Raw genomic sequence first — 253,275 nt, 5'->3', positions numbered from 1 at the left:
TAGCTTTTGAAAAGGCTTGAAAGTTTAAGGTTAATTGAACAAATTTTAAAAAAAAAAGTTTTAGAATATCAAACTGGCTTATGTAAACATGAATGAATAAATATTTTATCTCCTTAGTAGTAGTTATTAAATTTTGAAAGTAGTTGTAAACCACAAAAATATTGTAGTTTTTCAGATTTGAAATCAGTAAAATCTAAAAAATGTATGTGGAAGTATAAATGTTGCTCCAATTAACTTTATGCCTGAAGAAGAAAAAAAAAAAATGGTAGTAAAATCATTTCATGGGAACTGATTTTTGACAAGAGTAAAATATGCTTAATTATTCATCATTATTTTCTTTCTAAATGTTAGAAAAGTCTTGATTGTCATGGATATTAACTCTTCCCAAAAGGTAAGCTAAAGGTTTTCTTCAAAGTAGTTCTAGTCTAACTAAAAAATTAATTTTTGTTGAAAAATTGAGGTAGCTTTAAATTATAATTAAATTTTAATTGATATTAAATTTTAATGTTGGTTAATAAATGGGAAAACAAAATAATTAAAAAATTGCATACATTATATGATAAATTTTTTTGTGTAATAGTAATTAGCCATTGGAGGATATATCATTTTAAAGTAACGAAATTTTGTTTCAAAAATTTTATCGTTTTGGGTTGTAAATGCTTAAAAAATCGATATTAATTTACTGTTTTATTATTGTTGAAACTGCTTTGAAGGTGTATAAGACTGTGCACAAAATTAGCATTGCTTGGCTTGATGTGACATACCATTTTGTAGAAAGCAAGGTCTATTCCTCGAAGAACAACTGAAAGACTGTTGACGGATTAGCTACACTTTTCAAAAGGTGAATTTTTACATCAAACTGTTGCTTACTATATTTTCAGATAGGTGCTTTAAGTGTCTGAAGTTTCCAATTTATAAGACAAAATATATTGCCTACATGGAAATCTGAATATTTTTCATCGAAATCGATCTGCTTAAAAGGGAAAATGTGGCTTATCATAAATTTTTTTTTATGAACTTACAGCATATGACTGTCTCATAAATCTTAGAAGATTATTTATTTATTTTAGTCAAAGTTTGTGTAAGTTCAATACTTAAAATCATTTTAATCCGTCGATGATCAGCCAGTTATGTGAATAATTCAGATATACTAATTGTTATCACCTTTTAAAAAAATGTGAATAACATAAATTTATGTAGACTCAAATTTTTATGGTGAGGAATTCGGGGGGGGGGGGTATCAAATGGAGTAATGTGTCTGGTAGGGTGGAGTTTAGTAATTTCATTGAATTGAGAGTTCATCCCTTAAATTACTTTTGCACAAAAATGTTAAATGGCATATTCACTGTTGTCATTTGGAGATTATTGAAACCTTTTTTTATAATTGTTTAAATAAGTCTTAAGCTCGAATATAAGTTTTAATTAAATATCAGCTTAAAGGAGTGTCAACTAATTGATTCTCGTTATTTTTATAACTCAATAGTACTTTATGTAAAAAATTTCTCCGATTTCAAACTATTATGAGTTGTTTCATGTTCCATTGATTATATGCTGGAAACGTTAAAACTTTCCTATTTATTCTTCAGCAAATTAACCTTTTTTTCAGTTTTGTCATTTAAACTTTTTAAGTGAATACTGTTCCAAAAAATGACCTGAGTTTTTAAAAAATACTGTTCAATTTTTTTTTTTTTTTTAATTTAGCCCACTACGAGTCCTGTAATTTGTTCATTCTAAGTTATACGAATTTTACACATAGTATTTAAATATGTAAAGAAGATATTTATATAAATTTAAAACTGCACCGATGGTAAGACGTTAGGTTGCAAAAGCGATTTTAAACAAAATCGCAAAAAAATATTTATTTCATTCTAGTCCTGCTTAGGGACTATGTTATTACTGGACATCTATTGAAGAAAAAAAACTTATCAATGTTTAATATGTGTTTATAAAAATCTTTTAGCTCTTCCCCCCCCCTTCTCATTACTTGCATATTATATAACATCCATGCATATTTATTATGAAATGTTTCCATCACTTATTTATTCTTATTTTACTGAAAAGCAGAGTTCCTAATTTTTGTGAGAAAAAAAATCCCACTTATCTGATTTGAATAAGATTTTTTTTTCTGATATATAAATCAGATATTTTTTTAGAGATACTTCAAAAATTTAAGTTTAATATCATTAAAAATAAATCATAACCAAACGTTTCAAACAATATTATTCCATTAAAAATTGTTTTTTAGTAATACATAATATGTAAATACACGATTCAAATCAATTGGAAATGGAATCGAAATGAAATTAAGTACTGAATAAGAGGCTAACAATCAATTCAAGAAATTAATTTCGCATTTATATATTTATTTTTAATGTAAGTGCCAAAATAAATTGTGTTCTTTGATACAATTTATACCATACCTTTTTAGTACATTTAGTATTGAATAATTTAACTATAAAAAAAAAATCTTACTTAAAGATAAGGTTACTTTTAAGAAATAAATTTGTAATATTAAAATATATTGTAATTTTAAATATAGTGTTTCAAAACTAAAGATGGGTAGGATTTTCCTTACCATCATGTTTTTTCTATTCTTTTTTTTCGAAAAAACTCATATACATTTTTTAATTTTTATAGATATATATAACAAAATGCACTAGGTTGTTAGTTTGCATTCTGAAAAATAACAAGATTTTTAAATAGTAATTTCTAAAGTACTCTAACTTATAACACTCCAATTACTGATGTAATTTCGTTAATACAAACTCATTACTTAAGCAATGTATTTACAACAATGTTTAAAACTATGAAAATTATTAAAAACTTAAAAATAATTCTATTATAATGCCTAGTAAATTTTTAAAAATTTTTTCTTCAAAAAAATCATTTTTTTTAGATCAATCATTTTTTTAAAGAAGAAATCCGTATTGATTCATTAATTTTTACAGACATTAAAATATATATCAGAAAATGCACTCTGTTGTTAGTTTCCATTCTAAAAAATAATGTGATTCTTAAATTATAATTTCAGAAGTACTTTAGCTTATTACACACCAAGTACTAATGCAATTTAAGCTCATTACCGCAGCAGTATATATACAATAATGTTTTTAAATATCTCTACTAAAATTCATAGTAAATTTTTAAAAAATACTTTTTTAAATTATTATTGATTTACATCAATCATTTAAAAAAAAATCAGTTGATTTAAATTTTGATTTTAATTGCGATTTAAATTCAACTTAAGTTTAAAAAATAATTTCATTTAAATCTGATTTTTTTTTTTAAGTCAGTTGGTTTAAATCACTAATATTTTTTAAATGAAATTTTGATTTTATGAATTTTGAAATGAATGAAATTTTGAATTTAATCGTGATTTAAATCAACGAACTCTGCCGAAAAGTAATAGTTTAAAATATCTCTACTAAAATATATAGTAAATTTTTAAAAATTACTTCTTTAAAATTTTATTGGTTTACATCAACGATTTTTTTTTTAAATCAGTTGATTTTAATTGCGATTTAAATTCAACTTAAGGTAAAAAAATAATTTCATTTAATTCTGTTTTTTTTTTTTTTTAAGTCAGTTGGTTTAAATCACTGATATTTTTTAAATGAAATTCAGTTGATTTAAATTTTGATTTTAATCGTGATTTAAATCAACGAACTCTGCTGAAAAGTAATAGTTTAAAATATCTCTACTAAAATATATAGTAAATTTTTAAAAATTACTTCTTTAAAATTTGATTGATTTTATTGGTTTACATCAACGATTTTTTTTTAAATCAGTTGATTTAAATTTTGATTTTAATTGCGATTTAAATTCAGCTTAAGGTAAAAAAATAATTTCATTTAATTCTGTTTTTTTTTTATTTTTTAAGTCGGTTTAAATCACTGATATTTTTTAAATGAAATTCAGTTGATTTAAATTTTGATTTTAATCGTGATTTAAATCAACGAAATCTGCTGAAAAGTAATAGTTTGAGTCAAGCTATTACTTTTGAAAATAATAATAATAATGTTTAACTCTTTTTGTCATTATTTCTTGTGAGAAGAGAGTTAAAAGGTGATACCCACATATGGTTATGAAATCTAAATTTCAAGTTGAAGGATTTTGTTGACAACTTAATGACTTGTTGCTACACATGTTAAGAAGCCACTTAAAAGCAACCAATTTCTCCTTTAACCAGACCATAGATAGATAATAACGCTCTTTTACCAGAGGCATTAATCTTTTTCGAAGAATGCATAGTTCACATTTTTAATGCTTGTAATCTGATGCGGTGGCACGAACCTTGACCGATTTTGTTTTTTTTTCTTCTTGAAATTTAGAATACAACTATTATTATTTCTTTTCTGTTTGGTCAAAGGAGTTTTAAATCTAAGAAGTTTAAGATGCCATTTAATTTTGAATAGTTATTAATAGATTCCGGATTTTTTATAACCTAAATAATACCTAAAAATGACCTTATTAAACAAGATATTCAATCTGAAACATTTTTTCTTTGAAGTTTATGTAATTGTGTTGAAACGCTACATTTTAATCAACGTCGATATGCAATTTTCATTAAAGTTTAAAATAAATGTTAAATGAGAAATTACTAAAAAATGGTTAAAATATTAGAAGGTATTAGGTATAGATATTAGGCTGAAATATTAGATAATTAAAGTTACGAAAGAAAGAAAAAAAATACCTCAGAAGGAAAAAAAAAAGTGCCCTAAAACGTAAAAAAGAGGAAAAAAATCATAGTGGCATCAAAATGTACGCAATAGTTATTCATAGAAATGTCTGCTATATCTAGTAAAAGAAACAGGTTAATCCTTGTGTGACATTAAAAAGCCTTTTTTTTACATATAATTCATTAAAATCTTATATTTTTAATGTATAATATGTTAACTAAACGCATTGAAAGTTACTACTGTGGCCAAAAGCACAATTAAATTGTTTATGTCAAAACTACAAAATTTTTTCCCCCGTTCTGATCTTTATTGATATAAAAAGTAACTAAACAAAGAAGAAGAAAAAAAACATTGAAAATCACAAAATATTGCTAAAAAAAAGTGAGAATGTTACTGAAAAAGTGAAATGAAATAACTAAGTAAAATTCTTTTATTTAACGAAAACATGATGACTGCAAAATCAATAAAAATGCACGCCGAAATAAATTACTCAGGTCTGCAAATTCTAAAAAAAAAAAAAAGTTTGTAATGTAATGATTGGTTTTTATATTATATAGTGTGTTAATTTTAAATAAGGTATCCATTTTTTTCAGTAAAATTTCGATTTTTTTTTTAATTTGCCTAATCAGTTTTTTTGTTAGTCACATAAGAATTTTTTTTCAGTCACAAAAGGATTTTTTTTCAGACACAAGAATTATTTTCAGTTAAATAAGGATTCTTTTTCAGTCACATAAGGATTTTTTTTTCAGGCACAAGAATTATTTTCAGTTAAATAAGGATTCTTTTTCAGTCACAAAAGGATTTTTTTTTTCAGACGCAAGAATTATTTTCAGTTAAATAAGGATTCTTTTTCAGTCACATAAGGTTTTTTTTTCAGACACAAGAATTATTTTAAGTTAAATAAGGATTCTTTTTCAGTCACAAAAGGATTTTTTTTTTCAGACACAAGAATTATTTTCAGTTAAATAAGGATTCTTTTTCAGTCACATAAGGATTTTTTTTTTTTTCAATCACACATTTCCTATGAATTCTTTTGAGCCCTGTCGAATGAGATAAAATCAGAGCCGATGGAACTACTATAATTTAAAAATTACAGTAGTTTTTATGAAGGTATAATTTTGTACTTATACCTAACACCATAAACAAAGGAGACAATATTTCTTATGCATTTTTGTGCTATATCCAATAAATTAAAAATTGAATCAATAGAACCCAACTCTTTTAAAGTTTTATGCCTAGAGGGTATAAATAAGAAATTATAAATGTCATTCATTATACTGAACAATTAGTTTTATCCTTTTCATTTTATTAATTTAGCATAAAAATGCATAAAAAACAATGATTTATGTGTCTACGTGACTATATTAGGCACGTAAATAGGTGTAAGCCAAAAAGAGTACAAATTGTACTTTTTATACATAAAACATAAATTATTATTAAACCATTAGTCCTATCGATTTGGGATTAGTCTGATTCAATTCAGCGTAATAAAATACAATCGAAGCAATACCAAATTTGCCTAGATAAGAACATTTACAATATTTCCACCTAGACAAAAGTTATCTATAAGTTTCTAACCTTGAATGAGAATTGTTTTAGACTAAAATCTATATAAAAAAAATTTATATGTTACTACCCTACACTAATGGAACACTTTCAGTTTTTCTCAAATTTCTCAAGAAATACTGGAATACTAGGACTGTTTTGTAGCATTAAAGGTAATTAGTTCATGCTATCTTTCATACCTCAGAATAAAGTTTAAAACTTTCTAAGGTTTCAGGGACCGACAATAAATGAAAAAAAAAAAGTATTTTTGAACACCCTATGCTCGAAAGTCAAGAAATAAGCTTTTAACTTAAACTGATTACTTTGGTTGTTATTTGCAACGACTGCATAAAATTTCATAAACCCAGCTTAAATATTTATGCAGATATAGATATTTTTTATAAAAAAAAAACTAATTTTGTCTTACGTTTTTTTGCTATAACTTTAAAAATATTCAAAAAAATTAAAATTCTAAAATTATTGTTTCAAATTTTGAAAAAAAAATCGTTGAAAAATGCGCAAGATATGACTATTTTAGTATTATTATTAAATAAAAAATTTAAAAAATCTTTTTTTATAATTTTGTAGTGAATCGTATTTGGCAACTAATGGAAAAAGTCGGATTGGAATATCTTAAAAATTTAAAGAATTTCAAGCTATTTTCTAAATACAAGTTTTTGTACTTTTTAAAAGAAATCTCAAAATGTAAGGGGTTTTCCACAAGTTTCATTTTGTACTATTAAATAAGATTTAATTAAAAAATTACACCGCTATTGTGGGGGATCATCCCATGTTAAAGAATGTTTTCTTTTGCCTGTTTACTTTCCTTATACCATCACAGTTTGATGTCCGGACAGTTATTGTAAGAAATTATTCGTTATTAAATTGTGTCTTATGGTTTAAAATGAAATTTGTGGGAAATCCCTTATCATTTTGGGAAATTATTTTAATTTTCAACGTATGCGCGGTATAAAATAACTACTTTAAATAGTCATATCTTGCGCAGTTTTTAGCAAATTTCTTAAATTAAAAAAAAAAAAAAATTAAAAACTGAAAGAGTCTCTTTTACTATTGCAGGGTAGTGTATGTTTATACAATTACTTATAATTTTGTTTTTATTTATTCCCAACACAGATAAGCATAAGCTAAATTATCTGTGTTGCGAATAAATATAAGCTGCGAATAAATGTCTCCAGTTTCAGGCTTATGATGTTTATCCTTTTCTTTAGCAGACAAGTTGCCTAAGAAAAATTTTCGATTTGTGAAAAATGGAAGGTGATACAATTTTTCATTATTTTTTTTAAAAAAACTATCACCTAAAAATCTATTAGTATTTTAGATGCCGTTATAAAAAATTTAAATTGGTGATTAAACAGCTTTTTTTTCTATTACAGGCTTGCGTTACTTTTTTTTTTATTTCTTCGACCCCTTTTATCAGTATGGTTCTTTAAATTATTGTTTTATAAAATGAAATTTAATTAAACAATTACTTTGTTTTCTGGCCACTAATATGCATTCACAAGGCTTAGAGAGGGATGGAAAAGGGATTATTCTGCAAGAAAAGGACGATTGCGTAACGAACCGAGCATGGTTAATACATGGATAGTATAACTCTCTTTCTCTCTCTCTCTCTCTCTCTTTTTTTTTTTTATTTGTTAGTAGTTAGAGGCTCTGTCTTTCAATAAAAAATATTGGATACTTCGAATTTCAACTTAATAAGTCGGAAAGTTTGCTTAAAATAAAAAAGAAAAGATATTATTCCTAGAAGAGGGAGCTGGCATATCAAACATAATGATTTTAAAATAGTTTTTTGCTGTCTTACTTCTTTATTTATTTATTTTTAAATATATTACATAGAAACTTCATTTCAATAATATAGAAAAAATGGAAAATAAATTATCACGCTAAATTCACATTTTATTTCAAAATGAATGATGGAGTTTTTCATTTAAAAAAAAAGGGGGGGAAATATTCAGTATATTAAGCAAATAAGCACATTAGATTAAATTTTTTGAATCTGATAGAGAATTTAACTGACCACACCGAAAACAATTTTTTATTAAGATTACTTTTTTAATATTTGTAATTTTTATTTCTTACGTTTAAAATTAATAAAACGCGCTAAACAATGGCCTATATTTATTTATTTATTTATACAGTGCAGTGTGGTTTCCTATTAAAAAAAGCGAAAAATAATATTAATGTACTTAAAAATAATAATAAAAAGTGCGCTAGCTTGAAAAGATTAGCCTATATAGAAATTAGAAGTCAGTGTGTAAATATATAAACTAATCCACGATCAAGAAAATGTGGAACTATATAAAAAAAAAAATTGCCATTTACAATAAATATAATTGCGCAAAACATAATGGAGTATGGCGTTTAAGCTTCTACTCTTGCGTAATGTGCGGAGCGATAAAAAAAATTTGCAAAAAGTACACTAACTCGAAAAGTACAGCTTATAAGAAATTAGAGTATTATAAAAGTATATACTGATTCAAAATTGAAAAAAAAAGTGGATTAAAAAAAATTTACTATTTACACTAAAAAAATCTACGCAGAACATAATGAATGGAGTAAAGTTTATGTGCATAAGATATAGTGTAATGCGGTTACCTAAAAAAAAACAAAGTAAAAATGTAAATAATTTTTAAAAAATTAGTAAAAAGTGCTCTGATATACAAAGTATAGCTGTTATAAAAATCAGTGTATTGTAAAAGCATAAACTAATCTGAAATTTCGAAAATGTGGAACAAAATAAAAAATAAATTGTACTACATTTCTAAATTACCGTGCCAATTTTTTAATATCTCAAGGAAAAAACTAAACACTTTCATATTTAAATGGACTAATAAGGTTATAAAAACATTCTCTTCTCCGCTCCGTAAACAACTAGCAAACGATATGAACGATTTCACCCTTTTTCTCCACCCTCCATCATCACCCTGCCAAATCGAAGCATTTTAAATAATTGCTCCAAAGTTCGTGAACTCGAACTTAATTTAAAAAGATTGAGTAATGATTTGCGGTCTCCACCGCGTTGAGTCATTTTGTTTCCATTCATGAGCATAAAAGTTGGGGGACCGTCTGCCTATCTGTGCGTCATATTCTCCACCGGCGTCACGTGACACACTGGCCTGGCTATCCAGTGGACGGGCGGTGACCATTTCTGAGTAGTGTCTGTGTCTGGGTTACTGGATTTGGCGCATTATCTGCGTTTTTAAATTTGTAGCAATTTTTAAATCTGCTGTCACTCATGCAGGGAAAGTTTTGGTGATGCTACGAGTCAGCGATGGAGAGTCGTCATTTAATGATTAAATCAACCATTTCATTCGTTCTTGTTCCTCTGGTAACAAAAAGGGGGAGATATGTAATGCCGTGATTCATATGGAATTGGAGGCATAAACGGTTGCGGCGTCAGGGAGGCGGTGCGCACGCTTTGTCATCGAGAAAAATTAGACAATTTTATTTTCGTTGGGAAACAATTTTATTGTTAGAATTTAAATGAAATGAATTAAAAACTAAAATTCACTAAATGAACATTTCACTACGAAGTAATTTTCCCCAATAGGAAAAGATAAATTTGTGTATTCAAACCATAAAATTATAGATTGTTTGAAGAAAACAAGTCAAAATTAGCTATTAATTTAAAACCATAACTTCAACCTATCTATAGTTTTGACGATAAGGCGTCAGTGACTTTTACAGTAAGGCACTGTTTCTGTAAATGTAAAAGATTGAACAGCTTAATTTTTATTGGAGAAGGATTTTATTGTTAGAGTAAAATTAGGAATGAGATAAAACTAAAATCACTGTGAACAAATTTTTTTTCATCGTCAATTTTATATGTTCTGATTATGAAATTGTTGTTTAATAGAGAAAATTAATCAAAATTGGGGTATTAGTTTAAAACAGCAATTTCAAACAATTTAAAGTTTTGACAATAGGGCATAAGCCCGGTAGTAGAATTTACAGAGTAAATCTGCAGCAGAATCTTCGTGAATTAAAATTTGTCTGTGACCGTAACATAATCAGATAGAGGCTATCGTTATAAACGTACGCTTAATCTAACATGAGTGCAGCAATGTTAGCACTAAAAATTATGTACAAAAAAGAAAGAGGCTATCATTGTTAAAAGTAGGCTAAATCTAACATTTCTACAGCAATGCTAGCACTATAAAGTACATTCTATAACAAAAAAATCGACGCACCAAGAAGCAATCATCCGATTGCTTTGAAATTTCGTATGCATGAATGTTTTGAACAGATCAGGCTGGAATGATGCCGACTGGGGACGGATAATCTTTAGCTACGAATCCCGCTTCCAACTGTGTCCTGACGATCATCGAGACGTGTTTGGAGACGCACAGGGCAGAGGGAGGATCATGCCTTCACTATTGCACGCCACACCCGCCCTCAACAAGGCATTATGGTCTGGGGTGCCATTTCCTTTGACAGCCATTTGGTCGTCATTAGAGGTACACTTACTGCTCAGCGGTACGTCGACGATATCCTAGACCTGTTTTGCTACCGTTCCTTTTGCAGCGCCCTGGGCTGGCTTTTCAGCAGGACAATGCCAGACCACATACGGCACGTGTTGCTATGAACTGTCTGCAAGCTTGTCAAACTCTACCTTGGCCTGCCAGATCACCAGATCTCTCTCCCATCGAGCATGTCTGGGATATGATGGGAAGGCGATTGCATCTGGCACGGAATATTGATCACCTCGTTCTACAATTGGATCGAATTTGGCAGGAAATATCGCAAGAGACCATCCGGGAGCATTATCGGGCTATGCCACGCCGTGTGGCAGCTTGTATCCAGGCTGGAGGCGGGTCAACACCTTATTGAACTTGTTACTGTAACTCTGCAATAAATTATTCAAATTTTTCTAAAATTTTAATCATTTACTATTCTGTACATTGTCTTCCTATCCACCAATTTTCGTTTCAATCGGACAACTCCTTCTTGGTGCGTCGATTTTTTTGTTATGGAGTGTAGTTAAAAATTATGCACAAAAACTTTATACAACTTTTTATTTTAGTTTGAAATTTCATACATTTTTAAATGAATGGAATAATTTAAATTTTAAAAATGGTATAAGTTTCTATACAACAGAATAACGTTTCATTTAAATATCTTTATTTATAACATTTATATATAACATTTAAGCATATTACTTAAAAAGTAAGAGACATTTCATTGCAGAAATAACTTATTTGTTTTAATGGGAATTTCGGAATATTACTTAAATTTAACCGTTGCCAGATACTAAATAAAAAAAAGAAGTTTTACTTCTTACTACCAACATTTGGGAAAAGAAATTAAGTTTTATTTGTCATTATTCATTTCCATATTAATTATTTAAGGATTGATTACTAACTTTTAGAATTAAATGTTCAAGTTATTCATTTTTATTTTATACATAGCCTTTAAAATCTGATTTTTAAAAATGTTTATTAATAATAAAACCTAAATTTGTAATTTTGTTTTATTTACCATATTTATTATTAAAATCACCGTTGTTTAGACAAACATGAAAAATATGCGCTATTCACATAAAAAATACCATAATCATACTCACCCCCACCTCCTCCAATTTTATAAAAAAAAATTTTACATGTATTTTTCAGTAATTTAGAAGTGGCATCATAAAAATGTTAGTCAGCACTGCAGTAGAGAACAGACCTGTAAATGTACGTGCTACCGTTAAAACTAGGCAGGGATAGCCTGGTTGGCAGAGCGCTGGACTCATGTTTGTGAAAACGGGAGTTCGAATCCAGTCGGCCGAAGACAGTAGGGTGATGGTACACGTTACATCTGTCGGGTCACAAAGTCCTCCATGTTCCCATAACAAATCAATACCTCTGGGGTCACTGAATAGGAGATTGCTCGTTCTCTCATTCAGGTCAAAATTACGATCTGTGGAGGAATGAATGGATGTATGAATAAGTCCGCACTATAAACGGGTGTGACGTATGGGTAAGTCGAAATTTCAGCCATAGATGGCGCCACTAGAAAACAAGAATAATCGCATCCCCTCTGCCTTAATGGCCGACGACAACAACAACAACCGTTAAAACTCAAAAGCCGTTAATATACAGATTACCAGGCTAATCTACAGAATTATTAAAGTATTTCGTTAAAATGCGAAATGAGTTTTTCACAATTTACCTAGGAATTCGTGCATTTACGATCTCCGTATGGTTCAAGTTCAAAAACTTGTTGCCTTCATTCCGTCAGCTGATTTGTTTTTTGAATTTTAGAAACTTTTTTGTTTGTTTATTTTTTGTTGCATGAGATTTTTTTTAAACAGTTTTTAAATACTTTCGTATCGCTGATTTCAAATCTGCAATTGGTTTCCTTCTCGTAGCTGCAGTTTTTTTAAATGACATTTTTAGTTTATTTTTTAAAGAAATGTGTAGACTTAAGGACATTATGACAGGGAGTCGCATTAATGTTGAACAAATTTCAAAGGTAAGATGGGACACATCATCAGGATTAAACGGGAAACATCAGAAATACGGAACCCATGCCCGAAAGGGCGTCATACGCCCTATTCGCGTACCACATTTCCGCGTATAGGTTCCCATGCAATTTCAATCCTGATAATGTACCCTAATTGCCCCAGAAGTTAGTCGCAATACTTATGTGACATCCTGTTGCAATAATGTTCTTAATCTTATATATTTCGGCAAAAATAGACTAAAAATGTCTTTTCAAAAACTATCTGTAACTTTAAGAGCAAAACTAATTTCATAATTGAAATCTCCCAAATTCAAATTAGGCAAGATCAAGTATTTTTGTTTTTGTTTTTTGTAACCGTCGTTGAGGAACAGCTGACCTAATTTTTTGGGTTTATGTCTTCCAATGTTTAACTCCGTAGTCTTGTAATTTTGAACCCAATCCAGAAGACAAAGGAAATCCTGGATCAAGTATTAAGAGAAATTTGCCTTCATGGAGGACTTTTTAATGGGACTAAACCGCATTTGCGTTACATGGAGAGGAAAACCTCAAATGGTTAGCCTGACGGCAAGGGGACTCTAACCTGTGATCAGTCTACCACTGAGGATATCTTACATCAGCACTGTGGTCGGTGTAAGCCGGATGCGGAATTCGTATTGACCAGTCATCGATGGGATCAAACCCGGCTCACCTCATTGGAAGGCGAACGCTCCATCACTGCTCAAAATCGAGTACTTTTATAAATGCGATAAAAAAAAATTGTTCCCTAGTGTAATCTGTAGAATACCTGGTTTCTACTCTTAAGCATATGCATATATAAGAATGCATAATGCAACAACAATGCATATAATGCATCTATGCATATATACAACATTCAATTCTTTAATGTCAATTAACTGCAGAACATGTAAATTGTTTGCAAAGATCTGGAAAATGTAAGTGGAAATTCAGGTACAGAGCATATGAACTAGTGTATGCATCTTATTAAAGAAAAATTTAGATTGCAAAAATTCTGCAGTGAATTCTACAATGTTCTAAATTTTATTTACGCAATTTAAAATGGAAAGATATGGCAAACAATAAAAAATAAATATTTTTATATTGGCTAATACATCATATTTGTCCATGTCCCATTCCGTATACATTGAAGATGTAGTCAAGCAAATGTATTACAGCTTCATATAATCGCTATTCTTAGAAATGAGGGAAATAGTCATCAGCGTTTGCTGTTTCATATTCAGCTGGTGAAGAGAATCAGCTGCTTTTGTTTAATCAGCAGTTCCGCCCGCATTTTTTAAATAAAGTGGAACTCACCTCAACATGTTTACTATCCTTATATCCACTGGGAATCACTCAAATTCTTACGAAACTTACACGCATTAAGCATTTTATTTACAAAATGTAGTTTCATTGAACATTCATATTGCAAAATTTAACTTTACGTCTTTCTTCAAAAATTTCATTTAAAAATTGGTAATCGTTAATTAATCTTTCCTTTAAGTATCTTTGATCGTAATTTAATAGAGCATTCATATTGCGAAATTTAATTTTACGTCTTCCTTCAAAAATTTCATTTAAAAAATTGGAAATCGTTAATTAATCTTTCCTTTAAGTATCTTTGATCGTAATTTAATTGAGCATTCATATTGCAAAATTTAATGTTACGTCTTTCTTCAAAAATTTCATTTACAAATTGGTAATCGTTAATTAATCTTTCCTTTAAGTATCTTTGATCATAATTTAATAGAGCATTCATTTTGCAATATTTAACTTTACGTCGATCTTTCTTCAGAAATTTCATTTACAAATTGGTAATCGTTAATTAATCTTTCCATTAAGTATCTTTGATCGTAATTTAATTGAGCATTCATACTGCAATATTTAACTTTACGTCTTTCTTCAAAAATTTCATTTACAAATTGATAATCGTTAATTAATCTTTCCTTTAAGTATCTTTGATCGTAATTTAATTGAGCATTCATATTGCAAAATTTAATTTTACGTCTTCCTTCAAAAATTTCATTTAAAAATTGGTAATCGTTAATTAATCTATCCCTTAAGTAATTTTGATCGTAATTTAATTGAGAATTCATATTGCAAAATGTAATTTTACGACATTCTTTAAAAAAAACTTCCTTTGCGAATTGCTGTTAATTTATCTTCCCTTTAAGTATCTTTGATTGCACACTAATAACTAAATGTGAGAGTTTAAATTAAATAATTTGATTGGCTGCACTGATGATTTAAGTATGATTCAGTTATCAGTAAAAAGTTGCATTGTACTAAATGAAAAATTATTTTTAGTCTGTAAAAATAATTATACAAATTCTTAAATTACTTAGTTATGTAAAAACATTTCTTTATGCAGATTTCAGAACATTTTTAATGAACTTGCTAAAAGTCTTAATATTTTAAATGTTTCTCTTACTTTTATATATGCCATGGTATTTTTAACATGTCTAAAAATAAGTCAAATAGGATTTAAAAAAAATAAAGTAAATAAATTATTTAAAACGAAAGAAAAAATTTCACAACATTTTTAGCGAACTTGCTAAAAGTCTTAATATTTTTAGTGTATCTTTTACTTTTATAAGCCTTGATATTTTTAATATGTCTAAAATAAGTAAAATAAAGTAAAAAAAATAAAGTAAATAAATTATTTAAAGAGAAAGAAAAAATTTCACAGCATTTTTAAACGAACTTGCTAAAGGTCTTGATATTTTTACTGTATCTTTGATTTCTATATATGCCTTGATATTTTTAATATGTCTAAAATAAGTGAAATAAAATAAATAAATAAAGTAAATAAATTATTTAAAAAGAAAGAGAAAATGGTTAAAAAATTATGTTTAAATGTTTTAATTGTTGCAATGAAGTTCTTTTTTTTTCTCTGTCATTGTAGTACACCACTATATCTGGATTTTTTATTTGTAGTGCGTGTTTTTCGTCACTAAATAAAATAAATGAATAAATTAATTAAAAAGAAATAAAATATGTTAACGAAATGTTCACAATTGAATAATGCAAATATTTGTTAAACTGAAAATTTATATGTTTTGGTATAATTAAAACTGTTATCATCCACTTCACTAAGTGATTAGAAAATAGCATACATAATTAAAAAATCTTACGAGTTTTCAAATTTCCGGCAGGAAAAAATAGTACATCAGTTTGCGGTTTAATACAACTAAAAAACTTTTAGAAAAGAATTTAATATCTCTTGCAGACTTTGTAATTAAGATACTATTATCCCCCCCCCCTTTGTTTATTTAATTACGTGACTTAAGATCGTTAAAAATTTATTCCTTCATTTTTCAATATTAATCTACAGGTAATTTTTCTTTATATGAATTTTTGAAATAATTCATACAAAATTAGAAACCCTTCAAAAGTTCTTTCAATTAGGGACGAAATTTAGCTATTGAACATGTTTCAAAATCTTTTAATTTATTATTATTATATTAGAGAGTTGTGTGCTAGTTTGTAAGTTGTTGGAAAATCCTACCCACGGAAGGTTTTAGATTATTTTTGTCATAAAATTTGTTTTTATCAGTGGTTAGGAAGAGGAAAAAGGATGTTGGCAGAAGAGATTTTTTTTAGAAACTGCAGCAAAGTTAGTGTTTTTCCTTTACAGAAATAATGAGACATATTTTTCAGGTTTTTCCATCTGTTATAATAATATGTCCGAAATACATTTTCAAACAGTTTTGTTCAAGTTATTTATATTCCACTACTTTAAGCCTGGCGTAAATTTTCTTGAACACGCACATTAAAAAAAAAGAAAAAAAAAAGAAAGAAAGAAAGCAGTGTGCTCAGTTGTCTCATTGTACATTAAGTTCTAAAACGTTTTTCAAAATTTTTGAAATTTCTCTACATATCCACGCACACCTTCACGTACGAAAAAATATAGAATTTGTATATGCGTACATCTGATTTTATTTCATAACCGATGTTGAACAGCCAACCAAGTTCTGAGTTTACGACTATCAATGTTCAGCCCCGTAGCCTTTGAACCCAACCCAGTAGACAAAAGAACTCCTGGATCAAGATTTGGAGCGAACTAACTTTCGTGGTGGTCTTTTTGATGGAACTAACCCACATTTGCATTACATGGTAAGGAAAGCCATGAAAACCTCCCATGGTTAGCCCGAAGGCAAGAGGAATCCAACCCACGATCCGCCTACCACTAAAGTTATTTTACATCAATATTGTGGTTCGCGAGCAGAAGCGTATCAATCAGCCACCGCTTTGATTCAAACCTGATTCACCTCATTGGGAGGAATGTTCTATCTCCCGAGCCACCATGACTTGCGTGCACCTGATTGTCGATTTTTGAGCAATTGGTAGCGCTTACAGTCTCAAAATTTCATAATAACATGTGAACCTCTGTTTGTGCATCTCGTATCCCGATTTTCGAATTTTTGATTAACTTTTCTTATTGCGACTTCTATAGTTTTCAGATTTTGCCACAGGGCCAACATTTCACTATTTTTATATTTTAGATGAAGATGATTTCCTTTACGAATGTAAAAATTTTCTGCAAAAGTAGTGACTGTAAAAATTACTGATGTAGTTTGATTGCATATCAAAACTACAAAAGAACTTTAAAGTTAGCAATGGGAATAGCAAAAGGCTGAGCCCGTGTTGGAGGAATGGGCCTTTTGAACTATAATGTTAAAGTGCTGTGAGGGCTGAGCTACTTGTAGGCAATAAAATAAAGAATCTCCGTGCGAGTGTTGGTATGATTTGCAGTTTGATTGGATAAACGGTTGTAAAATTTAACATGAAGAAATATGTGGAGCCTTGTTTAGGCACCTCTCAGCCACTTTTTAATTTTTTTTTTATAATTTTCAGCTTTAAATCATTTATACATCTAACATTAGACTATTGTGGTAGTTCAAATGCAAATTATTTTATTTTTTGCTTTTTAAAATGACCATTCCAATTTAGTCATAATTTATTTAGACTAGTGCTGGTATTTCCAAGGACTTTATATAGTTTTAAATTTCTGAAATAGGATTTCAAAAGTATAGTACTTTTTTTTTTGTATTAATATTAGTTTCTGTATATAGTACTTATATATTTTATATAGAACGAAAACTGAAAGCACTGTTACGGAAGGCAGTAAAACAATAGTAATGAATTCAAAAGAGCAGGAAGCTGAATGCACTTAGAAACCTTTTTCAAATAAATAAATAAATAAATAAAAATAAATGAAAAATAAATAAAAATAAGTCAAAAATAAATAAAAATAAATAAATAAATAAATAAAAATAAATGAAAAATAAATAAAAATAAGTCAAAAATGAATAAAAATAAATAAATAAATAAATGAAAATAAATAACAAAATGAAAATCTTTGTGTTTTTACCTATTTGTCAATTTCTAGACAAACAGTGGAACTCACGACTACAGAATTTTACTTGAAAATAGGCAGATTTCCTCCTTAATGTACACTGAACGAAAATAAATAAATAAATAAAAATAAGTAACCGGACCATACCGAATAATTTTTGATCTATTGATCGGATTTTCACGTTCTATGACTCAATCTTAATGGTTCAAGAGGATGACCTCAAATATGCTTATTAGTGCAAACAATATTTTAAGTTACGAAATCAGACACACTAACATATTTTCTCCGAATGAACATACCTTTTGTTGTTGTTGCTGAATTCGGATTTCTGACCCTCAAACAATAATAAGGAGTAGCCGCAATCGTGATAATATGGTCCCAATAGTTTTGTCAGAAGAGCGGTCAAAAGTTTAGACCCCTTATAGATAATTTTACTTTTTGCGTATTTTACCATATCTCGAGAAATTTTTAAACGAATTGAAAAATTTTTGCACTCAGTTATTCAGTTCTTTCAGCACAGATGATGCAAATAATTCCATGTAAAATATAACTTTTAGTAAATATTTTTAATTTTTTGTTATTATATAATTATAATCGAAAAAATTCTGAATAGTAAGGTATTCAATTTTTTGCATCATCTTGAAGAACAAATTTATATGGCAAAATAAAAAATATGAGCGAAATCGGTCGAATAGTTCCTGAGAAATCAGATTTTGAAAAGGTCGTATTTTTAAAATTCGATTTCTCAGGAACTATTTAACTGATTTTGCTCAAATTTTGTATTTTGCCATATAAAGTTGCATTCTTTACGATGATGCAAAAAATTGTATACCTAATTATTCAAAATTTTTTAGACTAATATTGTATGGAATAATAATAATAATAATAAATAAATAAATATTTACTAAAAGCTGTTTTTTTCAGAGAATTATCTTTCGATATTGTGTGCAAATTTTTCCTCAATTTGCTTCAAAAGCGATGTTGATCAAATGATTTTAATTTTTAATTGTTTAAAATGGTAATTTTAAGATTGTGTGATTTTGTATCAAGCACATCTTCAGAGTTCAGGTAAGAATTTGTTAGTTTTTAATTATTAAAATGTGATTATGCAAGCACAGTATATTTTTTTCCTGATATTTCGATTGTTAACTGCAATATTTTTCCCTTCATCGATGGTCAATAGGGAGGAGAAAAGCGGCGAGTTTATGAGGCAGAGCTCAGGCTCATTCAGGAGCAATGATGCTGAATACAAGTTAATATTGCTGGATCAGAAATTAGCAGAAAGCCACTAGTTTTATCAGGGGGGACGGTGGGCGCACGACGCGCCCACTTAAAGCTTGGGGGGAGAATTTTTACACTAAATAAAACGAATAGTTTTGGGGGGGATTTAGAATTTGCCCAAGAACGCGCCCAAGAGCTTGGGGAGGATGGGGGCCACTGAGTTTTATAATAAAAATGGAATAAAAATAATTGAAAAAAAATGAAGAAACAAAAACAGGAAATATATTATTCCAAAATTATAAACTATTACTTTTTCTAGTATGCCGTGGCTGTGAAAAGCTCAAACAATTGATTTTATATTGTTGTTACAATAACGGTAGTAGCAAGTAGCAATAACAATATTAATTAAATAGTCTTTGTATAGCAGAAATATTTTTCCATAATATGATATATATAAATGCATACAAGTGATAAAGTACATGTGGTGAGATAACATTTAACTAATAATACCATCACCACTAATAAAATCGATTGGAAAAAAAAAATTATTGAAAATTTTGTAAATAATGTCGATTATTGAAAATTATTTCTTTTTTCTCATCTCGGCAATTGTTAATCTTTCTTAAAACAATTTAGAATGAACGAAAATAAATTAGTTAAACTAAATTGGTGTGATTAATTTAAGAATTATAACATTTACTGAAAATAATTATATAACAAAGTTTGTTAACTCGCTTAGTTACATTAATAATAAAATTAATAAAGTTTTGCACTGAGTAAAAAAATTACTATGTGAAATATAAGTGATAAAAACTATAACTATAATTGTAAAAAATAAATTAACTTTTCTATTATCTTTTTTTTTTTTTTTTTAAAAAGAGCAGAAATTTTTTAACATACACTCAACTATTTTTAAGATAAATTCTTATACCAATGATAAATTGCATTTACAAAAAACAGGATTTCGAAAATACAACATTACTCAATATTACCAACTAAAACAGAAACACACTTGTTTTTTACTTATGCTAATAACTTTCAAGTAACACACAACCCTATAAGGCACTCTAAGCATTTCAAAACAAATAAAGCGAAAGTTGAAAAGAAACCTATTTTTCATTAGTTTTGGCTTCACTTTTAAGCGCAATTGGCGGCGGAAACACGCCCGGTTGGCTGCAACCCTATTCATGAGAGGCTTTAGATGGAAAACCGCTTTTTCAGCTTTCGCACCAATCAAACATCAGAGTTTGGAGTGGTTAGTTCGCGGGGTCTGTAACAGTAATTTTTTTAGTCTATTGTACTCCTTCAACATATCTGTCATCTTTAGGTAACGACATGCATTGTTCGTTGGCCACCTAAGTTGTATTTCTGTTCCATTTAAAAACTGCAGAATTAAGTAAATATTGTAATTTTTTGAATTTTGTGTTTTCAACCACCGGCTCAAGATGGCGGATTCGGCAAGCATGCTGGATGTCCAAGCAAATCCAGAGTTAAAATATCTGATTGTGGATAGGAATTTTGTCAATGACCCATCGAAACAGGCAGAGTGGACATCGAAAAAATTGATATGGGTACCCCACGAATCTCAAGGATTTGTTGCGGCGAGTATTGCGGCCGAAAAAAAGGACGAGCTGGAAGTTGAGGTAGCTGAAACTGGGAAAAGAATGTTAGTGAATAAAGATGATGTTCAAAAAATGAATCCACCAAGATTTAATAAAGTTGAAGATATGGCTGAATTGACCTGTCTGAATGAGGCATCAGTTTTGTACAACTTGAAGGACCGATACTATTCTGGACTCATATATGTAAGTAGACCCTTTGCTCTGTGTCAGGCATAAATCTATCGATTTTTTTTTATGTTACTCATAATAGTTTATCAGTTTCGAAAAAATAATAAAGATTTAAATGATTAATATAGATCTTCCTTGCTGCAAAGTTTGATATTCTATTTCTTCTAATGTTAAGTAAACAATCTCAAGCCGTCAAATTTTCAATGTCTGTTTTGTTCACTATAATAAATATTGAAGTATGTAATGGAAAAAAACGTGTAAAAACACACGTCTATTTTAAAAATATATATTTAGGATAAATTAATTATTTCAAACTGTCAAAATTGTTGCGATAAATTGATTATTTATGTAAAATTGTTAAATGATAAGTTAGTCTTTAATTCTAAAAAAAGATGCAACACATTTTGCAAGTTTATGATTAAATTAGAATTAGATATATCATTTTGTTTACACCATATAACAATGAATCAATTTTTAATAGCTAATTGTTGCTGTTGATCAAAAATGATATAAAACTGTACTGGTAACTGCTATGCCCAATTTATTAAATCTATGTTAATAATTTTAAAAAGAAAAAAAATTATTGTTAATTTTAAAAATGCATTATTGTATATGATAAATTATTTTTTTTTATATACCACCTTCATAATATAAGGTGACTGCTTTTAGTAATGTGAACTTCTAGAAAAATGATATCTACTGAAAAAAAACAATACATTCATTTGTTATGTCATTTTATATAATTTTGGGGGAAGTGAAACAGTGATGTCAATTTAAAAGTTAATTCTTTGCCTTTAATGCTCCTAAATCCATCTTGATGCAAAGCTTGAAACTTAAATTGCTCATATGTGAACTTAATGTATAATTACAGGTTCTAACAAAATATTGCAAATATAACATCTTTAGATCATTAAATTTTCAGATGTCATAACTTCATTGTTTAGTTTGTCATATTGTAATCATTAACGCTTACAATAATGAATGGTTTAATGAAAAACATTCTTTTAATAAAGATTTAATATGTATTTAACCACACCTAAATACTAACTGCTAGTTTGTATTTATTATATTAATTTATAAATTTCAAGAATTTTTTTATCTTTTTTAGTTAATTTTTTAGTAGGTATGTTATTTATTAGACTGAAGGTTAAATATACAATTTAAAAAATATGTAAATTTTTTTGCGAAATTTTTCTTGCATTTCTAAAATTTTATCTAAATAAAAAAAATTATAAAAAAATACAGAATATGTTTTTTGACGTTCACCATAATAGTCTTGCTAAGTATTGTCATGCATTAAACAGTAAATTAGTATTCATTCTCAAAGTTTGTAAGTTTTTATTCTCTGAAATTAGTTGCTTAAGTTTTAATGCTAGTTTAAGTTTTTAAGAATGACAAATTAGCTTGATTAAAAAGAAGACATTTTTAATATTGGTTATTGTTTATATTTTTAAATGAAGTCTTTATTATATAATTGCATTATCTAGCTTTGGCAATGATATTTCAATCTCCTATTTCAATGCTCCATCTACAATACACGACAGAATGTTTCATTTAAATAGTATAATGTGTGTATTACCTAAGAATCTTTAAAGATGTAAAAATGTTTAAAAGGATGGAAGACTTGCAATATTTAGAGTGTAATTTGTTAAAAAAAAAAAAAAAAAAAAAAAAAAGAAATACTCAGTAAAAGTATGGATTTCTTATTTTTGCTAAAAAATATGGCAAATAAAGAATTTTGTTGAAATGAAAGGTCAAAAACCTCCAAAAGTTTAAAATTATGACTATCATTGGAATAGTTCTATTTCCAATTCTATTCAATAAATTTATATAGATAGCGATATTATTTTAAGGTTTATTATCACAGTAATAATTTTAAAACTTGGTTTATTTATTAAAAAAAAGCTTATTTTTAGAGTTATTTTAATGATTTTGTTAAAATTTTTTACTTTTATTTTTTTAAGCGGAAGTTGAGTATATGTATTTTAACTGTAATCTATGTGTTTGTAATATAAAACTTTCATAAATACTTAGGCATTATCAGTTTCATTAAATTTGAAAAATCTTCATGCCAATATATTTAATTCATAATCATTTTTATTTTTTTGTCGCTTAAGCGATGTTGAATGTCTTTTTAAATCTATACAATGCCACCAAATATCGCTTATTATAATTTGTTTTAGCACAAAAGCTACTGGTTTTACTATTTGTGAATTTTTTTTTTTCAATAGTCATATCTCAAAGAACTATTATCAGCATTATACAGTATTTAGAATTATTTTTAAAACTCTGAGGACATGGTATTATTACTATTATATTCTTTAAATTTTGTGCTATAAATTTGAATTTTTTAATACATTTAAATTTGATGCTAAAATGTATATGAGATATCCAAGTAAGTTTATAATAAAATTAGATTTTTTTTATTTTACTTTGAGTTAGTAATATTGTGTAAATTTATCGCAGTATAACCAATTCCAGCTCTTCAAACAAAGAACATTTTTTAAGTAATCTGGAAACTAATAGCGCTAAATTAAGATTTCATTCAGTCTGTTTAAAACTTTGAGAGGATGACAGCTTTCAGATTAGATGAAGCAATTAAATATGTATATATAAAATCTTTCTTTCTTGCACAAAATAGTAATTTGTACTCTGATCATTGATAATAATATATTAACATTTGTTTATAAGTTAATATTTTATTTATCCATACCTTAATTTAATGTTTTATATAAATTAATAAAAATTCATATACATGATGAATTAAAGAAAATTATCCCAAGTTTTTCATGGTTTTTTACCGATTTCTGATGCATGCTATATTATAATTAGTTTTTAATGTAAGATACTAATTTCAGATTTAAAACTTATTTCTTATGTTAATTTTTTATTTTCAAATAAAGCCATAAGAGAGTTAATGTTGTATTTAAATTTTATTTAATGGAATCCCCCCTCCCCTATTTTTTATTTTTATCATGTTTTAAGTTTAAAAAATAAATTATTTCATACCGTCAAATTCTCCTGAAAATTTATAGCTTCACTTTAAGTGAGAAGTAAAAATGTTGAAATATGTATGTTGAAAATGTTCGTTCCTTGCCCTTGGTAATCCCTTGAGTTCGAACCGTGAATGTTCCATATGTAAACAAACGAATGTGAGTAAGGGTATATCTATTCTTAGACCCTCTCTGGGTCTTGAATAAAATTTCTGAATGAACTTCGGTTCTTGGTGTTATATAAAGAAACTGTTCTTTCTAGTAATGCTTTTTTTTTTCTTTCTTGCATTAGTATTTTTCATTCATTATTCATCTTTCGTTTTTTTTAAACGCAATATTCTCCTTCTAGCTCCACTGTTTCAGTTATTTGTATTAAGCGATGGATGTTATGTTTGAGAGATTAATATGATGTGTCAAGGATAATAAATCTTTCATAACAGTATTTCATAGGTTGCGATGGGAACGGTTAACTGTAAAAAATTTGACGTTTGGAGTTGCAAAGGGGAAGAAATAGAAGTGTTTTTCTTTGTAAGACTGTAAAAATGTTCTAAGTTGCAGTTTCCTGTGCTTAAAGTGATCGTATGCATTATGACAATTGACATGTTTTATGAAACACACGATTCGATTCGGGTAATAAAGGCTGATCAATTAGTTATAGTTTCAATTAAAAATAAATGTAGTTTAATTTCGTTTGACTTTTTTATGAACCGCTTTGAGTTTTTTTTAAAGAATCGTTTGACTTTTTGTTTGCTATTTCGTGGAACATTATTATTATTTTTTAATTTTCTGATCTTAACTTAAAGCATTGCATGTTTATAGAAATTGATTTTCTTAAATTAATTTTTTTTTCATTTAATTATTAAACTTATTTTAGGAAATAAAATGTTTTAACTATGTCCTGTATTGACTATGTAATGTATTAAATGTAATTAATTTATTTTACAATTAAACATTTAAAATTTGCGATACGTTGTAATTGATTACAACGTTAACGTCTATAACAAATTTTTGGGTACCGAATATTGTGATTTCTTTACTATTGTTGATTTATTATTAAGAGAATATTTGGGGTATTGTTTCAAAAATATATCATTCGAAAGTTGTAATTTTTTTTCTTGTTAAGTTAAATTTTAATAGTTTAAATTCATTTATAAATAAGTATTCTGTTTCGAATCCCGGTGATGCTTACCTTGTGCTTAAACTTTACATTCAATTCGCATAAATTATTCTTAGCTGCACACGGATTATATAGATTAGCCTATATAGAAAACTTTCAAAGTTTTCCTTTCCAAAAATACGGATTAATCCCTCTCAGAGTGAGAACGGGATTTTATCCAGATTTTTAAGAGTTCCCTTGTCTTTTGAGTAAGGATAAAAAGGCGAGTATTATGTTCTCATGTCTATTTGAATAGATTGTTCATAGATGACAATAACGTATTAACTGTTATAATAAGATCTGTATTCTATTTGTGTATTGCACATTTCAATCATCTAGTTACTAGTTATGCAACGTATTTATGTTTTCTATAAAAATACTAAATCTTAATATTTTTCATTTTTTGAAGGAGTACAGAGGATCTTTTGTCGCTCCCACTAATTTAAATTCAAGCGATGTCGTTTTTATCGTTCCGAAACAGTAAATTCCAAGGTCAAATCTCATGAATAGTTTTGCTACCCCTAAAAAGGAATAAGATTCTGCTTCAACGTAATTATTCTATTACGCAAAATCTTGAAACAGCTCATGTCGGGAATAAAATCCATTATTCACTTAAGATTCATTGCTATAAGCATTAAGTTTGGAGGATTTTACTTTTTTAAATCGACAGTAAACAAATATTTTAATGTGACTATTTTATTTAGTTTTTTCATACACATACAGAGTCTCAAATTAATTTTCAAGTTCTGATTTATTTTAAAATAATAAAAATCGACTTATATTTTAGAAATCATTACCTCTTGAAAGTTTCAAAATTTGTTTCCAGGGGTCTGTCCAGACAATTTGTGAAAGGTCCTGTTTTTGTAAAATTGTGAAAAAACTATTCATAATTTGTGAATATAAAATGAGCGCTAAGTCTTATTCTTTCAACCGGGGTCCTGCTTTTGTGAATTTGTGCAAATAGGGTCCTGTTATTTGGTATTTAGCCTATACTGCTCGACACAGAATATTCATTTCGGACGAATAATGGAAGCAAAATCACGCACATTTTTAATAATTTCAATTGACATATTTTAAATAACACAACTTAGTAATGTATCACTTTCAATGTGTTATGCGCATTAAGTAAACTTAAACAATTCCCAAATTTATATTTTATTTAAAAAATTGCCAAAAATTAATTTTTATTTGCATAATATTCTATTAAATAATTTTATGAATAATAATGCATATAAATTAAAATGCATATAAATAAATGCAATAAGTAAAATGCAAAAGTAATATAAATTAATAAGTAAATGCAAATAAATAAATGCATATCAATTTATATGCAATAAATGCATATAAATTGATCAATTATTAATTTACAAAAAAAAAATGATTTAATATTAATAAGAATGCGTGCACGATGTTTGTAAAAGTAGACATATTTTCTAAAAATACTACATTTGGAATTTAAACTTCGGCAAATTTAGTTTGTCTCCAACCGTCTTTCTCCCCCCCCCCGGGAAGGGTTTATTCGATTAAAAAAACAATAATGAAAATAGACAAATTTGTAAAGGGATATATATATATATATATATATATATATATATATATATATATATATATATATTTATATATATATTTATATATATATTTATATATATATTTATATATATATTTATATATATATATATATATATATATATTTATATATATATATATATATATATTTATATATATATATATATATATATATATATATATATATATATATATATATATATATATATATATATATATATATATATATATATATATATATATATATATATATATATATATATATATATATATTATATATATATATATTTATATATATATATATATATATTTATATATATATATATATATATTTATATATATATATATATATATTTATATATATATATATATATATTTATATTTATATATATATATATATTTATATATATATATATATATATTTATATTTATATATATATATATATATATATATTTATATATATATATATATATATTTATATATATATATATATATATATATTTATATATATATATATATATATATTTATATATATATATATATTTATATATATATATATATATATATATTTATATATATATATATATATATATTTATATATATATATTTATATATATATTTATATATATATATTTATATATATATTTATATATATATATTTATATATATATTTATATATATATTTATATATATATATATATATATATATATATATATATATATATATATATATATATATATATATATATATATATATATATATATATATATATATATATATATATATATATATATATATTAGAGAGAGAGAGAGAGTAAGCAAAGTGTTATTTTAGGATAAAATCCCACTTGGCAAACTATTCAACACATATACCAGATTTTGGTTAAATTATATCAATTTTAGAAATGATTACCTCTTGAAATTTTCGAATTTAGTTTCTCAATTGTTTCTTCGGATTTCAAGATTTCAAATTTCTTACTAAACCACGATGTCAGAAATATCTATAGAGATGAATTTGTCTGAATACAGCTGAATTTAGTAGGAATTTTACATTTTAATGTCGATTTTCATATTATAACAGTGAGTCTTGTAACTTTAATATTTGATGTTGCAGAATATATTTGCTGTTGCAGTAAGACAAATTCAATATAGCCCCGTCTTTGCTGAACAGCTGTGTTAACACACACGGTTTACGTGTTTTTTTCTTTCTTTCTCCCTTGTGATTCACAACTATGGAATCTACGATGGAAAGTTGTTTATGATAGGGTAATTTTGTACAATGCTTCACTGTAAACAAAAGTTCCGTATAAGTAACTTGGTGTATTTAATCGAGCTAGTAACTTTCTCTGTAATAATAGAGTATGATTGACGAATTAGATCTGAGATTCCGTGAAAATATTAAGCAAGTAGAAAGGGATGCTTAAGATTACATTGAAAATTCTTTGATGCAACTAGTCATGTGATCACCGCAGTAATGCTAATCCGTCTTGGATGTACCAATATCCTTCACATAAATAGACTTTCTAGCATGAAATTGCTCTCAAACTCGTGTAGTGTTGTTTTTATTAGTTCTTAAATAAAACCGATTTTCGAATGTTTTTTAGCATTTCTTTTAAAGTTAAGAAATATATAATTTAAGATTGTTTTCAAAGTAATATTAATTCATGCGCTGTTTTATTAAGTGCTATAAAAGTTCATGTTAAATAAAAATTCATGTAAGAATTATATTAAAATTGCGTAAGTTTACATTTTAAAGGCAAATACGAGGATATCATTCTTACTTTAATTTTTGATGCGATTTTTTACGCTCCTTCTAGCTTTGTTTTTAAATAGTTCTGCTTGCGTTAATTTCATTTGTTCTACACTCGTCAGCTGAATTCACTTAGTGGATTTGCATTGCTACTTCATAAATCAAAATTTGTCTGCGACATTAACGCAGTTAGACAGAGGCTATTATAATTATTATTATAATATAAATCCAGCTTTACATGCAATTAGCAACTTTTGCAAATGTAAAGTTCTTAAAATTGTACATAAAAACTTATTGTTTAAACCTAAGTTAAATTTTGTACATTGAATCAAAAAAAGGACGGAAAAAAACGAAAAATTTCGTTACAATAAAACCTGTAATCAAGTAACAGAAAAAAGAAATTCTTTAATTTTTCTTTCTTTGCGTGTTTACCTTTTGTTCTTTCATCTCAATCCATTTTTTAAATTTTTCTTCGAAATAAGCTCAGAGATGTTCGAAAAAACGAGTTTCAACAATTTCTTTCTTATTGTTTGTTTTTTTAAAAGTGAAAAGAAAATTTAAATGAAAATCTGCAAATGCTATTAATAATCTGCAGCGCCTACTGCCATTGCTGGACTGTTTCCGGCTTCCTTATAAAGAGGAGATTGAAAATAGAAAGTAAATTCTTACTAACTTTTTTTTCTTCCACTTAAAAAGAGTAGTACATACTTATTGACGAATAAGATATACACATTTACGGGTTAAAGTTGAGATGCGATTTATTTATTGTTATAATTTGTCTAAGGTTAAAAAAAAAAAAAAAATCCATTGAGCACTGTAAAGTCTGTTCTTGCTAATGGCATCGTTTGATTTCGTTACCTTAAATAAGTGTTTCCCAAACTTATGACTTTTGGGTACCCTTTCCAAATATTTCGTAACGCTGTGTACCACTAATAAAAAGAGTGTATTTTTTACTATAAAAAAAGACTCAGCAAAAAATAGCCAATAGAAAAATACGTAATCGTAAATTTTCATGGATAGCTTTGTTTTTAAATAAAAAATTTTGAAATTTTCGTTTGTTGCAAGATATTTCGCATAAGAACGCGTATCCCCGCTAAACTGTTCCCGTACCCCTGGGGGTACGCGTACCACACTTTGGGAAACACTGCTTTAAATGCTTAAATTCATGTGAGCTTCGCTCAGTATAGTTGCTTTCAGCTTTTATTCCATTAGATTTAACAGCGAATCAACTCTATCTAACTGAGAATACTCATGACATGATTTTTCTAACTGAATTTATTATAAATATTTTTTGTGTTAACTTCGGGAAGATAAAAAGAATTCCAATCAATTTTTGCTCTTCCGTAAAGTAATGTGAACTCTTAAGTGTGTGTTTAATTAAATGCGATTAAAATATTTATTTTTAATTGAAAGAACTAAAACGCTATGTCTTAAATATCTATTTGGTACGGAAAGTATCTAACTAAGAGTTTTTCAGAATTGAAATCGCAACCAGCTTTTAAGTGCTTTGACTCTATTATTATTATTTTTTTTTTAGCCATTTAGTTATAAAATAAGCTCCGCTTCGACCGATAGGTTTGGCGCCTTCCACTCTAGAGATTAATAAATAAAATAGTGTGATCTTTTTTTTAGCTAAAGTGGAGCGGCGATGATGTATTGTGTAAAGTAGGAGACCGTTGCCTTTTAATGGAAGAGAGAACATCCCTTTTTTTTTTTCTTCCTTCCAAAATCTTGATGTCCGCCCACATACCTAATATGGACAAAGGTCATTTCTTCCTGAATTCATTTGAATTGAGGTGCATTTACTTCGAACAAGTTGTGAGGTGACTTGCAATTCTGTTGAAATCGTAATAGAGATCTTTATTTGACTCTGTTATTTATTTTTAAGGAAGGGCTGTATTATAAGTGCAAATGTGAAATGCCAAGTTTTTTTTGTGAGTAAACACTGAACACGTGGACACAGTTTAACTCGTAATAGTTATTTCAATTCATAGTTTTAAGATGTAATAATTATTTTAATTGATAAGCCGTATTTATGTCACCATCTTGAAGTAATGATTTTTTTTTAAAAAAATATATGCCGATATAGCTGAAATGTCTTTAAGATTCCATTAATTTAGCCATATTCGAACGTTATAAATTCTTAGCCTTGGTAAATAATTAAGGAACGTAGTTGGCGGATGGGTTATATTTTTTAATACTTATATTCTGTATTCAATAGAACTATTGAGGGATTACAATGTTATTCAATATTAAAGAAAATATGTTTATCTAATTTTCACGATAAAATGAATTTTTGTATGCATTTATGTTTGAAAATATTTTTTAAATGCTTGACTTCGTCTGAATTTTTTTTTCAATGACCACGTTTCTTAGACTACTTTTTTAAAATTACCAATGTTCAATATTATTTTTTGCATCTTAATTAACATACACAATTAACTGTGGCTTTCGATCGGTAAATTTACTTTTAAAAAATGAGATAGGATTCTCGTATTATCAGAACTGAGACTGGACCGCCACTTGTAATCATCCTCTCTGCCACGCTTTGCACTCGCTATAGTTTGGTCACCCCTGATTTACAGTGTATATATAGATAGATAAATTTTTTTTCTGGAAAGTTTTGAATTTAAATGAAATCAATTCGACAAATGTAAATGTACATTAGTCTAATATTTTAGTAAAATAAAGCTATAATTTGAAAACACTACTTTTTTTAGATTTAAGAGCAAACTAAAACCGTCTATAACTCAAGATCGTCAACTACCCTGCTTGTAGGGCAATTACCACACGAACAGTTATGTTTTCAACAGTCTTTCAGCTTTTCTCTGCATTTTGAAGCTGATTTTTTGAAGTTCACTAGAAATTTGCTTAACATACTCAAGGCTCTTAAGTTGCGATTTTGGTTGATGCATTAAGAATGATATTTTGTACTTTAGACGAATTCGATTCAAATAAACTTTAGGTAAAAATAAATTACTTATTAAGAGATTACATAATTTAAATCTTTCTAGTTTCTGTTTAAATCCTTAATGAACTACTAGTTATGAAAGCCTGATCCCTCTGAAGTGGATCCAAAATGACGAGCCAAACTGCATATTGTTAATGGCATTAAAGAATATCAAACGATATTAAGAATATCAAACGATATTAAGAATATCAAACGATATTAAGAATATCAAACGATAAATATGAGCATTAACTTAATTCTTATATTTATCGTTTGATATTATTGGCACCTCATACGAACTTATTATAATTTCAAGATTATGAATTATTTCTGTCCAAACGTCTGGTAAAGCAGCAAACCAAATTAGAATTTTATCAGTTGAAAGCGGAGCAAAAATTTTCTTACTGGAGAATTATTTCAGGCAACGTTTTACACGACATGATGAAAGACACAAGTCGATAGGGTGTTCGTGCGTAATATGTAGATCATTTCGTTGTTATTATAATTTTTTTATTTATTTGACATGGAAAGATGTTGTGAACTTTCATCGATGAAGTATGTGCCTTATCAGCGTAAATGTATCAAGAGTTTCTTAAAAAAATTTCTTAAGAGTGACTAATAGGAATGATGGAGTGCTGATAAAATTACGACACTATCGTAATATTGATTTTAGACTTGTCTTAAATGGCCTATCTTTTGATTTATTCCTCCGCCAAAGCAGAATAATAGCAGTAAAAGATTTTTTCACTTCTATCCTTTCAAACATTAGTAATTTTACGCATTTTTTTTTCTTGGGGGAGAAAAATTATTACTTGCACTAAAAGCAATACATTGCAACAAAGGTAAGATTATTTAATGGACAAAAATAAAATAACATTTCTCTAATTTTACGAAGTTTAACCTTTCTTAGGAGTACCATTCATTAAAACGTGATTTTTTTGGGGGGTGGGTGGCATCTTAAATTACAACTAGCACCATCATCAGTCCGGGTTTTCTTCTAACAATGCACTTCTTCAGGGGTTTACCTTCATGTAAATGGCTTCAAGTTCTTGTGACATTAAATTATGTACAGTGCAAAAAAAAAAAAAAAAATAAAAAAATAAATAAATAAATAAATAAAAATTTATATATATAAAAAAAAATTAACGGATTACCCAGAATAACTTTTAATCTAGTAATCAGATCTTCACGTTCTAGGACTCAATTCTAATTGCTTAAAGGCCTCAATTCTAACAGCTCTAATATGATAAGTAATAAGTCCAGACGATATTTTAATAATCAAAAACAAAAACGTACTTTCTCTGAACAAACGTACTTTTTCTCTAGACGGAAGCTAACCCTTATAATATAGGGGTAGCCGTTTTTGGAAAATATGGTCCCAATAGTATGGTCGAGAGAGGGGTAAAAATTTGTTATTTTTTGCCTATTTTACAATATTTCGAGAACGTTTTAAGCGAATAAAAAGCTTTTTACACACAATTTGTTAATCTAAAAAATCCATGCAAAGTATATTATATAGTCGACAATTTTTTTTAAATGTAAGGTAAACAAACTCTTACATCATTTTAAGAATGTATTTTTTCATGGCAAAAAACAATATTTGAACGAATTGGTCGAATAGTTCCTGAGAATAGTTTTTAAATACTTTAGAAAAAAAAATCGGTTATTCAGGAACTATTCGACTGATTTTGAGGAGTTTTACTGCATTCATAACAATGTAATTATTTGAAAAGTGAATATTTTAGTTTGTTTAGGAGTAATTTTTGAATTGAAAGATTTATTTCAATAGAAAGATTTATTCAATTGCATAGATTACCACAAATTCTTCATTTTCTGTATTTCTATGCTGTGTGTTTGATATTCTTGATAAGTTTTAAAAATTGATCTCGTATCTGAAGCGATTGCCCACCGCAATCAGAATAAATTTGCCACCACTTTCTCATTTTTTTTTGGGTTTTCTTAATTGTAGTATGGTCGCAGCACACTTGGCGAAGTAAGGCGACATTTTTGTACGTCGCGACACGCTGTTTGGGAACCACTTCCATAGTCAGCTCAATTGTGTGAATTTCCCTTTAACTGTTGATTTGCGGTGCAAATTACAAGATGCAATGTAATTTTTTTTTTGAGGTTCAATTTCCGGATCAGTGACCTATTAAGAAGAATTCTGTTATGTGCAATCAAATATTTAGAGAAGCTGTTTCCTTTCTGATCTTCGCTGTCGGTGTGGATAAAATGTTATCACTTACTTACCAATGACAATTGAATTTTTAAAAAAAAATCTTTTAAGTGTTTTTTGTGTGGAAGTTTTAAATGTTTTTTCAAGTTACTACTTAGTTAATATCCATTTAGATATTTAAGCACTCTTTATTTTATTTTATAACCGGCGTTGAACAGTGTTCCCAATTTTGAATTTACGACTATCAATGGAGGGTAATTTTGGATTTTTTATTTTATTAGTGAATATCAGTGAGTAAAAGTAATTTAATATGTACTCATTGCTTGCCACCAAAATATTTGCCTCGTGTCTTCTAGTAGCACGCGTGCCATTGATTTGCCATCTCTGCTGTGTGGAATTATTTTCGTAAATCGTGCTCTAATCTGCTCTACAATTATTTTGGTAAATCGTGCTCTTATCTGTTCTGCAATTTTCGTAAATTCATAGTAATAGCAGTTTATTTAAAATTCTATCGTATTATATAAAATTATGCAAAATAGATTTAAGAACATTGAATGCGATGTTGGTGAATTTATTTTGAATATTATGTGTATCTAGCTTTAGTATTTTTTTTTCCCCTTCCAAATATTTTGTTTTAACTACAGTTCCACGCGTGTAGAGTTGGCTTTCACATCAATTCTTTACAGCAAATATAAAATTCTTTTTGTAGGTGGTAGGAACTTTCTCGAAAACTTACTGCAGAAATCTTGGGCTCATATTTTTTTAGAATATATCTGATAATCCCAAAGCAGTAGGCAGGTGCGTGACCTGAACTGTATATTTTGGCCTTATATATTTTTTATTTTTCGAATGCTATCGCGAATTCTTTCACGTTCAACGTGGGGCGGAAACTGACTGTGAGCTCTTGCTGGGGACACAAGAGTCAGAAGTACTGGGAGATACAAGAGGGTAGTGGGATCCTACTTGTATTTGCAGATATTCTTTGAGCTTGATTTAAGAATGTTTTCAGATCGGTATACCATAAATATAAAATACTTCAAAAAAACAACATTGTATCTGAAAAAGGTTTCCCTCGATGTTTCTCAACTCATTATTTAAATTTTAGTGTTAAATGTATACAGGGGTGTGTCCAGACATTTTGAGAAGGGTCTGTTTTTGTAAAATTGTGTAAAAATTACTGGTAATTTGTGAATATAAAATAAACGTTATGTCACATTCTTTCAACCAGGGTCCTGCTTTTGTGAATTTGTGCAAATAAGGTCCTGTTACCGCAAAAAACTTTTTCAATGAGTTTTTAAATTGTAAAGAGATACAAGATTATGCTCAACACTGTAAAATTGTAATTAAAAAAAAATTAAAATTTCAAAATAAACAACAATTGCTGCTACTAAATTAGAGATGCAACATACAAATATTTGGTATTTAGCCTATACTGCTGAACGCAGAATATTCATTTCGGACGAATAAAGGAAGAAGCGTCTGCCGAAGACAGAACTTAGTTTGTTTACATCTGTCTTTCTCCCCCTGCCCCTCTTTCTGGGAAGGGTTTATTCGATTAACAAAACAATAATGAAGATAAACAAATTTGTGAAGGGTCTGATTAAAAGATAAATTATTTTGTGAAGGGTCCGTTTTTAAGTTAAATTATTTTGTGAAGGGTCCGTTTTTATGAAAAGATATTTTGTGAAAGGTCCGTTAACGGAACCAAATTTCTCTCTAAACAGATCCCTGATATAAGAGATAAAAAATAAATTTTTCAGAAATCTGGCATCATTATTAAGGAAAGCTGGTTTTCTAAGTATCAAAATCTGATTACCTTTAAGGTGTTTCTAATAAGTCATTTAACGTCTCGCTCTCTTCTGGCAATGAAACAGGTTTTGATGTCCAACCAAATCATTTGATGTAAAGCATTCCTTCCACAATGGTGATTTGCTGGATTTCGATGGCTTTTGTTTTTCTCTGCTTAAAAATTAATTTTATCCCCAATGTGTGTACTTTTTTAACTTTATTTTTGGTGCATGAATTTCAAAAATATATATAGTAAGGGTGGTTTTAACGGAACACTGTGTATATCAGAACAATATTCAAAATGCTCTGTCGTTAGATTAATTTTCATGTGACTCATTTCGAAAAATTATTTTTCTTTTAAATATACATGGCATCCGTGTTTATCTGCTAAATTTTATTGATTTGTTTCTTCTTCTCATTATGGAACTTAAGGTAAAACTTCAAAGGTTTATGGTTTCTGTTGGTAGTGGAAATTAAAAACTTGTTAAATATGTTGTGATAAATAGCAGACAAAATGCAAAAATAAATTTTTGCTGAAGTTTATTTTTATGAAGGCTTTTTTAGTAAGATAATGATTTATCTTTATTCATTGTTTGCAACGTTTGATTTTAATTTTTATTCATGACCATAAATATCACTTGACACTTAATCTCTTATTTTGATCGCCAATTTAAACTATACAATTTACTTAATTAGCTAATTTAAATAATTTATTGCCATTTCTAAATTTTTATTGATAAATAATATTTTATTAATGTAGCACTCAATATATTACTTACGCACTTGACTGTATAAAACGTTCTAAGACTGTTTTGCTTTAATAAGAATCAATGTGATAAAATTAAACTGTACGCTATGCTGAAATCTTTTTTTGCAATAGTAAGATAATCATTTATCCCTTACCTATAGTAAAGTGCACTTGATTAAAATTGTTTCTCAACAGTTGCATTTTTCAGAATTTAAACCTTAATTAATCAGTTTAAACAATTTAAATAAAAAGTTATAAACCAAAAACAAGCAAAAACGAAATTCTAGATTCCAAAACAGCACTTCATTGGGGGACACACTGTCTACTAACACACTTGAGCCTTTCTGTTGTGGTTTAACGAAAAAAACTGACTGTGCCCAGAGACCCCATAATGGATAAACTAATTTAGCAGACAGTGTGTCCCCTGATGAACTGCTGTTTTTGCTATAACATACATATATTGTTACATACATATCTTTTGGAATTTCGTTTTTGCTTGTTTTTGGTTTATAACTTTTTATTTAAGTTGTTTACGTTAGACAAATTTGGTTTTTAGCTTCTTTTAGCGCTTTTCTATTTTGACTTACTATTTTAAAGATTTTTCTTAATTTTTTTTCTTCTTAAAATTTGCATAAATCAATTTCATAGTTTGATTGGATTAATCTGTTTAAATTAATATAAATATTTAAAAAAAAAAAAAAAGCTCTTTCAAGTAATTTTTCAAAAGTCGCAATTTTAAACTTTTTGTTTTTATTTTTTAAACTGCATATAAAATTTGGTTTTCATGCTTATCTTGTTTCCTGATTAAATTTTTTTTTTAATCCTAATATCAGTCAGTTCTCTTCACAATGTTTTTCATTTTTGACGCAGAGTCCTAATTTTTATTCAACTCCTTAAAAGGCCTTTTACTTGTGATTTAAAAAAAAAAAAAAAAAAAAAAAAAAAAAAAAACTGGCTAGAAATACTTGATTTTTTGTCATTTTTTTTTAACCTGTTTCTCTGGATTGGCCTCTGTTTTTTTGTGAATCACAAAAACAGGACCCTATTTTTTTTATTTATTTTCTTTTTTAAGTAATTTTTTAAATGAATAGATTTTCTAAAATTTCACATGCACAAGACCTTTTTCAAAAAGTCATGACTACACCGATAGCGAGTAGCAAATCCAAGACGAAAGCTAGTTTGTCCCAATGATCCAGGACCAGCCGTGTCTTCTGGGAAGAGTTCAAAATTGCAAGGCTACTAAATTGAACTCTAATATGGGTGCTAAACGAGAGTGATATAAATGGGTATAAAAAAAGATATGTTAAATTCCTTATTTTAATCTAAATTTAACGTCTTCGCAATAAAATTAAAAATAATTCTCATAAATTTTGTTATAACGTTGACTATTAAACCAATTAACCCCGCGTTTTGTGTTATATTGAAATTTTTTTTTTATTCATTACCATAGTGGAACAACTAATAGTGATGGATGTGTTTACGCTTTTACATATTCTTAAAGGGTTTAATTAAAGTGACGCTGGTGTAAAAACGTGTTGAATGTTTATTAAGTTGTATTGATTTAATGTTAAATTCCTTAATTTTTTAATCTAAATTTAACGTCTTCGCAATAAAATTAAAAATAATTCTCATAAATTTTGTTATAACGTTGATTATTAAAACAATTAACCGCGTTTTGTGTTATATTTAATTTTTTTTTTATTCATTACCATAGTGGAACAACTAATAGTGATGGATGTGTTTACGCTTTTACATATTCTTAAAGGGTTTAATTAAAGTGACGCTGGTGTAAAAACGTGTTGAATGTTTATTAAGTTGTATTGATTTAATGTTAAATTCCTTAATTTTTTAATCTAAATTTAACGTCTTCGCAATAAAATTAAAAATAATTCTCATAAATTTTGTTATAACGTTGATTATTAAAACAATTAACCGCGTTTTGTGTTATATTTAATTTTTTTTTTATTCATTACCATAGTGGAACAACTAATAGTGATGGATGTGTTTACGCTTTTACATATTCTTAAAGGGTTTAATTAAAGTGACGCTGGTGTAAAAACGTGTTGAATGTTTATTAAGTTGTATTGATTTAATGTTAAATTCCTTAATTTTTTAATCTAAATTTAACGTCTTCGCAATAAAATTAAAAATAATTCTCATAAATTTTGTTATAACGTTGATTATTAAAACAATTAACCGCGTTTTGTGTTATATTTAATTTTTTTTTTATTCATTACCATAGTGGAACAACTAATAGTGATGGATGTGTTTACGCTTTTACATATTCTTAAAGGGTTTAATTAAAGTGACGCTGGTGTAAAAACGTGTTGAATGTTTATTAAGTTGTATTGATTTAATGTTAAATTCCTTAATTTTTTAATCTAAATTTAACGTCTTCGCAATAAAATTAAAAATAATTCTCATAAATTTTGTTATAACGTTGATTATTAAAACAATTAACCGCGTTTTGTGTTATATTTAATTTTTTTTTTATTCATTACCATAGTGGAACAACTAATAGTGATGGATGTGTTTACGCTTTTACATATTCTTAAAGGGTTTAATTAAAGTGACGCTGGTGTAAAAACGTGTTGAATGTTTATTAAGTTGTATTGATTTAATGTTAAATTCCTTAATTTTTTAATCTAAATTTAACGTCTTCGCAATAAAATTAAAAATAATTCTCATAAATTTTGTTATAACGTTGATTATTAAAACAATTAACCGCGTTTTGTGTTATATTTAATTTTTTTTTAATTCATTACCATAGTGGAACAACTAATAGTGATGGATGTGTTTACGCTTTTACATATTCTTAAAGGGTTTAATTAAAGTGACGCTGGTGTAAAAACGTGTTGAATGTTTATTAAGTTGTATTGATTTAATGTTAAATTCCTTAATTTTTTAATCTAAATTTAACGTCTTCGCAATAAAATTAAAAATAATTCTCATAAATTTTGTTATAACGTTGATTATTAAAACAATTAACCGCGTTTTGTGTTATATTTAATTTTTTTTTTATTCATTACCATAGTGGAACAACTAATAGTGATGGATGTGTTTACGCTTTTACATATTCTTAAAGGGTTTAATTAAAGTGACGCTGGTGTAAAAACGTGTTGAATGTTTATTAAGTTGTATTGATTTAATGTTAAATTCCTTAATTTTTTAATCTAAATTTAACGTCTTCGCAATAAAATTAAAAATAATTCTCATAAATTTTGTTATAACGTTGATTATTAAAACAATTAACCGCGTTTTGTGTTATATTTAATTTTTTTTTTATTCATTACCATAGTGGAACAACTAATAGTGATGGATGTGTTTACGCTTTTACATATTCTTAAAGGGTTTAATTAAAGTGACGCTGGTGTAAAAACGTGTTGAATGTTTATTAAGTTGTATTGATTTAATGTTAAATTCCTTAATTTTTTAATCTAAATTTAACGTCTTCGCAATAAAATTAAAAATAATTCTCATAAATTTTGTTATAACGTTGATTATTAAAACAATTAACCGCGTTTTGTGTTATATTTAATTTTTTTTTAATTCATTACCATAGTGGAACAACTAATAGTGATGGATGTGTTTACGCTTTTACATATTCTTAAAGGGTTTAATTAAAGTGACGCTGGTGTAAAAACGTGTTGAATGTTTATTAAGTTGTATTGATTTAATGTTAAATTCCTTAATTTTTTAATCTAAATTTAACGTCTTCGCAATAAAATTAAAAATAATTCTCATAAATTTTGTTATAACGTTGATTATTAAAACAATTAACCGCGTTTTGTGTTATATTTAATTTTTTTTTAATTCATTACCATAGTGGAACAACTAATAGTGATGGATGTGTTTACGCTTTTACATATTCTTAAAGGGTTTAATTAAAGTGACGCTGGTGTAAAAACGTGTTGAATGTTTATTAAGTTGTATTGATTTAATGTTAAATTCCTTAATTTTTTAATCTAAATTTAACGTCTTCGCAAAAATAAAAAATAATTTTCATAAATTTTAATGTAACGTTGATTATTAAAACCGCGTTTTGTGTTATATTGGATATATATTTTTTTGGATTCATTATCATAGTGGAACAACTAATAGTGATTGATGTGTTTACGTTTATACGTATTCTTAAAGGGTTTAATTAAAGTGACACTGTGGTGTAACAACGTGTTGAATGTTTATTAAGTTGTATTGATTTAATATCATGGAGGCTATTGTTCGGGAAATATGATTTATCGTCTTTATTTATTGTTCAAGGTGGAAATTTTTTTTTCGTGTATAACAAATGGCCGTGCGGGGTAAAACTAGTTTGTGCAACGAGGTAGTACAATCTTCATTTGTTGAATTATTGCTTTTGTAAAGTTGTAGTTGCCGGCTAAAAACTTTTGATCGCGTGGAAACAGGTTCAGTGATTGAGCAAAACGAATCTTAAAAGTGATTCTAATGAAATGAATAAGCTTTCGAGAATCGGTGAAACAAATTACTTGATTTGAATTCGGTTCCTTATAATCGAATCAACAAATTTTGTTTGTCAGAAGACGAAATTTTTATTTTGATTATTATTATTTCTATTTAGTGCATCACTATGGTAACCATCACTAATCACTATGCATTGTTTTTGATACGGCGAGTGAGTTAAGGAAGAAAATGATTGAATCAGGCACAAATCATTTTTGAAATATATATATTAATTTATAGACCTATAATTTATGGCATGACAGTCGACTATAAAATTTGAGAGATTTAGCACATTCTCGTAGCTTTCCGGATATTCAACGTACGTATATTTGATCGCAAATTGTGTAGAACATCAAGATCATTCTGTAGTAATTTCGTTGCGCAGACGATACTTGAACCTTAAGTTATGCTACGTGAAAATACCAAATCTCACATAATCGTTTGCCATACCAGAAATTGTAGGTTAATAAATTAACATATTTATTTGCAACAGGCATGTGATTATTCCGCGAACCAGTAATTCCGACAAAATTTTCTCAAAGCTCCGCTGATCTAAAATTTAATTTCAGTTATTTAGGCAAAATCTCGTTAACGAGGCATTTATTCAATAATTTTTTTCTTCTAAGTTCTCATTCAGAAGCAATAATGACTTTTTTTACGCTGATTTGTTAGAGAAAAACGTATCTTCGGATAAATTTCGAGAAAAAAAGAAATTCCATAATAACTTAAGCTAGAATTAACAAATTACTGAGGGAAACGCAAAAGTATAAAATTGATTATGTTAAAAAAAATTCCGAAATGGTAAACATTTAAAAGAGAATTCGCTAGAAAAAATGGTGTTTTTCTAATTTATTTTAAACTTATATTTTAATGAGTAACAATTTTGTTACAAATTCCGATTTGTATCAGAAGAATTATTTAATCAATGTGACATATTTACCTCCTTTTTAATTTGGCTACAATTATATCGAACTTTTAATATTATATTACGAAATGGAAATCTCGTATTTCAGTAATCACTTTCTAAAGCACTCAAAACCATTGTAAATCTGTGTTACTTTTGTGCATAATTTTTTTTTTTACTTATTCATTATATTTATAATGCATAATAACGATTAAAAATTAGCATAAATTTTAACAATTTTACCTTTTTTCTACTATCAAAATAAATTCGATACTGAGAAATAATTTTTGTATAAAAAAAAAATTCCAAATTAAAATTTGTCGAGCTATATTATGTACAGGTAAATATATGTTTTGGTTACTTGCTAACAAGAAATTAATCTGTTTTTACTAGCTGTCAAATTTTGACATTTAAATTCCTCAAATCTCTTATCCTTAAATGGATTACAAAAACACTCGCTAACCTCAATCTTCACAAAACATTAAGATTAGAGAAACCATGCACAACATTAAGACTTCGAGTTATGCAGGCCCTGCCACACCTTTTTACAGACATTAAGAACAATGTCTGCTTACAGCAATAAAAAAAAGAGCAAAAGAGGTTTGCGGCCCATCCACCCGTTAGTTTGTGTTCTTGGACCTTTTAAATCGCCATAACTGGTTATATGAATATGACTTACGACCTGTTTAACAGAGAAGATTGACCATCTCCTTCTACGGTCCCGATCTTATAGATATGGTGTTTATTAATATATACTACCTTATATGGATACATTTTGCATAGTTAAATTTAAAGATCTTAGCGGTCAGGGCAGAGTTTAATAGGGGATTGATTGTAGGAAATGAGTAGAAAAAAAATGTTCGACTTATTTGGTATTATTGGTTGCTAACACCCTGATTATATATTCATAGTGTAGACCAGGATTTGTTTTTACTAAAGTAATAAATGTATAAAAAGTTAGTATTTTTCAGTTATTATTATTTTTTTTTTATTTTAAAAATTATGACTTTTTTAAAATTTGATTGTTAGGAACTGTTTGATCGATTTTACTCAAATTTTGTATTTTGCCATGTAAAATTACATTCTATGAAATGATGTAATTTGTGTACCTTAACAATTCATAATTTTTTCGTCTATTTAATAAAATAATAAAAAAAAAATATGTGCTAAAAGTTATATTTTACATTCAATTTTATTTTTGGATAAACAAATTTTATAATTGTGTGCAAAAAATTTTCAATTCGCTTTAGAAGTTCTCGAGATATGGTGAAATACGCAAAAAGTAAAATTATCCAAACTTTTAACCGCTTTCCTCACCAAACTATTGGACCATATTTCCCAGATTGCGGCTACCCTTTATAGTTTAAGGATAAGAAATCCTAATTCGTCGAAAAAAAGGTATGTTTATTCAGAGAAAATATACTTTTGTATCTGATATTGTAACTTGACATATCGTCTGCACTAATTAATTGGTACATTTGAAGTCACCCCTTTCAATCATTACGATTGAGTCCCATAACGTGAAAACCCAATCATTAGGATCAAAAGTTATTCAAGGTAATCCGTTTACTATTATTATTTTCGCGTACTATACACTTAAAAAATATCTATACTAAGTATTTTAATTCAGTGTTTAGCTGGGATAACGGAACTTCGAAAAAATGTGTTTTCAATATACATATATTTAAAGGAGCCATTGCAAAAGCTATGCGAAGATAGCCCCCGAAAATGAGGAAAATAAAAAATTCAAACTGCATTCGTTTGACCATTTTTTGACCACAAATGACCACCCTTTAAATTTTTTTGACCACCCTTATTTTGGACATAATCCTGAAAATTAAATTCGGGGGCTAACTTCGCATTTTCACGCCAAATGAATAAAAATCAAATTTTTATATTGTATTCGTTTGACCACTTTTTGACCACAAATGACCACCCTTTAATTTTTTTTGACCACCCTTATTTTGGACACAATCCCAAAAATTAAATTCGGAGGCTAACTTCGCATTTTTTCGAAAAATATATAAAAATCCAATTTTTATATTGTATTCGTTTGACCACTTTTTGACCACAAATGACCGCCCTTTAAATTTTTTTGACCACCCTTATTTTGGACATAATCCTGAAAATTAAATTCGGGGGCTAACTTCGCATTTTCACGCCAAATGAATAAAAATAAAATTTTTATATTGCATTCGTTTGACCACTTTTTGACCACAAATGACCACCCTTTAATTTTTTTTGACCACCCTTATTTTGGACACAATCCCAAAAATTAAATTCGGAGGCTAACTTCGCATTTTTTCGAAAAATCTTTAAAAATCCAATTTCTGTATTGTATTCGTTTGACCACAAATGACCACCCCTTAATTTTTTTTGACCACCCTTATTTTGGACATAATCCTGAAAATTAAATTCGGGGGCTAACTTCGCATTTTCACGCCAAATGAATAAAAATCAAATTTTTATATTGTATTCGTTTGACCACTTTTTGACCACAAATGACCACCCTTTAATTTTTTTTGACCACCCTTATTTTGAACACAATCCCAAGAATTAAATTCGGAGGCTAACTTCGCATTTTTTCGAAAAATATATAAAAATCCAATTTTTATATTGTATTCGTTTGACCACTTTTTGACCACAAATGACCACCCTTTAAATTTTTTTGACCACCCTTATTTTGGACATAATCCTGAAAATTAAATTCGGGGGCTAACTTCGCATTCTCACGCCAAATGAATAAAAATAAAATTTTTATATTGTATTCGTTTGACCACTTTTTGACCACAAATGACCACCCTTTAATTTTTTTTGACCACCCTTATTTTGGACACAATCCCAAGAATTAAATTCGGGGGCTAACTTCGCATTTTCATGAAAATAAATAAAAATCAAATTTTTATATTGTATTCGTTTGACCACTTTTTGACCACAAATGACCACCCTTTAATTTTTTTTGACCACCCTTATTTTGGACACAATCCCAAAAATTAAATTCGGGGGCTAACTTCGCATTTTTTCGAAAAATATATAAAAATCCAATTTTTATATTGTACTCGTTTGACCACAAATGACCACCCTTTAATTTTTTTTGACCACCCTTATTTTGGACATATTCCTAAAGATAAAACTGGCGTGAAGTTAGTCCTCAAAATTCAGGAAAATAACAAATTTCAACTGCACTCGTTCAACTCGTTCAACTGCACAACATTTTTGACTACAAATGACGACCTTGAAGTTTTTCCGACAATTCTTATTTCAGTCTTTCTTTTAGCGATATCAGTATAATATATTTTAATTATAGCTGACATCTAAACGTAGTAATGATCAAAAACTTTTTCTTGCAATATAAAAATTTTAAAAATAAATTCCAAAATGACTATGTACTTCAAATGCAATGATTATAATCCATAAAAACGAGGAATGCTAAAAACTATATGTATTAGTTTTGTTCACATTAATCGTATCTTTATTTTCTGCAATGTTATTTTAAAATTGTTTTACAAGTAGAAAAATAAAAGTTTAATAAGATGTAGTAAATCTAAAACATTTCTAAAACAATTATTAAGTAGTTATACTGTTTAAAAACATTTTTCTCAATAATGATATATAAAATTTAACATATTTCCTCTATAAAAGAGTAGAAATAGTTTCATAGCAATAAAGTTATTTTAGAAACCAACCATAACACCTTTTTCTCCAGTAGTGTATTAGCTCTCATCAATATTATATATATATAGATAGTAAATAGTTATTCTTCTCTAGCCATGGTACATAAAATTAGTTATATATTAAATTAGCATACAATAACAAGTATTATTTAGCTTTACTATCTAAGAATTCTTCATTAGCATTTAGGCATTTTATTTTAAAAAACATTGATTTTTGTAAAATATAGAAATAATTATATACAAAATAGAAACACATATCTTATCACTATATTAAATTAAATTCTCAAATCTAAGAGTAGCTAAGAATTCTTCATTAGCATTTAGGCATTTTATTTTTAAAAACATTGATTTTTGTAAAATATAGAAATAATTATATACAAAATAGAAACACATATCTTATCACTATATTAAATTACATTCTCAAACTGACATAACTTTAATTTATGCAAAAACAATGGAGAAAACAATTTCAAACAAACTGCACAAAACTTACCAATACTATTTACAATCGGGTCTTAATCATTATTAGAATTTTAGCAATTACAAATAGAAAGGTATTTTTTTCACAATGTTGTAACCAAATAAATGTGTTAAATAATTACTCTAATACAAGTAAGAACATATGTAAAGTATGTACAAATGAAATGAGATAAAGACAGATTGTTAAAAGCACTAAAAAACACATGAAATAGAAGTAAATCCAATCGTGTATTAACACATTTTTCAAAAGGTATTCTTTCATGAATCATTTCGTTACTATTTTAACAATTGAACAATTCGAAGTCTCGTAGACCCATTGAAATTTAAGTTTCAGAAAAGACAAATATTTTAATATTTATAATTTAATATCAAAACTTTCTTTTTCGTATTTTACAATTTAAATAATTTTCAATTGTTAAGAAAGCGAACACCTTGAAATCTTTTGATCTTATGATCAAATTGAAAATCCGATCAAATGATCATTAGCTATTAAGAAAATATGTTTTCTTTCTGTGCACTACATTAAACAACTACTTATGAAAAATTCGAACAGTATTTAAAAAGATTAATTCGACTAATCTTCATAATTTGTATAGACCAAAATATGTGGATTAATTTTTTTATTTAATGAATCATTTAAAAGTTTACGTTCACCTAGCATATCATCTCGTATTTCCCAGGAATTCCGTATTCGTCTGCAAAAGGAAATATAATGTCCTATTGAATTGTGTTCGATTGGTCCCATATACTGTACGAATCCAGCTAATATATACTGCTGTTTCTGAATCAATATTTTTTCTGGTATATCTTGAAGTACCGTCTGTTCATTGTGATGTTGGCGAAACTGTTGAACAATTTCTGACATTTCAGTTTTTTATCCAAGAAATATTGTTCCACAAAGGTTTCAATGTACTCTTTCAAACATAGCTCAATAATTTCATCATAAGGAATTTCAATCAAAGTATAATCTTTCTTCAAAATTCCACAGTGAGGACACATGCCAGTTTCGATTGCTGATGGAGTTACTTTAAACAACTGATTTATAATTGATCCAATATTAATTGCGCAGTTTAAAATACTGCAGTTATCGCTATTTATTATATTCATTAAAATTAGAGCTCTATCTTTGTAGAAATTTCTTGTAAAACCAGCTGTTGCATAATTTTTTATGAATGAAAATATTTGTTCATCATTATTGATATCATTTAATTTTAAAAAATAATGCCTGTTATCCATGTAAGCTGTAGACATTATTTCCACTATGGAATCAAATGCACATGTATTTCGAATTTCCATTAATCTTGTCCCAATATATAGAGCAGACTGAATGTTACCATTCCTTATAATAGAATTTTGTTTTTTTCTGATGGGTCGATTATGTATGAAAGATATTTCTGGACAAGGTGTTAGGTATTTCCCTCTTTTTTTATTATTTTGCTTTAGTGAAATTTTTAAGTTTTCTTCATCTGCATTCGTATTATTGGAATGGCCACATTTTTCTAAAACGGTTTTTTCGCAATAAGTATCCAATAATTTTTCTAGTTTATTGATTTCATTTGTCTTATTTTTGTTTCTCCAATTCTCTTCTGCGGACAGATAGCCAAAATTATCATCAAAAGCTTCCCAGGTCGTACTTGTTTTTGCAGTTTTCTCTTTATTCAAATTATATAACTCATAATTTTCTGTATTATGACACGCTTTAGGTAAAACTTCTTGCTTATTCGTAGAAGAAAACTTAAAAATTTCACTAAAGCAAAATAATAAAAAAAGAGGGAAATACCTAACACCTTGTCCAGAAATATCTTTCATACATAATCGACCCATCAGAAAAAAACAAAATTCTATTATAAGGAATGGTAACATTCAGTCTGCTCTATATATTGGGACAAGATTAATGGAAATTCGAAATACATGTGCATTTGATTCCATAGTGGAAATAATGTCTACAGCTTACATGGATAACAGGCATTATTTTTTAAAATTAAATAATATCAATAATGATGAACAAATATTTCATTCATAAAAAATTATGCAACAGCTGGTTTTACAAGAAATTTCTACAAAGATAGAGCTCTAATTTTAATGAATATAATAAATAGCGATAACTGCAGTATTTTAAACTGCGCAATTAATATTGGATCAATTATAAATCAGTTGTTTAAAGTAACTCCATCAGCAATCGAAACTGGCATGTGTCCTCACTGTGGAATTTTGAAGAAAGATTATACATTGATTGAAATTCCTTATGATGAAATTATTGAGCTATGTTTGAAAGAGTACATTGAAACCTTTGTGGAACAATATTTCTTGGATAAAAAACTGAAATGTCAGAAATTGTTCAACAGTTTCGCCAACATCACAATGAACAGACGGTACTTCAAGATATACCAGAAAAAATATTGATTCAGAAACAGCAGTATATATTAGCTGGATTCGTACAGTATATGGGACCAATCGAACACAATTCAATAGGACATTATATTTCCTTTTGCAGACGAATACGGAATTCCTGGGAAATACGAGATGATATGCTAGGTGAACGTAAACTTTTAAATGATTCATTAAATAAAAAAATTAATCCACATATTTTGGTCTATACAAATTATGAAGATTAGTCGAATTAATCTTTTTAAATACTGTTCGAATTTTTCATAAGTAGTTGTTTAATGTAGTGCACAGAAAGAAAACATATTTTCTTAATAGCTAATGATCATTTGATCGGATTTTCAATTTGATCATAAGATCAAAAGATTTCAAGGTGTTCGCTTTCTTAACAATTGAAAATTATTTAAATTGTAAAATACGAAAAAGAAAGTTTTGATATTAAATTATAAATATTAAAATATTTGTCTTTTCTGAAACTTAAATTTCAATGGGTCTACGAGACTTCGAATTGTTCAATTGTTAAAATAGTAACGAAATGATTCATGAAAGAATACCTTTTGAAAAATGTGTTAATACACGATTGGATTTACTTCTATTTCATGTGTTTTTTAGTGCTTTTAACAATCTGTCTTTATCTCATTTCATTTGTACATACTTTACATATGTTCTTACTTGTATTAGAGTAATTATTTAACACATTTATTTGGTTACAACATTGTGAAAAAAATACCTTTCTATTTGTAATTGCTAAAATTCTAATAATGATTAAGACCCGATTGTAAATAGTATTGGTAAGTTTTGTGCAGTTTGTTTGAAATTGTTTTCTCCATTGTTTTTGCATAAATTAAAGTTATGTCAGTTTGAGAATGTAATTTAATATAGTGATAAGATATGTGTTTCTATTTTGTATATAATTATTTCTATATTTTACAAAAATCAATGTTTTTAAAAATAAAATGCTTAAATGCTAATGAAGAATTCTTAGCTACTCTTAGATTTGAGAATTTAATTTAATATAGTGATAAGATATGTGTTTCTATTTTGTATATAATTATTTCTATATTTTACAAAAATCAATGTTTTTTAAAATAAAATGCCTAAATGCTAATGAAGAATTCTTAGATAGTAAAGCTAAATAATACTTGTTATTGTATGCTAATTTAATATATAACTAATTTTATGTACCATGGCTAGAGAAGAATAACTATTTACTATCTATATATATATAATATTGATGAGAGCTAATACACTACTGGAGAAAAAGGTGTTATGGTTGGTTTCTAAAATAACTTTATTGCTATGAAACTATTTCTACTCTTTTATAGAGGAAATATGTTAAATTTTATATATCATTATTGAGAAAAATGTTTTTAAACAGTATAACTACTTAATAATTGTTTTAGAAATGTTTTAGATTTACTACATCTTATTAAACTTTTATTTTTCTACTTGTAAAACAATTTTAAAATAACATTGCAGAAAATAAAGATACGATTAATGTGAACAAAACTAATACATATAGTTTTTAGCATTCCTCGTTTTTATGGATTATAATCATTGCATTTGAAGTACATAGTCATTTTGGAATTTATTTTTAAAATTTTTATATTGCAAGAAAAAGTTTTTGATCATTACTACGTTTAGATGTCAGCTATAATTAAAATATATTATATTGATATCGCTAAAAGAAAGACTGAAATAAGAATTGTCGGAAAAACTTCAAGGTCGTCATTTGTAGTCAAAAATGTTGTGCAGTTGAACGAGTTGAACGAGTGCAGTTGAAATTTGTTATTTTCCTGAATTTTGAGGACTAACTTCACGCCAGTTTTATCTTTAGGAATATGTCCAAAATAAGGGTGGTCAAAAAAAAATTAAAGGGTGGTCATTTGTGGTCAAACGAGTACAATATAAAAATTGGATTTTTATATATTTTTCGAAAAAATGCGAAGTTAGCCCCCGAATTTAATTTTTGGGATTGTGTCCAAAATAAGGGTGGTCAAAAAAAATTAAAGGGTGGTCATTTGTGGTCAAAAAGTGGTCAAACGAATACAATATAAAAATTTGATTTTTATTTATTTTCATGAAAATGCGAAGTTAGCCCCCGAATTTAATTTTTAGGAATATGTCCAAAATAAGGGTGGTCAAAAAAAATTAAAGGGTGGTCATTTGTGGTCAAAAGGTGGTCAAACAAAAACAATATAAAAATTGGATTTTTATCTATTTTTTGAAAAAATGCGAAGTTAGCCTCCGAATTTAATTTTTGGGATTGTGTCCAAAATAAGGGAGGTCAAAAAAAATTAAAGGGTGGTCATTTGTGGTCAAAAAGTGGTCAAACAAAAACAATATAAAAATTGGATTTTTATCAATTTTTTGAAAAAATGCGAAGTTAGCCCCCGAATTTAATTTTTAAGATTATGTCCAAAATAAGGGTGGTCAAAAAAAATTAAAGGGTGGTCATTTGTGGTCAAAAAGTGGTCAAACGAATACAATATAAAAATTGGATTTTTATATATTTTTCGAAAAAATGCGAAGTTAGCCTCCGAATTTAATTTTTAGGATTATGTCCAAAATAAGGGTGGTCAAAAAAATTTAAAGGGTGGTCATTTGTGGTCAAAAAGTGGTCAAACGAATACAATATAAAAATTGGATTTTTATATATTTTTCGAAAAAATGCGAAGTTAGCCTCCGAATTTAATTTTTGGGATTGTGTCCAAAATAAGGGTGGTCAAAAAAAATTAAAGGATGGTCATTTGTGGTCAAAAAGTGGTCAAACGAATACAATATAAAAATTTGATTTTTATTCATTTGGCGTGAAAATGCGAAGTTAGCCCCCGAATTTAATTTTCAGGATTATGTCCAAAATAAGGGTGGTCAAAAAAATTTAAAGGGTGGTCATTTGTGGTCAAAAAGTGGTCAAACGAATACAATATAAAAATTGGATTTTTATATATTTTTCGAAAAAATGCGAAGTTAGCCTCCGAATTTAATTCTTGGGATTGTGTCCAAAATAAGGGTGGTCAAAAAAAAATTAAAGGGTGGTCATTTGTGGTCAAAAAGTGGTCAAACGAATACAATATAAAAATTTGATTTTTATTCCTTTGGCGTGAAAATGCGAAGTTAGCCCCCGAATTTAATTTTCAGGATTATGTCCAAAATAAGGGTGGTCAAAAAAATTTAAAGGGTGGTCATTTGTGGTCAAAAAATGGTCAAACGAGTGCAGTTTGAATTTTTTATTTTCCTCATTTTCGGGGGCTATCTTCGCATAGCTCATTGCAAATAATTCTGAAAGGTAATTCATATTGACGCAGTCCTAGGACTACACCCGCGAATACCTTCCGAAGTTAACAAAGAACGAATTTGCAGTGCATGGAACTGAGTTAAATATGCAATTATTGAGTAAACTTGACATGTGGTATAATTTTGGAAGATAATTTTATAGGATAGTAATTTTATTCATCGTATTATTTTTATTTATTTTTATTTATCATATTTCACTTGGATTATTTGCTGTCGTTGCGGATACCACAGCAGAGCGAGACTAAATTCTTATCAGTTTTTGTCAGTTATATCAGTTATAACGGATCAAGTGGTTGCAAGATGTACATTATCTTTGAATTATTTTTACAGGAAACATGCAATTTTCTACCGATAATAACATGTTTATTGAAATAAAACCAGGGGTCTGTTTAGAAGAAATTTGGGTCCGTTAACGGACCCTTCACAAAATATCTTTTCATAAAAACGGACCCTTCACAAAATATTAACTTAAAAACGGACCCTTCACAAAATATTTTAACTTAAAAACGGACCCTTCACAAAATGATTTTTCTTTTAATCGGACCCTTCACAAATTTGTTAATCTACATTATTATTTTGTTAATCGAATAAACCCTTTCCAGGGCAGAAAACAAGAAAGATGGATGTAAACGAATTAAGTTTTGTCTTCGGCAAACGATTCTTCCATTATTCGTCCAAAATTAATATTCTGCGTTCAGCAGTATAGGCTAAATACCAAATAATGTATGTTGCATCTCTAATTTAGAAGCAGCAATTGTTTATTTTTTAAAATTATAATTTTTTTAATTATAATTTTACAGTGTTGAGCATAATCTTGTATGTCTTTACAATTTAAAAACTCCTTGAAAAAAATTTTTTTTGCAATAACGGACCCTATTTGCACAAATTCATAAAAGCGGACCCTGGTTGAAAGAATGTGAGTAATTTTTTCACAATTTCACGAAAAACGGACCTTTCACAAAATGTCTGGACAGACCCCTGAAAACTTATTGTGAATTCTAAAAGCTAAGACAGTTGCTAAAATTAGAAAAATTATAGCTTTGATACTATCGGTTACCACGTTTAATGATAAATACAACATAACCACCTGTACTTAGCTGGTAGTGAGTGTTATATTTTCAGTGTTAAAAAAACAATATTTATTTTTTAGAATTTCTATACAATGCTCTTCAAATAATTGTAATTAGTAATTCTGAATAATAGTTACAACCCAATTAGTGACACTTTCTAATGTTACATTTGCTTAGTGATTGGGCATTATCATTAATAATATTTTTTTTAATTTATACAATTGATTAATCTATGTCAAATAAGCCATCTCGTAATACGTGATATTTTCATATTACGCTTGTTTTGTGACAAGTCATAATTATAAGCAAGTCAGTCCTGTAAACAATACAGTCTCTTACAATTTTTACATCGAAAAACCAGTATTTATTAATTATTCCTTTTTTGCAAGATAACTCGATCACGATTTTTAATCTCTGATAGCATTACCGAAAAAAGTAACAGGCTTCTTTTATTATACTCTATTTAAACAATGCAAATGGATAATGTGTGCTTCCAAGTTCATCAAAAGTTGGGCATCAGGTTAAGAAAAAAAAAATTGTATCACGAATTGGTATTTCTTGCATAACTACTTTTGTTTATTACCATGGAATTTGTAGCTCCCAGCACTTTCTCGCTTAGTTGAAGCTATTCTCTTCACCGACTAATTCGCTTTTTTCTTGAAAGTAAACTTAAGACCAAGTGTTCGAAGCTTTCAATTTTTACTAGCCTATTTTGACTTGGAACTGTTTAATACATCTTAATTGCATTAGCAAATTGCATATATTTCTAAAATGCATATTTGACTAAGTATTTTTGGTTCGAGATTTTTTTTTCATTGAAAAAGAAATGCTCCTTCTAAAATTCTTCGAAGCTTAAAATTTTTGTTTTTGTAATTACTGTTTACTTGAGATAAAATTTTGAAGGCAAGTGTAATTATCAATAAATAGTTATTGTAATTGAAAATATTTAGTTTACCACTCATTTAAGCCAAGGGAGTTAACGACCTTCAAAGTAATTAGTTTTATGAGGAATGTTTCACTTGCAAAACTAATTAGTCTAGAATCAAAATATATCACAATTTGTCTTTTTAAATTTGTATTGATTCATTTTAAACACAGCGAAATGCTCAATTCGGAACAATTCCATTTCTATATAATATATCTTTAGTTCGTCATTTCTTATTGCATTAAAAAAATCATAAATTTTTTAATGCAATAAGAATTTAAAAAATGTCTTGAATTAACAGACTTTATGGTTCGATACGATCTTAGGACACAAAAGCATTATCTTTTCAATATTTTTTTAAAGGTGCGAAAAAATTACTAAAGCTTAGTCAAGTTTTTGCTTCCAGCTTACTTGGACTGAAACCTTGAAAGGCAACTGACTTTTTCAAATTTTCCCTTTGGGATTTCTGCACTAAGCAGTTATTTATTCTTTCACTTGAGCCGATGTCTAGTGCTTCGTTAGTCATCATGAAATATACAGCTGTTCAAATGTGGGGTCTGTTGTGGGACGTTAGCATTCATGTCGGTTGGCATCTTCTCGCCAAGATGAATAACATTTTGCCACCACTTGTGACGGGTGTTAGTCGCCATTGTCGGTCATTTGGGATACATTTGTTTTTATGTTCTATTTTAAGTAAAATCTATTGAGTCATGAGGATATTTATTTGTCTACTATTTCGCATGTTCCTTTTAAGTTTTTTTCCCCTATGAAAAGTAATATTCGCTCTCAGTATAATCGAGTGGAGATTCAAATTTCTTTTCTTTTCCTTTTTTTTAATATAAGGGTAGTCCGTTAATGAAGTCACACTCTGTCACAAAGTGTCACACTTCACCGTACTCCCTACCCTCTTGTCACATGTCAGTGTCCCTTTATTTTAGATTATTCACGAGCAACATTACGCTACGTTATGTACCGTGTTTCAAATTTTGTAAACTTCAACGATGTGTTTTAAAACTGCGTGTCTGTTAACTTCAACGATGTGTTAAAAATGATGATTATACATATTTTTTGATTTAACAAAATAAATAAATTAATGTAATAGTATTTTATTTGTTAATTTTAAATTTTTTACTTTAACCGAAATATTGTCACATTTCTTGTTAGCTTCTCCTCCGTGTCACAAAATTTCTCTAATTCAAGAAACTCTAAGTTTGACATTATTTGTCTACGGCTCCTGAAGAAGCATCGTTGATAAAAGTAATTTCGTAATTTTATATTATATTTAAAAATTAAAATACCTAGGCGTTAAAGCTAATTGGCTATTATAAGCGTGATTATTTTGATAAACATTCCATGAAGCATTCTTATTTGTAGTGTCGAAGCATTTGTTCAGTGTTGTATGCGAGCAACGCCCTCTGTGTAAAAAACGAGAACTAGTGTGTGTATTACCAACCTCGAAAGAGGCAAGTGTGTAAATTCAATGTGCAAATAAAATAACAGTCCGCTGCGTTAATATGTGTTTTGTGTCTCATGTTAAGAGAAATAACATGGTCCTTACCCGAGCCTGAGCGGGTAAGCGATCTATGGACGAGAGAATTTTGTGAAAATCAAGCTAAAATTAGTGCAAAAGATTCAGTGAAAAGTGTACGTGTACGATCGAGAATCTAAACCGAAACTTAAGTGCGTCTAACAGCGATCTGAGAAGGTAGGTGAAAGTTAAATTTATATTTAAGTGAATTAAACTATAAACATGTCTTTGACTAAATTAAAAAAAGACGAATTAAGACTCGTCGCAGAAGAATTAAACTTAAATGTACCGGAGGGTGCAAAAATTGCCGATTTAAAAACTTTAATTGAAAACAGCGAAGTGTATAAAACAGATCAAGAGCTATTTAAATGCGCATTGGATTATGCTATAGAGGAAGTAAAAAATAAAAAGTCCGATAGCGAATCTAAATTAGAATTTGAGCGAATTAAATTAGCCGATAGTGAATCTAAATTAGAACTTGAGCGAATTAAATTAGCGCAATTAGAAAAACAATTAGCGCTAGCTAATGTTCAAAAAGAGTTACCGCATAATTCCGTAATCGCAAAAGAAAGTGTTTCTGAGCATCCGAATAATATTAATATCGAAACTTTATTAAAATCGGTAAAAACCTTAACTATACCTGTACCCTCACGAGTTGAATCTTATAATTTATTTTTTCAGTCGCTGGAAAAAGCATTCAAAACAAAGGAGGTTCCCGAAGAATTTAAATGTGAAATTCTTTTAAATATTTTAGGTGAGAGAGCTAACAATTTAATGGTTCACATTTCCGAAGAAGAGTTAACTAATTACGATAAACTCAAAGATTTAGTACTAAAAGAATTTTCCCCTACACCACAAGAATGCTTTAATAAATTCCAAAGAGCACAAAAAATAAATTCAGAGAATTATGTACAATTTGCGTCAAGGTTAAGTGCGACGTTTGAATATTATTGTCAATTACGTAATGTAAATGATTTTAAATCCGTCTGTGAGTTAATAGTATCGGATAAAATAATGAGTACTCTCGATAGAGAATTGATGACTCATATTAGTGTAAAACAGGGAGAAAAGTATTTTAAACCACATGAATTGGGGCGTGAGTGTGATATTTATTTATCTTCGAAAGGCAAAAGCAAAAATGAAACATTTTCGAAATCTTTCAGTGGAAATACTAAGCGTTACGAATTTAATAAACAAAATAGAGTTAATAATTCGAGTGTACAGAGAGGAGCAACAAATGTATTTTTATCTGAAATAAAAAATGATAACTGTGTATTATGTAAAAACAATGAGTCTCATGCTTTGCAATTTTGCCCCCAATTCAAAAGAATGTCTGTGCACGATAGAGTAGAGTTTATAAAAAATAATAGACTATGTTTTAAGTGTTTTTCCCCCAGATGTGAAGTTAATATATGCAGAATGAGAAACTGCGTTCTATGTAAAAAGGCTCATCACAAACTTTTACATTATCCGAGGGAAATTAAAAACAATTCCTCCACTCCCAATATGGCGCCAATTAATGATCAAAATAAATCACAAACAACCGCGTTTAATGTAAGTGCTGAATCATTCGTTCCGAGAGAAGACACTACTCAAATAGTGGCGACCGCATGTTTTAAAAACAAATGCTTATTAAGTACGGCATTAATCCTCGTAAGGGATAAATATTCGGAATGGCAGATGTGTAGAGCGTTACTGGATTCGGGTAGTGAAACCTGTCTAATTTCAAATGAATGTGCTAATAAATTGCAACTTAAGAGTGAAAAAATAAATACATTGATTTCTTGTTTAAACGATACTTCTATGATAGTAAATGGATGTGTTAAAGTGGCGATTTCAAATAAAAACAAATCTTTTGAAAGAGAATTAGATATGCTCATAGTTAAAAAAATCACAGAATTTATTCCGAATAAAACTTTAAATATAAATGTCGATTTTTCAAATTTCGTGGAATTAGCAGATGACACTTTTAATATTCCGGGAAAGATAGATTTATTATTGGGTGCAAATATATTTTACGAGTTGATAAAGTCGGAAAGAATTAAAATTAAAAATTCGCAATTGCTTTTGGTTAATAGCGTATTTGGGTATATAGTGACCGGAAATTTAGATTCAATAAATGAACCAAAGGTTCACTGCGGTTTGATTCGTGATGAGGACTTAAATAAAACACTAGAAAAATTCTGGCAAATAGAAAATGTCGAGGAAACAATAACAAAGAGTAAAGAAAACTTAATTTGCGAGAAACACTTTGAGGATACTCATTTTAGAACAAGGGAAGGGAAATATGTTGTTTCAATGCCCCTAAAGGAAGATCCCTCATGTTTAGGAAACTCAAAAGATATAGCCCTCAAACGTCTCAGATCGCTGTGGAATCGCTTAGCTAAAGATGAAATTTATTTAAATTTATATCGTGATTTCTTAAAAGAATATGAGAAACTGGGACACATGAGAGAGGTTACTAGAGAAATTGAACCAGAGGTAACATATTATGCTACACATCATGGAATTTATCGTCCAGAAAAGTCCACGACAAAACTTCGTGTTGTGTTTAATTGTTCTTCAGTAACTGATAAGGGAATATCCCTTAATGATATTCAGTATAACGGAGGAGTGATTCAGGAGGACTTATATACTCAAATGCTAAGGTTCCGCACATATACATATGCCTTTACAGCGGATATCAAAATGATGTATCGAACAATTTTAATCAATCCAAATCAGTGTAATCTTCAGAGAATCGTGTGGTGTGAAAATAAAGATGAACCGCCAAAAATATACGAACTATCTACCGTTACTTACGGCACGGTAAGCGCACCTTTCTTAGCGCAAAGAACACTTAAACAGCTTTCAGTTGACGAACAAGCCAATTTCCCCATGGCTGCTCCCGTCCTGCAAAATAATTTTTACATGGATGACTGTTTGTGCGGTGCAGACACATTAGAGGAGGCAACTGAGCTCAAGCAACAATTAAAAGGGATTTTGCAAAGTGCTGACATGACACTACACAAGCTCTGCGCCAATCACGTGAAACTAGCACCAGATTCTGAATGTGATTATAATTTTGCAACGTTAATAGAGACAAAAACTTTAGGTGTATCCTGGAAACCAATTTTAGATTGTTTTCTATTCAGAGTAAAGGTATGCTTGGAGAATTCTTACACAAAACGTGACGTTTTGTCCACTATTGCCAAGCTCTTCGACCCGATTGGTCTAATGGCACCGGTAATAGCAAAGGCAAAGATTTTCCTTCAGCGTTTGTGGAGAATCAAAATGGACTGGAATGACTCTTTACCAGATGAAGAATATCGAGAGTGGCATCAATTTCTAGTGTCTTTAGAGAGCATCAACAATATAGAGATTCCAAGACGCATCTTCATCACTATTCCAAAAAGTGTAGAAATCCATGGCTTCGCTGATGCATCTCAGCAATGTTATGGTGCAGCAGTCTACTGTAAATCTAAAAATTCAGTGAATGAGACTTTGGTTAGTTTGATAACGAGCAAATCAAGAGTTGCGCCTATAAAAAGTCTGACTATCCCAAGACTTGAGTTATGTGCTGCTGTTCTTCTGTCAAAACTTGTGAAACGAGTGGTTGCTGCGTTAAAGTTAGAAACTGTTGAAATATACCTTTGGACAGACTCTATGATAGTTCTAGCGTGGCTTCAAAAAGAACCCATAGATTTAAAAACCTTTGTTCAAAACAGAGTGGCCACAATACAGGAACTATTTCCTAATCAGCGATGGAGACATGTACCAACTGATGAAAATCCTGCAGACTTAGTTTCACGAGGTGTTGATCCTGATAAACTTCCGCATAACAACTTATGGTTTCATGGTCCGATGTTTCTTGCCGAAAATGACTATCCAAATCGAACTATAAATTGTAGTGAGAAACACAATGAGTACTATTCAGAACTGAGAAACTCCACCAATGGAGACTTTGAGGACTTTCCGTCTGTGCTTAATATCCATACTAATAATTTTATAAATGATTTACTTGATTTAAGCAATAACTATATAACTATTTTACGTGTTGTGAGTTTTCTTTTCAGATTCATTTACAATTGTAAAAATCCAGATGTAAGAAAAATTGGTCCCTTGTTAGTAAGTGAAGTAAATGCAGCTGAAATTTGGTTGATAAAATGTTTACAACGAAGTGAGTTCCCAGAGGAAATCAAAAATTTGGAAAAGGGTAAGCCTATTCCAAGGAACAGTAAGTTGTCTTCCTTGTGTATTTTTCTAGATGAAAATAAGCTGATGAGAGTTGGTGGTAGATTATCTCTGTCTGACTTGCCTGTTAATTCTAAGTTCCCCATCATTTTACCGGGTAAGAATTCTTTAACCACCATGATTTTGAGATATTGTCATTTAAAATATTTGCACTTGGGACCACAAGCATTATTATATCAAGTTCGACAAAAGTTCTGGCCTCTTAACGGTAGAAATAATTGTAGGAAAATTGTACATAGTTGTATCACATGTTTTAAAAACAAACCTGTTATGAGTAATCAAATAATGGCTGATCTACCAAAGGAGCGTACAAGACCTAATTATCCATTTAACATCACGGGAATTGATTTTTGTGGCCCATTTTCTATTAAGTTCAAAAACCAGAGAAAAGGGGTCACAAATAAGGTTTATGTTGCTGTTTATATTTGCTTGTGTACCAAGGCAATACACTTAGATTTTGTAACTGATTTAACGTCTCAATCGTTCATTGCCAGTCTAAAACGTTTTTTTGGGAGACGGGGCAAGTGTTCAAAAATCATGACCGATAATGCAAAAACATTTATCGGTGCTAACATTGAGATTAAAAAGTTAAGGAAAATGATAAATTGCCCAGATGAGACGTTAACTAGTTATTTTACTAACGAAGGGATTGATTGGAAATTTATCCCACCAAGGTCACCAAACTTTGGGGGAATTTGGGAGGCTGGTGTGAAGTCGTTTAAGTTCCACCTAAAAAGAGTAATCGGCAATCAAAATTTAACTTTGGAAGAATTTTTAACAATTTTGACTGAAATCGAAGGTGTTTTGAATTCCAGACCTCTCACTCCACTTTCACCGGAGTTTGATGAATTTGAAACTCTATCACCTGGTCATTTCTTGATAGGTAGGCCCATCACCTCACTCGCTGAACCCCAACTAATAGATATAACTGAGAATAGGCTTTCTAACTGGCAAAAGATTAATAAGTATAGTCAGAGAATATGGAAGTTGTGGAAAAGAGACTACCTTAATAATTTACAGGAACGTAATAAATGGAAATTTGAAAAGAATAATGTAGAAATAGGAACCCTGTGTTTGATAAAGGAGGAGAATTTACCATCTACACAATGGTTAGTAGGACGAATTGTTGAGGTGATGCCTGGCCATGACAGAAAAATAAGAGTAGTGAAGTTAAGTTTACCTAATGGCAAACTACTTCAAAGAAATGTTCGTGACATTTGTATTCTTCCCATAGAGTAATTGTGTAAATGAAAAATTAGCTTTAGTTTTATATCTCAATGTATTTTATATTACAATGTTAATTGTATTTAGTGATTTATATTATTGAATATAACAATGATTGCCTGGTTGAACCAGTGCAATGTGGGGCGGTATGTTCAGTGTTGTATGCGAGCAACGCCCTCTGTGTAAAAAACGAGAACTAGTGTGTGTATTACCAACCTCGAAAGAGGCAAGTGTGTAAATTCAATGTGCAAATAAAATAACAGTCCGCTGCGTTAATATGTGTTTTGTGTCTCATGTTAAGAGAAATAACAGCATTCATTTCTTGACACATTCCATTTGTTTTTATTTACGAGAATATAGTTTAATGTTTGCTGAATGTTTCAACATATCTTAAATATTATGTATGAGATGCCATTAATAATTAGTTGACGTTTGGAATGATTCTAGTTATCTGCAAACGATTTTTAAAAAAGAGTGATTTGAAAAGTTTGCATTCATTGTTAAACAAGAATCTCCGCCATTTGCATCCGATATTAATGGATGATTTAATTATTAGTTGTGTTTTGGAACAAACCTAATTCAAACCGCAAATAATTTTAGGCAAAGAAAAAAAAAGTTATATTTAAAGATCGTCATCCCCATTATATTGTCGAAGTAGATAATGATTCGTTTAGTAATTGCAGGTTAACACACGATTTAGAAAAAAATTCCTATTTTAAAAATTTTTTTCAAGATATTTGTTCTCTTAAAATACTTTGTTCATTATAAATACAAAAATGCTTCCAATCATATCGATTGACAAATTTCTTTTTCCCATTTTAAATAAAAAAAATAATTATTTGACTTTTTTTTTTCATTCTAGATATTTTTTTTAAAAAATATATTATACAGGGCGTGCGAATTTTCCATTCTGAATTCAATTAAATGTTCCAACCATTAAGTGTCAGTGTAACAAATACCTTTTTAATATAACCATTGTAAATATTTGACGAAGAGTCAAAGTTGAATTCCTTGTCTAAAAAAAAAATTTTTTTTTGAAGTCAAGGAAATAGATATTACGCAATAAAAGCAACAACCGCTCTTCCAACTTTGACAAGGCGTTTAACGAAGCGTGTTTGCAACGGAAAAAGTAGTCTTCAACCGGATGCGTAAGTGTTTTACACCTGCACTAGATTTAAATTTTTCTTCTTTGTAACAGTTTTGGGGTTTTCGTAAGTGTTTTAATACTGGTGTTTTTAGCATGCAATTTTTAACTTCTTAAAAAAAAAAAAGGAACTTCATTTAGTTTGGCGTAAGGCCAAAAACATAATCAAAATTGTTGATATCTTTAAACATATTAGTGCAAAGCAGGAAGTGTCTTTTATGAATGTTGGAATTGCCAGAAAAGAAAGTTAAAAACTTACTTAAATAAATAAATGGATTTGTTACTTTTACTTTCATCGAATAATGTTCTCCACGTCTTTGCCTCCTTTCAACTTCAGTGATAACAGCTTTTGATCGACATTTTTTTAATTCATACATCCATTTTAAAAAGCAACTCGTTAAGTAAAGAAAAAAAAGAAGCTTTGACGAGTGTTTTTTTTCTTCTGGAAATCTGTTGTACCCAATCGCGTGTTTACGTTTGTTTTTCTTTATTTTAAGTGAAGTTTTATTTTTGTTTATTTCTTTTTATAAACGTACAAAAAATAGTGGGCGAAAATGTCAGACAGCTAGTTCGTTTTGCGGTGCTAGATTTGTCTCCCTGTTTCTCTTTTTGTTTTAATTGAGATTTTACAGATGTTTTTGGAGTAATGTGTATAGTTTTCTAACTTAGTTAAATTAATGTCGAATCTTAAAAATTTCATATTTCCTAATATACCTCAACATTTATTTATTTATTATTATTATTTTCTTTTTGAAAATTTTTTACGGGCATTTCTTATAAATCAAATCTGCTAGATTTTAACTAGGTATACATATATATTAAAATAATTCCCAGATTTTATAAGTTTTAAAACTGAAGTTATCTTGTTTACCAGTATTCCATATTAATCTGTGTATTTTAGTTTCAAAAAGATTGAAATTGTCAAATAATTACCAAGATCGGTTAAAAATATGGTTATGTTTATCGGTTAAAAATAATTATATCTACTAGACATAAGTTTAACTCCTTGTTAACACACGTTAATTTAACAGAAATAAAGCACAATAACTAAACTATAACAGAAATAATCAGCGGTCCTATATCGGACACACATAAGACAGCTACGGCAAATTTATAATGTCAGTCGGACTTAGTAGAGCAAGGATTGCGTCCCTTAGTGCCATGTCCACGTTTAACTTAAGATAGCATGCATCCTAAATGCCATATTGAAGTTTCCCACTTGAATATAATGCGTCCATGTCATTTAACGAAATTCAATGTGTGATAAAATACTAATTCGATTTTATTACTTCATATGATCATGAAGCTCTACACTGAAATATAATAAAGGATTTGAAAGCCTCATTTGTTGAATATCCGATTCAAATTTAACATAAAACATAAGATTTAAAAAGGTGGAAGTATAGGACATAAAGGGTATTTGTGCATTGGACCTTGAATAATAAAATTAATTTGTTTTTACCAAAACTAAATGTATTTTTTTAACTCGTGAAGTTCAAGTTTTGACTACATTGAATCGATCACGTCCAAGTTGCAAGGTACGTAAAGTTTCTTTCATATGGAATAACTATGTGAAATTGAGAATCGTTCATTGATTTTAAGAATTTTCATGTATGTAGAAAAATCGTCCGCAATTGGCGATTTATTTAAAGAAGTATTTAGGCTATTTATTGGAGATCCAGACAATTTTTATCAGCAGGATAATATATATAGTTAAAAAATAAAATTTATTTTATGGTTATGAAATACAGCATGAAACACCGGTGTCATTTTTTCTCCGTTAAGGGTAAAAGCGTCCAAACACGGCTCGTTTTCGAACAATAATTTTTCAAATTTGCACTTATTGAGAAACGTTCATCATTGAAATTTCGTCTTTTTTTTTAAAATTTTATTATAATTTTTTTAATTTTTATGTTTTATTTTTTTTTATCAGCTATTAATAAATTTTTGAATATGAATGGAAAAAAAATTTTTTTTTTCAGAGTACTTTTTTAGACTTTATATTTTAGTACAAATATAATTCCAATTATATAACAGATTTTTTTTAGAAACTTTTAGAATGTTCTTTTATAATAAAAAAAATACTGGCATATATTTTTACTTGTAATTAGAAAGTTAAAAGAAAAATTTATAAAAAGGAACATCGGACGGAGTCCCATCTGCGTCAACAGGTTAAGCACTCAAACTGTGGCTTATTAATTTTTTTCTTGACGTAAGACGTTCGAAGATGATAAAAAAAAAAACCGCTAATCCTGTTCCGTAAATGAGTCAAATTAGGGAATCCCTGTCCTACTTAAATTCTTGCGTTTCACCTTGGCAATGGAAAATAGTTTTCTATTTAACACCAAATAGTTTTTTTAAAAACTTTCCTAGAAACCTGTAGAGGAATCCGACATTCCATTGCGTGCATTGAGCAGAATAATCCATTGAGTATGACCTTTGGCGCAATAAAATGAAAAGCGTGGTGAAACTATAACAATAAATTTCATTTCAAAAAGCTAGGGATTCGCCGTAAATTTGTTGAAGGTGAAGAAAGAAGAGGAAAACAATTCTCAAATTCCGAAACCGGAAATTTCCCATCGCTTCGTCATGTCCTATCTTTTTAACTTCCGTTTGTCTGTTCAGCTGTCCTGGTTAGTGAATGTTTGCTGCTCATTATAAAAAGGAATCCAGTCAGACCATATATGGAAAAGGCATTTCTATCGGTCTCATTTGAATATCTTAAGAACTGCTTACTCTCTTTGATCGGCTATGTGATATTGGAGGAATGTTAGGATTTTTCAAATTGTTTAGGTATTTTCTAAAAGAAATACAGCTGCCATTAGAAAAAAGAAATATATTTTTGTTAATTTTGCATAACTTGCAGTACTCACTAGTTCCTTAAAAATAATTATTTTAAGTTCGCTTCGAATTATGATCCTTAATTTGGTACTTTTCCATTTCGCCGGCGCAAGTTAATTCTATTATACAGGGTTATTCATAATTTCCTCCGCCTGTAAACGCCATTTTTCATTACTACAACTGGCTTCAGTGGTACATGTTTCTGCCATCTACCGACAACTGCTTAAATTAAAACTTTAATACTTTCGGAATAATTTCATATGTTCTTTTTTGTCATATTCGTCTTTGTTTTTTTACGATAACGCTTCGAAAACCCGGAGGGAATTATGAATAACCCTGTATATATATTAAATGTCCGTTACTCTTAAAAAAAAAAAAATTAAATAACTTGCGGCGCACAGTGACTTTGCATTGGCGACGTAATCGGCTGCTGTGATGAAATGAGCAAGTATCCTTAATTTATAAAACTAAAAATTTTAAGTTGCATTTTTTTTATTTTATTTCTCTACAAGTGTCAAATTATGAGGCTTAGGGTATAGAGCGTTTGTCCCAATGAGGTGACTCTTGTTCGAATCCTAGCGATGGCTTATTGATACGAATTCTGCTTCCGGCTCGCACTTACCCACATTACTAACATAAGATATCCTCAGTGGTAGGCGGATCATGGGTTAGAATCCCCTTGCCGATAATCTAATCGTGGAAGGTTTGCTTGGTTAACATTAATGCGGGTTAGTTCCATCAAAAAGTTCCACGAAGGCTAGTTTATCCAATGCTTGATCCAGGAGTTCCCTTGTCTTCTGGGATGGGTTCAAAATCACAAGGCTACGGAGTTGAGCATTGATAGTCGTGAACTCAGAATTAGGTCGGCTGTTCAACGCTGGTTTTGGACCATCCTGAATAACTTATGATCTAATCATCTTCACGTTCTAGGAATAAATCTTAATGGTTCGAGGGCTGGGGACCATAAATATGCTAATTAATGAGTGCAGACGATATTTTAAATTGCAATTTTTGACACAAAAACGTTTTTTCTCTGAATTCGTTCTTTCTCGACGGATTCATGATTGCCACAAAATGTAGGGGATATCCGCAATCTGAGAAATATGGTCCCTATAGTTTGGTCAGGAGAACGGTCCCACGTTTAGTCTCCATAATTTTAATTTTACTTTGTGCGCATTTCGCCATATCACGAAACATTTTAAGCGGATTGAAATATTTTTTGCACACAATTGGGTATACTATAGCCTACGTCACAGATCGTGTTAATCCTACTAAATTTAACTACAGGGTTCCCACGGTCCTTGAGAGTCCTTGAAAGTCCTTGAATTTTTTTTTGCTAAATTTAGGTCCTTGAAAGTGCTTGAAAAACGTCTTAGGACCTTGAGAAACTTGATAGGTCCTTGAATTTGTCCAATACTGCCGGCGGCCCTTTTTATAAAACACCCGCGGATCTTTCTCATTCTTTCTGTTTTGTTCCCAAGCTCTCTCACCTGGTTTTTAACGCCGCCATTTCTAACCGGGCCTAGCGTCTTCGTGTCTGCCAAGCGCGCGGAGCACAGCAGACAATCAATGCGTTCGGGGCGAGACTCCACTTCATCTTCTGTCGCATATGCTTAGATCTTCTTTTTTCTTATCAAAACTGGAATACTCTCGAATTTCGTAACAATATGTACCTTGTAGTTTTCAATAAATTTGCCGTTTTACCATCCGCACTTGTCCTTACGTTTGCGTCATTTCAAAACTTTATTGTAAAGCGTATTCGCAAAGGCACGACTTCGTATTTGTGTTATGTAGTTTAGACTAGTTATGCCTGGGAAGTGCTATTTTAATCCCCAATGGATGGATAATCAAGCTTATAAAGAATGGATTTTATCGATGCCCAAAAAGAAGTTCAGCGCCAAGTGCCGATTATACATGAAGGAGATCGATATCGCGAAAATGGAAGAATCTGCTCTGAAATCACACATGAAAGAAAGGTAAAACAAAAAAGCAGTCTCATGCCCTGAGTTCTCTTTTTCCAAAGACATCAACATCTAATTCATCTGGTGTAAATACTCCTTCAACATCGTGTGCCCCATGTGAAACAGAAACTTTAGTGGCCGAGGTAACATTGTCTTCTTATCTGGTCAAAAGGAATGTGCTTGATGCTGAAATTCTCTGGAGTCTGAAGTACATCACTAGTAATTATTCATGTAACTCCTGTGAAGGGATTAGTAAATTGTTCTCCAAAATGTTTGCTGATAGCTGTATAGCGAGACAATTTTTTTGTAGTGCCACAAAGTGAGCCTATTTGGGCTCTTTTGGATTGGCACTATACTTCAAAGGGATTCTTATAAATGAGCTGAAGAATGTTGATTGCTACACTGTACTCTTTGATGAGACGTTAAATCAGTCTCTACAATCTAAGCAGATGGACATTATGGTAAGGAATTGATAATAAAGTTTGCACTAAGTATCTTACCTCCCAATTTATGGGTCATGGAACTGCAGAAAATATTTTGTCCTCTTTTTACAAATGCATGGATGATGGTTAAAAGCTCTCTAAAATACTTCAATTATCCATGGATGGACCCTATGTCAATTGGAAATTCTATTAGAAGCTTCAGTGTGAATTAAAGGAGAAATATTCCCACCAGGTCATATTCATTGGCAATTGTGGATTACACATAACTAAGCCCTGGATTTTGATGACATTTGCATTTTTTTGCATTTTTGGACATTTTTTGTCTTTTAGAGCATTTTTTTAGATTTATAGGGCATTTTTCTTTAAATTTTGGAGCGTATTTTGCATTTTTAAAGGTTTTTTGTTAATTTTTTCCAATTTTTGTAATTTTTTATCAATTTTCATTATTACACTGGCTTCCAAACAATGAAGAAAATCTATAGGATTTTAACTGGTGAAGCAAAATCTTTTCAAATTGAGGAAGAATTGTCAGTAAGTGAGACCGTCTTTATCAAATACACACCTATAACATCAGTAGACGTTGAAAGAAGCTTCTGCAGGAATGAAAATTTACTTTCAGACAAGAGACGCTCGTTTACATTTCAAATTATCAAAAAACATTTAATAATCCAATGTAATTCTGATATTTAGTAATATTATGAGATGGAAGTTGTTATATCCAAAGTTTCTATACAAAATAAAAATATTTTGGTGTCAATAAATTTTCCTTTTTTTGCTATTTTAGGATATAAAACATATTTTTCAAACTTTAACGAACGTAGAACAAAGTATTGCATTGCTTTATATTTTTTAAATGACTCATAATAATTTTAAAGAGCAAAACATTTTTTTAATTCAATACTTTTACTTTATTTAAGGCATTTTTTGCGCAATTTTTGCATTTTTAAGGGCATTTTTTGCACTTTTTAAGTGCATTAGTTGAGATTTTTTGGGTCATCAAAATCCGGGCTCTACACATAACGAATAATGCTTTTAAACATGATGAAAATGGGATATGTTCCTTCTAATTTTTATTTTCAGAAAGAATTGTTGCTGCATAACATTTAGAGAAGGTTGTGTAAATTATGGATGAATAATTTCAGAAACGATGTTTAATAGAGGAGAGGAGGGGGTTATGGAATAGTCATGGAATATGGAATACCTAAGATTTAGCTCTGTCTTTCATGCAGCCTTCACATGGAAATACACAGGATTAAAGGATTTTACCATTAACACCTCATTACCATTAGTTATAGATTGTGCTGAAAATGATTTTGTGAATTAATATGTAAAACCAGTAGGGTTGTTTTTAAAAAAATATAAAATTTAGTCCATAATACATATACTCTCTTCTCTCTCTATATAGGCAAAGCATTTAGGTATTATATTTGAAATTAATTATTGCCACAACAAGCATTGTTGCTTCTAGTAAAATAGAAGAGAATAATTTTTAAAATTGGTCTTAGATTAAGGTCCTTGAAAATTTTGTTGAGGTCCTTGAAAAGTCCTGGAAAGTCCTTGAATTTCAATCTCATCATAGAGTGGGAACCCTGAACTAGTAAACAGCATTTTCTGCGAACCTGATTTCTAGCAACAAGTAAAAGCATCAAACGAAGTGTCGTGTTATAAGTCGCTACTCGCCAGGTTGGAATTGTATTAGTCTAGTTCCTTTGGAAATAATTTATATTGTTGTTTTATCAAAGTTTATGAATTTAGTAAGCATATTTAAAACTCAGTTTATTAATTAAACTAAAAGGTAAATGTTATTCCTAGTAAGTGGAAGTAGTTGTGCTTTTTTCATATTATACCCAATTATAAAATTTGTTTAGCCAAGGATAATTCCATGCAAAAAATAAATGTTAGTGAGTATTTATTATTTTATTCAATAATAGTCGAAAAATTTTTGAATTGTAAGGTAAACAATTTTTTACATTATTTTAAAGAATTTATTTTTAAAAGGCAAAATGTAAAATTTGATTTCTCACAAACTCTTCAACCTATATCGCTCAAATTTTGTACTTTGAAATTAAAAATTGTGTTCTTTAGAATAATGTAAAAAACTGTATGCCTTACAATTCAAAATTTTTTCGATTGTTATTGAACAAAATAATAAATATGTACTAAAAGTTATATTTTGCATGAAATTATCTTTGGATAAACGAATTTTATAATTGTGTGCAGAAATTTTGAATTCGCTTAGAATCTTTTCGATATATGATGAAATACGCAAAAAGTAAAGTTGACATTAATGGAACCGTCCTCCTGATCAAACTATTGGGACCATATTTCCCACATTGCTACCCCGGTATTTTGGGGGTCAAAAATCCGAATTTGTCTGGGAAAAAAATGATTATTTAGAGAAAGTATGCTTTTGCTCCTTATTTTATAATTTAAAATATCGTCTGCCCTAATTAATCATATTTGAGGTCACTTTTTGAACCTTTAAGATTGAGTCCTAGAATGGGAAAATCCGATCATTAGATTAAAAGTTATTCAGGGTTATTCGTTATCTATTTTGCACACTGTTGTAATCTTCTGCATAATTCATAAAAAATATTTATCCTTTTCAGTTCTTTCTGCATACAAAAATGTTTGCTATTATTATGGTTTTCGCTAATATTTTATGCATGAAAAAGAAAGCTAGATGAAATTATGTTTATTGAAAAATGTATCGGTTGGGGTAAACCAGGGGTCTGTCTAGACAAGGTCCGTTTTTGTAAAATTGTTAAAAAATTACTCGTAATTTGTGAATATAAAAAACGTTTAGTCACATTCTTTCAACCAGGGTCCGCTTTTGTGAATTTGTGCAAATAGGGTCCTTTATTGCAAAAAAACTTTTTCAAAGAGTTTTTAAATTGTAAAGACATACAAGATTACTGTATAATTATAATTAAAAAAATAAATTTAAAAAAATAAACAGCAATTGCAGCTACTAAATTAGCGATGCAACCTATAAATATTTGGTATTTAGCCAATACTGCTGAACTCAGAATATTCATTTCGGACGAATAAATGAAGAAGTGTCTTCCGAAGACAGAATTGTGAAGGGTCCGTTTTTACGGAAAGATAATTTGTGAAGGGTTCGTTAACGGACCCAAATTTCTTCTAAACAGACCCCTGGGTAAACCAAAAATGAAAAAATAAAATTTTATTAAACGAAACAGCATTGTTGCATAATTCCAATTAGCACTATTAAAACAACAAAAAATAAAATTTCATTTGTATGCTAATATGCTTTCTTTAAGTACTTGCTTTTATGACAAGCTAGTACACCCAAATGGTTGCGCTGGTGTATGTGGGTTGTTAGAAAAGGAGTGGATGCCTTTTAAAAGCTACTTCTTTCTACCAATTTGAATTAATATCAAATTTTTTAACGCTGTTGCGTACTTATTTACTGGGATAGCGTGGTCTGTAGGCGATTTTTTACACGGTACTTCATGCTGTTGCATTTATTGAAAGCTATTCGAACTGAATGCCTAAATAGACTTGAGTTACGTGCGATATGCGTGAGGTCTATTAGCTGATAATTCCATGGGTGTTACGGAAACTATCACCGAAAAATGCATGATTATAAGTATGGGCACGGATGTTATTTTTATTTACTTGTTTGCGTTTTATTTTTAAACTTTGGGTTTTACGATGCTTTCTGCAGTGGTAGGTGTATCTAAATGTATGGGTCTCTCTACTCTAATTTGGTGCTCTGATTCTTTGAACTTGGGAGTTCTTTGAAGGCGTGTCGCCAAATTTTTATGCAAAAATAGAAATAAATTTCTTTAAGAAAAAAAATAGTTTATATCAATTCTATTATAGAGCAGCTATTTAAAATTTTTAATGGCTGCGGAACCCTAAGTAGTCAAGTTTCTTCCAACGGAACCCCGACTTCATAATTGTGTACATATTTACCATTAAAAGATTACTTTATTTTGACTTTTAGATTTTTTACTTAATAATATGAATGAGATTTTTTTATTTATCGTTAACCTTAAATTAGGTTGTTTTATGTTCGTTAGTTGAATTCGCAGTCTTAAAGATTAATCTAATCTAACTAGAAATTAGTTTTTATTTTGCTATAAAAAACTGTTACGAATGTTTAAAATCATTATTAGGGAAACATATTTCTTTATTAAAGAATTCAGTTATTTTATTTTGATTTGAAAAGCTCTATGTAAAAATACATTTGCATGTTTTTATAAATGCATGGCCTTTTTATAATTTTTTATAATTGTTGAATATAATTTTGAATTTTAAAAAAATTAAAAAAAAAAATGTTTTTTTAAAAAAAAAGTCTTAACTCTCAGAGCCGCTTAAATCCTAGAGATACACGGAACACCATTATTTGGAATTCGCTGTTATAGAGAACTGTTATTTTCATTATTGACTGTTGATTAATTTTCATTATTAACTGTTCCGTTGATTTTGGGTTCCAGGAAGAAGAAAAATTGGAAATCCTTAATTTAAAGAACGCCGATAGCTTGTTATTTTATTATTATAGAGATTTTATGTTTTTGTAGAAGTAAGATTCTAAAATTATCAAATACTTCCCTAACTGTCATATTTAAATTTATGTAAAGTGTGCATTGGTTAGCATTTCATTTTGATTTAATACTTATGTTTTCAATCATAAACAGTTACTATTTTTTAGTTTTTTTTTTTATTTCTACTTCCGCTTCACAAACAACGCGTTGTCTTTCAATCGAGTTCAAATTTCCAACATCTTTTATTAAGGAAATTTATTTTTCGACTCAATTTCTTTGAAAATTTCTTTTTTTATCATTCTTTCACGAATACATTTTCATTTCAAATGAAATCATTACCATCATATATGAATCATTCTCAGAGTAAGGTTGATTTCCTTTTACTAAATCAAGTTTGAAAAAGTAGAAGAATAAGTTAAGATAGTTTGTTGTTTGCATGACTATTTTAGGCTGCATTTATTTTTTAATATTTTTTTGTTGAGTGTCTAGTCATCGCTTTAAATTTTACGTGCTGCATGTATGTTTATAAGCGAGAACACTGTAAAAAATGGATATTCCACAGGGGTCTGTTTGGAAGAAATTTGGGTCCGTTAACGGACCCTTCCCAAAATATTTTAACTTAAAAACGGACCCTTCACATAATGATTTTTCTTTTAATTGAACCCTTCACAAATTTGTTTATCTTCATTATTGTTTTGTTAATCGAATAAACCCTTCCCGGGGGGGGGGAAGAGAAAGACAGGTGTAAACGAATTAAGTTTTGTCTTCGGCAGGCGATTCTTCCATTATTCATCCGAAATGAATATTCTGCGTTCAGCAGTATAGGCTAAATCTATACATAATAATAAAAGCGGCTGTGTGTCTGTCTGTAATCACAATATATCGCCCCAGAAGCCTCGCCCAGGCACGAAACTTGACACAAAATTGTGTTTTGACATAATGAAGAAGTATTTTTTTTTCTTTTTCAAAAATTTGGATTAGTTTTTTAGTTATCAGTCATTTTGTAAGAAAATCTATGCTTTTTCGTCTTCAAATAAGAGCCATATTAAAAAAACTATTGAAAAATGCATATCTCTTAAAAATGTATGCTAATGCGAGCCTTACAATTGAAATATTAAATTTCGACAACTTAAACCAATAATATACGAAGAAATTAATAATTTAATTGCAAGGTTCGCATTTGTTTACATTTATCAAAGTGGAGAAAAGTTTAACTTTTGTATTAAAAATGCGGCAACATATTCCATACGTAAATAGAACGCTTTGCTTTGATTTATTTGTCGCTGTTCATAATTGTTATAATAAGTTTTTCTTCTTCTTTCCACGCTCTATTTTTTTTTTTTCTTAAGCGAAGACGATAATTTTTGTAGCAATGTAGAAATAGAAATTGAGACCATAAAAAATTATATAGAAATAGAAATTGATATCATAAAAAAATAATTCGTTTTTGGGGTAGACTATATTTGAGGGTGCCCCCGCCAAGTTGTGATCGAGGTTGATCGCCATGCTGAGCGATGTTGAAAACCAATCGTTATTCTGATTGGTTTAGATTTTAATCGTGATTCTGATTGGTTAAGAATTAAGCGTTGTTTTTAAATGTAATTTCAGAGATCCGTTAGTTCTACTTTGGATACTGGCTGGTAAGGTTACTCTTGCTTCTGGTACTAAAAATGAATACTGTCAATAAGACAAATCTTAAGTTTCTGTACGATTTGAATAACAAAGGAAAAAAAGTAGTGATTGACTGGTGTATGAATGAAGGTTTAATTAGTAATAGATATAAATGTCCTGTTTGTGGGAAAGATGTCTCTGGTTGAACGTAAAGATTGATCAGATGGATTTGAATGGGTCGTGTGAAAGGTTCAAATGCTCCCAACATAAAAAGATCTATTAGAAAGGGATCGTAGTTTAGACAGTACCTAACTGCAATTAGAGAATTCTGTGCACCAAAATCTGAAGATATTCAAGCTTAATGAAGAAGTGAGTTATTTTTCTCTTTTTCTTTCTGTGCTTACTCCATTAATTTTTGTTTCGATTCAAAATGCATTTTAGTGGGTTTATTAATTTTGATTCTATTCTGTTCACTGCAATTTTAAAAAGCTTTGTTTAAATTTTCAATTGTTTCATTGAAATATCACTATGTTTTGGCCGCTATTCCTGTTACCACGGAGTTCTGGCAACCAAGTAAGACGCCAAACATAAGTCGCCGATTTCGCCAAGGGGAACCCTCAAGTATATTTTCCCCCGTTTTTGTGTTCTTTTCATGCATTTAGCATTTTAGTTTTTTTTCTTGAGCGTTGTAGCCATATAATATATAAAATAGGAATTTAATTGTTTTTGAAGGAACGATCACACTTACCTTGGATCTCTTTGGTTTTTCTAATCTTTATTTTAACAGTTTTTATTACATGTAATTAGTTATTTCAGAAAGTCTCAGTTTGCAGGTAAGCACTTAGATTTTAATACTGAAGTTTCATGATTTGCTTTCATAGTATGTTCTAAAGAATTCGTTGACTTCTTAAAAACCCGATTACTGACATGCATACCTGCCAACTTTTAATCCTTTCAAGGATGAATTTCCCCAATGGTAGTAATATGGAATTGAAAAGTTCAATTTCAGGTATAGTTCGTTCACCAGAAGTTGAGACTTGGCTCCACCTCCTGGGACGCAGAGTTCATTTCAGCGCGGGAGTTACAAGAGAAACATCTCCGTTGTTGAAATTGAGACAACCCTTAATTTGTGCCAAACACGAAAAGTGAATTCTTTTTCACTTACTTTGCTTTATCATCTGCTAATATACCTTTTGTTACACTAGCTAATTAAATATAGTTTAAATTTAAAAACTGTTGTTCTCCCAGCGAAATGTCTCATAAAGGACAAACTATTCACTCAAAAGAAAGAAATATCATAAAAAATAGTGTAAGATATCATCAAATTTATGAAATATTCATTGTTAAAAAAATGCACATAAAGTTTGCGAAATAAATATTTTTGCCGAACGATCGCCAAATCGCAACATTGTTCAGGATTGCTCACAACCTTCTCCCAAAAATAGTGAAATAGTATCGTCGCATACCACGTGATGAAGGCGGAGCCAAGTGCCAACTCCTGGTGAACGAGCTATAGAAACATACGCTGTATTTTGAACAAGTTTATGACAACTAGCGCAACTGTGTTACAAATTTATATATACGCTTTTTTTTAAAAAAAAATTATAAATTAAGTTAATAAATGCAAGAAATCAATAGGAAGCTTACATTTTGTTACCACATTAAATATAGTAATACAATTTTACGCCAAATGCGTAAAAGTTGGCAGGTATGGACATGGCAGAACCGCCTTCCAAAAAATTTTGTATTTTGTCAAAGAAAAGGATATTAAGAGATTCTCAAAGAAGAAGAAGGGCCCAAGAAACATCTGTGGAACGTCAAAGAAGGATGGAACATGACCAAATTTCGACAAGCAATTCTAGAGCCCAAGAAGTATCAGAGAAACGTCAAAGAAGATTAGAAGAGGTTTTCACCTATTGACCAATGATGATATCGAAAGCAACTTTTGTATTATGCTTTTACAATTTCTGAGGCCTTTTTTTTTTTAAAAAAAAAAAAAGCAAGTCTCCACCTGATATTTATATTATAGGTTAGATTACCATAGGCCTTAGGTTACCATAGGCCTTATGTTACCATACCAAAGTTACATCTTCAAACATCCTCAAGAGCTATAACACATCTGCAACAGAACTGGATATGAAGACAAAATTGCAGGACAGGAACACTTTAATTGTCCACTAATTTTCAGATTTCCTGCTATGTTTTAAAAAACTTTATTTGTGAAAACCGTTAGCGTGGCGGACAGCTGGCCGCCTTTAGCGGCTAGTACCAAATATTTGTATGTTGCATCGCTAATTTAGAAGCAGCAATTGCTGTTTATTTTTGAAAATTTAATTTTTTTAATTATAATTTTACGATGCTGAGCATAACCTTGTATCTATTTACAATTTAAAAACCCCTTGAAAAATGTTTTTGCAATAACTGGACCCTATTTGCACAAATTCATAAAAGCAGGACCCTGGTTCAAAGAATGTGAGTAATTTTTTCACAATTTTACAAAAACAGGACCTTTCACAAAATATCTGGACAGACCCCTATTGAAGATTCGCGAAACTTTATTATTGATGAACGTATCTTGCGAGCGAACATTTTGTCAAAGTGACAAAATAACTATCTTCGCTTCTTCAGGGAAGCTAATTTTGTTTAAAGTAAAGATTAATTATTTGATTAATTATTTGATTAGAATTAATTATTTTAATTTCGTTATTTCATTTTTTTCCAGAAAAAAAAGAAGAAAAAAAATGTACCGCCTAATGTATCTAACTCTTCTTATTATGAGTATTGTTTCCATATTCTCTAAGGATAAAACAGAGGCAAAATTACACCCATGTCCGACGCGGGATTTGTACCAAGGATCTTTCTGGTCTAAGGCCAACGCTTTGATCACCATACTGCATTATTTTGTCATTTTATTTTCGATCGCGTAGTCTTCATCTTAGTTTTTTTTTCATTCTAGTTAATTTCCCACAAAGCTCTAAGATGAGGTTTGAGTTGAAAAATTTTCGCTGAAAACGTGATTTCGTGACGAATTGATTCTCAAAATTAACAAAATACAGTTTAAGAATAGCTGAATCGTCAAAATTGTGTTTTATTTCTGAGAGTGATACTTTAAAAAAAAAAACTAACGAGTTCCAATTTCTATTTACGCTTCACTTAAGCAGTGCGATTGTTTTTCAACCATGGCGAATTTCCGAGATCCTTCTTAAGTCAGAATTTATTTTTCAATTTAATTTCTTTTACTATTTTTGTGAATTTCTTTATATTCCTTTGACAATACGTTTACATTGCAAATGAGAAACCATTTTCATATGTGAATCATTTCCAGGATAAGGTCAATTCCCTTTTATTGAATCACTCTGTAAATGTAGGGGGAATAAGTAAAAGATTTTTGTGCAGATAAAACAGCTTGTTTGGGATGACTGTGTCAGGCTGCAAGCATAAATTTTTATAACATTTGTTGTTGAACGTTCCATTTTTCTTATTTAATGGTCGGAATCTTTTGTCGATTCTGTAAGGCGTTTTATGGGGCCTTGGATGAAAAAGAAATAATTTATTTAATCAAATCGAACTTTCATTGTTTTCTGTTGAGTGAAATTTTAATCTCAACTGGTTGCCAATAGAATTTGTTTCCGATCGCTGTTCGATTCTTTTACAAAGTTAAATATATTGCGGGCAATAAAAATGATTGATATATTGCCTTTTGTTGAAATATTTTCTTAAAAACAGGAGTTTAAAATAAATATTGTTCCAAAATAAAAAAAGATGCCTGTTGGTTGACCTAATTTAACTCTTTCAAACAGGAGTTTAAATAGAAACTTTCTGGTGGCATTTTGTAATTTTTGCGAACTTCAGGAAACGCTGTTATGCTTATTTACTTCTTTTTAAAGTGCTTGAATATTCTATTTTTACCGAGGAAATGATAACGATCATCATTCATTCTAACCAACTTGGTGTTGCTTTGAAAAATATTTCAAAAATAGAAATGTCGATTTCATGGGAGATGCTTATTTGGTTAAACACATTTCATTAAATATGTATTTTGATTTAATGTTTATATTTATAAATTAAATAGCCATGTATACTTGAACGTTTTTTGAAAATGGAAAAATTGATGGATTTTGATGCTCTTTTGAGAGACTGCGAGTAAAAATTCTTCGTTCGTATTATGGTAATTTACAATGTGCAATTTTGTGTAGGTGGTAAATCTAAGTTTTTTTTTCTATTAAAAATATTATGGTTTAAAATTTTTGCAATAGTTTTGTAATTAACTTTAAATTGCTCCAAAATTTTGTTTAATTTTATTGAACATTTTTAAAGTTATTGCAAAAAAACGTAATAAATTTTTTTTTAAATAAAAATATCCATATCTCCTTAAATATTTAAGTTTTACGAAATTTCGTGCAACTGTTGTATATAAAGACCAAAATAATTGTTATAAGTTACATTTTCGGCATAGTTTTCAAAAACACTTTTTTCCGTTTGTAATTTATTGTCGGTCCCTCAAAGTTTGAGGCTCAAACTTCTGAAACCTGTAAACGTCATCGATAAGTATGAGAAATCGTATGATCTAAACACTTCTAAATTCATAAAATCATTCTTTTTGTCGTGAGCAACTGCAATAAAAAAAATGGCTGAGCCGTGGTTTTTAAGGAGATAGAGCGTTCGCTTCTCAATGAGGTGACCCAGATTCAAACCCCAGTTGTGGCTGTTTGATACGAATTCTGCTCTCAGTTCGCTTAGACCACAGTGCTGACGTAAAATATCCTCAGTGATCGACGGATCATATGTTAGAATCTCTTTGCCGTCGGGCTAACCGTGTTTTTTCTCTCCATGTAACGCAAATTCGCTTAGGTTCCATCAAAATGTCCTCCATAAAGGCTAGTTTGTCCCATTGCTAAATTCAGAAGTTTCCTTGTTTTCTGGGTTGGGTGCAAAATTACAAGGTAATGGAGTTGAATATTGATAGTCGTAAACTCAGAATTTTGTCAAAAATGGCTAAATTCCACTTTCTAAAACTAAGATTTTTAAACTTAGTACCATCAAAAGGGTAAAAAATGAATTTATTCTATTTTATTACTCGCAATGGAACAGCGATTGCGTTAACCATGATATCTCCACTTTGATTAGTGAGATAGACTTGTACATAATAAATTGAAGCATGGTAAAAAATTTAAATATTCTATTTTTTCCCCGGTCCTGTTGATATAATTGAAATAAATATTTCTTCTAAAAATTTTCCAATCTATTCAACGATTTGGCGTTAGTTCACTTCAATTTAAAATCTTAATGGGATAGTTGTTAAAAGATGCACCAATCACTGACTATTCAGTGACTACTAGTGCTCAATCATCAGCAATCAGGATCACTTAAAATGTTTTAGTTGAGTCATGAGTACGATATATATATATTACTTACCTGTATCGTTAAATCACTTTAAATGTGTTCGTGCGAGATCGCAGAGTTCTCTATCACCTTACTATGACATGAAATGCATACCAAATTGTCCAGTTTTACTGTTTGATTGTCCATCTTGTCTTTTTATCGAACATTGAAGTCGCATTATCAGTTAATCGTCACGTATCACTGAACCTGCTTGCAATAATTCTTTAAGAAGCTAGTTTGCTTTTCAAGCTATGGTCGAATCACAAGTGATTTATAAAATGGTGTATTTTTTTAAAGAAGAAATTAAATCTACTTTGATTTAGAACTAATTGTCAATTTAAAATGGAGTTTTGAGCTCGTAAAATAGATAGGTTTTCTGTTATTTTATTTTTGTAAAGGGATAGGATTAGCACTAAATCTTTTTGATAGCTCTCTGGTTTTAAATGGTTAATGGTAGCTCTCTGGTTTTAAATGGTTAATGGTAGCTCTCTAGTAAAAATAAGAACTCTAATTTTTCTTTGTTTAGAAAGTTTTTTTTTAATGCATGATTGGTGCATTTTCAGACAAATATTCGAAACTTTGAATAGCGAATCGTAGGAATCTTCATTCAAAATAATAATTCAAATTTAACAGTAAATTTTCATTCAAATTTAACTGTAAGATCTTAGCGATTTCGTTGATTTACAGGATTTAAGTTAATTAAATTAAATCTTTCAATGTTAAGCCTTTGACGTTGGTCTGTCTATCTTGATACGAACATAAAATAACTGTCTTGCGTTTCATTTTAGAAATACTTAAAAAATTCTCTGATCTGGCGATAAAAAGTTTTAGTGATAAGTTGCGCCCGAAAGATTCGAATACAAGAACTTCGTCAATAATCTTTTTTAGGGGTAATGTAATTTTGACCCAATCTATCACTGAAAATGTTTATCGCCTTTTTTAGAGAATTTAGACACAGGTGCCACTGATGCTTTTAATTTGACTGTCCTTATTATAATCGCCGTAATTATCAGAAGACACAATATTTTCGGAATCTGGCAGCAAAATGTTTTAGGACTCAAGAAGCCGTAAAATTATTAAATTTTTATATCAATTGATATTTGAGTTGTATAAGAATTGTAATAATTTTTTTTTGCCTTTCTCGTAGGAAATTTTTCATTTACTGTTCTTTTTACTGTAAATAAATTATACTCACATCTTTAATATTTAAATAACTTCTTGAACAAGTTTATTGAAATTAGTTTGAAGAACAATAAGATTTCTTAATGGTTTGTGAAGTTTTTCTTCTTTTTATTCATTTTTGGTTGGAGACAAGAAGCCGCTCAGAATTTCATGAGTGAATCGAAAATTTTTTTCACACGATTATAAAATCCATATAATTCCGTGCAAAAAATAATTTTCAATAATTTCTTTTACTACTTTAATAATATCCAAAAAATTTTTGAACTGAATTTTTTGTTTCTTCTTCTTAAAATATAATAATTTTAAATAATAAATTGAAAATGCGAACGAAATTGATCGAATAATTTTCAAAAATCAAGTTTTAAATGTACGACTTTTTAAAATTTGTTAACTTACCGATTCCACCGAAATTGTTCATATTTTGCAATTGACAAGCGTAACAAGTTGTGCCCTCCTATTTCAACGTAAATGCAACAGAATTAATCTCAGACAAAATTTTTAAAACAGCATTTCGTAGAGAAACTAGACAAATAAAGTATATTTGATCGCCTTAATGTCAATTCTGTATAAATTATGATCGAAATATATCATCACCAATTAATGGAAATTGAGTTACGAGTCTAAGAGTTACGTTTAGTATTATTTTTATTGTATATGTGCTTTGCAATCGCAAGATGTGTTGTAAAAGGATGAATTAGTTACTTAAAATATAAACAACTACGTAAACTAGATATTTTATTACCGAAATAATTTTTCTGGGTCAGAATCATAACACTTCATTAATTAACGCGTTTTTGTCTTCTCCATACATGGAACCCAGACTTTAAAAAAAAAAAAAAATTATAACACCATAAGTGCAGTTGAGAACGCTTTCTAAGGGTTTCAAATTTCGAATTCTAAGCGTTGCGACTAAATAAATCACTGCATTCTTTTTTTTTTTTTTTTTTGGCGGTAAATTAACAGTGTTGTGAAAGAGCATCAGTTGTTTTTTTGGCGAAAGTGGATCACTTCGTAATAAGCATTTTGATCCATATATGGTCACTGGCATCTTCTACATCTTAAGATGGTTCGAAGTTTTGAGTGGCAGGTGTCTGTGACGTAATCGATGGAACTTTTTTTTTTTCTTCTCTGTTGACGACTTAGATGGCTTGTAAATAAAAATGCTCAACATCCCGTAGCCCATAAAATCGTGGTTTTATAGTGGGAATAATTTCAACTTGATTGGAAGTTATATATTTTTTCCGAATAAATAAAATTACTTCGTTTATTCTAATGATGATCCTTCGGATTGCGAGTTGAAGTTGTTAAGTGATGCGTTCCATTTAAATTATATTAGTATCGGATTAGTTCTTACTGGGTACCTTTTTCCCTTCTGAATCATTTTAACAATTTTGAATTGTCATACACCTTTTTGCTATAGGTGAAAACAATAAGTAATTGAAATATTATTTAAATTTTGTAGATTTGCATTCTTCATTACCCTTGCAAATGGAGAGAGAGCTGTTTGTCCGAGTGTAATTATTAAATGTTTTTTTTTTATTTATTGATCTGGGAAATTTTTTTTAACAATACTGATTTCAAATCACTAACTATATTGCCCTAAGCGAAAAGTCACCATTGCAGAAGACAACTTTATTACGTTCGTAATGTTTATCATAATTATAAGGCAGTACTCTGAAAAACATTTTTTTTAGTTTACTGCAGCTACTTTGTTACAAGTTTAGTTAACTACAAAACTGCTTTGGAATTGTAGTAAGTTGTTCACTACTTAAAGGAGACTAACTTTTAACTTTTATGGTGAACTTAATTTACACCTATGCTCAAAACGGTTTTGAAAAACAAATTGCCTTGCATTAAGTATAAGGGAATAATTAAGAAATATTTATTCATGTTTTAAATGAGCCAGTTTGTTATTCCAAAATTTTTATTTTCCGTTTTTCATTTAGCCTTCAATTTTATTTTATACCTTTTCTGACAGCGAATATTTTAATTTAAGAAATGCAAAATTATCAAATACTTGCAATTTTTTAATTGCTTAATGCTCTTTTATTTCCTCTAAGAAATTAAGTACATCGAAAATACGCTCTCTTCCTTTGAAATAACATCAATGTTTCACGCATGTGCATTCGGGTGTGAAAGTGTAACCAAAGTGATTATCTATTTTTCGAAATGGCTAGTTTAAATGTTAGATATAACGTGATTTTAAATACGTAATTTCTGTTAACGCTCAGCTGCAGCCACAGAATCATTTTGTCAATCATTTTCATAGATTTGTACCCATCAAATTCGAAAAATTTGTTGCTTTAGAACTGTGCTTCTTTTCTAAACTAACGTTAAAAGTAATTGACAGAAATCGTTTTAATTTTTTTTTTTTTTTGTATCACACCTCGCACTTCGCAACTTTTTTTTAAAAATATATATATATATATATCACACTAGACTACAAACTACAAAAAAAGTAGCTATTACATTAGTTTCATTACTTGTTAAACTACTCCGATCACTGTTATTGGGTATGATAAGTTATTAGCTTTTATAATCATTTATAAGCATATGATACCCTATAAAAACTGGAGTTTACGAAAATTCGAGCCATGTTGCTTTGGATACGTACTTAGGATATTTTTAACAACAAGTATTGTAAGTTATTACATGATTAAAAACTTAATAGCTTCAAATTTATATTTTTGTAGCGAATGAAGTTTTGAATCAAGTTTCTTGCGATTCTTTATTTAAAGTACATATAACCTAATAAGGAGGAATAATAAAGTATAACCTAATAATATGAACCTAATAAAGAGGAATAATAAAGTATAACCTAATAATATGAACCTAATAAAGAGGAAAACCGAGAAGGGCAAAATTGGTGGTAGGCCTTAAGGTCGATGGTATAAAACTAATTAGTAATATATCTGTATAAATAGAGATTAAAAATGGTATGAAAATTAGAGATTTCGAGTTAGCGATTTAGTAATTTTCTAAACTCTATGCTCTGATGTAGCTATTTTTTATTCTTTTCTTTCGGAAATTGAAGTATTTTATGTTTGCAAGTTCTATTGCCCGTTTTCAACTTTCACCTTTGATTTTTATCATAATGGCTTTTTTTTTCTTTTTAAATTTTATTAACTTCATGAATATAAATGTCAATACATGGAATTTCTTTTCAATTGAACAAAAAAAAAAACTTTTTGAAACAAGTTTTTAAAGTTACTTATTGCTTGGAAAAGAAAATTCAACTCACTATAAAATATAGATATTGTTATTTTTCATTCTGTAGTTGATCGAAATCGATTATTTTAGAATAAAAATTCTTAAAATACAATTATTTCCGGAAACAAAATCTTTTATCTGTAATTATATGCTTGGTAGGATGTTTTTTTTCCTTCCTCTTTCTGTATAATTTCTACAAATTCTGCACAGTTTTTGTAAAGTTTTTTGCATCATTTTATCATTATTAAACCAACTCTCCCTCTAAATACCGAAACATTATTTAATGGTGGTTAAACACGCCAGTTCTTGAACTTCTGTAATTTTCATGAAGTCTTTGTGGCATTTTTTTCACACTTGCAAAGATTTTAATTACTCATATTAATCTCTTGTATTTTTGCCTTTAAAACTTAAAGAACGAAGTGCTGTTAACGTTGTAACTGATCATTAAGGCTGATAAATTAGGGCGCTTGTAGTTAATGGCCTACGCACGAATTAGAAATTTTAAATTTTTTTCTTTCTTTCCGAGATAGTGCCTTCTTTTTTAAGATTGATGTTTCTTTAAGTACTCTACCCCATCATTTTCGGAAATAAACTTTAATTTAAAAATTGAAACGAAAAGTTTCGAAGTTAATTGACTGTTTACATGTTTAGCACTGATGTATTGATGCATATTACGTTCTAATGTCGACGTGGATTTTCTTATGTCTTGGCAAGTGTAAGAAACTACGTTCGCAATATTATTTTATTCTTGTCAAATTCGTAGGAATTTATTTGCCCCCACGTTAAGTTTTAGTTACTGTTTTTTAATTTTTTTATTATTTAGTAAGGAGTAAAATAATGAATTGCCTTTTCAAAAAAAAAAAAAAAAAAAAAAAAATAATAATAATAATAATAAGTTTTACCAGTTGTGATTTGAAAGGTATAAACTTCTAAGATAAACATAAACTTATTTTCTGCGTGCATTTTCAGGGGTCTGTTTAGAAGAAATTTGGGTGCGTTAACGGACCCTTCACAAAATATCTTTTCATAAAAACGGACTCTACACAAAATATTTTAACTAAAAACGGACCTTCACAAAATGATTTTTCTTTTAATCGGACCCTTCACAAATTTGTTTATTTTCATTATTGTTTTGTTAATCGAATAAACCCTTCCCAGAGGGGAAAACAAGAAAGTTTGATGTAAACGAATTAAGTTTTGTCTTCCACAGACGCTTCTTCCATTATTTGTCTGAAATGAATATTCTGCGTTCAGCAGTATAGGCTAAATACCAAATATTTGTGTGTTGCATCTCTAATTTTGAAGCATCAATTGCAATTTATTTTTGAAAATTTTATTTTTTTAATTATAATTTTACAGTGCTGAGCATAATCTTGTTATCTATTTGCAATTTAAATACTGCTTGAAAACATTTTCTGCAATAACCGGACCTTATTTGCACAAATTCACAAAAGCAAGACCCTGGTTGAAAGAATGTGATTTAACGCTTATTTTATATTTACAAATTACGAGCAATTTTTTCAAAATTTTTAAAAAAAAACCGGACCTTTCACAAAATACCTGGACAGACCCCTGCTTACCGATTGTGATCTGAAAGGTATAAACTTCTAAAAATAAATATAATCTTCTTTTCTGTGTGCATTTTAATTGCCCAACAGTGAAAAAAAAAAAAGCTGAAGAAAATGCGATAATCTAATTTAGTAATTGCTTTTTTAATTAGTACTTAACGCTTTTACTTCTGCTTTGGTCTTAGTTTTTAGGTAAAAACAACTTTTATGTACTTTGAAAAGCGTGTATTTCTTAAAAAAAAAATTTTAAATTTTATTTTCTTAATATTATAATTAATATTTATTTATGATAACTTGTTTATTTGCAGACGTATTCTGGACTTTTCTGCGTAGTTGTAAATCCATATAAAAAACTGCCCATCTACACTGAAAAAGTAATAGAGCTTTACAAAGGCAAAAAGCGTCATGAAGTACCGCCTCACATATTTGCTGTTACCGATGGAGCATACAGAAGTATGCTACAAGGTGAGTTATTTTATTAATTTAATTTTAAATTTCTTAAATACACAATTAGACAAATAGTTTATGGATCTCCATTGATATCTGAGATAAAGCGTATTAAATAAAACCCAATAAAAGTCGATCATATTTAGACTAAGTTAACGTGCCCAAAACTGAGACGTACGTTGCATATAAATTTATTTTTGGTGCAAATGATGTCGAAAAATTCCCCTCCTACCAATTTTCTCTTGTATGATCATATTTTGTAGCAAATGATAAATGAAGATTATTATTTACTTAAAAGAAAATAGAAATTTCTTTTAGTAATTTTTATTTTTCTACTCAAATATAAATAATAAACTCAAATATTAAAGTACGATCGCAATTGCCGCGATAATACTTATAGTTTACGCCGTGGTGATACGATCGCAGATCCGGCCTGGCTGTAAATTGTTTTAAATCTATTGATTGTTATTTGTGAGAAATTTATTTATATATTATTACTTTTTCTGTCGTTATTATTATTTATTTTTAACTTTGAGCTTTTTCGTTATTTTTAAAGCTCAACTATTTTGGCAAATATTACGCTAGAAAAAAATTTTTTTAAAAGAAAAATCAACAGGCGATTGCTTAAATGTTGTAACCAATCTCTAGTTAGGTCACATCATCGTGATTAAAATTGTGTAGCACCCAAGCCGAAAATGCCGTCTTATGCCGTTAGGGGCGCTCCAACTATTATGAACTGTTGATCCTCATGATAAGTACTAAATGCTATACGAGTTTGTTGCAACATTATTGCCCCCCCCCCTTTTTTTTTTTTTTTTTTTTTTACATATAACGTTTTTAAACTTAAACAATTCAACAAAAAATAGATTAAAATTGTCATTTAAACGGAAAAAAATTAGCTTTAGGATCAAAATTAGATTTGAAATCTCCTCACCCGAATTAAGCAATATTAAATATTTGTATAAATGCAACACAAATTTTTCCACATGTTACGTAATTTAAAAAATGGTAATAATTTAATCACCGATAGTTATTGTAATTATCATTATTAATTAAATAAATAATTGTAATTAAAAATTTATTATTAGTATAATTTTCTCGAATGCCTGCTGAAAATTTTTAATTACCAAAACGCTGTTACAAAACAATACATATTATTTCTGTTCCTTGAGTGAAGTTCTTGTTAAACATTAGACTTGTTCAGACAGTTTTGTATTCTGTACTAATGTTTTTAACAGCAAACCGACCACAATAGCTGTAACCATTAAATCACAAAATTTCAATTGGTTTCATTATTATTTTTTAAATTTAAAATTATTTGCCTATTAATCTTAACCTGCTAGCCGCTGAATAAATTGTTCAACTCGTTTCACAATTTTTCTTCTTAGTTATAAGTAATATCATAACCCCTTGAGTAATTTCCCAAGACAAAAAATGCCATGCCCATTGTAGTAGTAGTTCGTATATTATCCAATTAACAAGTTAATTTTATCTAAATTTTTTTTTCTTCTCCCTTTTACTACTTGAAGTGGTATAACCCGTGCATCAACGGTTTCATTGTAAGTTTGGCTTTCCTGCCTATTGACTATAATCCGTGAAAAGTAACTTTTACAGGGGTAAGTTTTTCAAAAATTGTTTCTAATTCTAATAATAGTGCAGCGTTTCCCAAATGGTGTTCCGTGGAACCTTAGGGTTCTGTGGAAGGGTGACAAGAGTTCCGAGAGTTAGGACTTTTTTTCCCTTTTTTTTTTTTAAAAGCCAGTTAGGATTTTTAAAACTTGGTGTTGAATTTAAATCCAATTAATTATTTATTTTTTATTTAATAACTCCGTTATTTGTATGAAATTATTTAATCAAAATGTTTCAATTAAAATTCATTTTCTGTTATACATACACTAAAATCAAACTAAGAACTGGACTAGATACCGCTTCATATCTGTTAATTCAACTGCCTGACATAAATTTAATTCCTACACTAATTTTGGTAAAACGATATGATGAAAAAAAATTTCATTCACCATTCAGTCACTAGATATTTTCAAAATAATTATTAAAATTTAGATGGTACAATTTATAATAATTAATTGTATTTCGTTAATAATTAATATATTCTACAATTGCTAATAAAATTTATTTATTAAGTCACGGGGTTCCGACAAAGGAATGTTGATCATTTGGGGTTCCGACTGCTGAATGTTGATCATTTGGGGTTCCGACAAAGGAATGTTGATCATTTGGGGTTCCGACTGCTGAATGTTGATCATTTGGGGTTCCGACAAAGGAATGTTGATCATTTGGGGTTCAGACAAAGGAATGTTGATCATTTGGGGTTCCGACAAAGAAATGTTGATCATTTGGGGTTCCGACAAAGAAATGTTGATCATTTGGGGTTCCGACAAAGAAATGTTGATCATTTGGGGTTCCGACAAAGAAATGTTGATCATTTGGGGTTCCGACAAAGGAATGTTGATCATTTGGGGTTCCACAGTCGAAAAGAAATCGGAATAGTGAGCACATATCGCAGAAATATTTGAAAAAAAAAAAAAAATTTTTTTTTCTTGCAATTTCTTTTGTATGAAATCTTTACATTAAACTAAAAATCGTCATATCCACATTGTTGCGTCTGACGTCTCGAACTGAAATAAGAAGTTCTATTATCTTTCCGCGATTTTAAGTTTTTCCCCGTCTATCTCAATCGCAAGGGTAGCGCTGTTTTTTCTAACATCAATAAATTTTCGATAAGAGCTGCACTATTTAATATCAGATCCGGACTTTCCCAAAATTTATTTCTCAATCATGCTCGGCTGATAAAAGTTATTATATTTCAAATTTTAGTATCTAACTTGCAATCCTATTAAGTGCTGTTTGACATTAGGTGAAGTGTTCCTTTCCTTAAGTTTGATAAATGCGCCTCCACATTTTACTGTTTTTACAGAAGGTAAAATAAGAGAATAAATAAATTGAAGAGTGAATTTTTTTTATTTATAATTTTATCTTATTATTTTTCCTGTTTATTCGCAATTTTAATTGTGAATCATGATTGATAACGTTTAACTTTTGTGATTCAAAAGCAATTTTATGATGTATATATATTTATTTTAAAAATAACTATTTTAATCTAAAAATTTCGATACATCTGATTCCACTAACGAAATATATGTGTTGTAAAAATTTTACTTTTTTGGATCATGATTATACATCTCAAGATATGTATGTATCATATCAGAATATTAAAACAACAGGTTACGTAATATAAACAAAAAAAAAAATTCCTACTGGTTTTGCTCTCATACGCAAGCTGGTTTAATTTTAAATCACTAAAAAAAAGCATAAGAATAATAAAATACTGGAAAAAATGTTTTAAAAACTACAAGCCATTAATATCAGCTGTGGCGGCTCTCGGATAGAGCGTTCGCCTTCCAATGAGGTGACCTGGGTTCGAATCCCAGCGTCGATTCGCACCCACCACTGTGCTGACGTAAAATATCCTCAGTGTTAGACGGATCCTGGGTTAGTCCCTTTACCGTCAGGCTAACCGTGGGAGGTTTTTTGGTTTTCCTCTCCATGTAACGCAAATACAAGTTAGTTCTATCAAAATGTCCTCCGCCAAGAAAAATTTCTCCCAATATTTGATCCAGTAGCTACCTTGTTTTCTGGATTGGGTTCAAAATTACGAGGCTACAGATTTGAACATTGGTTGTCGTATACCCAAAATTAGGTAGTCTGTTCAACGACGATTATAAAATAAAAACCGCTAATATACTTGCACCTGTCGAATATTACATAAATTTTTTTTACCTTTAATAGTTGTTTAAAAAAAAAATTTAGTTAAAAGAAAGAATTGTTGATGGATTTCAACCAGGGCATTCAGCAGTCTCTGATCTTGAAATTGTACTTATCTATATTGCCCGGATGAATAAGACTTGGAGTGTTAGTTTTAAATTTTAAATTTTTATACGACTTTTATAAATGCAATTTTTTGATATTGCAATACCGAGTCCAGAAATTCCCTTAACTAAGCACTTAATTACACTAAGCACTTAATTAAATTCATTAAAAGGTATTGGCTTTGGATAAATAGGAATAAAATAAAGACAAAGAAGTTGGTAAATTAAACTTTGTGTTATGGTAAAAACTTAAGATTCGTTAACCTATTGCATGATATGTTTAAAAAGAAATTATAAAGGTACATTTATTTTATCTTGATTGTGACTCATGATGATGTCATACATAGTTGTGGGTGAAATTATGGGGGACCTCAAATCTGTCCTGTCACTAGGCGTTGGCGTTTAGTGCAGTGACCTCCCTTTTCTACAATTCGATCTTTTCAACTTTAATTTGTGACGGCAAATCCGTTTTTATCAAAATATAGTCATGGTTTCTTTTTTTAAAGATTAACGCACAAGAAAAAGAAACCCAAAAGAATGTAGCACTGTCTGATGACAGGTGGTTGACCTTGCCAAGGTGAACGATGTTATCGGTAATGCAAGTTTCCCGCCATTCCTCTCCTTTCTTCAAATTGACTTTCTCTGTGTCGAGTTTTTCTCTTTATTCTATTTAACTAGTTCACATATGTCAAGGTCGAGGCGGCATGATAGAATTTTTTCAACATTGGGTTATCGCTTATTATAAAAAAAGAATAATTGACGCAATGTAAATTTTTAAGTTTTTTTTTCTCCCTTCAGTCGTTCTATTGTAACCAACTTCGTCGTGATTAAAATTCGATTGAATTGTTTCGTTATTTGAGGAATATTTCTCTAAATTGCTTACTAACGCTTTATGTCTTTTAGAAAACTTAGTTGAAGTGGACTGTTTATTTAAGTTTATTTTATAAGTTGCGAGAATTTAAATAAATTTTTTTTAATATGAAGGCAATTTTTTCTAATTAACTTTAAATTGTATATTTGTTCTAATAAAAGTATAAAAATATTTTTTATAATTAAAATCCTATTTTCTTAATTATTAAAAGAAGACATTGTGATAAGTTAGTTTCTAAAATAAATCTATTTTCTATTACTCCAAACTACATCTTAATTTCTGAATTCTGAATGCATAACTGGGATTATTTTAAGCATATCTTTTGCTCGTGGCTAGGCTAGGATTAGCAATGAGCTTACTTGTTATTTTATGTCAATGAGTAAGATTTTATTTTCTAAATAGCAGAAAGTAATAGATTTATTCTTCTATGAAAGTTAAATGATATCCTTTGAATTACACTGGTATAAATAATTCTGGAATTATCTGATATGGAGATCCAGAGGTTTGTGCAATGGCTTAGTTTTATGATAAAGTTTTCAACGTTTATAAACTAGAATTCTTTTTTCATAAAAGTGTATTTTTTCTTAAAATGATAATATTAACCGTGGCTTACATAGACTTAAGTGCGTCCTCCCACAAAATTAATAAGTGCGCCCTTTCTGAGACTTATTAAAATCATAATATGAAAAAAGAACACGATGGTGAAGAGGTGATGGGGAAGTTTTTATATCCGTTTTGCAATTGCAACGACAGAGTGCGTAGGGTTTTTAAAAAGTGCTTTAAGGGTGGTAATTTTCGATTTTCGTTTTTTAAAAGCCCTTAAAGGTGCTTTTTTCATTGGGTGTTTTTAAAAAGTGCTTAATTTTCCCCTTTTCGAAATGAGATTTTTCCTTTACCATGTTGATTTTCGCTTCGAATTATGCAAAAAGACACAGTTCACATTGCTCTATGCAACGTTTTCACAATTAATTAAACCCCAATCTATTTCGGTGTATTGTCAGTCCGTAGCGTATGAAAACGCCATTCGTTTTACATAATTCAAAATTTCATGAATTTTGTTAATTGTCAAAAACAATGCCAAAAGGTTTTTTTTTTATTTATTTTTTTTTTTTTTGCATAACGGTTAAAACGAGAAAACCGTTTATTATCAAAAACTTTCCAACCTTGCCTAATTATGATATTTTTAATTATGATGAAATGCTTAAAAATATTTTTTGAGTGCTTGAAAAGGTGCCTATTTTTTGTTGAATAATTTGGCTACGCATCCTGATAGACTTAAGTGTGCCCTATCTGAGACTTATTAAAATCATAATATGAAATAAGAACAAGATGGTGAAGAGGTGATGGGGAAGTTTTTATATCCGTATTGTAATTGCAATGAAAAGGTACTGAATTGAAACATTGTATGCAATTACCTCGTTGAAATGATATTTATCTGAATAATGCATGAAAATAACACGCATCTTACAATAATTATATTCAAAGTTTATAGTTAAGAATTAATATTATTTATAAAGTGAATTAAAGAAATATCTTATCAAAAGTTACAATAAAAATATTTATTTATTTATTTATTATTATTATTTTTTTTTTGAGCGTGAGCCCTCCTGACCCTTGATATAATTTTAAAAGATAAATTTAACTTTATACTGACTAATTTAAATTCATTAATTTAAGTTATATATATATGCTTTTGCTCTAAGTGGAGTTTAGGCTAAGCCTTTGTTTTCTTGCTTAATGATAAATGACTATCAGCTTGACCCATCTTTCACGTTTTGAGCTTCTATTGACCAATATGTATAGCAGTTATGTTTTAAACATTCTATAAAAATTTCTTTCGCAACATAAGATGTAAATATTGTATTCAGAGCAGTTATTGTTGCTTATATAATCCTATGAATTACTTTGAATAGTTTTCTGTAGAATAATATTGAATAATTTAAATAGATAATTTATTAAAGAGTGTAAAAAATATTAATATACTTTCACATTTTTTACATTTTAAGAAATTTTATTTGCAGTTCTTAAATTTGCAGTTTATTTATACATTTTAGCTATGCAATTTACCTTAAATACTGGTTAGAAGTATTAGCTAGCACAAGTTAGATCTTTCACAGACCAATAAAATATATTTACAAATCTTGAAACATAGTTATTTGTTAGCGTTGTGTGATTTAGACTCTTATACTAATTTGCAATTAACTTAAAAATTAAGTATGGTTAAAGGTATGGTAAAATTTTTTTTAACTGTGAGATAGTATTTAAATTTAATAAGTAATTCAACAATATACAATGTTTAGAAATAATTGTCCTATTTAAAAATTATTATTTTGATAGAATAATTAAAGGGACTCTTAATAAATCTCACTCATCCAGTTATCTTTCAATGCAGCTGTTGAGATTTTTGTATAACAATTTATGTAGAACCTTTTTTTTTTGTATTTAAATCTTTTAATGTTTTAAATAACTTCACTGCTATTTTAGGAATTTTTGATGTAATTTTTCTTTGACTTTTATCTTATACTTTTCACGTTCTGAATTTGGTTTTATTTGCAGATCGGGAGGATCAATCTATATTGTGCACGTAAGTAACCATTATTTGTATTAAAAAAATTTCAATTCATTTATTTATTATGTGCTTATGCTAAATATTATGCTACAGATTATTTAAAAATTTGCTATTATCTAATTCACATCAAAAATGTTAATTCAAAAGTGGGAAAGTTCACACATTTCTTTTGAGGCTTTAATCTACACTTATGACCTCAGTGGATCTTCTTTAATGGCGTCTTGATCCACTGGAACCATTGTAAGTCTTAATTGAAAAAAAATAATGATTTGGGTGATACAAATGTCTTCTTTAAGAATATTAAATAAAAAAAATATCCTTTACTAATAAATGATATTTTTTAAAAAAAATAGTCCGCAGTGGACTGATCGTTAAGATCCCAGCAGATCACCGAAGTCAAGCATCACTGTCTTCGGTCAGTGTGCGGGTGGGTGACCACTTGGATCAGCCTGCGTAGGGGCCGAGGGTGTGCGGTATTGGTCCTCGTTAAACTGTTCTACCGTAAAGTGCTCGACTTCTGGTGCAGGTCGTCAGGCTACCGAAGGGGGGGGGGGTGCCATCCCCTCTGCAGAGGATCAAAATTGTAATGGCATGTCTTCGGATCATCCTCAGGGATGTTTCCCAGACCGTCGCCACTAGCCCATTGTGCAGCTCTAGAGCGACGTAGATGAACAAACAAACAAACAAACATTTTAAAATAAATAAAATGTAGTGATGACTAAAAATTTTATTTTTAAGAAAATATGCAAAACAAAAGAAAAAAAAGTGAAATGAAACAACCGTTATAGCTTGCTATTAATATGCTATTAATAGGAAATTTTTATTTTATTCAACATTGAAAAATATTTTCTTGTCATAGCTAATAATTCCAGTTTATCATTATTATGTCTTAAAATTCGAAATTGTTATAGAATTTATGATGAACCTTGTATATGAAACCTTAATCATCCAAATATTAATTTGGGCCTATTGGACCGCTGATCCGTATGTGCATATTACCGCTGGTCCGTACGGACCGCTGATCCGTATTGAAAGCTAGGAAAATTTGAATCCTATTTTTAACATATATTTTTACTTTCTCTTAATTCAACAAAATTTTTGAATTTTATTACTTAAATTAGGCAATATAGAAATAATTATGTTTGTTTTTATAACTTTTCTACATAATCAAGAAATTTCTCAATCCATTCTATAGTATCTAGAATAAGAAAACTATATGTATTGCAATAACTGAACCAAAAAATATATAAAATATTAAATGTATATTTAATGTTACGTAATGTTTATTTAATGTTTAATGTTAAATGTATATTTAATGTTACAGGGGAGAATCTGGTGCTGGGAAAACTGAAAATACCAAGAAAGTCATACAATATCTTGCCTTTGTTGCCTCATCAAAACCTCGTTCCTCATCTGCTTCTCATTCCGTAAGCAAAGTGAATTGAATTGTCTGAGAGTTATATTGTATTTAAATTTTTCTGAATTTTAATCTAAATTATTATTTAATTTAAATCTATACTTGCAATATATATATGAAGCTTGACCATATTTTAAAAGCCTACTAATTTGATACTTTAAAAATAAGTTAAAATTTGTATAGTTTTCTTGAGTTTGAGGCAAGGACACCAACTAATTTAAACAGAATTTTTAAATTTTTTTTTTAATTAGCTCATTAAGAATTTGTGCTGTACAGTGCACAAAAAAATAAACGGACCACCTAAAATAACTTCTGATCTAATGATTGGATCTTCACTTTCTAGCTCTCAACTTAATGGTTCAAGAGTGTTGACCTCAAATAGGCTAACTAATTATTGCAGACGATATTTAAAGGCAGGAAATCAGACACAAAACATCTTTCTCTGAATATACATACCTTTTTTATTGGCTGATTCAGATTTCAGACCATCAAAATATGGTGCCAATAGTTTCGTCAGGACAGCAGTCCATAGTTTTGACTCCTTAATGTTAATTATACTTTTTGTGTATTTCACCAAATATCTAGAACTTTTTTAAGTGAATTGAAGCATTTTTGCACACTCTTATAAAGTTTGTTTATCCAAAGATAATTCCAAGAAAAGTATTACTTTTAATAAATATTTGTTATTTTTTATTTATTTAATGTAGTTTAAAATATTTAGAGTTTTATGGTATTTAATTTTTTACATCATTTTAAAGAATGCAATTTTAAAAGGCAAAATACAAAATTTGAGGGAAATCTTGAAAGCATGCACAGTTAGTTGAGATTTATATCAATACTAGTTTCCGATTTGTAAGTTCACAAATTGATATTTTGGAATGTTTTTTTGTGGTCATTTTATTCAGTGAAATGTCTTTTATCAAGCTTAATTATTTAATTTTAATTTTTAAGGCTTTATAAATTTCTGTAAAGTTTATTCAAAGCTACTATAATAGCTTTGATAAAGTAGCACATTGAAATTTGGTAACTAAGTTCATTAACAACATTTTAATGGATAAAATTAAACAAAAACCTTCCAAAATATTAATTTGTGTCTTAAAATAGGGAATTTGTATACATGTAAATCCTGCTTTTCTTTTATGAGACAATGCTTTCTTTTTTATGAGACATTATTTATTAATAAGTTAGTTTGATTACAGATTCTTAAAATTTACTTTGGTTTCTATTTTAATTGACAAAAACTGATTTGGATACTAAAAAATTATTTTACGTGAGCAACCCCATAAAATAAGTTCATTTAAAAACTACAAAAGAGACTTTTATTAAACTCCACATTTGGAAATGATTGCTGAATTTTATTGTTTTTGTGAAGAAAAATCTAAAATTCTATGTACCATTTTTTTGCTTTCCCTTTCTTAAAATTTATTAATTATACGAACAATCTTATTTTTTTGTTTTGTTTTGAAAGATGTTATGAAGTAAACAGCAATCATTATGTCTGGGAAATTTATATGTTCCTGTTTCTTTGTCAATCATGTTTGTCTGGGAAATTTATATAAAGATTACACCTTTCTGCTCTCCCTCCCTGTTTATGCAATTCTGTTTATGTAGTTACCTCCTTTAGCGAAAAGAAGCAAGAGATAGAAGAATCTTATAATAAAGAAAATAATTATATAAAATTTGTGAAGCATTTTTTTATAAACATTCTGCCTATTTTAAGCGATTAGTGTTACCTTTATGTTTATTTCTCAGTGCATGTTTAAAATTTATCATCTTTTGTGTTCTTTGTCTTGTTCTATCTTTTTTGTTTATCTTTTGTGTTTTTGCATGCATTTATCTTTCTTTTTTTTGTCTTCATTGCAGTATAATGTCCCACCTAATATAATTGTGAGTATTAATTTTTTTTACTTTCATATTTGGTATTGAGGATTTTTTGTCCTTACTGCACTTATTTTGTACATTTTTTTGTTACTTTCGTGTTTTTTTCTCGCATGTCAATGTGTTTCTAATCTGTTGCATGAATTTGATTTTCTGTTTTTTAGTGTGTTAAAAGTTAAAGGATACCAGTCATATTTCTGTTTATTTAGTTTATTTGTAGTTATGCTTATTCTATGTCTGTTTCAAGAGTTCAAAAATATTTTCATTATTTTGCGCTTTTAATTGTTTACTAATTTTGCCGAGTAGCTTGCAACATGTAAGCTTCAGAAAATTTAGTGCTCCTATTCAATTCAGAATACAGTACAGGACCCGTTATCCGGAAATCAGAAAACCGGAAAACCAAGAAACCGGAACGAAATTCGATACATTTTCCCACCATTTTTAAATTTTTTTTTTTTTCCTCATAAAATTTTAGGATTTTTCTTTCTTTGAAAGATGTTTACCATACCATCATTTTAGAAATAATCATTACTGTATTACTTCATCGTTTTTTCTTCTTTTTAAGATTATATCCTAATATTTTTTTTTTTTTTTAGTTGGGTTTAACAATAAAAAAAAAACGGCTTTTTGTAGCGATTCAGAAAACCGGAAAAATCAGTTATCCGGAATAGCGATGGTCCCGATCGTTCCAGATAATCGGTTCCCTACTGTATTACTTTTTTATTTGCTATTTAAGTTTGTTGTTTAAAAAATAGGGGGGAAAATTTATTTCACTCGATATATTATAGTCTAATAATTGAAGTTCCAAAATTTTGCCCGGGATCACAACTATTAGAAGGCTAAAATATAAAGTTTTGAACAAAAATAGTTGCTTATACCAAAATTAATTGCTTTATATTATTGATTTGTGAGCCATTTTTACTGACAAAGTGTAATATTTATTTTACTATAATTTTGCATGTACTGAATTTGAGTATGTTTAGAAAAGTTATATAATTTAAAAAAGTTTCTCTTATCAGCTTTACTTATTAGTAATTATGGGCCAAATAGATTGGCTTATTTTATAAGCCTTGGTGTACAACTTATTGCGAAAGTTTTAGTAATTCGATGTTTTGATATGAATATTTAAAGTACATGTGTATTCAAAGTACATATCTCATGCCTGATTCATTATGCCTTGTTTAAAAGTTGAAATAAACTAAACACTAAAGTTGTACTAGTTTTAAAAAAGGATGTGAATGACTTAACTGAACTTGAATATGGGGCTCATTTAAAAGTGAATATTCTGATTATTCAAATAAGGCATAATAAATCTTTTATTATTTAATTTTTCTTTTATTCTGCTTGTACACAATTTTTCATTACAATTTTAGGGTGAACTCGAGCAGCAGCTTCTACAGGCTAATCCAATTCTTGAAGCTTTTGGTAATGCCAAGACTGTAAAAAATGACAACTCTTCCAGATTTGTAAGTTCAGATACATTATTTTTGGTTTATATTTTTTTAGAAATTAAATTATTTATTTTAGTAAAATTTTGAATTTATTAAATTTATCTTTTAAAATATATTTATCAACACTATTAAAAAGAGTCTCAAACATTTATTAAATAAAGAGATGGTAAAATTTTTTATCTAAGGCTTTTCTTAATTAAAAATGGACATTTGTGGTTATAGAATGAAAAATATAGTAGCGATAGCAGTGCCACCATGTGAGATTCTAAAGAAGGGTAGGAGAAATGTTTCTCAATCTGAATATAATTTATCTGTTCTTGAAATGAGCGTATAAAGTCATACTAAAGGTGGATATATCCAGAATAGAATAGTGGCAGAATACATTGCACCATTTTTTCTATCAGAGTTCTCTGCAGATGTCAAAAGTCATAATTTTTTGCTTTATATCATCAATATTGCATCATTTATTCATTGATGTTCAACTTAAACAGTGCTTACTGTAAACAGTGACAATTTAACATTAAATTTTAAAAATTATGTTCACTGCTGTACTTTGTTCTATTATGAATGCATCGATTAACATGACTTAAGATTAACTTTAAATACTCTCATATGAATTAATAATAATCAGCTTTATGCAATTTGCGATGCAATCTTTCTACCTTTTACTTCTTTGTTTCTACCACTATCAAGCTTATCCATTTTTCAATTACGCAACTCTTTTAATATATTTTAATAACAGCTTCTTGAGGAATGATATTCTTAAATCAGTTAACCCTTTGATTGTTGGTCGACTTTTTCTGAACTCTCAGATGTGGGCTTTCCTGCTGTAAAAGAACGGTTTCTATATGTTATTGAATGGAAAAATAGTACATAGCGGGAAAACTACTGTATAATTTTACCCAGGGGACTCAATGCTAGGAGGGTTAAAAAATTTATAATCTTAAAAAAATTAGTTATGATTTTTGAGGTTATGCTAAGTATTTCACCTTATGAATTTGAATATATTTACTTTTTTATTTTGTCATGTTTTATTATGTATGTTAATGAGAAATTCAAAAAGCCAGTTTATTATTTTTAAGTAATTAGAATAATAATTTAATTTAGAAATTGTGTGGTAAAATGTTTATTTTTCTTTTAGGGGAAGTTTATTAGGATAAACTTTGATGCATCTGGGTTCATTGCTGGAGCTAATATTGAAACTTGTATCTTTTACTTTTTTTTAAAAAATTAAAAAAATTTTTTTTGTTGTTGAATTTCTGATGTAATTGTGGTTTGTCTAACTTTAAAAAAATATTCTATTTCAATTTTAAGTTAATCTGTAAAATTCATATTTTAAAATTCTAAAGAATATATTCATTTTTAATTATTCTGTAATATAAATTTTTGATATTTGTTTTATTTATAAAAGAATATTTAAAGAATTTGATTAATTACTATAAATTTTAATTTATTCTTTACTTACAAAAAAATTTTTTTTTTTCCCTTTCAAATTACATTTAAACAATATCTCGTGAAATTTTTAAGGTCTACATTTTATTTCAATAATATTTTTAAAAAATTTAACTAGATTATAAAATCTTAAATTTAGATTATTTTTTTCTCATTGTTAAGTACCTTAATTCAAAATTTAGATTTGTTAGAGAAATCTCGTGCCATTCGTCAAGCAAAAGATGAACGTTCTTTTCATATTTTTTATCAGTTGCTGCAAGGATCCACACCTGAGCAAAAAAGTAGGTTTACCATTGTTATCAAACTTGTAAGTTATGTTTATAAATCTTAAATATTAGTTTTCAAATATGCCTGCAGTAAAAAATATGTTTGTAATGAGAGGCATACATTTTGTATGTAGAAGTGTCCATAATGTGAGGTTTTACTGTTTTAATAATATATAAATTTCAATATAAATGTTTGTTTTTAGAGCTCTTCAAAATTGTCATTGATTTTATTATTTAATTGGGGAGCAATTACTTACATTTTTTATTAAAACTATTATTGCTAAAACTTTTTTTCTTTTAGAGAGCTTCCTTCTTGAGGATTCAAAGAACTACACATTTTTATCAAATGGACACGTAGCAGTTCCAGGTTTTGATGAGGTTGCGGAATTTAGAAGCACATGCAATGCCATGTCTATCATGGGACTACATACTGAAGATTTAAACGGTATTTATAGTCTTCTGTCATTGTTATCAATTTATTAGTTATAATTTTTTGTTTTCGTCTGCAACATATCTATTGTGTTAATGTAAGAGACTTATTTTTACAGACAAACAAATTTTTACGGAATTTTTTTATTTTTATTTTATTGAATAAATTAAAGCATTTTTATAGAAATATTTTAAGTAGTGTCTAATATTTGAAAATTTTTGTAAAGATAAATAATTTCATTTTTTCCATTTCATTAGTAATTCTTTTGCTTTGTCATTTGTATATATTTTAATCCTTTTGGCTCAATGTAACAGGTTTATTTTCATAAGTAATTAAAAATATTTTTTTTTAATGTTAAAAAAAGTGTATGCAGTATTTTTTTTAAAAATTTGCATTTGTCTTTTTCTGGTTTATATAACAGATTTAATTTTTTTAATAAAAATTTAAATGTTTTTTTTTTTAACATTGTCAGTAGGAAATTATTTAGAGTTTTTTTTTAAAAAAAAATTATAAACATAATATGAAATTTTTCATTTCATTACTAATGATTCTTTTGTTCTTTGGGTTCATTATAGTCCCTCATATTATAGAAAAGTAATTTTTATTTTATATTTTCTAGCAATATTCAAAGTAGTGTCTGCCGTATTGTTATTTGGAAACATGAAATTCAAACAAGAAAGAAACTCGGATCAAGCAACATTGCCTGATAACACAGTAGCTCAAAAACTTAGCCATTTGCTAGGTTTGAATGTAACTGAAATGACAAAAGCTTTTCTGAAGCCTCGCCTTAAAGTTGGAAGAGACTATGTCACAAAAGCTCAGACTAAGGAACAGGTAAGACTATATTTTGAAACTCTGTTTCTAATTAAAGTTTTATAATATAAGAAAATTGGATATTTATAGATTTTTTTTTTGTACAATTATGATGTATGGGACAAATCTTTTAGCTTTTACTTGTTCTAGATTTGAAAGTCTTTACGTTTTCTATCGGTTTGAAAAACTACTCTTTGGTAAATGCCTCGATTTTACCACTAAAAAGGAAAATTAAATTAACCTCAGAATGAAGCTATGTTTTTTGAAAGAAAAATGAAGTTCAATTCAAAGGAAATATATAACTATTTTATTTGCTAATTACTATGAAAGCTAGGATTTTAACCTGTTATGAAAACCAGTTTATAAAAACTATGAAAGCTATTTCTCTTTTAGACATGACAATTTGAAATTTTTTTCTTAAACATTTAAGAGTAGTTAGTAGCGTAGAGGATCATCATTTTGTATTTTAAATACTGTGATTTTGATTTGTAATACAATCATACTTTAAATATATTCGCTATAGCTCCTGTACCTTTTTATTTACGTTTAACTTTAGGCTTAAGTGCTCATTTATATCATATATTGAGTTGTCTTCAACTTGTTGTAATATTTAAGTTATATTTTTCTAATGTATTCCTTATGTTTAAGAAACATAAATTGAAGTTTATTTGATTTATTTAAAGGCTGAGTTTGCTGTGGAAGCTATTAGTAAGGCCTGCTATGAGAAAATGTTCAAGTGGTTGGTGACAAGAATCAACAGGTCTCTTGATCGTACAAAAAGACAAGGTGCTTCTTTCATTGGTATACTTGATATTGCTGGATTTGAAATTTTTGAGGTATTTAAGCTCTAAATTGATATCAAAATTTCCTGTGTTTGATTTGATTTCTTTAGTTTTAATTTTTCTTTTCTTTTTTCAGCTAAATTCCTTTGAACAACTTTGCATAAATTACACAAATGAAAAGTTGCAACAATTGTTTAATCATACAATGTTTGTACTTGAGCAAGAAGAATACCAAAGAGAGGGTATTGAATGGCGGTTCATTGATTTTGGCTTAGATTTGCAGCCTACAATTGACTTAATTGAAAAGGTAGTTTGTTAAAAAAAATTTTTTTTTTTAAATGTATGCAAAAGAATGCAAATGTTTAAAAATATTGTTTAAGTAACGGGAATATAATTGATTTATTCAGCCTTAATTTCGTGTATATAATCCATGGATTACCTTTTTAAAACATAAACATTTTCATTGCTGATAATCTGTCAAAATTATTTTCTCAGCATCATATGTCACAAATTATCCTGTCTACTTTCCAAGCATTGATAGTGTAAGGGACTATTCACACTGGATGCGAAAAAATTGCAATCTGGTTCTCTTTCGGGTCCAGCGTGAATGTCTGTCCTGTAAATATGATCTCAAAATTATGTTCTCAGCACCATACGTCACAAATTATCCTGTCTACTTTCCTAAGCCACAGGGTTGAGTTTTTGACGTCAAAAAGTGGTTTTTGACATGACAAGGGTATAATACTGGTTTAAACCGTCAAAAACCCGTCAAAAATGTCAAAAACTGAAGTTTGACAGGAAAATATATAAACTTCAAAACTACCAACAGTTGCCATGCATTATATTGAAATTTAATTATACTATAGGTAATCAGCAGGTTTTAAAATATTTTTTAATTAAAATTAAGGTAAAATAACAGATTTAAAATCTCAGAAATTTATATTCAAATGCATGTGCAGAAAAATTTTGCACAAAAATTGTTTAAATATTTATATTTAAAAAAATTTTTTTTTTCTTTTTGATACTTAAGAAAATTAAAAGTTTATTACTATGCATTTTTGACATATAAGGAACATATAACTAATATTTATAAGGAACTTACAAGTTATGTTGTATAAATACAAACTTGATATAAGGTACAAGTGTATAAAAATTTTTTTTTAATGTTATACCGAATATCTTTATTATCCAGTATGTTAATTTGAATTTAAAAGTAGTTATATTTATGAATAATGATAAATATAATTCATATTGTTTATTATATTTATTTATAATTATTACACTTATCATTTTAAAACAATTTTTATCTCTTAATTTTTTTTTCTCCACTTGTATTAAGAATACAAATAATGCATATCTTGAAAGCAAGAAGTAATTATTCAACAGCTGAATATTTAGATATTCAACAAAACTATATCGTATTCAGCAAAATGAAATTCACAAGTATTTGGATAAACTAAATTTTCAGCATAGTAAATGAATAGGCTGAATATACTGTAAATCGACACTAACTACTCTGTGTATTTAACAGAAAGCACTTAAATTTGTATTGTCTTATGTTAAAAAGATTATTAAGAAGATTTAAAAGAATATTAAAAAGATTTTTCTTTAAAAGAAGATGTCTGATGTACAAAACTGCTAATGTTTATCTTTAAAAATGTCTAATTTTTAGTATAATCTATACTATACACTAAATTTGGTTATAAATAAATTTCTTAATAATATCACTGCAGATTTTCAATAACACATGAAAATGAATACATATTACAAAAGATGTGAGTTTTAATAACACATGAAAATGAATACATATTACAAAAGATGTGAGTTTTCAAAAGTACAAGATTTTGGTTACTATTCAAAATATAAGTGTTTTTTCAAAATTTTAAATTTATTTTTTCTAGAACATATTTAGAAACACTATCCTTTTAAAAATATATAAATTTTATGTATTAATTAAATTTCACATATGAATATAGGTTTTTGACATTTTTGACAGTGAGGTTTTTGACGTGACGGTTTAAACCATGGTTTAAACTGTCACATGTCAAAAACCTGCCAACCCTGCTAAGCCATGATAGTGTAAGGGACTATTCACACTGGATGCGAAAAAATTGCAATCTGGTTCTCTTTCGGGTCCAGCGTGAATGTCTGTCCTGTAAATATGATCTCAAAATTATGTTCTCAGCACCATACGTCACAAATTATCCTGTCTACTTTCCTAAGCCATGATAGTGTAAGGGACTATTCACACTGGATGCGAAAAAATTGCAATCTGGTTCTCTTTCGGGTCCAGCGTGAATGTCCGTTCTGTAAATATGATCGCGTGTCTGCTAGACAGTTTCCCTCAGCCCATTGACTCACATATATAATGTAGATTCACTCACGCATGACTTAGTTTATCTTGATGGGAAGGATTTGTCTATTTATGGTATTTTCATCATAAATATAAATAGATTGTTGTACTAAACAAGATGCTTTATATATTGCACACAGCAGTGAGTGTCATCCGACTGCAGATTATAGATATCCGCTGGAAAATATACCACAGATTATCCACATAAGATATTGGTAATAGAATTAATTGTACCTTTTTAACTATTGATACATTCATATACTTGACATTCACATGTATGATATCAAATAAGTAGAAATGACATACAGTTTCCTATGGAACTTTCAAGAATTCTATTTCTTTCATAGGATGGTGTACCTAAGTTGAAAGCTTTTGATATTTTTTTGTGATTGTACTAGATTTAAATATTTATTTGTTACTGTGTGTAATATTTCTTTCTTTTTTTTTATAATATTTAGCCTATGGGAATATTGGCTTTACTTGATGAAGAGTGTTGGTTCCCCAAAGCGACTGACAGAACTTTTGTTGATAAATTAGAAAGTGCTCATGCCATGCACCCTAAATTTGTTAAGTCTGATTTCCGAGGCAACTGTGATTTTAGCATCATTCATTATGCTGGAAAAGTATGTATGGTTTTTTTCCTTTAAAAGCTGTTACTTTTTTTTCTAAATTGGCCTGAAATTTTTGTAGTTCAAAAAAATTTTTTTTCACTAGTAATTATTTTAGAATGATAATAAATGGATCTGAATTATTTATATTTTTTATTCTTCATTAAATAACTTAGTCATTCTTTTTTTTTTCTTCATAATATTTTTAATTGAATCAATTTTCTTTTTAACAAATTAAGATCTATGCAAATAATTGTTTACATAGGAATGAGTTTTTTATAATTCATGCTTAAATGAACAACTTGTTCATTCTAGTGCCAGGAAAATGCTTTTCTATTCTGTTGTATAAAATATTTAATTACCTCAGTTATATTTCAGATAGATTAAGATTTATGCTACACACATTTATAACATTAATTATAATGTGTAGAAACACGAAATTTAATATGTATTTATTTAAAAAGACATTAATAAGAAATGAATAGTTTATTTAAAAAAAAATTTGTATTTGACATGACAGCTGCATATTCTACTGCAAATAAATTTATTATCTTAAAAAATTATAATGTATGTTATGAAAATGTTGAATTATATCTAATAGTTTAGTTTTCTTATTCTTGAAAATTTCAAATAATTGTAGATTCATTTACATGTGTTTTGTGATTTAAAAAAATACAGGACAAGATATTTTTAAAATTTTGAACAAATTTATTATTTTTCGGTAAATTTTTCACAAATGTCTGAAAAAGAATTTTAATTACTAAGTGAAAGTTGACTTCAAATTACATATTTCTATTTTTTCTGTATGTCTAAAAAAGAATTTTCATTTAATATTAAATTTTTATTACAACATGATTAAGTTTATAAAATAAATGATTTAATAAATGTAATGATAGTCACAATGTATGCAATATTACTTAATTCTTTTAAAAAAAAAATTCTTTTGAAAATTTTAAAGAAGTTTATCAAAATTTATTGTTTATTAAGATTTTAACCTATATGACCTAATTTTGATATAAGTTGAGCAAATTTTTTTTTGACTCTCCCCTGCATCCCTGGTTTATATTAGGATTCTTTTTATGTGCTTTTAAATTTTACCGTAAATCAAAATGTGTGTAAATGACTTTTTTTTTATGAATATTTATTTTCTGTTACTAAGAGCAAATAAATTCTTTATGCAGGGCTGTTTGTGCTCCGTAAAAAAAATCCGGATTTCAGGAATTTTCGCTAACAGTGATCCGGAAGTTTCCTTAAATCAAATTTTCAAAGGTGGAACTTAAAAACACAGTTTATTTTATTTGTTTGTAAGGAAGAGCCAGAGAGATACTTTATAAGCTTATATTCATGATTAATATTAATTTTTTATCAGTAAATAGTTGTTATAATCATGAACTCGAGAAAGAAAGACATATTTGTAAATTTTAAATACTTCTAATTTTTCAATTTAAACTTTTTTTTTAACTCAAGAAATTTTCCGGAGTTTTGACTTGGGCTCACAATCACCCCTGTTTATGTCTTCATGAATCAATTTGCAAATAATATTCTTAAAGATGATTCAAATTGTAAAATTCTAATTACTATCCCTTTGTTTTAGAGATGAAAAAATGTCTTGAGTACAAGTTGTTTTCTATTTCTTTTTATACAGGTGAATTACCTTGCAAATCAGTGGTTAATGAAGAATATGGATCCTTTGAATGATAATGTTGTATCCTTATTACAAGCTTCTCAAGATCCATTTGTCGTGCAAATATGGAAAGATGGTATGCTTAACTATTTTTGTAATTTTCTTTTTGCATTTTTTATAAAGACGTATACTTTTGATAATCAATCTAAAAAAGAATTTTTTAAGTTTAAATCTTAAGAAAGATAATTTATGGAATTTAATATTAATTTTAATTCATTTTTAAAAATATCCATTTATTGACAAGATGACTGTGGGGAATCAAGTGTTTCCCTCCCAATGGGGTAACCTAGATTTAAATCTTGACACAGTTGCTAATTAATTTATGGGTTGGCTTATCAGTGCTGATGAAAAATATCCCCAGAAGTAGAGAGATTGTTGGTCCTCTAGTGAATCATAGAATCCTCTTGTGATCTGGCTAACAGTGGAAGGTTGCCTTCTCTATGTAACAAAAGAAATTGCTTTTACTTAAAATTTCTTCCCAGGATTTGACTTCATTTTAATGCTTGATCACAGAGTTACTTTGTCTTTGGGTTGTGTTCAAAAATATGAGGTTACAGAGTTGAAAATTGAAATAGTGCACATCTGATATGGGTGATAAAAATTCAAAGTTAATTAATTAAAAATAATTAATTACATTTGCATTATTATTATTGCATGGTGCGTAGCATTTTTAAAATGTGCTTAAGGGGACTCATTTTTTATTTTCGTTTTTTAAAAGCCTTTAAAGGTGCTTTTTTCATGGTGTTTTTACAAAGTACTTAATTTTTCCTTTTTGAAAATGAGATTTTTTCCTTCACCGTGTCTATTTTCATATTATGCAAAAGCATGGTTTTCACTTTGTTCTATTCAACGTTTCCGCAAATCCTTCAACCCGAATCCAGTTCGGTGTGCCATTGGTCCGCAACATATGATAGCACCCCATTCATGTTACATGTTTGATGAAATACTTGGGAGTCTGCATTTGCGTCTACTGAGCTGGGTTCGGTGAGATTCTTGCACTCTCATATGCAACTCTGCTGCATTTTGCAAAATATTCTCAATTTCAGACTTCATTTTCCACCCTCTGAAATTGAACCGAAAATTCTCTATCTTTTCATCGTGGCTAATACAATCAGGAAGAGAATCCTTTGTCAGAAACTAGTTATTTTATCATGATCATGTAAAGTCTTTGAAAACTATTTTATATTTTGTTAATGTATATAGTGCTTAAAACTATTTTTTGAGTGCTTAAAAAGTACTTTAAAGGTGCTTATTTTTTGTTGAGAGATTTGTCTATGGATCCTGTATTAGCTATTAAGTATTGTAATTATAGTTAAATGTAACTGTATCGTAATTAATTACACTGTATAATAATTAATAACTATTATACATTTAGAAACTTCTGTAAAATATAAGTTTTTAAATTTGATATCCTTTTTAAAAACTGTCTGCAATATTCGAGTTAGTTACCCAACATTTTAAATTGGATTATTTTTTATTTCAGCTGATATTGTTGGAATGGGAGTAGCAACTTTAGGTGATACTACGTTTGGTGCCAGAACTAGGAAAGGAATGTTTAGAACTGTCAGTCAACTCTATAAGGAGCAACTTTCTAAACTGATGGTTACTCTACGTAATACTAATCCCAACTTTGTGAGGTGCATCATACCAAATCATGAAAAGAAAGTGAGTATTAAGAAATTTTGTTGTCACTTTCAATAGAAGTTTTAGAACTTATGGCACTTTTCTGATGAAATTGGTTTTATAATTTGAGCATTTATTTTTAGGCTGGCAAAATTGAAGCATTGTTGGTGTTAGATCAGTTGAGATGTAATGGAGTTTTGGAAGGTATTCGTATTTGCCGTCAAGGTTTCCCTAACAGGATACCATTCCAAGAATTTAGACAAAGGTGCATTTTTTATCTGTTGATATCTTGTCTTGAAAGTAATATTTATAAAGTACACAACCCGTTATCCGGAAATCAGAAAACCGGAAAACCAAAAAACCGGAACTAAATTCCATAAATTTTCCCGCCATTTTTTTTTTAAAACCTCATAAGATTTCAAGATTTTTCTTTCTTTTTTGAAAGATGTTTACCTTACCATCATTTTGGAAACAATCATTAGTGTATTACTTCATCGTTTTTTCTTCTTTTTAAGATTATTTCCAAATATATATTTTTTTAGTTGAATTTGACAGTAAAAAAACGGCTTTTTGTCGCGATTCAGAAAACCAGAAAAATCAGTTATCCGGAATGGCGATGGTCCCGATTGTTCCGGATAATTGGTTCCCTACTGTATTTCAAAGGGTTGACAGTGGTAAAATTCAAAACTGTCTTAAGTGTCTGTTTTTAAGTTTTTTGTCTTGGAAAATAAAGAAGCCACAGTCTGTGTGACTTAAACTTCACTTTTACTTTACAATACCATCTTAGTGTCTTTAGCCACTGAACCATCATTAAAAAGAATTGAGGTTTGATTCTCAGTGGTGGCTTGAAGCCTACTCAGTTTCACATTGATGACTGCCAGATTGACAGATGAGTACAGATAGCAATGTGAATCACATTATCACAATGAAGCAGCCTTTGGTCACAAAGTTGTGAAGCCTTCAATTCCATGACAGCCCTATCACCCAATGGGCTTTTGCCGAAATGATTTATATTACTATCTTGGTGAAAAGAATAGCCTGGATTTTAAAATAAACAAATATCTTAAGTACAAAAAATTAAGTTTTAAAAAGTATTATAATTTTTTTAAAGAATATTAAAATCAATGAATATTTTTATGCTACCAAATGATGCAGATAAGTAACTTTTCAAATGTTAAAAAATTTAATCACAAATACTCTTGATTTTTAACAAATTGCGACTTTCGAATTTTTTTTTCAATTTTCATTATTAGCAATAGAGCGTTATGGCTGACGATAAACAGAACTCCATCTATCAGTCATGAATAACCTAAGAGCTTCAGGGTGCTTAGCATTTTTAAAAAGTGCCTAAATGTGCTTATTTTCCATTTTTAAAACCCTTAAAGGTGTTGTTTTCCATGGGTGTTTTTAAAAAGTGCTTAATTTTTCCTTTTCTGAAATGTGATATTTTTCTTTATCATGTTGATTTTAAACGTTTTCACAATTAATTCAACCCCAATCTATTTTGGCGTACCGCCGGTTTGTAGTGTATGAAAAACCATTTGTTTTACATGTTTGATGAAATACTTGCGGGTTCGCACTTGCGTATACTGAGCTGGATTCAGTGGTAAGGATTTTTGACTCTCATGTGCAACCCTGCTGCATTTTGCAAGAGATCCTCAATTTCAGACTTCATTTTTTGCCCTCTGTAATAGAATAAAAAAAATCTCGAATTTTTGCTTATTATGGTGACCAACTAAACATTGTAAATTTTTTCTCTCTATAAGCGTTAATTTCATCATTTGTGATGCGCCATCGTCTTCGTCGCTGTAAATAAAACCAGATGAAACCATCAATTGTCAAAAACGTGCCAACCCTGTCTAATTATGATATTTTTCAAAGTTCTTAAAAGTATCTTTCGAGTGCTTGAAAAGTGTTTAAAAGGTGCTTATTTTTTGTTGAAAAATTTGACTACGCACCCTGGAGCTCATAACATTTATTAAAATAACATGTGTGCAAAAATTTGATATTTTATGCTATCTAATTTTCACAGCAGAACATATTTAATGTGTGCTTCATTAAACTATTAAGCAGACAAAGTCCTGACGTTTTAAGTCATTTTAAAATGTCATTTGTACGAAAAATAGTTTCATTTTTTTTTTTTGGCATTAAAGGTGTTAGGGAGTGACTGAAATGGCAAAGTAGTACAAGTACAAAAGTAGTACAAAAAAAGTAGTAGTAATTAAATATCAGAAAACATATCACAACAGGAATAGGGAATTTATGAAATGGCTAGCTATAGCTAAAATCTGTTTCCAAAGTTCTTTTTTTAGCTTTATATTGATTACTATTTTATTAAGTCAAAATATTCAGGGGTCTGTTTAGAAGAAATTTGGGTTCGCAAAATATCTTTTCATGAAAACTGACCCTTCACAAAATAATTTATCTTTTAATCGGACCCTTCACTAGTTTGTTTATCTTCATTATTGTTTTGTTAATCGAATAAACTCTTCCAGGAGGGGAGGGGGGAGAAAGACTCTTCGAGACAAACTTAGTTTCTCTAAGTTTAAATTCTAAGAAAATGCTCATAATTTTTTTTGGTCAATAAATAATTGATCAATTTATATTTATTCATAAAATTAGTAAATAGTATATTATGTAAATAAAAATTAATTTCTGGCAATTTTTTAATTAAAATATTATAAATTTAAGAATTGTTTAAGTTTACTTACTGCATAACACATTAAAAGTGATACATTACTAAGTTGTGTTTATGTCAATTGAAATTATTAAAAATGTGAGTGATTTTTGTTTCCATTATTCGTCCAAAATGAATATAATGTGTTGAGCAGTATAGGCTAAATACCAAATAACAGGACCCTATTTCCAAAAATTCACAAAAGCAGGACCCTGGTTGAAAGAATGTAACTTAACGCTTATTTTAAAGTCACAAATTGTGAATAGTTTTTTCACAATTTTACTAAAACAGGACCTTTCACAAAATGTCTGGACAGACCCCTGATATTGTACCAAACTTTATCTTTAGTTTTCAATGGTAGAATTTTTATGTATTTGTTAAGGAGAGAATATTTATCTATAGAATTTCATTTCCACTAGAGTTTTGCTGCTCTGTGAAAAACATGTTGATAAGTGGATTGAAGGAAACTTGAATATTGTATTTAAGTTTTATGAAATATGTTATGTCTACTTTTGCATTACGGTTGGGTCCCAAATAGTTCGGATGAAAGTGATCCTACTGTGATTTTAACTTTAGATCTTGTTTCATTTTAGATATGAATTGCTTACTCCAAATGCCATACCAAAAGGATTCATGGATGGAAAATTAGCATGCGAAAAAATGGTTTGTAAGAATTATAATTTTTATTGCAAAAATGTTACTTGTATGTGATCTCCTTTTGCCTTACACTAACTTTTTAATGAATAATTTCTTTTAGATTCAAGCTTTGGACTTAGATCCCAATTTGTACCGTGTAGGTCAAAGTAAAATATTCTTCAGAGCCGGAGTTCTTGCCCACTTGGAAGAAGAAAGAGACATGAAAATTTCGGATTTGATTGTTCAATTTCAAGCTTGTTGTCGTGGTCTAATTGCCAGAAGGTATAAATAACATACAAACATATATTAACTTCAAAACTATGCTAACTAACTTCTTGTTTGTTGCTTGATGTCTCTTGTAAAAGTCAATTAATTCAGTTTAAGAATCCAATTTTTTTTAAATTTATTTTGTTAACTTATTTAGGGTTTAAATTTAAGTGTTAATAAGTTGGTTTTAAAATTTCTAGATTTTATGTTTAAAATACATTCTTAGTTCTATCTGAACTTCTATGATTTCTTTTCTTTAAACTATCTATCTTCATTTAATTATTTTTATTTAAATCGTAAGCAAGTTATTAGTTTTTTTTATAAGTATGCATATTATCTAACAACAATCATTAATATTTCAATCACTTACAAGTTGTAAATAAGTTAATACAAAATATTCTAGGTTTGAAGTTTTGTGATAATTTAAGTCTCTATCTCAATTTTTAAAGTGTTTCTTGAAAAAACTATTTATATCAAATATTTTCATTTAAATTTGTAAACTTTTTAACTGCTTATTTTATGTACTACAAAAGTTTTCAAATTGTTATACTTCATTTTTAGGAATTATCAGAAACGATTACAGCAGCTTAGTGCCATTAGAATCATCCAAAGAAATTGCTCTGCTTATCTTAAATTGAGAAATTGGTCTTGGTGGCGACTTTATACTAAAGTGAGTAATAATGAATTGTCTTTTATTGAAATGTAAAGTTATTGTGATTAGGTTTACTTTTTTCAATATTTATGAAAAATATAGTTTACCTTTATTTTACAATGTTGAAGTAATCATTTAGTCCATCTATCATATGATTGAAGACTAATCAGGGTATGAGTCCAAGGGTTGGAATAGAGGTCTGTGTAGAAACTAAACCAAAAGGAGATTTAAGAAGCAATATTAGGCATTGTAATTATTTCATAAGAATTACAATGGCATTCCTGTATCAAAACAAACTTATTGAAGATATTCTTTTTAGAGTTGTATAGATTGTAATTGTTGTCTAAGTCAAGGAAACCCGTAACATATATTAATGCCATTCAGAATAAGTTTTTATCAGTTTTTAAAGTCAGTTTTTTGCCTGTAATCAGTAATCAACCTAGAATAAGTAATCAGTTCAGTTAAAAAAAATTAAAACAGTTTAATATTTAATTGTAAAATGATGCACTAATTAATTCTGTTTATACTATAGTTACAGTAGATTAATAGAATCTTATTTTTTTATTAGTTAACTAATTGTTTTACTTATAAATTTTAGGTCAAACCATTACTTCAAGTTACTAAGCAAGAAGAGAAACTTAATGAAAAGGAAGATGAATTAAGACAAGTTAAGGAAAAAATGGAAAAAGTCGAACAAGTAACAACAGAAGTGGAAAAGAAGCTTCAACAGGTGAATCTTCCTTTTCCAAGTTTATTTGCAATTAATTTTATTCAGCCAGCATTAAGCCCTATCTAATGTTATGAAGTTTTCCTCTTTTTTCATTTCTATTGAATAAGATCAAAATGTGTGTTAAGCATGACAAACTAGATAAAGCTTCTGCTTGCAGCTGGTACAGCATGTGGACCACATGTAATGGAACAAATGGTACACTGTGAGCAAAGAGTTAACTACTCAGATGGTTGATTATGTATGAAATTATTTTTCTGTGAACTGTTTCTAGTTTAAAAAATTTTTTTGCTTTAGCATTTTATTTTTTTTAATTATTTATTTATTTTTTTATTGTTTCCTTTTTTGGGGGATCATTAATTTTTAAAATTCATTTTATTAGTAAATTTATTTCTTTTTTAATTTACTAATTTATTTTTTTTTTACAAAAATTAAATTCCCTTCTTATCTCTATATGTAAAACTAAGTACAGACTTTAAAGTATAACATATGTTATTAGCTCACTTATCATTATCATCTAGTTGGAGAGCTGGAATTTTTTATCTGAAAAGTTTACTAATCGTATTATTACGTAAAAATACACTAACTGTGAATGTTACCAATCATTATCAAAATTGCTTAGTATTCAAAATTGTGGACTTAAAATTATGCATTTTATTGATTTTAACTAGTTTTATTATTTTCCAAATTGTAAGCATTCAACCTAAAAGTTTATAAATCTAACGTTTAATTCAGTACAGCAAACAACTCATGTTTTTGATACTTATAGGTCCTAGAAGAGAAGAACACACTAGCTGAGCAGCTTCAAGCCGAAACAGAATTATCTGCTGAAGCTGAAGAAATGAGAGTGAGACTAGCTGCAAGAAAGACTGAACTGGAAGAAATTTTACATGACCTTGAAGCTCGAATTGAAGAAGAGGAAGAAAAGACTCAAACTTTGACTACTGAAAAAAAGAAGCTGCAGTTAAACATACAAGATTTAGAAGAACAGTTAGTATTGGTTATTTTATCTGTTTCCTTTCTTTTTATTTTAGAAAATTATGAATAAAATCTTACTACTTGCTTATAAAAGTTCCCTTATTACACTTATTTTGTTTTGGAAGCAACATATTTATTCTGAAAATTGTCAAATTTTGCTTGGAAAGGCATGGAAATACTTAAAATATAAATAAGCTTTAAAAAAAAAATTAGCCTTAATGTGCTAAAGACACGTAAATTTATTTACAGTTTTTGTGAAAAAAAATGAACTTCTTTGTGGATGCTAATATTAAATTTTTCTGGATAAAATAAACTTAGCTAGAGTTTATATATATATATGATTTTACTATGTTACCAACATTAATTTCTTTTCCGATGCTTACACTGTGAAAGGGAAAGAACTATGTTCATAACACTTATTTTCACTTCTGTTAATACAGTAGGTCTGATAATCCTTCAATGGAGTATACTATTTTAAATCATACATATTTGTTTTGTGATAATTTCTATCATTTGTATTTGTTTTGCCATCTTAGTGTTTTAAGCCTAAATTCACCTAATGTAATATTTTTTGGCTTACTAATTTTAGATGTTTAGATTATATGAAAATCAATAGAGTAGCTGGCATTTTGTCAAGTTGCCTGTCCAGAGAGTTTTGTCAGAAGAACTAAAGAGTTTTGTCAGAAAGTTACAAAAAAACTAATGTGCTAAGACAATTAAAAACAATTAACTAAAGACAATTTTTATCAATCATTAGTTTGAATATCAATAAGTAATTTATTACTAAAGTATTTGAATATTTTAGTGAACTTTACATTTCGTAGATTTTGGTTCATTTAAAAAGAAGATTAAAATGTTTTTATTTATTTTTAAAAGCAGTATTATAATTTTTTTTGAGAAAAAAAATTTAATTTACTTTTTAAAGTTAATATCTTATGTTTCTCTAAACCTGTTTAGATTAGAAGAAGAGGAAGGTGCAAGACAAAAGCTACAATTGGAAAAAATTAGTTTAGATTCAAAACTTAAAAAAATTGAAGAAGACTTTGCAGTCCTTGAAGATAGTAATCAAAAGGTAAACTAAATTTCTCTAAACTGCATATTTTCTGTACATTCTCTATCGAAATCTTATATTTTAAGATTTAGAATGAACTAATTTATTACCATTTGAAGAAATTTCACTTACATAAGCTTTAATAGAAATTTAGATGTTCATTTTTTATATTTAAAAAAATTTAGACAATTGTGTGGTTAGATAGTAAATGTGTTAATTAAAAATATTTTTGTATTCTTTCTGGAATTTTTTCTACTTGTTTGTCTGCATTCATTTTCAAAATATATGTTGTAAAATTAAAGAAAAGAGAATTTAGTGTAGTAGCTGTATTTTAGCTTTTGGATGCTATGGGCCCTCCCTTATTTTTAATTTTATTATTTTTTTTGAAGATTATAAGTAACAATTCTTATTTGCGGGAATTACTTCTAAAATTTAGTTTCATATACTTATTTATTCCATAATAAAAATGTGTTGAAATGTGGTTCTATGTGTTAAAAATTACCTTTGTATGTCTTATCATGCATATCTGCCAAGTCTCCTGTTTTTTAACGAAGACTCCTGTATTTTACGACTATCTCCTGTTTACCTGTATATTCTCAAATTTCTCCATATTTGTTGAAGAAATTTAAAAAAAAAAGAAAAAAGTTTGGTGATAAAATAACTGCTGATGGCAAAAATACTTCTTTTATTCCTCAATAGATAGTGCCTGAACAGATAGTGCCTGAACAGATAGTGCACTGCGATATGTTGAGTGTTAATAGTTAAAGTTATTATAAATAATGGCTCAATTTTTTTTTATTTAGATTAAGATTTATATAAATATTTTTTACTTCACACTAAATGTAAGTGCTTATATTATTTCCAATTTTGAATTTCTCTTTTTGACTTACATGATTATGTATGATGTATCAAAACTTAACACGTAGCGTGATAAATGTCGCTAGTAAAATTTCCGTTATTTTATTTCAACAATGTTGGCAGATATTATCATGTAACATAATGAGTTAAAAACAAATTACTCATTAACATTGTGCCAAAATGAGAAAAAAATGAAAATTAGATTCAAATGTTTATTCTTTTTTTTTTTTTCTTTTTTTTTTTAATATTTTTTTGTCTTAATTCTTAAATTTCATAAGTTATACCAATTAATCTCATTGTTCATGTAAATTTCGCATGAGAAAGTCAGAAATTGAATAAATGAAATTTTTATACTATTGTAATAAAATGAAAATAAATCTGATTTTATTTGTGGCTCATTAAGTGCAAAATATTTCTAGGTTGTAAAAGAGAAAAAGACTTTGGAAGAAAGATTAGGTGAAGTTTCACAAGCCTTGGCTGAAGAAGAGGAAAAAAGTAAGCATCTAGCTAAGCTTAAAGCTAAACAAGAAGCTACTATTGTTGATATAGAAGAACGTCATAGAAAAGAACAACAAGTAAGTTGTAAAACCGTTTTTCTCCGTGTTTTTAAATTCATTCAATTAAATGTGTGTTAATCTTTTGCAAGAAAAATATTTCTTATTTTCTATATAGGTGGAAGTTAAAATTTATCTTGAAGGACTTTTTTTATTTTATTTAAATGCATTAATAATAAATATTAAATTTTTGCAGCAATTTTTCTTGTAATGCCGTAATGTAACTAATGTTAATTTAAAATATCAAGAATTGAACTAATCGATACTATGGGTTAGGATTTAATCTGAATAAAACTGATTTCTACTAACACATTTAGAAATCTAGGCAAAGTAGAAGAAACTGAATTTGTAATGCTGTTTAGCATTTGATTTGTTCTTTTACTTGTTAAGTATACAATTATAAAATCAAGTTTTACTATATGCTTTTAAATAACAAATCGAAAAAAGTACAATTGTTTTAATTTCGTAAGAAATTTTTTTTTTTTTTTTAAATTGTTCTTTTTTATATTTGCTCTTACTTAGAAAGCATGTGTTAAAAAGTTTAGAAAGTTTAAGCTAAAAGTTTTAAAAGTTAAGCTAAAAGTTTCAAGTAAAGTTTAGAAATTAATAGTATTTTTCAAAATATTTAAAAAAAATTTTTAATTGTTAATATTTCTTTTTGTAAAAGGCTTTTTCTATTTCTTCTGGGAGGGGGTTTCCCTTGTGGTCGAATCTTGCCATCTTTGCTGTGATTTTTACTGGTTTTAAATAAATCCAAGTGGTGATAACAATGACTGAAACATTTATTAAGCAATAAAAATAACAAGATATATATAAAAGCAAATTTGCCCACAGTAGCAAAAATTAGCCAAATATTTAAAACACTGTTTGAGGAAAAACTGGCTTCATTTGCCTGTTTCTCTTCATTTCTCTTTGTTAATTATTAAATCGGCGGCCTAATCAATTTTCTTACTAGTGATAAGCTAACCACTGCACTTGTTGTACTTGATCACTGCACTCTTAACTTATTTATATTTTAACTTATTTCATATTAATTAATAAATTCAGCAGAAGCATGGGCACAAGAAAATAAGAGATAAAAGTAATAATTAAAAATGTATCCTAAGAAATTTCTACTGTGATTCAACACTGTTTTAGACAGACTTTTTTTGTTTCTAAAACTGATTATAATAATCAGAGACCTTGCTTATGAAGTTAAATAAAATTCTCCTATGATATACATATCTCAAATGTATAATTCATTTATTACAAAATATGTTTTTTCAAGTGGAATTTGGATATGAAATTCTTTTATGAATTTTTTTCTTTCTGAATTGTCAAGTTGTTCTCTATTTTTTTAGTTTTTCTGTATCATCATGCTAAGAATACTACAAAAAACTCTTTCTAAAACTTATCTGTAAAATTATTATGTTTGTTTCGTAGGCACGACAAGAATTGGAACGTGTAAAACGACGCACAGAAACTGAATTAAATGATGTAAAAGAACAGCTGAATGAGAAAAAGGCTCAAGTTGAAGAGCTTCAGCAGCAGCTAGGTAAAAGAGAAAATGAATTGAATCAAGTATTATCCAAGTAAGTCATTTAGTTATTTTAATAAATGATAATATCCTATGTGTACATTATTTGAAATTGTGAAGTTTTAATCACCTTATGCAGTATGACATGACTCAAAAGTTAATATGCATCTGCACTGTATATTCTGTGCCTACCTGTGTAGTGTATATTTGAACAGCATTTCTGCTATACGTAATTTTACAGAAATGTAAAATATTTTAAATTAGTGGAGATATTTTGAAAGGCTGTCTTCAAAGTAAATGGGACACATATTTACTCTTGTTTAGACAAACTTCTAAATCCATTTTGTAAAATTTTTTTCAACAAATAAAAAAAAAAATTTACTGATTTTCCTTTTTGTTTACTATTCTATTAATTGAAAAAACAAAACCCAACTTAATAAATGTATTCACCATTTGATTTCTTTGCCTTCATGAAATATTTTCCTGGGAAAGAAGTTACTTTGCTCTCTTCAATTAATTTAATATTTACAGAAGTTATAACCTTTGCTTGTGGTGGTAATTTGTACTTTAGTGCAATGCAAAACCTTTATGTATAAATATTGTGTAATTCTTAATAGTTACATAATTATTTTCAATAAACCAAATTTTTCAATTAGTTTTTAATTAAATAAAGTTTTATGAATTTAAAATGCTGACACAGTTATTATTCTGACTAAAGTATTGGAAATATTACTTTTTCAATATCCTGTATTACAATTTTATGAACATTTTATTATTTCTTTCCTAAAGTTGTTGTCTATTTGTATTTTGAATGTACAAACAATATATGAATATTTAATTTTTTAAAGAGTTGAAGAGGAAGCTGCTGCAAAAGCTCAAGCTTTGAAAAACTTGAGAGAACTGGAGGGCCAAGTTTCTGAGCTTCAAGAGGATCTTGAATCAGAGAGACTTGCTCGAGCTAAAGTTGAAAAGCTCAAACGGGATTTGAATGAAGTATGCTATTTTAGCTCATAATTTGTTATTGCTTAGCAATAAGAAATGTAAAAATAAATTTTTTTTTGACTTAACATAATATGACGAGAGTTTGAATGGAAAAGCTAATAATAGATTTTGTAAATAGTTAAGGAAATTTACTTTTCTGCAAATTGACTCCATTGAACTTAACAATGTTCATATATTAGTGATTTTTCACTGGTTGGCCTTTTTTTCTTCTTTATTTTCAGAAAAGAGAAAATAACATTTTAGGAAATAAATTGCAATGACCTAAAAGCAATACATTTATATGAAACAATATCTTTTACAAGTTTTCGACATGTATCCAATTTTCTTAAAAGTAAATTTCATCTGTACCTATAATAAATTTCAGTCTTCTTAAAAATGTATGGGTATGATTTAATGTGTAATTTTATTAATGTGTAATTTAAGGATAAAATTTAATGACGAATTTTTTTTCACTATATTTCTTTATTAAATGTATGTATTTATTAAATGTATGTGTAATTTAAGGATAAAATTTAATGAAATTTTTTTCCCCCACCATATTTCTTTATTAAATGTATGGGAAATGTTAGCATTTTTTCTTAACTGTTGCCATTGAAATATATTTATTATTAAAGCGCAATTTAAAAGGCTTATTTAGCTTCTTAAATATTCATATGAAATTTATTATATTGCAGAATATTTCCAATTTTTTTTGGTTTTTCTTCCTTATTATTTTATATCTATATCTTTTATATAGCTTTATATTAATACTATACACTGTTTTTGAAAAGTTTTCTCTTTATTTTTAACAGTTAAATAATTAGGAGAATATATGTCAAATAGTTGCCTTGGAATTTTGAATAATTTTGAAAACATGTGAATATAATGTAATTAAGAATAATAAAAGATTCAGGATTCATTCCTTATTTATTAAATTGTACATTTATTTACTTCTGCAGGGCTGATTAAAACTAAACTCAGTGGCGCGACAGCCCATACAGAGCCAAGGCCTACTGTGCCCATCTCAGTTTTCTTGACTATGGGCTCTGGGGTGCAGGAGCAGATGTTCCGGTTAGGTGGTCAGCCAAACGCGAAACCCCCAGTGTTTAGTTCCCAAGCGTGCGTGGTACTCATTTATCGACCCACTGAAGGGATGAAAGGCTGAGTCAACCTTGCCCGGCCCGAGGATCGAACCCAGGACCTGTGGCACAGGAGCGCGGAGCTCCAGAAAAAATCTGTTTTTCCGGATTTTTCGCTAACTGTGATCCGGAAGTTTCCAGAGATTGAAGGTCCAGACGTTTAACAAAAATCAGCGATCACAGAAGTTTCCGAAAATCAAATTTTCAAAGGTGGAACTTAAAAACACAGTTTATTTTATTTGTTTGTAAGGGAGAGCCAGATACTTAATAAGCTTATATTCAAGATTAATATTAATTTTTTATCAGTAAATAGTTATTATAATCATAAACTCGGGAAAGAAAGACATATTTGTAAATTTTAATTACTTCTCCAGTTCATCATAGGTATGTGTAAATGTTATAGGAATGTGTAAAATTTTAAATATATTTTAAGTCAACCAAGAAATATTGAGAAAAAGGAAAAAAAAATATTGCTTAAATTTTTTTCTAATTTTTCAAATTAAGCTGGAGTTTTTTTTAAACCAAGGAAATTTTCTAGAATTTTAACTTGGGAATTTTAACATAAATTTGCTTGTGGAAAATTTATAAAATTTTGTTTCTGTTTTTCTGCATTTTTGCGAAGTTTACCTGTACTTTTTTACTCCTTTTTTTTTTTAATCCTCTTCAGATTGTCCTTTCATATAAAGAAACTAAAATTTGGCAAATTAATTTTACAGGAATTGGAAGCACTGCGAACGGAATTGTTAGATTCTGAAGAAAGTACTGCTGCCCAAGAAGATTTGAGAACCAAGAGAGAGCAAGAGTTGGCTCACTTAAAGAAAACTCTAGAAGACGAGACTTCTGCCCACGAATCCCAGATTGTTGACTTAAGACAAAAACATAATTCCGCTTTAGAAAATTTGAATGAGCAATTAGATTCTCTAAGAAAAGTATGATAGTTTACTTTAATTTAAAATGTATACTTATTAAAAAAAATTTTTATCTTGATTGTGGATTTTTTTAATTTTTTTAAAATTTATTTATAGGCTAAAGCTTCTTTAGAGAAATTTAAAGCAAATCTTGAAGTTGAGAAAGCAGAATTAGCAAATGAAGTAAATGCCTTGTCCACATCAAGACAAGATTCTGAAAGGAAGAGAAAACAGTTAGAATTACAGTTACAAGAAATGACTGCCAAATTAGCTGATGTAGATAAGAGTAGAGTTGATAATACGGAACGAGCACTGAAACTTCAAGTAAGATATTTCATGCATTACAGTATAGGGAAGCACAACTTTTTCAGGAGAGGGTAAAATTTTTTTTTGTCTCTTGCGGACCATAATGAATTATTGATTATAACTTAATTGTTCCTTATTATAATAACTATCAACTTGTCCTTAGAATGTCTAATTTACTTTAGCTGTACGTTCATAGTTAACATCTATAATTTTTAAACAAATCCTTGTACTACGTTTGCTTTGAACATACTTTAGTTACAGAAATTTTTTTTTAAAAAATTTGAAGTGAAATTCAAAAAGATTAAAGCTTTGATATCTTGATGTACTACCTCTAAATTTGAAATTTAAAGATGTGTAATTTTAGTGGTCCTTTAAAGTAATTGAAATTAGCCTAGGTAAGTTGTAAACTTTCTTACATTAGTTGGTTCTTTATAGTTTTTTTTATTTTATTGGAAGGCAGGAAATCCTTTTTTAACCATTCAAAGGTTGCAGGTTGTGCACCCTTATTTTAGCATTTCAATCTCACTTTCAAACTGTGTTGCAAAATTTAATTACTTGTTTTTTTAATACAGGCTGAGTTAGAATCAGTGACTGCTGAGCTTGAAGATCTTGAAACAAAAGCCTCAGCTGCAATAAAGCAAGCTGCAGTTCTGCAAAGTCAGTTAGCTGAATCTCAAGACCTTCTCCAAGAAGAAACAAGGCAAAAACTTGCCATTAATTCTCGTTTGAGGCAAATCGAAAGCGAAAAGAAAAGTTTGCAGGAACAATTGGATGAGGAAGAAGAAGCCAAGAAAAACTTCGAGAAACAAGCATCTATTTTAACTCTACAAGTAAGTTATGAAATTAAGATGTCAAACAATGTACTGGACTTTTATTTAATATTTGACATTTTGCTTTCACTCTTAGCTGATGTAGATAAGAGTTAACATTCAGTTTTTAAGTTTATTTCATCCCCTACTGAAAAGTTTAGTGCAAGAACTTATTCAGTGATTTTTTTGAAAGTAAGATAGTATAAAAATATCATGAAGCTATTAACAAAGCATGTATATTTTGTTGTAAACCATGTTTTATGATCTTGCTGATTACAGAATGAACTAATATTTTTAATTCACAGCCATCTTTACATTTTTAAAAATTATTTCAGAAAAAGCCTCTTTTTTTGCAAAATATGTAAAAAAAATTCATTTATGCCTATTCTATTTGAATATAACATGTATTTTTTAATGTTTTTAAAACCTAAGGTTTTGTATATGTTTGTAAAAGTTGAATCTCTGTGTTAAACTTTCAGAAGTATTGAAAATACTTAATTGGTCAATAGTACTTATTTTTTTAAGTAAGTTTTCTTTCAACTAAATTTTTCCAGAAAAAAGGCCTAAAATTGTAATATTCTTTCAGAATTGATTTTTTCATGTCTTAAATTAATTTTTAAATAAGAATGCAAATTTTAACCATAGGCTACTTGACCATTTGTATCAGGTATTGTAAATTTTAAATTTTTGTTACGTTAATCTTAAGTTAATCTTTATTTTCTTTTATTAAAATTGAACCTTAGAAAGTCATATAATTGTAGTTTTTTTTTAAAATCTAAATTAACATTTTTAAATACCAAAGTGTTTAAGATTTAATAAAAAATGAAATAAAAAGAATAAAAAAAAAACACAAATTTCTGAGAAAATAATTTAAGAAGGAAGAAAAAGGCAACCTGCCCCAATGTGTATTGATAATGTGTGTATATACAATTAAAAAGCTTATCCTAATTAGCTTGTTTTTGTAACTTTATATAGTTACGGTCTTAATTTCTCGATACTCTAGATTTTAGTTTGCTTAATAGGTCCAATTTAAATAATATAGTATGGTAGTAATTGTTAATTAAACGAACTATTTCATTAATTTGCACATTGTTATAAATCAGTTGCAAGACATGAAGAAACGTGCTGATGAGGAAGCACAGCAGGTTATTGCATTGGAAGAGATCAGAAAGAAACAGGCCAAAGATCTTGAGCAACTTCAAAGGCAACTTGAAGAGATGCAGGCTGCCGAAGACAAACTTCAAAAGTCTAAGAAAAAGCTTCAATCGGAGGTAATTATTTTTTTTTAACAGCATTTTCCTTGATTTAGAATGCTGCGATTTTGCCAAGCTATGATTTCGTTTATGATAACAGTGCTGCTACTGATTTTTCTAAATCTGAGGTTGAGAACTCTGGAAGCAAACACATCAAGTTTGTAACCATTTTGTTAGACACAATGTTAGTAACAAATTCTTTGAATTGAAATATGTTAGAATTTTGAACAATACAGCATACATATTCGCAAAATCTGTGGTTAAAGGACATACATTATTTGGTAATAAAATATATTTGAGGGACCATTAACTCAAGGTCAAATTAAGTTTTTTGCTAATTCTGAAAATACTAAGTACAGCAAATAGGAAAGGGAGCAAAATATGTAAACAAATAGATGCAAAAAAATTAAACAAATAAAAACAAATAGATCCAAAGTGTAAACAAATTGATGGATAGTGTTTTCCTCTCTGTTGTGTCACTTTTTGGTGAAAGATGTCACTTCCTGTTGTGTTAAAGCTAGGAGAAATTGGGTGTTTTATTGTTATGTAATTATGTTCTACTCTTAGTAGAGTGATGTATAGTTAGGATAGTTTTTGTCTTTGTGCTTAGTTTTATCTTTTCAATAAAATTACTCTTTAAAATACATGAACAGCGTTTCTGAGAGTTGAATGTTTTATTTTTATAGTTTAAAAGATTTCTGCAACTTAAAAATTTTTTTTCTGTTTACATTAATGCCAAATTTTGATTCCGTGATATCCAGTTTTTTTTATATTATAGTCTAAATTTGATTAAAATCAAGCAAAAATCAGAAATCTGTTAAAAATCACAAATAAGCGTGAAATTGCACGAAGTCGCAAGTCTAAAAGAAATTTTTTTGTAAAGGGAAAGAGTTTTGTTTATTTTGATTGTTAAAAAATGTCTGGAAAAAGGAAAAGAGACCCTTTCGGTAAACGAACCTCTAGATAAGGAACTTTGTTCTGTATGTAGTAACTTGTATTACTGCGAGCTTGCTTTATTTAAATTAATTTAAGGAACAAAAAGACATTTGGAAATATAACTGTAGTGTTTAAGTGATTTAATTTTTTTTACATTAAAGAAATAAATTTCAGTGATTATCTTAGTTATCTTTATTTAATACTTTATTTTGGATTATATTATTTATTTAATGATAACCTTAAACAAAATCTAGTATGAACTGTACAGATTTGAAATCTGTATCTATTATTATATTAATTTTTATTATTATACTTTTATATTTATAGGTAGAAGATTTGAATATGGAATTGGAAAGCCAAAGGACTAAAGTCTCAGAATTGGAGAAAAAGCAGAGGAAGTTCGATCAATTGCTTGCTGAAGAAAAAGCAGTATCAGAAAGAATTGCACAAGAAAGAGATAATGCTGAAAGGGAATCCAGGGAAAAAGAGACCAAGATATTATCCTTGATTCGAGATTTGGAAGATAGCCAAGATAAGCTGGAGGAATTGGAAAGGATGCGCAAACAACTGCAAATGGAACTGGATGAACTTGTTAATAGTCAAGGCACAGCTGATAAAAATGTAAGGTTATATTTTTTTCTTAAATCTGTAAGCAACTTGAAATCAATAAAGTATTTTGTATGAATGTTTTATAAAAAATAAATAAATGTCCAATAAAATCTGGACCAAGGGTTTCCAGCCTGAGGTCTTTTGAAGATACATCTACAGAACACTGAAGTCAAACATCACTGACGTCAATAAGCAAATGGGTGACCTCTAAGATTGAAGGAGCTCGGTACCTGTTCTCGTTAAACTTTTTTATCATAAAGTGCTTTACTTCGCGCTCAGATTATCATGCTGCAAAAGATCAAAATTGTGATGATCAAATATGTCTCCAGATCATCCTCAGGGATGTTTCCCAGAATGTCGCTAAGAGCCCATTGTGCAGTTCTAGTGTGATGTAAATTAAATCCTATTTTGATTTCTCTAATTTTTCATGAAATTTAATGCTTTTTTGTTCCCTTTACTCCCCAGGGTGCGTAGCGTTTGTAAAAAGTACTTAAAGGTGCTTTTTGGGGGATTTCGTTTTTAAAAGCTTTTAAAGGTGCTTTTTTCAGCTGGCGTTTTTAAAAAGTGCTTTTTTTTCACGAAGAAATTTTTTTTCCTTCAGTGATATCTGGTAGATCCCATGCATTTTACGAAAAATGGGGTGTTTGCTACGTAATTATTCACGCGGACTTCGTGTCGTACTCACGTTATGACTTGCGCATGCGCGCACACTTGAAACCAAAACCCGAGTGCTCCAATTCGGATAGAGAATATCAGATGCTTATGAAATCTTTTTCTTTTTAATTTTATTCTTGTTTATTTTATTTTACTTCTGACACTTTTTTGACGTAGGGGGTAAGGGTACTTTTGTTCTGAGTTCATGATCAATTTGAATTCACTCAGTGATGTGGGAAAGTACTGATTGTTTCGATTTACGTCCGTTTCTTTTTGGGTTTTTTTTAACGCTAAAACTGTTCATAAAAAGTTTTTGTTTTTCAATAATATCATTGATTGAATATGAATTTTTTGAGTGCTTGAAAATTTTTGTAAGGTGCTTGAAAAGTTTTTAAAAAGTGCTTATTTTTTATTTAAAGATTTGGCTACGCACCCTGCTCCCTTATCAAATTTAACATATTTTTTGGATTCTTTTTTTAACAAGAAACAAAATAATTTGAAAGATTTTGGCAAAAAATTTAAATCTATGTTTCGGGTATGTAGAATTTCCTCTAATTTTTCTCTTCTTTCTTTTCTGATCTATATCCTACGACAATAATAGAGCTTGAGATAAACTTCCTTTTTTTTGTAACAGAAGATATACCTTGATTTTTTTCACAAGACATTTTTTCTTCTGGTCATTAATTTTAAATAGCTATATTTGCCATCAAATTAAAATATTTGTCTAGACTTTTTATTATTAAGCAAAAAAGAAAACTTTTCATTTTTTTAAATTTGTAATTTAATACTTGTGTTTGTTTCGCTAAGCTTGAGATGAAAGTTGGCCAAAAAAATTCTATGTATGGTCCATGTTAAGTTACTGCTCACTAATAGCTGAATGTTTTTGATTGTGACCCTCTTAGTTGGAAACCCCTAGTCTGTAATAACTGTAATATATATTAAAAATATTCATAGAATAAAAAAAATATTGATAAAAATAATGCTTGATATTTTATTTCTATATGCAGTGAAGTTCCTATTTAAAAAAATTTCTCACTTAAGTTATTTACTTTTTTATTCCTTTTTTCTACAATATAAACTAAACATATTAAACTAAACCATTTAAAAAATCGTTTTTATCTTTCTACTGGTTAAATAATCTTTTTAGAATATTAAATTTTCTTTAAATTGTGAGAAGTCATTAGAATGAAATTGTTGGTAAAAGAGACATTATAAGTTCTTATAACGTCAGAAAAAATGAAAATGTTCCAAGAAAGAAAAATATGAAGATATTGAATAATTTGCCCAGCAAGATCAGCTAACTGAACTATTTAAAAATATATATATGGTTTAGGAGGAGAAAAATTTTTGTAATGAACTAATGACTGTTACAGCTTTTCAGAGTTTTCATGGGAAGACTGGTAAAATGTGATAATTTTTACTTCTTAACATACGAGTGACACTTAATTTCATATGTTAGTCATAAACAATTGAAAAAATGAGTTTCTGAGCTTAATCGTCAAACTAAAATTGTGCAGCAATGTGTTAGCTTCAATTAAAAAAAAATATATATATATATATATATTTAATCAAGCATGCATGATTTTTTTTAAAGAAATTATTTACGCTTACCTTTTTGTTATTTTGCTTTATTTAAAGGTTCATGAATTGGAAAAAGCTAAAAGAGCTTTGGAAAGTCAACTTGCTGCTCAGAAAGCTCAAATTGAAGAACTGGAGGACGATATGCAACTTACTGAAGATGCCAAACTTCGCCTTGAAGTAAATATGCAAGCCATGAAAGCTCAATTTGATAGAGATCTGCAGGCAAAGGATGATCAGGCAGAAGAAAAAAGGAGATCCTTATTAAAACAAGTAATTTGAATTTTATATAGCATTCAATTCTTGCTAATTGATTTAATTTTTTGTTCTGCTTCAATTGATATTAACTGCATTGACAGATCAGAGATTTAGAGTCAGAGCTTGAGGATGAAAGGAAACAGAGGACTGCTGCAATCAGTGCCAGGAAGAAAGTTGAAGGAGACTTTAAAGACATGGAACAGCAACTAGAAATGGCCAATAAAGTTAAAGAAGATGCTTTGAGGCAGTTGAAAAAATTACAGGTAATATTTAAAGTTTGTTTTTTAATATTGATAAAGTTATTGCAATTATGCGAAAAACATTATGGAGATTGAGATAAGCAAAGTTTTCTTAAGTTTACAAATCAACTTGTTTTGAGCTCTAAACTATGAATGTTGGTTTGCTAGTTGGAATACAGGATCCATTTTTATCTGGTAGTTATCTTATACCTGTGGCGGGAAGAACTACTTTTTTTAAAAATGTATCTACAATCTATTTTTAGAGTGTAGGCACAATTTCACTACTTTTAGGAGACTAACTTTGCCGAAGAATTAAATTTACACGCATGTTAAAAACTGTGTCGAAGAAAAAATTTGCTTATATAGACATGCTGAATAATTAAGAAGTATCAATTCATGTTACTGTTAGCCAGTTTGTTATTATAATCATTTTTTTATGAATTTGTTCTTGTCACCTTAAACTTTTTATGCTTTTCTTAACAGCGAATATCTAGGAAATGCTAAGTGTAATGATTTTTGTTAAGTTTTTAATGCTTTTTTTTTCACTTTTCAACGCGATTAATAGCATTGTAAATGCCAGTTATTTCATTGTTCCGTTTTTTTCTTCTCCAGTTAATTTACTCATAGTTTTTAAAACTCCAATATTATTACGACACAGTAAACTCAAATCCTGCAACTCAGTATTCACTATTTGACGCGATAATTCTATAGTTTTTTCAATACATTTCTTGGCAGTTATCAATGCTGATTTTTGCATATTTTTTATAATCTCGCTATTTTTAATAAGATTTTGCTTTCTGCACCAAACGAATTTTAAAACGTCCATTTAATTAATCCCTTTTTAACGTGTCCGATTCGTTAAAGGAAATAAAAAATCAAAGAACGGTTAGGAAAAAAATTTGATTTCTTCTACCTGCAATCACATGTCTGTTTACATGTTTGCAGAGCCAATTAAAGGACTATCAACGTGATGCTGAAGCCGATCATGCTGCCAAAGAAGAGCTTACTCTGCAGCTGAAGGAAATTGAAAAGAAGGTGAAGTCAATGGAGGCTGAAATGATTCAACTACAAGAAGATCTTGCCAACTCTGAAAGAATTAGAAGAGCAGTTGAAGCTGAAAGAGATGAACTGCAGGAAGAAATCAATACTACTGCTTCCAGAAGGTATCTAAAAAAAAACTCTTTTCTACATAATTTTTCAAACACTGTATCAAATAACTATTAACTCAATTTGACTGCATAGATGAAAATATTTTTGAAAATGTTTTATATTAAGTTCTAGAAAGCTAATTGTTTTATTTGTTTTTACTTATTACACTCATCAAACTAGTTATTTATTCCAATCCATCTATTTTTTAATCTTGTGCAAAATTTAAATTGTTTGAGAGGGGAAAAAAATGAAAATACTATATAATTATTCTTATTATTTTTTAAGTTCTTGCAATTAAAAAAAAAAAAATTGGAGTCATGAAATTTCCTTGAATATGTTTAAATAAGTAGTAGTTTTCCTAGTACATCTAGTAATCCATTTCCTAATAATACATTTGAATAAGTAATCATTGTTTTTAAAGGTTTGTTTCTGATTTTATAAAGGTTTCAAAGCCTTTGGGTGAGATTTTAAAACACTAAATTCAAATAGTGTCTGAAAATTAACTAGCACTCTTGATCGTAAGAGTTTTATTCCATTCTTAATATAAAGTTGTTTTTTTGGGGGGGGGGATGAAAATTTGGTAACAGAAAGTTAAAGATGTAATCGGGTAAAACAATAATATAGTTTTGTATTTTGAACTTGCTTAAAATGGTTTAACAATAAATCTATCATTTTAAAATTTCAAGTAACAATGAGGCTCATTTGTTATTGAGATAAGCTTACTTAGGTTTTCAGATTTGCAACTCAATTCCTTAGATTTTTATTCAATCAAATGTGAGCTTAATATTTCTACAATCAAAAATACTAAAAGTTCATAGTTTTTATATTTTGCTATTTATACTAAATAAAAATAGTGTTTAGAAAATTTTTAGATGTGTGTGTAAGTTAGTGTTTTTAGATGTATTTGCAGTTTTTTTTAGTCCTCAACAACTTTTATATGTTAAAAATAATTTTATCTGGAACTTTAATAATACTCACCAATATCTAGAAGTTTTAATTTAAATAAAAGCAAATAAATTGTTTTAGTGGTTATAGTTTTATATGAAATCGTTTCTATCTTAAAAATTAAAAAGGTAAGGTCTCTGAAAAATAGAACTTATAAAATTTTTCAGTTCTCTGCTACAAGATGAGAAGCGAAGATTGGATGCCCGAATACAACAATTAGAAGAGGAGCTTGAAGAAGAACAAAGCAATTCTGAAATTCTCATGGATAAGGCTCGTAAAGCACAAGGACAGGTGATAACTTAAACAATTGTTATTCATTTAATTGTTATTCATTAATTTTACAATCTTTAAACATTTTTATTGAAAAAACTGTTTTCTTTTATAGATTGAACAGATGTCTAATGACTTAGCAAATGAAAGAGCTAATTCACAGAAACTAGAAAATAACAGAATGATTCTCGAGAGACAAGTAATTTATTTAATAAATAGAAATATCATTTTAAAATTAATTTCTATTACTTATTTTTCTGCACTTTATTTTACTGTAAGACAGGGTAACCAGGCTCTTGTGCATCTTCTCAAATGAACCTACCTTATGACCATTTTATAAAATACAGGATAAGCTTTAAAAAAAAAAAAAATCTACTACCCTTGATTATACCTTTATTAATACTTTTACTTGTTTGTGTAAATGACATAAAAAAATTATTAGTTATCTAAAATATTTACTAATGAAACATAATCTGATCATTAAAAAATTTTGTTAATGTGATTAAAATTTAAAAGTATTTTTTAAGAGAAAAATATATATATTGTTATAATATAATTAATACCTAATATACATATTAATGCATAAGTTTATAACCATCAACAAATATTTTATGTACAATCTTTAACTTTTTAATTACAAAAAAAGGACTAAAATGTTTTTATACATTTTTACTATAAGTAACCTAGCTAGAAATCCCTATTATTCAGATAATTCAGAAAAATCCTTGAAACATTTGAAATTTTCAGCTTTAACTATTGCTCTTGTTGAGCAATTTTTTATGCCTTTTCATTGATCAAAAACTAATGTAGCATGTTCGCTTTTCTTGTACATAAGTTTGTAAACTGTTGTACTTTTTAACTGTCTTCACCTTGAAAATTTAAAAGTTATGAACTTCTAATACAATTGTGATGCTATTTTGGCTGATAAATGGGAAATTATGGATCATTTAGGAATACAAGAACAAATGAAATAAAATAAAAATATGACCACCGAAGCCGACGTCTTCAGGGGGTACCGGCCCCGGTAGCCATTAAAAACAAAACCATTTCTATTTGAGGGAGAAGCAAAAGCTTAAAATATCTCCCTCAGTACCCCGATGGTTTTGTATAGAGGTCCAGGAAAAACAAGATACATTCAAAAGAATAAACAAATTACGAAAAGAAAATTAAAAACTCACAGTCACAGGTCAAGAATCAACTTCAAAAGCAAATGGAGGAAAAGAAAACACTAAAAACTGAAAAACAACGCCCCCTATAATAATGCGCAGTAGAAGTTTAAAAATGAAATGAAAAAGGTCAGGAGAAGGAGAAACGTAGATAAATTAATAGAATGCTTAACTGGGGCTGCTCAGTTAAGACTAGAATTGCGCCCTGTTAAAAGAAAAAATGTATAAAAACTTAAAAACATCAATCATTTTTTTAATTAAAAAATTAACATTACAAAAATTAAAAGGAAAATCATTTTTACTCAAATTATTTAAAAAATTATCCACAGCTTCCCGAAAACTTTCAACATTATATATTTAAATAATATTTAATTTATATTGGAAATATTTTAATATTTATTGGAGATTAATAATATTTATTTAATTTATATTGGAAATATATTAATATTTAATATTTATTGGAAATTATATTTAATTTGTTAAAAAATATCAGTTGAACGGGTATAATTTTTTTTTTCCTATTAATGTTGGGTATTATAAATACATTTATTATAAAATGTCGAATAATTGCTATTCATTTTTCGAACAGCATGTAGAGATGAAATAAACACAAAAATCTGATGTACTTGAATGTTTTGTATTCAATCAAAATAATGTTTTAATCATTCCTATTGGTGAGATTATTTTCATTTCTATAATATTTATTTTACCTTAGAACAAAGAGCTACGTGCCAAATTGCAAGATTTAGAGACTTCTCAAAGAACAAGAACAAAAGCTACAATTGCTGCCTTAGAAGCTAAAGTTTCACAGGCTGAAGAACAGTTAGAATTAGAAGCAAAGTATGTAACAATATTTTTGTTAACATAGTCAAACCTATTTCTGTAGAATTTCTTCATTGAGCAATCATTAAGATAAACCTTGTAAATTTTATTATTAATTTTTATTATTATTAATTGTTTAAATTTATATTACTAATCATTAGCTACTTATATTTATGTTCAATCAGGGTTTCCGCTACGATAGCTTTTTTCGCAAAATGCGAAAAGACCCCTCAAAAATGCTAAAATTCAACAAAGCATTTTCGCATTTTTGCTAAAGGATTTTACTAAATTCTATTAAAAAAAAAGCTTCCGCGAAAAACCGTGACGCTAACATCCATGAAAAAAACTTGATCAAACAAGAAGGAGAAAAAATCTAAATATCTTTCGTGTATTTAGATTTAGATTTTATTATTTCGAGAAAATAATAAAATCTAAAAATTTATCTGCAAATACCAGGCGATTGAAGAATGTTCAAGATATCCTTGAACAAAAATCAAGGAAATTCATAAAGTTATCAACAACTCGGTGGCTGTCTTTGGGGAATTCAGTTACAGCTCTGGATTGCAACTGGCAAGCTCTTGTTAGTGTTTTAATGGAAGACAAACGTCCTGTTGCTCAAGGGTTGTTAAAAAATATAACTACTTTTTTGCTTTTAGCAACCACTGCCATCATGAATGATATCATGTTCAACATTAATAAATTAAGCCTCATATTTCAAAAATCTAATTTAAATTTTGAATATGTTCTATCAAGTGTGAAGGCTTGTATTTCAAGTTTAGAAGGAAATAAAAAATGGCACCGGCACTCATTATATGAGTTTTTTAGATGATGTGCCTAAGAAGGAAAGTGAAAAATTTGAGTTTTCGGGCCATATAATTTTAGATGGACTGAAACAGAGGGAAAGATTCCGTAATTTGATGCACAATTTTTTAAACTGTATCATTGAAAATATTACTGATAGATTGGGAGATTTGGATAAAATCGAAATGTTCAATATATTTATACCTAGCAGGATGCCCCATAGTTCGGAAGAATTACAGCATTATGGTGTAAAGGAAATCCGTTGCATTTTCAATTTGTTTTCGGAATCTCCCAGAAAATATTTTCAGTTTACAGAAACTGAATTACTTTGTGAATGGGGATTATTTAAACACATCTTAATGCAACGATGTAAAAACATGTCATTTAATGAATTACTTTTATTTTTATATACCAATGATGTGTCTGAACAGTACCCATTAATAACTTCTGTTATAGAGTATTGTGCAACAATACCAATGCACACTGCTGACTGTGAAAGGGGCTTTAGCTGCCTTAATTTGATTAAAACTAATATTCGAAACAGGTTGTTAATCAACCATGTAAACAATTTGTTAATGATTAATATTGAGGGCCCTGAAAGTGCATTTAACTTTCAAGAAGCATTTGTAAAATGGGCAAACATGAAAGAAAGGAAGATTGTTAATTATAAACCAAAATGTTTTGATAAATAATAAATGTGTTTTTTTTTTTGTTACAGGTATTCTTTTTGATATTCTTGTACATTAAGCTATTCTTTGTCAGATAACTTACAGTACTTGTTTGATATAAAGTAATTTTAAAAGCCTAATGGCATTTTAGCATTTTGCTAAAACTTTTTTTCAGATTTTAGCTTTTTTGCTAATGAATTTTTAGACTCAGCTTAAACCCTGTGTTCAATGTATGTTTTCTTTGTGTCATTATTTATAGTACTAATTATTAGTGTAAAATGTTTGAACCTTGGCATTAAAAACTATTTTTTAAGGTGGTAATTTCATTTTAATAGGTATTTTTTTATTATCCAAAGATTAAGTAGTAAATTTGGTAACTCCCTTATTTTTATTAACTCCCTTATTTTTATTAACTTCCTTATTTTTATTAACTTCCTTATTTTTATTAACTCCCTTATTTTTATTAACTCCCTTATTTTTATTAGCTCCCTTATTTTTATTAACTTCCTTATTTTTATTAACTCCCTTATTTTTATTAACTCCCTTATTTTTATTAACTCCCTTATTTTTATTAACTTTTTGTAATGTGGAAAAAATATTTAACTTTATATTGTTTCATTTATTTGCAAATTAAAACCCGAGCAAACTTTTTGATTTTGTCAACTTTAATTGCTTTAAATATATCTAAACATTTGTTATTGTTTGATGGAAAAAAAATTATTTATTCTGCATCAATTAATTCTCTGAGGATTAGTCCCAGCTTTACCACACTTTTTTCTTTACAACAAAAAACAAACGTTTTTCATGTTATTCTATGGAAATAGCAGGTTGTAGAAAACATCTGCAATTTTCCTCAGCCTGAATGCTTGAAGGGTTAAATGATTACTTTAATCATTAACCTTCTATTTACAGGATTTAAAATTATATTAGCTGTTATTTTGGTCGATCAGTTGTATCCTCAGTAAACAGAGGATTAACATTTAAAGTATTGTAAAACTTGATTTGTTAGTGTGTAAAACTATGGTTGAATAACTTACGAGACTATAGAAAAATATGTTACAGGTTGGCATCTCTATATCATTACCCTGTGTTGCTTATAATATGTTTAAATTTTTACTTATTGTATTAGACTGATATAATTTATCTTGATCTTATTCATGCAAAATTTGTGGCATTTTTTTTCCTTATCTTTAAATGATTCTTTAGCTTTAAACCTATTTCCAATGTTTATTTAGTAGCTATTGAAGTAATAATTTATATATATTTTTTAGAGAAAGACAGGCTTTGGGTAAAAATAATAGAAAATTAGAGAAGAGACTTAAAGAAATTTTAATGCAATTGGAGGATGAAAGAAGGCATACTGACCAATATAAAGAACAGGTAAAAATAAATTTTTAAAATATAAATTTTTAGTGAAACTGTTGAAGCTAATATTAAAATACAAGTACTTATTATTTTGTGACATTAAATGGTAAAATAATATTTTAATTTTAATCTGGTTATTTTCCTTTCAAAATTCAGTGAAAAAAATCTCTTAACATCTTATTTTAATTATTTATGTGTACATATATATACATTTTTATTGCCTTCAATTTTTTATATTGTTTATTAAAGATTAATAATCAAAACTTAGAAGAAAAATGATTAAAGTTTATTGTAAACAGATGTTAGGCAAAGTGCCTAAACAACTCTGCTAAATATGTTTTTTGAATAATTGTAAAAAAATGCAAAAAAGAAAAGAAAAATAATTATCTGTGCAGTTTTTATTTTATATATATATATATATATATACACATACAGGGAGGCTACAAAATACTGTTGAAAATATCGAATTATTTTATTGTACAGATATTAAATAGAAAATGATAAATACACAAATATGATGAACACTATGAATAAAAGTTAACCTTAAATTTTTTTATTCGAATCTATCACCATCTTTATCTATTACGAAAGATAATCTCTTACCCCATTGTCCGATGGTGACACGATTCATTCTAAGCGGTTGTTTGTCCCATTCACGCAATAAAGCTCTAGGAAAGTCCAAACTTCTGTGCTACTTAGCATTAACTTTAGCCTCTAGAACCCCCCAAACAAAACAGTCTAAAGGATATAAATCCGGGGAAGAAAGGATCCAATCTTCTTAATTTATAAACTTCGGGCAATTGACTCGGCGTGTTCGTGCACATCTTGCTGAAATCTGTAAGCATGTGACAATAAATGTGTCAATACTTTCTTTTTGTTATATTCAGCATTGGTTTTTACTCCTTTATCGATGAATTTCAGAGGAAATTTTCTGTTATTTGACACTGCAGCTCAAAACATTACAGAATTCTTGTTCTGAAAGCGTTTTACAGTTCAAACACTTTCAGGTATATCATTGAAGATAGCTGAGTATAGAATATTATTTTTAGTATTATAACTTCAATTTGTACAAAATATTTTCTCATCAGAATAGATTATTCTGCCAACACTTTCGCCAAGGTGCCAGATCAGCAATTTCGTATATCTTTGTAACCTTTTTTAATTTTTGTGAAATTGTCAAACCTTGAACTTTTTTGCGATAAAGACAAGAACCCTTTATAACTTGCATAGTTCTCTGACTCTCGTTCTCTTCTACTGCCATTTTATTAGAACCTTGTGGATTTCTTTTCTTTTAATGTGCTCTTTGTACGAATTAAGTATGGGCGACCAGACCAGGGTTGTTCTTTGCAGCCATTAGTATCCAATAATCGATTTTTAGTTCTATATATAAATGTTCTATTAAACCCAAAAGATATTAATTTCCTACCTGCAGAAAATCCACAATCTAAAAGCTGCTTAACCATCAACCTTCTCAGCTCGATTTTTAAACTGATTCTAAATTTTTTTCTTTGAACAAGAATCGCCTGTATTTTAAGAAAGTGCCACTCGCAGGAATAGTGAGAGAAATGGTTTTACCAAATGATTAAAATAAATTTATATTTTTTGGAGTGCTGCAATATTTAGTAGCCACCCTGTGTGTGTGTGGGGGGGGGGTAATCAAGAATTGCTTATAACTTTTTTGCAAATTGTTGTAGGTAGAGAAAACAAATGCAAGAGTAAAAGCACTTAAACGTCAGTTGGATGAATCTGAAGAAGAATGTTCTCGAGAAAAGGCTCAAAGAAGAAAAGCTCAAAGAGAAATTGAAGACTTAATAGAAGCTAATGCTACCCTTAATCGAGAAACTTCTTCCTTAAAAAATAAACTTAGGTAAAATAAACTTATATAAACTTATCTTAAAAATTTATACATTTTTATTTATTAATTTTTGAGATACTAAAGTCAAATATTATATTGTATGATTGTTAATTCTTATTGTTTTAGTAAATTTTTTGTTATTTTTTTAAAATTATTTTCACTTATTAAATTCTGATATCCAGGGAAAAGTCTTTAAAAGCATTTCAATTATCCTAGATGACTGGAAGCTGTGTTACTTGGCAACTAATTTTTGATTCACAAATTATGAATTAAAAACACTCCTAATTTTACGAATATATTTTTAAATACCATTATGGCTGAATGCTCTTTCAAAACTTTATTAAAATGTAGTAAATGATCGTAAATGATTCTTTAAAGATGTTAAAGTAATGCTATAGCAATTTGAATTCTCAAATATTGCAAAAGGTGGTTATTTTTCCAGTTAATTAATTCTCATTTATTAAAAATAATAATAATCAAGTTGTAACAATAGTTACTGTGCTAAAGCACATGCAAGTGAATAACTGAATCATTTGTAGTGTCTTTTCATTTTTTTGTTTTACTAAACTATTTTTTAAAATAATAGTGTAGCTTCAAATCTTTAAATAGTAAAAAATAAAATTTCATTGAAATGTTTTTTTTTTAATAACATCATTGATTACATAGAATTTAGATTACTTACAACTAGTTCTTTTTGATTACATACAATTAAATTGTTTTAAATTAAATTTTGCATTTAATATAATAGATTTACTTATTAATTAATTTGCAAATTCATATTTTAACATTGTTTTATATATGTTACATGACATCCTTGTAGGAAAATGGGTAATTTTTTTGCAGTTCCATTCTAAAAAAATTTAAAAATGTTATGCTCTTTGTAATGAATGCGTACTTTGATTGCTATTAGTTTGTAGTTATAGATAGTTAAGTAGTGCTTTGCATGCTTTAAAGATGTTTTCAATAGTTCTGTTTCATACGTATATCATTTACTTCCCAAGATTTTAGCTATATGTGTGTGTAGAAATGTTTATTTTTTAACATTCGTATAGATAATGATGGTAAGATCTTAAAAGGTAGCTCTGAAATATCTTGAATTTTAAATATAATCTTTAAATAAAACAAATGAGGTAAAATAACCCATTCGGTATTTCACTTTATTATTGTTAACATGACATTTGAGTACTAGAGTAAAGTTTTATTTTTTGGCATTAGACATATTTTTTAAAGCCATTTTAACAACTTACCAACACTATACCCTGTTTAACGCAGCACCTTTTCATTCAACTCCATATCCAAACTAATTAATAAAAAAATTATTAGGATAGCGATAATTTATCATATTTAACTTACTACCCGTGTTTTTGTCCGTTCCTCCTTTTTGTATTATCATTCAGATGTACTTAAAATATTATTTGCAATAACTTTGTTAGTTGAATAAATGTTTTTTTGATTAAATGTGTTTTTGAAGGTGAAATATATAAAGAGATTTTAATTTTATGGTATTATATTATTTAGCATGCTATAAGAATTAAAACTAAAATAAAATTATTTAAATAAACTTCATATGCATATAATTTTGCACTAAAATATTATTGAAGAGAAAAATGTTTTATGAGAAGCTGCTTTAACCAGAGAAAAATAATTTGGCAAAGTAGATATTTAAATTTAATTGGAATTATCTATTCTATAATAAATTATCTGCTCATTGCTGTATGATTTTTAAAAACATTCTATCCGAAGTATTAAGAGTTTGCTTTATGCTATTAGTTAGTTCATCCATTAAGATGCATGAGATTACTGTTAATGTATTATGCATGATTAATTATGAATATTTTATTTGATATTTAAATGCACATGGTTGTTTATATATCATTTTATGTACATATTTTATAACTCTTAACTTATTTCAAAAATTTTCTTATTAAAATGAATATAATAAAAACTTAAGTAAATAAATGCTTTTGCTCAATTTTTGAATGCTTTTGTTAGTTGATATGATCTTGGTTTATCCAAAAAAACACGGAACTTTCGTAGTAGTTCATTGTGTGTGAAGAGTGAGGAAATTTTGCATTAAATATTTATTACAGGGTGCGCAGCGTTTGTAAAAAGTACTTAAAGGTGCTTTTTTGGGGATTTCGTTTATAAAAGCTTTTAAAGGTGCTTTTTTCAGCTGGTGTTTTTAAAAAGTGCTTTTTTTCCACAAAATGTATTTTTTTTCTTCAGTGATATCTGGCGGATCCCCTGCATTTCACGAAAAATGGGGTGTTTGCTATGTAATCATTCACGCGGACTTCATGTCGTACCCACGTTATGACTTGCGCATGCGCGCACACTCGAAACTGAAACCAGAGTGCTCCAATTCGGATAGAGTCAGATCCTTTTTTTTTTTTTAATTTATTTTAATTTTATTCTTGTTTATTTTGTTTTACTTCTAACACTTTTTTGACGTAGGGGGTAAGGGTACTTTTGTTCTGAGCTCAGGGTCAAGTTGAATTCACTCGAAGATGTGGGAAAGTACTGATTGTTTTGATTTACGTCAGTTTCTTTTTGGGTTTTTTTTAACGCTAAAATTCTTTATAAGAAGTTTTTGTTTTTCAATAATATCATTGATTGAATATGAATTTTTTGAGTGCTTGAAAATTTTTGTAAAGTGCTTGAAAAGTTTTTAAAAAGTGCTTATTTTTGATTCAAAGATTTGGCTATGCACCCTGTATTAGTAATCAAGAAACTTTACTATTTTATATGTAGCTTATGCCTCTCAATTTATATTATGTTAATAATAGAACACTGTTTATAGTAGAGCGTGAACATATGACTTTGTAGGTATATAAATTGCTATATGATGTTAAAAAGGTTTCTATTCAAATCTGAAATAAATAAATTATGGGACTATAAATGACAATTATGTGTCATAAACTCACATGTCTAACAGTTGAATGGGATTTTCTCTAATACACAATAGATTGGTTCCAGTAAAGAAAAAATTTGATGTAGCGAAAATTTTGTTTAGTAGATGTTTGAGTTCGTCGCAAATATTTGCAATTATATAAGTAAATGTTGAAAAGTTTCTAGTCTGTGTTATGAGTTCAAAAATATGTAATAGTAAATTCTAATTAAGTATAATTTATTAAATATAATTATAATTAAATATTATTATGCATATAAATTTATTAAAATCATTGATTTTTATTGCATTTATAAAAAGCTTAGGTGTGAAGACAGTTCATCAATTAAGAGACTATGTATTAGTATGTTCTTATGTTTATTTTAGTTAAAGAATTCCATGATTTCAATTTAGGTAGAACTTTGTAACCTTAAATTTTCACATTTTAGGAAGGAGCTAAATATAATCTTACATATTTTCTTCTGTTTAAAAAACCTGTTTTAATAGTTTTGAGGATCATATAGCATTTCAGTTTAATGTGCATTTAGTTGTGCCATTTTTTTTATTACTGTTACTCTTCTTGCCTTTAATGCTATTCAATTCTTCAAATTTCTTCATCTGCAGAATATGAAGCAGTCAAGCTTTTTGACCACTTCCAAAATGTTCGAGAAAGTAACATCATCTGTTATTCAAGTCCCTTTATCTGTTCCTTTCAATTCTGAATTTCTATCATTTAATTGGAATTTTCTTTAAAAATTACAAAAGATAAAAGTCAAAAAATTTATTTTAGTGTTATTTTTCAGTCAGAATTAAAATTTTCGTTATCAGGAGAAATTTGCTATAAGGAGACTCTTAGTCCATTCAAATATTACATAAACATATTATTGATTTTGTACCCCTCTCTTCCTTGTCAGCAAAAATAAGCAAATCACAAACCCCTCCCCTGTTTACTTAGTCATGACACCACACCTTTTTTGTTTTAACTTTTTATTTTTACTATTGTGATCTAATTTTTGGGTAAAATTTGAATAAAAGAGGAAAGTTTACAATTTAATTATTTTTTTAAAATTTTGAGTAGATTATTCATTATGAATCGTCTGTGTTCAAACTATTGATTTTCTTTCCCCTAATTAAATTTTTATTCCAAATATGAAAAATTTTCCTCAAGTAGCTTTTTAAAATATTTCTTATTTTGCTTCGTACAAAAAGTTTTGAAAATAAAATTATTTTAAGGTTTTACATTACTCATACCCCTCCTTCCCTTGTCATCAATAAGAAAACCACACTCCTCTCCCCTTATTTGCTACTTACATAATATTTTAACAGACTCTCCATTGTATTTTTAAGTTCATATGAGATGTTTATTAAGATATGTTTCTTCAATTATTATAGGCGAGGTGGACCAGGAGCTGGACTTGCATCGGCTCGTAGCTTAATGAAACGAGGGTCTTTGAGTTCGAGCACTGATGATGGGTTAATACTTCCCGATGAATCCTTAAATGATGACAGTCAAGCATAACCAGTTATATGAACTGTACCAACTATCTTTAATTGTCATGCATAGAAATCTTTTAGTGACCAGTGTTATTTTCCTGAAAAGAAAGAAACTGAGATTGCAATGTGGTGCTGTTTAGAGAATAGTTGATATTTATTATGAGGCACTTTTACAAAATCTTTTGCGAGTGCTACAAAATATGCATTTATTGACTTTGCAATTGAAATCTGTAAATTGAAAATTTCCATTTTGTAAGGAAAAAAAATAATTTTATTTTTCGTCAATGTTTCTTTGTATTGTTATTTTTATATGAAAAAGTTTATAAGCAAAAGAAACTTGTAATATGTACTATACAAAACGCTTTTGTTACTGTTTGCTATGTTTTTTTTTTTTATAGATGCACTTTTTTCTTGTTAAATATATTGCTTTAGATTGCTAGCTAATTAGCGTTATGAAAAATGCTACTGTTCCAATTAATATATTCCTAATCATTGTTCCCAAATATCCTTTAAGGGGAAAAAAATTGCGACTTATATATATAAGGAAGTTTATATTAGTACTTAGATTTTGGATTTTTATATTCTACCTCAGAAGTACAGTAGTTAAATGCATTCTAAATCTGAAACATACTTTTTTAAATAACATTGAAGCATTCCAATGAGTTTAATAGCGAGGTTACAATCATCTAATAATCGTTTTTTAAGTCTTCAGCTGCTGTAAATAATTTTTTTAATGTGTACTTAAATATGAGGTAGATTTTTTTACATAAAAATATTGTACATTTCGGTTAGTTTTTGCGATATTCTAGGAAATAACTAGTCAAAAATAGGAAATACTTCAAATTAATGATTTAGAATTTCTAAATTATTAAAAAAGAAATCATGAAATGTTTTAATGAATTAATTTTGAAATTTACTTTTTTTTTGTTGCATTAAATACGACTTCTGAATTTATATAATTATTTATTTTATGCAACTTCCACTTTTTTAAATATGAATCGTATTTAAAAAAAAAAAGTACTACAAAAGCAATAACTAAACTAAATCATTGAATCTGAAAAAAAGGGAAATTGTAAAATTAAGAAGGTTATGTTTTGAATAAAATATAGACAATTTGTTAAGTTTAATTAATTATATCAGAAATTGCAGTCACACTATTTCAATCTATATGCATATTTTTAAAATAAATTTAATTAATAATCGATAGTTATGAAAGATGCTGTTACTATTTAAAAATTAGACAAATCTTAATCAAAATTCTAGTAGTTGTATTGTGCGAGAAATTGTTTTTTCATTGAGGGATTATTGAATGACTTGAACATTTTTACTCATTACTTTATTGAAAATTATTTGTTTCTGAAATTTATTAAACCTCAACTTTGTTTGTCGTCGAAATTTTTATGGCTTTCATGATTGGTCTCTTATAAGAGAGGGTCTTTAAAAGTGTTTGTAACTGTTTAAAAATTAGATAGCTTTAAATTATGTTTATTTTACATGTTTTGCTTTATAATGATTTAAAATTTTATATATGGAACAAGAATTTACATAAAATATTTTACAGTTGAAAATGAGTGGTTTCTTTTATAACATGATACATTTACATAATATTAGTTCATAGTTCGAGCAGAAACATCACAGAATTTTGATAATTCTAACTATTTTTTATATTATTGATCATTGGAACAATTAGAATATTAAACAGTTATTTTCTGTCAATCTAACTATAATGTGTTGAGTCCTAAAACACAAAGGTTTTAAAATCATTTAAATATGCAGCTGTTAAAAATTGTATGTAACACATCACTAAGTTTCTAGTGCAGCTTTTTTCCTTTCCTCCAGACGTGGACACGTACCTAGGTCTGGCTACCAGTCCAGCTCGCCACAACCCGGCGATCTCAAGTGCAGCTAAGAAATTTTTTTATTTTTAGAAATTAGACTTTATTTGTCCAACACTCCTTCCTTTATTTGTTCCACGATTTGTCAATCATGCATTGCCATATAGCAGTGTTTCCCAAACTTATGACTTTTGTGTACCCCTTCTAAATGTTTCATAACGCTGTGTACCACGAATAAAAATATGAATGTATTTTTTTAAAAATATGTTTATTTTTATTTTTTGGTATAGAGTTTCGTTAATAAGTTTATTTGCATCAGTGAGAAGGATGATATTGTTCTTGCTGTGATAACAGTTCATCATAATTTGGTTCTCTTGTAGTCAGTTTTATTCTGAGATGCGATTCAACCACCAATAATCTATTTCTTTTTTTCGAATTAATGTCCACGAATGCTGAAAAAGCGACTTCACACAAATATGAAGTTGGAAAAGGCAAAAAATATTTCACAATTTTTTCTGTTAAAACTGGACACATGTTTTGCATTTGCAGCCAGAATGATGTTAAAGTACACTCCTCATGTTTAATTTTCAAGAAGGATAAAAATTATATTTTATAAAAATAATCAAAATAAGTAGAATTTATTACAAACTTTTACTATAAAAAAATTGCACAAAAGTTAAAAATCACAACTGGCTATTGACATTACTAACTGTTAACTCTGCAAAAAATAGCCAATAGAAAAATATGTAATCGTAAATTTTCATGGCTATCTTTGTTTTTAAATAAAATTATTTTAAAATTTTCGATTGTTGCAAAACATTTTGCATAAGAACGCGTACCCTCTCTAAACTGCTCCCGTATTCCTGGGGGTACGCGTACCACACTTTGGGAAACACTGCCATATAGTAAAGCAAGAAACAGATTCTATCTTGCTTGAACAGCTCCAAGAATTATGAATATTAGACACATTAATTTGGGCCCTGTGTGAGCTAAAACAGCACTTTTTTGTGTAAAATTGTAAAGATATTGCCTTCTGATATGTTTAAAATGTCAGCTATCTTTTGCAACTTCACTTAATGGTCTCTTAAAATTATTTTGTGGACTTTTTTTTCTTCCTGAAACAACTGCTGATTTTGGGCGATTGAAGCGTTAAATTTGCTGCAAACAAATGTGTTTTTTACTGTCCCTGTTTCTTGTACTAATTATTCAAAAATTTCAGAACCTATTTAGCATACAGTGCATCTTTATAAAATCCTGCATTGTAAACAATACTGAAAGTCCACTGGTGATGTGAACCATTGCTGGGCTGGGTAAAATAACATTAAAAAAATTTATCTATTAAAGAAAATGTTATTTTAAACATATATTTAAAAAAAAGGTAGGGTTAAAAAAATAATGCACCGTTTCTTCATAAATTAACATCTACCAACCATACTATGATTCTTTGCCTTTAAAAGCATTTACCGTTGTGTGTTGTGCCTAAGTTAAGTATGTATTAATTCTTATACTTCGGCTTATACCAAAAAGTATTAGGCAATGTACACAATTGCGACATTTCGTACATAGTAACTTTTTACACAGCATTTTATATTCATAGCAAATCTATTGGTTAAAGAAACTGGTTAGGATATTAAATTGAGTGTGCCAGCTGAATTTTTTTAAGACTATAGATTAACAAAAGAAGAAAAATCATTAAAATTGCAGCTGCATCTTTAATTTTATAGTGCTGGCTGCCATTGGTTACATTTTCCGTATTGGATAATACTGAATACAGATGTACACTACCCTACAATAATGGAAGAGACACTTTCAGTCTTAATATCTTTTTAAATTTCTCCAGGAATACTGAAAGGATTATTTTGTAACTTAAGAGATATTTAGTTCATGTGATTTTTCATACCTAGCAATAAAATTTAAGGCAATAAGTTATAAAATAAAACAAGTATTTTTGAACACCCTATGCCAGATAATCAAGCAATAAACTTGTGATTGTATCGATTACTTTAGTTGATATTTTTAACTACTGCATTAAGTTTCGTAAACCTAGAGTTAAATATTTATGGAGATATGGACATTTTTACGAAAAATTAAATTTTTCATCTTACCTTTTTTCATAACTTAATAAGATATTCGATGCAATTAAACAGAATTTTTGGAGCAATTTAAGATTAATCCCACAATTGTCAATTCAAAATTTTTAAAAAATTCATTAAAAATTGCACAAATTATGAGTATTTAAGCTAGTTCTTTTATACTGTGCATGCAATGAAAAATATTTTAAGAAGTTTCTTCATAATTTTGCAGCGAATCATATTTTTAACTAATAAAAAAAAAATTGAATATCTTAAAAAGTTTCAAGCACTTTTCTAACTAGTTTTTGTTTTAGCCCAACGTCAAAAAGGTTAATTAAAATGACAGATTTGTAAGTCTTCATATTACCAGATTAAAAAATATCAAGACTTTCAAAATCCTGTGAAAAAGCATAGTAATAATTGTTGAAAAACGATTTAAAAAAATACTCTAGGATTTGCGATGACTCAGACACATTTAAATGTGCGATTCGAGTGTCATATTGATACATATTAAATATCCAGGATTTACAATATTGTGTGGAAATGCGTAGCAATAAGTTCTAAAAATAGAAAAAAAGCTTAAACAGTATTTTATTCATGGGATTCTGATTGATGTACAAAGCATTTTTTGCTGTTTCCACCAAGTATGTCACTCCCTACGCTACTGGTGGAAGATTTTTTGAGAAGCTCTTCCAGCAATCTTTTGTACATCTACCATATTCCTATAAATAAAAAGTTTTCTGAAGCAACTTTACCCATTCTTGCGTTAATTTTTTAAATGTGACTGTGGAAAACTACCTTTTATTTTCTCACTGCTTGTTTTCTGATTACACATTCTTGTATAGATGCCTCCTATCAGACAGTAATGTTTTGCCCTATATATACCTGATGAGTTAAACATTTAAAAACGTGCTAATAACACATGAAAAAAGTTTAATATATTGAAAATATTTGTGTTCATATATGCTTTCACGTGGTAGTTCTGTAGGTTCTTTTCTTTTACTTTCTGCAAAGAACCAATATTCAGTTTAGTATAATTTTTAATGCATAATCATGCATTAAATCTGAATAGTGTTCAGATTTTCTTCTCTAGTAACAGAAATCGGGTAAAAACTTTTCAGATCCCAGTGTTCTCTAAAAACAGAAAATATACATAAGTTTGTTTGCAGATTTTCTGCTTTTAAATTCAAAGGTTAATTACTGATGCCACAAGATTTAATCATAGACTGCAAAAAGTTTTTATAAATAATTTATTTTTTAAAATTAAAATCTTGAATCTTTTATTTTAAACAAAAATAACAATATGAAAACAATCATCATGAATAACAGACTTATAATTTAACAAAAAAATAAAATTAATTTCATTGAAATAATACATAAATAAAATGACTCACAAGAATAAATTAAAAAAAAAAAATTAAAAAAATGCTAAAGTTGAAACAAATGCTTTCAATGGAAAAACAATCACTTTTTTTTACACTTGCATACATGTGATTCATACTTGAACCCTCTACAGAGGCCATGAATTTTCTGCAAAATAAAACAAGTATTCCATATTATTAGATATAGAAATGATTATTAGATATATGCTATCAGATATAAAGATATATGTTATAAGATATAGATATTTGCCAGTGATTTAAAATAAGTTTTTGCTTGAAACTTTCGACCTTGTAGAAGCTTATACATAAAGGAATGTTTAGTTTTTTTTAAAGAGAAATGATCATAAGTGTAAGAATAGAGAAAGGTATTTGCACAAAAATGCAACTTTATTTTCAATTTGAATTCAGAAACTTAACATCCTGAATTATAAAAAAATAACTAACTTCTTTGATTAGAAATGAAGCAGCATTGAGAAGGCTCATTATTGGTAAAGCAACAAGTTCTATTGAGAACTTAGAAGGGTTTCACAGAATTGAGAAACTGCGAATCTAAAATAAGAGTCAACTGAATAAATGAAAGTAAATAAAAAATTAAAATCTAATAAATAGGAGAATTTTGTTGTTTAATTTTAGATATTGCCTATTTGTAAGAGTGAATGCTGTTACATAATCGAAAGTAGAAATGAAAAAGTCTAAATTGCTAGAATGTTGATTATTTGTATAGTAACAGAATAAGGCTATCTGTATGAAAATGAAGCATCATTTTCACTTGCATCTGGAAATTCATCATTTGGCACCACAGGTACTAAAACATTATCCTGAATCACAGAAAGAAACCAACGTCTTTGATTTGAAACAAAGCAGCAATGAGGAGGTTCATTATTCAACAAGCAATAAGTTCTATCAAAAACTTTCTTCTCATAGTTTAATTTTCCAGAGCTGAGAGACCAAATTCGCACAATTTTGTCTTTTCCTGGAGCACAAATAAGATCCAATTCTTCATTTAAACAAATGCTTCTTCTATACATATGTTCTTGATGTCCTTGATATTGAAAAACAGTTTTCATCATCCTTATATCTGCCTGTAATAAAATAAAGTTTTCTTAATGGTTTTAAATTTTTTTTGTTAAATGAAAATGAAGTTTTAAGCTAAAAAATATCAACCTGAGTTGATATCGAGCTGTCCACAAAATGCATTTGCTACTATAGTATTATAAAAAGAAACATTTTCCTCATCATTAAAATAATCATTATAATCCTTTTTTATGAACATTAAAAATTTTATGAACATTAGAATTTTTTAAAATTTTATCTCTACAAAATAGTTTTTTACAGAAAAATCATCAACAGATAAATATTTAGTTAAAATCACTAAAAGAAAAATATTAATCACAATTTCAATAGTGTTTCTTTTTAAACTTATACAGGGAATTAAAGAATTAATTGAGATTATACACATTGTTTGAGATAAATGAAAACAAGTCCCATAAACACATTAGAAAGGTTAAATGTTTATGATATAGCCTATAATTATAAAGAAAAAATTTAAAATACAATATTTTACTCTCTGAATAAACGTTTCATTTTTAATACAGTTTTGCAACATTTCGTGCAATTCCCTCTTCTGAATAAACATATTTAAGGATATCTCCTTAGTATTGTAAGGAGAAAAAAAATCAGATAATTTAAAGAGTAGAGTTTTAATAAGATTCCCAATGCTCATTAACATCATTAGTAATTTGCTTCAACAATTAGACAACACCAGATGATAATGATAGTGAATTTTTTGTTATAAAATATTGCAAGTTGGTACAGCTGACCAAAATGCTATAAAAAGAATAAGAAATCAGATAGAAATGACATCTTTAACTTTCCCTTTTTACTTTAAAATGTTTTCTATTTAAAATACCTATAATTAAGCTTACTATAAATACTTACTTAAAATACCGATAGTTAAACAGGGGTCTGTCCAAGCCAAATTTACTACCGTTTAGTGGTACCTTCACAAATTCAACTTTAGGAAAAACGGTAGTTTCACAAAATACTTTTTCTTAAAATTTTATTTTCGTGTCTCGTAAGAAATTATAAATTCATGTTTTAACCATATTTTTGTGTTGATTTTTTAATATGATTTTTAATTTTCACAAATTATATATAAATTTTCACAAAGTAGATACCTCTCAGAAAAACCTAGACAGACCCCCGTTGAAGTTTTGGCTAACAATACTGAGAATTTCAAACAAAAATGTTTTTTTCTTCTCATTTAAATTGCATTTTCAACTTAGGACACTGTTGCTGCTTTAATGTGTGCAAGAATAAGGCACAAATGTAAAATCAGCCCTCCTCTGTATGGTTAAAGAAAACTATTGATTTTTAAAATTTCATTTGACTCTCAACAACAATTTGTGAGTCGAGATTTACCTTGTTATAGCAGTGAGTTCCAAAAGAGTTAATTATATAATATAGTTCTCATCTATATCGAAAATAAAAAATTTTGGGACATGATTACTTGTAAGACACACATAATTAAACACAACAAAGGTAATCAAAATGTTTTCACAATTGTTAGTTTTAAAAATTACACTATTTGACAAAATTATATTTGCCGTTTTTCAATAGGCTTTTTTTAAAATCTAAATAACATACATTATGCTTGATTATCAACATATAAGAGCTTATTTGAATGCAATAAATTGCTATAATCAACAAATTAAGTTTCCTAAATGATTTGTATTTACAGTAAAATATTTTAGTATCAAACCCTTTAAGCAGTTTTCAGAAAATAAACACTTTTAGATAAAGGATTAAATGTAAATTTTCCATACACACTGTTTGATAAACACAAATCAGTGATGTTTGATTATTCAATACTTTCATTTCTCTAACATAAGGTGAAGTAGTTTTAATAGTTGTACTAAAAGTTTAATAATGTAGATAATTAGTGATTACTGATTTTTTTTAAAAATTTCTAACCTTTTTAGGAGTTTTTACATAATGAACATTTTTAAATAACAATTTCATACTTTATTTAATTTGTGATAAAATAGTTTTAGTAGTAGAGTAACAGTATAGATTGTTTGCAATCATAGATTTTTTTAAAATTTCAAACCCATTTAACAGTCTGGGGTGATTTTCGTATCCTGATCTAGGGCAGAATAATCGCCAAGGCTTGGAAACTTCCGGGCAGTGGCCCGTGAGAAACTAAAAAAAAAACATTGCAGAAAGGGACCAACTCAAAGGGTATAACTCGCAACCACCCCCAGGCAAACATCCATCTACATGGGTTTTTTTTAAAAAAATTGCAAGTTTAAAATCCATTTGGCGATTGTAGTTGGTGTGACAGATCAGGATACGGAAATATCCCCAACAGTCTTTACAAAATATAACTTTTTAGATAAAATATTAAATGCACCTTTTCTAGACACCCTGCATGATTAACACATATCAGTGATGTTTGATCATTCAATAGTTTCATTTCTCTTACATGATTTGAAGTAGTTTGAATAGTATAACGCTTTCGACATGAAGTTCCATATTCTTGCTTTATCGCACAATATCTTCTGTAGCACGCATGTTCTCTTATATCACAAATACTGACACCTTTTTTATCAGTACTTAGTAGGAGAAAATTACCATCATTACTAAATTGCAAACTTAACACATTTTCATCAATCAATACTCTCTTTTCATCCATACGAATTGTATTAAATAAATAATAACCATCCTCACATCCCAAGGCAAATTGCTGTGTAAAATTGCAGCTTGTGCAACAAAAAGCTTCACCCTGAACTCTCCATTCATAATCTAAATTTTTTCCTTCACAGTTAAAATAAGTTAAACCAGCCATCCCTTCTCTGTAAGAATTACCAGCAAATAATATGGGATTTTTTCCGCCTATATGAACATCTGTCGTATCTGTAATGATAAGACATTCCCTGAGAGTTTTTTTAGTTTTAAATGACGATATCAATGAATTACGATTTTTTGGGCCTTTAACACAGGAAGGATTATACGTAAAATGCATTACGTATATGCGGCTAATTGCTTTCGGTCGTAAGTTTGTCAGTAAAAGTCTACTATTGTAAAGACTAACTCCAATCAGATTTCCATCTGTATCAGCTCTTACATATTCAAAATGATATATTTTAAACATGTCTTCAATCGATTGAGGTTCTTGCGGTTCGTGTTTTAATTGTGAACTTACAATATTCTCTTTATAAATTTTATTTCTTATTAATCCTTGCTCACGGAGAGATATTAATTTCAAAACAGAAGGATTAAATGATTTCGAGGCCATTATTTACAACAAAAAAGTTCTTAATTTTAAAGAGTGAATTAAGTTACATGATATTTCTTAAAAATTACACTCTAACTATCATGATTGCATTACTTTTATCATAAAAAAAAAGCGCGAATGATACGAAAAACCGAAAGCGATTCATCTACCAACGTTCAATTCAGTTTGTTTTTGTTTACATGTCATATTACCTTGAAGCTTACCTTGAAGATGTTTGATATGAGAAAAATATTTTCGAGATAAAAATAAAAGAAAATGCAAATTATTTTGATAAATTTTAGTGAACGATAACTTTTAATTTCAAAGAAAGTTATTATTTTTTCTTACAAGTCATGATAAAAGTACCTATTTTTCCCTATAGATCTTGGTATATTTCCCTAATCAAGATATATGATCATTCCTATCTCCATACGGCAAAAAAAGTTCACCAATCACATTTCTCGTTGGAATGCTCTCCCTTGTAAAAAGTACCGGTTCTGTTATTTTCACTCGTAAACAAATAAATCATAAATAAATACATGTCAAATCTTAGTCATGATCAGGACGATACTCCCTGTGTACCTGCTGAATTATAAAATATTTGATTTTCATATGGTTTGGGTTGTTTTAAACTAGTTTTGTGTCGTGAGTAACTTGGAACTTAAACTGATTAAAAACTTTATTTTTTTTTCCGAATACTAGAAGTTTAATTGCGAAAGGGAAGTATTTCAGTGAAGATGATGGCCTATAAAGAAACTTTAAGTAAAGAAAGGTGAATAATTTTGTATTTATAGGATCAGCTAAACTATTTTTCTGGAATGAATTATTTGGATACTTATTATTTTTTATTCTGGATTTTATATTTAGTTAATCCACTAATTAGGCAAGTTGAAATTTTCGAGCTATGTAAAGCACTGCTCTACTAAATTTTTCTTCAAAGACTAAATATTCTTCTTAATGATCAAACTAGTATTTGATGTCTATTTATATTATTTAAAATTCTGTAGTTATTGTTGGGTTGTTTGTTTCAGGTTTTCTTTACTTTTACTGGAACCTGGGGAAATATACTTTGAAGATTATAGTTGTTTCGGTTATCCAGGAAAAACAACAGAAACTGAAGCTGTTCAAAAGTTAGTTGCTGAATTTTCAAATTGGAATATTATATAATCATTCTTACTAATTTATAACTATGTTTATCCTACATGGGAATAAAGTTTTTTATATTTCTCTTTATATTTGCAAAGGTACCTAGCTAATAATATTTTATTGTAACTATCTTTTTTAGAAATATGTAATATTGCTTTTATTAGCCTTTAGTTCTTTGAATTTTAAAATATCTCTATTATTGTTTTAGAATTAAGTAGTTTTTTGTTAATGATGTAAGCTAATCATAGTGCTGAAATGATTGTGAGTTTGAGTGAAAACTGTACTCCTTACTCTTGAAAACCTATGTGCGTTTAAGTGTCCCAATGGTATTGCTTCATCAATAGAATTTTTATTTTATTTCTTTATTAGTCTTTAGTTCTTTAAATTTTAAAATATCTCTATTATTGTTTTAGAATTAAGTAGTTTTTTGTTAATGATGTAAGCTAATCAAATAGAGCTGAAATGATTGTGAGTTTGAGTGAAAACTGTACTCCTTATTCTTGAAAACCTATGTGCGTTTAAGTGTCCCAATGCTATTGCTTCATCAATAGAATTTTTATTTTATTTTTTATTTCTTTATTAGTTTTTAGTTCTTTAAATTTTAAAATATCTCTATTATTGTTTTAGAATTAAGTAGTTTTTTATTAATGATGTAAGCAAATCAAATACTGCTGAAGTTCTTGAAAACCTTATTCCTTACTCTTGAAAACCTATTTGCGTTTCAGTGTCCCAATGGTATTGCTTCATCAATAGAATTTTTATTTTATTTTTTATACATTACACCAAAAACCTAAGGGTTTTCAATGAAAATTTTACCATTTGTGATTTTAAGTATTTTTTATTTTTTTTAAATATCATTGTGTGAGAATTATTCATGTAATTTTTTAATTATATATTAATAATTTATTTATTACTTAATAGAACACAGAAAGGAAGATTGAAAGTTTGCTCAAAATCTATCTTGTTTGACCCTAAAGATATCATGCATCCAATATTAAAGGTAAAAAATCAATTTTACATTATTCTTTTCTCTTGTAATAATAAAAGGTACTTATCAGTTTCAAAGAACTTCGATAAAGTCGTTCAACTTTTATTGATGACAGTGTTGCTTAGTTAATTTTATTTTATTTTATAACCGTCGTTGAACAGCCGACCCAATTTTTGGTTTATGACTACTAAAGTTCAACTCCATAGCCTTGTAATTTTAAACCCAATCCAGAAGTCAAGGAAGCTCCTGAATCAAGTAATGGGGGAAATTAGCCTTCGAGGAGGACTTTTTGATGGAACAAACCCACATTTGGGTTACATGGAAAGGAAAACCTCCCATGGTTAGCCTGACAGTAAGTGGACTCTAACGCATGATCCCCCATCCAGTGAGTATATTTTGCATCAGCACTGTGGTCAGTGCGAGCCGGGTGCAGAATTTGTATTGTCTAGCCACCACTGGCATTCGAACCCGGTCCACCTCATGGAAAAGCAAGCGCTCTATCCCCTGAGCCACCACAGCTTTGCTTAATTAATTGTGATAATCAGGGTTGGGTTTTTGACGTCAAAAAGTGGTTTTTGACATGACAAGGGTATAATACTGGTTTAAACCGTCAAAAATGTCAAAAACTAAAGTTTGCCAAAAAAAATATATAAACTTCAAAACTACCAACAGTTGCCATGCATTATATTGAAATTTAATTATACTATAGGTAATCAGCAGGTTTTAAAATATTTTTTAATTAAAATTAAGGTAAAATGACAGATTTAAAATCTCAGAAATTTATATTCAAATGCATGTGCTCAAAAATTTTGCACAAATTTTTTTTTAAATATTTATATTTTGAAGAAAAAAAATTTTTTTTTGATACTGAAGAAAATTAAAAGTTTATTACTATGCATTTTTGACATATAAGGAACATATAACTAATATTTATAAGGAACTTACAAGTTATGTTGTATAAATACAAACTTGATACAAGTGTATGAAAAAAAAATTTAATGTTATACCGAATATCTTTATTATCCAGTATGTTAATTTGAATTTAAAAGTAGTTATATTTGTGAATAATGATAAATATAATTCATATTGTTTATTATATTTATTTATAATTATTACACTTATCATTTTAAAACAATTTTTACCTCTTAATTTTTTCCCCCACTTGTATTAAGAATACAAATAATGCATATCTTGAAAGCAAGAAGTAATTATTCAACAGCTGAATATTTAGATATTCAACAAAACTATATAGTATTCAGCAAAATGAAATTCACAAGTATTTGGATAAACTAAATTTTCAGCATAGTAAATGAATAGGCTGAATATACTTTAAATCGACACTAACTACTCTGTGTATTTAACAGAAAGCACTTAAATTTGTATTGTCTTATGTTAAAAAGATTATTAAGAAGATTTAAAAGAATATTAAAAAGATTTTTCTTTAAAAGATGTCTAATGTACAAAACTGCTAATGTTTATCTTTAAAAATGTCTAATTTTTAGTATAATCTATACCAGGGGTCCCCAACCTTTTTGTACCTAAGAGCAAATACCAGAATATCGGTCGAATGGCGGGCACCATTTATTTTTTCAAGATAAATGTATAGTTGGTAGGCATAGGTAATAATACACACTACATATAGTGCACAAAAAAATTTATTTTAAAAATTAATTTAACATATGAATATAATTAGCATTAATATTCTTGTGTAAAATAAATGATTACTAAATTGCTTGCAAAACATACGAAGTATAAAAATTATTTATAAAATACAGTCAGTGTGGTGTTTGGCATGGCATTTCGCTGGCCAGCGATATATAATTGGGAGAATATGATGCTCTTTTTAAGAATGGAATTTATTCCTTCAACTATTTTCCAGAATTTCTCATGTGATATAATAGTTTTGAGGATAATGTCATTCTGAAGATCCACAATTTCTATCTCCAATTCTCCTCGCTTTACTTGAAGAAATTCTGAAATGTATGTTGCTATTACGGTTTATTTGGTTGGTAAAAGGATTAACAAAAAAGTTATCAAAGGCTCGATGATATTTTGTTGAAAGCGCCTTTTAAATTGATCTTGAAGCAATTGGAGGTTGATGACAAATGTTAATAGGCCAATTTCACTGTCACCTATCATTTTTTTCATGTTTGGAAAATACACAAGAGACTTCATTTCCAAATGTGATATCCACAAAACTAGCTTAGCTCTGAACGAGTTTATAGCCTCTATCATTTTTGCTTTATGTTTGTCCTTTCCCTGCAGCTCCAAGTTCAAATTATTTAGTTTTTCCATTATTTCCGTTATGAAAGACAAATCTGCTAGTCAAAGAGGATCTCTTAGTTCTAAAAATGTTTAATTTTTGGCTACAAAGTAATTTTTTATTTCTCCAATTAAATGTAGAAACCTCTCAAGTACTTTACCTTTACTGAGCCAGCGTACCTCAGTATGTATCTGCGTAGCATAAAATTTGCATAGCATTTATTGCGAAAATGGAAAACTTAAATATTTTATCGTTGGGTACAAGCAGCGGGCGCACCTAGATCGATCGACGGGCGCCATGGTGCCCGCGGGCATAGGGTTGGGGACCCCTGATCTATACTATACACTAAATTTGGTTATAAATAAATTTCTTAATAATATCACTGCAGATTTTCAATAACACATGAAAATGAATACATAATATTACAAAAGATGTGAGTATTCAAAATATAAGTGTTTCTTCAAAATTTTAAATTTATTTTTTCTAGAACATATTTAGAAACACTATCCTTTATAAAAAATATATAAATTTTATGTATTAATTAAATTTCACATATGAATATAGGTTTTTGACATTTTCGACATTTTTGACAGTGAGGTTTTTGACGTGACGGTTTAAACCATGGTTTAAACTGTCAAAAACTGTCACATGTCAAAAACCTGCCAACCCTGGTGATAATTGATACTTTGGTAAATGGTACCTAATATATTTGTATAGTTAGCTAATTTAGGTACCATGGTTATAGGTTTTTTAGGGCCTCTCAAAATAGATAAGTGGAAGTTTTATTAAGAAAGAAAAGATATTCTACTTGCTCCATTTTAGCCCATAGAGAATTATATGAATCCGATGTCCTTTATTTTTAATTACCTAATTCCGAGCCTGAAATTTAAATTCTTTAGAGACCTTTCTCTTTCTGAGCGAACTCAACTGTTGAAGGGCTGGAGATAAGGAGGGAAAATTTCTAAATATGATTTGATTCCTTTTTTTTTTCTTCATTTTTGCAAATAAACTGATGGTGGATATTAATTTTATTCTGTAGTTTCTTTCTGTACATATAAAATGCAAGACCATCACCCAATGAAAATATGAGTCTTAAAAGGTGTTTAGTTTTAGATTCTCTATTAATTTTTTCTGACAAAATTATATCAATTCAGTTCTGCAAACAGCAGTTTTTGAAAGGTAGTTAACTAGTATAGATATAGTTTGTTTTTAGATTTTTGATAAATATCTTTGTTTTTACGCATTTAACATTAAATATTTTTTTGGCATCATCCAAATCTGTTTTCATTCATTGAATCTGTAATAAAATAAAATTTTAAAAATTCAAAAATCTGACAAACGTGTAGTACGTAATTTAGTACATGTAGTAGTAATGTAAATTACTTACTTGAAGCCACAAGTTGCGTAACTTTATTCTTTAAAGTTTTGAGGAGAAAGCCATTGAAGTTCTAAAAATTATCAAGCTCTAATCTCCTAACCTAATGAAGAAACCCTTATATTTTTGAAAAAGGCATTGTTCCGTTGAATAATGCTTTATTATCAAAAGTTTGTTAAGTGCAAAAAAAAGTATAAAGAAAATGCAAATAAAAAATTTAACCTAAAATCCAAGATGGTAAGGATACTGAGTATTGAAATTCTTATTTTTACGAAGAAACTAAATAAATAAAAATAAATAACTTCAACGCTTAACATTATAACAATATCTCTTCATGTTATATGTCATCAAATATAATTTCTATGATAGAATGTTAAATTGCAATACACTTATCAGGTTATAAATATCTGACTAGTTTGATATATTGACAAACATCAAGTATAGCATTGCTTACTTTACTTTTTTAGCTACCTTTACGAGACTGTGTGACTATTGAAAAATGGCAAGGATCTTTGTTATCAAAGTAAGAATCCTTTAGTTTTTTTCCCCCTCTGGTTTATTGATAAGTTTAACAATTGATTTTAACATATGATTTTATAATTGTAAACAGGTATTAATTAAACTATGAAAGTATTGAATACTTTTAAACAATAATGTTATAATTTATCCATACATTTATTTAAATTATTTAAGCATTTGGTGGTTAGAATCATTATAAATCAACTTTGTTAAACAAAGATAAAAAATAAAAAAAATATTAACCTCTATGTTTGGTTACCATCTTAAGCATAAAAAGAAAATCAGAAGATTCAGCAGCTATTCAATATTACTCTTTTATTTATTTTTGTTTTTGTTTATTTAATTTTATGAAATTAATGATCAAAAATTGCAAGTATTGGCATCATTTAAGTGTTCAACCTTACATATCATTTTGTTTTGCTGCTCAAAAACTGGTAACTTGAAAACATATAGGTATGCTGAAAAATGTATGGAGGGAGAGTATGGTGATGTAAAATTTTTTTATTATTCTATAGTTAGCTCAAAATGATCAATTGTTTAACATGTACGAAAAATATACCATGGAGTCCCGCTCTAGATTGCACAGAATTGCAACTATTGCATTTTAATTTGGTCTACTGAAAAGAACATTTATGATTTGGCATAAATTGTTTTTGAAATGGCAATTTGTTTGAAAGTTATTGCAATTTTAAATGCTTTTTTCTTTAATTTTTTTTTCACTTTTTGTTTCGAACAATCTACTCTTTAGTTTAGAAATCTTAAGTTTACTACCCTTTGCTGCTGAGAATAGACGGAAAATTTATTTATCTCTCTCTCCAGATTTACTCACTTTATATGTTTTATTATTTTTTTATTCAATAGCAGAGGTCTGTTTAGAAGAAATTAGGGTCTGTTAACGGACCCTTCACAAAATATCTTTTCATAAAAACGAACCCTTCACAAAATAATTTATCTTTTAATCAGACCCTTCACAAATTTCTTTATCTTCATTATTGTTTTGTTAATCGAATAAACCATTTCCAGGGGGGTGAAAGAAAATGGATGTTAATGAATTAAGTTCTGTCTTCGGCAGACACTTCTTCCTTTATTCGTCCGAAATGAATATTCTGCTTTCAGCAGTATAGGCTGAATACCAAATATTTGTATGTTGCATCTCTAATTTAGTAGCAGCAATTGCTGTTTATTTTTGAAAATTAAATTTTTTAAAAATTATAATTTTACAGCGTTGGGCATAATCTTGTATGTCTTTACAATTTAAAAACTCATTGAAAAAGTTTTTTGCAATAACTGGACCCTATTTGCACAAATTCACAAAAGCAGGACCCTGGTTGAAAGAATGTGACTTAACTTTTATTTTATATTCACAAATTACGAGACCTTTCACAAAATGTCTGGACAGACCCCTGAATAGAAATCTGTGCTTCCATAAATGAAAAAAAAGAAAAAATATTGAAGATGAAATGTATTTATCAGAATTAAATTGATAACAATTAAATTAATAACAATTAAAATAGGTTGGTTCTTACCCCAAAGTATTGCATACATTAAATCATGACAATGAAAGAAAAGAAGGCACTCATACTCAAAAATAATGACTGTTTTGTAAATAATAAGAAACAAATTTATTCCAAACTTTAAAAATGAGAGGAGTCGCTTTTAGTATTAAAGAGTTGAATTAGCTCATTGCTAAGCCCTGGATCATCTATGATTTTATCTGAAGCTAAATGTGATGCTGGCGCAGGATCACTCCTTTCCCCTGCTTGTAATAATCCACATTTCCTGAATGAATTTTAGATTGTATCCAGAGTCAATTCATTATACGGTTGAAGAACCCACCTGCAATATACAAAATACAACCAACAAAAATATTGACATTTTAAGAAAAAAAATATAGTAGTGATCAAAATCTCCTAGTTTTATTTTTTAAAAAGATAAATGCTTTAAAAGAAACAAAATAATAAAATTTTTATTTCAATTTTAGTCTTATAAAGTTGCTAAGCCCTGGATCATATGATTTAGATTGTATTCAGTCTTGAGAAATTATTTTCATAATCCAGATTAGAGCAAAATAATCTTTTTAATGTAAAGGGCATACAAAATACCTCAGATACAAATGTGCTAATTTTAGACGAATGTTCTCTATAAGCATTTTTTGGAAACATAATCAATTTGTTTTGCTTTCCTTTGACATTCCTAATTTAGCTTTCTCTATTAATGCTGCCACTTGCTTTCTGTGATTGATTATACTACAATCGTATTAACGTTGAAAGCTAGTGGTTGTCGCATAAATGTGACTTAACTCTATATTTACTCTCTAACGTCTTTTAAAAATGCTTGTTTTGTTATACTACACTATTTAAAATTTTTATTATAAAACTATTCTGCAGCGTTAATAATATTTATTTTAGGCTTGATAAAGGAAATGTCATATATGTTGAATGTGATCAAGTAATTGAAGTTCTTGAAGGAACATTTATTGCACCATATAAATTTAAAAGAGTAAGTTTAAAATTATGTTTATCCATTAACTGATTTATTGTTAATCAAAATTTGTTAATTGCCGACCGGCCTGTGTAGGGCATAGAGTTGAAATACTGGGTAGAGAGAGTAGAATAACCCCCGACCCGTGGACAAGATAAAGTCACGTGACTGTAGCCCAAACTTGCCGTTCACTGAGACCGCTTCGATTCCCGTCCATTCGTTTAGCATTGCGATCCTCTGATGCAATTAACTGTCTGTCTTTTTAATTCAGAAATAAGAATGGTACAAAAGTCCTGAGCATTTTGCTGCACGGAAAAGTTTTCTAGGGACTGTCCGATAACTTTTTACAAGAAAGGGCGACATTTTTTTTCACTTTTTCTATTTTAAAATTGATTTTAAAATTTTTCCGATACTCAGTCATGCTCAGATAATCATGTTTTATTTGCTTTAATAATCAATTACACTCGTTTTTGCTCACTTTTTTTGCATTTAACATGAGTTTTTATTGTTTCTTAAACTTTAAACTTATAATATTTAAGTATATTTCAATATATATTCTATTTTTAGCTGAAATAGCTGCAAAGCTTTGTTGGCTTCCTTGGCGAGATACTTTAGCGCCAAGGAACAGTTGAGTAAACTTTCGGTTTTGTTTTAGTTCTCTTTAAATGTCGATATCATTTCTGAAGATTTTGTATATCTTTACCTCTTGATTACTAAAACTCAATATTTATCTTGTTCTAAAATGTTTCCTTTAAATATATATATTTAAATAAAAAATATGGTACATAAGAAGTTGTATTTTTTAAATTACATAGGAATGCTTAAAAACCAAATTATTTGTATATTCTTATATGTTTGATGAATAATTAAATTCTATGAAATATTTTTAGTATTTAAATATAAAATAGTGTATTGTAGTGTTAGTGTTTATTTTTAATAAAATTATATAATTCTGTTACTATACATAAAATGAATACAAATTATGTACTATTTAGAAAATAAATTAAGGTATATTTAATATAATCATTAAGTACTTGTTTACCTTCTTTTTATTTAAAAATAGTTGCTTTATTGGAAATACTTTATTTTACTAGTATATTAAAGCGTAGAATTAGTTTGATTTAGTGCAACAAATTTAGAAAACATAACATAGAAGTGGATAAGTTGTATAGGAGTAAATTAGTGCAGTAAATTAGCGCATGTTATGCATTGGTATGGAATAAACTGCTCAGACGGCCAAGGCTAACAGCTGGCTGTGGTGCAAAGATTTAGCATCGTGAACCTTTCTTGTAAAATTTCAACTGTTTTTACCTTTATCTAGATTGTATATATTTAATTTGCAGCTGGCTAAAAGATATAGTTTTAAATGCACTTACTATTTTTAAGAAAATTACATTTTTTATGGATGGGCATTGTAATTTTCTTAATGTCCATAAAATGATTATGGTTCTTTTATTTGTAAAGTAAAATATTTTTAACTGCTACTTTTTAAGATACTGGTTTTCTGTATAAAAATTATTAAATATACATTGACCTATAATAGTTGCATAAATTTACCTCATAAAAAGTTGCATAAATTGCAATTTCTATCACAAATAAAAGGAAGATATTTTAATTATAAGTTCGTCATTTGTTTCAATCTACATTTAGTACAAAGTAAAAATTCTAATTGCTTTCTCTTTTATTTAAGTATTTTTTGTTTAAATTTCGAAAGCTTTTCTACTAGTCTCTTTGTGTGTGCAATTTAAACTTCCTAGTAATTTATGGAATTAGATTGTACATGAAATACAAAGTAAAATTTCTAATTAAACTCTTTTATTATTTTCTTTGATTAGTTTAATGCTTTTAATCTTATATTTTTCTCTATTCGGAGCTGAAAACTTTTATATTAGAATAAATATTTTATTTCATATTTAGACAAATTGTTGAGTATTAAGTTAAAATGCAACAGCAGTTTATTTTTGAAAATATCTATTTTAAGTGTCAGGAAAAAAAGAAGTCAAAATTCTAAATTAATAATGTAAATAATCTTTATTGTATAAATAATTTAATGTATTCAATATATAAATAAAATTCTAAACGTAATTAAATTTAATCAAAAATATGTTTTCTAACTAATCTGTTCTACTAAAAACGGGTTTTGTTTTCTTTGAAGCTATTTTTCCCGAAATTTGATATTACCTCTCGAGCAGTCTCTTGGTGAGCATAAATAAAAATGATAAAAGTGTTGCAATATTAACGTTATTTCTAAGCATCGAACTTTTTTCAAACAATCTGTTTAATTTTACAATTTGTTTTATCTAACAGTGATAAAACTTTTAAAACGTAAAGATTAAATTAATTTTTTAAACGAACTTGTGTTTCATTAAAAAAGAAGGGCAACATTTTCAAATTCACATTTTAAGCCCTGGTAGATTTAAAAAAAATCCTGATTTTTGTATCGAAGTTATTATTTTTTTTAAAAAAAATAACAATAGTTATTACAATATATATTAGTAATTTCTTTTTTTAAAATAGGTCTTTGCAATAAAAACATTTAAAAAAAAAATTTCTGAATATAGTAATAAATATAAGTGATGCAGAATATCGTTTTTTATTTTTATATAATGAATAAATTTTAAGGAATAGTGTTAAGGGTACAGACGAGAACTACTGAATTTTTTTAAATAAAGGCAGTACTTTAATTATAAATTATTTGTTAAGAGAAAAAAAACTCCTCATGTTTTAAAAACCCATTTAATAATATTAAAGAAATATGATTAACGAAAATATTTTTTTTCTCTCTTTCAAATGCTCCGATTATTTGCGCATCGGTAATATCGAAATAAAGCTGTTTAAAAACTTGTCTTTCAAATGGTGCGATTATTTGCGCATCGGTAATATCGAAACAAAGCTGTTTAAAAAAATTTTGTGCGCCAACATTTGTGATACTGCGCCAAGTATTGCACTCTTTCCATCACGTGATTGTAACTCTTTGCTTGCTATCTGTGGCGTGTCTTTTCGGAAGGAATAAAGCGGACTTGGTTCCTCTACCTACTATATCAACTCTATGGTGTAGGGGGCAGGGAACTGTCCTTGCATCAGAAAGGTTCTGTGTTCGAATCCCGGGCAAGGCATGGATGTTCTTTTCTTATCTGTCCTCACTGTGGGAGCGACGTTAGCCTACCTAATATGGTGCCCCTGAAAGAGAGGCCAACAAAATCGCCCTGTATATCCCTGAATTGACGGATGTTAACACAGGTGGGCATTGCAGAAAGAAAAAAAATTTTAATTTCAAAAAAAAATTTCCTTTGCTTTTATTGTGTAGTCGAAGATGTTTTTTATTCAATGAAAAAGTAAAATGTGGTAGTTTGCTAGTATTTTTAATAAAACATTAGAATTGGTATGGTAAACCATGAATGGTCACCATATATGGTATAGAACCATATTTGTCATTATGGTAAACTTAATTGCTGTAATGTTTATTAACAGGGTTGCCACTCCACAGGGAGAACAGAGAAAACCTGGAAAATACAGGGGATTTAAAAATCACCTTAAATAACAGGGAAAATGCAGGGAATTTTGATTTTTTCTTTACGAACTGGGAAAATACAGAGAATTTTGTTTCTTATTTTTGTCTTTTGAAAAAGGGTGGCCACTCAAAGCATAATTTATGGGATTTTTAACCATGATATTTCAGTTATACTAAACTATTTTATTTATTAATGCATTATTTAAATATGCTCAGCTATTATTCCAGCAATTAAAACTAATAAATATAGTTAGTCCAATATAGCTTACACAAGAACACAGTAATTGTTGTTTCCTCTTAATATATTATGTATAATATGTACAGGGAAAACACAGGGAATTTTTTTTCCAGATTTGCGTGGCAACCCTGATTAATATTTTTTTTCCACCTAAAGCAATAATTAATGGATTTTGACTTTTTTGTTGAATGTACTTCGTTTAAGTCCCTTCCTTATTATTCTATAATTAAAAAATTGGTAAAATATAGAATTCACATAATATCTATATTAAAAATACGCTCCTGCAATCGACAGTAGTTACCCAGGGGAGACATAATGGTGAAAGTTCCGCATTGCAAGACCAACAGCAATGTGATCAGTTTTGAGTACAGGACATCTTTTTTACCATGTTAAGCTGGTACTCATCAACCTGAAGTTGAAAAAATCTAGGACTTTTTAAAATAGTGCCATCATTTTACATTGTGCCAGGCTAATTAGAAAAGAATAATCAAGTTTTTTGTTGTTGTCAAGATTGGCTACTTAGACCATTCAATTAGATTAGGCAGATTTTAAGATCACTGTAAAGAGTTCACTTACGCATAGACTAATTAGAGAGTATATCATTCAATAAGTCCAATTTATTTCATGCCACCTGCAATAAGCCGTACACAACAGCATGATTAGGCTCATTCCAAACAAGCCTAAGCAAATTCAGGTTCATTGAGTAATACTTGTCATAAATTCAAATTTAGCTTAAAGTCATATGGATATTTAAATAGTTACTCAAAGTAATATATAACAAAATAGCAAAAGTTTCAAAATATAAATAAAACATTTTGTCAAAAATTTGTTCTAAAAAATGTATTTTTTTTAAACGTAAGCAATAAAATTATTTAATATTACAAAGGTCTTATTCAATTAGCAAGGAATATAAAAATAGACTTAATATTTAATTTAAAATGTTCTATTGAAACAAGTTTGAATCATAAAATAATTAAAATGAAATATGCCAAAATAACCCTTAGTACAATATTTAGATGACTTATTAATTTTCCGAAGAAATTCTTCTATTGCCATTAAATACTTTTTTTTTTTTGATGTTTCTAATAAAATATTATTTAAAGAACTTATAATTCATAATTAGTTTTTTTTTCAGTTTATATTTCTTTTTTAATATAAATATTTTTTTATATGACTTTATGATCATCCTCTATTTTTTCCCTTAGGAAAGAAACACCTTTTTATTTGCACTTCTGTATGGAACTGCTAATGCTTGTTTAGCACAGATTTCACAAGTTAGTAAGCATTTATAATTTATACTATTTTATCTAATAAATGTTAACCATTTTCCGATTTTCTAGTTTTTCTCTCACTATATATATATATATATATATATATATATATATATATATATATATATATATATATATATATATATATGCCTCATACGAGTCTTTCTATATTAAATCATAAGCTTAAAATATATTTCTCTTATTAATTTTAAGACATCAAAATCGTTCTTGCACAAAGAGCCATAAAAAGTCAAGATGCCATTTGGAACATATCAAAATCTCTAAATTTTCCCATTTGAATGACGTTTGATGAAATTAAGGATATTCTTGCAACCAATTCCCTTTCAAGATCGCTGTTTAAGTAGTGGGAGCTATCAAAAAAACAACCTCTGCTTGAAAGTATTTTGCTTTTTATAAATTGATTTAAAATCTACTTTTTTGGAAACTATTATCAAAATTTCCTAAATTTAAGCTTCAACTTCAGTCTTACGTTATTTTATCCAGAACCAGCGTGCTTGAGTTTAATATTTATATTTTAAATATAAAATTTTTTACTTTCACCATAATTTTGCTCTTAATTTATTAAAACTTTTTTATGTGGATAAAATTTCTTTAGAAAATTTTAGTTTAACTTACAATGATTTTTTTCAGCTAAAAAGAGCATCCATGCTAGCAAGTGCTGAACAAGCTTCAATGGTAATGACTATATGTTTTTCTACTATATGCTTTTTTATTATTTTATCTTACAATATGCTTTTTTGCAACAAAATATGTCAAAATAATTTATAAAATCCTTATTATAGGCCTAATATATCCTTTTTAGTCTTTTTATTAAAATTATAAAAAAAAACTCTTTTTTGGCAAAAATTACTTTTTTTAATTGTTTTTAACAAGAAAGATACTATCCAGAGCTTGCTTAGAATAATAGAATCCCTTATCATAAAATATTTAGTAGCTTTCAAATTTCTTTGGGTACTTAGTAACAGATTTTATATAAATCTTCCTCTTCAGTAAAGGACTATCTTTTTTCATTTTTTAATTAGTTTATTTTATGCAGTACATTTCTATTGTATAAAAAGTTTCATTTTAGTACATAATATGTAAATGTAGATGAAATTATAAACTGCTTACATTTGAGGATATAAAGTTTAGTTTGTATAAATTAGCCCTTGCCCTCTGTTTGTGAAAATTACGCACATAGATGGGCCATTATATAATGAAGGACTTGGGGAACTAAAAAATGCTTGTTAATTTTGTTTGCTTGCTAATTCTGAATTCATGTACCAAATAATAATAATAAACATACAAATTCATACTTGTGTGAGTTGTTTCTATGCAAATTTTTTTCTCATTTATCTAAGAGATTTATAATTTGGACTTTTTCTTTTATCAATTAAATTTTCAATGTTTTAAACAACTGAATTGATTCAAAAATGCTTTTGTCTTTGTTCTAATAATTTTATTTTAATTGAAATTTCTGTTTTTACTGACTAAATGTGCTTATAATATGTGTACACAGTAATACATTTATTTAATGTACATTTATGTGTTAGACACATATCTGTATGTAAAGTAAAAATGCTGTACCATAACCATTATTTACTTTGCATTATATGTAAATAATAGTGTAAAGCATTAATTAATTTATATTAAAATGCATTCACTTACAGCATATATTTTTTACTTTGAATTAAATGTATTATATTGTTTATTCTTTATAAACAGCATTAGAGTAATATATTAATATTATGTTAAATTTCAGATCGGTGCCATTGTAAATTGCAGGCAAAATAGCACCAAATTTGACACTAGTTGGTATGTAAATTTCATTTCTTAAAAATAGTTTACTTTTTTTATTATTTTTTCAATAAGCTTACATTAGGTTATTCATTTTCTGTTAATATGTCATTTATGTTATTAATTTGACAATCTCTTTGAGATATTGCAATGACAAAGTTATTAATTTGCAAAATATGAAGCATAGTGTATTTTTAACTGATATTGTAATTTTTTTTAGTAATTTTACTTGATTATAATCATCATTATCAATGATATTACAAGGAAAAGCAATCCATGAAACAATTAGGTAATAATAATGTTTGTTGAAAAAGACCTATCAAAATCTTTTGGCTCTTTTTTTATTATGACATCTTTAAAAGCATATGGGATATATGTTTTAGTAATCTTTTAATGTTTTGTAAATTGTCTGGTGAATTGTAAATACCTGTAATGTAACAATTTCTAATTTGGCAATTAAAAATTTTGCCCGAAAAAGTTACATTCTTATACATTCTTGAATAAGTAGCATGGATTTTAAAATTTTGTGAAGTTAGAAAGTTTTGACTGATTGCACTAAAGCATTTGATCATTTGCATTTAATAACATTCAGATGAATTATATTCTCTTTTAGGTTAGAAGATTTACATGAAACGATACTTCTAGAAACAATGGGAAATAAGATTACTCCTTTAGTAACAAATCCTGGTAGAATTCTATTAACAACTGGACGTCTTTATTTCCAGCCTTACAACAATGCCGAACCAGTGAGTCATTTTAATTTATTCAATCATCTATAGATGTTGTTGTAAAGCTTCTTGGACCTTGGTTAAAATTGCATTTTTATGATTTTAACACAATAGAAATTATCTCAGCTATGTAGATTGTTGTATAAAAGCTGTATAATTTTTTGTCATATGATTTTTGTTTAAAATCATAATAGTTGATACAGGTTATTTTAAAAAATCAAACATCCAAATCTGGCAACAACAAAAGAAACAACATATTTATTTATAGAAAGCTGTTTATCCATAAAAATTTGTATCTGTGTATTATTTCATAATTTAAAATATTCCCTGCTGCTATTAATTAGTTGTTTTAAAAAAGTGTTTCATTTATATTTATTTATTTTTTATATTTTAAATTTTTTTTTAAATAATGGCACTGATTTTTCAAAAAAGATATAAGTTGTAGCCCAGTGATATTTTATTTTACTGACTGTCATCTACATTTTTTACATTATACAAAATATCTAGGAATAGCTAATTTTTTAATTTTTGTAAATATTTTTTTAAAATTTTACTTACAATGTTCAAGTTTTGTAGCTTTATATAAATTTTATTTTATTTATTCTCAATAAAATGTTTTATCTGTTTTTTTATTTTTAAAAAAAAACATTTGCTTTTGTTTCAGTGGCCTGTTCTGAAAATAAAATTATCCAGTATTAAGCGAGTGATAAAAAGAAGATTCCTTCTCAAACAAGTGGTATAATAAAAATTCTTTAATTGTTAAAAAAATATAAAATGAATCTATATATTTATTTAAGTAATAAAATGTGTTTCTTAAGAGTTGAGAAAGAAAAATTTTACAATCTAAAAATTTCAAATCTTTTGTGCAATAAAAAGTATTGTTTTTATCTAAAAATGAATTTACATATGATAAGAAACTTGATATTTAAATTTTATGATTAATATCTCCTGCACATTTTTGAAAGTGTTTTTTTATTTATTTTTTATCTGCCTTTCATAAGGAATAATTTAAAAAAGTGGAGATAAAATATTATTTTTATAATATCAATCTAGAAAAGTGTTAAATTTTTCTTATTGATATAAGAATAAGGAATATTAAATGATTAATCTTTGACAGCAGAAATTCTCTAAAACTGCAGCAGGTGTTGCATAGTATTGCAGTATCTGCAGATTATTTTTAATCTTAGATTTAAAAAAAAAAAATTAAGAAGGATGTACTTAGACTCCTTTTTCAAACATCTCATAACCTGTTTCAAAATTATAAAACTGAGTTGAGAGAACACTGCAAGGAACAAAAAGTTTTTTTAAAAAAGTTTCTTTTCTTCCTGTTTACTTGATTAAAGACTTTTACTATTTAAGGATTTATTCCACTTCTTTTTTAAGTATAAAATTCAAATCAAGTTTAAATGACTTAAAGTTTTTATGTATAGTTTTTAAATACTGTATATTTGCAACATATATGTTAGATTAAGCTGGATTTTTATAGTAGTAATATTTTTTTAACTCTGTTAGAGTCTAAGACAAATTTGGATTCGTGACGGTAGTGCTGCAGATTTACTACATAAATTCTGATGCCAGGGATTCTTTTATTATCTGTATTATGTAAAACATTAATGTATATGTTGTTGAAAAACCAATGAAAGTTCTTCTCCGTGTTGGCAAGAAAGAAATGAAATATCATACAAGGAAACAGTCTTAAGCAAGTACAAATATAAGCACACTGGATATATATTTATATATAGATATTTATAGATATATATTTCTTGCATGAGCTACAAAAAGTTGAAACAAGCCAAATTATAAGTTATACATAATTTATTGGTTAAAAGTGACCAGCTCTATAAAATAACAAATTGTTCTGTATTCTATATTATATATATATATAAAAAATGCGTATAAATTTAAGAAAGCGATGGCATTACTTTTTTAGAAATACAGTAATGAAAACATCAAGTGAGTGAGTAGGCATAAGCAAGTTCAAATTTAAGTGCGACCCATTTCTATTTAGACATTTCTTGCACAGTCTGCACAAAGCTAAAAAGAACTGAACTAAAAGTTAGGCAGAAATGATAGGTAAAAAGTATATTAAAAAGCATACTTAAGGGCAATTCTCTCTGATGTAATCATGGCAATTTTCTAGAAGTTTCTTCTGGCCTAATGGTCCCCTGTGCCCTCTATTAACACCTAAAAGAAAGGTTAGTTAATATGGTAGATTTGATTAGTGGACACTCCACGATTATAGTTTAGTGTCTCTGTTATATTGTTCATTTCTGTACTGTCATATCAAGAAGGCACAATTTATAGCACGATAATTATGTTTATTGCAAGTAGGAATTAAATACTTCCCTGAAACTGATTAGTTATGATCTCTTTTTTTTGTTGTTTCATTTCAATAACAATTATTAAATAAAGATAGGATTGCGTGAATTTATTTTAGTGTTCGAAATTTTTTTGCTTCTGTGCATTTTTGTAGAAACAAAATATTTTATCAATTTCAAATCTTTGTTGTGGGCCTGTCGTTTGTTGTATGTCTGAATTCTAAAATTTAAAAATGTGTACATAAGAAAAATAAAGTTTTGTGGTTAAGAATTACCTCAGAGAAATTTGAATTGTTAACATTGAATTAAACATAATTTTAATTTAAACCTTTTTTATGACTACATTCATTTCTTAACTTTGTTCTTTGATCCTTATACATTTTATTTTTCACAACTTTGTGATAAAATAAAAAACATGTAGCTTCTGAACACTGAAATTTAAAATTGTGTACTCAAGAATAATCTAAACTGTTTACAATTTAAAATTAATATTAAATTGCATGTATTTAGAATTTTGTGCCGAGGAAACAAATATATATTTAGAAAAAAAATTTCTGAGAAAATTTTTATTGTCGAATTATTCTCAACTTTTGTTTTCGAAAAACTGTATAAAGCTAGACAAAAAGAACATATAAAATGTGAAATGAGTTTGTTGAAGGGTAAAGGTAAAAAGTAATCTTGGGTGTCGGCAAAAGTCAGCGAGCAGGGGACAGAGCTTCCTAGTAAAGATTTAAAATGTTTAGTTATTTAATGGAATGAAGGAATTTCTTTATGTTGATGAAGATATAGCTTCACTGAATTTCATAACAGTGAAGTCATATCTTCATCAACAGCAGAACTTTATAAACTATGTAAAGACCCAGACATAATAAAGTACACACGAAAAAAGAAAAAGGAGGACTGGGACTTGGGTGGTCCAACTGCTTTAAAAATTACTTTAGAAATACATAATAATAAACTGGAAATCCTTGGTTAAGAACAGAATGAGTTATGATAAAATTCTGTGAAAGGCCTGGGCTCACCTTGGTCTGGCCAGTGAGAAAGGAAGGAAGGAAGATATACTTATGCACTTATATTTGTCTTATAAAAAAACTTTGCTTGTAATAAGAAAATTTTTATCTTATCAAATTAAACTATTTTTATTAAATATTAAAAATAATTGTAGAATTGTAATTTTTATAGGGTTTAGAATTATATTGTTCGAAGAATTCTCCAGTACAACATTTATTTCTGTCTTTCAAAACGCAAAGCGAACGAGATATACTTTATCTGAAATTAGTTAATGAACCAGGTAAATTGTTTGGTTTCCTAAGTAGTTATTTTTTTCAGCCTCTTATAGGAAAAAATGTAATACTTTATATATTTAATATTTCAGCTGTGAAGCTGGAAGACAGAGATCAAGAAAATATGACACTATTGTGGCAGAATGGTGCTATATCTAATTATGATTATCTACTTTATCTGAACAGGTGAAACAAATCTGCTTGCATACATTCTTCTTTTAATTATTATTTGTTGCCTTTTTGGTGATGTTGCATTATTAGATCAAGCAAAACATGTTTTTAAAGTTTCAATAAACTTTAAATGTACTGAAAATTACTTGGCACCAAAAATTATACTATTGATTATTGATCGTGGTTAACACTTGATAATCTAGATTAACGTCAATTAATCAATTTGAACTTTAGTAAGTGATTAAGTTCTAATTGCCATTGATTTTTTATAATTAAAATTGGTAGAAGCATGTTTGTAATTGTGTCTATAAAGAAAATAATTGGAATTTTTATTTATTTTTAAAATTATTAATTCAAGAACGTGATCCCACATTCATTTTGCTTGAGCTTACCTGACCTAAAGAACCAAAAATAAATTACTATTAAAGAATGTGATATAAACTTAATTTCTAATTAAATAAAGTTGTGAGCCAACAGATATGATTGAAGTTTTCTTTTAAAGGCATGACAAAAAGTAGCTCCTGCACTTCAATGTGTAAAAATGCCTAATGCTAAACTTATATAAAAAATTCTTTTTCATGTATCTCTCGTGAGAAAAATATATTTGAAATAGTTTACTTTTTTTGTGTGTTTGGTTGGTCTTTTTAAGTATCTGAATTAGAAGTTAAGAAAAAAGTCATACTAGTTCAAGTTTAGTTTTGATTTTTATCAATGTAGCATTTTTGTATATATTTTTATGTGCCAAGGAAGTTGATGTAACAAAAGTTGATTTTACTTGCCAGGTAAAACATTTCCTTACCAGGGAAAAGTCACAGTAAAAATCAACTTTTGAACACATAAAAACATTTGAAAGAAACCTTGACAAAATAATATAATCTAATATACTTAAAACATATGCTTATATGTTTCTAAAATACCATTTGCCATGTTCATCCTCTAAATTTTTCAATTAATCTATTTACATTCTTTATTAGAGAGTTTTGGTTCAATTGAAACAATAGCAGTTTCAGTGCTTTAAACTAAAATCATTTTTATCATGTTTATAAAAAATTTAAAATATTACTTAATCTTAGTAATTTAAAAATGAAAACATGCCATTAACAAATGAAGGAAAGAAAGCTGAAAAGGAAAAAAAAAGAACACCTTTAAAATGACTTATCAGATATTTGTATCAAATTATTTTCTCATTGATAATAAAATTTATTTAGAAAATTCAAATTAAAGAAACTAACAGCAATTTTAAATCAATTTCATTGTTTAGTAGATATTAATTTAATGCAATTTTTTGAAAAAAATCTTGTTTAAAAAATTACATGTTGTAAAATCATCCAAATTTGCTATAAAAAGAGTTGTTTGTAGTAATTCAAAATACACAAGTTGCCACATTTGTTAATAGTATTCTTAAAAATTAAAACTTTTTAACTTTTAGTGATATTACATTTTTACTTCATTTTTATATTAATCAATGAATATGCTATATATATGAATATGTATTAATCAGTGAATTTTCAATTTAAGCTACCTAATGAATTTCAACGTTGAAGTTTTCCAATTATACTAAAATTTGTTTATTGAAACACTTGTAAATTTTGAATCTGAGTTAATACTTTATGAATGCAATGTTGAAAATTAATTCAATTTTTTAAGTCTCATTAATTTATTTTAAAAACTTTCTTAGTTTAGCTGACAGAAGTTTTAATGATTTGACACAATATCCTGTATTTCCTTGGGTATTATCAGACTATACATCTGAGTCAATAGGTGAGATGTTAGAATAGTTTCTAAAAGACTTTTTCACTTAAGAGAATTACACCATTTTTAAATGGTAACCATTTACTATTAATTTTTCAGATTTAAATGATCGGTCAGTGTTTCGAGATTTGACTAAACCTGTTGGAGCATTGAATGTTGATCGTTTGAAGCGTTTAAAGGTAAATAAATCATAGGACTTGATAGTTAATATTTTGAGTTATTTATAGTATATCCAGCTGTATAAGTCAACAACAAGCCTCCAAAATTTTATGAAAATAGGGGGTAATAACGTCGGACATTCATTGATTGTGAAATATTAATGCATTATAAACAATGTGATAAATATGAATCTGTATCAATTTTCTCTATACTATTTCTAATATGTTATATACTGATAATTTTGACTTTTCTCTTATCACATTTTCTTTACGTATAAGGGATTGTTTTGAAATGACACTTTAAATTACATTCAGAGAAGAAAATTAAAGATAATTTAAGTAAGTTACAATAATTTATTCAAGAGTATTTCAAAATATATAACATAATGAAAGCTTTTAAAACATAAAGTGATGTCACATGCAATATGATAAACATAATTATCAGGTCGCCTCACAGCATGTTTTGATTGATTTTTTTTTTAAAGATGTGCCTCATAGCATATTTATTTGATGGAAAATGCATCATATACACAGAGAACTATGTGAAATATTTTTTACTTGAGAAAATTTAGTGGACTTAATATTATTTTTTTAATGTTTTTTTAATTTTAGAATTTTTTATATTTAATTTAGTTTTAAGCGTTTGAATTATACAACCAACATACCAGAATTTTGCTATTTTGTAATCAAAAGTAGGTGGCGGTGATGCTCTTTTCTTCTGTAATAATGTCTTTGATGAATAGATCTTTTTGCCTTTTAAACTTAGTCAAGGTGCTTATGTGGCCCCTTGGTTTAGAAAACTTGAAGATCCTTGTTTTTTTCCAAAAAGTCTGGCAATTGGAGAACATACCATCTTACAAATGACGACCAAACTTTTATTTAATTTCCTTTAATCATCTGAAACTAAAGCATCTTTATATTTACTTTTTATAGGAACGTTACAATGAAATGGCGGAACCAAAATTTTTATACGGATCTCATTATTCTACTCCAGGTTTTGTGCTGTATTATCTCGTTAGGAATAGTATGTATGCTTGTGATTGATACCATTTTCTTCATATACATATATTTCTTCATGAACATTTTCTTCATATGGCTGTATCTATATTGGTATAATTTATTTCAGTGCCCCAATTTATGTTGTGCTTACAGAATGGTCGATTTGATCACCCTGATCGTATGTTTAATAGGTGAGTAATTGCTTTGAATTTGCAACCTTCTTATTTGCATTTTTTCCTGAGAAATAATTTGTACTTTCTTTAATAGTATTCCTGATACATGGCGAAATATTACTACAAATACTTCAGATTTTAAAGAGCTTGTACCTCAGTTTTACGACTTAGAAGAAAAAGGACAGTTTCTTCTGAATGGAAAAGTAATGTATATTTTTTTTACTTTAAGTATTTTATAACTTATCAGTGAAATTAAGTTAAATATGGAGATAAAAAAATATTTGAGTATTGTGGCCCGAGCTAGATCTCAGGGAGTTTAAAATGAGGAAAAGCTTAGTGCCAAATATTTTATTAATATACATATAGCACACGGACAAACAAATATAAGTTTAATTAACTAAGAAAAGGAGAAATAAAGAAGGAGGTCCATTCGGTTCGAAGTCTGAGCATCCACTGTCTTGTATGTGGTGGCGCTGTTGTAGCTTAGCGATGTGGTTGCTACAGTATACATATTAGAATAACTAATGCTTATTCTAATTCGCATACTCAAATATTTTTTCAACTGGTATTTTAAGCGCTTAAACTTATTTTAATTTATGTTTGTTGTTGAAAACATTAAGAATATTTCTTTATCTGATTAAGAGAAGCCTTTTCTTTTCTAAAACCATTTAATAAAGTTAGTTATTTTAGAACTTAGTTTTAACAGCAGTTAATTTTCAAAAATTATTTGTCAATTTTTTTAAAAATTTTCAAATTTTGATAAATTTTCAATATTTTGGTTACTTATTTTTATATACTTTACATGCATAAGTTTGTTTTAAAAAAATGTGGAGAATCTATAAAATTTCGTTAGGTGGTGTCTACCACTTACTTAAGCTTATGGTGTGTCTACCACTTACGTCAGCACTGGGGTTGATGCAAGCTGGGTCCGAAATTTGTATCAACCAGCCATTGCTGTGATTAGAACTCTGGTGACTTCACTGAGAGGCGAGCTCTCTTTCCATTGATCCACAACGGCTCAAGTGTGAGAGATAGATGTAATTTCCACACAAAAAAGAAGAAAAAAAAGCTTTGATTGTTTATTATAATTGTTCTTTAGTTTAACTGAATTGTTCTAACATTTAGGATAGACTAGAAAAATAAAATATTAAAAACAATGTAAATTTTAAAAAAAAAATTCTAAATATATTGATTTTTTTTACAAAAAAAAGATACATATTGTTTTTTGAAAAAATATTTGATAATTTTTATTATTGATAAGCTCAATAATAGCTATTTTTTTAATTTATGATTTATTTTAAATTATAGAGTTTAGACTTCGGAACTCGAATGAATGGGGTTAAAGTTGGAGATGTTGAACTACCCGCTTGGGCTAAAGGTAATGTTTACAGCTTGTTCTCATATTTAAATTTAATTTTTATTTCTTAAGTGACTGAAGTAACAGTTAAAGTTAATATTTATTTGCATCATTATTATACTTTTTAACTTGTTTTTTTTTTCATTTTAAATCATTTTAAAAAATAAAATCAATTTTTCATAAAATTTTATAGAAAATTGTTATCTTCTTCTTAGTGTGATTATTTGATTTGTAAACATCACTATTAAATTTTAAAAAATTGCAATTATTTCCTCCTTCCTCAAAGTGGGATTATTTGATTTTATAAATACAGTTAACTGGAAAAAAATTGCTAATTAATTTGTTGTATTTTGACTTTAACTGTGATTTTTTTATATTTAAATTCCAAAAGGAAATATTTTTCTATAATCCTTATTATTATTTTTATGTGTGAACTATTGCATTTTTTATTATTCATAGTATTTTTGCATGAGGTTGATTTTTAGTAAACTAATTTTACTCAAAAATGTTTTAATCATAAAAATTGCGTTATTTTATGTATATCTAAAAACCGCTCTAGATCTAAAACTTGGATGCCACCTGTATTAATTTCAACACACTATTTCCAATAAATCCTTTTACTTTTCAATCCTTTTCTTAAGAAAATATGAAAGTTGAATACACTTTTATTATAAAATGTTCTACATTTTGATGAGATATTATGAATTGGCCACTATCAACTTAATTATTAAATTGAAATTTTATACTTGAACCTTTTTTGTTATTTTGAAGTCAAAGCAAGAGTGAAGTAATTAACCATTGCCTTTGGAGTAAATGCTTTTTTAAAATCATTCTTTATTTTTGCTAACTCTTTCAATTTAATTTATCAAATAATAAACTATATTAAACTTTACTATTTCCTCTAGTATTTCTGCATTTTCTTATTTCACACCTATTTATTCGCTCAAAGTGATAAATTTATGCGCGGAGCACCTATTTATATACTTAGTATTATTTTCCTTCAAAATTACCTAAATATTCCACTTAACCTAAATATTACGCTTAACCCACCTGACTTATTAACCTAGTATTGTGTAAGTTGCCACACTAATTTTAAACTTAAATTTAAAATAGTAAATTGAAATGAATGTTAACACGGAATTAAAGTAAACTTGGAGCAAACATCAGGTTTTCTTCATTATTTATTTTGTTTTTCCACCTTTGTGCATAGCTGGTTAAATTAAATTGGAGACAGTGGCCCCTCTTTATTTCAGACCATTTTCTGTAAAGCTTTTTTCTGAGTGAAATATGCACCATTTCACATTTTAAATTGTTTTAAGTGTTTTTAAAGATAATAAATTCAAAAATATTGTTTTTTTGTTTATACCCTTTCTGTTTTGAGACAATTATTATTTTTAAAAAAATCATTTCTTACTGCGTAACTCATTTTTAGATCCTGTTGAATGTGTGAAGATCTTACGAGATGCTCTTGAATCAGATTATGTGTCAAACAGCTTAAATCATTGGATAGATTTAATCTTTGGTTATAAACAAAGAGGAGAAGAAGCAAGTAAAGCTGACAATGGTAATTTTGCTTGGGTTACAAAATATTACAGATTTTTTCCTTGCTTTAAAAATGTTATTTTTAAATCTGATTGAGCATCACTGCAAAAACTTTATATGTAAGTGTAAGCTTTAATATTAAAATAAAAAAATTTAGCAATAAAAAAATTTTGTTTTTGTGCATATATTTTTATTTATGGTTTTATTGTGTACTAGCTGAATACTTGTTTTTCATACGGGGTGAAAAAAAGTAAATAATGAATAAATCAGTATTAAACAACACTATGAAATCATGTGCGAAACTGAGAAATGTATCAACACAATTGGTAAAGCTAAAATAATTCCATTTAAGTTTATTTATTATATTTTCACTTTCCCAATGACTGTACGTTATTAGATTAAGCAAAACCTGCACATTTGGCATGATGCTGTTGCTCAAGGTTAACTCATGATAGTAAAAATTTACCAGAATTAAACTATTTTTTCTGGTATTTATCTCTTACAAAGGACTGCTAAAAAAACCTCTTCCAATTGTTTTTGTATTAACATTGCAGATGTAATAGGTACCTTAATACAAATTTTACACAAATTGCCTTGATAGCAGTAGTGCCTATTACCAAAATTAATTAAGCATCATTGTCAATACAACTAAACTAAATATGTTTAAAATCAAACACAATTTTGACAACTTCATTTTTTCTATGCGATATTAAAGTAAATATAATAATTGTCTTAATGTAATTTTAAAATATAAAAATGGGGATATGCTCCTTTCTCATAATATGCTGGCTCTTAAAAATTGGTTGTGGCTTCTAGAAATTTTGAACATTTGTAGTATAGTTAGTTTCTTTTTTCTAGCATTTGTTTATAATTTTCAGTTTTGGAAATTTTGTCAAACTATCTTACTCTAACTTATTCTTATTTTTCAGTTTTTTATTATTTAACTTATGAAGGAGCTGTTGATTTGGATAGGTATGACTTCTTTTATTATTTATGTTTAATTTCATGAAAGATAAAATAATTTTATAAAATTCAGACACACTAAAAAAATTTCCATTTATAGAAATTACATTTTTTCCTTTTATTTATGCTACTTCCAAAGTTGTTTTAATATTCTATTACATTATAAAATATTTAGATACTTATGTGTTTCTTTAGTGTTTTTGACTATTTTCTAATACAATCAAATATTTGAATACAATAACAAAACTGTCCAATGGGTTATAATTATTTTTTAGTGCACTTTACTTTTATATATAATTTTAGACCATGAAAATCATAAGTTAATAAAAGGAATTTTTTTTAAAGCTTAATTAAGAACTCTAGTTTAGTTTTGAATGCTCGTTTTAACAGTAATTCTTAAATGTTTAAAGAAGCAACTGATTAAGAAAATTGCAGTGTCTTTAAAGTTAACTAAGCTGTAGCTAGTGCTATTTCTTTTTTTTTCTTTAAAATAATTTTTTTATTGTATTAATTTTATTTGCAGCATTAAAGACATCAATGAAAGATATTCACTGGAAGTGCAAATCATGGAATTTGGACAAATTCCTAGACAACTTTTTATTAAACCACATCCTCAAAGGAGAATTCTGTCTGCCTTAGATGATAACATGCCTGAATCTCTTGAAAAATTATTGAACTCAAATAAAGAAAGAAGTAATTATTTATTTTACCTTAATACAACAAAGTACGATGTTCACCAGAAATAAAATTAACCACCTGTAGAGAAATTATGAAAAGCGTAATTTAATATTGTGTAATTACAGCTCTGAATTTGATAACCTTTTAGACTAAGTACACAAGGTTTTGCAGGCACCTCGCATCTATTATGAGCCACGTGCTGAGGATTTTGACATGCAAATCCTCTAAATTGTAGAGAATCTAACAGTCAAAAATTGGAGTGCGTTGTTGTTTTCAAGTGGCCAATTTGACTAGACCAATTCCATAAGTCCATAAACTTCCAAGGAGTCTAAAAACAAAGGAGGTTTTGAAAAAAATATCGTCCAACTTAAAATTAATGCAGGTTAAAATGTGGTGCGGTTGTGTCGTAGTAATCTCACAATCTCTGCAAATACTAAAAGCTTTTTGTCCCTGTACATATGAGCGATACCTCAAGTGACCATTGACAAAGCGTGATATGGAAGTCCCTCAAAAAGCAGGGTACCCAAGAGAATTTTCTACAGTACCAATTGTGTGTAAGAGGGTCCCCTGAGATAGCCATATGTGATTTTTTTTTCAATTAACAGTGAACATTGCAAAATATGTCTGCAATAAAACATAAAATATTTAAGGCTATGTTTGGGAAGTATCATTACAAGAGAAGAAGTATTGAAAGACTACAGATATGAGTAAATAATTTGTAACAAATTAATAATAAATTAATAAATATTATTGTAATATTTTTAAGTCAAGATATGCTGTATTATTTTAAAAATAAAACAATGACTTTTTCTACAATTTAAAAAATATAGTAATTTTCTACATTTTTTATTCTTTTTGTGATATCAACGTTTGTCTGTATTCATTATTCTATAAAACAATGTACAATTGTCAACTGTGCTTTGTTTAGCTCTAGTTCATGTTCCAAAATTGCTGATAGGAAAGTTTTAAATATTTAGTAAATTTTTAAGAATTTTATATGATGCATTAGTCATGATAGATTTCAAATTCTAAAAATTTAAATTTTGAGTAAAAAAAACATTTAGGAAGATTAATAGGTTAATTTTTGCTATATTCGGTAATGGTTTTGTTTTTGAAATGTAAAGAATTTGTTGGCTGCATGGATAATCTAGTTGTTTTTTTGTTACTGATTTTCAAACATATTTAGAGAAAGATATGCTAAAATTTTAATTGGTAATAGAAAAGAAGTGGAACTTATAAAGTTTTTGGATTTTTTAAAGATGTTTTTAAATAATTGCTCTAATTGTATCAGAGATGAAAAATTAAAAGGGAGAAAAACACATTAATTTAAGTTTTTTTTTTAAATGGTAAATTAGATTTCAAAATTAATATTATTTTAGTTGCATGCTTAATTTATTTTTGATTTTTAGGTACCTCAAATACAAGTACAAGATCTGAACATTCTTTCTTGAGATGGAACAAAAACATTTCTAAACTTACTCTGAATTTGGAGTGCAAATTTCACAGAGAGTTAGTTGTATTTTTATTTTATGCAGTTGCTTTATTGTCAACTTACTTCTTACTCCTTATATATGAAATACTACTTTTACAAAAAAATCAATTTATTTTGTCAATAAATTTCTTTCATAAATTCTTGCATATTATTTTACAGGGTTATCACTGATATATGCATCACAAAAGACAAGAAGTTTATATTTTCTGTTTCAAAAGGTAGGAATAAAATACTTATTTATTGAGTATTTTTTTTATCGATAATATTATTTTTATATTATATCAATATTATTTTTCTATAAAAGTCGATTGATATTATTTTGATATAAAAGTGCCTAATGAATTTTCAGAAATCTTCAAATTGTGATACTTATAACAATATTCAACAATTGTATTTAAAAAGAACAAATCAACTCTAAATTACACTACATTCTTTTACTTTGTATATTAGGTGTACTATCTAATTGTTTACTTTTTGTAAATGTGATGCTTTTTGCTAATTTTTTTCTCATTTTTGTTAAGTATCAATTGATTACTATTTACATGGCTCTGTATGTAAGAAATCTAATGTAGAAACAATGAAAATTGATGAAACATAAAACTTGAATCTCAATAAAAAATCCAATTTTATTAAGATACATTATTTTATTTTGTATTTAATGAAATGTATATTTTATATATTTTGTTGTTTGTTATTTGCGATTAGACTATTTCTTTATTTATAATTTTTATAAAAGTTTTATTTGAGTATCTGGTCTATATGTGAGAAATTCTGGTAGAAAAATAATGCGAAATTCGCTGAGACTGACAAAACATAACACAAACTTTATAACAATGCATAATAATTATATTAAAAAAGAATAATTTAACTACAAATTTAGATTGGTTATAATTCTTTTCATTAAAAGCTGGGTTTGTTAATGTTTGTGTCTTGTTATTATCATCAAAATCTTATAGCTTATGCAGAATTTAAAAAAAAAATATTTATTAATAGAAAAAGCAAAAATATTACTTATTAATCTGTCTAAAATAAACTCAGTGACACTGTGCTCATCCCAGTTTTCTTGACCTTGGGCTCTGGGATGCTGGAGTAGATGTTCCAGTTGGGTGGTTAACTGAACGTGGAACCCCCAATGTGAAGGGGTGGAAGGCTGAGTCACCCTTGCCCAGTCCAAGGATAGAATCCCAGACCTGTGGTACAAAAGCGCGAAGCGCCTCCTGTCTTATTAATCTAACTGGCTGTATTATAAGTGCAAAGAAGAAAAGTCTCTTAGACTTGCACTAAGTTCTTTTTGTTAATGAAATTTTTCACCAAAAACTGGTTTAGTAATGAAAATATGTCTTTATTTATTTATTTTTCATTTGACAGATGGACTTTTGAAAATGTATTCACTGGAAGAAAAAAAACAATTGAGAAGCATTAAAGTTTACAATATGGTAAGTTTCTTCACTATCTTATGTTAGATGTAGAATTTTTTCAGAAAAATTTTCTTTATTTTATTAATATTTTTTTTAATATTCTATGTATTGAAAAAGGAATTGTTTAGCTCCATCAATTAAAAAAAATCAGATAAAAGTTTTTCTGCGCAATTGTATAAAAATTTATTTTTTATAATTTTAGGCTTTATCATCTTGTTCTTTAATGGCAGATGACAGAACTGTTATTGTAGGTTCCTGGGACAATTACATGTAAGTTTTTACATCGCTTGCAATGTATTATTATTCTTAATTTTTATTGACTCTAAAAAAATGTAATTAAAAGTAGAGAAGAATATATATATCGTAATATGGTATATCTAACATATATCTGTAATATTGTACATCTAATATATATATATTTATATATATAACCACAAATACCTAACGGTCATTTTTAAGTAGAGTTAAAACAAAAATAACGCTAATTGAAACAAAATGTAGATTGGAGTATTTGTAGGAGCATATTAGTACTGTTATTGTTATAATACAGTGATATTCATTGAAAAAAATTTGCCCTAATTTTGTTTTTCTATTATTTTGGGCACATCTGAGGGCATAAAGTATTTTGATGAGAAATGTGGCATACCCCTAAAATTTTCTGCGTACCCCCCACAGTACAGTTGCCCACTTTAGACACTACCATAAAGTTTATTTAAATAGCTTTTTAAGCTATTGTTAGTTCATGCCAAACAAAAACTTAAATCTCACAAGTAATTAGGTGTAAAATCTTTACAATTATTTGAAAATTGTTTATTTGATTTTGATTACAGTACTTTTTTTATATATATATATATATATATATATATATATATATATATATATATATATATATATATATATATATATATATATAATGTTATATTATAGTGATTTGTAGATTGTTGTGATTTTTTATCACAACACGCTTTCTATTTTTAAATTATTATTACCAATTTCATTTTCACTAAATGATAATAAATTATTAATTCTTTAGATACATTATATCAAAAATAATTTTATACATTTTTTAGATACTTGTATAATGTAGAATATGGAAAACTCTTAGCAACAACAATGGCTCATGATGATTCTGGTAGGTATGTCTTGTTAATCAAACATCATTTGTGATAAAATATTATTTGTAGCATTGTTTAACAAAAGTACTTCCTTAAGTACTGCAGTTTACTTTGAAAATATAATGATTCTGGTATTTGCTTAATTATATATTATAATTGAAGATTTTAGTTGCAGAATTTGTTAAATAATAGTTAAATAATAGTAAGAACTGAAATCTTTAGGCTTAGGAGCATGATATAGTAGTTAGCTGTAAGTAGGAAACATATTTATTCTGGTGATTTAGTGAACGATTTAGATAAGTCGAAGATCATTTCAGTTTAGTGAACATGTTAAATAACATTTTGAAATCATTCAAATATCTATGTTTAAAAACATATTATAGTATGCTGTGTGTAGGAAACATTATATTTATTCTAGTTTGGGTTTAAAGAAGCTGCTTTTCAATTGAAAGTGATGTTCTTTGCTTTCTAATGGGATTTGGTGGAAGACTTAGATAAGTGGATGATCATTTGATTTTGGTGGAAAAATATGTTGAATGTCATTTTGGAAGCATTCAAATATCTGAGTTAAGAAAATATTATGGTTTACTGTAAATAGAAAAAATTTATTCATCGTGACCACAGTTTTAAGAAGGCATTTTTCTATTGTTTCTATTCATTTTAAAGTTTTTTTTTTTAATTTTTTATTTTTTAAATATGTAGCCTAATAATGTCTGAAACTAAATTTTTTAAGTTTGAAATTTATTTATTTATTTGAACTTGTTTAGAGAAAATTTAATTTCTGTTCTGTTAACATTAAATTATTATTTGTCCACATTTAACTAAAAAGTTGAAATAAAAAGGATAAAATTAACTTTCATTATTATAATAATATTCAGAAAAGCTTATTTTACTTCATGCTCTCTAAAATCTTTAGAATCCCCACAATTGTACAATAAAAGAATTTTAAAAAAAAAAAAGAATAAAATAAAGCTTATTGACTTAATGGTTGAATGTTAGTTTACTCATTTGATTTTAAAATTTCATTATAATGTCACTCTAAAAAACTTATGGTTTATCCATATTATTTAATAGACTGAATTGTAATCTTCATCATTTGTAGATCTGACTTAAAAATAATTAAGTTGATTGTTTATTAACGTACGTGACTGAAAAAACTCGTCATTGCTTAAAACTTTTTTAAAAATTTGTTTATTTTTATAAAAGTTGAGCTTGTTTCAATTGAAAATGTATAGGTTAACTACATTTTCGAAATTAGAACTTTTAGAGTTTTCTAGCTTGAATTAAAAAAAAGATTGATTTTAATTTTTCCATGTAATACAATTTACTGCAAAAATTAGTTTTTGTAGTGTTTGAGACACTGCCAAAATAAATTATTTAAATAAGAAAATTAATTTTCTAGACATGTTAAAAAAAAATTTTTAGTATTTTGACATCTAAAAATTTTTATTAATATATTCCTCATTCAGCAATACTTTGATTTCAAAATATTGTTTAGAACATCAAATAATTGTTATCTAAGTTACAGTAGTAAGAAAATTACAGATTTCATAAAATAACATTAAAATACAATCAATGTTAGGCTTATGTGTTCCTACTTCCTGCGATTAGATAATTACCAAAATGCATTAATTATAAATTTTATTCAGTTACAGATCTTAGTTTTATGAATGGTATCCTTGTCACTGCTTCTTTAGATTCAACTGCAAAGGTAAGAATCTCATCACAATTATATCAACGTTGATAAGTAACACATTAAATATAACAGTTTGTATAACAGAGAAATTCTCATTCTAAACAATTTCTCATGAAAATTTTACTACATAAAATCAAACGAAAATTACAAAATTTTTAATTTTAATTTTCTGTTAAATTAGGCACTGTGATAACTGACCAACAATGGGATTCTTAATTTTAGCTTTAAAGACTAGTCCACAAAAAAAATTGTAAATACTAAAAATGTTAGTATATTTCTGGAAATTCCTTACAAAATAGTGAAAATACATTGCTCTATTTTCTAAATTAGTTATAAATAAATATGTTTTGATGGTTTGTATTATAAAATATGCATTTATCAGTTTAAGTTTGTAAAAAAATGGAAGTGAAATGTGCAAAGTTAATAATAATTTTGAATCAAAAAAGAAAAAAAAAATATTCAAGCTAATGAAAATACTTTAGTAACTTAAATTTTGATGGAATACTTTTTATTTTGTATAAAGATATATTTAAAGTAATTTTTTATTTTTATTTTACTAAATCCTTTTAAGATGGTAAAGAAAGAAACTGATTTTCGTTCATAAGAAAGTAACTCGGAATTTTGAAAAATAGCTTAATGTTAACAGATATTTATCGATACAATATTGATACTGTTACCATTGTTAAAGATCTTACCTGAAGATTCGACCATTTTAGAGTTCAATCTGTTTAGTTGTGTCAAAAGCTGTTTTTCTTTTTAGGTCTGGTTATATGAATCAAGTGAGGGAATGAAGCCATCATTTGATCTAAAGGTCAGTGCCACATTAATTATTTAGTAATTCAAAATTTATATATATATATATATATATATATACAGTCAAACCCCGCTATAGTGAACCTTCAAGGGACCGAAATTTCGGTTCACTATAACCGGGAGTTCACTATATCCGTTACGCAGGCAATTTCACTAATGGTTCCCAAACTCCTCCCTTTTATTACATTATATTCATATAACATATACACATTATTCAAATAAATGACTGAAAAATATTATGTAGTAGCAGAAAATGTGTTATTTTTCATCACTCTTCGTCTTGCGTACAAAAAAAAGATTTGTAATCTTTAGCTGATGAGCAATTCTCAACATCAGATATGGAAGCACTTCCCGACTCTCAGATAATTTTTCCTGAATTTCTGTTATTCCGCTTTTTGAACCTGTCTAACCTGCCATTCGAGCACATTAAAGTAGTTTCTATAGATGGTTTTAAAAATCGGTATATGTATTTATTTTGAAGTAGAAATTTCAAAATTATTTGCAAAGAAAATGGGGGGGGGGAAATAAGTCGAAGACAGAAAAAAGTTCATTATATCCAACTTCCTCACTTTTTTGGTTCACTATATCCACTAAAAATAACATTATACGTGTATAGCAAGGTACGGGACCGAGCATTTCGTTCACTATATCCGGGAGTTCACTATAAGCCGTGTCCACTATAGCGGGGTTTGACTGTATATATATATATATATATATATATATATATATATATATATATAATATAAAATATATAAGTAAATAAAAAGAGTAGGTCTTAAAAACTTTTATGTAATTAACATTTTTTTTTTCATTCTTTAAATGTCAATGTTAGTGATATACAGTCGAACTCGTTTATAACGAGCACAAAGGGACCATAACATGTACTCGTTAAATCCGAGTGCTCGTAATAAACGGGTCCTTAAGGCAGGTGTGCAACCAGAAGAGGGAGGTCAAATGATTAAGTTTACTTAAAATTTAATTAATACTTACTTACTTTAATTACATTAATTAATTTAATTAAATACTTTACTTAATTTAATGATAACTAACCAAACGAACTCAGAATATCCAAAGTGTTCAGCAAATTTTTCTGCTTGCACTTTTAGAATAGGTCCACTCACAGGTAAATCAGCACTACGTTGCACCTTCATCTATTTCAATAACGCTTCGTCCAAATCCTCTTTCAAACACTTCCTCAGTCGCTTACAGTCTGTTTTATTTTGGTCGTATGCATCCATTAACTTGGCTTTGTTTCTTAGCAGTGTGGAAACAGTAGATGAAGACAATCCATACCTTTTGCAGATTTCGATATTTTTAACACCGTCATCCAACTCCGGTAAAATTTTTACTTTTTCGTTAACCGATAAAGTTTTAGATTAGAGCAATAAGTGCAATTAAGTTTCAGTTCGCGGTTTTTTTTTTTTCGATTTCTCGCGCATTTTTTACCATTTTGAAAAAAATATAAGACAGAAAGACTAGAAAGATGAGAAAAAAGGTTGCAAAACAGAAAAATATTGCTCGCTAAAACCGGGTCTTGCTCGTTAAAAGCGACTTTTGTTCCATAGACTTAACATTGATCCAACCAAATATTCTCGTTTCCCTCGGTAAATCCGAGTTCTCGTTAAATCCGAGCTCGTTATAAACGAGTTCGACTGTATTTGGATAGTCAAAGCAATTTCGATTATAGTAAAAAAATTATCAATATTAATTTTAGCTTATATAACTTAATTAGCTACTTAGATCAGTCTTGATAGTTAATAGCCACAGCTTTTGTGTTTCAATGAATATGTTATGTTGTTAAAATGTTTCATCTTCTTTAAAATATTTCCATTGCCTTAGTAAACTCTGTTTAATTAAATTCATAAGGGAATAAAAAAAATTGAATCACTCAAAAATATGCATTGTTAAAAAATAATTATTATAAATGCTGTGAAACTGTCATGAAATGTTTAACAATAAACATTGTCATCTTAAATAAAATGACACATTTTGTAGTGAAAAGAAAAGTACAATTGTATGATTTGGTATAAAAAGGATAGTACAATAGTACATCTTCTAGTAAACAAAAAAAATGCTATTTATTATGTAAAAAAAGGAAATTATATGTTAGTTTATGCCCTAAAATATTATTTATAATAAAAAATTTTTTTATTTTGACTTTTTACTAGGCAGAATTAGATCACGAAGCTAGTGTTTGTTGTTTAAGTTTGAATGACAAAAATCATCTTCTTGTAACAGGCACTGATTCTGGTGAAGTGTACATTTGGGATATGGATACATATTATTTATTAGGTCGTCATTTGTGTAAGTACTGCATAATTCAAAAACTTAGTATCAGAACATGTTAAGTAATTGTGAAAAAATTAGTTTTAGAATGTATAAATGCATATGTAAACATATTATATGTTATTAAATTAACATATTAAATTTCTATGACAAAATCTTAACAGAAAAAAATTAGTGTTTCGTGTTTATCCTGTCCAATATCCTGTTCTTAAGCCCAGAAATAGAATTTTTTTAACACTTTATGAATTTCATGACTTTATGAAGTCATGAATTTCAGTATTGAACAAAATTTGTCATGAAATGTCATGATTTTAACTATTTTTTTTAAAAAAAATCATGGATTTAGGTATGACTTTTTAGAACATGTTTAGTATGGAACTCAAAAACTCTATATCTCGAATTTTTTTAACAACTTTGAGATATCGAGAACATACTGTATATAAAATTGGCCAATTATTTTTTCCTCTGAAACATCTAAAAAAATTAATACGGGTATAATTTTTTAAGTTAGGCAAAAAAATTTTATATTAAAGATAGTTTACATAGTATTTTGGAGAAGAAAGACTAATATTTATTCTTGTTTTTTTTTCTAGTTCACAAAGATGTAATTCATGCTGTACCATTTAGTCCAGGTAAGTAAAATGGTTTAAATTGTAATTTAACACGTTGTTGACTGGTGACAAGTTAACTTGCCTTTTCATAACTATTTTGTAATTATTTGCTGTAATTTCTGTCAATAGTTCCAGATACATCAATATCATAATATTTAGATTTTATAAATATAGATATCTAGATATAAACATAATATATCAATATAATATCAACCTTGTAATAGTTCTAGATATAGTTCAATTTATAGAAAATTTTACTCAAATATGTAATTTTTGATTTCCCAGATGGTCAGAAAATAGTTACTTGTGGAAGTGATGGTGTGTTGAATGTTATAGATGTGAATACTGCTACACTGCTCTATAGTACAGAATGTGCAGAAGGCATTAGGTAATTAAAATATATCTTTTTTTTTGGAAAAAAAGGAATAACTTTAAACTTAACAAGTAAATAACACATCTTACTTCTTTCTCTATGTAGTTTTAACCGAATTTGTATGTTGCATAATAAGACATTATTTTAGTCAAATTATAGTTGAAAAAATATAGAAATACTTTTATCCTTCTCGTTTCAGGTGTATTTTATGGGATGGTTGTACGGCATTTGTTGGAACATTATCTGGAAAAATTCTTTTATGGGACCTTATGAATCCAGAGTTATTAGAAACCATAACAGCACACACAGGTATGATTTTAGTTGTTTTTGTATGAAAAATAAGTGAGCTAATGGTAGCATGTTAAATGATAATACAAATCTTCTCAAAATGTGCTATGTGGGGCATTTAGTGAACTGCATTACATTTCCCTGTGTTTCTCCAAAAGGTAGAGCATGTGTACTATGAAAAAAAAAGTTTAAAAAATATTATTTACTCCAAAAAAGGGAGGGGGGAATTATTATTATATATATATATATATATATATATATATATATATATATATATATATATATATATATATATATATATATATATATATAGGTTCAAAATGAAGATAAAACAAAGGAAAATTACAGACATATGGAAAAAAAAAGGGGGGGGAGAAAGGAAATAAAAAATATCAAACAACTGGAGAAAAAAAAAGGATAAAATTTTTTTTAAAAATCCGGAAAATAAAAGATATAATTTTTTCATCAGCCCACACGATTATATCCGCAAAAAAGAGTGCTTTCTGATATTGTATCAATACAGTGTGAGGAGCACTCAAAAAAAATTTTTCAGAAATTACAACAAATAAAATAGAAAACAAAAAGTCAAAATAACACGTAAAAACAGAAAATAAAATAAAAATAAAAAACAGAATAAAACATAGATGAAATATAAGTTTCATTTATAAAGCATGTAGCGAATTCAAATGTACTTACATGAACGGGAAACTTTTCAAGAATGATTTTTATTTTTATATATATATATATTGTATATATATATACTATGGAGAGAAAAAAAGTTGAAAAAATATTTTTTGCACAAAAAATAGGGGTTAAACATTATTGCATATATATATACAGGAGGACCTCAATTAAACGAATTCATTTGGGCCAACAAATCCATTCGTTAAATCGAATATCAATTTTTGTAAAGAGTAAGGTATAAAAATATCAATGCAAAATACCCTTAGATACTACGTTATTAGTTTACTACGAGCTTAAAAACTATAAGTTATACGTTAAGTTATATTCTTTAATGCTAGTTGCTTTTAAAACTGAATACATTGTACGTACATATAATTGCACCCTTGGATTAGGGTGTGAAAAAAATATTCAAAGTTTTAGTTTTATGCGCGAATTTTTTTCCAGTGATTGTTGTTTGTTAAATCAAAGCTAAAAATTTGTTAAATGAGACCATTTTAACATAATTTTTGTTGAGACAGAAAAAATATTCAATGAATCGTTAAATTAAAGTACATAAAATCGAGGTTCGACTATATATATATATAATATTAAATTCATGTCAAAAGGCAACACCAAACAACATTTCAGTACATCAGCCACATAGAACTTTGCAACACAAGTGCAGATCTAAACACATTTCTTCCTTTTATTAAATTATTGTGTAAAATCAAGTAAAAAATTTTTTAATTTAATAAGACCAAAATGATAAATAAATTGTGAATTGTTTGCAAAAGGAATTTAGAGCAAAAATAATAAGAAATGAACTTTAATCAGTGGAATCTTATGTCCTGCAAGCTTAAATTATTGACAGATCTTTCATTGTCAATGGTATTTAGTTATTCAGTACATATCTGTGAGAAAAATCTAATGCTTCATGTTGAATTTCCTACTTCTAAGATGCTCCTGAATTTTAAAACAATTGATATTGTTTTGCAATTGGTGGTCCACTAAAATATTATTAAATGTCTAACGTGAAAAAAATTATAAATTTACTTACATATGTACTGCAATGCTACTAAATGGGCAGTTCTCAAAAGTCTGGAGATGATGGAAAATTCTGTGACAGGAATCAACACAGGAATTAACAAGTCATATTTTTTTTCGGCACAAGATTTTGTGTAAATTTGTAACTTTACTAGTGACAGGAATTAAAAAGCCATTAAATTTTTTAGTTTATTTGTAATTCTATGTAGTGACAGGAACAAATAAGTCATTATTAAAATATTTTTCTTGCATAACATAATGATCTGAGAATTCAACATAAACTTATGCAGAACCTGATCTAAGACTAGAACTGTCAAACATAAAGCTAAATTTTGAATTTCCACAAATATTCCGTCAAGAGTTTGAGTTTTTCAAATTTAACATAAAGCGAATTGGTTTTACGAGTCAGTCTCTTATTCATTTCAGTTATTATATTAATTATATAGATTTTTGTACTAAGATATTTTTTGTTTCTTCTTATAAATTACATTGTAACAATAATATATGTATATATAAAGTTTTTTGCTTTACCTATTAAAGATAATTACAATAGGGTTTTGACACTTATTTTTTCGGATTTTAGAAAGTGGTTAGCGAGGCAAAAGGTTTTAAAACCACTATGTTAATGCATATTTTAAGTACGAACTCAAATGTTTGTGGTTTTAAGACTAATTATGGTTGAATGTATGAAAAGTATATTAATTACTTCTGTCATGCTTTTATAATAAAATGGTTTTCAATTAGGAAAAAAAAATTATATATTTCATTAACAACTTCCTTACATGAATTATTAATTTAATTTTTAAAATAGAAAAGGCATGATTTTTACTTTTTATGTTGCGGTTAACTTTTAACCAACATTATCTTCATGTTGCTTTAAAGTCTAAACAAACATTATTCATTCAAAGAGAGGAATGCAAATTACCACCTCAAACAGAAAATTACTAGAGGAACTGGTTCAATTTTTCTCCTATCTACCAAGTCTTATTTTAAAAATATTTAAGTGAATAACTTAATTGTGAAATTTTTTTCTTCTGATCCTTGTACAATTATTGTTGCCCTGTGTACAATTAGTGAAAATTTTAAATTATTGGTTGTCATATAGATAATTTATTTCTTATTAAGTTTCTAAACTTGTAAATTATAAACTTATAGATTAAAATTATGAAATTAAAATAATCTTTCAGTATTGTTTAGTTATTTTTTTACATAAATCTAGGTCCTGTGACTTGCATAGCTGCATCAACAGATGGTAAAATTTTAGTAACAGGCGGAGGTGATTATAGAGTACTTGCTTGGCGTATAGAAGATGGCTGAAAATTCTATGAATGTATATAATCTAATTTTTATAAACTGTAAATAAATAAAAAGTGATAATTTATGATATAAAGAGTTTGTTTTTACATGTTTTAAAAATAAAAACTTTTAAGAATTCTAAAATTTGCATTAGTTAATGGATAAATTTGTGTCCATTTAGAGCATAACTAAATTTTTTTTTTCATTTAAGTTAATTAAAAAATTTTCTTTATTATTAGTGGACAGCCATCTACTGGACTATTAAAATGCACCTCTTGTAGGGTCAAACTAAGAAAAAATAGGGCCCAAGGCTAACAATAATTTTAGGGTACCCATTCAAACTGGCAATATTAATGGATGCTTAACTCTTTTTAGCCCATTTTGTATTAAGCTTAATTGAAAATCAAGCTGTTTTATTTCAAAACATGAATTTAAGTATATACATCAATAATATAATACAGTCGAACCTCGCTAACTCGAAGCTCAATTTCACGAATTTTTCGATATCTGGAAGAAAAGAAAAAATTTCCTTATACACTCAATGTTAAAAAAAAACTTGATTTCACGAATTTTTTTTTCCATAAATAATGTAGATTTTTTTTCTAAAATTAAAAAAATATTCCAAAAAAAATAAAAAATTTTAAGAATGGCTGACATGGCATGGAATGATGTGAACAGATTGACCGGACTCATGAAGCTTGATGACATGGAATTTCATGACTTTGTAAATGTAGGTGATGCAGTAACAGTGTGTGGTCAGTGGGATGACAATGATATCATCGCTCAAACGAAAGCTTCTTGTGAACTATCGGAAGAGGATGAAGAAATCGAAGATTTACCGCCCAATGTTACTAACAAACAAGCACTTTCTGCAGTGGACACTGTAGGGAGATTTATTGAGAGGCAGCCGAATATGTCAGAGGAGACATTTAAAGCTATAGTTCACTTAGAAAGTGTTATAGACAAACTTTCTTACACATCTCTGAAGCAAACAACAATTGAATCTTTTTTTAAGTGAAAGTGTAAAAAGTGTTTTTAGAATAAGTATGGAATAGTAAATAAGGTATGTAAAGAGCATTTTTCTTTATTCTACCATTGATAACATGCGATTTCCCATATTTCTAATTTTTTCTCCTGTCAAGTTCGAGATTTGACTGTATTTAATAAAATTCATTAAAGAAAAAACTTTTACCATGTACTAAACAATTTCATATGCTGATTTTTATTTAACCTTTTTAATAACTTAAGCGATAATTTATTAAATAAGTGGATTTGAAAACAAAAGGGAGCTAGTAATTACATAACGCTTTGCATAAATGCTTCAGTTGACTAGCATAAAACCATTCAATTTTTCAAAATATTATATTCTACCAAAATATTTATTTAATAATACCTTATTTCTTTATAACTATAAAAAAATTTAAAACTATAAATCAGGATCCAGCATTCAAAAAATAAATACTAATTAATACATTTCCACTTCATTATGGAACTTTTTTTTTCACACTATTTATACAGAACTTTTATTTACAAATTTCTAGGCCTAGTTTGCCTTTGCAGTAATCAGGGTTTCATATATTTTGTACACAACTTAATAAACAATGAAACTCAAAAATAAGTTCACCTTTGTTAAGGCTATAATGAATAATACTTAATTATAGAATATCATAAGATCTAATAGAAAAATAAATGAAGGAACAAATTAATATTTTATTTTAATTTCTTCTCTTAGGTTTCAAAATTCATAAAAAATAAAGAATAAATAAAAGGAACAAATATATTGCAACCAAATGTTTCATGCTAACTTATAAAATAGTGAATGCTTCAAAATAAATTGCGTTAAATTCTAAAGCTTATGATATTTTTTAGCATATAAATTGCTAACTTTTTTTAAAATAAAGCAATCATAAAAAATTATGCAAACAAATTACTTAAGTAAATATATTTGTATTATAGTTCTTAATTAAATCTAATAACATGTGGGAAGAAAAAAAAATATTTAAAAAAAGAAAAGAAATCTGTTCAAAAATTAAATCTCAGCTAGCATTTTGGTGACTGGTATTTTAAATAATTTTTTAAGTAATTTCAAGATAATTCAAATAACTTTATAAGTTGCTTCAAAATTTTGCCCTAGAAAATTGTTTGTAAATGCTTGATCATAAATGCAAGGAAATATTAAATACATACACTAGTTTCAAGATAATTCAAATAACTTTATAAGTTGCTTCAAAATTTTGCGAAATGAAATTTTGCCCTAGAAAATTGTTCGTAAATGCTTGATTAAAATTGCAAGGAAATATTAAATACATTAAAATACTGTGGTAAATTATTTTGCAATATTAGTCGTATTAGCTGGTAAATGATCAAACTACGAGTTAATGTGTTTGAACTAAATGTAGAACTGTTTTAAATGAATTTCACATTGTTTTGGTGAGTACTGATGAAACATTATCAGTCTGTACCATGAGAATTACTAAAACGAAGGGGTGGGGAGAAAAAGAAATCAGACAATTAAAAAAAATCATGGTTTCAGTATTTATAATACTTGTAAAATTATTTTATTGACAATGAAAATAGAATTGTAGCAGGGAAATATTATATAATATCTTAAGAGGTTGCCATACCTCGAAAAAAAAATTCGTTGCAAATTCTCTTTCTTCTTCATTACTAATTTAACCCTTTGACTACAAATTTTAAAAAAGGATTTTTTTGTCCCGTTTATTATTCAAAAGGACAAAATAGGTCACAAAGAAGGCAAATTTAGTATTTGGGATTTTTCTGACAAGCGGTTATCAATTTAGAGGCTGGGACATATATGTCCCGGTCGTACTTAATGGTGGATACGTATGTCCATTAATAATTTTTAAACATTTGTTGGGACAAATGAGTCCCGTTAGTAGTAAAAGGGTTAAAGTGCAGAAAAATAGTGTTCAGACAAACCTAGAGTAAGCCATGAAGAAATACTGAAAAGAAAATTTTAAAATAGCCCAAAATAATAATTTATGAGATGATATCTTAGGATTACGCAATGAACGATTTCTCTTCTGATAATTTGTTTGCATTTTAATATTTTGAAGTATTTTTTCTTTCAGCAATTGAAACTTCACGACTTATCTAGGTTTGCCTGAACTTTTTCTTTTAAATTAGTAAAAAAGGAGAAAGCGAATTTGGGACAAAAACTTTCTTCCGCGGTAAAGCGTCCTCTTAAAAAAAATTTTAATCAAGAAATTAGAATATCTTGAAAGAAAGAAAAAAGTATACATTTTAAAAAGAACAACATTAAACTAATATTTTTGAGATAAAAACTCATCGCTGGCATTTTTACTTTATACTGACTCATAGAATAGTTCTTGCAGGCTAGTCAACATTTTAATAAATTGAAATTTTATTCTCCTCTTATAATTGAATGACCCAATCACTATATTTTATTAACTTTACTTTTTCAAAATACTTATAAAGTAGATGGAGTATTTTTTTTAACTAAAATAAAAAAATTAAGAAAATGCAAACAATCATTTTCATAAACACATATTTTCAATAAATTAGATTTTATTTCTGTATCACTTTTGTTACAAAAGCTAACCAATTGTTAGAAGCACATTTCTTTCACAATTGGTAAAATATCCATTTTAAATGCCTCTAATAAAGATTTTTAACTTCAGTTCTTGCATCCAATTATTTACAGATTTACAATAAAACTATCACTATCAAACATCACACTAAAACATTTCAAGTGAAAGAGTGATCAATGCAACGCTATCAAATGAATTTCTTTACACAATGGAATATTCAATAAAAACTTAACACATTTTACAAGCTACAATAATTTTGCTATATCAGCATAGATGGCAGAATATATCATAAATTCAAAACAAATCAAAATTGCGATAAAACAGTGGTATGATATCAAGTGAATAATGAGGGGTTATATTTACCTACCATACTTTGAAAGTACAATTTATAATTTATTTAGTGTGTATTATGAGGTTCCACATTTTGGAAAAAAAGGTTATTTTGATTAAAAACTGGCGTAATAAACCCAAAATTTTATGAGCATTCCAGGATTTTAAAAATTAGTTATTTAATTTGCTTATAAGTGCCTTAATACTTTAAAAGACAAACCCAAAAGTTTATGAGCAAGAAAAGTATCAACCCCTCATAGTCAATTGTGTATATAAAACTTAAAAAGCATTTTTTAAAAAGTTAAGTCAATCGAACAAGTAAAAAATATAACGGCTTGATGACTTTAAATTTAAACTCCATACTTAAAATTACATTTTTTCATTTGATTACATTGTTTTAATTTTTTTTATAAATTATGTTTTGGTGACTTTGACATAGAGCGATTATTTTTCCAGAATATATTTTTTCTCAATTTGTATTTAACAAAAATTTGAATTTATATATTTTAACTAAGAGCAACTCCTAACAATGAAGGTACACTAATTAATACGAGAGTAGTTGGAAAATAAGAGAAGAATCTCCAAATGATCTTTAAGAGCAACGTAAATAAATTAGTAAAACTTTCTATTATAAAAATATGAATGTCCTTATGAACAAAAAAAATACTGCTAATTGCCCTTGCAATACAATCATTTATATTATAAAGAAACAAAATTTATATATTACATTTAATCTTTTAAATACCAATAAATATACATATAGATGAAATTGCAAATATTTTTATAAACAAAGGAAAAAATATATAAAACATCAGTAAAAAAAAAAAAAAAAACTGCATGAAAAGCAATAAATTTGATCTACAAATATGGAATATAAGCAAATGCATTAAAATGTGCAAAAATAAATGGATTAATTTTTTAAAAAAAACCTGAAAAAAGAAATTCAATAATAACCAGTATAATTGTGATTCTTGCTCATTATGAACAAAAATTAAGGCAATGGAGATTATTAAACTTGCTGATTGCTAGAGAATTTATCAATTCTCCGAGTTCTAATGCAACACAGCAAGATCAAATGGAAGTTTTCCATATCTATATACCAGTGAATTCGAACCCATGCTGTGTTCAAAGTTTTAAAAAGATCTAGAAATAACATGTCTGAAGACGATAAATGAGATGCTAAACTTTAGCAATATTACACAATAATAATTGAGCTAATTTTCTGTGGTACTTTTCATGACAATATGAAAACAAAGAAGTTAATTGATGTCCCACAATTTTTAAACAATAAAATCTGTTTTAATATAATTGCTTGTATAAAGATTAATAATCAGTTTATAAAAGTATCAGATAGATTGCTGTGGTAAGAAACAAAGAATAGTTAGAGAATAGAAAATATTAGATAATTGATTATAATAGAAATAAGGAGTAGTAATAAAATAGTAAATGAACAAGAAAATAAAAAAGAATGGAAAAGAAATCACAAAATTGGATTTTTCATAATCCTTAAACATTTTCCAAAAATTCTGTAGCTAGTATTAAAATCTGTAAAAAGTATGGCAAATTAGTACTAGTAGGCACATAGTATTAGTTTTGTTTTATTATATTTACTTGCATAAAGAATAACTATCAGTTTACCAGAATATATATATATATATATTGCCACCAAATAAATTAAGTTACAAAAAATGTGGGGGGGGGGCTTAGTTAAAGAGTTTAAAAAGAAATGCGCTAGAAGAAGGAAGATGGGAAATGGAATTTTTCCTAATCTTTAAAAAGCTTTTCATAAAAGAAGTAGTTTATAGTAAAATCTGTAGAAATAAAGGAAAATTCAAATAAAGACTTCAAGAATGTGGAATAAATATTCATTTCAATAAAATGAATTACATTTTGAAATCAAGCTTTGCACATTTTCTTTTAATCTAAAGTGTTAGAAAACGTTAAAGTCATTTTTATTTTAAAAGTAAAAATAATGACACATTTTCTGTGAATTAAGTAACAAAATTAAATGGCCAAAATTGTTTTTAATATTAAATACATTAATATTGATACTATAATACCATTGTGTGAATGTTTGCTTCATTTATAGATGTTCAACTCCTTTCTCCAAATTTTTTTATTCATTATTTTTAAAATATATTTATGCAATGTTTAAAAAAATGCATAAACAGTCTGAGCTTCCTAACAAATGAAAGAATAAAGAGATAGCCATTTATGTTAACAATACAAACAGTTATTTTAATAATTTTAAAGCCAATATTTTACTTTAACATTTAAGCAATATTGAAGAAAATTAAAAATGTATATAGATATTTTTAACTTTCTTATATGCAAATACTTCTTTAAACAATATGAAATTCATTCAAAAGATTTTTAAAAAAAGCAAAATAAGATATGATTAATATTTAATTTAATACATGGATTTATTTATCTCAAGGCAGGCATGGAAAATAGATTTTAAAAAAAAAATTGCATACAAAATAAAATAATAAACTCAACAAATTTAAGAATAACAAACAAACTTAGCAACACAAACTGATAGAATTTCACACGCCAGATTCTAGTTTAATACCAAGTGATGTACTTATATTTATCATATTTAGGGAATAAAACAAAAATCAAAATTTTAGTTTTGTATTTAATTCAATTCTGCTAAATATGATGCTCGCAAATTGCCTTCATTGTAGTGGAGTAAGTTGCTAAAGATGAATATCACTTTTTCTTTAAATTTTTTCTTCTTTTTATGTACAGTACATTCAATATACATCATGTTTTCAGTTTATTTGCAAATACTGAATGTTCAGTTATGAGAATCGCTCCACATTCTGCAAATGAACATGTCACCAAATGGCAGATTATCGGAATTCATATATTTGTATACTGTGTTCGGGCACATGAGTTAGATTCAATGATTGATACCTACGGAAAAAAATAGAATTAAAAGTCATGAAATATGAAAAGTAATGCATCATTTGACGAATATTCGGCCGTGAATAGATTTAATAAAGAATAATCTAAAATGGTATTTGTAACTATACATTGTTAGTGAATAGTTTTTAAGCATATTTAAGTTCTAAAACTTGTAAATTTATGTCCTAGAAAACGATGGAAAAAGAAAATTCAAAGAATTAAAGCTAGATTACTTTATAGTAAATTACCAGTTATGTACTGCAGATTTTATTTAAAAATTGCATTAAAGCGAATCAATTTTGTTGTTTTTCAACATGTTTTGTTTGAAGAATTAAGTTTTTTTTTTTTTTTTTTTTTTTGCTGTATTTCTGCCTTTATTATTGCCCAGTATTTTAAGGTAGCATTTCTGATAGACTTTATTCTTCTATTATCGTTTTTCTTCTCTATGGTACTATAGACTACCCGTTACATAGATATCTGTGGTTTTCTACATTTAAGATTAGTTTTAAGAAGTAATTTTCTTTTTACCCATGAAGCTTTTTATTAATTTTTCTTTTTATCAGCGTTTTTAATAAACTTTATTCTATTTTAGTCACTTTTCTTAAAAAAATAAAGTAAATTGATATTTTCAGCATTAAATTTTTCTTTTAAAAATTAAGAACGATTTTTGATTTCATATCTATCTACAGCTTTCCTTTCTTTAAGACTATACACAAATTTATAGAATTTTACAAAGAGGTTCATGTTAAAATGTAAATATTTACCATTCAGAACTCCGGTGATAATAATAACCTTCAATAGCTGCAGTAGATTTTTGGAAGCATATGTAATAAAATCCAGCAAAGGATGCACCATTTATATCTTTGATGGTATGGTCTGGGACTAAAAAATGCTCCTATAAATATATATATATATATATAAAAAACAGACAAAAATAAAAAAAAAATAAAATAGACAATGGCCTATTAATAAAAAAAATATCATCATATAACAATATAAATATAATCGCCACGCTATACTTAAACCAAGCACTTTTTTTTGTTTGTTTTTTAATTTATAGATGGAATATTGAAATATTTACACTTCTTTCATTGAGTTTAGGCTTAAAGTAACATTTTAAGACTTAACTCAAATTAAGTAAGCAATAATCACTTCTTTTTATCTAAGATATCATTTGTATGATAAACAAGCTAAGTATCACTATAGCATTTATAAAATAATAGTAACTTTCAGAGAAAAGAATCCAGCCTGTTAAATATATATATCCAGTTTCAATTAAATTATGTCGCAATCAGCATCCATTGTTGACAAATAGTTCTAGGAACTTTGCCTTTTCAGGATTTTAATTAGACAAAACCTTAATAATTGACAAATATAATTAATTCAAATACTTTCTGAGTAATAAACTCTACAGAGCATTATAAACTCTATAACCTAGATATAATTAAATAAACAAAAGGAGCAATTATGAGGTTCCTCAAGCTAATGACACCTTTTTTTATTACTATTTAAAGAAAACTACCATTAAATAATCTCCATTTATGTAAGAGGAGTCACTTGGCTTTGGCTCGTGTTAGTAAAACCAGTGATTCTGCTTATATGGGTCAAATAAGTCAATAAGCGTAGTTGGGATGTGAAAAATTAGTTTAAGCCTCTTAGGGGAATCATACACAAGGGTCTGTCCAGGGTAAAGTTACTACCGATTAGCGGTACCTTCTCAAATTCAACTTTAGGAAAAATGGTATTTTCACAAAATACTTAAAAAAGAAAAAAAATCCTCATGCAACTGCCATTTTTGTTGCAATCTATGGAAACGAAAAGCTTTTCTGCCAGCTGTTTTCTACAAAAAAGGTAGCATGTGTTTGGTCAGATAGTGTAATGTGGTAAGCCTAATTGGTCGCTTACGCCATATCAAAGCAAGCTTTTTTTTCCCACTGAGTATTTTTATAATGAAACAACATGACTCTCCCTCTGTAAACTATACAAGAAGTCAAAATTCAACAAACCTTTATCTTTTATGAAATTTTTTTTTTTCTTCGATGAAACTTTTCCTGACCTAGTCGAAAATGTTTTCATAATGAAAAATACCTTTTAGTGCTAGTACTATTAAATGCATGTTTTTATTAAATTGAAATTTAACTATGAACAATGATTTTAATATTTGGATACGATTTTAAGCCCAAAATTTCACATTAGAAAAATTATTTTTGAATATAAAGGGAATAATATTAAAAAATTTACCAGTCACGAATAATTTTTATTTGTAGTGAAAATTTTTGAAAATATTCTCTTACTTTGCCATATTTTTGTGCTGATTTTTTAATATAATTTTCACAAATTATGCTTAAATTTTCATGTAATTTTCACAAATTATGCTTAAATTTTCAAAAAAACCTAAACAGATCCCAGATATAATTCTTAGGTGCAAAATAATACTATCTAGGTGAAATTATAACTAAAATTTAAAAGAATAAATAAAAAAATATTTTTCTCCTTAATTAATAGCTTAAGGAGAAATAATTCAAAGAAAAACTCATAATAATATATTTTATTACATTTTCCAACATAAATTAAGCTTAACATTGAAAAGAAGAAAGTATCAACAAAATTGGCCAAAGGTAAATTTAAAGTACATTTTTATTAGAAAGCATGTTTCTTACGTGCTACAACTCAAAATATTCAATATCCAAGCGCTCAGGGTAAAAACCTTACAGTGAGGCTAATACCACAGAATGTTTTCGAGCTTTTTTTTTCTGCACACAATGTAAATACACGTGAATTTCATAGATAAAGTTTTTCATAAAATCAAATATGCCCCTTTTTTGTTACTCGATCTAGTAGTTACTTTTTTTCTTTAGGATTTCAAAATTACAACGATACAAAGATTGAATCATAACATTAAGGTAGCAAAATCACTAAATTAATCTTCTGTTCAAAACTGGTAACATGAAAAGATTTCTCACTTAGTATCAAAAAGCTTAAAAGATTACACTCAGGTAGATTACATTTCACATAACTTACATTTATAGTTATCAGATTAAAAAAATTATATCTGAGAATCAAAACATTTTTTATTTAATATATTATCATTTTATTAAAATATACATTTAATAGAAGCTACATTAATAAATGCCCTAAAAATTTAATTAATTATAAGGTCCACTATCAGATAGTGTCCTCACTTCAACAAAGCAGAGGTTTATATAAATCATTCTACTTCCAAACAGTCAATCCAAATTTAACAAAATCTAAAAATAAAAACATATGTTTTATTCATACAGGCTCACAATAAATTTTCTTGAACTATATCATACAAAATATTTATTTGATAAAAAATTATACAATTTTTATATTGTTAATGTTATGCATAAATGTTATAATAGGCCATCTATCCAGAACTGGCTTTATAATAAATCCAGATTTTCTCATGTACCTAAAACTGGCCGTTTAATAAATCCAAGTTTTCTTGTGTATCAAGAACTGTATTTTAGGACCCAGTATATCTCTATCTTATTTACAGTTTCAAAACTAAAGAATGGTATAGAATATTTTTTTAAAAAAAGACAACTCGTTCAAGAATAGTTATGCCTCTGCATTAAATAGTAAAACTCAACAATACATACTTTCCATCGCATGAAGACATAATCTGTATCCTTTAGTTCATCATAATCAAATGAGTCTGAATTGAAACATTTTGCATATTGATAAAATGAGTGAAATTTATTCTAGAAAAATACAAATAAGCTTTAGTTGATTTTTATTTTAAATATTCAATAATATAAAAGATTAAAATATATAAGGTACATTAACTTTATAAGAATATGAAAAAAATATTTAGAGAAAAGCATAGTTATAATTAATTAGCAGTTGTGTTTATTGTAAAGACTAGTCATATTAAGTTTGTTGTTGTTTTAAGTTTATGAATCATTTAAGTAAATTTTAATTAAAAGGAACCATAAAACTGATAAAACAGCCTATAACTGTGTTACTAAATAAAGTGCTGCTATAGGCTACAAATCATTATAAGAGATTCCATACCCCTACAATTACGAATTACAACTAACAAATTTTACAACTTATACCAAAACAAATCAAGCAATAAGCTTGTAATTTGCATTGATTACTTTAATTGTTATTTGCAACAACTGCATAAAGTTTCATAATTCTAGTTTAAATATTTATAGAAATATGGAACTTTTTATAGGGGTTTCCCAGACATTTTTATTTTTATCTTGCTGTTCGGTTAAAGGTAGTGTCTCCCATTACTACAAAAAAAAAATATTTGAGAAAACTCACTGATCATTTTGAGATTTATTTTAAAAAATACAAAAACTACAAAGAAAATTTCTCCAAACTTTTTATGTTTTTGACATATTATAAGATTTTTTTTCATTAGTATACAATTCACTACAAAATTATGAAGCAAATAAAAAACTAAGTAATTAATACATGTTACAAGATTATAACTTGATTTTCTGGCATAGGGTGTTCAAAAAAACTTATTTTCTTTCATTATTTATTGTCTGTCCCTCAAACCTCTGAAAGCTTTAAATTTTATTACTAAGTTTGAAAAATCGCATAAACTAAACATTTCTAAAGTTATAAAATAATCCTCCGAGTATTTCTTAAAAAATGTCAAAAACTGAAAGTGTCTCTTCCATCTTTGTAGGGCAGTGTATCTATAACATAGCTAGTGAATAAAACTAAAAAAATAAGTTATTCACTGCAGCAAGAGCCATATTGAATAAAACATTTTTTAAATAAACGTCATTAACCCCTTAACAATCGGTTAATTTTCAAGAAAACGGTTATAAAAGTGCCTATTTTTTTATTAGTGGTGACATCTAATTTAAAATAAACTAACTATCTACAATTACCTTAAAAATATCCTGGTACTGCCATCTAGTGCGTAAAATGAGAAATAAAATGTTTTCCGGGTAAAAGAAATGAATTAGTTTTATTTTTATTGGCGCATTACTACTAAACACTCCAGCCTGGAAATTTCATGGGAGCGAGAAATAGAGGGCGAAACCTCACCCCGTCATTTTCACAGAAGCGAGAAGGAAGGGGTTAAAGAAATTGCAACAATACTGAATATTCCAGGGAATAAAATATTCATAACTTGGATTGATTTGAAAATTGCAAGAGTTACATTTAAATGAATTAATAAAATAGAAAAAAAAGCTTGATCGAACATCAGGGGTCTGTCCAGACATTATGTGAAAAGTCCGGTTTTCGTGAAATTGTGAAAAAATTACTCACATTCTTTCAACCAAGATGCGCTTTTATGAATTTGTGCAAATAGGGTCCAGTTTTTGCAAAAAACTTTTTCAAGGAGTTTTTAAATTGTAAATAGATACAAGATTATGCTTGGCACTGTGAAATGATAATAAAAAAATTTAAATTTTCAAAAATAAACAGCAATTGCTGCTTCTAAATTAGAGATGCAACATACAAATATTTGGTATTGAGTCTATACTGCTGAACACATAATATTAATTTCGGACGAATAATGGAAGAATCGTCTGCTGAAGACAAAACTTAATTCGTTTACATCCATCTTTCTTGTTTTCTACCCTGGGAAGGGTTTATTCGATTAGCAAAACAATAATGAAGATAAACAAATTTGTGAAAGGTTCAATTAAAAGAAAAATCGGTTTGTGAAGGGTCCGTTTTTAAGTTAAAATGGACCTTTCACAAAATATTTTTGTGAAGGGTCCATTTTTATGAAGGGTCAATGTTTCTAAACAGACCCCTGAACATAAACGGAAATTTCATGAACATAAACAATTTTTAAAAATTAATCTTATGAAAATAATAAGAAACTCAAATATCTGACAGAGGAAAGAGGAGAAACATACCCAATGTTTTTTATCGACTTCTTCATCTGCATCCCACTTCCTAGTTAAAAAGGGATATTTTTTACCAATTATCTCTCCATCGAAAAATGTTGTTAGAGTAGGGTACTCTTCAGTGAGCCCTTTAATTTTTAAATAACCACACACATATGCATTATCTTCATCAACATGCTGAAAAATAAAATGCAACATTTTTAATATAAATTGTTGGCTCTATAAACTACAGTTTTGAAACACACTATTGTGCAAAATAACACAGTCAGTAGAGCTTGGTCTCATAAGGAACAATGATTGAATAAGGTTAATTGTCCAACAAAAGCTATGTGCTATGTAGACTATAGCAAAAAAAAAAAATTTTAAATAAAGCACAAAGTACACTGGTTATCATAAATTAAGGAAAATTCACAAAAATCGCGATAACTCAAGAAATTACACATGGAATTTTATGAAACTTACCCACAATATACAACACATAGTAAGGTATTAAACAACATAAAAAGAAATTATCAGACATTAATAGTAGTATAGAAATTAGCACATGTATAAAATAAACAAATTGGAAGTATCGGTTTGCAATAGAAAAAGTACCTTTAATATGGAATATGATTGCCTCTAGAAGCAATACAGCACAAACAGCGATGTGTGATGCTTTCAATTATGCGGTCTATCAGTTCAATAGGAAGTGAGAGCCATTGCTCTTGTAAAGCAGTTGCAAGCGTGGCAAGGGTCTGAGGGGGCGGATTGATGGCAGATACACGCCTCCCTAGAGCATCCCAAACGTGCTCGATAGGATTCAAGTCCGGGGATCGAGCTGGCCACTCCATGCGAGTAATTGTTTCCTGTTGAAGATAATCATCAACAATGCGAGCTCTGTGTGGTCTTGCATTATCGTCCTGTAACAGGAAGCAATCACCAATTGCCCCGGCATATGGGCGCACATAAGCATCAAGGATGTTGTCTCGATAAACCTGAGCATTCACGGTTCCCCTTGGAAAGACATGGAGGTATGTGCGCCCTCCTAAGGATATGCCTCCCCAAACACAGACACTGCCTCTTCCGTATGCATCTCTTTCACGGATGTTTGATGGATGATAACGGGTCCCAGGTTCTCTCCATATCAAATAACGTCTACTGTCACTTTCTAGACTAAACCTGGACTCATCCGTAAAGAGAACAGGCCTCCATTGATCTGACGTCCAGTGGACATGTTGTCGGGCCCACTGCAAACGGTCTCTCCTATGGCGTGATGTGAGCGGCACGCAAATGGCTGGTCGTCTCGCATACAGACCACCTTCGTGGAGCCTTCTGCGCACAGTTGACGTTGACACCAACCTTCCGGTGGCTGCAGCAAGAGAGGATCTAAGATGTGTCGGAGTAGCGGTTCTATTCCTGCGTGCACTTAATGTCAAATATCGGTCATCGGCACTGGTCGTAACAGTTGGCCGTCCTTGACTGAACCTCCTAGATGCCGAATCTGTGGTTTGAAATTGCCTCCAAAGTCTATGAACCACAGATGGACTCACATTTAGCCATCTGGCCACTTCTGATTGACTCTGCCCTGCCTCTAGTCTCCCGATGGCTCTCCATCGTAGTTCTTCAGGCAAATGATGCCTAGAGGTCATTATTACGAATTGGCTATCTCAGATTTTCAATGTCGCAATCACAGTAAAATTTGTGTGCTTTCTCTCAAACTTGGACTTTTATGCTCCAGGCAGATGACGTAAGCCGAGTGCAGCGCCACTAATTTGCATATTGCAATTTTACTCAGCTACTCTTAGTGGACAACATATGCAAATTTTGCACGGTTTGGCTTACTTTTGAAAGAGTTATCGCTATTTTTGTGATTTTTCCTTAATTTATGATAACCAGTGTACTTTCATTTGTGCTTGCTGTTTCGTCTTCTTTAAGTCCAATTATTTTAAACCCGAGATGTATCAAGTAAGGATACTTGGTGAAAATTTGAATCTTTTACCCGGCCAGCAACGGAAATCCAGCAAAAATTTTGTTTTTGCCCAGTTCTGGTAAAATTTGGATTTAGGACCCTGTCAGGTATTATAATGTTCTTCAAAACAATATCAAAATCCTATAATTTTCTACATTACAAATATTTTACAAGATATAGTTGTAACGAAATTCTTTGTGCTTCTATATAAATAAAGACACGCTTTTATTTTCGGATTTTTTTTAAACTAAAAAACTAAGCTCAGTAACGCGACAGCTCATAGAGGGCCAAGGCCTACTGTGCCTATCTCAGTTTTCTTGACCTTGGGCTCTGGGTTGCATAAGCAGATGTTCCGGTTAGGTGGTCAGCCAAACGAAAAATCCCCAGTGTCTAGTTCCCAAGCATGCTTAGTACTCATTTATCGATACATTGAAGGGATGAAAGGCTGAGTCAACCATGCCCGGCCAGAGGATCTAACCCAGGACCTGTGGCACGGGAGTGCGAAGCGCTACCACTCAGCCACTGGGCATCTAAACAAAGCTTTTTTAAAAAAATTTAAACTAAAGCTAAATTTTAAAAATTCTAAAAGAAATTTAGAATGACTTGTAGAATGATTATGTAAAAATTTGCTATGATATAGAATCTGCTAATAGAGGGCATTATAATTAATTTTTTATTTTATTTACTTCAGTGTTCAATAGCATTTGTTATGGTTGGTAGCTTCTGTATAAGTTTACACAGAGAATGAAATTAGAAAAATCTTCTATGGTAGGCCCAACAGTAAGAGAATTTTAACCCGACAGGTAGGAAATAGAATTTACTGAGTAAACAAGTAAGAAACACACTTTTTAATAAAAATTAATTTTAAATTTACTGATAGGCAATTTTACTCACAGATTATTATTTTTTTTTTAGCTATGAAAAGTAAAAAAAAAAATTTTTAATTATAAAGACATAAAAAGTTTTAAAGTATCTTCAAAAAAATATATTTATACTTTTTTGTCAAAACTATTAGCTCAGTTTTAAAGAATGCTTTTATTTACTGCAAAATTAATCATTAAAGATGTCTAGATTAGTAACAGTATTAGAATAATAATGATTAATGTGTCATTTGTAAGAAAATATTTTAATTTTATTTGTTTTCTCTGGTTCATTGTGCTTTGATAAAATGCTAAGACTTCAAACCAAGGTTTGCTAAATCTTTTTTTCTTTTTTTTTAAATTAAAAGCCTGGCTTTTATTAGATTTCATCACTTATTAAAATTTCAAAAAAAAATAAAAATAAATTTTTTTTAATGAAAAACGTTCATGAAATTTTTTACAGACTTTTATTCATAACTTGTTTTGCTAGAATGTAATAATTTTTAAAGATTGTTACGCAATAATTTTTATTTTTTGACAACAAACTGTTGGTTACATAAAAAAAAAATTGCTTAATTAAAAGATAGCTAAATGTTATTTCATTAACACAAGTTTAGTTCTAGAGTCTATCCAAATAACACTTATTCATTTTGATAGGATATAATTGCAACCAAATAAAAAAAATTTATAGTTTCAATTTAACTTTCAGTTATTATAAATTAAAGGTTTTATCCACATTGTTTAGTAATATTTTCAAAAATCAACTTCGAATAACAGTTTATAGTTCCCTTTTTTTTTTTTACATATCTCAATTGTAAATGGTATTTATATAAAGCTTAAAAAGTAAATATAAATTATTTACTTTTTTAATAATTGCAAAAAGGTTAAGTAACAAATGGGTTTCAGTACATTTTCATAAAATTTTCGATAAGTTTTTCAAAATGTGTTTCATAATACGGTAATATTACACAATTACTTTATAAAAAACTAACACCCCTTTCAGTTTAAGTCTTTAAATTAGAATAAAAATAAATACATAATAATAGTAAAGAATAATATTTTAAAAAATGATATATAAAGCAAGTATTTTTAAATAATGAATAAATAACTCAAAGGTAATTGTCAATTAAGGAACCATACCAGTTTTCTGGGCAGTACAAATGTTCTGACAGTATTGAAAAATCGTTTTAAAAAAATTTATTTATGTTACTTCCAGAAACTAAACGTAATAGATATTTCTAAATGGAAGTTTTCCCTAATTATTGGATATGTGGTTAAAAAAAATAGTATTATCAGTGTTTTCATTACAGAAAAAAAATGAGAGAGAATTTCTCACCCTTTCTCAAAAACAGGGTGAGATCTCAAAAAGTTAAGTGAGATTTCTAAAAATTAAAAAAACGCGAATAGACTTGGAAAAAAAATATTTCTTAAATTATAATACATTTTTAACATTTTCTAATTTTTAAAGCATTGAATATTTTTACTGCATCATCATATGGCATACCTGCCAACTTTCACTCTTTCCGAGAATGCATTTTCAGAGTGGTTGTAAAACAATAAACGAAAAGCAATCTGACTCAAAAATATATTTATACTATTTTGATTCCGTTGAAATTCGCTTGCGCTAGGATTATTATGCTTTTATATATTTATTGTAATTATTTATATATAGTGGTGGTCACACTCATTTATAATTATCATTATAATTAAAGAAATTAATTGGAATAACCTGAGTATTGCTACCACTTTAAATGTGAAAATAAAATCTTCCGGAAAATCCGGAAGAGTTGGCAGGTATAATATGGAAAACGTTCTATATCTACTTTTTCATCAGGTTTTCTCATTAGGTTGCTCAAATGTTTATCAGTCATTTGTATACGATATTTTGTCTTAATTCGGTTTTGAGTGCTAAATGACCTTGCCACATATGCTGAACAATTCGGAATCACTTAGTAAATTTGTAGCATTGAAAAACATTTTAACGTCTTACATGAAGAAATCTTACCTTCCGTGAACACGTGGTTGCAGAAAAATGTGTTCTGAAAGGTGTTCCGTCATTAGTGAGGGGGGGGGATTGTGTTCTGGTTCGTACCGGTTCTGAACAATACTGGTAGGGAAGCTAGATAACATGGATCCATGATAACATTTTCTAACATTTAGATAACATTTTCCAAAATTCGCTCATTTTGAAATTGATTAATAGAGTGCGCGATCTTCTCGCGTTAATAATTTTTTAATGCGAGAAAAGAAAAAAATACGCGAGATTCTCGCGTTCTCGCGCTGTAGTGAAAACACTGTATTATATTCGAGAAGAGAAAAAATAAACTGAATTGTTCGAAACATTCTAGTACAACATTTGTTTACAGTTTAAAAGTCGAAACGATTGGACTGTGTGTTGCAGTACTTATCTAGTTTATAATCCAAGTCATACATTATTACTTAAAAATATCCTCTTTGGTAAGATTTGAATTAATTTCGTGTTAACCTTCTAATTTTTAAAGATTAATTATTTTTTCTGTTTAATATAAACGTTTAAAGCTTTTGATAAATTAAGTCCCAAATTTTAAACATGCATTACGTAATAAAGTTTTTTCATTGTATGAGATTTATTACGATTAGTTTTATTTCTAAAATTACCAATAATATATAATTTCATTTTGGCGCCAAGTTGCCAAAACTCCGCGAAGTTAAATTCTAGGAGTAAGTATTTTGAAACAGTGATATTGACCGATTCTTATTATTTACGAAACATTTTGCAATTTAAGAATTTGATTAGTAGAATTGGAGAAATTGTTTAAATTCTTCAGCTGTCAAATAATAGATTACTTTTATTTACATGAACCTTAAGAAACAAGGCACAATGTAATTATGATCAGAAACCTATTAAACAATATGGAAAGTCATTTTATTAATCATGAGCACGTAATTTTACTCAAAATTTAATCCATATTGGATTCTAGGACGTAAGAGGCTAACTCAATTCAAATATAAAATCAAATTATTTTATAATCCTCCTTTAGAGTATTAATTACAAGGAAATCATAAGTTAAGATCTTCAATGATAAAATGTAACTTATTTCAACTCAGAAAATTTAAATTATTTAAAGGAAGCACTGCTTCGTAATAATGTTTTGACATTCCTGGAGATATGATGATATTGGATCATTACCTGAAGAACTACTTCAACATCATAACAATTTCCTTTACTCTTTTGATGCCCTTGAAATTTTGAGCCATTATACAACAATGATCTAGCCACCCCAGGTTGATGAGAATTTGCAGGAGGTGGTGGAACAATTTTTGTTTTTCCAGGCATAATTTTATAAAAAAACAAATTAAATCAGCGGTTAATAATGAAAGAAATTTTGAACAGAGTTTAGTTGTTTACATTAGCAGAACACCATCTATTGTTGTCGTGGGCATTCGTGATACAAACGTATTTTTCTAGCTGTTATCAGAACTATTAAAATAAGCAAATATTCAGAAATCAATCAAAAAATTTATTGCCTCTATACGGAGCACTAATAAAATTTGATTTAAAATTTATTAAAAATATATAAAACAACTATCTTGGCAGCCGCTACTTTGTTACGTTAACCCTGCAAGTTAGCACCTTGGCGGCATCTGAAATTGGGGAGCACCAAGACTATTATCACGCCAAGATTTTAACGTCAAGCGGAAGGTGAAATTTGCGATGGATTTTAAGGGAGAAAATCTACGTTCAACGTTATGTATTATGGTGAACGAAGTAAGCATATTTCTAGAATCTCGTATTGGTATAAATAACTTTTCTCAAGCTTTGTAATTACGTAAGCGCTCTTGATGACTCATTTTTTTTTCAATTGGCGATCGCAACACTCGAATACGCCATCTGGAGACCGATTTCACGCCTTTGGTCCTTCTCCCTTGCCTTTCCTCCTCTCTTCAGTCGTTTAGGAATGTACCACGATATTTTTCCTTTTTATTTAATAAAAATATTTTTTAAAATTTCCGTTTTCTTTAGAACTATGTTTAATGTAGTTTTCAGTTCTATATTGTTTTCCAACTTAAAAGATTCTAATTTGTATGAAAATCAAGAGAGAAACTAACGTACTTCCTTCCTCTATGACTTTCCACACGCTAATGGGGAAAGCATGTGAAGTGTTGCCATAGGTAGAGAGTTCTGCTCTACGCCACCTGCAGCCCACTTTGATCGCAAATTATTATCCTTAGTTTAAACGGGTCAAGTGTTGAGTTATTAAAAATATGTAATTTTGTACCATACATATTTTAATATTATGTGTGTAGTTATGTAACTTTTGACTTATAATTAAATAGATGAGCATGGTCTAACATCACTTACGAACACATTTTAATAACAACTTGTAACTTGAAGAGATGCAAAAACGAAAACATAAACGCATTTTCGCGAAGCTACCGTTAAGGTAGTGTATAGCGTGAGGATGCCTGTGAATCCTCAGGAAACAGGATGATCCCTCAAGGCATGTTTTCAAGCATGCGCAGTATACTAATCATAATGAGTAACACCTCCTCCCTGTCCTTCCTAGTCAGATGACTACGCGATAGAAAATGGCGAGAAATGGCATTTCAAAAATGTGACTACTTCAAATTTATCCAAAACTAATAAAGGATTACATAAAGGGTATGTGACTATACTTTATTCAAAATATTTATTATCTGCCTTTTCACTAGAAATTTATACCTCCTTAAGAGTTGAATGATCATTTCTTTAAAATATTTGACTAACGAAAATCTTTATTTGATGTCAAAATGTGCAATGACTGGTGGATTACCAGAGGAAACCCGAATAGAGAATGATTTTTAAATTTAAATATGCTTATGCAATCCTTTGTAATAGTATTTAACGAGCATTTAATAATATATAGAGAAAAGGCAGCAATAAATATATAGAATAAAATATATTTACTACTCATAATACTGTGTTCCCTTTTGTTCACTCATTGACTCAATAGAATATTCATAAGATTGCCATAAACGACATAAGAAAAATAAATTAAAAAAAACATTTCATCAAAGCAATATATTATTTAAGCAATAATGAACTTCTACTCACTGTTATAAAAAAATACTTTATTTTCTTATAAAAAACATTAAATTTTCAGAGTTTATTTCTTATTCCCAAAAATTCGTATGAAATTAAATATTTATATATAAAAATATAGGGGTTTTTTTTTCATTAATTTTACTTCATAAAACTTTAAAATATGCAAATTGATGTCTTTAAAATTTTTACATTAAACTTCAATTTTTTTTATTGCTATTACAATTAAGGTGACGTTCCCATTCTTTATTACTAAAAGCATTCCGAAAACAAAAAATCCAAATAAATATTGAAAAAAAATACCTTTTAATTTTACCTTAATCTAAAAATATAACTTCTTAAGAGACATTTGAAATTTTCATTCAAGTACTTAAAAATGTTTCAATCTTCATAATGCATTTGTTTTTTACTCAAATTTATCAATTTCATTTCATATTTTGTTTTTATACTCTTTCATTCAGTTGATAACAAAATATGTTACAATATAAAGATTTAGTTGAATTAAATCATAAAACAGAGTCTTTGCTAGTGTGGATTATATATTTCTTATTCTGTTAATAGATGGCTGCACCAGTTATTTAAAATAAATAATAATAGTTTCTTTTTAGTTAGTGGAGACGTATATCGCCAAAAGATGGCACTGAGATACATTGGAATTTTACTTTTTGTCTGGACTGTCAAATCTAGTGGGAGGGGAGGGGATGTTTGACGGATGCTCCTAAATTAGTGGGAATAGTTTTTTCTTCTTTTTTTTTCTCTCCGTTTTTCCCTCTTACTCCTTTCGGAACACTTAGCAAGGAAAAAAGAATGATTTCTCGTACTTTTTGTATCTAAATTTTTAAGATGTCTCATTTCACATGTTGCTGTCCTTAGATTTTTGCTATGATTTTTCATTAATAAAAGCACTAGCATATTATCTTTTGGTTATAAAATTAATAGATAATGATGTAAAGGATCATTAACTGGAAAATGAACCTTTTATTAATAAAATTATTCTTCATGTTTGTTATACTTTTTTAATTAACATGCATGAGAATTAGTCCACCCACAGCAAATGTTTGTTTCACATCAGTGTATCATAAATATTCATCGTAGAGTTAAAACCTTTGTTTATTTTATTTAAGAAAATATTTCACAATTTTCTCCAATTGAAAACATTTGATGTTGCACGTAGTACTTTCATTTATTATTTATTCATTATTATTATTATTATTTTTTCGTTTTTTTTTTTTTTTTTTTTTTTTGCATTCTTTCTTTTACTGAAATTCGATGAGTCACGAAAAAAATTTCTTTAAATAGTCTATAGTGATTTTATTTCCATAATTTTACTTTTTACTATTATAATAATGCAAACTGAGAAAAAAATCTGATTTAGGAACTTTGGATAAATGTTTTGCTTACTCTTTTCATTATCTATAGTACTCATTGTAACTTTAACAGTAAAACGTATTTCAAACTGTTAAAAAAATTTTAGATTATAACGTTTTATTTATTTATAATTTTTTTATATATATAAAAATCAACTGCACATATAATATTGAAACTTGAAATATGGTTCTTGCTTGAAATATGGATAATTCAGAGATGCTCTCTGTTTCCCTAATTCCCCATCAAGAGAGAAATCATTAACCCTCTGGTGCTGGCGAAGCTGTAGTGATGCCAGCCGACGCCACTTTCCGTCATTATTAACAAATCCAGAGCCGTTTTTAAGGATGGGCCTGGCCCAAGGCATGTGGCAAATGATTGAATTAATACGTTCTTGTAGAAGGGGACTCGAAACTTGATTTCTAAAGGGGTGGTTTGTTTTACTCAATTACTGCACCAGCTATACAATTCTTGGAAAGGGGATTTTTGTATGCCAGCCAACAACAGTAGAACAATACAAATGTTTCTTTCTATACATACATACTAGAACATACTTTATGTTTCTTTTTATTTTTAAAAAATTAAAATTTTTATATGACAGAAAATTTGAATTATGTGTTTCCAATAATACTTGTTTTCTTAAATGTATTGACCACACCTGTTTTTTGAGAAGCAAGTTTAAAAAACGAAATTAGTAAATTGATATTTTTCTTTTATATAAAAATAATACAAAATTATTATTTGTACAATTAAAATAATTATTATGAATATGTAATTATAAATTTAAAATTTTTAAATTTAGCGAATAAAAAAATATTAACGATAATTCTAAATTTATATTGCAAAAATTCATTTATGAAATCAAAATTCATAGCTACTAATAAATATATTATTATTAAATAAAAAAAATTCCTTTACGATGACATTGTTTGCTTAGAAAATATATTATTATTATTGTTAAATGAAATTCTCCCTAGTGTAAATTCAAAGAATAATAATGAAGGAATTATGAGACTGAAACACTAAAAAAAAATTTAAAACAAATACTTCCATGTAAATAGATGGTATAACAGGTGAATGAAAAACTAGTTTTTGTAAGAAAATTATAAAGTAATTTTGTATTGTAAACAACAAAAATTCTATCCCAACCTATCCTTTATAAAAAATTAAAGCTTCAATCTTGATTCAAATTCTTCATTTTTTTTTTCTTTTTAAATTTTCCCACGAAAAATCATCTAGCTTCTCTTTCTCACTCTGTCTACTTTTAACTGAAAAAGATAATTTGGAGTTCAGTAGTACAATTAGTTTTTAAATTTTCATTTTCAATGTGAAAAAAGTGCTTGAACGAAATACTTGAGTAGTGCTTCGAAAACAAAAGGTTTCAGGGCATTGAGCTATTATCCCTTTATATTTTCTTCTTCATACACTTCTTTTTTTTTTGATTTAAAAAAGATTTAATTATTTGTCAATCATGAGCATTGAATATGATGTCTGGCAGGAAATGAATTTTAATGATGTGACAGAAGACTCTCAAAAACCATGAAAAGTACTGTTACCTTAAACTTTCAATACTAATTATGTATTAACGCTTTTATAATAATGTATTTGTTTTTCAACCTTAAAGTAAAATAATTTTTTAAAAATGATTTAAGCTAAAAAATTTTTATACTAAAATTAATCATAAAGGACTCCCAAATAACGACAGGCCCAGGGCCCCGAAAAACATAAAAACGGCTCTGAACAAATCAATGACGACAGTCGAACAGCGGCGCTGCCTCGCCGATCCAGACTTTACTTATGTTCCCTTATAAAGACTTTACTAATAGATGTTTACAGCTAATCTTTTGTTACTTAATTGCTAGCATGTTATCTTGTTATAAATATGTTTTTTGTTGGTTTTTAAATACACTTTTTAAGTTATGATTCTTCATTTGTCGTCAAAGATGCACACAGTTTAAAAGAAAGAGCGACGTCCCTTTTATATATTTTTTCAGACAGTTTAATTACTAATAGAAACATGGTTTTTTTTATTTTTTTAAATACATAAGAAACCGTCTAATAGTTACTAAAAAAATCTGTTAGATTATCGGAATTATATTTCTATTAAAATCCAAAAAAAAGTAGTTTGAAAAAATGTTTTTTTATTTACATTCAAAAATCTATCAATAATTAATTTTGAAAATTAAAGAAATTTACATGTTGAATTACTTATGTTCCCTTATGTTTAAATGATTACAAATAAGTGTAAATTTGGAAAGGCATTGTTTGGAAGTGCGCCGTCAGTCCATGCTTCGCAATGGACACTTGTATCCTTATCTACATTTAGTTTTCTCTATTTCATAACCATAAATTATTATAATTCAAAATATTAAGTTTTTTACTTATTTTGACTTTAATTATTACGAAATAATAAAAAATATTTTGAATGAAAATTCTGCGTCAAAGGGTTTAACCTTCTACTCTTCACCTGACTGTTATCTGCCGTGGAATATTATCTCTTTTGCATTTCTGTGTTTCTTTTGTTATCTATTTTGTATTGCTTACAAAATTAAATGATATCTTTGGAAAGTTCCAGCAAAATATTTTTTTTCAATTTCATTATTATTCTTTAATAACTGGTTTGTTCAAATGTAATTTAAAATTCCTATTGTAAATGAAATCTGCAAATTTAAATATAGAACAGCAATGTTTATATAACGAAAAAACGTTTATTGAAACTGTATTAAAAAAGTTATTTTATTTAGCTCTTTTAAAGTATGTGAATAAGCACAATAAATTAGTCAGCTAAAATGCTTGTTAATTATGGTGTAAGCAAAATATTGATTGCACAGCAAAGATATTGCTTGTATTCAGTATTGTCACCTGGAAGAGTCATTCCACAGTATTTTCAGTTAGGGGTTGAATAAATTCAAATTAATGCAGCGAAAAAGCGAGAAAATTATTACTCTCATGATCATTATCTCCACTATTTTCATTTTATGATCAATAAAAAGCAAGGTCACAGAAAGGGATGTTTTATAATGTATTACATTCTCCTTTTTTCCTGACAACCTTAAATATTTCTATAAAAATTTTAAATAACTACTAACTATTGCTTTTTAATTAAATTGTGATTAACTATTACTCTATTATTTTTCGATAATTACTATTACTTAAAAAATTGCATATAATTTTACTTATTAACTGCTTTTTTAAATAACTATTACTCCACTTAGGCTCCATCATTAAATTCATGCTTGTTTTGTAGAAGGGAAATATGAAGACTGAATCGCAACGAACATTATGGATTTATATCCATGACCATAATGTCCTCGCAATTAGGCCGTTATCTGGTAAAAAATAATATTGCTCTCGGTTTTTTTTCTTTTTCTTGTTTACATGATATGTTACACGATGTACTAAAAACTGAACTCAGTGGCGCGACAGCCCATAGAGGAATATCTAACTCTTCTTCATGTCAAAAGCAATAAACTATGGTATAGTACATAGGTTCTCAACCTTTTTAACGCTGCCGCCCCCATAAGGAGCAAAAAAAAAAATTTTAAACACCCCTTTTGTGAAAATTCAGTTATTTGGAGCATAGGGTGAGCTGAATTATAAGGGGTAACATTTTTAAGCAATATTCTTACGCGTTAACATTGTTTGGTTTTTTTAAAAAAAAATAGTGTGAACGTTAACTCGATACTTTTCTCCCGACAGGTAATCTATTTATTATAATCAAAATAAATACGGTAATGAGAAAACAAACAAAGAAATCTATGCTAAAAAGAGTTATTTAAACTTAATTAGATAATTAAAAAAACATCAAAAATAATTTTTTACACTGAAACGTGGTATCAACCAAGCCTTGGCGAACAAAGAACACGGGGCGCGCTCAAAAGAGCAGAAAATCAGGGTCATGAATCGTGGTTGCCGGGAGAAAAGTGTTGCACCAAGCAGACTCCTCAATTCTGCTTTTAACATGTAAAGTCTATGGCGGGCTTGTCATACTTTGAATCGATTTTTCTTGTTCAAGAATCGGAGTGATCAATTAAAAAAAAATACTAATAATTTTTTCAATCTTTCCTATCCACGAAAATGTAGGTTAATTTTTTTTATCTTTATTACTTTTTGTAATATTGCCTTTGAAACACAAGTCACTTTCTACCTTTGAGTAAGGGAGGAAGGCAACTTCCACCCCCAAGTTCACTAATCTTCTCGGTGGGAGGTCTTGCCCCCTTTTGAAAATCTTTTTCTCTCTCTCTGTTCTTCTGAAGAACTGATATGGGGAACGCTTTAAAAACCGATAGCTTTCTCTTTAGTTATAAGCTTGTAATTTATTATGAAAATTATATTTGCTGATAATTCGTTCATTCTATATACATTTTATTTATTTAGTAGTAATAATTTTCTTGTTTTTATTCATTTTGAGAATGGAATTTATTTTTTAAATACATTATTCCCCTTTTTTTAAACTTTGTTTCTTGTTTTTTAAAGATGTTTCAGAATTAAAAAAATTAGCTGCTGAATAAAGTGAGATTAATTAAAATCGAATAAATGACGTAAAGATCTTCCAATATGCTATAAAGCATCACAAAACCGCCGTTTTCCTTTTTTTTAAAAAAAATATATCGTACACTCATTTGTAGGTTTAAAAAAACATTTACATTAAAAAAAATTTAAAAGGTTCCAATTTTTTCATTCCGTAAATAGTTTTAATTACTCCAATAGCTGGGATAGTATGTTTTTTCACGGTAAGGAAAAAAAAAAACAGCTAGTACACAAGACCACGCATCATCCAAACATGAACAAGCACTTAACCCTGTTTTTAGGGCTTTAATGTAAATACACAAGAACACTAAAGTATTATGAAATTTTCATTTTAATCAGCAAATGAAGAAAAATATGAAAATACACGCATGTATTTTAAAATTCTTTAAAAAAAAAAGGGAAGTAAAAGAACATTAGTGGTCATAATTAATATTCACGAGAGAAAAATACAAACGGTATCAAAATATAATGAATCGATGCTTAGGAACGCAACATTGAAAATATTGAAACCAGTTTGATTGCCAGATGAAATAAAAAGAATGAGAAATGTGATTATTATAAACACCACGAAATTTCATCACGATAAATTAAAAAATAAAAATAAGCTGTAATACTTAGAGTTAAGTTACTCTTTGTTACTTCAGACAGTCAAACTGGTTTTGATGTTTTCAGACCTGATTCCTTAGTTGATTCCCTAATCGGTAATTCCTAATTAATACACTTTTTAAAACTTTTTTTCGCAATATTCTAAAAATATATATTAAGAGTAGTAATTATGCAATATCTTATGTATTTAATAATGAGAAATTTTTCGAATTCATATTAAAAGTGTATAATGTAACTTTTATTCATAATTTTTTGCTAGAACAAAGTATGTAATCAATGTGTTATTTTAATTTCTCTTCCCTGACCCTCTTTTGCCATTCATGGAGAAGAGTTTTAGTAGAAATTTCTATACTGCAAACTTTAATTAGTGTAATTATAGTTAATTAAAATATAAGAAAACTAACCGTCATTAGCATTACATAAAGAGGAAAAACACGAAAACTTCCCAGGGTTAGCCAGCATGCCATCTATATGAATATATCTCCCAGATAACCATAATTTTCTGTATTTTTGTATTTAATAAAATTTTTTAAAGTAAACTTGTCTCAATCTGTTGTTATGTTGTAAGTTTTAATGAAAACCAATAAATGCCTTTTCTTTCAAAAATTTCGTTATCGTACTTTTTTATAAATTAATTTCGATTATTTTGATAAATCTTTATATTAATTACAGTGAGCAGTCTCACAAATCTATGTACTAAAATGTAAAATAACATAGAATTGTTTTATTTTGTTGTTTTTAATGATCCATCGAAATGATCTATTAGAAAAATAAATTTAAACTGTCACTTCAGCTTATTAGTCGAAAATGTTATAATTTATTTTTACGACAGAAATGATGGTATTTTTTATGAATCCTCAAAACTGAAATGAAAGAGTTACATCAATTTTCTTATAATATTACTTCGACGTTTAGAAAATTATAAAGCTTATCAAAGATAGTTTTTAAGGAATTTCTTAGAAATAAGTTATACTTTTGTAAGTTATTTATTTGTCCTTTTATTTACGACATTTACAAATAAAATGCTTTCATTACCCACTTTTACCATCATTCTTTGTTATTAGGGTTATAATAATTTTAAGTTAAAGGCCTAAAATTAAAAATGAAGTTCCTTTATTAAAGTAATCACAAGATATTACTTGATAAAAATTATTTGATAAAATATAAGTACCTTTTAACAAGCAAAAGCTGATAAATAAAATATTTTCGCTTTTTAATAAGTTATGTTTTCCTTTATTCCTTTAAAATAAACTTCATATAAAACTGCGCTTTCAAAATGTGCAGTTTAATAAATTTATACTAAATAACTGCTTTAGATCAATAAGGAATTTCTTTTGTATTATTGTTAAATAATATCTTTGGCGATAAGTTTTTAAAGTAACTATAACTGAGTAGAAATAATGTAAGTAAAAATGATGAATATGAGTTTGTGGGTGAAGTTTTAAATGTATTCGAGCTAAATTATTTGAATAAGTTAAGTGATATAATCGGAATTTAGATCTGTCTTAATATGATTTAAAATTTTGTGATAATTAAATCGAATAATTTTCAATTTTGATGTTTCAATTTGTTTGTGACAAATAACAAATAACCCCGGTGTTTATTTGTTAAGAATCAAATCAAAATAATAAACAATTCAAGATATAATTAGAAAAAGTGCATGTTAAATAAAATGATAAAACTATTCTGAAAATAAATAAAGTCGTTTTAGAGTTAAAAAAAATATTTTTTAAGTTTATCTTAGAAAGAGAAAAAGCATAATATAAGATGAAGAGTGAGTTTCTTCTGATATCTTTTGAAAGCTAGTTGACCCCCGCAGGTTGCAATTCCCCTTCTGTGACAGTGATTAGTTTCGGGTTACTTAACACACGCACCCCCACAAAAAATGTAGGGGAGACAGTGAAACGGGTTTTGGAGGTGCAATATATTTCGTCCCTTTTCGAACCTATCCTTACTGAAGGTTGGAATTGAAATGAAAAGGCCTCCTTAGGTATTCTTTGGCCAAGTGACGTATAATGCGGTTTTCGGAATTTTATGTTATGCAATATTTAATTTAATTATGAGCATACGATTATTTTAAGAAATTTCATATTTAAAATTTTTTATAGTATTTAATTTTTTAATATTTTAGAATTTATACAAGCAGAAATTCAAATTTGAACCATTCGAATTCGTGGCTTCAAAAATTCATCATTTTACAGCTAATATTTTCACGTTCAAAGCAAATAAAAAAATAAATTTAGAGTTAAAATAACTCTTATAAAACTTATTTCCGCATCAATAACACTTTCAGAATATTCCTGATATATTTCACTAAAATGGGCAAATTTTCCTATTTTACTATACCCTTGTTTCTCTACGGGGGCGGTGGGAGTATGCTTAGGGGCAGGGAACTTGTTTTGGGCTGTAGGGGGGCGTTAGATATGTTATGGGCGGTAGGGGGGCAATGAGCATGGTTAGTCATTCAAATTTAGTTTTAAAACTCCCAAATAAAATTATTAAATTAAGATTAATTTAATAAGTAAAATAAATCTTAAATTAATATTAAATGAAAAAATAAGAATATTCGATACATCATTTACACCAGCAATAAGACGAACTTGTACGACACCTTTTCTCCGTTTCGAAACAGTATTGCACAGCGCATAAGTCATTTATTTTTGCCTCTGACTTTTTCAAACCATTTGGCGTATGGTTCTAACTCATTTAAGCCGTTTGGCGAAAATTTGATTCATAAATTTCTTATTTTTGGGAACGGCTTATTTATTTTGAATAAAACTTTATTTATTTATTTATTTATTTTTTTTTTTTTTTTACTATCGAGCAATAAATTTGCGGTTTTATTTTCATCAAATTTAGACTGGCACAGACCTTCGAGAGTTACATACTCATTAGATCTATTTTTAGATTTTAGTGCGGGGTGACTACTGTGTTTGAACTATTGGACGGATAGGCGTCAATTTGATATTCATATTCGCTTAATAACTTTAAATCGAAAGTGCTATGCTGTTTAGTTTTTTTTTTAGAGTAAAATCATTATTAGAACGAGAGGAAATTATTATTATTTTTTTAAAATTCGAGTGTATTCCATTTTTGCTTTATTAGGATCCTCAAAAATATTAGGGGGGTTATTAATACAAAATTAAGATTTTGGCAGACAGCTGCCGTTACTGTTATCGGATTTTCTAAGACTGTCTCCTATAGCTCTGACTCATTCAAGCCATTTGGCGAAATTGAAGTGCATGCTCTTTTAGTAAGAATGTTTGATTTGATCAGTATTTCTTATGATCGTTTTCATTCACTCCTTTCAGTTTTTTCCCAGGTTTCAATTCGATTTCATTATTTCTTTGGCCAGGTACGTGTGTGAATTAGTTTTTCATAGTATATTATTCATTAATTTTGAGAAATAGTTATTTTTTTTTCATCGTTTGCATTTTGTTGCCGCCAACAATGTCATTTAACAAAAAGAAGTGTCGTCAATACAATGCCACTTACTGGAAGTTTGGATTTGTTTAATCACCGTCGAACTCTCAACTACCTATGTGTTTACTTTGTAACAAAGTTTTATCGAATGAGGCCATGAAACCCTCTCGTTTGCAGGAGCATTTGCAAAAATTTCACCCTGACAAACAGAATAAAGACTTGTCATTTTTAAAGAACATCAAGGACAAGTTTCTGAAGGCACCTTCGGTCTCGGGCTTACTAGCAGGGTTGGGTTTTTGCCGTCAAAAACTGGTTTTTGACATGACAGTGGTAAAAATCGTGTTTTTACCGGTAAAAACTGTCAAAAACCTACTGTTTTCTTTTATTTATGGCATATGGTGGACAATATATTATTTTCACATAATTGCCTTTATAAATTAATGTTGTAAATGATTGCTATTGATTTTGCAACTACATACACGTATTCTTATGGAAGGATATACATTCATACAGAAATATTGTAATATACTTATTGAAAATAGTGATACTTACTTTTATCATTATAGCTTGATTTGCAAAGGATTCAAAATTTTGCACTTCTTAATTGTTAGAAATAAACAAACAAACAAAAAAGCTTGGAACTATTAATAAATTCAGGAACTAAAATGAAGAATTTAAAATTTGGCATTTCTTAACCCCTTATTTCCGAAGCGTCACGAAAAAACATCTACATGCAAACTCCGGATAGGTGTTGTTTCGTGACTCTCCAGGTATATAAGGTGGGGAAGGTAGCTTCGCGGTTGTTGGGGTGCATTGGGGGAGGGGAGAAAATAGGATTGTCAGTTAACATCAATTAGTTCCCTCCCTATGCATTGTTGAAAAGTTTTCTCCTAAGGTTGCTATTCTTAACTTTAAAAATTGCAGGCATAGCTCTTAGAGAAAGCGCCAAACACCAAATTTTATCTTCTAATGCAAACTTCACGGAAAGACACTGTTTTAAATCAACAAATGGACGTATCCTGTGTTATAACGAAATGCTTCACAGCCCTTTTTTTTAAAAAATAAATAAATAAATAAATGTTTTTCAGAATTGATGTTAAAGTATTTACAATTATTTAATCAATAAGAATTTATAATTGTGTCAAATTACAATTAAAACTAAAACATAGCGTTTTTTTATTCTTCGCGGGAATTCCTAAGAGCTGCTATACTTTAATAATTCTTTTCTCTTAGCCACAAGAGTTTGTCATAGTGCAACCGTTAAGCAAACTTCGAATAATTATGGAACATATATTAATTTCTTCGGTTTAATAATTTTTCTTTGCATTAACACTTTAAATTTCAAAACGAAATTATAATTTTTTTCATATCACATTATGAAATTTTATTTTTGAAGCAAAAAAAAAAGAAACATTTAATCAACGGCTATGTTCATTTGTGGCAATTTGACTTGTTAAAATCGTGCTAAATATAAGTATATATGAATTTAAAATTTTTTCTTTTAACTGAAATGTAAAATAAACTGTTGCCATGTTGGATTTCCATGTCGAGTTTACTGACAAAATAGCCTAAACTGACGAAACTGTACTTCACTCTAACCACATTAAATATTCGCTATTCATAGGAATAAGAAAGTTGTTTAACTAATTCTGTCAAACATTGATCAACATTTCTTTTACACTTGTTAAAATACATCCGTGGTTAAAAAAAATGAATAAATAAAAGAAAGAAGGAAAAAAAAACACCTTTGTATTAGAAAAAAAAAAAAGCATTTGTAATTAGCGCATACAGAAATTTGTTTGATATTTCAACTTAATTACCTAATACAATTGTTATTCTAAAGTCTTTGCAGGTTATGATGCTTGAGCAATTACCTTATACTTAATTTTTCTTATTAAAAAGTGGAATCAAATTTTAATTACATAGTTTTTCGCGGAATTTTTTTTCAAAACAATATATCTAGTACACAGAGGAAATGTAGTGTTTTATACGTACATATACGAATTAATGTGCTTTTGAGCAGGTACACAAGGAAACCTCAGGAACACTTACATAAAACTTTCGAATAGTCATCGAATGATAAAGATCAATGCTTTATTGTTAAATAATAACACGCCGCATAAATCGATAAAGGAAAAAAAAAAAAAAGATTGAAATTGAAAAAGGACGGATTTCTTGTTTTAGTTACTTTTTTAAATTTAAAAATGTATAACAACATTAAAACTTATATTTTTCATTATGATATGCGTCGTTATGTTACTCGATATTGATCGTGAATAAAGAAACTTAGACATTATCTTTTAATATTTTATGGTGCATAAAAATATTGAAAATACAATACATTAATGTCTACAAATTTATTTCAATGTAAGAAAAGATACGAATTTATTCTAAGGAATTTTCAGTATTTCTACTTTTTTCAATATCTTTTTCGTTTATTTTTGCTCAGAAAATGTTTAGAAATAGACGACCTAACGAATTTTCGAAAATGTTTGAAAGCCTTTCATTTGTCATACAAAAATCAAGTTTTTATCGATCAAAATACTACTTTAATTTCTCATTGATTCTCAATCTCATTGATATCAAACCGTTTTAATGTTATTCAAAATGCTAATGATTAGTGTTAATATTTTACTAACTTTAAATAATAAATATTTTCTTTTTTTCTTAATTATGCGTAATAATTTTTTTTTTCTTCATAAAAATCATTCAGTGTTCTATTTCAAATTTATATTACTGTGGTAGTACTCCCTTAGGAATATTTCTTTTTTTCGCGGCAAGGGAAAGACTAATGTTTGTAAGTATTCTGAGTAAGGATTTACACAATACGGTTGGGGTTGTCCACTATTTGCTTTACATAGAAAAATTTCACAAAGCTTTTTGACTCCTCTTCACCACAGGGCATCTAAACTATCCTACTAACCCACAGTTACCAGAGGCAGAAATTCTTTCAATACTTGTCTATTCCTTCTTCATTGTTACTTGAGGAATTACAATAGCTGCGGAAAGGCATTGTAAGGTATTGCACACAGTAAACGTCACCAAAGAAAAATACACAAAATTCAAACACTTCATTTTCTGTTGTTTTTTCTTTTTAAATTCAAGAAAAAATTATACTATATATATATTTTTTTTTCTGGGAGAGAGAGATTAACGATCATCGTAAAAAATAAGGAAAAAACACGGAACACCTTAAGAAAAAGATATAGGTAAAACTGATATTGGAGGAAAAAAAGTTAGAGAAATTCATATTCAAACATTGTCACACCAAAAGGTCGTGCAATTTTCATCAGATTTATAAATATAATATTAACTAAGTACTGTTGGTTTTTCTATGGTGATAAAATTAAAGATATCTAGCCTTTTTTCTATTACACTTTTTCTATTGTATTTAATTAGTTTCTTTTAGTAAATAATGTCTAATAATTCAACTGTTAGTCACTCTCTCTTTAAACAATAACATGAGTTAATTAAATTTTAATTGTTTTAATTAGGGGAAAATAATATATACTTCAATTTATTAAGTGCAAATTTTTCATGCATTTTCAATTTCATATATACCTTCTCTGATCGACTACGTACCCTAGTTTATGGTGTTTCCCATAGATTTAAGAAAAAAAATAGAAAAATTTTTTATCCACACATAAAAAAAAATGTAATTAAGTAAGTAAATAATTAAGCAGAGACATATATTGTTACTAATGCAAAGTAGAAACAGAAAATTATAAGAAATAAACTTCCTCTACTTAGTTATTTTTTTCTCTTTTTAAATTTTTTTTTTTTCAAAATAAGAAATGTGATTTTTATTAGAAATAATGAAATTTAATGTCTAAAAACTAATACTTAAAAATTAAAAGATTTTAAATATTGTGGGCATTTTTTTTTTTTTTTTTGCTGGCAGCCAATCTTAAAACAGATTTAACAATATTTAGAATATTTAATAAAGATTTTGAAAACAGAACTTTTAAGGAATTTAAAATACTTGTTCAAAAAAATCTAATTGCGCAGAAATTATAATTTAAAACTTTAAAGATTTTAAAGATATAAGAAATTACATTGTATAGTGATATTTAAATTTTAAATCACTTCACAAAATCAACCATTAAATAAATGTAAGCATATTCATAAAATAAATTTATTTCAATGCTACCATTCAATTGAAATTAATTCAAAACAATTTATTCAAAATCTGATGATTAATATTGGTAGACATAAGAAAACTCTATCATATTTTATGTAATCAAATCTTCTTTTTTTTTCTTAAAGAAAATTCTTAAAAAGAAAACAATAGTTGTTTTGCTGTCTTTTCAGCTTTTTTTTCTCCTTTTTAAATCTTCTTTTTTTTTCTAATAACGCAATTGGAAACAGTTACCCAAGTTTTTTGTTCTGTTTCGATTTTAGAAATTTTAATAAATTTCAAATTTTGTCAATAAATTAATCATTTGAATACAATTTGAAAAAGACTTTAGTCCTAGTCAGTCATAATTTTCCTTTTATTTTCTTTTGAATAACCTCTTTGTCTATGCATGCTTAAATTAAAAAATAAATAAAAATCAACTGTTTCACGAGGGAGGAAACGAGGGGGACTAAGTCTAGTAATTTTTGTTATGAATGAATGTGGTCTGCCGTTTTTCTATGTGTTCTAATTTAGGAGAAAGTGCAATAATTTTTCTTCTTATATGAGAAATGGATAAAATTTCTAAAAAATCGTTTCTATTTCAAAAATATTTTGAAAGTTTGATTGTTCTAGACGACGTATAAAAGTATTTACTGTTAGCCTGCAAGAACGAGTGGGAATAATTTTATGACACCATGCATTCTGTAAGTTCGTATTCCTGAAAAACTAGGAAAGAAACCTTTTCATCCCTTTCTTATTCGTAGCTTCCTCTATCTATCTTATTCTGTACTTATCTACCTTTTGTGAGTAATTAAAATGACATTTGGGCATTTTCCTTCATCACCAATAGACGTTTTATCATTTCCCCAAATATCTTCCAGTTTGCTCGACCAATTATTTTATTTTTTGGTGGTTGCTCAGTTCAGTGTATTATTTTTTGCTCCCAACTGAATTTTCTTGAATTTGTATACAATGTTCACGAAAAGTTTTGCCGCAATACTTACAAGAACTGAGCTATCTAATAAAAATCCACAATTTGTACCTAAGACGCTACCTATCTGTGAATGAAAATCAAAAACCTTGCTATGTCATTGATTAGAATCACTAACTACGCATTCAAATATTAAACGATTTTCGCCTGGAATCAACCAAAGTATAAAATAAAAACTTCTGGAAGTTTTCTAGACTAACGATTTGTGCCTTATTTTTTTTCCGCCCCAAAACGTATGATTTCTGTCTGTAACTATTGTCTCCAATATAGCAAAATATAAAAAAAAAAATATTATTATATACAAACATGTCTGCATTAAAACAATCATATCGAGTATAATATAATAATTTATATTCAAATTATCAGTGAAGTAAATATTATGCTTTACATTTTATTGCGAAAAAAAACAATGGTACACGTTTCAAATAATTTAGCAATAATTATTCAAAGTAAGTCTAAGACTAAAAGGTGATATATTTCTATAAAAAAAATTGTAATTTTTTTTTGCAACGTATAAATGAAATTCATTTTGCGTCAATCAAATTTTGAATCGCACAATACTTTGGCTAGAGTTGAATAGAAAATATGGCTTAACTTGATGTTTCTTTGCGGTTGTAGCAAATTTAATCTTGCACTGATTTTTCTGACATTGCATGTATCTCTTCTTATTTTGTTTTAAGAAATTAGAAATGTTTTTACCTCATTAATTAAATTTAAAAAAAAAATTATTCAGTGTGTTTATTTATTATTATTATTTTCTTTCAAGATTTAAGTTATTTTAATGCTATTAACCATGCAACATACTACTATTTCTATTTATTAAAATTATTCACGTTAATATTGAAAAAACGAACATAAATGAAACATTTTACTTTTAAAAAAACTCAAGTATCAACAGGCTTTATTTAAAATGTTAATATAACGGAATGGATATTATCACCTTCCCGCTTCCTGCTCCAATGTGCTGTTTACTTTATTCATTTATTTAATATTTTAAAAAACTGAGTGTAATAAAAAATACTTTTAAAATTTAGAAAAAGCCTTCCAAAATATTAAAATTAATCAGATAGTATCCTTAATTGTATTAATTTCTTTATCGTTTATGCTTTTTTTCTATAGAGAAAATTTGAAAACAACTGAATTACTTTAGTTCTGTTTTATATAAACTTTTGTTTTTGCAACAATAAACAATGCTTTGCACCTATGTGACTTAAAGCATTCTAACGTAAAAAATAAATAAGAAAAAGATAATTAAATAGATAAATTAATAACATTTGTAAAATTACGACAGTAATTATTTTTTTTAAAAATTATCTAGGGCGAAATGTTACTAAAAATATACGAGCAAGAAGGATTCAAATACAGTTTCCGTTTTATTTATTTATTTATTTTTTCGGAGAAGGAGGCCAGCACACCTTGATCGAAGAATATAGTGGTGTCAATCGCTATACAAAAGGGAAAGAATTCCCGATGTGTGTTGTGAATGATTGAGCCGGTTGGAAAGGGTACTGAGTTGAGGCGTGTAAGACGAATACCTGCTGCGTAATGAGAATATAATAATATACTATACAAAACACTTCTTGACATAAGATAGTAAAAGCTAAAATCTATTTTACTTTGGCCATTTTTGCTGAAAAGGATTGCAACCAACAAGAAACATTTTCTTAGAAAAATAACAGTTGGGCTTCATTTAACCATGAAGAAATAACCACATTCTTTAATTTATTGTTGAACGTTTACGCAAACAAATTCCGATTCGACGTCAAAAGTGGTTATTGGGAGAAAAAAAAGAATCTGTAACTAGACTTGTATTTTAAAACTTAGACTAAATAATATACTTTCAAACTACAAAAGAAAATTCTTTTATTTTTATTAAAAAATGAATTTAAGGAATTCTAACAACTTTGAAATTCTCCATTATCAAATATTAATGTCAACAAATTGCTTAATATTACTCTTATACCGTTAAAAGTAAATTATGCCTGATAATTATATACAAATTAGTTAAGATGATAGTATTCTATTTTTTCACAGATTTCTTTTCACTGAAAAAAAAAAGATACTAAACAGACTAATCCATCTTTCTGATTCTTCAATCATAAACTAACCATATATCTATAATAATACACACAAATAAAATGTGATAACTTGTGGCCACCAGATGCGTTATAATTTAAATAATTGTTAATTAATTTGAAGTTAATGAAGCTGATGACACTCTCCGAATGTTCTTGCCTACAAGATAGCGAGCACGTTATGTAAAGGCTTAGTTCTTAAAGATGAAAACGCAGGTCTTGATATCATTCAGTTTTATTACTAACTAGCCGCCAAAGGCTCCCAGCTGTTCGCCAAGCTAAAGGTTTTCACAAATAAAGTTTTTTAAAACATAGCCGGAAATCTGAAGATTAGTGGACAATTAAAGTGTTCCTGTCCAGCAATTTTGTCTTCATATCCAGTTCTGCTGCAGATGTGTTATAGCTCTTGAGGATGTTTGAAATTATATAGCTACAACGCTTAAGAAAAAAAAACTAAAATGCTAAATACATGAAAAGAACACGAAAACGAATAAATTTTTTATGGTATCAATTTCTATTTCTATATAATTTTTTATAGTATCAAATTCTATTTCTATATCTGTTACGTCAAGCACTCAGGTATTATAATTTGATCTAGTTGTGCTTGTATAATTTTGATCTAGTTGCGCTTTCTACGTCATTTTGTTAACATCGTTTGGTTTGTTATTTAACATCGTTTGGTTTGTTATTTCTATGTTAACTTTCAAAAAATTGGCTGGCATCAGCATTTTTATTCTTTAAGTTGTTTATTTTTTCTTTTGGAATTCGTTCCTTTTTAGCGAAATGTTTTTCAACCTAATCGAATTCTTTGCCGACTGTTCTCTGTATATATAAAGAAAATAAAGTAAATATTTTTAAAGTGTTGTGAAAAGAATTTTTAGTTGTACAAAGTACTACAATATCGCTATAAAAATTATCGTCTTCGCTTAAGAAAAAAAAAATAGAGCGTGGAAAGAAGAAGAAAAACTTATTATAACAATTATGAGCAGCGACAAATATATCAAAGCGAAGCGTTCTATTTACGTATCGAATATGTTGCCACATTTTTAATACAGAAGTTAAACTTTTCTCCACTTTAATAAATGTAAACTAATGCGAACTTTACAATTAAATTATTAATTCCTTCGTATATTATTGGTTTAAGTTGTCGAAAATTAATATTTCAATTGTGAGGTTCGCATTAGCATACATTTATAAGAGTGGGGAAAAGTATATGCATTTTTAATAGTTTTTTGAATATGGCTCTTTGAAGACGAAAAAGCAGACGAAAAGCATAGACTTACAAAATGACTGATAACTAAATAACTAATCAAAATTTTTGAAAAAGAAAAAAAGTACTTCTTCATTATGTCAAAACACAATTATGTGCCGAGTTTCGTGCCTGGGCGAAGCTTCTGGGGCGATATATTGTGATTACAGACAGACAGACACACACACAGCCGCATTTATTATTATGTATAGATGTATAGATATAGATGTATAGATGTATAGATATAGATGTATAGATGTATAGATTTATTGAACAATATAAGATGTGCTGCTCTAAATATTATCACTCAAAATTTAATAATTTTGAGTGATGATTCTATTTAATGAAAAGAAATAATATTTTTGTCTTAAGATGTCCACTTAGAATATGCATATTATTTCATATAACTATTGATTTCTATGAAAAATTCAATACACAGGTGATTCCTCAGAATGAAAATAAATATTTTTCAAAATATTGTTGTCAGAAAGGAAAAGATAATTTGGAATATATGGCCTTCATAGATCAGTAAAGAGAAAGATTGAAACTTATACCTTTAACTATTATGCCTTTCTATTACTCTCTCTGAATCTAATTATGGGGATCAAAAAGTATTACTCAAATAGTACAAAATTTGTTTACACTAAGATAATTTGGTTGAAAATAAGTGAAAAATATTATATTTAGCATTTTAATAATTTATGGTTGTGAAATAGAGCGTGAAACACCCGTATCTTTTTCTGAGTTAGATAAAATCTTCCAAACACAGATCACTTGCAAACATTATATATATATATTTTTAAAGTTTGCCTTTATTTTCACACACAGTTATTTTGATCTAAATGAAACAATTTTCTTTAATTTTCAATTTTTACAATTTCTTTAATTTTGAAAATCAATTTCGGATAACTTTTTTACATGTATGAAAATAAATTTTTTGTTCAAATTATTATATTCATATTTCATATTTTAGCATAAATATAATTCTGATAATCTAACAGAGTTTTTTAGAAACTATCATACTGTTTTTTACAATTAAAAAATACTGAAATAAGTTATAGATGGTAATTTGAGTGCAAGAAAAAGTATATATAAAAGGAACACCGGTGTCTCATCTTTGTCAAACGGTTAAAAAATAAAATCTAGTATTTTTTAGGGACTGTTCAACTGATCATTTCGAGCCATGGGTATTGTCATTTATAAAACTAAGATAGCTAAATCGTTCAGATTCTGCAAAATATTAATCTTTAATCTTTAAGATTGAGCAAAATTTTATAATTTAATCTTTAAGATTCTGAAAAATTTAATGCAATATACTATTAAAAAACTATTTAATAAAAATCTCCATTTAATAAAAAATAATAGATTATTCAAATTATTTTTAAGTTAAATAAATTTGAGTAAAGAAGTCTCGAGATTCGAAGTCGGAAGTGGTAATACAGAAAAATTTGTGAGGTATGGTATACATATTATTTAAAGCTAAATTAATTATTCAAGAATTATTTGAAATAATGCAATGTAATAAAAAATTTATTGAAGAGCAATTTTTATCTAAACTTTTTACATTTCATGATTTTGTGAAAAAAATCGAGTAAAAAAAAAACAATAGAAAAGATGAAAAAAGAAAACAAAAAAAGAAGGAAGGAAACTTTTACAATTCTAGTTATTCGTCGCCAAAAAAGTGCTGAACTAACGTTTTGGTAAATGGGGTGTTTTAAACTTATCCAACAATTTGTTGCTGCATGCATTTTTTCCCCACTTGACTGAGTTTCAATGAAGAGAAAGGAGAATCATTTACACCCCTTTTACTTATCTCACTGGGTGGGAACCGTGGTCGAGTTCAAGTGAAAAACCTTCCTTCTGAAAACTGCCGTAACAGGGGAACTCAAAATCTCAGACCCTACCGGAATGAAAGAGTTAAATATTAGAAATAAGCTAAACAAAACTTCTAACTACTAACAAACTCTATGTCAAGAATTACTGCTATTTTGTCAAGTTAAAAGCTTTTATTCAGTTGAAAAAGCACATTAAACAAAACTTAATTACAAACAAAATTATATGTTCAGTAGTCGGGGTCACTGTGCCGAAGCATACGATAGCAAGTGACTAATTTTGCACATTTTTCATTGCCCAGTCGATTTCTGAGTTTAGTATGAATGAGTCTGAAATTCAAGAATAATGAGGATTCGAGATCATTGAGGATAATGATAACAAAAGGTTAGTGCAATGTTGCAAGGAAACTCTAAAAGGATTTCCCAGGCTTTTTCATGTCTCATTTCTGTGTAAAATATTGAAAACAAAAATGATAAGAAAAGTTTTTTTTTGATGAGGCTTTCTTTTTATGTGCACATGTGTTTCTCACAGCAAGATTTTATGAATGAAAGTAATCAATCTTGACATTCTTCAGTAACGTAATATGCCAAACAAAATGATGCTTGGAAATGTTGAAAATTTTTATTAGTATCCTAATATTTTACTTCAAATAGTATGTTTTGATATAGTCATGTTGGGGAAAATGCAGAAATCTGTTCTTAAATATCTTTTAGCAACTTTGTTTTAAATTTTATTGCCAAAAAAATGAATTAATTTTAAATTATACGCAGTTAAACCCAAATAAAAATACAGTTTTATCCAAACTATGGGTTTTTGACATGACGGTAAAAACCATGGTAATAACCGGTAAAAACCGTCATGTGTCAAAAACTTGCCAACCCTGCTTACTAGCAACCTCGTCCCAAAAATGCGACGATGGTCTGATAGCCTCTTATAATATATCAAAATTAATTGTCAAATCTGGCCAAGGCTCATACCATAGGCGAAGAGTTGATACTTCCATCTATTAAGGAAGTCTTAGAAACAGTTTTACATCATCCAGCCGCATCTAATGTAATAAAAAATATCCCATTAAGCAACGATACAGTGCGGCGACGAATTGATGAGATGGCGGAAGACGTTGAGGATTCCTTATGCAAACTTTTGATATCGAATGAATTTTACCTGCAAGTTGATGAATCAACTTTGCCAAGTAATGAGGCTTTATTGTTGGCGTATGTCCGGTTTGTTGAGGAAGGAGAATTTTTTCTAGATAGGCTCTTTGCACGAAGCTTGATTATAGATACCAAAGGAGAATCTATTTTTAACACTGTCAAAGATTATTTTAAAGAGAAAAACATTACTTTTACGAATATTATGTCTGTTGCCACTGATGGAGCTCCAGCAATGGTGGGTCGACATGGTGGGTTTATCGCCTTTTTGAAGAGGGAGGTACCAGATATTTTAGCTGTTCACTGCGTGATTCACAGACAGCATTTAGTTGGAAAAAATCTCAGTGACCGCTTGCATCAGTCACTGCAATACGTTATCTCTGCTGTGAACAAAATTCGCAGTAATGCTCTTAACGATCGATTATTCAGACAGCTATGACCTGTCTCAATAGGTTTTGAAATCTTTTCGACTCTGTGCTTGAGATCCTGGAAGACAAAGATGTAGCTCTGAGAGACAGATTGCTAGAATTTAAGATAGACGTTGCCTACATGACGGATTTATTTTCAAAATTTAATGGTGTTAATTTAAAATTTCAAGGCAACGAACTCAATTTGATCACTTCAAAATCAGTTATTTCTGCCTTTCTAAAAAAACTCATTTTGTGGAAGCAGAATTTTGGTAGGAATGAGTTTAGCCAATTTCCGATCTTATCGGATCTTAAAAAGAATGGTGAAATTTCCTCTGGTGATATACAGGAATATTGTCAACATCTTGAGTCTTTTTACATGGGCTTTTCTAATCGTTTTAAAGATGTGTTGACCCTGGAAGTCCCTCAATGGGTTATGAACCCTTACGTGAATATTGAAGCAGCAGAGGTTCATATTCAGGAGGAATTGGTCGAACTTTCAACTTATGAAACTTTGAAAGCTAGCTTCCAGAATGGTGATCGTCTCACAGAATTTTGGCTTCAAGATAACATAAGTCGTCTCTACCCTGGACTGTGCTGTGACGGATCTAGTCACAAAAAAGAGAAATCGACTCGAAATCGTGCAACGAGGGGACTTGCGTCTTCACCTCACTGAAAATATTGAACCGAATGTTAAGAAACTAGCTCTGAACCATCAAGCAAAATCATCCCACTGACATAGTTACTTGATTGCTTGGTTCTTGGCCAAAGAATACCTAAGGAGGCCTTTTCATTTCAATTCCAACCTTCAGTAAGGATAGGTTCGAAAAGGGACGAAATATATTGCACCTCCAAAACCCGTTTCACTGTCTCCCCTACATTTTTTGTGGGGGTGCGTGTGTTAAGTAACCCGAAACTAATCACTGTCACAGAAGGGGAATTGCAACCTGCGGGGGTCAACTAGCTTTCAAAAGATATCAGAAGAAACTCACTCTTCATCTTATATTATGCTTTTTCTCTTTCTAAGATAAACTTAAAAAATATTTTTTTTAACTCTAAAACGACTTTATTTATTTTCAGAATAGTTTTATCATTTTATTTAACATGCACTTTTTCTAATTATATCTTGAATTGTTTATTATTTTGATTTGATTCTTAACAAATAAACACCGGGGTTATTTGTTATTTGTCACAAACAAATTGAAACATCAAAATTGAAAATTATTCGATTTAATTATCACAAAATTTTAAATCATATTAAGACAGATCTAAATTCCGATTATATCACTTAACTTATTCAAATAATTTAGCTCGAATACATTTAAAACTTCACCCACAAACTCATATTCATCATTTTTACTTACATTATTTCTACTCAGTTATAGTTACTTTAAAAACTTATCGCCAAAGATATTATTTAACAATAATACAAAAGAAATTCCTTATTGATCTAAAGCAGTTATTTAGTATAAATTTATTAAACTGCACATTTTGAAAGCGCAGTTTTATATGAAGTTTATTTTAAAGGAATAAAGGAAAACATAACTTATTAAAAAGCGAAAATATTTTATTTATCAGCTTTTGCTTGTTAAAAGGTACTTATATTTTATCAAATAATTTTTATCAAGTAATATCTTGTGATTACTTTAATAAAGGAACTTCATTTTTAATTTTAGGCCTTTAACTTAAAATTATTATAACCCTAATAACAAAGAATGATGGTAAAAGTGGGTAATGAAAGCATTTTATTTGTAAATGTCGTAAATAAAAGGACAAATAAATAACTTACAAAAGTATAACTTATTTCTAAGAAATTCCTTAAAAACTATCTTTGATAAGCTTTATAATTTTCTAAACGTCGAAGTAATATTATAAGAAAATTGATGTAACTCTTTCATTTCAGTTTTGAGGATTCATAAAAAATACCATCATTTCTGTCGTAAAAATAAATTATAACATTTTCGACTAATAAGCTGAAGTGACAGTTTAAATTTATTTTTCTAATAGATCATTTCGATGGATCATTAAAAACAACAAAATAAAACAATTCTATGTTATTTTACATTTTAGTACATAGATTTGTGAGACTGCTCACTGTAATTAATATAAAGATTTATCAAAATAATCGAAATTAATTTATAAAAAAGTACGATAACGAAATTTTTGAAAGAAAAGGCATTTATTGGTTTTCATTAAAACTTACAACATAACAACAGATTGAGACAAGTTTACTTTAAAAAATTTTATTAAATACAAAAATACAGAAAATTATGGTTATCTGGGAGATATATTCATATAGATGGCATGCTGGCTAACCCTGGGAAGTTTTCGTGTTTTTCCTCTTTATGTAATGCTAATGACGGTTAGTTTTCTTATATTTTAATTAACTATAATTACACTAATTAAAGTTTGCAGTATAGAAATTTCTACTAAAACTCTTCTCCATGAATGGCAAAAGAGGGTCAGGGAAGAGAAATTAAAATAACACATTGATTACATACTTTGTTCTAGCAAAAAATTATGAATAAAAGTTACATTAGGGGCTGTTCAAAAAGTACGTACATCCCGAAGGGGGGGGAGGGGATTCGCTATTTTGTACGGTTTTGTACGATGGGGAGGGGGGGTGGTATTATACAAAGTACGTACACTATAAGCATACACCAAATTTAAATTTGACTTTTTCCTACACACTCCTTAAATAAATATTTAATTTTATTTAAAACAGAATTACTTTAATTTTTGTGAAAAAGGGGGGTAGACTAATAAAATGTACGTACTCTAAGGGGGGGGGGAGTAAGACTTATGTACGGTAATGTACGAAGGGGGGGGGAGGGGTTTAAAATTTCTCCATTTTTGTGTACGTACTTTTTGAACGGCCCCTTATACACTTTTAATATGAATTCGAAAAATTTCTCATTATTAAATACATAAGATATTGCATAATTACTACTCTTAATATATATTTTTAGAATATTGCGAAAAAAAGTTTTAAAAAGTGTATTAATTAGGAATTACCGATTAGGGAATCAACTAAGGAATCAGGTCTGAAAACATCAAAACCAGTTTGACTGTCTGAAGTAACAAAGAGTAACTTAACTCTAAGTATTACAGCTTATTTTTATTTTTTAATTTATCGTGATGAAATTTCGTGGTGTTTATAATAATCACATTTCTCATTCTTTTTATTTCATCTGGCAATCAAACTGGTTTCAATATTTTCAATGTTGCGTTCCTAAGCATCGATTCATTATATTTTGATACCGTTTGTATTTTTCTCTCGTGAATATTAATTATGACCACTAATGTTCTTTTACTTCCCTTTTTTTTTTAAAGAATTTTAAAATACATGCGTGTATTTTCATATTTTTCTTCATTTGCTGATTAAAATGAAAATTTCATAATACTTTAGTGTTCTTGTGTATTTACATTAAAGCCCTAAAAACAGGGTTAAGTGCTTGTTCATGTTTGGATGATGCGTGGTCTTGTGTACTAGCTGTTTTTTTTTTTCCTTACCGTGAAAAAACATACTATCCCAGCTATTGGAGTAATTAAAACTATTTACGGAATGAAAAAATTGGAACCTTTTAAATTTTTTTTAATGTAAATGTTTTTTTAAACCTACAAATGAGTGTACGATATATTTTTTTTAAAAAAAAGGAAAACGGCGGTTTTGTGATGCTTTATAGCATATTGGAAGATCTTTACGTCATTTATTCGATTTTAATTAATCTCACTTTATTCAGCAGCTAATTTTTTTAATTCTGAAACATCTTTAAAAAACAAGAAACAAAGTTTAAAAAAAGGGGAATAATGTATTTAAAAAATAAATTCCATTCTCAAAATGAATAAAAACAAGAAAATTATTACTACTAAATAAATAAAATGTATATAGAATGAACGAATTATCAGCAAATATAATTTTCATAATAAATTACAAGCTTATAACTAAAGAGAAAGCTATCGGTTTTTAAAGCGTTCCCCATATCAGTTCTTCAGAAGAACAGAGAGAGAGAAAAAGATTTTCAAAAGGGGGCAAGACCTCCCACCGAGAAGATTAGTGAACTTGGGGGTGGAAGTTGCCTTCCTCCCTTACTCAAAGGTAGAAAGTGACTTGTGTTTCAAAGGCAATATTACAAAAAGTAATAAAGATAAAAAAAATTAACCTACATTTTCGTGGATAGGAAAGATTGAAAAAATTATTAGTATTTTTTTTTAATTGATCACTCCGATTCTTGAACAAGAAAAATCGATTCAAAGTATGACAAGCCCGCCATAGACTTTACATGTTAAAAGCAGAATTGAGGAGTCTGCTTGGTGCAACACTTTTCTCCCGGCAACCACGATTCATGACCCTGATTTTCTGCTCTTTTGAGCGCGCCCCGTGTTCTTTGTTCGCCAAGATACGTCAAAACATAAATGATCAACGTCGATGGATAGACAATTGCAGTGTCTGCCTGAAAAAGGCAAATTACGTTTCAGCTTATGTAATGCTATTTAATTAGAATTTTTGGTAACGGTTGGCGTCATTCGTTTCGCTTTTTCTTTTTTAGAATTTATCCGTTCCTGATCTTTGATTTTAAATTATTTTAAAAAATAGTTATTTAAAAGTTAAAAAATATTTACATTGAGAAGGAACTATTGATATCTCCGAAAATATTAATTGTAAAAGGGCAATATCTATCGACCTTTTTTTTTTAAGAAATTTTTACACACTTTTTGTTTCTAGAAAACTGTTTGTCTACTTTAAGTTTTATAAACACATTTATATATAAATATACATACGTATACATATTACGTTCGTAAACATATTACGTATCCATAAATATGTATACATGTGTATAGATACTATACAAATATGAATGCGTATGCATACGTATATGCATAAATACTTAAAATAAACTAACAGTTTTCTAAGAAAAAAAAAGGATGTCCCCTCCTATGTGTGTTGAATAGAATGAGATATGTAACAGGAATCGAATAGAGGGTTTTAAGTTTTTATTCATGCATTTTACATTGCTTATTCCTAATCGTATTTAATTATAAATATTGTTCCCAATGCATTTTTTCTTGCTTATTCTAATGGACTAATATTTAAAATGCGTTTTTTTTTTATAAAGTATATTTATTTAAAAGAAACTTCTTACAGCTTTAAAACCAATTATTCCACACACTTGAATTTTATCTCATGCAATTAAGCATGAAAAACTAGATCGAAAAATGTATCTAATGTCTTCAGATAGCCCCTATATAGCGAAGCAAAAAGTGTGAATAAGTAAACGTCAAGAGTAGTTTTTTTTATACGTGATTGAGAATTTTGAACTATTCGTTCTATAGCTAAAGTAAACTTTATAAGCAAAATAAATTTCATAAAAATTAAACTAAAACAAATATTAAATTTAGAATAAAGTAAAATATTGATCAATATATTATTACAAAAGAGTTTAAAATTATCTCATGCATTATTTAATATTTTTAATGTCATTTAATATATTAGAACATAACTAAAACGATAAATTAAAATGCCCAAACTAAAATAAGTAATTATTATATTGTAAAATTTATCGTTAAAATGATTTACGTTGCAAGAAATGTTAAAGAAAATATTTCATAAAAATACATAAAATAACACTGCAAAAGAATTAAATATCTCATTAAAGTCCCCATTTTTTATAATAATCAGCGAATCTGAGTTATAACTGTTATAACTAGAACTTAATATAGCTAGACTATTATAAGTTCTAGCTAGAAATTTCTATATAGTATAGCTAAAGAATTGATTTCAGATTTTTTTTATTCCCCTTCTAAAAATGTTTTTCACAAATAATTTCTATCAGAAATCTCTAGGGATGTTTTTAAAATTTTTGTCTATATTTGATATCAAAACAATTTGCTATGCTCTAGAATTGAATGTATTTTAGTTGATTTTAAAACTATAAATTAGATATCCCAAAGTTACTTCACCCAAGGCACCCTAAGTGCTCATGTGGTAATTTTCAGTCACAGAAGTTTTTTTTTTTTTTCTTATTGTAGGCAACAGAAATCAATTATGTATTTATGTTTTTTTGTGTTATGTTTTTTTTCTTCAAGTTCATGAATAGCTAAAAAAAATAACTTCATAAACACATCATGGATATTGCTCTAAAAATTTATAATAACAATTTAAAATAATTTGAAACATTAGGTGATTAAGTTTTAATGAGATCTTTTAATATGATACGTATATTAAGATGTCAGACGGTAATAAGTTTTTGAGAAAAAGTGAAAATTACTTCTCCCATAAACTAACATGAATGTAGATTATAGCTAAAAACGATGCCAACAGTCTTAAATCAACTAACAGAAACCAATCGAATAAAACTCTTTTAATTAGACACGCTTTTCTATAAATAGCCTTTTAGACTAGTAAAATTTATGGTCCGTGTTCCTTTTACTTGCCCAAGGGCGCCCCTGGGACTTCATGATGTTTTTGGAAGTGCGAACAATCAAAGGAAAAGAGGGGAGCAAATTGAAAAGGAAATGAAAGTTGAGTGCCTAAACACCTCATTGAAATGTAGAGAATTTGGTTTCCGGTCACTTTTTGAGTATCACAATTTGAAAAAAAAATATATATATACTATTTATTCAGTATAATATATTTATTTTAAAAGATTTACAAGGCAATGTGTTTCTTCGTAGATTTTTGTTTTAATACAATTAATTGGAACTCAAATTTTCAAGAGCTAATCCCCCCCCCCCCTGATTGCCTGGGACCCCAGGCGCCAAAGAGAATTTGAAAAAGAAGAAGAAATAAAAGTGCATGAAATGCTCTTGTATGTTCTAAAGCATTCTAAATGGCATTTTCTTTGCAGCTGTCAAATCTTTAAAAAAATAAACCACCGTTTTTGTTTTATGCAAATACACACTTCAGTAAATGAAATAAAATAACAAATGTTCTTAAATACTAATTATTTTAACTAATAACACCTCATCTACCACCGCGGTGCGGGGGGGGGGGAGAATACACGAGGTTTAAAGGACGCATGATTCCAGAATTAATAAATTTCATCTATATTGATGAGCCTTCTACGGCCTGCGGTCTTTCTTAAACATATAAATAAAATAAAAACATGAATAAAATAAAAACTATACATTTTTTTCACAAAAAAAGGAAGAAAAAAATAAGGAAGAAAAAAAGATAAGGAATTTTAAATTGCAAATGAGTCTGAACGCGCCAAATCTAAATCATTGTAGTTTTTTTATAGCTCTTTTCGTTGTTTTTTACTCAAATTTTCATAGTTTTTAAAATCCCGATAATTTTACCTCGGCAGAATTAATGCGTGAATTTCGAATTTTAGTAATGCTTTTAAAGCTCTTTATTTCAGTCCATTTCAAAGTTAATTCAAGTTATTTTCGATCGCGTTTTATCGGAAGTAAAATTTTCAAGAGCTACCCCACCCCCCTGAGTCGGATTTCCAAATGTTTCTTGTCCGATCTCTTAAATGCAATATTATAACGGCTCGAGACTTTCAAATCGCGCAAGTAATAATCTCTTTTGAAGTACGTTATTTATGTCAGTCTTATCGTAAAAACAGGCTATTTTTCCATTGCTTGTTTTCGGCAATACGCATTTTCTCATGGTTTTGAAAATACCATACTTTTAATATATATTAACACGACACTAAATCGCGAATATGCACTGGATTTGTGCCAAATTCATCAAAAATCTAAGAGATTTTTTATTGTTCTTTCAACTGTTATTGCTAGGCTTCTCCACAGGGTTTCAAAAATCCTGTTATTTTTAATCCGGCAATAAAACGACTTGCAACTTTCGAGGCATTTTAATCATTAATTTTGATGTGTTTTACTACTGCCGATTTCATCGTCCATCCAGCATGTTATTTTACAATCTTTTTTTTTTCTTTTAAAATAGCCATTATTTCCCTTTTTTGATTTTTTCAATACAATAACATTATTACAAAACGCAAAATTCGACTGTAGGATTTAATGCGTTTTTAATTTTTTGAGCTTAATTTCTAATTTTTGGTAGTTTAAAAAAATAAGAAGAAAAAACTTTTATGATTTAATATTCATGAAATCTCTTATAATTCACTAATTAGCAATGTCCTAAGATTAAGAATATATAGAACTTAATCCTAAATTAATATTAAATCTTATTTTGAGCAATTATGCGGGTTTTTTTTTTTAAATTTTATTTTAAAATTTAAATTACCCCATACGATTTCTTTACTTAAAATATTTACTTTGCAGTTATGTTCTCAAAAAATATTTATCTCTTTATTTTTTACTTTCATTCAAGAACATTACAGTTAATTGATTTTAAATTATACTTTTATGTTACTTGATGTGATATAAAACCGTCACTTTTTCCCCATCTTTATATTTTTCGATAAATCTATCTATTTATTCATTTATTTTTGATAAAAAGGAAATATTTTTATTTATGAGAGTATTATTTTGGTTTTCTTCAGTTGTTAATGCTTATGAGAATTTAATTTTATGCAAATATATTACAAAGCTAACTGATAAAAAAGAAAGAATTAGTTGAATGAATTAAGATAATAAAAAAGAATTATAATTATTTAAAAGAATTTAATTTAATAGAAATTTATCACTTAGTGACTGATGAAAAGAGCTGTGTGTAAAACACTTATGTTTACATTAAAATTATATCTAATCTATTCAAATACTTGGAACGTAGCCCTTCATTCAGAATGGTAGTGCACTCTACTATAGATGAATTCAATGTTGTTACTCAGTAACAATGTACTTTTCTAAATTTCGCCTTTTCATCGCGATTATTAATTCTTTGCTAATTCATATAAAAATAATTTAAATTAAAATCTATAAATTTTTATAAATTAGAATAAAATGAATGATTATAAATTAAAAATAAAATGAATGACTATAAATTCCCGATTATCTCTTCACAGTGTTCTTGTCTCATATAATATATTTTTCAAAAAATTGTGTTTAGTCTAAGATTGAGTGCATTTATAATTTTTGCTGGGGGGGGGGGGCGCACCTAAGTCTAAAACATAATCAAATAATATTAATTATCAGTCTTTAAGCCAGGATGTAAACATTTCCATTACAAAAATACCTGTTAGAAAAGTATATCAATTTTGAATTTTTTCACATCAAAACTTTAAAATAATGAATGTAATTGAGAAGCAAGAAAATATGGACAATAGGAATTTTTTTTGATCAGTAAAACAAAACTTAATGGAAAAATTATTTTTGATATAAATGTGGCATGTGTACAGATGGATGGAAATGGAATTTCTGAAGTTGAAACAAATTGTAAAATTTGTATTGGAATTTTATTTTTTAAAGATTACGTTACATTTGAATTTTCTACTGTGTAAGAATTAATCACTTTTAATGAATAAAACGTGGAAAAAAATGCAAATAATTATTAAATACAATCTAGTTTAAAGAATAAATGTGTTAGTCGAACAACATTATTATCACAATAAAACTTAATATTGATATTTCAACTGTAACTGTTGTACCTATTTTCGAACTTATTAATTATTCTTACTGTTCATGTATTTCATTTCAAATTTCAAACTCAGCTGTTTACTTGAACAATAGGGCAAAAATCTTAAACAATTTTTATCACAAAACATATTTATAATGAAACTACATAAATTATTTATGCTACGTCCTGTGATTGCTTTTTTTAGGTGCACCTAAATACTTTTCATTTTTGAATGCTTATAAGTTTAATTTTTTTAACTCTAATCTGAAATATTTAGGATCCTCTCAATCATCTTATCGTTCATAATTTATTGCTACCAGCTGTCGAGTAAACAGCCTATTTTGTAAGTTTTTCGTTCATGCGTATCCTTTCTCAAAAGGTTGGTGAAGGGAAGGGAAGCATCAGTTAAAAAAAAGTTTAGATAGAAAGATAGTGGTGGTGCCATCTACAGAGGCGTTATTGAAATATAAGAAATTTTTAAAATGATTTGTGTAAATTTGTAATTAAATACATTGAGTTTGGGAAAAGAATACAAAAATTATGTGCTAATTAATTCGAATTATGTTAGTCAATTTAATGCAAAAATTACCTTATTTTGTCGATGATTTTAATCAAGTCTATTCTATTTCGCATTGAAGTTAAAAATATTGGCCCAAACTTTTTAAATTCATTACTTTGTCATGAACTCATACTCCCCTCAAATATGACGGAAAATTTACCTACACTCAATAAATAAGTGCCTCAAATTTTACATTATTGCTTAGTCTAATTAAGGAAACATGCTTTATATTAGTCACACCAATTGTATCACGAGTATGCTTGGGTCACATTTTGTTATGATTATGAAATATTTCTTTTGTATTTTTTATTAAATAATCATGTGAAGACTCTTGAGTCAATGAAAAACGAGTGAACAAAAGAGATCTTATTATGAGCAGTAAATATATTTTATTCAATACATGAAATGCTGCCTTTCCTTTACATTGAATGATCGTTAAATACTAAGGATTGTATAAATATATTTGCACTTACAAACTATAAATAATTTATTCGGATTTCTGTTCGCAATTTTTGCATTTTAACGTCTTAATCACCAGTCATTACATTGTACATTTAACATCAAATAAAGAAAATAGGAAAGAAACTGAACATAGATTCTTGCAAAGCTTTTTATTTATTCAACGTTCATTAATTAATTAAAAAAGATGATCATTCAACAATTAAGGAAATACATATTTCTAATGAAAAGGCAGAAAATCAATACTTCGAATAAAATATAATAACATACCCTTTTAATAATCTTTTATTATTTCTTGATAAGCTTTGATTTGAAATGAGCTTTGATTCTGGAAATGAGCGCGCCATTTTCTGTTCTGTAGACGTCTGTAAGAAGGACAGGGAGGAGGCGTTACTCATTATGATTAGTATACTGCGCATGCTTGAAAACATGCCTGGAAGGGTCATCCTGTTTCCTGAGGATTCACAGGCATCCTCACGCTATACACTACCTACAGTTAATGTAGCTGAGGTTCATTGTAGTCAATATCCCATCAACAATTCAGCAGGGCTGTAACTAAATGTATTTTTATATATAGATTACACAGTCCCACAGTGGACTGATCGTTAAGACACGGTACCCAGCAGATCACCGAAGTCAAGTATCACTGGCTACGGCCAGTGTGCGGGTGGGTGACTACTTGGATCAGTCTGCATAGGGACCGAGGGTAAACGGTATTGGTCCTCGTTAAACTGTGCTACCGTAAAGTGCTCTACTTCGCTCGCAGGTCGTCGGGCTACCAAAGCGGGGGTGCCATCCCCTCCGCAGAGGATGAAAATTGAAATAGCATGTCTTCGAATCATCCACCGGGATGTTTCCCAGACCGTCGCCAGTAGCTCACTGTGCAGCTCTAGTGCGACGTAAATTAACAACAACAATATAGATTACACAGGCCTGCAATGAAAAAAATGCAAGGGAACTGATAGCTGAATTTTATGTTTCTTTTGGTGCTAAAATTAAAAAAAATAATGAAATTTTTTTATCACGTCACGTTTTCTTGAAAAATTCAATTCTATTGGAGTTTTTATGAACATTTATCATAATTTGTTTTTCATTTCGGAATTTCTTGCTTGAACAGCATTCTACTTAGGTTAAATCTACAAAAGTACCCCTCCATGACATCTTCCTGTAACCATCCCTCTCCCTGTCACAATCTCTCTCTACCAAATTCGCGAAAATTCTTATCTTGGTTCACTCTTTGGAACACTAGCAAGCGCAATCGGGAATCATTTTTTCGGAAGCATTTATAACGTCTGCTTTTCTCTGTGCGTTTGGTGAAACATGACTTCGAGTACGAGTGTGAAAATTCCCCAGATGACTTTTGTTACATATGCGGTGAATATAGTGTTGTTAAAAATCGCACAAGGAACATTACAGACTATGTAAGATAACTTTATTTTGCTTATTTTAGCATAGAACTCGGAGACCAGAACAAATAGTGGGTTCCTTATAAAGTTTCTATACACTATTTTAATGATCTACGCTTATGGCTCCGAGGAAAGAAGATTGCTTTACGATTTGGAATTTCTGTGACATGGAGGGTGCCTAAAAACCACTTTGATGATTGTTATTTTTGTTTCTGCCATGTTCGTGGATATAACCGGAAAATTCAAAGGCTAATATCTTATCCTGACAACATTCCATCGGCCATACCTCACGGTTCCTCATGGACCTGATGTGCCTTTGCATCCAACTGAATTGCCAGTCATCAGAGTCTTCAGGCTTGGAACATCCAGAAGTTCAAGGTTACCGATACCGTATCTAAGCCATCTGTAGCTGGTTCACCTCAGTCGGCTAAACCATTCGGAGCGGATAGGCAGCAAAGACTGGTGCGGTGCGTGAAGGGCAGGCAGGGTTTTCCTGAGTGGGCGTGGGTCAAGAGTGCGATCCAGACATAAGAGACGGGAAATAATAATTGAGCGTCGATGTGGTTGTTGCCGCCCGAGAGCTCAAGATGCTTGTACGAGAGAGAGAGAGACCTCCCGTCGCGTGTGTCAGTGAGTATGAGTACACCCTGAACGCAGGTGCAAAAGGTGGTCAGCACACGTGGACAGCAGGCTAGGGGTCAGAGTGCAGCTATCGTCCTGGTTCCTCTGCCTACCAGGGGATCGATGACTCCGACGCAGAGGCCAGTGAGCGCCTTTTAAACGCAGGTGAAAATGGGTCCCAAGGCTGCATTGGAACATCCTTCCCAGCTTGCAGGAGTGTGATACTAACTCGGTCTGAAGCGCACCTTCGGAGGGGCGTTGATCAACGTCCCGGTGTCAAGAGCGTCCCTAGGCTTCTGGGTGTCCCCAGGCGTCATTGGGGCGGTCAGGCGTCGGCGCAGTTCCAAAAGAGAAGGTCCTCCTTTCGCGTATGCCTTAAACGAATGGCGAGCGTCAGCAGAGGTAGTACCCGACCGAGCAGCTCGGCGAGCAGCCCAACCTGGAGAGCTCTCCGACCCGTATGGTGCGGCGGGACCGGCAAGTATGCTCGTAAAAGCCGGCATTGATTCGACCTAGAACGCGTCGGAGGTTGCGTGTGGAGCAACGTGTGTAGATTCGAAGCGGGTGCTAGGCATCCCTACAAATGAGCAGGGATTCTTGTTTGACGGCGTTAGGCTTCTCAGTCATGCGGTCGGTCCCTCTCGGATTTTGTACTGTACAGAGGTTCTCCTTTCTCATGTGCTTCTTTTTAGGGATCTGTGGGTTTTGAATTCATCTTCATGGACGATAACGCATTACCTGATCTGCAGTGATTGTCACTGAACTGTTGGAGAGTGAAGATATTGCAAGCATGGAATGGCTGGAGAGGTCCTCAGATTTTAATCCGATAGAACACGCGTTGGACACTATATGGAGGCATTTCTCAGCACGTCTGCAGCCACTAGCAGCAATTCCACAGTTGTGATTAGCAACACCAAGAATGGGCAAGAATTCCTCAAGAGCTTCTTAACAACCTGATCTTCAGCACAGGCAGGCGTTGTCAATCCTGCATAGCAATCAGAGATGATCATATCCCATAATAAAGACTGGAATTTCCTAGCCAATTCCGTCATGTTTTGGTTCCTTATTGTTCCTGTGGATTACATTTTTTACAAGTTGTTTTCTTTCATTTTGAGGATCTTATGGTATAATTTTTACCGATTTTCAACACTGCTGTTCAAATTTACAATCGAAAAACTACTTCGTCCTGAATTTTTGAACCAAAGTGTATTAAATGATTTCTTTCAAATGTTAATTAGCAATTACCATTTATCTTTATTAGTTATTAAAATTATATTTAATGCTTAATTGGTCAGATAATACAGCAGAAACAGTATCACGAGCTCTCCTCAACCATTGGTTCTCCAGATTTGGTGTAGCTTCCATCATTACAGCAGATCAAGGCCGTCAATACAAGAGCAACCTGTTTCATCAACTGTCTCGAATGATTGGAACAACTAGTGTGCGCACCACACCATTCAATTCTTTCAGTAACGGACTTGATTTTTTACAAAAACTGAGAACGTACAAGTCAGACTTGCGACTGATTTCAACTTCTTCTAAATCTAATTTTATCGATCGATTATTATCTAAATATTAAATGATTTCCTTTAAATGTTAATTAGTGTTATTCCTCAGTGGTCTGATCGTAAGGATACGGTTCTCAGAACACCGAAGTCAAGTATCACTGGCTGTGGTCAGTGAGCGGGTGGGTGAGCGCTTGGATCAGTCTACGACTTGACAGAAGGTGCGTGGTATTGGTCATCTTTAAACTGTTTTATCGTTAAGTGCTCGACTTCGCGCAGGTCATCGGGCTACCAAAGAGCAGGGGAGCCATCCCCTCTGCAGAGGATCAAAATTGCGGTAGCATGTCTTCGGATCATCCTCAGGGATGTTTCTCAGACCATCGCCAATAGCGCATTGTGCAGCTCTAGTATGACGTACAGTCACTCGAAAAAATAGCTGAGCACCGTGACCCTTGCAAAATAAAATTGGAAACGCAAAACGACACAATAAATAGTCTCAAGCCTCGATTCTCACTGCTCTTTTGTCGTGACACCATGATTGGAAACGTTCTCACTGCCCTCTCGTGAAGCAGTCCATTGTGTATGTGAAATGGGTGACCCCCCCAGAAAGCCCTGTCCAATGCATTTTCAAGGGGTCTGCACCCAAACGCCCAATGTTGGCGTTGTGTGTATTTTAAAAAAATGGGACGAGTCCCCAATGAGGGGGACTCGTCCCATTTTTTTAAAAAAAAATGGCTTTTGACACAGAGTTAGATTTCGTGTCGGCAAAGGGGACATGTCCTGTGTGGACGCGTGCGCAACCAATTGTCCAGACACTGTGCGTGAAACACGTGCTGGCAACGAGTTGGATGAGGCATTTCCAACATTTCCTCCAAACAAATCGGACAAGGCTCGGGTGGGGCGTAATACCAGCTTTCAAAAGGTAACGAGAACAGACAATTTCGAATTTCGCTGGCTAAGCGAATCCGCAAATCGTCTGTCAAGTTGTAGCCTTTCCTAAACCAGTCACCCACAATATTCGACAACCATCTCATGCCGAAGCTATCAAAGCTCCGGTAAGCTGGGCTCACCTGACTGACATTATTCTCGAAACGCAACTCTAGATCGAGAAATTGCTTAAAAGCACCCCTCACCTGCCTCACATCGGAATAGCCTTCCGGGTCGAGGAATCGAAGCACTGGATGCGCCTCGTCCCCCAATTCCACGACCTCTGGCTCTCCCATCAACAACACCTCCCGAGGAAAAGCATAGCATGGAAACACCTCATCGGGGGATTTGAGAACGAGATTTCTTACAATAAAAAGATTTGCCATTTTGAATCGACTCTATGTCAAAAAATATAACGGCTCCTCGGCGTGCAAGCCCTTTTTATAGACACACAGAGGGCGCTCCAGTCGTCCTGAAATGTTTTAGAAAATGGCCACGTGACCTGAAAAGAATCACACGATGCATTTCCAGAAATCGAGCGACAAAACACTTTCACCGGATGTATTTCCAGGAAGTCGAGTGACACATCACATCCGCCAGATGCACTTTTAGGATATCACCGGATGTATTTCCAAGAAGTCGAGCGACAAAACACTTTCGCCAGATGCACTTTTAGAATATCACCGGATGTAATTCCAAGAAGTCGAGCGACAAAACACTTTCAACAGATGCACTTTTAGGATATCACGTGACAGGACATGGGTTCGAAACCACATGGATCCAGAGGATGGGGCACCAACCCATTTGACATCTTTGAGAGGGTTGCGTCACGTGGATCCTTTGAAGGGGTGAACAGCTTTCTTGGACCTGGCTCAGTTAGTGTGAGAGCAACTCTGTGGCTCTGGGATCTGGGGGGTTGTGAAATGAATTGTGATTGAAAGGTCAATGACCCAAGGTCATTAGAATGTTTGGACAGCTTTCCTGGACCTGGCTCACCAAGTGTGAGACTCGAGACTCGAGGCTCGGGGCTCAACTGAAAAAAAATTTTTAAACCGGAAGTGGGCGTGGCCAAATGACAACTCAAAACTTGCATTTTGAAAATTTCAAATTTTGTCTCGACCCAAATTTTGCTGGACCCAAATCTGTGGCCGAGTGAAAAAAAATTTTATAAACCGGAAGTGATGGAAAGGTAACAACTGCTTAACATTTGGATTTCGAAAATTTCAAATTCAGTCTCGAGAAAATTTTTGCCTCGGCCCAAGTCGTCAGGCGATTGAAAAAAAAAAAAAAAAAAAAAAAAAAAAAAAAAAAAAATTAACCGGAAGTGGGCGTGGCCAACAACTCAAAACTTGCATTTCGAAAATTTGAAATTTGTCTCGATCCAAATTTTGCTAGACCCCAGTCTGTGGCCTCGAGAAAATTTTTGCTCAACCCAAAATCTCCGGACGAGTGAAAAAAAAATTTTTCAATTTTGTAGTTAAAAAAAATATTCTAATTTTTAATTGAATAAAAAAATTCTTATTTGTAATTAAAAAATGCTCAAATATGTCTTCAACCCTAGTTAACAGTTTGCACATTCAAAAAAAACATCGTTTTTTCATAATACACACCTTCACCAACCCACAAAGCGTCGTTTTAAACGATGAAATATAATAGATGGAAAAAATCCAACCCTGCTCCAGGTTGTCAGATCCAAGTGCCATGCATTCAGTCTCGAGAAAATTTTTGCTCAACCCAAAATCTCCGGACGAGTGAAAAAATTTTTTTTTATAAACTGGAAGTGGTATGTGACGTAACGACAACGCTTGCCCATGACAACTCAAAACTTGCATTTCGAAAATTTCAAATTTCGGCTCGACCCAAATTTGCCTCAGCCCAAATCTCCAGGCGATTGAAAAAAATTTTTTTGCCTCGGCCCAAGTCGTCAGACGATTGAAAAAAAAAAAAAAAAAAAAAAAAAAAAAAAAAAAAAAATCTATTTATAGACTGGATCTATTTATAGAACGGAATCTATTTATAGAACTGGCTCAATTAGTCTTACCCGTTTTTAGACCAAGAATTTAGACCTTTTCATAAAGGGCGTTTTTTACAAGTACAAGACCACGCCCACACCACGCCCACTTCCTGTCAATCAAAAAAAAAAAAAAAAAAAAAAAAAAAAAATTTTTTTTTTTTTTTTTTTTTTTTTTTTTTTTTTTTTTTTTTACTGAGATTGAACGACGACCGTGGTCGCATGAATGTCACTGACAAAATGGTTGACGGTGGTGGATCTCTGCTCCAACTCTGCAATTTTGCGCTTCAACGTTTCATTTTCTCGCTCCAGTGCGTCGATGATGGCATAGAGCTTATTCATCTCCACGGCTTGTTTCTGTTGCGCACGCTCAAAAATATGCATTTGAAAGACTTGTTCTTTATTGAGCGTGTAGTAGACGTCCTTCATGCGTTGACGCCATGAATTACCCAATTCAATCTGATGTGTCATGGCCTCGACGCGATTCTCGAAGCTTGCCTCCGTGGATCGGACGCGCATAATGTCACTCTCTGTCCAGTACAGTAGGTGTTCTCCATCGGGATGTGGCTCGTAATCCCATCGCAATGGAGCGGGACACTCTCGCAGCTCCGGCAAGACGTCGAGCACGCGAACCCGATATTTTTTCTCGCCAGACGACCAGTAGGTTTCCGTTTTCCAATCGATGACGACTTGATGACGAAGCTTTTGCTGGATGTATTCCATGGAGCCCTTTGGCCACAACAAGACCATGGAAGTGACGGCATGCTTGTGCAGCGGGCGATTGATGTAAAAGTGTCCTTTTGGCGTCCCACCGCCACCCTTCTTCTGAGATCCAGAACATTGAGGTTTTTCGCTCGATACGTAGTAAATAGCATTGGCCAAATGCATGGGCGACTGGATTTCTTTCTGATTTTTGCAATAGCGCTCGGATTCACGCGTCACGCTGATGCGTCTCCAAGCATTAAAGAAGGCGGCTCGATCTCGCACGGCCACAATCATGTGGCGATGAAGTTTATGACACGCCATGGCCTGAGGCAGGTCGGTCGAGCAACCGTCGCACAAACACCAAAAGGTCGAGACGACCATAGCACCGGCCTCCAAGAGTGGAGACATTTGGGTCTTGAAACTAGAAAAGGCATACGATCGAATAAACACGTGATAGAGCGTCCAAGCGTCGGAAAAATACATTCGAAACAGGGCCAAGGGCTCGCGACCCAAATTGCTCTCTTCATCAAACGCGGCATACGATCCCGTGTCGGTCAACTCTGGAAAGTTGCCCGGGTAGTCGTCATAAAATCCAGCTTGTTGCGCATCCTCCTCCATGACTCGGTGGTGGAGTCGACGATAAAGCAATGAGAGATCAAATGGAACGCAGTCACATAAACTGGGAGCGGGCACTGGAGTGTCGTCAGTAGGGAGGGAGCAAACTTTTTTGTTGATTCGATTCTTTTTTTTGAGAAGGATAAAGCACTTTTCGACGTGGCTGTTGTTTGCTTCGAGACTTTCACAAAATGTGTGTTTACCACAAAAAATGCATTTGATTTTTTCATTGAGACCATGTTTGGATATTGAATGAGTCTTTATATAATCTTCCAACGTCACTTTATCAGAGCAAATGGGACATTCGATAGCTCTATGCTTCCAGTACTTGTAAGAAGAACAAAATCTCTTTTTAAAAGCAATCAAGCTCATTCTCGAGGCTTGAGAATCAATTTCAAACTGAATTTAGCAAAGCTCCACGCTCACTTATATACATCATTTACAAAAAAAAAAAAAAAAAAAAAAAAAAAAAAAAAAATTTTTTTTTTTTTTTTTTTTTTTTTTTTTTTTTTTGATTGACAGGAAGTGGGCGTGGTGTGGGCGTGGTCTTGTACTTGTAAAAAACGCCCTTTATGAAAAGGTCTAAATTCTTGGTCTAAAAACGGGTAAGACTAATTGAGCCAGTTCTATAAATAGATTCCGTTCTATAAATAGATCCAGTCTATAAATAGATTTTTTTTTTTTTTTTTTTTTTTTTTTTTTTTTCAATCGTCTGACGACTTGGGCCGAGGCAAAAAAATTTTTTTCAATCGCCTGGAGATTTGGGCTGAGGCAAATTTGGGTCGAGCCGAAATTTGAAATTTTCGAAATGCAAGTTTTGAGTTGTCATGGGCAAGCGTTGTCGTTACGTCACATACCACTTCCAGTTTATAAAAAAAATTTTTTTCACTCGTCCGGAGATTTTGGGTTGAGCAAAAATTTTCTCGAGACTGAATGCATGGCACTTGGATCTGACAACCTGGAGCAGGGTTGGATTTTTTCCATCTATTATATTTCATCGTTTAAAACGACGCTTTGTGGGTTGGTGAAGGTGTGTATTATGAAAAAACGATGTTTTTTTTGAATGTGCAAACTGTTAACTAGGGTTGAAGACATATTTGAGCATTTTTTAATTACAAATAAGAATTTTTTTATTCAATTAAAAATTAGAATATTTTTTTTAACTACAAAATTGAAAAATTTTTTTTTCACTCGTCCGGAGATTTTGGGTTGAGCAAAAATTTTCTCGAGGCCACAGACTGGGGTCTAGCAAAATTTGGATCGAGACAAATTTCAAATTTTCGAAATGCAAGTTTTGAGTTGTTGGCCACGCCCACTTCCGGTTAATTTTTTTTTTTTTTTTTTTTTTTTTTTCAATCGCCTGACGACTTGGGCCGAGGCAAAAATTTTCTCGAGACTGAATTTGAAATTTTCGAAATCCAAATGTTAAGCAGTTGTTACCTTTCCATCACTTCCGGTTTATAAAATTTTTTTTCACTCGGCCACAGATTTGGGTCCAGCAAAATTTGGGTCGAGACAAAATTTGAAATTTTCAAAATGCAAGTTTTGAGTTGTCATTTGGCCACGCCCACTTCCGGTTTAAAAATTTTTTTTCAGTTGAGCCCCGAGCCTCGAGTCTCGAGTCTCACACTTGGTGAGCCAGGTCCAGGAAAGCTGTCCAAACATTCTAATGACCTTGGGTCATTGACCTTTCAATCACAATTCATTTCACAACCCCCCAGATCCCAGAGCCACAGAGTTGCTCTCACACTAACTGAGCCAGGTCCAAGAAAGCTGTTCACCCCTTCAAAGGATCCACGTGACGCAACCCTCTCAAAGATGTCAAATGGGTTGGTGCCCCATCCTCTGGATCCATGTGGTTTCGAACCCATGTCCTGTCACGTGATATCCTAAAAGTGCATCTGTTGAAAGTGTTTTGTCGCTCGACTTCTTGGAATTACATCCGGTGATATTCTAAAAGTGCATCTGGCGAAAGTGTTTTGTCGCTCGACTTCTTGGAAATACATCCGGTGATATCCTAAAAGTGCATCTGGCGGATGTGATGTGTCACTCGACTTCCTGGAAATACATCCGGTGAAAGTGTTTTGTCGCTCGATTTCTGGAAATGCATCGTGTGATTCTTTTCAGGTCACGTGGCCATTTTCTAAAACATTTCAGGACGACTGGAGCGCCCTCTGTGTGTCTATAAAAAGGGCTTGCACGCCGAGGAGCCGTTATATTTTTTGACATAGAGTCGATTCAAAATGGCAAATCTTTTTATTGTAAGAAATCTCGTTCTCAAATCCCCCGATGAGGTGTTTCCATGCTATGCTTTTCCTCGGGAGGTGTTGTTGATGGGAGAGCCAGAGGTCGTGGAATTGGGGGACGAGGCGCATCCAGTGCTTCGATTCCTCGACCCGGAAGGCTATTCCGATGTGAGGCAGGTGAGGGGTGCTTTTAAGCAATTTCTCGATCTAGAGTTGCGTTTCGAGAATAATGTCAGTCAGGTGAGCCCAGCTTACCGGAGCTTTGATAGCTTCGGCATGAGATGGTTGTCGAATATTGTGGGTGACTGGTTTAGGAAAGGCTACAAC

General features: G+C 28.6%; 4 protein-coding genes across 6 annotated transcripts; 2 read left to right on the top strand and 2 right to left on the bottom strand.

Annotated features, from left to right (window-relative positions):
* The first annotated feature begins 20,405 nt into the window (after positions 1–20,405).
* Positions 20,406–141,329, top strand: zip (myosin heavy chain 10). Of its 2 annotated transcripts, XM_071187214.1 has the most exons (39): positions 20,466–21,071; positions 84,531–84,687; positions 91,984–92,011; positions 93,321–93,423; positions 95,277–95,300; positions 96,665–96,757; positions 97,884–97,947; positions 98,377–98,475; positions 98,762–98,905; positions 99,510–99,724; positions 100,387–100,539; positions 100,622–100,792; positions 103,297–103,461; positions 105,092–105,206; positions 106,614–106,795; positions 106,897–107,018; positions 110,024–110,093; positions 110,188–110,348; positions 110,895–111,003; positions 111,584–111,715; positions 112,482–112,702; positions 113,648–113,762; positions 115,019–115,174; positions 116,576–116,724; positions 117,518–117,662; positions 119,506–119,718; positions 119,815–120,021; positions 120,576–120,833; positions 121,916–122,083; positions 123,329–123,622; positions 125,903–126,115; positions 126,202–126,363; positions 127,285–127,502; positions 128,601–128,724; positions 128,819–128,902; positions 130,585–130,709; positions 133,432–133,540; positions 135,220–135,392; positions 139,660–141,329. In XM_071187214.1, exons 1-39 carry the CDS (start codon positions 20,712–20,714, stop codon positions 139,784–139,786), a joined length of 5,928 nt encoding a protein of 1,975 aa, XP_071043315.1. In that variant the 5' UTR covers positions 20,466–20,711; the 3' UTR covers positions 139,787–141,329. The 2 variants fall into 2 exon arrangements, with proteins under 2 accessions (XP_071043316.1, XP_071043315.1); XM_071187215.1 differs by lacking the exon at positions 95,277–95,300 and having other exon boundaries at positions 20,406–21,071.
* Positions 141,330–144,917: 3,588 nt separating this feature from the next.
* On the bottom strand, positions 144,918–149,524 carry LOC107441154 (uncharacterized). The gene is made up of 2 exons (XM_016054307.5): positions 148,463–149,524; positions 144,918–146,132 (listed from the first exon to the last, which is right to left on the bottom strand). Exons 1-2 carry the CDS (start codon positions 149,345–149,347, stop codon positions 145,788–145,790), a joined length of 1,230 nt encoding a protein of 409 aa, XP_015909793.1. The 5' UTR covers positions 149,348–149,524; the 3' UTR covers positions 144,918–145,787.
* Positions 149,525–149,759: 235 nt separating this feature from the next.
* Positions 149,760–190,226, top strand: LOC107441153 (protein FAN). Of its 2 annotated transcripts, none has more exons than XM_043039703.2 (33): positions 149,760–150,098; positions 150,358–150,456; positions 151,394–151,472; positions 155,566–155,621; positions 158,026–158,116; positions 163,053–163,121; positions 163,770–163,814; positions 164,881–164,933; positions 165,529–165,661; positions 166,308–166,379; positions 169,144–169,252; positions 169,337–169,430; positions 171,094–171,176; positions 171,267–171,346; positions 172,259–172,349; positions 172,452–172,515; positions 172,592–172,700; positions 173,806–173,875; positions 175,287–175,418; positions 176,326–176,368; positions 176,883–177,052; positions 178,447–178,546; positions 178,689–178,747; positions 179,898–179,965; positions 180,150–180,217; positions 181,018–181,079; positions 182,712–182,773; positions 183,519–183,569; positions 185,740–185,875; positions 186,451–186,489; positions 186,754–186,856; positions 187,041–187,150; positions 190,056–190,226. In XM_043039703.2, exons 1-33 carry the CDS (start codon positions 150,064–150,066, stop codon positions 190,151–190,153), a joined length of 2,733 nt encoding a protein of 910 aa, XP_042895637.1. In that variant the 5' UTR covers positions 149,760–150,063; the 3' UTR covers positions 190,154–190,226. The 2 variants fall into 2 exon arrangements, 1 of the variants encoding a protein (XP_042895637.1); XR_011638109.1 differs by having other exon boundaries at positions 149,798–150,098; positions 185,744–185,875.
* A 3,437-nt stretch (positions 190,227–193,663) lies between these two features.
* Positions 193,664–209,001, bottom strand: LOC107441152 (glucose-induced degradation protein 4 homolog). Its single transcript, XM_016054304.4, has 5 exons — positions 208,774–209,001; positions 202,806–202,973; positions 200,568–200,669; positions 197,709–197,839; positions 193,664–196,953 (listed from the first exon to the last, which is right to left on the bottom strand). The coding sequence occupies exons 1-5, from the start codon at positions 208,918–208,920 to the stop codon at positions 196,890–196,892; spliced, it is 612 nt and encodes a 203-aa protein (XP_015909790.1). The 5' UTR covers positions 208,921–209,001; the 3' UTR covers positions 193,664–196,889.
* Between the last annotated feature and the right edge of the window lie 44,274 nt (positions 209,002–253,275).

The sequence above is a fragment of the Parasteatoda tepidariorum genome, chromosome 9 (genome assembly GCF_982258835.1).
Source record: "Parasteatoda tepidariorum strain Cologne lab strain chromosome 9, Ptep-v5.0, whole genome shotgun sequence".
NCBI lineage: Eukaryota > Metazoa > Arthropoda > Arachnida > Araneae > Theridiidae > Parasteatoda > Parasteatoda tepidariorum.
The sequence above is the reverse complement of the archived record's forward strand: the minus strand, read 5'-3'. Positions and strand labels throughout refer to the sequence as shown.

Excerpts from the sequence above, each read along its gene's own strand:
- LOC107441154 (XM_016054307.5), bottom strand. The coding sequence starts at position 149,347 with ATGGCCTCGAAATCATTTAATCCTTCTGTTTTGAAATTAATATCTCTC. Across the intron at positions 146,133-148,462 it reads ATGCAGGGTGTCTAGAAAAG|GCAGATATAAGGATGATGAA; the intron begins GTGCATTTAATA and ends ATTTTATTACAG.
- LOC107441152 (XM_016054304.4), bottom strand. The coding sequence starts at position 208,920 with ATGCCTGGAAAAACAAAAATTGTTCCACCACCTCCTGCAAATTCTCAT. Across the intron at positions 202,974-208,773 it reads ATGTTGAAGTAGTTCTTCAG|CATGTTGATGAAGATAATGC; the intron begins GTAATGATCCAA and ends TTTATTTTTCAG. Across the intron at positions 196,954-197,708 it reads TATCACCGGAGTTCTGAATG|GTATCAATCATTGAATCTAA; the intron begins GTAAATATTTAC and ends TTTTTTCCGTAG.
- LOC107441153 (XM_043039703.2), top strand. The coding sequence starts at position 150,064 with ATGATGGCCTATAAAGAAACTTTAAGTAAAGAAAG. Across the intron at positions 169,431-171,093 it reads TATCTACTTTATCTGAACAG|TTTAGCTGACAGAAGTTTTA; the intron begins GTGAAACAAATC and ends AAACTTTCTTAG. Across the intron at positions 175,419-176,325 it reads AGCAAGTAAAGCTGACAATG|TTTTTTATTATTTAACTTAT; the intron begins GTAATTTTGCTT and ends CTTATTTTTCAG.
- zip (XM_071187214.1), top strand. The coding sequence starts at position 20,712 with ATGGCGGATTCGGCAAGCATGCTGGATGTCCAAGCAAATCCAGAGTTA. Across the intron at positions 110,094-110,187 it reads AATTAGCATGCGAAAAAATG|ATTCAAGCTTTGGACTTAGA; the intron begins GTTTGTAAGAAT and ends AATTTCTTTTAG. Across the intron at positions 116,725-117,517 it reads TTGAATCAAGTATTATCCAA|AGTTGAAGAGGAAGCTGCTG; the intron begins GTAAGTCATTTA and ends AATTTTTTAAAG.